This window comes from Cryptomeria japonica, chromosome 6, assembly GCF_030272615.1.
Source record: "Cryptomeria japonica chromosome 6, Sugi_1.0, whole genome shotgun sequence".
NCBI classification, from domain to species: Eukaryota; Viridiplantae; Streptophyta; class Pinopsida; order Cupressales; family Cupressaceae; genus Cryptomeria; species Cryptomeria japonica.
The window spans coordinates 679,067,707-679,324,010 of NC_081410.1; the positions used below are offsets into that span (position 1 = coordinate 679,067,707).

At 38.0% G+C, this 256,304-nt stretch overlaps 1 protein-coding gene across 2 annotated transcripts; it reads right to left on the reverse strand.

Annotated features, from left to right (window-relative positions):
- Window positions 1–118,785: 118,785 nt before the first annotated feature.
- LOC131069244 (B3 domain-containing protein Os01g0723500) lies at window positions 118,786–233,403 on the reverse strand. 2 transcript variants are annotated; one of them, XM_058004608.2, is made up of 5 exons: window positions 183,046–183,197; window positions 178,414–178,870; window positions 178,121–178,246; window positions 177,803–178,026; window positions 118,786–120,021 (listed from the first exon to the last, which is right to left on the reverse strand). In XM_058004608.2, exons 2-5 carry the CDS (start codon window positions 178,829–178,831, stop codon window positions 119,386–119,388), a joined length of 1,404 nt encoding a protein of 467 aa, XP_057860591.2. In that variant the 5' UTR covers window positions 178,832–178,870; window positions 183,046–183,197; the 3' UTR covers window positions 118,786–119,385. The 2 variants fall into 2 exon arrangements, with proteins under 2 accessions (XP_057860591.2, XP_057860590.2); XM_058004607.2 differs by lacking the exon at window positions 183,046–183,197 and adding an exon at window positions 232,918–233,403 and having other exon boundaries at window positions 118,787–120,021.
- Window positions 233,404–256,304: the final 22,901 nt, after the last annotated feature.

The following is a 256,304-nucleotide window of genomic DNA, read 5'->3' on the forward strand; positions in this document are numbered from 1 at the left end:
TATAATGTCCGAGTTCAACTGGGAAAATTGCTTCAAATTCACTTTTCATCCCGAATCTCTTAGCCACATGAGCTAGCTGTCTGCTAACTTCTAAAAGTACATAGCTGTCAAGAGCATATCTGGGTAATCTGAAAGGTTCATCTTCAAAGCCTCCAATTCTGATATAAGTGAATCTAGGGAATTGAATGAAACAACACCCATATGTGGTGACCAACTTTAATGCCTCAGGTGACATCCTATTATTCAAATTTCCTTGTAGTTCAAAAGTTAATCTTCCTGCAAAGACATCATTCCATCTCAAGAAATTTTCTGTGTATCTCTGTATTTGTAAATGTGGATAGCACTCATAGACCTTCATTCCATTAACCCAGGGTTCCTGATGTAATCTTGGCCATTCTCTGATACATGCTAAAATATAGAACAAGTGTGAAGTCATGTGAAAATTAGTTGTTCCAACAAAATTACTCAACCCTTCATGCAATCTCTCAGCAATTACTTGTGCCCAGTCCAAGTATTTTTCACCAGCTAATAATACCTGAATGTAAAAATACATCCAGTCCTCCCAATAGAAGGCATGTGAATTCCCCTTAAGCCTGTTCAAAAGGACCACAATATCCCTAACTTCTGTGATGAAATGCTCTCTTGTTAAGGGTTTGGGCAACCTAGAACCTCCCTTTTGTATTTTAAGGAGCCAATTCCTAGCTATGGCACTCCGATAAACACTTCTCTTCTAAGAGAAAAATGTGTATGAGGTTCCTATGGACCAATCTTCATACGACTCTTCGTGAGGAATTCCAATTGCAGCCATTACAGTTTCTCTGTCAATCCGCACTAGCATGTCTCCATTATTGGCTCTAATACACCTATTACCAGCATCATATCGGTTCATACATGCATATACTAATTCTGGGCAAGGAGCAACAATTGGGAATGTAGCGGCCTCAACAAGACCACTATGAACTATCTTTTCCATCATGGAATTAGCTGTCGGGTTCTTGGCCCTCTCTAAAAAGTTATCTAACTCATCCTGAATGAAGGCTGTATCATCTAACTCTGGAAGGATACTAACCAGGCATGATGTTCGACCCAATTTGGGCAGAATCGGTCTCATTTTTTCTTTAAATTGCATCAATCAGACAGCATTCAATTCCGAAGCAAAGAATTACACTTTCCAATTTTCAGAATTAAATAGGGTAGGGGAAAATAAGCAATTGAACTCACCTGTCTTCAACATCAAACTGTGAAACCCTCAGAAGAACTGAGCTAAATTACCTTCTGCATCTCCACTCTTCACCAACGGCAACAATAATTACCTTACCTGAGATGCCCCATATTTATAGACGGAAAAGACTAAAATGAACCAACACACGCTTCGGCCCAACTTATTCTCCATGTGAAACCACTTGTGATTTGATATAATTCTGCCATGCTTTTTAATTAGAAATCAACTCCACACAGTCGACATGCCTTCTCATGATTGTTTCTATAATTACAATTTGAAAACACGAAAACCAAGGAAAATTATGTTTTGATTCGTGCCTCCTTTTCTTCCATGACACCATCGGGCTGATTTGAAAACACCACTTTGAACCTTGAACTCATTTTAAAAGAAGTTCATTGGTTCAAAGTTCAATAACAACAAGTCACATTTGCCAACAAGCAGAAAGAGACAAAAGGAAAGTTTAATACACGAGAATGAACCATGAACCTTGAACCATTTCAAAACAAAAGTTCAATGGTTCAAGTTCAAAGTGACCACAAGACTAGTACTAAAGAGACTGCCGCAAAACACAAGACAAAAGACCGATTGAACCTTGAACCTTGAACCAAAAAGCTTCAAAGTTCAAGTTCAATGACTATGCTAATGACAACTTAGAACTTTATGGAACGCATTTCTCTTGAACTCGAATTGTGAACTTTATAAAAGGTTTGACACATGAGTACGGAACTCGTTTAATGAGGACTTAAGTCCTTGAAAATAATTTCCCTTTTTAAATAGGCTATAAATGAAAAATAAAAAGGGAGCAACAACTTTAACCCTGGTAAAACATAATTTGCTAACGGTCCTCCTGTTTCAGGTATCAATAGCTTCAGGCGACTCCAAAAATATTTATGTCTCCAAATAAATGTTATCATAACTCTATAATCCAAAATATTTCTATCATTCGCTTAGCAATAGAAATTGAAGGATTTCAGGTGTTCACTTAGGAAACCAAATCCAATAAGAATCAGGCTCAACACAAAAATTAACCAGTATTCAGCAAACAACAATTCTTAGTTTATTTTTTGGATTGATAATAATGATTCTCCAAAAAACATATAACATTTATCAGACAAACAGCGTGCACTTCTCTATCACACATGAAACCTTATAGGCTGGCAAGAAAACCAATTTTAATACCACTGAAATATCCCCTATGGATATTTACTCTAGACAACCAAATGTTCCAAAATATTTTAAACAGCAGTTTACATAAAGAATGATTTCTATTCATTCAACAAAGTATATTGAAAACACATAACATCAAATTGAAATAAAGATCTGAATTTTTATCATCCATATGAAAAGTCATTACAAACTTCAACAGAAAAACAACAAAATTATCTTTCCAATCGTAGCCACAGATCTTACAAAACAATTGGATGCACACGAAATCTCCCAATCACAGTTACAGCATGTACAGTAGGATTGGAAATCTTCATACCAGCAACAAAATTGTTTGATATCTTTAGCAAACATCAACTAGAGTACATCTTTCACCACCATAGCTAGTCTTCTTCAAGAGGGATTTCGTCCTCAAGAAGGTTGATATGGACCAAGTCCAAATCTTCAAACCCTCACAAGGTTACAACCAAGAAATGAATAAACCCAACATACTCAAACAATCCTCTCAATCCTCTTTTATAACTTTATGAATGTCCCTTGGCCTTCCATTTCCTCTTGCTTTTTTTCATAGTATTTTCTTTTCTTTCACTTTTTGAATTAAAGGTGACTTATTTGATTTCTCACTTTATCAAGTCACTTAAGTAATTATATAATATCATCCTTATGACATACTTGTTGAAAGGAATAATATTAAATAATTACACTTATGGCTTATTAAATAGTTTAACATCATTTAATTATTTAATTAGAACTTAAGCCAAAAGGGGGCATTACAGGGGAAGGAATGGTTGCACCATTTTATCTGATGGGTGGACAGATGGCAAGAATAGGATGCTTGTCAAATTTCTAGTTGCTTCAGGGGGACAAGTGGCATTTTCAAAATTGATTGATGCCTCAAATGAAGTGAAGAATGCAAAAACCTTGTGCAACATATTGGATGAGGTGGTGATAGAAGTGGGAGTGCAAAATGTTGTTCAGATTGTGACTGATAAATCAGTTGCATATGTGGCAGTTGACAAACCCGACATTATTTTGGAGCCCTTGTGCTGCTCATTGCCTTAATTTGCTCCTTGAGGACATAGGGAAAGTAAGTTTGGTGAAGAATATGGTTGAAGATGGAAGGGAAATCACAAAGCACATCTACAACCACACATGGGTCCTGGAGCTTATAAGACAACACATTGATGGTAAGGATCTTGTGCTTTCAGGAGTCAAACGTTTTGCCTCTAATTTCCTCAAAATATAGAGCATATTACATGCGCCAACCTGAAGCGGATGTTTGTTAGTGAAAGATGGTCAGAGAGTCCTTATTCTAGAAAGTTTGAAGTAGAGAAGATTGTGAAGACCATTTTTGATGATAGATTCGCCAAAGTCATTGAGAAGATCATCAATGTAAGTTTTCAAACTTCGATTCTATACCTCCCCCTACTATTTTAAGGGCCATGGAGGGGCTCTATATGAGGCCATGGATAAGGCCAAAGAGGCAATTCAACATTTGTATGGGTCGGGCAGGATCAAATATGAACCCATATGGCACATAATTGATCAAAGGTGGAACTGACAACTCCACCAACATATTCATGCTACTACCTACTATTTCAACCCCAAGTTCTTTTACTCCTGTACTTTCAAAGAAGATGCAGAGGTTCAAATTGGTCTCAACATATATATTCAGAGGTTACTTGTTGATAAAAATATTCAAGACCTCATTTGTGACGAGTTACAGAGTTATACGAAGGAAGATGGGTGATTGTTTTCTTCACCTAATTGTGTTCATAAGAGAGACACCCTGCTACTAGGTAAAAAAAATGTGCTCTTAAATTTATTTTACCATTTATTTCTGTAGTCACACAAATCTGTCCAGCTTAATTAAATGAATATTCGTTATTTATTTGATTAAAAATCTACTAGCCATCAGTTAATTAAATTAATATTTAATTAATTCATCTCCAAACATTCTTCTATTAATTAAATAAATTATTCAATTTATTTTAATTAATTCATTAAATCAAATTCCATTCAATTAAATAAATAAAATCAATTTATTTAATTAAATCCCCTTTTCCTCTTTTAAATAAATTAAATAAAACATTTATTTAAATCATTATCCCCACCCCACTTGCATTTTCCTACAAATACAACTTGCACACATTTTGAAATAAATGAATTTTTATTTTAAATAAAATCCTATTTTCCCTCACCCACCAAATCCACTTGCATGCCTAAAACCCCTTCTAGATTCTTCTAACCCCTTCCTAATTAGCCTAATCCATCCCCTAATTATTGTCACATTCCTAAGCAGAATGGGGTCACTTCTCAAAGCCTAAAAGTCTTTGATAACCATTAAAGGCTTCCAACTTTCAACCACTTAATTCCTCAAAGTCTTTGATAACCATTGAAGGCTTCCAACTTTCAACCACTTAATCCCCCAAAGTCTCCAATAACCATTAATGGTTAACCCAAACCCTCCCACATGGTTAAAACATTTGTTTTGACTCAACCTCTACCCAACCCAAGGGTCTCATCAAGCCTTTAATGCTTTGACCATGATTATCTCTTAATCATTTGCACAAATGTTTATCCTTGGATTAACTCTTAATCTAGTGGGTAATCCTAATTTAGACTTGACCCTTAGCCTTTAGATAACCATGAGGTCTTCTCAGGCCTTTAATGCCTCCAACCTCTTCTTTCAACCCAACCCTATGTTGACATTTGTCACCATTTCATTGGTGTCAATTGAGCACATGGATCCCCAACTTTCAAGCTTGACCCTTGATTAAACCCTTCAATCCTGGCCATCCATTGCTCCATTTTTCCTATAAATAGAGCCCATTCCTTCATAATCCAGATCCTGAAAACTTGTATGCATTTAAGCTATAGGCATTTTTAGAGAGAATTTAGCATAATTATCTAATATCCTATTATTTTAGATAAAATCAATCATTTTAGCATCAATAGATTAGTATTAGCTTTTCATTTCATATTTGGAGCTATACTACAATCTCAATCCTCCATAAGCATCCATAGTGCAAAAAGATGCTGAGAGCTACACTATTTTGGAACTTGGAGAGGAGAGGAACAAGGGAGAAGAAGCTAAGGCCATGCTAAGAGGCAGTTGGAGATGCCTCATAATCTTTGTTTTACTTATTAGATATATTAGCATGCTTTTTAGTGTCTCTTTTGGTATGCCTTCATAGATTAGTTTTAGATTGATTAACACTAATGTTTTGTGAGTTTTGTGTTCTTTGATCATAGACTAACCTTGTGCCATTTAGGAGGGCATCAATTTCAATCTTTAAGTTTATAAAAATCTCTACCAAATTATAAATGCCAATTTGTATCCTTGCATATCTATGGTGGGAAGATTATGGTTTCACAATGCCTAATCTTCAAAGGCTTGCAATCCACATATTATCTCAGCCTTGTAGTGCTTCTGGTTGTGAGCGCAATTGGTGTGTCTTTGAGGCTATTCACACAAAAAAGCACAATAGGTTGACTCAAAAGTGCTTGAATGACCTTGTATATGTGTGGTACAACCTTCGATTGCATGAGAAGAGGGTACAAGGGAATAATCCATATGATGAGATTGATCCATATTTAGCGGATTGGATTGTTGAACCTCATGGTGCTACTAGTGATGTTCATGTGGAACCATTTTTCACTGACAATCACTTAGCTGAGATAGAGAGGGACGCAGCTAAATGGGTAGCAGAAGTGCCAAAACGTGAGGAGGCAGGAGATGAGTTTGTTGATCCAAAAGAGGCAGTTGCCTCACGTGTTGAGGATATTGCAGCAGCACCACCATCTACTTCAACACCCACTCAACGACAATAGAGTTTTTTTAGCTTTAGTCGTAGACAAAATCTATGATTTCTATTTTTCATTGATACGAAAGTTTGAACTTAATATGTATTTAGACTTCAAAGGTTGTATTTGTTTTGCGTTCCATACTCTACAATATGTATTTGACTCAAATTTATTTAAAGTAACACTTGTTTTTTGGTATATGATATGTATTTTACTCAAACTATGATTTATATATGATAGAAACTAGTAATATGAACACTATTATGTTCTATAAATTTAGTGCATGTGTGTTTTTTAAAGAATATTTTAAGAAATTATATATTTTCAAATGTTTGATAAATTTGCCAATTTTTTCCCCATTTTTTGCCGAGTCCCAATTTTTAAAAAAAATTGGGCCAAACGATTTATTGTCGATTAAGAGTTTCTCATCTTTGCTCTCAAGAATCAACTCAGATAATTTTCATTAATTGCTCCCCCATAATTGTATTACATCCTCTTCTCCTTATTCTTATTTATAGCTAGGTTATAATAACTATCATCAATAGTAATGACTTCTTGAGGGCAATCGTTACAAAGATAGATAGACAAGACTGAAAGAAAAATGACTTTTACATAGCCATGCCACATTATTCTTTGAATATTCAAGAGGGAACATGTGTCTTCCTCATTTACATTCTTCATATTATCAAGATCATATTCTACTCTTGGTGATATTAAAAGGACCAAAATTTCAAGCATAACAATCAATCACCCTGAAGAATTCTACAATACTGAAACTCAATATGTGAGTCTGCAAAGGCCTGGGACCACATGAAGAACATCCAAGTCCTTCAAGATAACTGTTTGAAAGGAGGACTCTAAAGAGGTGAGGGTAAAGAAATGGGACAGATTGATTCTAACCTATCTCTTTTTTTCTCTGCAACCTCCTTCATGATACGGAAAACTCAGAACTCTTGTTGTTGTATGTTCAGGATGAAAATAAGTTAGAAAGATGACAGCTATTTTCAACGATTAAGACATTGAAAGAATTTAATTTTGGTGGCTAAGGTACTGCAACTTCTCTTGAAAATTGTGTGTCCGCGCTTCTTATGTCTTTTATCATCTACTAGACTTGAATGGACTAATCATCATCAAATCATTTGGTTCAACTACATCACTTTATTATAAAGATAATATAAGGAGCTTGCTCAATGTTAACCTTACTTGATGCAACCTTGTTTGGTTTTTACAGATTGGATAGGGACATCACACAAAGAAAGCATTGAAACTAGAACATTCTTTTGGTAGACTGTAAGTTGAGACAATCTTTGGACATGAGCATGCTTGCCCTGATTTCGGAATACAACATTATACAAGAACAAGATCTAGTTTGAATGCAATAATTTCTTCATCCCTCGCACCGAGGATATCATTACTGGTGACACAAGTAAATTGAAAAGGTAATTCATCCTTACTTTTATAGGGCTCCATTATCTATGTTGGTGGTTAATTCCAACTCCATTACTATTTTTCTGACTACCGTTGACTGTGGATCACTGCAACTTCATAACTTTTAGTTCATTACCACAGACTATGGATCACCAATCTTTGTGATGCTCAGATCCATTGTTTTCTGCCTAAATTAAAGCTGCTGATTTCAGTCTTCTCCATAATTGGATTCCTCATATGGTGAATTTTTACATCATATAGAATATTGTAATTATGATTATTATTGGAACAGTCAATATCAATAGATCTATTTTTATGCTTTGTTTTTATTCTCTATAATTTGGAAAAGTTTTTTTGTTTCTTTCTGGTCGATCTATGTTGCTATAGCTGCAAATTTCACATGGTATCAGAGCTTAGATGCTAGAAAGGAAAAGGAAAATCTTTGTTTGTTGTAGATATAGAAGATCAGAGTTGAAAAATAGAGTTCTCAGCCTATGCTATTCTCACACCATACAACCATTTTGATTGGAAGCCAAAGATTTTGCTTCAGCTCAAAAGTAGAGGCCTCTATCGAATAGTTATGAATACAGAGGTTGAACCCAATCCAGCAATTGAAAAGTCTAAATACTTAAATCGAATGGATGAAGCCTTTGGTCTGCTATGCTTATCCATCTCTCTAGAATTGTTGATTCATGTTGAGGCATGCAAAACTCCAAATGACATTTGGAAGATATTGGAGACACTCTTTGGATAGAAAGATGAGATCCGAGGTCATATTCTTGAAAATGAGTTCAACTCATTAGATCCAAGAAGTTTTGGTAATATTCAAGATTTCTTCGCAAATTTCAAATCCTTATTGCTTCAACTTAAAGGATGTGGTATTGATAAATCCAAGGAAGAGAGCAAATTAATCCTTGCTATTCTATCAAAGCTAGGTCTAGAATATGCAATATTTGTCTCTGCTTTCCACACGGTCAGGCTCACAACAAGAGCAACTTGGAAGATGCCCACACTTGATGCCTTCATTGAGTCCTTGATACATGAGCAAGATAAGCTCATAAAGATGGGTACATTGAAAAACTCCAATGCTCATGCACTTGTTCTACATGGAAGTGGAAAGAACAACTCCAAATCCAATCAGCAATCCAAAGGCAAAGGGAAGAAGGAACCAGATCCAAGAAAGGAAGGCAATTCCAAACCTCCAGATAGATCTACCAGCTCAAAAGAAAAGAAGGACAAAAAGGGCAAATCAAAGTGCAGCTATTGCAACCATGGTTACCATCCAGAATCATCATGCATGAAGAAGACCATTGATCTCATGGCACAAACACTTCAGCAAAATAATCTTGGTAACCTTATCCTAGAAGGTGCCAAGAAGAAGCAAGAAGAAAAAGCACCAGAAACAAGAAACAATGCTCATGCATTGATTGCTATTCATTCTTCTTCAGATGCATGGATCATAGACTCTAGAGCTTCACACCATATGGCAGCCACAAAAGATGTTCTCTCTTCTTTGAAACCATATTTTGGTTCACCTATTCACTTGGGAGATGGATCTTCTATAGCAGCAACTGGAATAGGGAAGGTTGAGATGGGAATTGGAAGTTTTGAGAATGTCTTGCACATTCCAAATCTTTTTGTCAATCTTCTTTCTGTGTATCAAATGACACACACTGGCATCGGTAGGAGAGTTGAATTCACTCTAGATTCTGGGAGCATAATTGATATTGAAGACAACTCCAAAATTTCTATTGGTAAGGCAAATCATCAATCTCATATGTACACTTTCACTGATTTTGTTGCCAAATCATATTCTACTTTACTTCTAACACATGCAAATGATGAAAGTAAATTTTGGCATGAAAGATTTAGTCATTTGAACTTTAGACACATGTAGCAATTGAGAAAACAAGGGATGGTGAAAGGCTTTCCTACCATAGAATTTTCTGATGGAGTTTGTGAAGGTTGTGCTCTTGGAAAGCATCCACAAGAAAAATTTCCAAGGGGGATTGCATGGAGAGCCTCCTCCCCTCTAGAGCTTGTTCATAGTGATCTGATGGGTACATTTCCTAATCCTTTTGTGAGTAAAGCTAGATATGTCCTAACATTCATTGATGATTGCACAAGATACACATGGGTTTATTTTCTCAAATTCAAATTTTGAGGTGTTTGAGAATCTCAAGGTTTTCAAAGACCATGTGGAGAATCAATCAGACAAAATGATCAAGGTCCACCACACAGATAATGAGGGGGAGTATGTCAACAATGATTTTCAACATCTTTGTGATGAAGCAGGAATACAGTTGCAGAACATAGTTCCTTACACTCCGCAACAGAATGGGGTAGCTGAAAGGAAGAACCGATCCTTGAAGGAGATGGATAGTTGTAAGTTGCATGTTAGATCTCTTCCCTCCAAATTGTATGCTGAAGTAATTAATTGTGCTTCATACATACGAAATAGATCTCCTCACAAATCTATCATAGGAAAGACAGCTTTTGAAGCATGGAGTGGCATGCAACCAGAAGTGACCCATTTTTGAATTTTTGGATCATATGCATGGGCTCGCATTCCTGTCAAGAAGAGGAAAGCTTTAGGGCCTCAAAGAAAAGAATGCATCTTTGTTGCATACCTAGATGGTGTAAAGGGCTATATATTGTTAGATCTTTTAATAGAAACACTCTTAATTGAGAGGAGTGTATACTTTGATGAAAGTCCCATGCATGCATCTGAGGAGCCACATTCTCATACTTCTTTGCTTCCTCCTCTTACAATCTCAAAGATAATACATGCAATCATTCAGATCTGATTTCTGATACATCTAAATCTAATCCAGATGAACTTGAGCATGCATTTGCAGATCTATATGAAGTTCTTGATTGGGCTTCTAGTGATGATTCGGTATCTCTTGTGAAAAATTAAAGGACTAGGAGCTTGGTTGATATATATGATGTCCCTCATGCACATTTAGCTATCGATCCCCTCATGCCAATGCATACCTATATGATTCAAGCATCTGATCCTTAGACTTATCCAGAAGCTATAGGGAATCCTCTTTGGGAAGCAACCATGGATGAGGAGTACAATTCTCTCATTGAGAATCACACTTGGGACTTGGTTCCACTTCCACCTGATCACAAACTTGTAAGGTGTAAATGGGTCTATAGAACAGAGAAATCAGCAGATGGCCATGTAAGTAGATACAAAGCAAGGTTGGTAGCCAAAGGCTTTCAGCAAGTTCATGGCATTGACTATGATGAAACTTTTGCTCCAGTGGCAAAAATGGATTCCATTCGATCGGCTCTTGCAATTGCAGCAGCAAGAAGGTGGAAGATTCATCAGGTGGATGTGAAGAATGCATTTCTTCATGGTGATCTTGAGGAAGAGATCTATTTGGAGCAGCCACAAGGGTATGTACAAAATTCCTCATTGGTATGCAAACTCAAGAAGTCACTCTATGGCCTCAAGCAAGCACCTAGAGCTTGGTATGTTAAAATGGATTCTGACAACAATGAACTTATCATCATTCAATTTGTAGATAACACCACAATTTTTATGGATCTAAAAAAATAAAATATGGACAAGATGATGCAAAATCTTGATTTATTTTGTAAATCTTTGAGTGATAGATAATTGAAGATAAGTCTATAATACTTCACTAGAATGACAGTCTCCCTAACTAGCTATAGATATACAACTTTTAATGGGGGTTCCTTAAAAACAATTTAGATACTTGGGGATTCCTTTTTCAGTCAACCCTAATCTTAGAGAATTGTGGATGTGGATAAAAACTAAAATTTAGAAGAAGATAGATAGATGGAATAATCTATTTCTTTCTCTTGCTAGTACAATTCAAGTTTGCCAAAAAATCTTATCTTCATACACCCTATATTATGCCTTTGGCTGGTTATTTAGTAGTTATCAAATTGACAACATTCAAAAGAAAATCAGATGCTTCCATTGGTTTGGTAGGAAAGGTAAGAAAAATAAGCACTCAGTCAAATGGGACCGGTATTGTATGGAAAAGACATGAGGATGAATTGGTCTTAAGGACATAAAGAAGAATGGAATTGCTTTAGCCACTAAATGGATCATCAAATCCTTGGAGGGAGAAGAACCCTAGAAGATTTTGGTAAGGAAAAACATACAACTCATTGTTCCTAAACAAGGAAAAACATGGAGGAACCTATCATTCTATGACCTTCTTACTAGTAGGTATCCTATTAACCCTATAGGGTTTGTACTTTTCAAGAACCTTTGGAAGGCTTGGGAGATGGTTAAAATGAAGGTTAGAGGTTGTCATTATATTGAGGCTAACAGAAACCAAGTCTTTGCATATAGATCTATTTGGTGTAATCTAGAACATAGAGGCAAGCCTCTTGCAATATTAAAAGGCTTCTTAACCAGAATTTGGGATCAAAAAGGCATAAAATTCTTTAGCCACATCTTCCATAATGGTCTTCTGAAATATTGGACTTCACTTGGTGTTGAGTTTACTCTTCCCTCTACACAATGGAGGACATACTCTATCTTAAGAAATGCTTGTAAGGATCTTCCCCTCCCTATTAATTGGAACAATAATCTAGATAATTAAAGTGTCTGAAATGGGAAGGTGGTTAAAAAATTTAAATAAAGTCCTTATTTCTATTCTTCAATACCTTAAGCAATGACACCAAATAATTAGCTCAATAACAAACAATGGCTAAATAATTTAAAGATAATTTGATTTATTATTTTGGAGCCTAAAAATGCATGTTTCAGGTGGTTACTCATACTACAAAAGTTGCCATATAAAATGAAGAATAATGATATTGAAATTTTCTTGCTTTGTACTAACTGAATCAATTCATCATATCTATTTTGATTTCTTATATGCTAAAGAGGTTTGGAATATATTTTGTGTAGGTAGATCAAAAACTAAAACAACAATAAAATCATTTGTGTGATTGAATTTATTTTTGGTTACATTATTAGTTTAAATAAAAGACATAATAAGCAGAGGCTAAAGAAAAGACAATCAACCCAAAGTATTTCATCACTCCTATGGAAGAATTCATCATCAAAGGCATCCAATTAATGAGGAACTCTCAACCACCTCCCCTCCACTGGGAGCAATGGACTAGGAAATGAGCAACAAAAATAGGAACATTTAAGACTTTTATTGACTATGTTTTTTGGTCTCTAATATGAATAGCTTAATGATGTAATAGCTATTGATATTTTTTTTATATTAAGAAGGATATTGTGTTGGTTTAGATTGTCTTATATTGCTTTCTCAATGTAACTAAAAGATAGATATGATTTACTCAATTTCAATGATTCGTTCGTTTTGGAGAAATGTAGGTAGTTAGGAACTGTTATTTGACTTATGCAATGAATTGATAACTATAATTTTGTAAAATTTGTATTACTCTATATTTAATACAAAAAAAATCAATGGTTTGAGTTAATAAAATAATCATTTAGACTAATTAAGACATAATATTTTTCTATTTTATTAAAAAAATTATTTTTAATTTAGTGTAAATACATATTTCTTAAATTTTAAATTGTAAAAAATAATTTTTGACTACCAAAATATTTTTTATCTTATGTAGAATCTAAAAATCCACTATGAGTATACACTATTTAAAACAAGATTTTAAAAAATAATAAAAACTTACATGACTCTTTACCTATATTCGCATAAATATGAATAAATACAAGATTTTGCCTTCAATAGAAGAGTGATTGGGTTCAATGTCCTATCCTCTCTACTTTCTCCCCTCTTGGATGTAAGTTAGGAAATCAAAGGTTAATTCGATTCCTGTCTTGGATGTAATTTATTACACCCAAGCCATACCAAGGAAGACCATCCTATATGATCCATTCCTTACCTTGGATGATGCATCTCATCATCCAAGTCTACCAAAGAGGACTGGCCAGATCCATCTCTTCTTGGATGAACTTAGCCAACCAAGCCATATATATGCATATAGATATTCATTATATACTGCCTACCAGGGATTATAATAATCCCTCCATTAGACTAAGGGAGTTTCCTCCCTATATCCTCCATCATATAATCACATTTATATTAAATTCTATAATTCATTACTACTTTCCATTCCATAACCCACATTTACATATTCTTAACTTAACATGTATTTCATAGCATATATTCAGAAAATGTTGATTATCAAATATTCACATTTATCTATTAACGTATATTCCTAACTATTCATTGATATGTATTCGTTAACATATGTTTATACATATTCATTAACATCTAAAAACCATTCATTAACATACATAATGAAGTATTCATTCATTACTTACTTGTCGTAACCTGCAATTGTAGCTTCTAGACCTCTTCCTCTATGCACACAGCAGTCCTCCTTATCCTTTTCATCACCTTCCCCTTCCAATCTACGTGATGTTGTCTCCCTTTATACCCCGTGAAGGGTTGTATCCCTCCACAGGTCCCCTTCCACATGAAGGGATGCGATGGTAATCACAACCCATCGCACCACTTCGTGTGGGGGTAATCTTGGGGGTGGGGGGGGGTGTGGCCTTGTTAATAGTTTAATACGTATATTTAACATTACATCATGTCGGGGATTTATTACATCTTGATTATGGATGTTTTAAATATATTAAATATTACATTGTCATATACTAAATATTGCCATTTTAAATATATTAAATAATAACTAATACATTTCTTTATTATTATATATTAAATACATTTCCTTTATTTTCTATATATTACTTATATTATCATTTTAATCATTTATTTATAATAACCTTATTTAATTAATTTATATATTAATATTATTAAATAAATTTACATCAGGTGATACCGTAGGGGTTATCATAGTCCCTCTATCTCAATTTTGCTTGTCCTCAAGCATCTTTAGATCTTCCTCTTTTTCCCAAGTAGCATCCTCATATGGGAGATTCTTTTATTTAATCAAGTATTCGGTAATGGTTTGGTTCCTAAGCTCTTTTTTTCATGTATCTAGAATGATCTCAGGGTACAAGGTGAGTTTCCCTTCATCATCTAGGGGTGGTAGTTCAGTGCAAGGAGCCAAGTGTTGCTCGAGAACCTTTTTGAGTCAAGAGACATGGAACACATTATGTATTTTACTATCTTTGGGGAGTTCTATTTCATAAGCTACTTCCCCAATCCTTCGAATTACCTTATAGGGTCCATAGAACTGGGGTTTCAATTTTTCAGCCCCATTCTTCTTGAGGGAAGATTGCTTATATGGTTGTAGCCTTAAAAGCACTAGATCTCCGGCCTCAAAAGTCCTTGCTTCCTGTCTGCATAGATCTTTTGTTGATTTTGGGCTTGTTGTAAATTCTCTTTCAAGGTCTTCATGATATCCTTACTTTGTTGAACAAAATCTTGTGCTCTTGGTACTTTGCTTTCTTAGTTTATTAGTTCTCCAAAGCTTGTGGCCTCGTAGTCGTACAAGGCTTGAAAAGGGCTCATCCCTATTGACATGTGGTGTGTGATGTTGTAACAATGTTCTCCTAGGTGTAACCAGTTGACCTAGGCCGTCTGCTACCCTGTAACATAATTCCTTAGGTATCCCTCTATCCATTTGTTCACTATTTCAGTTTGCCCATCAGTTTGAGGATGGTAACTGGTACTAGGGGTCAAGACTGTTCCTGCCATTATGAAGAGTTCCTACCAAAATTGGCTAATAAACTTTCTATCTTTGTCACTGACAATATTCAACTCGGGAGTCCATGGAGTCTGAAAATTTCCCTAAAGAATAAATCGGCTATTTGATAGGCTTTGTATTTGGTGGAGACTGCAAGGAAATGGGCATACTTCATGAGTCTGTCTACCACCACAAAAATGCTATCCTTTCCTTGTGTCCTTGGTAACCCTCTTATGAAGTCCATCAAAATGCTCTCCCACTTCTATTTGGGAATAGGTAATGGTTGAAGCAATCCAACTGGTTGAAGCAATCCAACTGGGACATCTCTCTTTTGGTCTTTCCATGCATACTTTTCCCTTAAGTGTTTATAAGTTTTATAGTATCCTTGATTTCCTACCAAGGGGTTATCATGGAATTCCTTTAGGAGCTTGTTTTTGAATTTGGTTTGACGGGTTAAGTATACCCTTCCTTGTACAAGATGAGGTCTCTCCTAACTTTAAAGTCTTCATTGGGAAGGTTTCCCTCCAAGATTCCCTTTGCTTGTGGATCTTGGTTATATTCATTAAGGATTTCTTCCTTCCAGTCCTTTGAGATTGCCCCAAAAGCTAGGGGTGTTTCTTTAAGGATCTTGGTTATATTCATTAAGGATCATGGTTATATTCAGTAAGTTTACAGTTCTCAAAAGCTAGGGGGTGTTTCTTTTGCATGAGGACTACCCCAATTCCCTCCCCAGATGCATCACATTGTAGTTCAAAAGGTATAGAGAAGTCGAGAATGGCCAATACTGGACATGAGCTCATGGTTATTTTAGGTTGTTCAAAGGCTTGTTGGGCTTGTTCATTCCATGTGAAGGCTCCTTTCTTAGTTAGGTCGGTGAGGGGTGATGCTATTTTGGAAAAACCTTTTACAAAACATCTATAGTATCTGCATAATCCCACAAACCCTCTTAGTTGTGTTAAGGTTCTAGGGGTGGGCCATTCCTTGATGGCCCTGATTTTTTCCTCATCCAAACTTACTCCCGTCTCACTAGTTTTGTGTCCTAGGTAGATGATTTCTCTCATCCCAAATTCGCACTTGGAGGCTTTAGCATATAAGGATTCAGACTCAAGAATATTTAATACCTCTTCGATGTGCAGGAGATGTTCTTCCCATGTCTTCTTGTAAATGAGTATATCATCAAAGAATATTAGAAGAAATTTCCTCAACTATTGCATGAATTTATGATTCATGCATGACTAAAAGGTGGTCGGGGCATTAGTGAGACCAAATGGCAGAACCAAAAACTCAAAATATCCATAGTGACATATGAATGTTCCTTTGGGGATATCCTCTTCCCTCATTCTAATCTGATGGTATCCTGACCTTAGATCGATTATAGAGAAATATCTTGCTCCATGTAGTTCATCCATTAGTTCATCAATTCTTGGAATAGGGTATCTATTCTTTATAGTCTTTTTATTTAGGGCTCGGTAATCTATGCACATTCTTATCATCCCGTCTTTCTTCTTGACCAATACTACTGATGAAGCAAAAGGGCTGCTCTTTGGTTGGATGCATCCCATTTTTAATAATTCTTTTATGGTTTTTTCAATCTCCTCTTTGAATTTGTGGGGGCGGCGGTAAGGAGTGGTAATGACAGGCTTTGCTCCTTCTTCTAATTCAATGGAATGCTCAAATCCCCTTTTGGGGGGTAAACCCCAGGGAATGTCTTTGAAGACTTTTTTGTGTCTCTTAAGGATGGGTTGTATATCATTCTGAATGATTTGACCTTCGGTTAGAGATTTATCCAAGACCATACATTGAGCGACTCACTCTCCTTGATCATGTGTAAGGATTTTCTCCATTTTATTACATGATACTATCTTTGGAGAGCCATCGGGAATTCCCTTTAATGTTATCTCTCTCCCTTCATGTTGGAAACATATCTCCCAATTTGCATTATCCATGGTGAATCGTCCCAATGAGTTTCTCCATGGCATCCCCAAAATGATGTCATTCTCTAGGTTCACCACAAAGAAGTTCCTTTTAGTTGTATTCCCCCCCCAGGGTCACTTCCAATTGAGGTGTAACTTTAGTGCACCTGTCTATGACTTCATTGCCCATAATCACTTCAAACCCTCCAAACTCTTAAGTTTTTAACCTTCTCTTTGCTGCTAATAGTTTTCTAATGAAGTCATGTGAGGCTCCTATGTCAACTAATATGATTACTTTCTGTCCTTTGATAGTCCCTTTGAGTTTGAAGCATCTATTATCACTTCATTGAGTGATGACTGCCAAGGTACTTGGTTCGTTCTTTTCAAATCTGGCTCTTTTATAGGGTCTTTCCTCATCATGTATTTCTTCTATGTTATTTAATTGCCCTTTTTTACATTCATGGCCTTTCCCCCATGGGGTCTTGCATTTGAAACATAACCCTTTCTCCATGAGTTCTTCTCTCTCCTTACAATGGTGATTCCAACTCCAAGGTTTCTTGCAAAAGCAGCAAGGCCTCTCCCGATGGTCCCTCTGGGGCCACTCATACCTATGTGTTTTGGTTGAGGTATTCTTGGGAGCACTAAATTCGCCCATCCTAGTTTTCTTAATGGCCTCTCCTAAATTTTGTGGTTCTAGGGGTTTTGCAAAAAAAATAATAGTCTTTCAAGCCTTATAAAAACATGTAGGTAAGCCTTCTCTGGGATAAGTTGGGGACCATTACTGATAGGTTTTGGAATTGGTCTATATAGTCTTCAATGGTTCCTGATTTCTTAAGGTGTGTTAACTCTTGGAAGTACCATTTGGAGTCTTTCTAGTCGAACCGGCTGATGAGATTCTAGGTAAACTCATTGTAGGTGGAGACATTTTTGTGTCCTAGGGTAATGAGACCATTATGCCACCAATTATGGGTTGCTCCAGTTAAATGTAGTATGGCAAATTTTATAGCATCTCCTTCAGTCATGGGGTTGTATGAAAGGTATGTGTCTAGTTTTTGTACCCAAGCTTGGGCGATATCCTTCTCTGACCCATCAAAGCATGGTAGGGACATTTTGTTGACTTTAGCTTTGAGGTCTTTACCCATAGGTTTTCTCCTTCTACCTTCACTAGTCTTGGACTCGCAGAAGTCCCTGAAGGAAACCACCCTCTCAACTTATGGCTCTAATCTAGCATAAATTTAGGAGATTTCTTCCACCCAAAGTGTGGCTGGTTCCTCTTCATCCCCCACATGTTCCTCCCTAGGAAGAAATTTGGGAATTGTTTTTCTAGAACTCTGAGGAGATCATTTGTTATCGACGTGATTAGAGTGTGTCTCTCTTCTAGGGTTTGGCATATCTCTATTGTTTATGTTTGTACTTTGGAGGATTAATTGGCTCATTCTTTCGAATTTCTCATTGGTTTGCTCCATGAAAGTCTGAAGTTGTTTGGCTAATTGATCAGCCACTTCTTTCGCGCCTTTCTTTCTCTGATATGTGATCATAAACTAAGAATCCTTCCCACAGGTTGGCAAGATTATGCTCTAATACCACTGTAATGTCCCTACTAGTTAGAGACCACTGTCATGCAAAACAGATTGTTAGAAATACACAAATATACATATATAGCTAATCTAATTTACAATAAAACTTAAATTACTTAATTAATGCTAATCTCAATTCTTATTTAATAAAAAGGATACAAGTACAGTACGACAACATGTCCTTAGGTGGCTATGAAACTTGCCTTCTTGGAACCCATCTTGGTTCCAAGCCATCCAGGAAATTGAAGGTTAATTCGATTCATGTCTTGGATGTAATTTCTTACCCCCAAGTCATCCAGGAAATCGAAGGTTAATTCGATTCCTGTCTTGGATGTAATTTCTTACACCCAAACTATCTAGGAAATCAAAGGTTAATTTGATTCCTGTCTTGGATGTAATTTATTACACCCAAGCCATACCAAGGAAGACCATCCTATATGATCCATTCCTTGCCTTGGATGATGCATCTCATCATCCATGTCTACCTAAGAGGACCGGCCAGATCCATCTCTTCTTGGATGAACTTAGTCAACAAAGCCATATATATGCATATAGATATTCAATATATACTACCTACCAGTGATTATCATAATCCCTCCATTAGACTAAGGGAGTTTCCTCCCTATAGCCTCCAGCATATAATCACATTTATATTACATTTTATAATTCATTACTACTTTCCATTCCATAACCCACATTTATATATTCCTAACTTAACATGTATTCCATAACATATATTCAGAAAATGTCCATTATCAAATATTCATATTTATTTATTAACGTATATTCCTAACTATTTATTGATATGTATTCGTTAACATATGTTTATACATATTCATTAACATCTAAAAACCATTCACTAACATATGTTTATACATGTTCATTAACCTATATAATAAAATGTTCATTATTTATTTTCATTAACATATAAAAAAAAATGTTCATTATTTGTATTCATTAACATATATAATGAAGTACTCATTCATTACTTACTTCTCGTAACCTGCAACTGTAGCTTCCAGACCTCTTCCTCTATCCACGTAGTAGTCCTCCTTATCCTTTCCGCTGCCTTCCCCTCCCAATCTACGTGTTGTTGTCCCCCTTTATACCCCATGGAGGGTTGTATCCCTCCACTGGTCCCCTTCCGCATGAAGGGATGTGATGGTAATCGCAACCCATCACACCACTTTGTGTGGGGGTAATCAGGGGGGGGGGGGGCTTGTTAATAGTTTAATACGTATATTTAACATTACATCGTGTGGGGGCTTTATTACATCTTGAATATGGATGTTTTAAATATATTAAATATTACATTGTCATATACTAAATATTGTCATTTTAAATATATTAAATATTAAATAATTCTTTTCTTTATTATTATATATTATATACATTTCCTTTATTTTCTATATATTACATATATTATCATTTTAATCATTTATTTATAATAACCTTATTTAATTAATCCATTTATTAATATTATTAAATAATTTTACATCAGGTGATACCGTAGGGGTTATCACAATCTATTTGGTGTAATCTAGAACATAGAGGCAAGCCTCTTGCAATATTACAAGGCTTCTCAACGAGAATTTGGGATCAAAAAGGCATAAAATGTTTTAGTCACATCTTCCATAATGGCCTTCTGAAATATTGGACTTTACTTAGTGTTGAGTTTAATCTTCCCTCTACACAATGGAGGACATACTCTATCTTAAGAAATGCTTGTAAGGATCTTCCCTTCCCTATTAATTGGAACAATAATCTAGATAATTACAAGTGTCTAAAATATAATGATGAATCTATTCTTGAGTACCTTAACCAATGGCTTAGAATAATTAGCTCAATAACAAACCATGACTAAATAATTTAAAGATAATTAGATTTATTATTTTGGAGCCTAAAAATGCATGTTTCAGGTGGTTTCTTTGTAAGAAACTGAATCAATTTATCATATCTATTTTGACTTCTTATATGCATGCTAAAGAGGTTTGGAATATATTTTGTGCACGTATCAAAAACTAAAACAACAACAAAATCAATTGTGTGATTGAATTTATTTTTTGTTACATTATTAATTTAAATAAAAGACATAATAGGAAGAGGCTAAAGAGAAGATAACCGGCCCAAAGTATTTTATCACTTCTAGGAAAGACTTCATCATCAAAGGCATCAGATTAATGAGGAACTCTCAACCAATTCCCCTCCACTGGTAGTAATGGACTAGGAAATGAGCAACAAAAGCAGGAACAATTAAGAGTTTGATTCACTATGTTTTTTGGTCTCTAATATGAATAGCTTAATGATGTAATAGCTATTGATATTTTTTTATATTAAGAAGGATATTATGTTGGTTTAGATTGTCTTATATTGATTTCTCAATGTAACTAAAAGATAGATATGATGTACTCAATTTAAATTATTGGTTTGTTTTGAAAAAATGTAGCTAGTTAGAAACTGTTATTTGACTTATACAATGAACTAATCACTATAATTTTGTAAAACTTTAGTTACTCTATATTTAAGACAAAAAAATCAATGGTTTGAATTAAAAAACAATCATTTGAACTAATTAAAACATAATATTTTTTTTTTTTATTAAGACAATTATTTTTATAATAGTGTAAATACATATTTCTTAAATTTTAAATTATTAAAAAATATTTTTTGACTATTCAATTGACCAAAATAATTTGCATCTTTACGTCGAGAGGCATTTCTCTACAGTCTCAGCAGGGAGAGTGAATAGAGGCATTTCTCTACAGTCTCAGCAGGGAGAGTGAATGATAGAATAAAATTAGAATATTCTGTGTAAACATTAAAGAAAACGGACATGATGGAAGACCAAAGATTTTCCGACAGTTATATCAACTATAAGTATTGCATGCTCCTCTCCAATGCACGAACGTCACTATGCAGGCTACGATTGTCATTCCTCTCCAATGCATGAACGTTACTGTAAAGGTTCAAGTTGTGGTTGTCATTTGTTCTGCTTCAATGTAACGCAATGTAACGGTACTGCATGCTACCCTCACTGTTGCATTCATTATGAAGGAAAATGGAAGGGTTTCAGCAAACAAGTTCATGCTATATAATAATCCTCACGAGAAGAGAGAAAAAAGGTTTTTGATCCCAAACAAGAGGAAGAAACAATTCGCATTTGAACAACAATCTAGATTAAGTATGCAAACTATTCTGCAATCATTGCATTTTGTAATGGATTTTCTTCGATGATTTTTTGTTTCTTTCACCATGTCATGGCATCTAATCTGGATCTCTTTTCACATTTTTGTGTTGCAGAGAAGAAAACAACACAACTTCTTCGGCCAGTACCAGAACAACAAGCTTTCAGGTAAGCGAATCCAGCCATGTTTTGTTATGGGAAGCTCAATATTTAGATGTGTCATTCGATTGTTTCCTTGCTCATCTATTTGATGCATATCGTGTAACCTCCGTCTAGAATATTCTTTATCATTGGCAGACATATATTTTCCAAGGATAGTGTTTGACTATTAATACACCTTCATTTAGAACATGTCTTAATGCCCACTATTCTTAGTTTATACAATCTTCCAGTGCGTTGCATAAAGACCACATAAGAGGGGGCCGTTTGGAGGCATTCCATTGGAATTAGTGTAGAAATCATTATGAATGTTATAATCAATGTTTGAATAATCTTTTAATCCAGAAAACGATGCTATATATTATAAAACTGGTATGTAACAATCAAGATATAAAAGTTAATTGAATTCCAATTCTTTATTTTTGTTGCTTCATCTTAGCAATAAATAAGATAAGGATATTCAATGAAACAAAAATAGAAATATTATGGGTAGCTAAAACATATTTCCATGGAGGACAGTCCCAACTTGGTTAAAAAATCTGTAGTATTCAGTGCTGCACACACTACCAATATCATGGCTAACCGAAAAGAAGAGGATCTCCTCTTACTGCAACCACAGAGACCATACGTACAAGGAAGAGTTTGCGTTGCCAATACATTGTGGTGATGAATGTGAATATCCAAACGATAGATATGTTAATCAAGATTCTAACAGGAGTTATCATAAAGTAGAAACTAGAAGACCATTCATAGCACCTGAATCTCGTAGACGTAGAAGAGGTGGATCAAGGCATACAGCAAAGAAGAGGATCTGCTGTCGCGGCAACCACAGAGAGGATACCTATAAAATATTTGAATAATGTATTGATTGTATTGTTTAAGCTGTGAATAGTAACATGCACATGTAATCATGTCAATGGTAATCAAACAATCAATTATGCTTAAGAGAACAATAATGTTACAAGAAAATGGCATTATAAATACCTAAATAGTTGAAGTGATGTGAAATTAATGCTTACAGATTTCGGCCCCACTACTCTTTAACCAAACGAATTTAAAATAAGTAAATAAAGAATGCAAGGATTGATAAGGAATTATTGTGGACAATGGTTATCCTTATTCTATCAATCTTGCAAGTTGTTTTCTCTAGTCTCTCTAAGATTAATGAGGACAAATAATCCATTTCGACTTAAAAGTACTCTGAAATTATGGATTTGGCATTTGTGGTATCCCTTGTTTCTGGTAAATATGATTAAAATCACCATAAGAGAAGTTATATTCCTTTCTTTGAGTTGAATTTTTATGTGAAAAATATGTGTTAATTATTCTGCCATTAGTTACAATATAAATATTTGAACCTAAAGCTTTCACAAATATCTTTGTGTACCTAAGTTTTAATGACACTTGTCTGTTCTCTTTGGTGTAATTTTGATTTTGGTGTTTCATTTGTCCTTGTTCTAAGATTATTATAGTTTCTAAGCTAATATTATTTTTTATGAATATTATTTTTCTTCATTTCAAAATAATGGTCTCGTTTGCACACATAATTTGTACAACTTTATCACATTATCAATATAAATTTCATTTGATTAGCTTTTGTCCTTCCAGTAAATGAAGTAAAACTATATACTTAAGGGCTCTTTTACATACTTCCATTTGAATATTGCTTATGAATTATGAAGAAGAGAGACTTTCCTATTAAACCATTAAAAGAAATTAATATAGTCTTATTAGTATCTAATTATCCAATTTAGTTTTTTCAAAGTTATAGTTAGGATAATAGTGTCTCTCATTTTTTGAGTTCATCTAAATTTATAAATTTTAAGAAATAAATGATAAAAAAATTAATGATAGTGTAAAATAATAATTTATTTTGGAGCAATTTATGCCTTGAATTTATTGTAACTAATCATTGTTCTGAGTATCATCGTTTCCTCCTGCTATGGCTAACGATATGTCTTAATTGCTGACTTGCATCGATTACTTGTCAAACTGCCTTCTAAGACATTTTTTTGTGTTGTGAAGAGAACTTACATTGCAAAAAGGTCATCGAGGTTTGAAGCTATTTTTCTTTTGAATATCGAATTTTCCCGATGATGTTAGTAGTGTTGGTAGCAATCATGGTACTCAAAATGTACTACCAGAGAGTACTGGTTTTTATTTTGCCTTGTTAGATGCTCTTCACCATACTAGAAATCTACAATTTGATGAACTTATCCCACAAGGTCTTCTAGAATATTTCATCTTTCATGTTTTTTGTCAAGCACGTAAAGTACGTGTGCAACTTGAAGAAGGTTATGATGTTGATATTGAAGACGAAGTAGACAAAGTAGAACGCCCTCATAAGCGCCCTTGTCTTACAGCACAAGCCTATCTCACTCACTTGAATGATCTCATGATTCATAAAATAATGCATTTCTCTCAATAAGAGTGTACATGTCATTACACAATTAATAAATTTCATTTTTTGGTGGATTATTTTTTTCTTTGGTGTTTATCATGGTTTCTTTGAAGATTATACTCTTTGATGCACAACTTCTTAAAGGATCCCAAACCTGTATTCTAACCAGAACCATAATACTAACCCTAACCATAATTATGATGTAAATCCTAACCCTAACCATAAATCTAATCCCTGACACTAAAACCTTACCCTAACCATACTTGTAACCGTAACAATACATTCAACCATGATGTAAACACTCGTGCTAACCATAATGTCAAACCTAACCCTAACCCCTACATCAAACCTAACCCTAACCCCTATGTAAAATTAGGAACGATATACAACTTAGTACATTTTTAAAAAAAGTTACAAAACTTAGTAAGTTTGAGAAAAAATTATGATAACAAGTTGTAGTGAATTAGATCTATAGAAGTTATTTCTATGAATAATTTAATTTGGAATAATTTATGCCTTAAATTTTTTTAGTTTGTTTTGCTTACTAGATTTATTAATTTTTGACAGGAAATCTATGCAAATTGATCCACAATCTATATCAATAGCCTACATCAACCATGCATGTATTAAGTATTAGAATATTACTTTTTAAGGGTATTTGTTTCTATTCAAGTAAATATTAAATTATTTACTAATGGGAATTTAATGGTATTAATATTAGTTTTTTACTAACATTAATACATCTATTTCAATAATTCATTAAATAATATTTATTTAGATTTAAATTTGTAGAACTATTTATTGCACATGTATTTCCGTTATTCATTTTGTGCTTTAAGGTTAGTCAATTTGTAAGCTTTGTCAATTATAATATGAATGTTTATTCTAAGTTTGCAAGGGAATGAATATATAAAAGTACAATTTATATTTCTTATTTGGAAGGCACTGCCACCAGATGGATATATATGCACTTCTCCAAATAAATATGTAATAGTATAATGTTTTCTTATTTCTTATCTGGAAGGCAATGCCACCAGATGGATGCAAATGGAAATATTTGTTTTCTAGAAGGCAATGCCGCCAGATGGATGTAAATGATTATTTAGTATCTGGAAGGCAATGTCACCAGGTGGATGCAATTTCAAATTTGTATATAAATATATGAAAGTAAAATAAATAAATAAATTTCATAGTTACATGGATTTCACTCAATATTACAATTGCTAACCTTTCATCTAGTACTGTATGCTCTCATCTTGCCGTTGAATGGATCTTGATGATCAGAAAGTGTTATGTAATAAGGAAGCAAGTCTATTTAGTTTGTTGATATTAAAATTATTTGATACCATCTATGGTGTGACGAAAACAAAAGATAGATATGATTGCAATTTTTAAAATAAATATATGAGTAAAAAAAGAAAATAAATTAACCTAAAATCTACAATTATTCTCTCTTATCTTGCCCTTTGAGGGATCTTGATGATTAGAATGTATTAGGTAATAATAAAATCAATTCTATTTAGTATCTTAACTTCAAATTCCTTTGATGCCAGCTATGGAGGGACCAAGACAAAATTCAGAATCATCGGTACCAGCTATGGTGCGATCGAGATTAAATTTTGAATCAGAGGAGGAAAGAAGAGAATATCAAAGACAATATCAGAGAGAGTATCGTAGATGATAACTAGAATAGATGACAAATGTTCAAATAGAAGAACAAAGAAGAAGACGCAATGAGGCCGAAAGACAAAGATATGCTAGAAGAAGGGTAACGATAACAGTGGAACAACTACAAATTGAAAATAGAGATGATGCAAATTTGCAGAGAAATAGACGTCAAAGAACATCTGATCAAATCTCTCATTCTGAAATAGAAGAGAGACAACAAGTCAATCCCCAACCAAGTGAGAGACAAAATCATCCATTTGAAGGAAATATTGAGTTCAATGTTCAAAATGAAAATTCAATAACAATAGAACATGTACCAGAAACACCACAACATGGGCATCAATTAGAGATGAATGTAAGTGTTCAAGGTAGTTTACAAAATATGTCGAACCCAAATGGTTCGCTTCGATGTGATTTTAGAAGATTCCAAATGCAGTTTAGGCATCAATTGGACAGATTTAGAACCCCAAACATGTGGTATGTTTGTCAAGAATCTTATCTTGGAATCAAAGTATCTCAAAGCTTTGAAGGTCCCATATGCAACAGATGTCGCCAAGAGAGAGGGAATCATAGGTTTTCATCTTCAAATAATATGGATCCTAGCCCACAACCAGAGGACCTTCTAAAATTGACTCAAGTGGAGGAGATGTTAATTGCACGTGTCAACCCAATATTGCAAGTTACACATGCAATAGGTGGTCAATATAAATACAAGGGACACACTATTAGTTTTCCCCAAAATGTGGAGCAAGTTTCAAATGTTTTGCCACATTCGATAGAGAATTTGCCAATTATTATTGTTAGAAGAAGGGATCAACATGGCACAAATTACCACTTTACAGTCAATAGGGATCATGTGTATAAAGCACTCAAATACAAAGTAGAGCATGACAAATTTTACTCAGATGTCAGAATAGATCAAAATGCTCTCAATGAGCTACCAAGAAATTTTGATGAAAATATATTCAACAGATTGAAAATTGTGCAGATGGAATTTGACTCAAATGTAAATGAAATCACATTTGTGGGTCCCATCATGGAGATTGATGAAGGTAATATAGTTGAGCACACAACGTCAATGACTTCAAGACCACCTAATGCCCAAAGAGAAATGGAATTAATTCGTGCATGGGTTAATAATCCTAATGCAAATCCAACAACATTGATTGATTGGCCAAAAATTGGTGCATCTCCAATCAATGAATATGTCACGTTAGGGTTACTTAATATGGCATTTCCAACATTATGTCCTGATGGTAGATGTGACTGGTTAGAACCAAGAATGAGGCAAGTGCACTTGCATGAATTTTTCAAGCATCTATTACGATATAGGGATCATCATTTTGGTAAACATCTAAGATTTAGATATTTTATGATGAACATGATAATGAGACACTATGCATAGAATTCATCTGCAGTGTTTGCAAAAGGAAATTTACAAGACATGCCTATCACCATCAATGAGTTATGCCAGCATATGGAGAACATGTCGCAATCTAATTTAGCTATAGGTTGATGCAGTTTGGAACTACTTTAAGGGGTACCAGATCGTATTGGGCTAAATGTCATGCAGAATTGACAGACATGCTTTACCAAATCGGTACTCCTACAATATTCTTCACTCTAAGTGCAACAGATATGTACTGGCCTGATTTGCATGCATTAATGCGAGGAAAATCCCTGACTACTTCACAGGAAGCTCAAAATTGGAGAAAGAAGAATGTTATTGACTATCCTCATATAGTTGCACATTACATGCATTTAAGACATACAATATTCAGAAAAGAGATTTTAGAAAAAGGAATGAATAGCAAAGATTATTGGTGTAGATATGAGTGCCAACATAGAGGTTCACCACATGTGCACGGATTTTTATGGATCAATAAAGCTCCCAATATGGACAACATTGATTGGTCAAATGAGGAAGAACGAAAAAGTGTTGAGAGATATTTTCATTCTATCATTCATGCATGGAATCCCATAGAAGATCCACACCAAATAAATATACAGCCATGTTCAATAAATATTTAGACATGTATAGATCTATAATATTACATTAAACTAACTATTTGTATAATTAATGATAAAATGGATATGTAAGTTCTTTTATTTCCAATTGTAGGCATTCCAAAATTATCTGCAACATCCATGTCTCAAAAATAAAATAGAACATGCAGACATAGATATTGACCGTGATTATGAAGATATATTAAACTGTGTAGAACGACACACAGTTTGTAAGGAGGGTGTGTGCCTACGAAAAAAAAAAGGAAGTATGGTTTGCAGGTAATTATTTAATCAAGTAATATTTATATATCACAATTATATATTAGGCAAGAAAATAATATGTTTGATTGGTTGTTATTAATTCTAGGTATAATGCTCCTTGGCCGTTAAATTTGAGGGGATCAAAATTGTATGAAGACATACAAACTGGTGAGAAAAAATTTGAACCAGCAAGAAATGATGACAGAGTGAATTCACACAATTGTCACATACTGCAACTATGGAGAGCAAATATAGATTGGCAGCCAGTTCTTTCCAAACATGTAGTAATAAATTACATTGCAAAGTATGTAGCAAAGGCCGAGAAAAGCTCGAAAACATACCACCAGATGTTGATGCGTCTTTCAGAAATGGAAAACCCTGATGATTTAGCTGCATGGGCATATAGAAGGCTCCTCACAAAAACTATTATAGAAAGAGACATTGGAGCACAAGAGACATGTCACATGCTTTTAAAGATTCCATTGATGGAGAGCAGTAGAAGGTTTGTTAATCTAAATGTCTCTCCTAAAGTTTTCAAACCTGTAATAGTGAATAATGAAGAGAACAATGATGAGCAAACAAAATCTTTTATTGATGGATATAAAACAAGACCTATTTGTATGGAAGGTGTCACATTAATTGATGCAGCTAGATCATGGATATATAATCCAAAAAGAAGGAGAGACAACAAATGGGAGCCAAGAGAAAGAGCAGCCATTGTCAGAGTTTTTCCTAGGTTTGCATCAATTCATTCACGTGAGTCTGATAAATGGATTGATTTCTATTTTTCAGAGGTATTATTGTACAAGACATTTCGTGACATAGAAAGGGATATTGGTCAGGATAATAACTCCATAGTAGAAAATTGGGAGTCATTGAACTATAATGCTTGGCATGTGCAGCGAACAACAATTGCAGAAAATGTTGAAAATGCCAATGACTCTGAAATTGAAGAAAATGAAGTTGTTCAAGGAAATACCATAGAGAATGAGTGGGAAATTATATCTAGATTGCATAATGGTCAAATTATGCAAGTTTCTGAAATAGTTATGTTGGGCAGAAGAAATATTGATAGAAATACATATTGGTCTAGTGAATATCAAGGTGAAGAGCACACAAGTCAAGCAATCAAATTCATAAAAAACATGAAGGATCATGGATGTCTCATATTTGATGATATACCACAATGCATCAACTACACAACACTTGGTGATAAACAGCAAAAGGCAATGAGCATAATTATGGCACACTATCATAGTAATCAAAATGGGGTGCCTTTGTTCATGATAATTCAAGGAATAGCAGGAATAGGAAAGTCATATTTGATTGGTGCAATTAGTCAAGCTCTTAAAAATTCAGCAATTTCATGTCATTCTCCTCTTCTATTGCTTGCACCAACAGGAGTTGCTGCCTTCAATATAGGAGCTTCAACAATTCACTCAAAATTGAGAATCCTAGTGAGAGAATTTTGCCCATTAGAAGGAACAAGACTCACAAGTTTCCAAGAAGAAATGATACATATAAAATACATTTTGATTGATGAAATGAGCCTCATTGGTAAAAACATGCTGGAAAATATAGATTCTCAGCTCAGGCAGGGATTCCCACAAAATGTAAACATAAGCTTTGCAGGTATGTCAGTATTACTATTGATAGCAACTATTTTACATAATATTTAATATAACTCATTCGTACAAAATTGATATAATATTAGTACATAATTTGAAAACTTTTTTTACATGTGTTATTAGGTATATCTATGATTTTAGTTGGAGATTTGGGCCAGTTGCCTCCAGTCAGTGATAGACCGACATATGACAGCAATAGACGGGCAAAGTTATCATGGGAGGAATTCAAAATAGTGGTAACTTTAGATAGAATATTTAGACAAGATGGAGAAAATATCCAACAACAAAGATTTTGTCAACTTTTGACAAATCTAAGAGATGCAAACCCAATAATTGATGATTGGGAGCTGCTTATGATGAGAATCCCTATTAATTTAAATGTTGCAACCAATGAGGAGTTTGATAATGTCTTCCATTTGTTCTCTACTAATGACAATGTTCATAATCATAATAAGAGAATGTTGTATTCCTTGAGGCATCCTGTTGCACGTAGTGTTGCAACAAAGGTAGGAAGTGTTAATGCAATAGAAGATTGTTCAGATGATGAACTTGATCTAGAGTTATTGATTAGCAATAATTCAAGGGTGATGTTGACTTTAAATCTATGGACAGAGGTCGGTCTTGTAAATGGAGCTCTAGGCTATATTTGAAAGATTGTCTACAAACCAGGAAGTGCTCCACCTGAACCACCTACATATGTGTTGGTTGAATTTGATAATTATTCTGGAATGCCATTTGATGATCATCATCAAATGCAATTCCAATAACAGCAATACAGAGGGGCGGGACACTTCAATTGCCATTAAGATTGGCATGGGCATTGATAATACACAAATCTCAAGGGTTGACTCTTTCAAAAGCTACAATTGATATAGGACCAAGAGAAAGAATAGGATTGACATTTGTTGTAGTATCTTGTATGAAGTCTCTAGAAGGTCTTAGAATAATGCCACCATTCACATATGACCATTATGAAAAAATGAAAAATGGCAAACAACTTTACAAGCAGAAAGTTGAAGAAAACCAACTCAAATTTTTAGAAGATAATTTGATGTAATATATTTTTCTTCAAATAAGATTCAATTAGAGATAAATAAGTTTTTTCCTAAATGTGTTTTGTGGAAAATGTTCTTTCTTATTTTGTTTTTTTTTAAATGTTGTCTGAAATCCAGAGGAAAAATTAGTTAAAAATGGTACAAGTTATTTCTTACAATGTTAATGATTTACTATTGTATTTGCAAAATTTTGAACTTTATTATGTTTCTATTATGAGTCATTGTTAGTTGCATCACAAGTCAACATTGGTACAATGGACACAATGGACACAACTACAATGGGACCTTCAACAAATCTTTATGTAAAGAGTCCTTAAGAAAATAGGAAGCCAATGGATGAAGAAAACAAATTGGAATTTTTAGAAGAAAATTTGATCTAATATGTTTTTATTAAAATTTGCTTTAATGATTATCAAATAAATCATTAGAGGTTGATACAAAATGTATTGTTTGATTTTTCTTTAATAAAAATTGAGTTCATGTATTATTTGTTTATGTAATACATCGTGTTCAGCTTTTATTCAATGCCTATTAGATATTTTAGGAAACTACTGCATTGTTTGATTGTTATTTATTTCAATAAAAAAATTAATATTAGTTAAAAAATATTTTCTTAAAAATACATATCAGTTGTTCTTTTAATTTCCATTAAGTGTTTTTGGATGTTACATATGCTATTAGAGCTACCAAGTTCAACACTGAACCTTAGTCTCTCACTAAAAAAATTAAGTATAAACTTAACGTAAACTATCCTGCTTCACAGGGTGTGGTTGCGATGAACGCCTCGAAAGAAAGTTCAAAACCCCTTATGGGTTCACTTTTGGAAACTTTGGCTTGACCATGACTATAGTTGTTGTTCATTTCCCTCAGATACAGAGACAATGGCTGAGGTGATTGATCGGCTTCGAAGAGAAAGACATGTTTGGACAACTACGAGCAAAGCAGCACTAAAGGCATCCATTTTGAAGAAACTTGGAAACAACAATAAAATTGACCTTGAGAAACCCCCTGAAAAGGGTCAAACCACTATTGATCCTATCAAACACCATTTAAATTCTCTCCATTATTGAGAGGAATCCATCAAACAAAGTGGTAGCGACTCCTAAATGAGAGTCTACAAAATTTTGTAACTATTATGATTGTAGTTGATTTTGGATTGAGTGATAAAAATTAAAATTTTAGATTGTAAACTCTATTTTTTAATGAATTATGTTCGAATTTTCTTTAATGTCTATGAAATGTTTTAATAAATTATATTCAAATTTTCCTCAATTACTATTACATACTTTACTATGACTATTAAGTGTTCAATGTTTTATTTTATGCATATTTTTTATTACTAAATGTTAATATTTTTTAATATTATCTTGTAACTATTTATGGATATTTTCATTCTCATAATACTAACTTCCATTTTATGTTATTTATATTTAGAAAATAATCAAAACATGGATGTTTCTGACAATGCATCAGAAATAGAAATTATTGTTGCAAGCCCAGATGTATCTGTGAATTCAAATGAATTCATTGAGAGCCATATGCACAAATGTGCGAGAACAATTTTGGATTACTGCAACAACATTGTCAAGAATATGAAAACACGGCCTTAATGATAGATGATGTTGAAGAATTAGAAATATTGCAAATGGAAAATGTTGCAACAAAAGTTAAGGAAGTTTCTACAATAGCATCAAAATTTCCAGATTCTTTAAAAGAAGTATATCACGATCATTATGAGAACAAGGGTCGGAATACCATCCTCATTGTTGAAGAATTTGTTATGTATTTACATCATTATAATGAAGTGTTATTCATTTAGTTACTTCTTGGTTGATCTTTAATACTTTTTAAATATTGAAGTTTTATGTAGTTGTTAGATACTGGCCCAACTGGGCACTATGTGCTATTAGGGAATGTGTAAAAACCAATGGACAATTATTGAGCCTACTAAATTTTGTAACTATTATGATTGTAGTCAATTTTGGATTGAGTAATAAAAATTAAAATTTTGGATTGTAAACTCTGATTCTTAATTAATTATGTTCGAATTCGCTTTAATTCCTATGAAATGTTTTAATTCCTCAATTACTATTACATACTTTACTATGACTATTAAGTGTTTGATGGTTTATTTTATGCATTTTCTCCACCAATATATTTATTTTTCAAATGATTAAAAAATTGTTGTATTGATAAGGCTCATGTATATAATAATAATAATAATAATAATAATAATAATAATAATAATAATAATAATAATAATAATAATTGTCACAATAGATAAGAATTTCATTTTTAATATTAATTATTTAATATTTTGTAAATCTTTACAATTTTTACACATTTTAACTAATGCTAAAATCAAAATTCAAATGACTTGAAAGTTATTGTAATAATGCTAATATAAATAAAATAAATATAATGTTTGATTTTTATCCACTCACATTATAAAAATTTCCATAATCAAAACCTTAATATTAATTATTATCATAATCAAACCCTCAATATTATTCATAATTAATAATTATTATCTTTAACCCTAAACCTAACTATATATCTAACACAAAACCTAACCCTAGCCCTAATTATAATTCTAACCTTGACCCTAACCCTTTTCTATCCCCAAACATAATCCTAACCCAAACCCTAACTCTTATAGCTATCATCACGTACTATATTTGAATTCAATCTTAACCCTAATCCTAATGATAATTCTAACCCTAACCCTAACCCTAATTTTATTTACAATTAATAATTATAATCCTTAAGATTAACCCTATTCCTAAGCCCAACACTAACTGTAACCCTAACGCTTGACACAATTATATCATTGGCCCTAATCATAATTGACGTCTTAACCCTTATCATAATTATAATTCTAACCCTAACCCTAATTTTATTTATAATTAATGATTATAGTCTTTAACCTTAACCCTAATTACCATCATTAAGATTAACCCCAATCCTAACCCTAATCCTAAGGATAAACCTAACTATGATATTAGCCCTAACCCTAACCGTAACGGTAATTTTCACCTATATATTATCATAATTGTTATTCTATCATGAGCATAATCTTATCTATAACCATAATCCTAACCCTACCTCTAACCAAGATTTAAACCCCGATATTATACACTTAATAACTATAAAACAATATTACAGTTTCAAAATTAGAATATAGTAGTATTATACTTTACTAATAAAACTATAAAAATAATATTATAACTAACAATAATTTAAAATAATGATATAATACATTTAAAATATTTCAAATTTATATTATGAATATTATTTTCAATAAATTATAAAAATAATATCATAATAATCAAAACATTATAAATTAATAATAATAGTATATTATAATATTATTCCACAAAAAATAGAAAAAATTAATAATAGTTGCAATAATAATATTACATATTATTGCAACAAACATTAATAATATAAAATTATATAGTTCTATTTTTATTTTTTTATTTTTTTATCATGTACCCCAAACTCTAATAGGTGCCTCTAGAAAGATATCTCTCGGCGTATTATATATATAATTGATTAAAATCAAATATATGTAAGCTAGTTTACACATATTCGAAATCCACTATGATTATACACTCTTTAAAACAACATCTAAAAAAACAATAAAAACTTACATGACTCTGGCATAAATATGATCAAATACAAGATTTTGCCCTCAATGGAAGAGTGCTTGGGTTCAATGTCTTATCCTTTCTACTTTCTCCCCTAGCTATTAAGAATACTTCACCTTGTTTGGAGATCAACTATGTGCTAAAATAACTATAATCCAATAAGCCTCTCTGCCTTCCTTTACCGTTATGTGTTGCGTGAGGTAGTTGGAAAAAACTGAAGCGATGTTTGCAATGAGATTTATAGAGAGGGAGAGGAAGTGGAAGAGAGGGTGGTCGCAGGGAAACGAAAGGAAAGGAAAGGAATGGCTTCCACATCTGACGTAGAAATGAAAGCAGTGACGTCTGGGGAGAAGCCAAAGCGCTTTGTAATCAAGAAATGGAACGCCGTTGCCTACTGGGCTTGGGATATCGCGGCTGACAATTGTGGTATTTGCAAAAACCACATCATGGAACTCTGCATTGAGTGTCAATCCAATCAAACCAGCGAAGAATGTGGAGTTGCATGGGGGGCATGCAACCACGCCTTCCACCTTCACTGCATAAGCAGGTGGATAAAGAAAAATAACGTCTGTCCTTTAGATAATAGAGAGTGGGTGTTTCAGAAGTATGGAAAGTAGACTTAATATGCCTCTCAATAATGTTTGTGGCTGACAATTCTCATACAAAATATATCCATACTTCATTTCATGCATGTTTGTCATAGCATTTACAAAAGCTATTTCAGGTTTACTTAACTTTTTAAATAAAAAAAATCAATCTTCATATGGATTATCAATTTTTTTGTTGTTTAAAATGTTGTGTTTAATTATTTTATGATTGTATATGAATTTGGGTTTTTATAACAATGAATTCTTTTAATTTTATAATTTTATATTTAGACAGTTATAATAAGTATTGATATTTGTTAATCTTAAAATGCATCTTCATTCCCTAGTAATATCCTTTCTTTGCTTTCTCTCACTTCTAGTGAATGGTCTTTTAAGTGCTTAGACTAAATGGAGAGAATGCTTTTCAACAAACTTATGTAAAGCTATTGATCAATATTCAATTCCTTTCTATATGGATAATAGAATACAAGTTGAAATAAATATAGTTTATAATAAACTAACAGTATTAATAAACTAATACTTGCACCAAAAGGAGGTTCAAGATTACAACAGTAGGATCAAATTGATTTTTAATATAACCGCACCCAAAGACATGGACTAGAGATAGTTAATCCAAACAGTTACCTGGATGTGCCTGGACAACAACCAACAACATAAAATGGAAGTTTGTTTGAATCTTGGCGAGGGTTGTTATTAAAAATTTCACCCAGATCAGAAAAATGGGAGACTGAAAGGAGCATCAAATGCCACTATAGTACATATTATGGCCCATTTATTACTTTGAATATCTAGTAGTTAGATACATTTCTATATATCTAACTTCAACATCTTTTAGGTATGTTCTTGAAAAATTTTGAGCTGCAGATTGAAATGCAATTATATAATATATTTTAATCAAATATAACTAAATCAATTTTCGTATGCCACCGATCTCAATACACCAGTATTTTACAAAAATTGAAGCTGAATTCAGAAGAATGAACCAAGATCATTATAGATATTGCAATTTCATTAACATATATGTATGTTTGTAACACATATTTTTACGGTTACATATCTACAGCCATTGGGGTACAACATATGACATTTCGAAAAATCTTGCACACTGTTTATACCTTAAATTGAAAATATTGATATGGACAATGACACTAAATTTGGATACCATTTACATATTTAGAAAGGAAAGAAGACAGTTATGCAGTTAAGATCTTTTTCCGTGTTTGTTGTACAGTTCAAAGAAGAAATGGACAAAGCAAGAAATATGAGTGACAGTCAAATTTATGACTTAAGAAGGTTCAAAACATGATACCAGTTCATATTCTAGTGTGGTAATTATGATCCTATCAGAAAAACATAAAAAGCGATCATAAGAAGAGTACTCATAATCAGAGTGAAACAGAATTCTATACAAATAAATGTCGTTCTATAACATTTTGTGCAGGTGATCTATACGCTTCCTCTTGCAGTACTTACTTCCAAGTGTGCTTCATGCACAATTCATTTGTAAAGCTCTTTCCAGCATTTCCAGATCCAGGGTGCATAATCAAATTCTTATCACCTGTGGCCTCTGTGGCATCTCTATTCTTGGACGAAGGTCCCAATCAATCTGCAAACAATCCAAAGTGGCCTATGCTTAGTGGAATCACACAAGTATCTCTCCTTCAAAGATAATGTGATGAATACAGTTTTGTAGCTTTACAAACTCAAAGACTGATTCCAGATTAGCAGTCATGGAGAAATAATCATGCTACTGGCATTGGTATTAGTATATACTATTAGGGTATTGTTACAATCAAACGATTAATTGTGCTGCTTCTATTTCAACTGCAGTGTTGATCTCATAGAACCCCTTTTTTTTGGAAAAATTGTAGAGTTCAGATATCCCCAAATTCAAATTGTAGAATTATAATTTGCATTTTGAGAGATACCATAGCAAACAATGTTGTTCCTCATCAAGATCATAAAATGAATTTTAAATTCCAAAAACAGTTCATCAAGAACTCACGTGCAGAAAATTGCAATTCCAAGAAGCTGGCAGCCAAAAGCTTCGAGTGCTAAGGAAAACTTAGCTGTAGGAGGGTACATTGAAAACTCGGCTTGGGAGATCTGGATTTTAGTATTTTTGCATGATTCCACAATATCAAAAATTGAAAGGGTTTCATTGAAACAAGAGTTAGGGATACCTTGGCAGAGGTAGTTCTGATTGCTTCTGACTTTTGGCCTTTACGGTTCCAGGTGGCACCCCTTGATAGGATGAAATAGGATGAATTTCGGGCTGGCTGAGGTGCCACTGCTTTGTTCTTCGGGATCCTTTTCTTTTTTTTGAGTGTATTGTCCTTTGGTAAATCTGGCACAATTGAAACCATCTACGTAAGTAGATATATCTTCCTTGTTTTCAAAATCAGACTCATATTCAAAGAAATTTATAGTAGTATCAGCATCCTGTAAGAGCTCTTCCTCTACTTGATATTCATCTTGCTGATCGTTTGCTGAGATTATTTGCATAAACCTTGTCATTCCAGGACAAGAAGATCAATGAAATAGGATGAATTTCGGGCTGGCTGAGGTGCCACTGCTTCGTTCTTCGGGATCCTTTTCTTTTTTTTGAGTGTATTGTCCTTTGGTAAATCTGGCACAATTGAAACCATCTACGTAAGTAAATATATCTTCCTTCTTTTCAAAATCAGACTCATATTCAAATAAATTTATAGTAGTATCAGCATCCTGTAAGAGCTCTTCCTCTACTTGATATTCATCTTGCTGATCGTTTGCTGAGATTATTTGCATAAACCTTGTCATTCCAGGACAAGAAGAGCCATCATGATCGGTCGTCAGATGAAAATTACATGCCATGTGGTTTCCCTTGCTTGCTGAGGGAGGAGCTTCTATGACTAATTTATGTGTAGGCCCGATAAGAGACAATTTCTTAGGGAAAGACCCTTGCTGACCATAGTCATTCCTTGACATGTCTTGTATGATGATTGATAAGAACTTTTAGGCATCTATCTCTTAAAAGCAATGATGTCATCAGCCAATCTTTGAATTGTCGGGTCCGTAGAACTGGTTGCTTGAGGTTTATTGGTTTGTAATTCTTTTTTCTACCTTCCAGATGTTATACCAAAATAGCCAATGATGTTTATGATGATATTCAGGAGATTGTTGGTTGTCTTTTATAGGGGGAGACTTGTTTGGCACTTCTTGGTACTTAGATGTTTTTCACATCTAGTGTTGCCATCAATGCCAAAGGGGCAGATTGCTGGCATTATGGATGAATTGATTATGTGTTGCATTGATGTCAACACTATCTATTATGGTTGGTTACCGACAGACAGGTTTTGGTTACTAGTGGAAGATCTAGTGTTACCGGCCAAAGAGATTATCTGTTGAACACTTCCGATATGTTTGGATCATTGAAGTATGTTTGATTACATGTGTTATATGCTCCAAGAGCATGTTTTGGTCAATTGGTATTGGCTTAGTAATCGGATGCTATCATACACTCTAATAAATTCTTACCGGCATTGGTTTAAGGCTCTACCAGTAGAGCTTTCACTAAGGAATCTTGACAAGATGCATAATTGGTGTTGGTGCAGCTTCTACATGGATTTCAAGATGGTGAAGATGTTCTTTGATCGTGCTTCAACTGCTTGAAGACATTGCTTTGGTGTGGTGGACCTAGCATAGGTCTATTGTTGTTTTGATCTTAAGCCGACATGGCATATCAATGTAATATGAAATTATGTAATGATCTTATTGTAATATCTTTTAGGTGGCCGACCTAATTGGTTTAGGCCTTAGAGTTTGTATAAATAAGAGGTAGAAACTCTTTGTAGTGTTTCATGGTTATGGAAAAGGTCATGGTCAAAGAATGCAATGTGCGAATATTGTAATATCATTTAGGCAAGGGAGTTGATCGATCATTTGTGATTGAATTGGTTTCAAAATAGGATTTAGTCCTCCAGCATTGAGCTTAATCGGGACTGTAATCAGGCATGTTAGATGTTATTTCTAGCAGTTCAAATTATCAGATTGTTGTCCATTTATCTTGAGATGGTTGTAGCCTCTCTGTAGTCAATGAGAGTCTTTTGTAATGAGCAGTACGCTCTAGGCAGTGTGCCTTCCTACATGTGCAAGCCCCTTATTGTAACACATACTTTCTGCAAAAGTATCATCTGACTATGGGTAGGCTTCCCACCGTAGCTTTTCCCTGTCCGGGTTTTCCATGTACAAATCATGGTGTTATGTGGTATGGTTTTTTTGCATTGATTATCTATTTAATTGTTAAGTTGTATTGTTTATCGGTATCTATTCCTACCGACATCTGTATGTGCTTTATCGATACTTGATTTGTTTTAAGGTTGTATTGTGGATTAAAAGTTATAATATGTTAACAACTAATTCACCCCCCCCCCCCCTCTCTCAGTTGTTCACTGGTTATCCTAACAATTGGTATCAGAGTTTTGGTCCTCTTTTGCAGAAGCTTAACCGCTTGTGGTAGATCCTACGGTAACTAACACTTCTAATCCACCAGTAGCTATTTTTAGAAGAGAAATCCATAAGCTTGATGGAACAAATTATAGAATATGGAAAATTCGAATGGAGACTCATCTTAGATGTCTTGGCAAGGATATTTGGGAGATCACTCAAAAAGGATACACACCTTATGATCTGACATCCGACACTCTTGCTCCTACAGACTTGGATAAGAATATTCAAAATGATTGCAAAGCTAGAGAATACCTCTTGTGTGCACTTACTGATCAGCAGATCATGGGATTGACTAATAAATCATCGGCTAAGGTTATGTGGGACAAATTGCAAACTCTGAATGAAAGTGATCCTACTGTCAAAATTGCTAAAATTGATGGTTACCAGGTAAGATATGAAAACTTAAAGATGGAAGATAATGAGAGAATTGTTGTGTTTATGGAAAGAGTAAATGAGATTGTTATGGGAATTCAATGTTGTGGAGGATTTCTAAGTGAAGATGAAATAGTTTTCAAAGTCTTGAGAGCCCTTCCACTGGCTTACAAGATGAAGGCAACTACAATTAATAAGTTAAGAACAATGGAAAACTCTTCAATTAACAAAGACATTCTGATTGAGAAATTATCTTCTTTTGAGCTTGAAGAATTTGGATCTTCTAGAGTTGTAAAGTTTGAACCTATTTTTCATGCATCATCATCATCATCTACTGGCAAAAGTGATTGGAGAACCCTATATGAAAAAGAATTTGAAGGCATGAGGAAAGAAGATGAACAACTTGAACAACTTGAAGCCTTCTTTGCTAAAAGAGTACCTAAAGGACCAACTGGAAGTAAGTATGAAGGAAAATAACCTTTTAAATGTTTTGCATATAATAAGATTGGTCATTTTGCATCTAAATGTCCTAAAAAGAATGCAAGGTTTGAGGAAAGAGTTAAGAAATCTTTTAAGCCTAACCAGAATAGATATAGATTCAAGAAAAGTAAACAATGCTACATAGTAGATGAGGAAGGAGTAACTGATGACTCTAGAGATGAACCGGCAGAAGACTCTGCTAGTAGATCTAGCAATGGAAAAGAATGAGTGTTCTATACTTTGAAGAAAGATGAACCGGAACCGGCTTTCAAGAATGAAGAAAAGGCCCTAGCAACAAAAGTTGAAGATAAGAATGAATGGGTAATTAATAGTGGATTCTCACATCATATGACTGGAGATAAAAGGAAATTTATGTCCCTACAAAACTACAATGGTGGTCAAGTTTGATTTGGAGATGACAAAGCATGTATGATCAAAGGTAGAGGTATTATTTCTCTGGATGGTAAGCATAATACTAATAATGTCTATTATGTAGAAGGTTTAAAGCATAATCTTTTGAGTGTTGGTCAATTGGTTGATTTAAGGGTTTCCAACTTCAGTTCAAAGATAGAAAATGAAAAATCATTAACAAGACTAGTTTGGAGATTTCAACTGGTATTTAGACAAGAAGTAATATATTTCACTTGAACACTGGTAATAAGACATGTTTGATTGTTAATATTGATGAGAGTTGGTTATGGCATAAGAGGTTGTGTCATGTTAATTTTTATTGTATTGTTAAGATCAGTTCAACTAAGGCAGTTAGAGATATACCTAAGATTATGAAGCCTCATAATCCGGTATGTAAGGAATGTCAATTAGGAAAGCAAGTTAGAAGTTATTTTAAGAGCATACATGATAAATCTAATGATGTACTTGATTTGATTCACACTAATTTATGTGGTCCAGCAAGGACTAAAAGCTTTCTAGGTGATAGGTATTTCATGTTGATTATTGATGACTATTCTAAGATGATGTGGGTGACTTTTCTAAGGGAGAAGTCTGAATCTTTTGATAAATTTGAGATCTTTATAGCGAAGGTTGAAACAAAAACTGGATTAAAAATCAAATGTCTAAGAACAGATCATGGTGGTGAGTTCACTTCTCATGAATTTAATAGTTATTGTGAGACAAATGGAATCAGGAGACAACTATTTGCACCTAGGACTCCTCAGCAGAATGGAGTAGTTGAAAGAAAGAACAAAAATATTTTGGATGCAGCAAGATCTATGATGATGGAAGCCAAATTGCCTCATATCAACTGGAGAGAAGTAGTGAGTACAACAGTCTACACATTCAACAGAGTTCACATCAAAGGTGAAACTGGTAAGATCCCTTATGAATTATGGTTTGGACATACACCTACTATTAAATATTTCATAATTTTTGGAATTAAATGTTATATCAAAAGAGATGATCCAATTGGAAATTTTGATCCTAGATGTGATGAAGGGATATTTCTTGGCTATTCAATTCAAAGAAAAGCATATAGATGTTATAACAAAAGATTACAGAAAATTGTGGAAAGTGTTAATGTGAAAGTGGATGAACATTACATAAATCATTTTATATCATATGATAGGGAACCAGCAATGGAAATTATCATAACTGAACCGGCAATGCCTCAACCGGTACAGGAAACTAAAATAGTTACACTGGCACAATCAGAAAATTCAACTGTGACTGATGATCAGAGCAGTGAACTTGAAGTTCAGAAGACACCAAGGTATATAAGATTAAATCATTCTAAAGATCAAATTATTGGAGATGGGAACAAGGGAGTTATGACAAGAAGAAAACTGGGAAATGAAGAGGTATGTCTTATTTCTCAAGTTGAACCGGCAACTGTTATTGAAGCTTCAAAGGATAAACATTGGTTAAAAGCTATGGAAGATGAATTAGATCAGATATAGAAAAATGAGACTTGGTCTTTAGTTCCTCGGCCTAAAAATAAGAATGTTATTGGAACTAAATAGGTTCTTAGGAATAAACTGAATGAGGATGGTCAAGTTGTAAGAAACAAGGCTAGATTGGTTTATAAAGGATATTCTCAAATGGAAGGAATTGATTATGGTGAGACATTTGCACCTGTAGCTAGAATTGAAGTTGTTAGACTATTTCTTGCCTATGCAGCTTTTAAAAACTATAAGGCTTATCAAATGGATGTTAAATATACATTTTTGAATGCTGAGATTGAGGAAGAAGTTTACATTGAGCAACTTGATGGATTTTTACTGACAGATGATAAAGATATGGTTTCCAGATTGAAGAAATCTTTATATGGATTGAAATAGGCTCCTAGAGCTTGGTATGCAAGGTTGGATAAATATCTTTTGATGCTTGGTTTTACTAAAGGCAGTGTTGATAGTAATTTATACTATAAGATCGTTGATAATGATATTCTGATTATTGAAGTATTTGTTGATGATATCATTTTTGGAGGAGAAGATAAATTGTGCATGGAATTTGTGTTAGGGGTAAAAACGTTTGTTAGTTCGAATAATAATTATAAGTGTGTTATGTGTGTTATGGTTTGTTGTTGTCGAGAGGTTCCCGTTGGGTAGTTGGGAGTTGGTGATGGTTGGCAACTTGACCAACTTTTAGGTCTATATATTGTTGGGTTGGAACCTCGGCAAGGGGGGAGATTATGTATGAACAATTCTGGTCATTGGAATAAAGGCATAACTTTCTGGTCTAATTATTATCAATTATTATTTATGTTATGATGTACAATTGTTCTGTTCCATGAATACTTGGAACGTGCAGGAATTACTATGTTATCGGATTATTCACCAACTATACATTTAGGACTAAACATTTTGGCATCGTTGCCTGAACGAACCTGGAGATAACTATGGCAGCAGGCAGAAGCAATTAATGGGTCGGTCGTTCGACCAACAATTAATTGTCGTGGACAGTGACACGTACGAGGAGAATACCATGGAAGAGGAACGAGAGGATTAGTTGACGACATACTTGCTAGAGTTGTGGGACATGTCGGTCACGCAGTACGTGCAGCGAGAGGCTCAGGAGAGAGCCATCTTGGAAAGCACAGTACGTGGTGAACTCACCGTCAGCATCCCCGTCTTTGACCTCCTCAAGAGCATTCTAAGGTTACTTGCCAGAAACTTGATTGCACGACAAAACCAAAGAGAAGAAATAGCAAAGGAACTTTGGCAGCAACAATTTCTCCGACGATACGAGGAATGGAGTCATAGGGAGGAAGAGGAGAGGGAGGCCAGTCAGCATCGTACCTCTGACACTTGATGCCCCTACGGCCGAACAAAGACAGACGTACCACTACTACCGAAGGAGTAAACGAGGGAACTGTACGGCGATCCCTCCACATAAAAGAATAGGCCAACAGGAGACGGCGACTAAGAGAGATTACCGACTCAAGGAGTCTGGAGAAACACAATAGAAGTCAGAGTGTGAGTCGAAGTCATAGTCGCGAGAGGCAAAAACCGTGTACATGGAAGGAGTTGACTGAGGTTGCCAGGAACCTGCCACTTCCAAATGTAGCGGAGGAAGATCTCGCCAACCAAACCCCACACTCGACATCAAGTGAAGAAGACTCTGGAACTGAATCACAAAGCACCCAATTGGAATCTTTTGAACAAGGAGAGGAGGCAGTACGAGACCTGCATGAGGAAATCGCCACTATTTTCGAAGCAAAGTTATCCGGCATTAAAAACTTGTCCTTGTCAAAGAGCATCAAAATAGGAAGATTGGATCCGGATACCCCGGGAAGGAGGGACTATAGAAGTGAAGGTGACCAAAGCCTAGTTGGTAGGGACCCAACCAGACCAGAAGCGTACAGCACCACCTGGACACATAGTACCTTCCCGATATATAGCCATTTCCAGGCACTACATAAAACCGCACAGAAAAGAACTATGGCACACACCCCGAAGAAACAAAACTTCCAAAATTCATGGGTGACGGATTAGAGGATCCCGTACGGCATTGCAAGACATGCGTCACCATCTAGGAAGCAAATGGCCAGGACGACGTGGACTACTGGGTGAAGGTATTTCTAGCCACTTTGCGAGGAATAGCTATTGACTGGTACACAGACCTTGATGCTCAGCATAAAACATCCTGGAGAAATCTGAAGAAGGCCTTCGAGGAAGAATTCAAACTCCTACGGGATGACAATGAGATTGTGGTGGAAATTTACAACACCAAACAAGGAAAAAATGAAAGCATACGCGCATATAACAGACGGCTGAGGGAACTACTGAACAAAATGGAGAACCAGCCGGCAGATGGCCTCAAGAAGTGGTGGTTCATGGAAGGATTGGTACCATCCCTGAGAAGGATGATGAAAGTAGTACCTCCGACATCATACGATGAAGCATACAATCGTGCCATGAATATTGAAAGTGAAAACAAGACATCCCAGGGAAAGCGATGGTGATAGTACGGATGACGACAGTGACAGAGGATCAAAAACAGTCCAAGCACTCCGCAAAGATATGATGCGGATGATGAAGGAGTTAAAAGGTGACAAAGAAAGTGGTAGGGAAGGAAAAGAACTATGGTGTACTGACTACAAGACCGAAGGGTACACTAAAGGAGGTTGTCCCCATAAAGTCTTCTATGACATCTACCAAATAATGGGATATTCCACAAAGGAATGTCCATACAACTTGAAGGCACGGAGAACACAATTTCTCTACACCCAACCCGACCAAACCACACCACCAGCAACACCTCCAAGGCCAACAACAAACCCTGACGCCTCACCTGGAGGATACAAAAACAATCGGCGGGGGAACAATAGATCCAATAATAACACACCAAGGAGTAGAATTCAATATGATGGGAAGGGGCGACCCATGATTCAGTGCAAGAAGTGCAACGAATGGGGTCACTTTGCCCGAGAATGCCAAAACGGAGGTGATGTAGGAATTTTGTTGTGCAGAAGGTGTGGTCCAGGGAATCACGAGGACATAGATTGTCCAAAGCAAAAAGGGGTGAACATGCTCAGTATAGAGGGATCAAAGGAAGACGTACTGGCAATCACAAGGTTGTAAAACAAGAAATCCATGTACCCGGACCCTCGCACAGAAAAAGAGGACTTCAAGAGGCAAGGGCAGATATCCAGCGAGAGATGACTAGAGAATAGAGGGCCTCGCACCTGGCTGCCGATACGCCTGTCCGACCGAAACCAAAAAAAACTATCATCAAGCAGATGTTACAAACCACAATACCCGTACGGGTGTTCAACCTTCTGCAGACCATGCCATAGATAAGGATGGCTTTGACAAATGTAACCATGGACACTACCCCTGGACAGGAACACCAAACAGTGGCGGACCCATGTAGTACGGACCCAATGAAGGAACCTGGTATGGATGCCATGAATCCTATGCTACTCACGGTGGGTGCTGGGCGGAAACTAGCAGTAGTAGAGATGGATATAATGGGGCAGAAGCTTACTAACACCATTGTTGATGGCAGGTCTAGAGTCAATGTACTACCAGAGGGAACTTGGTGAAGCCTTGGCAAGCCTACCCTCTGGCCACCAACCTTCCACCTGGTCGGTGCCGACCAACACGGGATCAAACCCCTCGGCACCCTCATGGCACAAAAGGTGGTAATTGGGACACAGCAGTTCCTCCTGGATTTTGTAGTCATTCCGCTAGAAAGGAAAGCATACGACGCTCTTCTAGGAAGGGGGTAGTTGATCGTGGCCAAAGCTAATCAATTGGAAAAGGAATACGCTCTCAATCGAGAGTGATGGTCATAAGTATATAATTGATCTCAGGAACCAATCCGTCAGTGAAGAACTCACATCATTAGACTCCGATTTAGAAGATTCCAATCGATGGGAGTGGGGCTCTGAAGGAGGCAGAGGTAGGAAAGAACCCGACGAAGAAGGAGTGTTGGAGTTAGACGGGTGTTCGGAGGATGGAGCCAGTTTAATGGTAGGAATTTTTCATTGGCAAGTGGAGGACTATGAGGACTTCCACCTGAAATGTCACATGCTACAAATATGTGAGTTAGGAGAATCAAGCGGGGGGATGGAGGAACAATCCTTCCCCCCAGAGTATCATAGATATCAAGAAGGAATGGTAAGATTGGACGACATGCCAACACACCAGTTTGACAGGGATAAACCCATCAAGTACGAGGAACGAGATGTGGAGAAGATTAATCTAGGCAATGAAGCAGTACCTCAGATGATACTGGTAGGAGATGACTGGAACCCAGTACTGAAGGTAGCAGCCTTCAAGATATTTCTGGAATATAACGATGTCTTCGCCTGGACCTACAAAGACTTGAAAGGAGTACTGCCATAGTTGTATGTGCATCACATAACCCTCATACCAAGAGCCCAATCAGTACGAAGGAGGCCATCTAGGATGAACAAAAACTACACAGCCAGAGTTAATGAGGAGATCAACAAAATGCTAGAAGCAGGGATTATATTCAAAGTGGAGACAAGTGACTGGGTTTCCCCAATAGTCATCTCCCTTAAAAGAGAAGCTAATCAGATAAGGATATGTGTGGACTTCAGGTACCTAAATGCAATAACCATAAAGGATCCATTTCTGATCCCATTCACTGATAGTATCCTGGAAGAAGTCGTCGGGCACGAGATGTACACATTCCTAGATGGATTCTTCGGGTACAACCAAATAAGTATCGTGGAAGAAGATAAGTTAAAGACCATATTTGTGGTGGAGGAAGGCATGTACACCTATAACCGCATGCCCTTCGGGCTATGCAACGCACCCACGACCTTCCAGCGAATAATTTTGCACATTTTTAACAAGATGTTGGTGGGAAATTTCAGAGCATTCCTGGATGACTGGTCTATTTTTAGCGATCAGGACACCCATTTGAAGGCTTTAGGAGAGTGCATGGAGAGATGTCGAAAGGCTAGGCTAGCCCTAAACCCAAAGAAGTGCAGATTTATGGTACCACAAGGGAAACTCCTGGGCCACATCGTCTGTAAGGAAGGATTGAAGACAGACCCAGACAAGATAGGAGTAATTGTCAACATGGAAAGTCCAACGAACGTAATAGGGGTGAAATCATTCCTCGGCCACGTAGGCTACTACCGGAGGTTCATCAAGGGCTTTGTGCAGGTGTCGTGGCCATTAGATAAGTTGACAAGGAAAGGAGATCCGTTTGTATGGGGTACGGAGCAAGAAGAAGCCTTCATGGAATTAAAAGATCGACTAGTGAGTGCACCAATATTGGCATACCCAGACTGGAACAAAGAATTTCACGTGCACGTGGTTGCCTCCAGCTTTGCAATTGGTGCTACCCTCGCTCAGGTGGGGACACAAGGAATAGACCATTCTATCTTCTTCGCAAGTTGACTCCTATCAAAAGCAGAAAGAAACTATAGCACAACGGAATGAGAGGCTCTAGGGATGGTGTATGCAGTTCAGAAGTTCCGACACTACTTGTTGGCCACACCGTTCACATTTTATGTGGACCACCAAGCACTAATGTACCTAGTGAATAAACCAACTATCCAAGGGAGGGTAATTCGGTGGCTACTGCTTTTACAAGAATTCACCTTCACCATTGTCGTACGGCCAGGTAAGTCCCATTTGATAGTAGATCAGCTATCAAGGATCAGATCAGGAGAACTAGCCGAGGGAGTAAACAAAGATTTCCCAGATGCACACTTGTTCCAAATTGCAATACTGCTAACCTGGTATGAAAAGATAGGGCAGTTCCTATCTACTTCCACATTTCCAAGTGAGATGCCTCCAGGGGAACAGAGGAAATTGGCACTAAAGAGCAAAACCTTCCAACTATATAATGGACTCCTATACAAGATGGGCCCCGACCAAATCTTGAGGAGGTGTGTCATGGAGGAGGAAGTTTGCGATGTAGTAAAGGAGGCACATGACAGATTGGCAGGTGGACATATGGGACCAGATGCAACTACCAGGAAAGTGCTTTTGGCAGGGCTATGGTGGCCACCTCTACACACGGATGCTCGAGAGTGGGTGATCGGATGTGACACCTGTCAACGAGCGAGAAAACCTCTCAAGAGGGACTTCATGCCTCTCTTTCCTTCCCAGCCGCAAGAACTATTCGAACGATGGGGTTTGGACTTTGTGGGACCTCTGAAACCAAGTAGCCTACACTAGTGCAAGTACATTGTGGTTGCCACAAAATACCTCACTAAGTGAGGAGAAGCTAGGGCCTTGCCCGATAACACAGCTCTGAGTATGGCACGGTTCTTGTATGAACAAATTATCACCAGGTACGGTATACCACTTCGAATCACTAGTGACAGACGAGTGAACTTCGTCAATCAGGTAATCCATACCATGACCGTGGAATTTAAAATATTCCATAACCTATCCAGTCCGTACTATCCTCGCGTGAATGGACAGGCAGAGGCAACCAAGAAAGTGTTGGTATCAATAATCTACAAGTTATGTGAGGTAGAACAAGAGGACTGGGAGGAAAGACTACCAGCCATGCTATGGGCCTACCGTACAACATACAAAGTCACTATTGGGCATACATAGTTTCAACTCATGTATGGGCAGGAGGCAGTGGTACCAGCCGAGTACACCATGCCAAGACTTCGAGTGGTAGTAGAAAATCGATTAGGGGACACTGAAAGTATGAATGCTAGGCTGGATGGGTTGGTAAAGCTGGATGAATGGAGACTGATGGCACAATGGGTGATGGAGGTGGCACAACGTCAGTGAAAGCATTGGCACAACCAACATCTACGGAAGGCCAACTTCCGACCAGGACAGTTAGTTTTGAAGTATAACGGTCGGAATGAACTTCGACTAGGGAAGTTCAAGGTCCATTGGCTCGGGCCCTATAAAATCAGAGAGGTCGGCAGTAATGGATCAGTGAAACTCACGACTCTAGATAACAATCCGATCAAGGACCCTGTGAACAGTTCCAAGTTAAAAATCTACAGGGAAAGAAATAAACCTACGATTGGGATCAACATGCTAGGATATGCCACGAGAGGACATTGGACAATTGGTCAAAATAAGGAGATCAAAGAAGACCTGGTAGTACAAGGGGAACCCTACCAGAGGGATGATGACTGGGCAAAACCCTTATTGGCCATGGAAGAATGACTTGTACCAAAAAGGGTGGAAGGTGTAGTAGTCCCTAGGATTCAAAAACATCTCACGAATGCATATTTCAGAGACCCAGCTATGTGGGTATGGGTCTCAGGATATTGGAAAAAATGGGCCCCATACGAGGGAGCTCAAGAGGGGTACGTCGCATATGACATTGATGAGGAAGAAGAAGCTCGGAGGAAAACTAAGAACCTGCTTAAAGAGGCAGAGCCAGGAGACCTAGAGGAAGAACTCAAACTGGAAGAATATGGGGCAACCCTAGGACCATGTTTAAAAATGGTACTGAAGACAGAGGATCTATTTGTCATCGCGTCCGGAGCAGGCAAGATGGAGGTCGAACCTAACTCATTATATCGGGTGATTCCCAACACGGCTGGACCACCGGAGATCGACGAAGAAAGAGTAAAATGGTACCACCAATACGAGGACCAGTACATTGACGGTCGCTACAAGGGTGTGGGACCCACCCCTATGGTGGATAAAATATGGGACCTGGAATACGTAGGGACCTGCTGCGCACAAGAATGCTATAGAAGACTACCATATGTGTGTACATGGTTGCACGACTCAGAAATAAAAGTGAGGGTGCCCAACAATACACAAGGAGTGAAAAGAAGGATCAATGAGGAGAGAGACCCGAAACCAAATAAGAAATGGAAGGAGGACAAGGTGAGGAATGATGAACCAAGGAAGGAATGGAGGAAAAAGAAAGGTAAAAGGCTGGGGAAAAGGAAACAAAGGAGACAGGAGAAATTCTTGCACACAATAAACTTAATCAACCGGCCAGGGGCCTGCATCAGAAGGCACAAGCAAGCCAAGCAGTACCGAGGTAAACTAAAGGCAAGGAAGCTAATATTGAAAAAACTATGCCAGACAAAAGAAATAAGACGATTGGTAAAACAAGGGGTCTTAAAAGCTGAAGAGGGGAAATAGAGGGAAAAAGCAAGGAAGGCCAAATCAACAGGCATTAAAAAGTTGGAATGTCGGGCAAGTACAAGTAAATGTAGTAAGGAAAAATTAAGGTTACTGAAAAAGCAAGTATTTTATGTTAAATTAATAAAACACATTTACCTAACCCTAACCCTCAAAAAGAAAAGGACTTATAAAAGTTACCAAGAGACCCCATTAGGCACAACACAGGAAAGAGAGCGGGGTGAACCAGATAGCCAGACAACACTGAGCAGAACTGCTGGTACGGATGCAGAAGGAAGCCTGAGGGGATTGACCAATTTGTACGGTGTACAGATTACATAGTTTGGAAGGCAAGAGTGCTAGGAAGCTGGGTTGTATAGCGTACAGATTTCTCAACAGGTTATACCGTACGGCGTACTGATTCAAGGTACAGGAGAATTGAGCAGGAACCATTGTACGGCATGTACACAGCTGGGAAGGCAAGTTGAGCCATATGATGTACGGATTACAGGCGGCAGACAACAGGTTATACCGTACGGTGTACGAATTCAGGGTACCAGGGAGTTAAGTAAGAGCCTGTACAACGTACGACACCCTAAGCACAACAAAAAATGTGAGATCATCATACTCATACGGCGTACGAAGCACTAGGCATGGACAAAGACCACCGTATGACGTACGGCCTCCATCCACTGTACATGTATGACATATTGCGTATGCGTCCGTACGTGTATGGCGTTCAGCGCACATTGCTTGTATGTATAGAAAATGGAGCAAGAACTAGATTAAAATACCGTATAGAGTATGGCTTGACCATACAGACAAGACACAAAGAAGGGGCATATCTTCACCGTACGGTGTACGGTTAGCGCAACCCAACACGAGCAAAAGTAGGAAAAATCCATACGGCGGCAAACAGGGAAGTATGACAGCAACAACTGGCCTATACGGCAGGCATTTGGCCAGACAATTAAAGCACGAGGGTATAAGAGGCAAAGGGCAGAACACAAGGAAGGGACCGTACAATGAGGAAACTAGAAGTGACACAATGGGTCGTACCAACTGGCGAGACAATCTGTCAGATGGTTATAATAACGACTCGAGAAGGGGTATGGGCAGAAGGGCAGAGAAACACAGTTGCAGTACAACCAGGACTACCACAGAGCCTACCAACAGTAGGAAAACCAGGAGTAGACCGAAGGCAACAAAGGACTCAGAGGAACTCACGGCAGCGAACGTAGCATTTGAGAGTGTGACTGGTAGTGAATGTCGTACTTGGTGGGAGGAAAACCCTCCAGACCATGTGATGAAGGAATCCCTGAAAAAACCACGCTGTGCAGATGCCCATATTTAACATTAAGGAGTTCAATCCAGTCCTACGGACCATGGTATCTGGTTATGACCCTCACGAACGAGCTTTGGTCATCCAGTTCCAAGGGTACACAATGCGGGTTTCATTCAAACCAGAGGATTTCAAGCGTGTATTTGGCATATCGAATAAAGGAGCATTTGCTGCCAAACCAACCAAAAACCTTACCAGAGAAAAGAAAAAATGGTTGATAGACCTGGTGTGTAGAGACAACCTCACAGAAGAACAGTGGAAGAGCGTTTGGGTTGATAGCAGGGGAATGAAGCGTAGTTTTATCACACCAGGAGAGTGGAGGATGTTGATGGACCTAGTTAAAAGCTGCTTGATAGGGGCCAGCTGGGCCTTAGACATCACCATATAGATGATTGGGTTAATGAACGGGATCAAATGCGGGAAAGTGTACAACTGGGGGCAACTCCTAGCAGAACGCATTCACGACTTCCTAAGATTAGAACACAAAGCATTCTACATGTGTTATCATGCCATCAGCTTGTTCCTAGATGACGTACACCTACAGGTACCGCCAGAGGATTGGGGGATGTTTGAACCTCACAGACGGGTCGAACCAAATAAACCCACTATGTACTACTACATTCACCTGGACACCCTTGGCGACACAATGCAACCCACACAGAAGAGGAGGAAGCTAGACACATTTGTGGAAATTGAAGAGGTTAGCAGTGTCGAGGATTCCGAGGAAGTGGAAGAAATGGAAGAATAGGAAAGTGGGGATGAAGGGTTCCATCTGTTGAAACACACCATCATAGAGGAGGAGGAGGAAACAGAGTCATGCCAATAGGAAGAAGATGAAGAAGAGGAGCAATAGGGGGGATTGTGGGCACAATGGAAGAGTACGAGGGTAAAGTTTATGCCCTCAAAATTAGCCTTGGCACACCTGGTACCTCAGGAGGTACTTGCAGTCGCCAGCTCAGTAGGAGATGTATGACTAGTGGGGGTACTATTCCAGAAGATTAGTGAAGGGGAGCCACCGGCACAATGACGAGTATCATTGCCACAAATCAGTTTGGCCATTCTAGCATCAGAAACTGGTACGACGATAGGAGAGATTGGTATATCAGAAACTAGTACGGCAGTAGCAAGAATAGGTACGACAGTAATAGAAACTGGTATGGCAGCAGGAACTAGTACGGCTGTAACAAAAACCCATACGATGGCAGCAGAGACTAGTATGGTATCAACTAACTTAGAGGTAGCCTTGGATACTGTGATAGATGAGGATATAGACACTTCACTGGATGGATGGCTAGGATAGTTCGCGCTCACCCCACACCTTCTCCCCTCCCCTGCACCACATAACATGACCATCAGGCTAGGCATGACTTGAGATAGAGAGGTCACTATCCCAAATGCAAAGAGACCCACTGATCAAAAGTAGCAAGGAAGGGATGAGCAGAGCAATGGCCTGGAGGGGACTCTCATTGGACTCCATATCACACTACCTGATCCGAATGACCCAGCAGGCTCACTCAGATGATTCCTGGTAGAGCTACAGGGACTCTCGGATGTTGCACGCGGCATGGCTCATCTTATTGGACAGATGGAGGTTGATAATTTAGCTGACGCTACACAGCTGTGTCATTTTATGGCCCAAGGGTGTAGAGATGAGTTCATGCAACACCTTGAGCAACAGGGATGGCCAGATAATAGTACACCGAAGATGATTCAGAACTGGACCCACAGGCGCTTGATAGGAGGCTCAGGCACCTTAGGCACCACCTTTCATAGTATGGAGGGAACTTTTTGAGAGGTGTACTTCTAGATGCGGCAACATCAAGTGGAGAAGAGGCCCAATAGATGTACATAGTAACCCTGGAAAAAGAGAGCAGGAAGTAGACAGAGTTGGCCACAGTAGAGAAGAGCTTGAGGAAGGAGATGGAAATGAAGATGACTACATGTGAAGCCCACTACAGTATGCAGGAGAAGGAGGTGCAAGCATTGGCAACCCAGGTGGCGGCACTCACTTCACAACTGGAGCAAAAAGATAAAAAGCTAATGGAAGCAGCTCACATGGTAAAGAAAGCGCGGGAACGGCAGTTAATGGCAGAAAAGAACCTGAAAATTTAGACTGGACAGCAACCTCCTCCTACTGCCACTACAGGGATGCCTCCTCCCTCTTCTCGGTCTTAGCTATGTTTTTCATTTCAGTTTCTCTTGTCTGAGTTGTCTGGAAGATGACTACATTTTGGGGGGGGCTAATGTTAGGGGTAAAAATGTGTGTTAGTTCGAATAATAATTATAAGTGTGTTATGTGTGTTAAGGTTTGTTGTTGCCGAGAGGTTCCCGTCGAGTAGTTGGGAGTTGGTGACGGTTGGCAACTTGGCCAATCGTTGGGTCTATATATTGTTGGGTTGGAACCTCGGCAAGGGGGGAGATTATGTATGAACAATTATGGACATTGGAATAAAGGCATAACTTTCTGTTCTAATTATTATCAATTGTTATTTATGTTATGATGTACAATTGTTCTGTTCCATGAATACGTGGAACGTGCAGGAATTACTGTGTTATCGGATTATTCACCAACTATACATTTAGGACTAAAAAATTTGCTAACAACATGAAGAATGAATTTGAAATGTCCATGATTGGTGAGATGAGATTTTTCTTAGGTTTGTAGATCACTCAAATTGACAAAGGCATTTTTATCTATCAAACTAAGTATCTGAGGGAGTTGTTGAAGAAGTTTGGTATGGATAATTCCAAACCAGTAAGTACCCCTATGGTGACAAGTGAGAAATTATCTATCAAGGATACTTCTACATCAGTAAATCTAACAAGGTATAAGTCTATGATTAGTGGTCTATTATATCTAACTTAGACTAGACCTGATATTATGAATGCAGTAAGTATTGTTTCAAGATATCAAAGTAATCCTAAAGAAAATCATGAATGTGTAGTAAAGAGGATATTCTGGTATTTGGAAGGAACAACAGAATATGGTTTATGGTATTCTTAAAATGATGATTTCACTTTATGTGCATATACTGACTCAGATTGGGCAGGAGATATTGATGAAAGGAAGAGCCATTCTGGTGGAGCTTTCTTTCTTGGAAATAAACTAGTTTCATGGATCAGCAAAAAATAGTCATGCATTTCTTTATCTACTACAGAAGTTGAGTATGTTGTAGCAGCAACTAATTGCACTCAAGTCTTGTGGATGAAGCAAATGTTGAAGGATATCAACGTAAATTGTAGTGAATCAATAGCTATCTACTATGATAACTCTGCAGCTATTGACATGTCTAAGAATCCAATATTTCACTCTAGACTAAGCATATTTTAGTAAAGTATAACTTTCTGAAGGACAAGGTAGAAGCAAAGGAAGTCAAATTGGTTTATGTGAACACTAAAGAACATATTGCAGATATATTCACTTGACCATTGTCTAAGGAATCATTTGAGTATCTGAGATACAGGTTAGGGGTTTCTGCCCCTCCGATAGAGACTTGATTGATGCAGTTTATCATCAGTCTGGCATGCATTACCAAAGACATTGTTCATTCCAGCACTAATGAGTGGTGCTACTACTCAAGGGGAGTATTCAGCTCAGAGTTTCAAAGGTTTACATTATTGATTTGATATTTTTGTCAGATTTCTGGCACTAATGTCAAAGGGGGGGTGATAGTGATGTGAAAAAACATTCAGAGATATCATTCATAGGGGGAGAGCTATTGATATTTAGGAGATTTTTGGTTGTCTTCCACAGGGGGAAACTTGTTTGGCACTTCTTGGTACTTAGATGTTTTTCACATCTAGTGTTGCCATCAATGCCAAAGAGGGAGATTGTTGGCATTATGGTTGAATTGATTATGTGTTGCATTGATTTTTTTTCATTGATGTCAACACTAAATATTATGGTTGGTTACCGACAGACAAGTTTTGGTTACTGGTAGAAGATCTAGTGTTACTGGCAAAAGAGATTATTTGTTGGACACTTCTGACATGTTTGGATCAGTGAAGTATGTTTGATTACATGTGTTATATGCTCCATGAGCATGTTTTGGTCAGTTGGTATTGGCTTAGTGATCGGATGCTATCATATGCTCTGGTAAACCCTTGCCGACATTGGTTTAAGGCTCTACCAACAGAACTTTCACTAAGGAATCTTGACAGGATACATTATTGGTTTGGTGCAACTTCTACATGGATTTCAGTATGTTGAAGATGTTCTTTCATCGTGCTTCAACTGCTTGAAGATATTGCTTTGGTGTGGTGGACCCAGAATACGTATGGTACCTATCTAGGTTATGGACCAGTATCATGCTAATATGTACTCTACACGTTACCAGGATGTTTCGAGATGATTTATGGATTTGATATTGTTGTTTTGATCTTAAGCCAACATGGCATATCAATTTAATATGGAATTATGTAATGATCTTATTGTAATATCTTTTAGGTGGTTGTTGTGACGTATTCACACATTGCCCCATTATAAATGGGGACCCCTACTTTTTGCTTTCTGGGGTTTGTTTTTCTAGGTTTTTAAGGCTTTGTTAGTTAGCCCTATGTATTTTGAGTGTTGCCAGGGGGATCTCTAGGATGGCAGACTCTACTTGAGCCAGGGTGAGTCCACGAGGCCCCAGAATTAGGGTTTCTTTGAGAGTCTTCCTTAAGGCCTAGTTTTACTCTTGTTGCTAATTGTGTCTTGCTTGGTGAGTGATTATCACCCTTGAAGGTCTAAGATAGGTCAAGTTGGTGAGTGATGAAGTCTGGAATGTCATCCTGATCTTCAAATACCCTGAAATTTGGTTGTCCGAAATGTCTTCCTGATCCTAAAATTTGACTAAGCCTAGAAAACTGAAGAATCCTCCAAAAACTAGATTTTGCATTATAACTCCTGGAGATCCGAAACCACTCTCAAACATCTTGACAGTATATATGGAATATAACTTAAAGTATAAGATCTTATACTTAAATGTTATATTCCATAAAATAATCCTGACGGAGAGGACAAAATGTCAAATTTCGCTCCTGACCCTTCCAAAGGGTCCAAAGCGAATTTTGCTCCTGACCCTTCTAAAGGGTCCAGAGCAAAATTCTCCATAAGACATTCTAGATTGACCCAAACTTAGAACTAACTCATTCCCAAGCATTATTGAGGGCAAAACACTTGTTTGGATGGAGAGATGAATGAATTCAAGATCTGAGCCTAAATGTGAATTTTGCTTCTGACACTTCCAAAGGGTCCAGAGCAAAATCCTCCCTAGACACCTTTTTTCTCCTTGTTTGCACTAGAAACCTTGATTCCTTGGGAATAGTAAGGACAAATTGACATATTGTTGCCTTCGAAAGTGATTTGAGGTGTTTGAGAATGTGGATTTTCTCTAAAGCATGAATTTCACCCCTGACCCTTCCAAAGGGTCCAGAGCAAAATTCACCTTTTCCTCTATTGTGCTCTTTCATATGGCCAAGTTTTGGATTTTTGAGGCATAGTTAAGGAGACTTGGATTCATGTTTTCCTTAGAGAAGAGGTTTAAGACTACAAAATGGTGAAAATCAACCTAGAATGGAAATTTCGCTCCTGACCCTTCTAAAGGGTTCAGAGCGAAAATCCTCATAACCCTCATTTCCTTCCTAATTTTGGCTAAAGTGTTGGTCTCTAAGGCATGTTGGAAGGTAGATTTATATGTTCTTGCCTTCGGGGATGATTGAAAGCGTAGATCACTCCTGACACTTCCAAAGGGTCCAGAGTGAAATTCATTATAAACCTCATTTGCTCCCTTGTTTTGGCTTAAAACTTTGTTCCTTGGGTTAAAATGATGAAATTTTGTCTTGCAATGAAGAATTAGATTGAAAGGATGAAGAACCAAGTCAAGAATGAGATTTTCGCTCCTGACCCTTCCAAAGGGTCCAGAGCGAATTTTCTCAAAACCTCTCTTTTCTCTCAACTTTGTGCTAGATCAAGTGTAGGCTAAGGTAAATTCAAGAAGGATGTGTCCCTAAGAATGACTTTGACTTTCTAGTGATTATCAAAATGATGAAAATTAGCCCAAACCAAGGATTTCGCTCCTGGCCATTCCAAAGGGTCTAGAGCGAAATTCTTCAAACTACCTATTTCCTCCTTGTGTCAAGTCAAGGCTTTGATTCCTAAGGCGTGGTTGAGGTTGAAATGATGTTACTTTGCCTTGCAAGATGAAAGTGAAGTGAAGGAGATGAATAATCAAGCCTAAATCATGAATTTTACTCCTGACCCTTCCAAAGGGTCTAGAGCAAAATTCCTAAAAACCACCTATTCCTTTCATATTTGTGCCAAGCCAAGCCTAGACCAAGGTGATAGAAGCCCTTGAGATTTCCTTTGAATGGATTGTTGTCTCTAAAAATGATGATTTTGGGCTAGAGGAAGAAATTCGCTCCTGACCCTTCCAAAGGGTCCAAGGTGAAATCCATTATAGGGCCTGTCCCTGGGAAGGATTTTGAGCAAACTTTATTTTGAAGTCTTCTTGTTGATGATTTAAGGTGGAAAATGCTTTGTTGAAATGAACATGTCATATGTAATTAATCACCTTTCGGTTTATTTTGCAAATGGAGAAAACCAAGCTAGGGCAAGGATGACCTCTTCCAGTCCATCATCATCAAGGATGACCTCTTCCAATCTAGCACCATCAAGGACGTTCCATGAGCAAAAGGGGAAGACTCAAGGTATTCAAAGGAACCTTCACTTTGCCGTACTAAGGAACCACAAGATGACAATGAAAGGCGTTGCTAGCATTTCAAGGAAAGGTACTCCATTCATCAAACACATCAAAGACAGAGGAGAATCAAATAAGATCAGTGCAAGGGTCCATTGAAGAAGCAGATAGTCTCGGAAGAGTTAATCAAAGTTAGCTTCCCAACATCATCAAATTCAACATCAACCAAGTTACAGGTGTCAGACAAGGTGGCATCCCAGTCATCATTCCTCCAATTGGATTGGTCCACCTTAGCATGTCCAGATTCAATGTACCCGAATCATCAAGGATGGCACAAACTTTGAGGCACCTACCCCTGCTTCCTATTGGTCCTCACCCTTGGAATGTAATTTTCTAATTGGATAGAAGAAGTTTGTTGTAACAAACCCTAATTAGGGTTTCTATCTTGTAATCCTAGCCATTGATTCTAAATCAATCAGAGTAATCTATTTGTAAAGGGTTTCTCTATAAAGCCCTAGCTCCTCATTTGTAAACGGTTAATAATTAGTCATAGAGGTTAGAATATAAGATAATAGTGAATAGTCAGAGAGTAGGAAATAGTTAGAGTAGAGTAGAAAGAGAAGGCAAATATTGTTTCCAAGATATTGTTGCAAAAGACTTGTAAACTTCATTGAAGAAATGATGAATTTTATGGGTCAATTCCAAAATTTGCATGGTCTCTATACTTCTCAAATTTAATTTCATGTTATTAGGTGAATGGAAGAAATTTGTATGATCAATGGTGAAATTCATATATCCATACTACTAGTGGTTTGTTGATTGCAGACTTGCCTTGCATAGTCAACTGGAATCATTTAGCTTAAGCTTAACTTCAATTATTGCTTCTTCATTGATATGCATCAACCCGGTGGTGTCTATGCTTATAGCGGTGATCTGAACATCATAAAGTTTTCCTCAGAAGATCGCACTAATCTTGTGGAGATGGTCCTAGGATGTCAAAACAAGACTTAGTTAGAATTCCAGCAAAGGTCGTCCATTGCTCTTACGTTCTTAGTTTTAGGATTAGATCCTCTCCAACCCTTGTCCTTTTTTCCTTTTTTAAATCAAGAACTAGTAAATTATCATGTTCTAGCGATATCCAAAGCAAATTAGATGCTCAGGTAGTCAAATGTAAGTCCCCTTGTGATTCCAGCAAAATCACATCGTACCACAAAGAGCTTATCCACACGTAGAGAGCCTACATATCAAAACCTTGGAGTTACTCTGACTGATCCTTCAGTGAGATATTCAGCAGTTGGGAAACTTTGTTCAAGAGAGGATAAGGTACCCTTAGGTATTTTATTCTATGTTTGGTCATGTACAAAAGGTACGTCAACAGAATTGGCGCTAGAAGGAGGGCTGAGCATTTGAGCATCGGATCTTGACAAGTCACATCACATTTGAAGAAATCATCTTAAGGCTTTTTACCCTCCTCCCGCGCTCAAAAAAATTGGCACTAGAAGGAGGGCTTGATTGCGATGAACACTTGAGTAACTGAAATCTAGATTTTTTCAAGACATATTTTGAGGAGTTATCTAGAAATTCTAACCTCTCTTCTTGCTTAACAAAAGGCAGAAGAAAGGAGGGAAAATGTGAACTCTCGAATCCAAGGAAAATTAGTGGAAAGCCTTCTTAAACGCTTGAGGGAAGTGGTACAGAGAAGGAAGGTGATTGTTGAGTCATCAATTGGACTTGCAAAGAAAGAAAGAAGCAAGCTAGAACGAGTTGAGTGTTCAAGTTGAATCTGAGATATTCTTGATCTCTCTTATTCCAGAAAATTCAAAAAAAAAGTAAAAAAAGAAAATACAAAAAAAAAAAAAGTGAAAAATAGAAAATCCAAAAAAAGTGAAAATAGAAAATCCAAAAAAAAAATCAAAAAGGAAAAGATTTCTCATGGAGCGGCAACAATTTCACGAGGAGCAACAAGTTTATTTTCCTCAACTTTGGTGGAGATTGAATACATAGCTTTATCCACGTAGATTGTCCAAGTTTGCAAGGACAGGGCACTGTCGAGTCCATGAGACAGAGGAACATGATGAAATGCATTGCTTAAAATACTTATCAAGGATAGAATCGGCAACACAAGGAAAGATCTTCTTTTGGGATGTCCCCAGACCAAAGGCAGAAGAAAGCAATTTCAGTGCTCCAGAAACCAAAGATCCTCTTCTAATCTTCTTATGGATGATCGAGAGTCAGCTTATTTTGAATCGTGAAATGCGTTTAGAAAACATATTGCTACCATTGTGGTGTAGAATTCACAATGCACCTCATTCCAAGTTTACTTGCTCAGTATGTGAAATGGCCATCAATCAAGTCAGAAATCAGTTTGGAATGCCAACTTTGTCTGAGGAAGGGCATATTGTGAACAGATCTTGGGGTGCACATCTCACAGTTGAATTCAAGAGGACCTATGAACAAGACATCATTCCAGCATCTGATTGTGAGAAGGACCAGTTGCAGGTTGACAATACAAATGCACCCGAGGAACAATGTATTACAATGGATTGCTCACCATGCCTTGCACCTGAAAAGGAATATCATGAAACAAAAGTTGAAAAATTAGTTGAAGATACTCCAATAGTGATAAAGGAAGATCCAAGAGATGAATAAGCAATCAAAGAAGAAAAGGAATCATTCCTTGAAGAATTCTCATTTATGCTACAAAAGGAGATCCTTGAAAGTGAGTTGAAAGAGGTCTCAAATGGCATTCTTAAAGAATACAATCAAGTTGACATATTGAATGAAGAAGTAAAAATCGTCATAAGTGAGCCCAGGTATGAAGAACAATTCAAAGGGGCACTTAAAGATTTCATCACCATCATGCTATTTGAGGAAGCATTGAAAGAACTCATGGAAAAAGTACAAATGGGATCACTGCCAAATTGTTTTCAAGATAAACAAGTTACTATGAGTGATATGATCCATCATCAGCTCCGACCTCTTGAGACTATGCTTGAAGATGAAATTCCACTAGAGATTATATTTGATCAACTAAAGGAGATCTTTAAAAATCAATCCCTCAAGGAGATTCTCATTTTTTAAGATATGCTAATGAAATCTCATAAAGATGCCTAGTTTATGCAAGATGTCTCAATGAAAATAAAGAATGTCAAACTATTCAAAGGGGCACTGAGCTTGTTTCAAGAAGAAATTCCAAATCAAGATCAGCACACTGTGAATGCTTGTGGAATAGTTCATCATCAATGGCGGCCTCCTGAAGCAGCTGGTGACCTCACTTCTGACAATGCAGTTCCATCTGAGCCTGAAATATGCCAGGTTGTCTCTTTCCTTAACGCTTGCCTTGAAAGTTATTATGATTTTGATTATGGGGATTTTGGGAAAACAACTTGCATCTGGATTGATCATGGTCCTAACGAATTACCCTAGATGATTATTTTAAGTGAAAACTTGCCTGAATATGAGAGATGCATGGTGAGAGCTTGCTTTTCTGTGTTTAAGGATGAATTTGCCCGATTGAGAACCATCACGTTTGCCATGCTCCTATTGCACAACCTGAGAAATCTTGTAAAATCATGTACATATTTTGCTTCTCTAAGTCATGTCAAGTCTAGGAGTCTTGTATATAGCTTTTAGAGTAGGTTCTCCTTTTGTATGTTTTAGCCTAGAGGTGTTTTAAGCCTTGTTCTTAATTTGCCTTGGGTCATTTGACTCATGATTCTTGAGTGGCTCAAGATTAGTTGTTTGCTTTCTTTAGTTAGCTTTTGGTTTGTCTTAGCTTTGTTTGCTTTTGGGTTCGATCTGTCGGTCGTCTGTTTAGTTTAGGTGTCTTGGGTGGGAGCCTCTATTCATGAGAAAGGTGTCTGTTGTTGCTCACACACTAGCAATATATTGGATCTTATGTTAGACTCATTTCTTATATATCTATTCATGAAGCGCTCAAAATCCGAGGTTGTTCCTCTCCAACTTTATCATTTGATCAGGACTTGTACTTGACTTGGAAGGGAATCATTTTTTGTATCTTGATGCCAACATTTGTTGATTACTATATCTTCACACATTAATAGACTTCGAGTCATTATGGTTTTCAGGAAAAGTTGTGATTGGTGAAAAATCTAAAATCTGACTTCAGCGCCACTACAATCCTCAAACCCTAGTAAGCTTCAATGCTTATGAGCTAAAGGAATTGATGGAATGAAAAAGAAATATCAAAAGGAAAAAATGAGAAAATGAAAGAGAAAAATCAAGAAAAAATGAAATGAAATGAAATATCAAAATTGGCTAATAAGAATATGCAAGTAACTCCATCGGGGCTATGGATGCCCGACTGGCAATGGAGCAATGTTCATGAGATTGCAGCAATAACCTTGTCAAGGCTATAGACGTCTGACTGGCAATGAGGCTTTATCCAGGATGCTTATGAAGTGTAGATATACTACGTAGCCAATCATAAGTGAACTTGAAGGTCATAATTGTCTTGTTGAGAGGAATGAATACACTTGCACACACCTGGGTAATCAAAGACTAAGTGTCTTGATCTGGTTAAGGATTCTTTTTCCACTTTGAGTACATTTTCTAATCTCTTGATGAGTTGGGTTGAGTTTTTTGGAGGTTCTAAGTGTCAATTGAGTCATTATCTCTGAAATGTTCAGGAACATTTATTCAAGGTGGTGCTAGATGTTGTGACCTATTCACACATCACCCCATTATAAATGGGGACCCCTACTTTTTGCTTTCTGGGATTTGTTTTTCTAGGTTTTTTAGGGTTTGTCTGTTAGCCCTGTGCATTTTGAGTGTCACTAGGGGGATCACTAGGATGACAGGCTCTGCTTGAGCCAGGGTGAGTCCACGAGGCCCCAGAATTAGGGTTTCTTTGAGAGTCTTCCTTAGGGCTTGGTTTTTCTCTTGTTTCTAATTGTTTCTTTCTTGGTGAGTGAGTATCATCCTTGAAGGTCTAAGATAGGTCAAGTTGGTGACTGATGAAGTCTGGAATGTCATCTTGATCTTCAAATGCCTTGAAATTTGGCTAAGTCTGGAATGTCTTCTTGATCTTGAAATTTGACTATCTGGAACACTGAAGAATCCTCCAAAAACTAGATTTTGCATTATAACTCCTGGAGGTCCGAAGCCACTCTCAAACATCCTGACAGTATATATGGAATATAACTTAAAGTATAAGAATTAAAGCTGGAAGATATAAGGAAATTTCACTTATACTTAAATGTTATATTCCATAAAATAATCTTGACAGAGAGGCCAAAATGTCAAATTTTGCTCCTGACCCTTCCAAAGGGTCTAAAGCAAATTTTGTTCCTGGCCCATCCAAATGGTCCAGAGTGAAATTATCCATAAGACATTCTAGTTTGACCCAAACTTAGAAATAACTCAATCCCAGGCATTATTGAGGGCAAAACACTTGTTTGGATAGAGAAATGTGAGGAATCAAGTCAAGATCTGAGCCTAAATGTGAATTTTGCTCCTGACCCTCCCAAAGGGTCCAGAGCGAAATTCTCCCTAGACACCTTTTTTCTCCTTGTTTGTACTGGAAACCTTGATTCCTTGGGCATGGTAAGGACAAATTGACATATTCTTGCCTTATGAAGTGATTTGAGGTGTTTGAAAGTGTGGATTTTGTCTAAATTATGAATTTCGCTACTAACCCTTCCAAAGGGTCCAAAGCAAAATTCACCTTTTCCTCTATTTTGCTCTTTCATATGGCCAAATTTTGGATTTTTGAGGCATATTTGAGGAGAATTGGATGCATGTTTGCCTTAGAGAGGATTTTTAAGACTAAAAAATGGTGAAAATCAACCTAGAACGGAAATTTCGCTCCTAACCCTTCGAAAGGGTCCAGAGCGAAAAACCTCATAACCCTCATTTTTTTCCTAATTTTGGCTAAAGTGTTGGTCTATAACGCATGTTGGAAGGGAGATTGATGTGTTATTTCCTTGGGGGATGATTGAAAGCATTTAAAAGGGAAGATTTTTCCCAAAGTGTGAATTTCGCTCCTGACCCTTCCAAAGGGTCCAGAGCGAAATTCATTATAAACCTCATTTGCTCCCTTGTTTGGGCTTAAAACTTTGTTCCTTAGGTGAAAACGATGAAATTTTGTCTTGTAATGAACAATGAGATTGAAATTATGAAGAACCAAGTCAAGAATGAGATTGAAAGTATGAAGAACCAAGTCAAGAATGAGATTTTCGCTCCTGACCCTTCCAAAGGGTCGAGAACGAATTTTCTCAAAACCTCTCTTTTCTCTCAACTTTGTGCTAGATCAAGTGTGGGCTAAGGTAAATTCAAGAAGGAGATGTCCCTAAGAATGACTTTGACTTGCTACTGATTATCAAAGTGATGGAAATTATCCCAAACCAAGGATTTTGCTCCTGACCCTTCCAAAGGGTCCAGAGGGAAATTCGTCAAACTACCTATTTCCTCCTTGCGTCAAGTCAGGACTTTGAGTCCTAAGGCATGGTTGAGGTTGAAATGATGTAAATTTTCCTTGAAAGATGAAAGTGAAGTGAAGGAGATGAAGAATCGAGCCTAAATCATGAATTTCGCTCCTGACCCTTCCAAAGGGTCCAAAGCAAAATTCCTAAAAACCACCTATTCCTTTCATATTTGTGCCAAGCCAGGCCTAAACCAAGGTGATATAAGCCCTTGAGATTTCCCTTGAATGGATTTTTGTCTCCAAAAATGATGATTTGGGGCTAGAGGACATGTTAGTTAGATGAGAGGGGGGGTGAATCAAATAACCTCAATAATCAATACTTTAATCAGATTCAACCTTGGTAGCACTTACTTGATATGCAACTATGACTGTAAGTCATTCAAACTCATAAAAAGATAAACTTAAAACATTAAATCACATTTGACACCAGATTTAACGTGGAAACCCTAATAGGGAAAAACCACTGTGGGATTCCGGACCTACGTGAAAATATACTCTTCTAGAGTATGCTCGGTTAAAAGAAAATCATGTTAAAGATTACATACACATTGCTAGATGTGACCCGGTTAAGGGATTTCCCTTAGATCTGTTAGAATCTTCACTTTGTTAAAAGTGACCTTGTCAAAGGATTTCAAACACTCATTCAGAATGTTACCTTCCAAGAGGAATTACAAATAAGACTGTTAAGTCCACTTGGTTAAGAGATTTCCTATCACTTACAAAAATAAATAACAGTAATAAAATATATTTGCAACTTCACATCTAAAATGTTAAAGCAGATTCTATGTGCTCAATGTGCTCAAGATAATCTTGTCATAAGACTTATCTTTCTCCTTACTGGGCTTCTCAATCTGTTCTTCAATCATATCTTCAATCTTCTATACTCGGTAATCACCTCTGTTGCATCACTGTGCTTCCAGTTTGTCTGCATTCTTTGTTCTTCAACTACTCTTTATTTATAAGCAATTCCTTGCCTCTTAATCTCCTTAATCACATTTCCCAAGATTAATCTTAGCCATTGGATCTACAAACTTGACTAGGTTCATTGAATCCTTCGATCAAAAAAATGTTTTATCGTGCCTTGAAACTTGTATCCTTCCTTGGTACTTGTGCTCAGTTAGGACTGTTCAATCTATGTTGTAGATCTAACTCTTGAATTCACATTGTCGTTGATCCTTAACAAACTTCTTGCATGACTTTCCAATCTTCAATAAATCTCCAGCTCATTGGCATCCTTCATTTAATAATGTATTCACTCATTTAATGCATTTTGTTACTGCTCGGTTGATACTCGGTTAATACTAAACTTTACTCGATAGACATTCTCTTCTCGGTGACTTTTTCCTTCTTTAACCAACATCAACAACCTTGGAGTTTACTGACTAGCTCCTTGCTTGGTAAAATAGAATAGTATCAAACCTTTACTCATTCTATTGCATGAAATATTTTCTCTGTCTTGTTCAGTCTTTGAATACATATATATAGGATATCAAAACAATCAAAACATCATAATCTCATCACTTTTTAACTCGGTAATAGTTGCCCATTGAATAACTTATTACTCCCCTTTATTTTCACATTCTTTCTGTGTCATTTACCGACATCTTTATACTCATCAAAACATACTTTTTAAGATATGGAAACATCATACTAAATCAGAAAATCAATTGCTTGACATCAATGACAAAATAATAATATTAAGACAGTAATCATCCTTTATCAATTATATCATTCATCTCCAACAACCTTCTCAATATCATCAACCATCAAACGTATTGTAATGCTAACAATCTCCCAACTTATTGTAATGCCAACAGGAAGAAATTCACTCTTGACCCTTCCAAAGGGTCCAAGGTGAAATCCATTGTAGGGCCTGTCCCTGGGAAGGATTTTGAGCGAACTTTATTTTGAAGTCTTCTTGTTGATGATTTAAGTTTGAAAATGCTTTGTTGAAATGAAAATGTCATATGTACTTAATCACCTTTCGGTTTCCAGTCCATCATCATCAAGGACGACCTCTTCCAGTCTAGCATCATCAAGGACGTTCCATAGGCAAAAGGGGAAGACTCAAGGTATTCAAGGAATTGCCAGCTACCCCCAGAACCTTAACTTTGCCACACTAAGGAACCACAAGATGACAATGAAAGGCGTTGCCAGCATTTCAAGGAAAGGTACTCCATTCATCAAACACATCAAAGACAGAGGAGAATCAAATATGGTCATTGCAAGGGTCAATTGAAGAAGAAAATAGTCTCAGAAGAGTTAATCAAATTTAGCTTCTCAGCATCATCAAATTCAACATCAACCAAGTTACAGGTGTTAGACAAGGTGGCATCCCAGTCATCATTCCTCCAGTTGGATTGGTCCACCTTAGCATGTCTAGATTCAATGTACCTGACTCATCAGGGATGGCACAAACTTTGAGGCACCTACCCCTGCTTCCTATTGGTCCTCACCCTTGGAATGTAATTTTCTAATTGGCTAGAGGAAGTTTGTTGTAACAAACCCTAATTAGGGTTTCTATCTTGTAATCCTAGTCATTGATTCTAAATCAATCAAAGTCGTCTATTTGTAAAGGGTTTCTCTATAAATCCTTGGCTCCTCATTTGTAAAGGGTTAATAGTTAGTTCATAGAGGTTAGAATAGCTAATAGTGAATAGCTAGAGAGTAGGAAATAGTTAGAGTAGAGTAGAAAGAGAAGGCAAAGATTGTTGCCAAGATATTGTTGCAAAAGACTTGTAAACTTCATTGAAGAAATGGTGAATTTTATGGGTCAATTCAACAATTTGCATGGTCTCTATACTTATCAAATTTAATTTCATGTTATTAGGTGAATGGAAGAAATTTGTATGATCAACAGTGAAATTTGTATATCCATACTGCTAGCAGTTTGTTGATTGCAGACTTGCCTTGCGTATTCAATTGGAATCATTTAGCTTAAGCTTAACTTCAATTATCGCTTCTTCATTGATATGCATCAACCCAACTGTGTCTATGCTTGTAGCGGTGATCTGAACATCATAAAGCTTTCCTCAGAAGATCACACTAATCTTGTGGAGATGGTCCTAGGATGTCAAAACAAGACTTAGTTACAATTCTATCAAAGGTTGTTCATTGCTCTTACGTTCTTAGTTTTAGGATTAGATCCTCTCCAACCATTGTCCTTTTTTCCCTTTTTTAAATCAAGAACCAGTAAAATATCACGTTCCAGTGATATCCAAAGCAAATCAGATGCTCAGGTAGTAGAATGTAATTCCCCTTGTGATTCCTGCAAAATCACATCATACCGCATAGAGCTTATCTACACGTAGAGAACCTACATATCAGAACCTTGGAGTTACTCTGACTGATTCTTCAGTGAGATCTTCAACAGTCGGGAAACTTTGTTAAAGAAAGTATAAGGTACCCTTAGGTATTTTATTCTGTGTTTGGTCATGTACAAAAGACACATCAATAGTGGCCAACCTAATTGGTTTAGGCCTTAGGGTTTGTATAAATAAGAGGTAGAAACTCTTTGTAGTGTATCATGGTTATGGAAAAGGTCATGGTCAAGGAATTCAATGTGCTAATATTGTAATATCATTCAGGCAAAGGAGTTGGTCGATCATTTGTGATCGAATTGGTTTCAAAAGAGGATTTAGTCCTTCGGCATTGAGCTTAATCGAGACTGTAATCAGGCATGGTAGATGCTATTTCTAGCAGTTCACTTTATTGGATTGTTGTCCATTTATCTTGAGATGGTTTTAGCCTCTCTGTAGTCAGTGAGACTCTTTTGTAATGAGTAGTACGCTCTAGGAAGTGTGCCTTCCTGCATGTCCAGGCCCCTCATTGTAACACATACTTTCGGTAGAAGTATCATCTAACTGTGGGTAGGTTTCCCACCATGGTTTTTCCGATTCTGGTTTTTCCACGTACAAATCATAGTGTTATGTGGTATGGTTTCTTTGCATTGATTACCTATTTAATTATTAAGTTGTATTGTTTACCGGTATCTATTCCTACTGGCATCTGTATGTGCTTTACCAGTACTTGATTTGTTTTAAGTTTGTATTGTGGATTAAAATTTATAATCTGTTAGCAATTGATTTAACCCCCCCATCAATTGTTCACCAGTTATGCTAACAGAGGGTATGGTCATCACACTCGAATCTGGCTCCTTGCTTGGTGTAGAAGATTGTGCATGTGGCTCCACCATGCTGGTAGATGGTAGTGGCTCCTCTCCCATATCAATGTCATTCAATCCAATCTCCCCTACTTCTGTTTCAGCCAAATCCTCCATAGCTTGCCTCTCAAAATCAACAATCTCATCCTTTGTAAATAAGGAGGCCTCATGATCATCATCTTGCATGGTCCAATCAATGTCATCCAAATCAATGAGTTCATTTGGTTGGTCCTGCACCTTTCTTGTGTGAAGTCGAAGGTTATATTGCACAAATACAAGATCATTGAGGCATTTTTGAGTCAACTCATTACGCTTCATTGTGTGAATGGCATCAAACAAACTCTAGTTGCGCTCACAGCCAGGAGCACTACAAGGTTGAGGCAAAATTCAAAGAGTTAGCCTTTGCAAATTTGGGGTATTTCCACCAAGAACCTGCAAATAAGATATTCTTTTTTTTTGTAAATAAACAATTTCTGTTAATAATTGTAATTTATAACTTTCAAAATAGAAGGCTTCACTTTTTCTTACTTGATGTTGGGATTTCTCTTCCTCGTATACATATTTTGAAAAAAAACAACTACCCCCTTGTTGCCTTATAATTTTGCAACTTTAAAAGGATGAGGTCTCTTGTTGCACTTATAGGTGTCATCCTCTCAATACATGTGAATAGGCCCTCCATAACCTCCCCATTAACATCTGTGAAGCTACTAGAGAAGTAGAACTTGGGGTTCAGAAAGTACCCCGCTGCATGAATGGGTTGGTGGAGTTGATTGTTCCACCTCCGATCAATGATGTCCCAAATAGGGGCAAATCTATTTGCATCCTCCCTGTAATAGTGTTGGATGGCCTCCTTGGCCCTATCCATTGCCTCATAAATATATCTCATCACATTTTTCTCGCCATCACCAAGTGCAAGACCCTCACTAATGGCTCAGTCACCTACAAAGTACAAAGTAGAAAAAAATTTAAATTACAACTTACAATGAAACAAAATACTTCTAAAGTTTAAATCTCAAAATAAAGGATTCAATTTGAAAATTAAATTTAGTTGAAGTTACCTTCACAATCTCTAATGCTCTCGTTGCAAATTCACCATCAAAAATTATTTTTAGAATCTTTTCTCCATCAACTTTCTTTGAGTAAGTTGAGTCTACCCATGGTTGACTCACAAACATCTTCTTCAAGGGAGTCAATAAACTAGTAATGCTTTACAACGTTAGGAAATTTGTTGCAAACCCGGTAGATCCTGATCGCACAAGTTCTTTGCCCTTAGTGTACTCTCTCATCAATTGAAGAACCCATGGGTGATTGTATATATATTTTTTTATATCTCTTGCTTGTTCTACAATTGGTTTCACCCAATCTATTGTGCCTTTGTCCTCCAAAAGAAGGTCAAGGCAATGAGCTGCACAAGGGGTCCAAAAAAGTGTTGGATGCCTATCTTGAAGCAATTTGTCAGCTGCCACATATGTCGTTGCATTGTTAGGACAACTTGGACAATATTTTCTATGCCCACCTCTAAAACAGCATCCTCCAACATCAAGCTCAAATTTTATGCATTTTTTACTATGTTGGAGGCATCAATTGACTTTAGAAAAACCATCACACCATTTGAAGTCACTATAAAATTGATAAGACTATGGTTTCTTCCATCTGTCCAACCATCTGAAAAAATTGAGCATCCATATTTTTGCCATTGTTGTTTTATAGCTTCCACCATTCCTTTTGCATCTACAATAGCTTCTTGGAGCAACCTGCCACTTAAATCTCTTGGACTAGGGGCTTTGAACCCTTTACCTGCAACTGTCAATGTAGTCACAAAACTCTCCCACTATGGACTCCTTGCCACATTGAAGGGAATGTCGTTATAATACCGAAAGTTTGCACAAGCCTTCTCTACTTCCTTGTGTACCTCCCTATTCCACCCAATAGCTTCCAAAGAAGGCTATGATCATGGTTCATTTCTAGGCACAAAAAAATTGAAATTTCTTGTAATGAAAGAGGAAGACTGGCCATGTGCACGTGGACCGCGACTAGAACCAACAATGTGTTGCACACCCACTTCTAAAAGATCCCTAAATAGGTCTTTTGCTGCCCTTTTTAAATTTTAATTTAATAAACTATATTTTGGAACCCTTTTGGTGTTCTTAGAGACTAGACAAAAGATGCAGAAGAGTTTGTTTCTTTTGTGTTGTTTTTTGGTGATGGGGTTTGCAACATATGACAAGAAACAACATAAAAATGAAATGTAATCAAGAGATCGGCTTTTGATTTTTTTATATGACAACAGATTACAATCATCTAGAAGTGAAATAACATTCACATGTACAAGCAGAAACCAAACCAAGGATCCAGTGCTAGGGTTTGAGGTTGGTTTGCTAACCAGAAAATGGATACAAGCTGAGAAGGATGGTGTAGGAGAAGATCAGTGGATCCAATCTACTTATTCTACCATAAGATTAATTACCAATAATAAATTAGACAAGAACCCAATTACCAACCAAAATTATACAATTTTGACCTTCTTTTCCCAATGTTTTGCTCACGCTAATCACAAATCTAGTCAGTTGACTGTGATTTCTTCCACACTACCCTTTAGAATCCCAACAATGAGATCAAGCACAAGAAATAGAGTTAGAACCCTCCATTTAATTTTAAATTGATGTACAACCTTCTAGAATGGTACAACACTGCCTGGAATGGTACATATGCAATTATGAAACCCACACTTGCTGTAATTTCAAGACAAACTGCTCAGAACTGATATATCATACCTAATGGTGATTATTGGGCTAGTTTTGTTGCTTAATTAACCCCCATTGGGTCTAGACAAGGCACATCCTTGTCCCATGTGGGCAAATTAGTGGGTACACTCCACTACCAATGCATATCTGAGGGTTTACATCCTCCAAACACCTCCAATTTTTGCTGGTAATGCAGAGCTGAGAAAATCAAAAAATAAAATAATAGTAAAACATAGTTTCTTCCTTCTTAACTCATTCCTAGACTCTGGATCAAATGTTGGGGTAGAAGTATTGCCTTGCTGAAACTGAGAAGTCTTTTGGAAAGGTTCAGAGTTCCTGGTGAAGTTTTTGTTTTGCTGGAAAGTGGATGGGGGAGGAGTAATGTCAAGGTCTAAGGTAAGTTGAATGGCATCCTATAATGTCCCAAGCCTTAAAGCCTTAACCAGCCCCCTGAGTCTCTCATGTAGACCCTCAATAAACAACATAACCACTCTCCTATCAGGCATCTTGGGAACCATCACTGCTATCCGCTGAAACTCATTAATATAAGTTTCCACATGTCGTGACTGCCTAAGTAGAGCTAAGTCCCTGTAATATAGCTCTATATCCTTGTTGTCAAAGCTAGCAATCAATCTCTCGGTGAACTTAGTATAAGAGTGAATAAGGGTATGGTTTTGCGTAACCAAACCATGGTGCTACTAGTCATACGCAACTCCCTCTAGGTGTAAAACAAAAAACTATATAGCCTCATCCTCAATCATGGGCTTCAGGGATAAATAGATGTCCAATTTGTGGACCCAAGCTTGTGCACTAGTAGAACCAACACCATAAAATGTTGACATAGAGAGCTTACTAGTAGCTCTCTTCAGATCATTATTCCACTGTTGTTTGGGCCACCTATCATTCTGACCTCGGTTAGCATCCCTACGTTGCATACAGTACTGATTTAAGGGAAAGGCATCCTTAACATGCTACAATAAAAGTGCCCACTCATCACTACCTACCGTGACAGTGTCCTGGAAGGTGATTCCATTATGAGGCTTAGCCAACGGTGGTACATCTCTAGGGGTGAATTGTGGGAGCATAGGCATATCCATTGTCCTAGTATGGGTCCTGTCCCTTCATGGTGAGATGGATGCATTATTCAGGGAAGATGGAATTCTACTGTTGCGCCTACTTCTTGTAGATGATACTGTCCTGCTATGACTCTTGTGGCTTCCCCTATTATTTCCCAAATCCATTCTGTCAAGTGTGCCCTGTAACTTGTTGATTGCTTCAACAATTCTTGGTTGTGCTTCAGCCAAGCTCCTCATAATCTCATCAAGATTGAGTGGAATTTGTCTCTCCTGTCTGAGTGGGCTCCTCTGTCCTTCAAGTATGTCACCCATATTCATCTCAAAGGGTGGTTATGTGACAAAATTTAAATCCACTCTAGGTCTCTTGCGTGTGTAATATCTGTAGGTGCCAAATCTGCCCCGCTACATAGAATTACTCTGATGACCCCCAGGCTGGCAGGATCATCAACTCTGATACCACTGAAAGATCCCTAAATAGGTCTTTTGCTGCCCTTTTTAAATTTTAATTTAATAAACTATATTTTGGAGCCTTTTTGATGTTCTTAGAGACTAGACAGAAGATGCAAAAGAGTTTTTTTCTTTTGTGTTGTTTTTTGGTGATGGGGTTTGCAACATATGACAAGAAACAACATAAAAATGAAATGTAATCAAGAGATCAACTTCTGATTTTTTTATATGACAGCAGATTACAATCACCTAGAAGTGAAATAACATTCACATGTACAAGCAGAAAACATACCAAGGATCCAGTGCTAGGGTTCGAGGCTAGTTTGCTAACCAAAAAATGGATACAATCTGAGAAGGATGGTGTAGGAGAAGATAAGTGGATCCAATCTACTTATTCTTCCATAAGATAAATTACCAATAATAAATTGTGCAAGAACCCAATTACCAGCTAGAAATCCAACCTTTGCAACGCAAAATTATACAGTTTTGACCTTCTTTTCCCACTGTTTTGCTCACCCTGATCACAAATCTAGTCAGTTGACTGTGATTTCTTCCACACTACCCTTTCTAATCCCAACAATGAGATCAAGCACAAGAAATGGAGTTAGAACCATCCATTTAATTTTAAATTGATGCACATCCTTCTAGAATGGTAAACACTGCTTGGAATGGTACAGATGCAATTATGAAACCCACAATTGTTGCAATTTCAAGACAAACTGCTCAAAACTGATATATAATACCTAATGGTGATTTTTGGGCTGGTTTTGTTGCTAAATTGACCCACATTGGGTCTACACAAGGCACATCCTTGTCCCGCGTGGGCAAATTAGTGGGTACACCTCCACTACCAATGCAGATCTAAGGGTTTAGGTCCTCCAAACACCTGCAATTTCTATTGCTAATGCAGAGCTGAGAAAATCAGAAAATAAAATAATAACATAATGTCAATTCCCTCCTCCAAAATATCTAATAACCTTTTCCAAAGAGTGGTGTAACCCTAAATGGAATATCCAACAAAAAAGCATCTTCCTTGGCATCTTTTAGGTCCACGTAGCTTAAAGGCTTAAAGTCTTTTAAAGAATGACAAGGATCCCACCATTCCATGTCATTTAAGTGATTTGAGCCACTTTATTAAAAGGTACGCATAACACTTTATTCAAACATAAGCCTTTATTAAAAAAAGAAACTTAGGATTATAAAGTAACTTTATAAAAGTTACTTTTTCCTTATTAACTTTTGACACTTAGAAATTTTTAAGTGTCTTTATTCATCAAATGCAATGTGGGAATTGCATCAAAAATATGGGGACATGACAACTTCATCACATGACAAATTAGAAGAAATGGCCTCTTGTATTACTGCTTGCTACCTTGCCCTCTCAATTTCTTTTCATCTAGTGTTGCAAGGAGGGTTATCATCTCTCGTTTGACCTCTTTAGGAGCTTTTTTAGATGGCCTAGCATCACAGCAAGGAATTTCTGCCAGATGGAATTTGAGGTGATTAATGCCTCCACTAAGCTTTTTTGTGCACTAGGTACAAATAACATACCCCAGTACCGGTCCCATTATGTCATGCTTCCAAGCGGGGTCATGACTACCAGGGGGATTTTTTCCAATAGGCTGACTTGCACTTGCACTTGCACTTGCACTTGGATAGTTGGAAGTGGGAGTGGAGCTGGATGCCATTGTGATTATAAATCAACATACAACATAACAAATAAAAAACATAAGCATTATGCAATGAGTTAAAGCTATAAAATTGTAACTAAATTTATAATTTTCCAGTACAATTATTATGATTATGAAGAATTTGTAAATATAATAAACAATTTTCCTTTATTATTTAATATAAATTTTTAGCTTATAAAAGTAAAAACTTTCGATAATAAAAAACAAAAATATATTTGAATATGAATACGTAATTTTTTAATAATTAATATAAATAAATTTTAATAAATTTATATTATTTAAAAATAAATATTTTTTAATTAATCTATATTATCAAAAAATAAATATATTTTAATTAATATATGAGTATATATTAAATTAATATATACTCATATATTAATTATAAATAGTAACAACTTTTAATTATAAATAAATCATAATAGTAACAACTTTTAACGTTTAATACTAAAAAATTTAAAAAATCTCTAAAACTATTATCATGTGCAAAATAAAAAATAATAATAAATAAAAACTTAATAAAAATAAACATTGATATATAAACCTAATAGAAATGAAAAATAATCTACCACTATATTACCCACAAAAAATTATTTTTTTTTATATCACCGAACAAAACAAATGCAAGATGTAGATGTATAAAAATGACCATATTCCTAAATGAATATTCAATTTTCATTTTATTTTCATTCCTCTATTTTAGTTAAATCTAATTTAATTAAATCACCCACATTCTTCTATTTAAATTAAATAAATTATTCAATTTATTTAGTTAAATTCACTTAAGCCTTTTACATCATTTAATTGAATAAATCATTTTATTTAATTAAATCTCTTCTTCTTACTTTTAATTAAATTTACATTTAATTAATAGTTTACCCCAAATTGAATAAAGCTAATTTATTTAATTTCCCAATTTGCAACCAAATTGAAATAAAGCAATTTATTTTAATTAATCCTGTTATCCCTCATCCACTTGCATTTTCCTACATCTCCCACTTGCATCCTAACTCTATTCCTAATTTCTTCTAGAATCCATCTAATCTTAATCAATTAACCTAAACCAATCCATTATCCCTTTTCCCTAAATTTGAGGAGGTCACTTCTCATATTTGGAGTAAAGTCTTCAAAAGTCATTAAAAGCCTTTATGCCTTCAACAAGCCAACTTGATTGAATACCCCAAAATTTGGAAGGACTCTTACAAATTTGTCCCCAAAGTCTTCAAACCATTAATGGTTAACTAAACATTAGTGGCATGGTTAGAGACTTTTTGACTAACCTGACCCTCATCTAACCCAGGGGTCTCATCAAGCATTCATTGCTTTGACCATGGTTATCCCTTTAACCTTTGCACAAGAGTTTATCCCTTGGGTAAAAGCGTTATCCATTGGATGACCCTAACCTAACCTTAACCCTTACCTTCTAAGGTAACCATGAGGTCTTCTCGAGCATTTAATGCTTCTTTCATCTCCTCTCAAGCAGTCTTATGTTGACAATTGTCACCATTTCATTGGTGAAAATTGTAAACATGGATTGATAACTTTCAATCCTGACCCTTGATTAACTCCTTCAATCTTGACCATCCATTGCCCTATTTTCAATATAAATAGAGCTCTCATTCCTACATTTTAAGGATCCATGCAAGCTTTTAGTATCTCATTTATGCTCAAATTTATCAATACATTTAGCTTCTCTTTGTAATAGGAATTAATCTAATAAGTATTTTAGACTATTTCCTTTATCATTAGCTTAAATCATTAACTAGTATATCATATTAGGATAGCATTGTTACTAACCTTGTCATCCTATAATCTAGTTTACTTCATTTATATAATCATGCATAGATAGGATGCATTTCATGGTAAAATTAATCTAAAGCATCCCTCGTTCTTGCATTCATCATCCCTAAGCCACTTTGCTCAGTGATCTGAGAGAAAAGGCATTGGTTTGAGGAACCTTGTGAGATAGAGAACCATGGAACCTACCTTGGGAAGTTGAGTCATTCTTCATCACTCCATAACTTGCACCAAGAAGCCTTGTGGGTGTGTGAACAAGCTCTTTGAGACCATATTTTCACATTTTAAGTTTCATTGACCCACTTTTCCCGCACACATTTCTGGCACCCATCGTGGGGCACTACCCCATTAATCAAATCAGTTTTTAAAAATAAACACTTTTGCAGGTACGCAGGAAATAGGAATCAGCGTGTAGCAAACATCCCTTAGTGCATCTGGTTAATCTTCCAGCGCATCTGGCTCACTGTTTAGCGCGTGGGACTCATTCCCTAGTGCGTGAAGACCATATCTTAGCGCATCATCTTTCTAACATTTTCCTGTAGGTCTCAGCATAGGAGAATAACAGGGCAGTGCATTCAAAAAATAGTTCAGCGCATCCCGGTTATCTTGTAGCGCATCTCAGTTATCTTGTAGCATGTCGGATCTGTCTGATAGCGCAGCCCGGTTATCTTGTAGCACGTATAGTCTATTCTATAGCGCATCACAAATAGAAGCAAAATTAAAAAAATTGTAACCGAATTTGAAACTAGATGTTGAAGTCCACATAATCCATAGATTTTTCTAACTGTTTTACTTGGTATTTTGCAGTTTTTTTGACAGTTTATTGCATATGGGAGCTTAGTTTTATTTCTAGAATCCTAAAAAGTTTAAATTTTTACTAATTTATTTAAGTTAGTTAGAATTTAAAGTTTTTTTTTAAATTCTTGTTGGATAAAATTGAACTCACTTTGTTTGGGCTTTAAAAAGAACCACAAAACAATCTTTTTTGCTTTTCCTAGGGAGACAAAATCTTCAATTGGGTTTTAAAAAGAACAAAAAGCAATTTTTCAAGTTTTGCAATCAAAAGGGGTTAAAAAGGACTTCACCATCCTTTGGTGCATAAAAGGATCCATTTTTAGTTTTTACAAAGTAAAGAATCACACAAGTCCAAAAGTCATTTACAACTAAAGAGGGAAGATCTTCCCCTTTCAAATCGATTTTTTTTGTTGACCAAGTTCCTTTTCAATAGATCAGAAAATCATTGCCTTGAAAGGATAAAATAAACACCATGTTTTCATGGAGCAACATCTCCATAGAGTTAGCAAATCACTGCTTTGAAAGGCTAAAAAAAACTTGTGTGTTTTGTCTCGAAAGTGGAAGGTATATGCTCTCCCCTTAACTGGGTGATCAAACCACTCTTACGCTTTCAGTCATACAACATTTAAATCCTTTAGCAGGCCTACCTTCCTGAGGAGTTGAAAAACTCTTAAAGCCATTTTTGGCTGGTGTGAAGGGAATGACCTAAGTGGGAAATGGCTTTGAAGCCAATTGTTCCAACCCACTATAATCAAAAGTGGAAAGTGACGGAAGTCCTTTTCAACAGTTGCGTGCAATGATTAGCCTTACACTAGTATCCTTGAGATATGTAAATCCTTTGTTCTAAAGGTTGGGAAGCCTCCTGAGGGAGTTTATCATTGATGGCCCAATGGGAAGCCTGATTACAAACCTTAGCATAGAAAATTTGAGTCGAGTCACTATCCAGACATTTGTAATATCATAGTGCAATGGTGGGGAAGAATCTACCCCCAAGATCGCTCACCATATATCTCCCAAGATAACTACTCAATTGTGAAGCAATTCACTATGGGTTAACTTATGGCAAAAGGAAAAAAAATGGGCGCCCCCTAGGGGGTGACATGGTTGTTTGAGCTAACGGAGTATCGAGACTAGTGGGCTATGATATTGCTTATGACCCTTGAATAAAGAGTCTGACTGAAGTGAATGTTGTATCTAAACCTATCAAAACATTGAGGATTTGAACACACCCTCGCAGAACATACACTTATTGTTTGGATTAAGCAAAATGATTGTCTCTTTAGTGTTGTGTCTTTATTTGTTACTTCAGAAAATCATCTATCATCACTGAAAACTCAAAGCAAAATTCCAAAAATCACAGAAAAGCAACCAAGTCAAACTATTAGGGCAATTTAGCACATAGAAACCATCTTTTAGCGTATTAGACCTTCACCTTAGCGCATTAAGTGTAAACGTTAGTGCTTCATCAGAATCCAAAACTAGCAGTTTCAAGTAGCGCATTTTGAAAACAGTTTAGTGTGTTGGAGCATCAACTTTGGAAATCAAACCTTAGCACGTAGGGTTTAACAGTTAGCGCATTGGCGACCCATATTGGCGCGTAACCTTTTGAACCAAGACAAAATCAAAACAATCTAGTTAGCGCGTAACAGGGGGCAACTTAGCACGTGGAGTCTTTTCTCTAGCGCTTTGAGAACTTTATATAGCGCATCACATCTCTGTCTTAGCGCGTAGTCAAAACCAAAAAAAAAAGGGGGCAAAACAAAGGTCACTTTTGAAAAATTTGAAAACAATTTTAGAAGCTTTCCTTCCTTAGCTTGAACTTCATCAAACAGAAAACCAAAACAGAGTATCAAAAACTATTATCAAAGCAAGTTTTTCGTCAAACAAAGTTGTCCAAAATTTGAAACTAGTTGCAGGATAACACATCTCTCCTATCAAAATCAGGAAACCTTATCACAAGTATCAAACAGGTCCTTCAATCAAATGGATTTCTATCCCAAAACACACTTGTTTTAAAACTCCAAGTTGTCAAATCGAGTTTCCATATTGGGAAAGCTCATATTTCATATCATTTGACACACTTTGTCGTGAGGGGGCATCTAAACCTTCACTTTGATAAAGTAAAACTTGAGTTTCTAAAACAAGCTAAACTAAATCCAAAACAAATCAAAGAAAACCATTGATCACTTGTGCATGACTAATCCTCATATTCTAAGAAGAAATAATATTTATCATAACACTACATTGAAGAAACAACAAACTAGTTCTCTGAAACTTGCCAAATGGAATAAATTTTTATACATCAATCGCCAACTCTTCAAATCTCATTGAACATTCCTTCGTCATATGCACTTGTATCTTCGAGACAAATCAAACGCATTTGACAAAGAACCATTGAGGAGTAGAGCATTATGTCAAAAGTCAGCATTCAGCCAATGCCTGAATCAAGGAGGAAAGATCAATCCAGCCTTCTTTCCCAAAGAGTGCATCAGTTACAACATACCCCGATTTGAACCACCAACCCATGAACAAAACATCAAAGAGGAGTTCGTTCCTTTTGTAACAGAAAGATTTTATTAGATGCCTACTGTTACTCGCTCTCAACAAAACAAACAAAGCAAAATACAACCAGAATCCAGCATGAATCGAATATTATCAAATCCTTTCAAGTGTCTGAATCTAGAAGACACCGAAATTTCTGAGGAACTCCTCCAAGAGTGTCAAGAAAGCGCTTCATTTCAGAAACTTGTGGAAAGGCTCATGGAAAATGACAAAGAAAAATATATGCTCATGCTCACAAGCAAAGGAGTTAAACTTCCTGAAGATTTGGACACTGACATTTTTAGAACAAGATCTCGACATTATGAATATCAAGAACAACAAAGAGAGGAAGAAGCCTATGACCCTGAACAAAACATACATGAGAAAAATCTACCAGAACAAAACTTGCTCGAGTAAGAGACATCCCTGAGCAAAACATCCCCGAACCAAACATACCGTTCCACACACCATTTTAGCTGAGAACTAGTACAAGGGGATAACCCTTCCCTCAGAAAAATGATACACCTTTGATTGCTCTCACTCAACAAATGCAAATGTTAGAAAGAAAAATGCAAGACATGCAACAAGGGACAACAGTACAGTACTCCTCAACTGAAATTTGTCCTTATCCTTTTGACAGATGATTGAACATGGTGCCTTTTCCCCCAAACTCAGATATTCCCAAATTTGACAAATGTGATGGGAAAAGTGATCTACGTGATCATGTGTTAGAATTCTATACAATGAGTCTAGAATTTGCCCATGATGACACCTATTTGATGAGGTTATTCTCAAGAAGCTTGGGAGGGCAAACAATGGAATGGTTATCCAAAATCACACCTCCTGTCAGATCATTCGATGAACTAGTTAACAAATTCATAACTCAATATTCCTATAACATTCAACATGCTATTAGTATGCTAGATGTCTGTAATACCAAGCAGAAAAACAATGAAACATTCATAGTATTCCTTCAATGTTGGCGGCGTATGGTTTCAAGATATCCTCGAGATGTGCCTAAAAAGGAAAAGATGGATATTTTCATCGACAACTTGAATAGTGAGATGAGTTACATACTCAAACTTCAGTGCATACCATCTTTTTCCAAGTTGATCGAGAATGGCATCCAAGTAGAAGAGGCATGTGTCAAGAAAGGAACATTAAAATTCTTCAAAGAAGGAACGAATTCATCCAATTACAACAACAACTTAGACAATTCCAGATTCTGGATCAGAAACAAAAATAATGGAAATGAAGGAGGCAATGAATCTAATGATCCAAAATCCAAGCAACCAGTGCTAGAATTATCAGGTAATCCTCAAGCTACAAAGAATCCCAAAGGTGCTAACCAAGGCACTAACACTTATGCACCACATACCAATCAGGATAAACTCAACACAAACAACACCAACAATACCCAAAACAATAATACCAATCGAGGACCTAATCCAAACTCACGAGGTAATACAAACAACTTTCCAAAATGCATTTACACACCACTGGGGCAATCACTGGAGTCAGCATTCAGAGAACTCGCAAACAAAATTATCTCTTTACTAGCAATCAACAACTTTGAACCACAAATCAAACCACCCTGGTGGAATGACTCTCACTTTTGTGATTTTCCTCGCAACAAAAGTCATCAAACAAATGATTGCATGAGGCTGAAAAACATTGTTCAAGACATGATCGATAGAGGCGATTTGACAGTTGATGGTCTCAAGACAAATGGTGACCATGGAGCCTTTAACAATCCTCTTCCAAACTACAACAAGGATGGAGCCTCAACCTCGAACGAAACACGTGGGGCTTGTATCAATCACATATACAATAATACCATCAATCATATCTCAACTGAGGACAATCAAGTAAATGTCTTCACAATCAAAGACAAGCGTGAACATGAATCTGTCAACGTAACAACCAGAGCTCAAAAATATGTCTTGAAAGGGCATATGTCAATAGCAAACACCATACCCAAAATTCACTATGATCTAGTCAGTCAACTGTGCAAAACTCTTGCTCAAATATCTATACTAGATTTGCTGAAACTTTCGCCAAAACACAAAGACATATTGGAACAAGCGTTACTAGAAACAAATGTACCTCAAGATCTGGATGCTGACAAATTCCAAGCCATGGTAGCTCATATGACAGGGCCTCATAACCTCACTTTTTTTTAGCATGATAATATCTCATTGAACCATCCACACAATACTCAACTCCACATTGAAGTCTTGGTCTACAAGCATCGAGTCAAAAGAGTATTAATAGATGGAGGAGTTGGACTCAATATTTGTACCTTAAAACTTATCTGTGCATTAGGCTTCTCTGAGCAATCTATTGATCCACGCAAAAAGATCACTATAAAAGCATATGATGATGAAGAGAGATCATCCAAAGGAACAGTAATGTTGCCAATTCAAGTAGGACCAATATAAAAAGACACTATGTGCCAAGTCTTGGACATAGACCTCACATACAATATCTTATTGGGTCAACCTTGGATACATGAAATGCAAGCAGTACCTTCTACTTATCACCAGTGTGTTAAGCTCCCCTACAATGGGCAGGAGATTTCTATATCAGCAGATCAAAATCCTTTTCAACATTGTAATGCTATGGGGGCAGCCCAAGACAGCTTGGTTCCACATAATAGAGAAAAACAAAGTAACTTAGCACCAGATCTTCAGCAAGAAAAGTCTACATCACTATCTATGGATTTCAAATAGAAGATGAAAATCAAAGAGCAGGGCATGGGAGAATGCTCTTTGGAGCCATTATGTTTAGCCAACTTACCAGTATCACCTAAATCTCATGGGCTACCTTTAGCATCAAAAAATCAAGCAACACAGCCCATCACCAAGTTTGATGGTAAATTTATTCAACTAGGCACTCTAGCACATGAATCAGAGGAGAAAGACATCCTTAGTTGGTTGTATAAAGATGGGGAAGAAGACATAGGAGCTACTATGGAGGTAGCTATACCAACACACCTGTATGGAAAAGGTTACCTAATCATGCAAAAAATGGGATACCATGGCAAAGGACCTATCGGCAAGCGTCAGGAAGGCGTCACAGAACCATTGGATCCTCCTTCACAATTCAGTAAAGACAAAAAAGGATTGGGCTATGAATATATTCTACCACCAAGGAAAACACCAAGCAAATACCAAAAACCTCAGTGGAAAGCAAAGAAGAAATACAGGGAGGACTCTTGGCAGGAAGCATTATTTGAGTCAGCGGAGACAATACACAAAGAATGTGAAAATCAAGAACAAAATCAATATCAAAGGCAACCTATCAATCAAAAGAAGGAAGCATCTACTGCAGAAGCACATCATATTCAAGAACCAATATCCAACAAAGAAGAATCACCTCTTGATAACATCATTCCTCCCAGAGGAGAGATAGTATATGAACAAATGCAAAAGTGGAAGCCGGATCTGACACAGAATTAGAGAAAACTATCAAACTTGTATCAATCATCAAAGACATGTTCTCACCCTACAATATACCAGTCCACAACACTGCCAGAATCTGGGATACTACCTCTGAGACTGATTCCAATGAATATGAATGGGGCAGCTATTCTAATGTTACTGAAGATATTTGTGCAAATGACAGTCATACACCCATTTCTCAAGAAGAGCGTGGCACATAATCTAGACCACTTGAATTTGGTCCATAAAATATCTATGATGCCAAGGCAAACGAAAAACGACATTACGAGCAAGTCTATACGAAAAAATGATATCATTGAAGACCTTGATGAAATCCTTAACTTCTTTAACACCCAAGCCAATCACAATGATACCTCCATCTTGACACTTACAACAGCTGAACTTGATCCACCTAATGACTCCTTACCACTTGTCTTTCCTGACCTCATAGACTGGGACGAACCTGAAACTCATGATATACCAATTTTCCCAAATGATGAATCCATTATCCATTACTTGTGTAGTGTTAACCCGGAAATAGACTCTACCAATGAACAAAGTAATGACATTTTCCATCAGGGGAGTGCCAAGTCTCTCAGTCACAAAAATGAACAAAATAAAAGATCTACTACTGAAAACCAGTCAATGGCAGCAATAGATCACAAAAAAGTAAAAATAAAGGATGCATCTGAGGGTGAAAACCTTTGTAAGGCACCTAAAGATGGGAGACTTGATAGTCTTCCTGAGCATTATCACGAGCGATCACCCATATTGATTGAGCCTACTCAATCAATCAACATTGGTACTACAGAAGCAACCAAAAATATACACCTGGCAGAATCTTTGACAGAGGAAGAAAGATCAGAGTTTATCAATTTTTTTAAAGAAAAACAAATCAACTTTGCTTGGTCATATGCAGATATACCCGGGATTGATTCACAATTGATCATGCATCACCTATCCATTACTCTAGGAGCTAAGCCAGTCAAGCAAAAACTGTGAAAGATGAATCCACAAGTGGCACTCATGGTTAAAGTTGAGCTATAGAAACTATTAGATGTCGGATTCATTCGACCTATCGACTATGCTGAATGGATTTCCAACATTGTACCAATATCAAAACCAGATGGCAGTATTAGAATATGCACTAATTTTAGAGATGTCAACAAAGCCTGTCCCAAGGATGACTTTCCTTTACCCAATATCGACATAATTGTAGACCTCACAGTAGGCCATGCAATGCTATCACTAATAGATGGTTTTTCAGGCTTTAATCAAATCAAGATAGCCCCTGAGGATCAAGATAGAACAATATTTACCTATCCCTGGGGAACATACTGTTGGAATGTCATGCCTCTGGCTTAAAGAATGCAGGAGCAACTTATCAACAAGCAATGACAACAATCTTTCATGACATGATGTATACCTTCATGGAGAACTATGTGGATGATTTACTAGCCAAATCATTCACTAGAGCAGATCATTTAAGCATCTTAGAAAATATTTTTGATAGATTGGAGAAATTCCAAGTCAGGCTCAACCCTAAGAAGTGTGTCTTCGGGGTTACATCAGGCAAGTTACTAGGCTACATATTTTTAGCTAAGGGTATTGAAGTGGATCCATCAAAGGTACAAGCCATTATGGAGATGCCACCACCAAAGAACATCAGCCAACTCAGATCTCTACAAGGACGGCTCCAATCAATCAGGCGATTCATCGCTCAATTAGTAGATAAAAATTCTCCTGTTCAATCATTTGCTACATAAAAATGTACCATTCAAATGGGAAGCCAAATGTGCAGAATCATTTTATCAAATCAAGCAGTATCTAATAAACCCACCAGTTCTAGTACCACCAATAGTAGGGAAGCCACTCATTCTCTACATTTAAATAACAGATATATCAGTGGGGGCATTTATAGCATAAGAGGATCAATAGGGCAAGGAACGAGCTATATGTTATATCAGCAAGACATTGAACGGATATGAACTCAACTATACATTCATTGAGAAGGCTCGTCTAACAGTAGTATTTGCCTCTCAAAAGTTCTGACACTACATGCTAGCTCACACAATTAAGCTAGTTGCAAAAATTGATCCTCTCAAATATTTACTCAGCAAGGCAGCTCTTACAGGCAGATTGGCTAAATGGGTCATCATTCTCAGTGAATTTGATATCCACTACACAGAGCGACAAGCTATCAAAGGACAAGCAATTGCAAATCAACTGGTAGAAGCACCAGTACCTGGAAAACAACCTATAGAGATCGAATTTAAAGATAGAGACGTTCTTGCTATCTCCACCAAACAATGGACCTTATACTTTGATGGATCCTATACTCAACATGGCTCAGGTGTTGGCATTTTGTTCATCACTCTTGAAGGGCACACCATACCAAGATCATATAGGTTTATGTTTCCATGTACAAATAATGTTGTTGAATATGAGGCATTGGTTATAGGCATCAAAATGGTCATGGAATGGATAATCACAGAATTAAAAGTCTACGGAGATTCACAACTTGTCATCAATCAAATCAACAATGACTATCAGATAAAGGACGACAAGCTGCTACCATACAAGCAAATGGTAGATGATTTCAAACAATATTTTATACACATCACCTTCGAACAAATACCACGGTTGGACAACAGAGCAGTTGATGCAATGGCTACTATCGCTTCACTACTACAAATTCCAGAGCAACAGAATCGTTACGAGTTTATGGTAGAGCAACTATTCTCCCCAGCCTATGACCATTTTGATTCCCATGTTATCTATGCCTTGACCGATTCGGACTCTCCATTATATGGACCGATATATGACTATCTTAAGAGCAATATCCTACCCATTGACATATCCCGAAACCAAAAATGCAACTTTATCCGGCAAGCCACTCGTTATACTCTCACTGCTGATACTTTGTACCGTCGAGGTCTAGATGGTATTCTTCTTCATTGCCTTGATCGTAATGAATTTGATTCTGCTTTACAAGAGCTTCACAGAGGTATCTATGGCATACATTCAAGTGGTCCTACTCTTGATAAAAAGCTTCTAAGAATGGGATATTACTGGCTGAGAATGGAAAAAGACTCTTATCACTTTGCAAAGAAGTATCCTAAATGCCAAATCCATGGCAATCTTATACATGCACCAGCACAGGAACTGTAGCCATTCACAACATCCTGGCCCTTTTTCCAGTGGGGACTGGACTTAGTCGGCAAAATTCATCCTTCATCTTCAAACGGACACAAGTTCATTATAACTATAACATAATACTTTACCAAGTGGATTGAAGCAGTCCCCATGACCACAGTAACTGGAAAATAGATAGCCTCTTTTATCCTTAATTATCTGATCTATAGATATGGCATCCTAAGTTCCATCATCATAGATAATGGACGACCTTTCAAAAACCAAGATGTGCGAGAACTATGTGAAAAAATCAAAATCCAACATCGTTTCTCTACACCTTACTACCCACAGGGCAATGGTCAGGCAGAAGCATCCAACAAAACAATATTGAAAATCCTAAAGAAAACAGTGAATGATGCAGGCAAAGATTGGCATGTACAACTCAATCAAGCACTTTGGGCATATAGAACTAGCATCCGCACACCTATGGGAGCTACACCATATTCATTGGTATATGGATCAAAAGAAATTTTACCATTAGAGGTAGAAATTCTATCTCTAAGAGTCTCTTTGAAAGGCCTAATTCCAGATGAAGAATATCGAGTTAATTGACTGCAGGAGCTCAAACTGCTAGATGAAAGATGGCAACGTGCCTACACTCATCTCAAAGCATATCAGCAATGCATGTGCAGAAGCTACAACCACAAGGTCATTCCCAGAATTTTTTAAATTGGTGACGTAGTACTCAAGGAAAATCCTAGGAATCAGCAAGAACGGGAAAAGAAAGGGAAATTTGAACCTAACTAGTTAGGTCCCTATGTCATCATATCAGCCTATGGATCAGGCGTTTATCAACTAACAACTTCAAAAGGAGATGTGCTCGACGAACCAACTAACAACATCCATCTGAAGAAATACTACACTTGAGTAGTCTAATACACAAAAAAGTCAAAAATATCAAAAATATCAAAAATCAAGAAAAAGCAAATAAAAGGGTACAATAAAAGCAAGTGGTGAGAACCTAGCAATAGGCGCTATTATGAGAGGACAACTCCTTTATCTATCTTTTACCGGTATATCCATAGTTAAACACTATCGGCCATCGCTTGACATTTTTTTATCACAATATCCATCGAGGACATACTTAGCGTAGTCACTATCCAGGTTTATCATCATATCCTTTCACCGCATCTCACCATGGCTTGGTGACCACTATACATATTCAGAGCACACTCGGATAGGGGCAATATCAATCAAAACTTGCAGCACGTTCAAGACGTCAAAACTTGTAGGAAACTCAGAACATCATATCCAACAAACAAAACTCAACAATCACACAAACCACACATTCATCACTTAACAGGATTCACAAAATATAATGGATGATTTTCTGAAGTATCAAATGTTGCATCTTGCATAAAGTTTTGACTATTTTTGCACTTGAACTTTTTAATTATTATTGGATCCATCTACATTTTCTCAACAAAGGCTTCACGCTAGAGAAAGTCGTGGGGACTCCAATATTTTTTTCAGTTATCTATCTGTGAGGCGATCATTTGTACTGTGTAGATACTTGTCTCGAGACATGATTCACAACATATCATTGAAGACATGATTCCACTTTACGCATACAAATGGTTTAATCTTTTGTTTATACGCAATCCGCACTCAGGTCGTCTTGGTTCAATTATATGACACTTGTGCTATCTTGCAAAATAAAAAATCATGTAAATTTTTTTCAGGTCATTATGGTTCAATTATACCATTATGCTTTTATAAATTTTCAACATATCCCAAAACAAATCAATGCTCAATGATGATACCTACAAAGAAAGAAAACAACATGTGGATATACAGGGATGACCAATGCAGAATGAGGATGCTCAAATCAATTAGTTGCATATCATTTTACAATTAGTTGCATATCATATCATACATCTCATTTTCAAGATACATCTCACAACATCATGTATTAAACACATCATATTCATCGCATATCAAATCACATACATCTACGCATTGCAAAATCATCATAGAAAAATCAAAATCATATAGAAAGCATAATCCATAACACATCATATAAGGATCAAAGAAAATGGTGTCATATATATATATATATATATATATATATATATATATATAATGATCAATATACAAAATATGTCATGTCTGTGCCATTACAACAAAATGATCAAAATACAATGGAGACAATGTCTCTCAGGTATGACTATCTCCTGAGGGAGACAGTCTCGCTGCAGATGTCCCAGCACCTGGATCTCCAGGTGCATCCTGTCTAGGAGGCCCTGTCATGCCTCTGCTCTCTGTCCTCAACCCAGTCTCTCAAGATCGACTGGATCTCAACGCTGTGAAACTCTGTACTCAACGCTGTGAAACTCTGTACTCAACGCTCCCTGGGCACCGCATCCTCATAATGCCTCATATAATACTCTGCCTCCTTGGCTCTCAAGGTGTCTCTCATCGTGCCACCCATTGTCGCTCTCTACAAACTTGCTGTGAGCTCCTCTGCTTGACCTCAATGCTCTATCTCTGTATCCCACTCTGTGGTTAGCTGAATAATCTGACGCTGATGCACCAACAATTGTGTCTGCAACTGTTGCACTGACAACTGCAGCGATCTAATCTGCGCATCCTCCAGATGCGTCAAAATTTGCATCTACAAGGGTACCTATGAAGGGGTACCCCTGTCCTTCTACCTGTCCTCGGTGCTGGTGGAGGTAAAACATCTGACCTCCTCCTTTGGGTCGATCATCTAAAATCATCATGCCCTCCCACCACCGCTATCACCTCTCCAACCCTCTCCTCACCCCCAGCTTTGATAGATAAACCTCCTCTCCCTTTATCCACCACAGCCCACCGCACTACTGTCTCCACCTATATCCCTCTATCACCACCATCTCCACCCCTATCTCCTCTCCTCCCCTGATCCAATCTCCCCCTATCCCCTCGCCAACCTCGACCACCTCCTCCACCATCTCCGCCATCGCCTCCTCCTCCATCACCACCTCCCTCATCTACCTCCTCACTAGCCTCTCCCTGTCTCCCTAGCCTCTAAGGCTAATCATCCTCATCATAATCAAAAGCGGGAATCATCTCAGCTAGATCTGATATCCTGGCTACTGTGTGCACTACAAAGAGTCCTGCAAACTCATCAATCATCCCTGCATCCACTATCTCAGGGACATAGTCCCATATCTGGCCGGCTAAGTGAAAGAACTCCTCAACTGCTGTCGGGCTATCAATCGTGGGTCCCCACTTTGGAATATCCTGTCTCCGTCGAGCATATAGGCATGCTCCCTGTGGAATCCCCTGTTGTCGACCATACTGCCGCAACACCCGACTATGCAAAAACCTCTCAATAACAAAGGGCATCTGCCCTATCAGATACCTGGACATATATACATAGGGCATCTCCATCCCGTCATCTGCCCATACCTCGCAACCTGTATATGGTTGCCAGACGACCGTATCAATATCATCCAAAACTCTCCTCCAGTGCTCTAGTTTTCCCAGCTTACACTGGACAACTATCCCTTGATATCCATATGTGTACGCACACCCAACAGGCCTATCTCTATCCGCCAGTGGCCTAGCTGTGGGAATATGCTCCCATGCCCATACCTGTAGCAGTGTGACTCCAATGGATAGAGTGACATATCCCAAATATACCACCTGATGCAAATCCCTATATAAGTGGGCCAGCATAGCCAACCCCCATGCAAAGCAGCGACTCTATGTCACCATGTCCTCCAGAACCAACGCTCATCCTACTGCTAGTCCCTTCGACCTACGGTCGAGACATAAGAACCCACCTATAAAACCTGCCAGTACTGATGGTGAAGGAGCGTAATCCAAATCTAAGAACTCCTGCCAGGGGATCTCGTACCCGCAAATTGTATCATCCTCTAGAATCCAGCGAAGTGCCTTTGTCCCACCCTCCTCAGTCTGCTCATAGGGTAGCAATGCACCTACCATAGGAATCCATAGAATCCGATAACAATCCTCAGGCGTCACTGTTATCTCGTCTGTCGCCAAATGAAAGGTGTCTATATCACTATGCCACCTCTCAGCTAATATTATCAATAAACCTTGGTTAACGATAAACCGAGGCATCTCTAACAACGAGGATAGGCCACACCTCTCAATATCCCTATCAGCCTATGTCAATCATGGTATCAATGACCACGGTTTTGAAAATCGCTCTCGCGACTGAACCACTCCAAGGTGCTCCTGTCAAAAAGCAAAACAATTCCAATATCAGTTTCCTCATCAAAAACATTCATATCAAAACTTGAAACTTTGAAAATCTAATCAAGTTCCACATCATATCAATCCATTTTCATATCAAATCATATCAGCTTGTAACATAACTCAAGTTTCACAATCATATCAGCTTGTAACACAACTCAAGTTTCACAATCATATCAGCTTGTAACACAACTCAAGTTTCACATCCATATCAACTTGTAACACAACTCAAGATTCACATTCATATCAACTTGTAACACAACTCAAGTTCCACAATCAATGCAGCTTGTAAAACAACTCAAGCTCCACATATATATCAACTTGAAACAATGCAAATCAAATCAAGTGCATATCAAAAACATCCATATCAAAAACCACATCATATCAAATCAGCATCAAATCAATATCAACTTGAAACATTTCAAATCAAATCAAGTTATATCAGAACTCCTATTGGACAAAACAATGACAGCAGACACACAGAATGATAATTTGCACCTATCCTAGCAAAACTGGCATTAACCTACCAATTTTCTTCATCCAAAAATCACACTTGACCAAAATTTTTCCCCTATGCGCTAAAAAATCTTGTCTATGCGCTAAACTGCTTACTATGCGCTACCCTATCCTCACAAAGTGCTACCCAATCCACCCTATGTGTTATCCAGCACCTGCGCACTATCCCTTTTCTCCAAGGCACCACCTAACCTACCCCAAGCGCTAAACTACCTTATGCGTTATCCTATCCTGGTATGGCGGTGCAAACCTAACCCTATGTGCTAGGGTATACCTACGCGCTACCTATGCCTACCTATGCGACCCCCTAGGAACCCTATGCACTAGGCCTAACCTATGCACTACCCATTCTATCCTATGCGCTACCTTGTGATCCCGGTGCGCTAACCTAATCCTAAGTGCTACTCTAACCTACCGCTAAGCCGTCATAATCTTTACGGACGCTACCCTATTTTATTGGACCCTACGCGCTACGAAACCTATCGTATGTGCTACGCTTTGACCCCGACGCGCTAAACCGACAAATCCACGTGACGAAATTGAAAACATGATAAAAAATGACAAAATAAAAAATCTAAAAGGGGTCAAAAGGGTTGACTTACCGATGGTCCATACACAACAGGTCTCTGATACCTCCGCACGTGCTCAAATCAATGAGAAGCATAAGGAACCGACATCTTGACTTTTCTCCAAGTGTCAATTTCTCTAAAGTCAACAAGCACAAATGAGACAAAAAGAAATTACTTTTTCCCTTTTATAGGGTAAATCAAAATTAGGGTTATCTGGAGGAACGTGTAAATTTCTCGTGGTGTCTCATACAACCCTACCAAACATCATTATCAGGAGATGAATCAATTTATCGCATTCAACATAGACAAAAAATTAAAATGCCATAAAATTTATCAAATTTATCCAAATCAAATTAAATGTTCAAAAAAATTGGATTCATCTCCCGAGGGGGCATTATCAACATCATTTATCAAATATGGGGCATCGTTTATCAAATTTGAGGCATGACATGAACATCTCGACATAACATCATACTGATCATAACCAAATCATGACGACACATCATTTTCTTTGAATCAACATGTGCACACACGTCACTTCAAAGAGGGGCAAAATGTAAACATATAAAAATGATCATATTCCTAAATGAATATTCAATGTTCATTTTATTCTCATTCCTCTATTTTAGTTAAATCTAATTTAATTAAATCACCCACACTCTTCTATTTAAATTAAATAAATTATTCAATTTATTTAGTTAAATTCACTTAAGCCTTTTACATTATTTAATTGAATAAATCATTTTATTTAATTAAATCTCTTCTTCTTACTTTTAATTAAATTTACATTTAATTAATAGTTTACCCCAAATTGAATAAAACTAATTTATTTAATTTCCCAATTTGCAACCAAATTGAAATAAAGCAATTTATTTTAATTAATCCTATTATCCCTCATCCACTTGCATTTTCCTACATCTCCCACTTGCATCCTAACCCTATTCCTAATTTTTTCTAGAATCCATCTAATCCTAATCAATTAACCTAAACCCATCCATTATCCCTTTTCCCTAAATTTGAGGAGGTCACTTCTCAAATTTGGAGTAAAGTCTTCAAAAGGCATTAAAAGCCTTTATGCCTTCAACAAGCCAACTTGATTGAACACCCCCAAATTTGGAAGGACTCTTACAAATTTGTCCCCAAAGTCTTCAAACCATTAATGGTTAACTAACCCTTAGTGGCATGGTTAGAGACTTTTTGACTAACCTAACCCTCATCTAACCCAGGGGTCTCATCAAGCATTCATTGCTTTGATCATGGTTATCCCTTTAACCTTTGCACAAGAATTTATCCCTTGAGTAAAAGCTTTATCCATTGGATAACCCTAACCTAGCCTTAACCCTTACCTTCTAAGGTAACCATGAGGTCTTCTCGAGCATTTAATGCTTCTTTCATCTCCTCTCAAGTAGTCTTATGTTGACAATTGTCACCATTTCATTGGTGAAAATTGTAAACATGGATTGATAACTTTCAATCCTGACCCTTGATTAACTCCTTCAATCTTGACCATCCATTGCCCTATTTTCAATATAAATAGAGCTCTCATTCCTACATTTTAAGGATCCATGCAAGCTTTTAGTATCTCATTTATGCTCAAATTTATCATTACATTTAGCTTCTCTTTGTAATAGGAATTAATCTAATAAGTATTTTAGACTATTTCCTTTATCATTAGCTTAAATCATTAACTAGTATATCATATTAGGATAGCATTGTTACTAACCTTGTCATCCTATAATCTAGTTTACTTCATTTATATAATCATGCATAGATAGGATGCATTTCATGGTAAAATTAATCTAAAGCATCCATCGTTCTTGCATTCGTCATCCCTAAGCCACTTTGCTCAGTGATCTGAGAGCAAAGGCATTGGTTTGAGGGACCCTGTGAGGTAGAGAACCATGGAACCTACCTTGGAAAGTTGAGTCATTCTTCATGACTCCATAACTTGCACCAATAAGTCCTGTCGGTGTGTGAACAAGCTCTTTAAGACCATATTTTCACATTTTAAGTTTCATTGACCCGTTTTTCTCGTACACACAAGAAAATGCCCAATGGAATTGAAAGGAAATGCAATTTTTTTTTGCATTTACTTGATCTTATCGCGTCCTGAATCACTATCAAGTACACTTGCTGTGTTTTATTTTTGCATCGCACGAGGGTTTTTATTGGGAAAATTGCATCCAAAATTACAAATGTCGCATTTGAAACTAAGCATTTAACCCAAAAAATGTGTTGAAATTCATGCGGAAACTTTACCTTTCCCGCATTGAACGTTTATGGCAATTTCTCTATGTATTTTCGGTGAGTTTAAGCAAAAAATTGGTAAGTTCTAGTAAAATAATCAGCGATTTTTTTCCTAATAAGCAGCTACGAGTTAACTCGCGAACCACTCGTTAGGGCTTCTGTGTGGCGAGTTTTCACAGACTTGGTGATAACTTGCCGAGTCTATAAACTATGGTTCTTGGTGTGGATTACCATGGAAGGAGTGAGAAACAATACTCCAAGAAACTGTAGATGAGCTTTGATGAAAATTCTTTGTTTCTTGATAATTTTTTAACAATTTTCCAGCTATAGTTGTCTAAGTGTTTCTTTGTACGGTCTTGTGGGGGCAGTGGCAGGCCTAGAAATGGTTGGAAAGTTACTTCTATGTCTTAAGAATCAAATGCAATTGGTTTGGAGTGATTTTGTTGTGTTTTCTTCAAGTTATGGCAAAAAATACCATGGGTTGCCCTGTCACAGAGCTAGGGTTTCCAACGAGCTTGAAAAATTCATAAACATTGCACTATTAATAAATTATGAAACTTGTTAGAATCCTTAATTAGACTGCTACCCAAGTTTCCACCATAGGAAAATTCTTTATTCAATCATTTGTGCAAGATATGCAGGTCTGAGTGAGTGTTTAGCAAGAAAGACTGTCATAAAACCTAGTGAGGTGAGGGTTTCCTAAGAAAATTTGACTTTTTTTTTTAGTTGTCACAGGAAATGAGGGTTTGAAGAGGCCTGAGAAGGTATAAGAGTGAGTGAATGTTCAATTAGCCCTTCCTAGGGTACTAAACCTAGAGTAATTTTTTTGTAAGAAATCTTGCAAAGGTGGGTTTGTAAGGCTTGAATCCCATAAGGTTTTCAATTGCTTGTGTATCCTCTACATCACCTTGGCTACTTGAGTGGGCATGACATTATCGGAAGCCCCTGAGTCTATCACACAATTTTTCAATCTATACCCATTTATATACAAAGATATGAGAAATGGCTCTAGCTTTGCAGGAGGACCATTGAGATCAAAAGAAGTCAAATGAGAGCTTGAGTATTTTTTCGTGTCTCAAAGGGGTTAGGGCTTTTATCAAACACTTGGGCCTTTAAAGGAGAGGGAAAGGATTCTACTTTAATAAAACTGAACGCTTCTTGTCATTATATTTAGAAAGAGGGAAAGGAAGTAGAAGAGAGGGTGGTTTTGGCACAGGAAGTGGAAGGAGGTTGTATTTTTGGCAATGGCTTCTACATCTGTGGAGGGCTCCAACTCTAGCTCAAAGCGCTTTGTAATGAAGAAATGGAATGTCATTGTCTTTTGGGCTTGGGATATCATCTCTGAGAGTTGTGCTATATGTAAAAACAATATCATGGACAATTGCATCGAGTGTTAGGCAGCCTCACCAACAAAGGGAGTAGTGTTGCATGGGGAGCATGCAACCACACCTTCCACTTTCACTGCATAAGAAGGTGGTTAAAGAGAATGACCTTTTATCCTTTAGATATGACCGATTAACAATTTCAACAATATGGACACTAGAGTTTATATGGCTCATTTTTCATATGGTTAATAAAATGCAAGTTGAGATAATTAATGAAATATATTTTTACAGTTAATATCTAAAGGATATTTTAATGAAACCTATTATTTTTGTAAAGGATAGAATTGACACGGATTTTCCCAAAAATGGCCATGTTGGAGTCCTTGAGAGGTCATTCCACAAGTATTGAGCAATTTTTAGTTGATTGTGAGATTCTAAACAAGTAAATTTCAAATTTTCAGCAATTTGGTGTATCTAGGTAATCACAAGAAAAGTCATTAGTCTAAGAATTCAAAATGGATAAGTAGCATGTAAAATACAGCTTCATGTTTGGTATGTGGCACCTTGAACAAAGATAATAATAGCTAGATTAAATTTTCAAAAAGCTAGAATTATAATAAACATTTTAAATGTCTTTCTTGGTGGTAAATGATTCACATTGTAGCACTCAATTTGGATATTACCGAGGTAGATTTAAAACAATTTTGGACTAGCATTTGATAGAGAGAAGAATAAATACTTTATTGGAAAGAAGAGAAGTTTATTTCCAATGCCATTGGTTGAATAATATGGCATAGTGTTGTGCTTGTTTCACACACACTCTTGTCCCGAACAGGGGACCTCGTTCATTTTTTTAGTCGGCCCGAGAGAGGTGAAAGGGCTTTGGTGGGTTCAAAGCCAAAATGAAGTGTGTCCCGAGCCTTCTAAAACCTGAGAAAGCCCGACGTCACAGTCATTTGAAATCACGCGAGTATTCACAGCGCAAGAGGAAGCCGTTTGAAAGATAGGGCAAAATCGCACATTCTTAACCAAAAAATGGAAACTCGCTAAGATAAAGAGAGAAGCAAAAAAATGCCAAGTAAAACCAGGCTCGCATTTCTTCAAGAGGCACCAAGTTTTGCAAGCGATGGAGAAAAGAAAGTCGCACATTTTTATCAGAATGACCGAGTTTTATTAAGGGGCATTTAAAACAAAAGGAAGATTTCGCGCTTTCTCATTAAAATCGCGAATTTCTCAAGGGTCGAGTTTGCTAGGTGGAGCAACACAAATTCACGCATTTTCACGAAGATTCCCGAATTTGCCAGGGCAGAGGCACGATATGAAGTTTGGCATATGAAGAATCCTGAGTTTGCCCCCCTTTTGTTGGAGTTGCAAGGTGAAAGGCTCAAACTCACGCATTTTAGCTCAAACTCTGAGTTTGCCCCCCTTTTTTAGTGAAGCAGAAAACTAAAGTCGTGCATTCTAATAAAAATAGTCGAGTTTTACTAAGGCAAAAGGCATGATATAAAATTCGGCATTTTTGTTTAAGAAAATTACAAAACAAAAGGAGCTCGCTCACTTCCCTCAAACCATGCGAACTTCCTAACATGCAATTTTGGCGATTAAACAAAAGCTCACCCCTTTTTCATACTTTGCAAGATTTAAAGTCAAATGAAAGTGGCGCATTTCTTAAAATATGGCCGGATTTTATAATAAAGCAAGGGGGCATTTAAAACAAAATTCAGCCTTTGTTTATGTTTTGAGAAAAGGAACCAAAGATCAGGCATGTTAGTCTTAAAAGCCAAATTCCCTTAGAAAGGCAAAGTCAAAGTTTGCATTTTAGATTAAAAGACCAAGTTTGGTTAAGTCTTGCATTTTTGCCTAAAAGACCCGAGTTTTGGCCTTTGGTGAGTTTTGGCTTTTGGTGATTTAAAGCATTGCTTTCGTTGTCTCTCAAAGTCAAGTTTTCTTCAACACGGGGCATTTAAAAGTTACATTTATTTAACTCATTTAATTCTTCAAAGTGATTAATCCAGGTTGAAATTGATTGTTTGCAGATCGACGTCGTCTGGAAAAGCTAAGGTGACAATCTAAAACACAAATTGGAGACATGATCGCGATCAAAGTCGAGAAGCAAAAATGCAGGAGCACAAGATCAAAACGATGAAGTGTCGGGAAATGTGTCACCACTGAACAACAAGTTAAAGTCCACCAGCAAAATTAAAGATAGAAGAGCACTCAAAGTGCTACAAAATGTGCAAACCCATAAATACACAGTTGGAATTGATTCTAAAAAATCAGTTGTAGAACTGAACTATTTCAATGTAAATAAATACCCATGGGCCCCGTTCGACACATTTAAAGCAAAGAGACACAAATCAATTATGCCTCAGCTACTTGATTGATCAAATTGATGGCATTTAGTGGTTGGGAGGACAACTAAAATTTACAAGGCATAGGTTAAAGATACTAGGTTTCTAGAAGGCAGGTCAAGGTTTGTGGATGTAGTCAATCATGACCTTTGATTCAGATTGTAAAATCTATAAAAGGCAGGGTCTTTCTCTTGTAAAGGGTTAGAACTAATTAGATTTTTAGACTCGTAGATGTTAGAGAGTTAGATTTTAGTAGTTACCTTATTAGGAGTATAATAGAACTGTTGTATCTTAATTGTTGTAATAGCAACTAAAATCAATATATGAACATTGATTTGGTGTTTGTTATTTTGGTTTTATTCTGTTTGCATGGTTTCCTTCCAGCTAGTTAGAAGTAGAGTTCAATGATTTCAAAGGAAAAAAGTGGGGGGTATTTGATGTATTTCAGGTTCATACCATTAGGGACCTACTGATTGTAGGTCACTGTGTATGGTTAGTCTGAATGCAAAACTGTGTCTAGTTCAACTGTGAGTATTTGCCTCAGGTTGCGTATTTGCCTCAGGTTGCGCCAGAATTGGGTGCTTGGATGAATCCCCATGGTCTAAAAATCCATTTATCCTTTAGAGCTTGCACTATTCTTGTCGAGTTGTGAGGGTGTCCCTGGCGAAACAAAAATTGGTTTATCAAAATTTGTCTACCCACTACATTAGTTATTATCATCACTATCCTTAAGTCTCCTAAACCTTTTTTCTTTTATTTTTCCGTAGTCTAAGAATTGTAGCATCATTGGATGCAAACCAGCTTATTGTAAACGCAAACCCCTTGTGATACCAACAAAACATATCAAACTGTCGAGTTATCCTATTGTCATGACCTGACATTTGGAACCTTGAGGTTGTTCCCTTTGATCAACTAAAACAACATTAGGAATTCCTTATACAAGAGAGGATAAGATACTCAACATTTTATTCTATATTGACCGGAGAGAGTCATAGCAATCTAACTTTAGCCACGTCAACACATAGGTTTTGAAATATAAAATGTTTATAGATCAAGAGAGGAAGGGATGCCTAAGCTAGAACTAGATAGCATTTTCCTATTCCCAAACATGGAAATATATTATAAATTTTATAGTAATTTATTTTCTTAATATTTGGGAAAGAAAAATAGATGCCCCATGTTAGAACAAAATGCAAGTTTTATGAAGAATAAAAATGTCAAATTACATATAAATTAGGTGGTATTCAACATAGAATAATATGATAGCCAAATTGCAGATTTAAAAAGAGGAGAATGTAGTTGTCTAATTAAGAGAGGACTTAAAAAAAAACTTTATGAATAGTGTGTCAAATTTTATTAAATATGAATTAATAACATGTATATTCAAAAAACAATTTGGGTGGATACAAGATAACACTCTCAAAGTCAAAAGAGTAGAGTCCAAAAGCTTAAAATAATATAAAATAAAGTTGCTTAAGTCAAGAGAGTAACACCAATCACAAGAGACGAAGGATCTCAATCATCTGACTTGCCCCATACATCAATGAGGTCCGAGGTGACATCAAGAATAAACCACCCCTCATCTTCTTGATCATTGTCCTTGTCTTTAGTATGGGTATGAGAAATTGTCAAATCCAAATGGGGGAACCACTACAAAGCATCAAGAACCAACTAACCAAATCCACCACCTGTCGATTGCCCCGCACCCATTGAAGGCCACATAAAAGTGTCACTCCTGGAGGAGAGATAAAGCATCGTCAATTAGGACGAGACAAGCCATTTTGACAACTAGGCCGACAGAAAACAACCTTGAACCTAGGAGACCCAAAGCAATGGGTTGAGAAAATATAACCTCTACATCAGCCATAAGGAGAATGGTCACAAGAGGTGGAAGGGTATGGAAGCACCTAGAAAATAGTGCACGGGGCATCACCCCAATGATCAAGTAGCTCCTAAAATTTATTCATTGGGGCCATCTTGTTGTCCTACATTGAATCTAAAGCAAATCATTTAAGTAAATGGTGGCTTTAAAATAAAGTGAAATATTTGGATCAGCTAAGGAATTGTAGATTTTATTAACAGTTTTCTTCAAATTCTTAATACTGATAAGAGGGGTATTCAAAGCCAAGAATTGTTTGTTGGAATAAAAACACTTGATTTGTTGGATATAGAGAAGATTTGTATGGTGCAAGTCTTTGTATTAATGTTGAGTTATAAATGTGAAAGACAATGTTATGGAAGAGGGAAGAGTTTTAGAATCAAGAGAGAGGCCATGAAATCAAGGTTAAATCTATAATATGCAATCTCTTTAATGACTTGAAGCATTAATAAAACGAGTTGGTTTGTGTGATGTTTCTATTGAAGGTTGTTTGTAAATTGTGTTTGTTACTTGTTTGGGCTTCTACTCGGGATTTTTTGATGCAGGGGCATCAATTCTCTTTCAATTTTGATTTGTTTAGTTTTGTTAAGAAAATTTTCTTTTGGTTCCATTTAACTTCAAATGATAAATTGATCATAGTGTTAGAGGATAGAACATACCTCCTATCACCATGTGGTAGAAGACAATTGAAAGAGTTTGTTGGTTTCCAACAAGGAAATCGACTATTGACATCAAATAGCAAGGTATTTCAATGGGTTGAAGTATAGTTTGCAAGATGAGTTGAGTCTTCTCTCCCATAGAACCCTTAAAGAGGCTTATCAATTGGCCCTTAAGGCAAAAGAGAAACTATTAAGAAAGAAAAGTCAACGAGAAAGGAAGAGAGGAAGAGGATTTAGAAGAGGAGGGCAATAGGTGGTAAGATGACAACAACATAATCAAGAAGAAGGGGCTAGTAGTTTCAGTGGGACAACCAATAATGAAAGAGGAAGCTATCAAAACAAGGGAGCCAGATCTTCTGGAAGAGATGGTTTTTAAGGAAGAGGTAGAGGTTTTACTAGTAAATGTTTCAAGTGTAATCAATATGTCGGACACAAAAATTGGGAATATCCTAAATCTTCACAAGGAGGTCATACAAACTTTGAAAGGAGCAATCAAATTATTCAAGTAGACGAAGAGAGTGTTGGGTCACCTGCTCATTATAAGGAAGAACTGAAATCAGGAGAATCCCTATTGTTCAAGAGAGTATTATTGAAGCCACCAAAGGAAACTCAACAACCAGTCCAAATAAGAGCTCTATTTAAAACGAAGTGTAAGGCAAAATGTAAGTATTACAAATTAATTATTGATAGTGGTAGTATGGATAATCTTGTGGCAACTGAAATGGTAGACAAACTAGGCCTTAAGAAAACTAAGAACCCTTCCCCTTATTAAGTTTCTTGGCTACAAAAAGGGCATTGGTTATTGGTAGATGAACAAACTCTTGTTGAATTTCATAATGGTAGTTATAAGGACAGTGTACTATGTGATGTTATGCTCATGGACGTGTGATATGTTTTGCTTAGTAGACCTTGACAATTTGACAAGAGGGTGGTACACAATGGAAGAGATAACATCTACACCTTTGAGAAGGACGGTATTATGCATAACTTGTTGCCTATGCAAGAACAAGAAGAGGACAACAGTAGTAGCAGAAGCAACAAGATAATGTTAGTGAGTGGGAAGGAGTATTTGCACACCAAGAAGGATGAAGAAATCAGATATGCTTTAGTACTCAAATCCAAGTTTGTCCTTACATCAACAACGTTGGAGGAATTGCCTAAAGAGATACAAGGAATCCAAGAGGAGTATAAAGACATTATTGCAATAGAGTTGTATGATGAATTGCCTCCTATGAGGAGCATTAGCCATCATGTGTATTTGATACCAGAAGCCAGTCTTCCAAACAAGGCTGCATATAGATTGACTCCAAAGGAGAATGAGGAGACTAGAAAACAAGTTGAAGAACTATTAAAGAAATGTTTGATAAGAGAAATTCTTAGCCCTTGTGTTGTTCCAACCATCTTAGTGCCTAAGAAAGGAGGTGAATGGAGAATCTGCACCGATACTAGAGCCATTAATAAAATAATTATTAGTTATAGATTTCCAATTCCTAGGATTGAAGATTTTATGGATTGTTTGAGTGGCTCAATGTATTTTTCAAAGATAGATCTGAAAAGTGGTTATCATCAAATTAGGCTTAGACCAGGAGATGAGTGGAAAACAGTATTTAAAACTAATGATGGATTTTATGAGTGGCTAGTTATGCCATTTGGACTTTCTGATGCACCTAGTCCATTCATGAGACTTATGAATGAAGTCTTAAAACCATTGCTAGCGAAGTTTTCTATTGCATATCTCGATGATACTTTGGCATTTAGCGGGTCAAAGGAAGAGCATTTAGAGCATTTGAGGATGGCAATGATAAGGTTACATGAAGAAAAGTTGCTAATTAGTTTGAATAAGTGTGTCTTTATGCAGATTGAGTTAATTTATTTGGGCTTTGTAGTGTCCAAGGATGGGTTGAAGATGGACAAAGAGAAGGTTCAAGCCATTATTGATTGGCCAACACCAAGGAGTGCAATGGAGGTAAGAATTTTCCATGGTCTTGCTAGTTTTTACAAAACAAATCATCAAAAATTTCAGTCATGTAGTTGCTCCCATACTTGAAACAATTAAGGGGTCTAAAAGACAGTTTGTATGGACACAAGAGGCTGATAGAAGTTTTAAATTTCTTAAACAAAGGGTGAGTGAGCAGCCTATTCTTACATTACCTGAATTTAATAAGTTATTTCAAGTTGACTATGATGCTAGTGGATTGGCAATAGGGGTTGTTCTTAGTCAAGAAGGTAAACTAGTGGCTTATTTTAGTGAGAAATTGAATGATGCTAAGTAGAAATATTTTACTTGTGATCTTGAGTTTTATGCATTGGTTTAGTTATTGAAAAAGTGGAGGCATTACTTACTCCTTAAGGATTTATTGTCATTTAAAAATAATCATGCTTCGCAATTTGCAAACTGATGTCAAGAAATATGTGGAGAAATGTAGAGTTTGCCAACATGCAAAAGGTAGAAGCCAAAATGTTGGTTTGTATCAACCACTACCAATTCCATCTAGATCATGGGACTCTGTAAGTATGCATTTGGTTTTGTGTTTGCCTTGAACTCAAAGGGACAATGATTCTATGTTTTTTCTTGTCGATAGGTTCTCTAAAATAGTACATTTTATTCCATGTAAGAAAACTAGTGATGCTACCAATATTGCTAAATTATTTTTCAAGTGGTAAGATTGCATGGTATTCCAAGAATTATCATATATAATAGAGACACAAAATTTGTGGGGCATTTTCGGAGGACTCTTTGGAAGAAATGACACATGTTAGTTTCAATTCAGCCTATCACCCCAAACGGAGGTTGTTAATAGAAGTCTTGGTGACATGTGGAGATGTCTTGTTGGGAACACACCTGAGAATTGGGATATGGCATTGGACCAAGCTGAGTTTCCTTATAATGATTCCCCAAATAGAAGTACGAGTTTCAGCCCATTCCATGTTGTGTATGGCATGCATCATGGGGGTGTATTTGAACTTTGAAATATTGGTGATATAGTAAACTGAAAATGAAAAAGATTGGTCCTAGCAAGATTCTTCGTAAGTTTTCAACAAATGCTTACGAAATTAGCCTCCCTTTAGACATGGGTATTTCACCTATTTTTACGGTGGCGGAATTATATGCATACAAAGATGCAACAAATAAGGAAATAGCAGAATTGGAGATGAAAGCCGATGCAGACCAACAAGGGCAACTCCGCTGGAAATTGAATGCATTCTTGACAAAGAGTCGTTGAAGAAGACTTGAGGGAAAGAATATTTCAGGTACTTGGTGAAATGGTACAACCATCCCTTGGAGGATGCTTCATGGCTAACTGCACCTGAGATATCTTATTATGGACAGTCCATCGACGATCTCATGAACAGCAGTTCATGAAATTTTTCGTCCCCGAGGGAGCCTAATGCGGGGGCATCGTTTCTCTTTCAATTTTGATTTGTTTAGTCTTTGTTTACTTTTGTTAAGCATTTTTGCTTTTGGTTCCATTTAACTCCAAATAATGAATTAATCGTAGTGTTAAGAGGATAGAACATACCTCCTATTGCCATGTGACAGAAGACAATTGAAAGAGTTCCTTGGTTTTCCAGCAAGGAAATCGACAGTTGAAATCAGATAGTTGCAAAGGGCCTTGAAAAGAGGGGGAAAACAAGCACGGGTGGTTGAGACGAAAGGATTTGTTTTGTAATTGATAAGGAAAATCAAAGCCGATCCCAAGAAGTAAAGGCGACAACAAAGGGGGTTTGATGGCTATGAAAAAAACCCGAGTATATCATTTGGGAAACGTTTGTAATGAGGATATAGTCAGCTTGTCAATAAGGAAGCGAGGTCCTATATGGATCAAGCAGTTTTGTAATCTCAGTGTGTTCCCATTGATGATTGTTTTGTTTTTCTGTGGTACCCAGACTAGTGACTGTCGCCCAATGTTATGTGAACTTTATAATGAAATCTTATTTCTGAATTTGTTCCTGAACTTTATGGCATTATAAGCTGTCTACTTTAATTTCTAACTATTTGTTGATACTTTGTTGAGGGCTGCCATCATTTTCTACATCAATTGGTATCAAATCAAGTTTCTAATTAAGAAGTGTTGTAAGAAAAAGAAAAAAAGAATGATGCGATATAATATCATAGAAAGAATAGATGATGGAGTATGGAGAAGAAGAGAAGCTTGTAGCTGTAGGTTTTTTTTTTTCTTATGTAGGTTCTTTTCTTATGTTGGAGGATATTTATTTTTTCTACACATTATATAAGTTTAACATGATAGGAGTCTATTGATTACTAAAATTTCATTGTCTAAAATAATTATAAGATTTTCCAAAACTTAAAATCTACATTATATAACTCATAGAGATTTGAAACCATTCTCAAGCATCCTAAATTTATATTCATGAAATATAAGTTGAAGTAAAAAAGAGTAAATGGCCATATGTAAATGTCACTTATATTTAAATGTTTATTATATGTATATAATCTAATAAAAAAGGTAGAGTGTGGAGAGAGAGAAGTGAAGGAAAAGATCTATTATTGCTTCTTGAAAATGTGAGTATATTATAATGTGAGTGCGATATAAATTTTGGGAATTTCAAAGTTGTAATTTTGGATTTTTTTGGGGAATCCAATTCAAAGGGTTGTACTGACATGTTAACGCTCATAGGCATTTTTTTACAATTTCTCAAAATAGATATAATCTCAAGCATGGTGTCCATCAAGGTTGCATGCCTTTCAATGTTGACTTAAAAAATACCACAATACCATTGAACTCTCTCTTAACTTTGTAATGATGTATTTTTTTTACATTTCAAATATGTTAATGTTTTGATCATTAATTTCTTTTTCTAATGTCTCATTTTTTTGTCAAAAACCTATGTATAGTATTTTCTACTTCATTTTTTACCCGTTCATCAAAATTTGAAATAAATTACATTTTAAGAAACTAGATTATATTTTATACATAATAAAAAAAATGGTTTTTTATTAGTTTCCAAAAAATCAAAGGTCTGCATGCTCAATTTTTTATTTTTTAGGATGTATTTGCTTTGAAAATGATTAAAAAAAACAATCATTTATTCATTAAAAATTATTAAAAAATTAAGCATATACAATATGGTGTTAGCTAATTTTCCATTTAAATGATTTTTAAAATACTTAAAAAATTAACGTTTTAGGGAGACCACACCAAACGTTGTTATGTTTTTTTGCTAAAAATAGAACTTTGTGTGGCCCCCCTATTTGGCCTCCTTGATCTCCTCCACTTCAAAAGAAATAGTAGTTGATCTCCTCCACTTTCAAAAAAAAAGTAGTAGTTTAGAAAGAAGATTAAAAAAACTATGACTCTTGTTCTTATTGCATCTTCAAATTTTAAAGTATAACTATCTTCAATTTCTCATCCAAGATCACTCTTTCCTGATTTCAAGAAAAAAGTGGCTACTTAAGACCCCATTTTGGTCTCTCATTTTCATGCACTTACCCATAATATTTACATAAGTAAACTGAACTAATTAGGTGTGAGATTGACCCAAAAGGGAAACTTAATGGATAAAAGACCCATTCACATTAACAACCCCCTTATGTGCAACTTAGGAAGGAAATAGAAATCAAAAAGACTTTATGGGTCTCAACAATAAGGCTCGATGGGTAGCAAATGCAAAGCTCACCAAATGGACATCATGTTGATAAAACTACCCTCAATTGTGAAAAGGCTTCATTACTAACCACCAAATGTTTCATAGACTCTAAGACTCTCCAAGACCCTCTAAATATTGTAGATGATGTTGGTTAAGATGAGAGGGGGGCGGGGGGCTGGGGGGGCGTGAATCATAAAAACTTAATCTTCAATATATTCAACAGATTCAACCTCGGTAGCTTTTACAGATATGCAACTATGACTGTAAATCATTCAAACTCATAAATAGATACACTTAAAACATTATAACACATTTAACACCATATTTAACTTGGAAACCCAAATAGGGAAAAAACACTATGGGATTTCGGACCCACTAAGAAATATACCCTTCTAGAGTATGCTCGGTTAAAAGCTTATCCTGTTAAAGATTACAAACACATTGCTAGATGTGACCCAGTTAAGGGATTTCACTTAGACTTGTTAGAGTCTTGCACTTTGTTAGAAGTGACCTTGTCAAAGGATTTCAAACACTCATTTAGAATGTTACCTTGCTAGAGGGTTTACAAATAAGACTGTTATGTCCACTCGATTAAGAGATTTCCTATCACTTACAAAATAAACAACAGTAATAAAATATATCTGCAACTTCACATTTGAAATGCTAAAGCAGATTCTATTTGCTCAAAACAATCTTGTCATACGACTTATCTTGTCCTTTGTTGGGCTTGTTGGGCTTCTCAATCTGTTCTTCAATCAGATCTTCAAGCTTTTGTTCTCGGTAAACATTACTGTAGCATCATTGTGCATACATTTTCCCGCATACATTGTTCATTAACAATTCTTTATTTATAAACAATATCTAACCGCTTAATCTCCTTGATCACATTTCCCATGATCAATCTTAGCCATCAGATCTTCAAACTTGACCAGGTTCAATGTATCCTTCGATCTGAAAAATGTTTTACCTTACCTTGGAACTTGCATTCCTTCCTTGTAACTTGTGCTAGGTTATTACGGTTCAATCTATGTTGTAGATCTTCCTCTTGTGTTTTCCATGTCGTTGATTCTCAACAAACTTCATGCACGGCATACCAATCACTTATTCATCTCCAACTCATCAGCATCCTTTATTAAATAATGCTTTTATCCATCCAATGCGATCTATTATAACTCGGTTGTTACTCGGTAAATACTGAGCTTCACTCGGTAGACATCCTGCCTTCTTTAACCGATATCGATAACCTTAGGGTTTACCGACTAGGTTCTTTGCTCGGTGACATAGTACAGTATTAAACTTATAATCAACAACATATGTAAGATATCAAAACAATCATAACAACATGATCTCATCCTTATCTAACTCGATAATAGTTGCCCATTGAATAACTTATTATTCCCCTTCATTATCACATCCTTTCTGTGTCACTTACCGAACACTTAATACTCATCAAAACATTCTTCTCAAGATATGGCAACATCATACTAAATCAGAAAATCAATTTCTTGACATCAATGACAAAATAATATTATTAAGATAGTAATCATCCTTCTTTAGTTATATCAATGATCTTCAACAACCTTTTCAATATCCTTATTGAAATGCCAACAATCTCCTTTTCTGTTGTAATGCCAACAATCTCCCCCTTTGGCATTGATGGAAAAACCAACTTGATTTGATTCAATTGATTCGAATTCTGATTGTTGTAGACTTCTCCATTGCTGTGAAGATTTCTTCTGAAGTCTTCTCCCCCTACCATTAGTCTTCTCCATTTAGTCTTCTCCCCCTTTGACAACAATGCCAAAAAGAAAAACTAATTCATGATTTCTTCCTTTGTGAAGTAATTTTCTTGCAGTCTCATTAACGGTCAGGGCATTTTTGTCTTCAAACACTTTTCCTTGTACAACTTTAGGCGACCTCCTAAAGTGTAAAGCAGCATCAACTTCATAGATAGTTATCCTTTAAATTCATAGAATTGATGCTTTTACCGAACTCTGTCAGTGAGTACTAGATAGGGGTAGGACCCCTAACTGACTTCTGAGATACTCAAAAGTGTCCCTTGGCAGTGGCTTTGTGAAAATATCTACTATTTGTTCCTTTGAACTGATATATTCTAGCACAACTTTCTTCTCTTGAACTTCTTCTCTGAGATAATGACACTTTATAGAGATATGCTTTGTCTTAGAGTGCATTACTGGATTCTTTGAAATGTTAATGGCACTAGTGTTATCACATAATATAGTTACTGGCTCAGTAACCTTCTCATTCATACCTTCCAACAGTTGTTTGATCCATGCTATATTGGTACAATTCAATGCTGCAGCGACATATTCAGCTTCAACTGTTGATTGTGAAATGCATCAATGTTTCTTCCTAAGCCAACTTACTAGTCTATCTCCCAAGAAGAAAGCTCCATTGCTTGTTCTTTTCCTATCATTAATGTTTCCTGCCCAATCAGCATCAGTATAGACTTTTAGGTCAAAAATATTCCCTTTTTGATATGTTAAGCCATAATCTTCAGTGCCTTTCAGGTATTTGAAAATTCTTTTGATTGTTGTCATATGTGTTTCTTTGGGATCTGCAGAAAATCTTGCAACTATACCTACTGCATGTGATATATCCGGCCTGTTGTGAACCACATATTGTAGCTTTCCAATCATAGATCGGTAAAGTGTCTCATCAACAGATCCAGATTCATCACTCTTTGATAGTTTACAGTTGGTAGTCATAGGAGTACTTATAGGTTTAGAATCCTCCATTCCAAATTTCTTCAGGATTTCCTTTATATACTTGGATTGAGTGATGAAAATCTCATTTTTCCTTTGCAATATCTGTAAACCTATAAAATACTTTATTTCACCGATTAATGACATCTCAAATTCTTTGCATATTTCATTTCCAAAGTTCTTGCATAAAAAGTCATTACCACAAAAAATAATATCATCAACAAATATGGTTGAAAGCAGTATATCATTGTTCTCATCATTCTTCATATACATGTTGTTTTCACTTGTCCTTATAAATACAATCTTGATCAAATAACAGTGCAGCCTTTCATACCATGCTCTAGGTGCTTGCTTTAGACCATATAATGCTTTGTTCAGCTTACATACCTGATCTTTATTCTTGTCTTCAATAAATCCTTCAAGTTGTTCAATGTAAACTTCTTCTTCTAGTATACCATTCAAAAATGCAGATTTAACATCCATTTGATATACCTTGAAATTTTTGTAAGCAGCATATGCCAACAATGTTATTACTCCCTCAAGTCTTGCCACAGGTGCAAAAGTCTCACCATAATCAATTCCTTCTTCTTGAGCATGACCTTTGCAAACTAGTGTTGCTTTATTCCTAATAACCTCTCCTTTTTCATTTAGCTTGTTTCTGAAAATCCACTTTGTACCGATTACATTCTTCTCTTTTGGTCTTGGGACCAATGTCCATGTTTCATTCTTCTTGATTTGATCAATCTCTTCTGTCATAGCATTTATCCAATCTTTATTACTAAATTCCTCTTTCACTATCCTCGGTTCAAATTCAGATATCAGACGTGTTTTGTCTCAGTTTGTTCCTTGTCATCACTAGATCATCCTTATCTCCTATAATCTGACTTGATGTATGATTTCTTCTGACATACTTGGCTAATATGGGCTCAGTAGGTTCTGTATCATCTTCTCCATCACTCGGTAACTAAGTATTTTCTTCATTTTCTTCATCAACTTTCTTGGTAGGATTTCTCGATTGAACATAAACAAATTCTTCATAATTTTTTGGTTCTTTGGAATTTCTTTCATCATTTCTTTCTGCAAATTCATCAATTTTCACATTTGCACTTTCTACTATTTTGTTAGATGACTTGATTAGACATTTAAATGCTTTCCTTCTAGAAGAATAACCAAGAAATGTTCCTTCTTCACTTTTATGATCAAACTTTCCGTTTCTATCATCTTTGTGAACATAACATCTACTTCCAAATATCTTAAAATAACTTATATTCGGTTTCTTATCATACCAGATTTCATATGGTGTCTTCAAAGTTCCTTTCTTCAGTTGTACTCGGTTCAGGGTGTAAATTGCAGTGCTGATTGCTTCTCTCCAAAATGTTTGAGGTACCCTCTTTTCTATCATCAGGGTTCTGGCACAATCTACAATTGATCTGTTTCTTCTTTCTGCTATCCCATTTTGCTGAGGTGTTCTCGGTGCAGACACTTATCTCTTTATACAATGATCATTGCAAAATAGATTAAATTCATCATAAATGAATTCTCCTCCTCTATCAGATCTTAGACATTTCAACTGTCTTCCTGTTTCTTTTTCAACTCTAGCCTTATACCATTTGAACATTTGAAAGGCTTCTAATTTTTCTTTTAAAAACATAACTGACATCATTCTTGAGTAATCATCCACAAATAATATGAAGTATCTATCTCCATAATAAATTTGAACTTTCATAGGACCACAAAGATCACTGTGTACAAGATCTAAAATTCCTTTAGAGGTGTAGGACTTACTTGTAAAGCTTGACCTTGTCATCTTACCCATCTGGCATCCACGACATATTGCATTCTCTGGTTTTTCTAAGCTCAGTAGACCTCTTACTCGGTGCTTCTTGCTTATTTTGATCAAGTTATCAAAATTTATATGACAAAACCTTTTATGCCATAACTAGGTATCATCTATTTTAGCATACAAACAATTGTTCCTAGTTGAGTCAAGATGAAATGTATTACCTTTAGTTTGTGTCCCGGTAGCAGTTAGCTTTCCATGTTTGTCATGAACTTTGACACATCCCTTCTGAAATTATATTCGGTATCCTGTATTGTTTAGTTGTGCTACACTCAACAAATTGTATTTCAAACCTTCAACCCAGTATACATCATCACATTTTGCATTGTCAAGAAGTGTTATGGATCCTTTACCTTTCACCAGACATGGTGCATCATTACCGAATCTTACATATCCTCCATCATAGTCTTCTAATTTAACAAACTTGTGTTTATCACCTATGATGTGATGTGAGCATCCACTATCTATGATCCAAGAATCATTTTTATTTATGTGAGATATTAGGGTTTTTTCTTCATACCTTTCCTCATCTGATCCATCTTTGATAGCCACATAAACAACTTCCTTTGTATTAGTTCCATCAGATTTATCATCATTGGATTCCTCATCAGCTACTAGGCATGTCTTTCTATCTTTCCTTTTGAAGTCTCGATTTCCTATGTATTGGTTGCCTTTCTGTCTGTCATCTCAGTATTCTCTCTTTTCATTGGATTCTTTGTCAGGACAGTTAGAAGCCATATGTCCTATTCTATCACAGTTAAAACATTTTAAAGGTAGCTTTCCTTTATACTTACCTTTTCCTCTTGGTAGCCTTCTGGCTAATAATGCTTCAAACTCTTCTTGCTTTTTGGTTTCTTCATATAGTTTGTGTACCTCTTCCATGTTTTTGCGAAATCTTTCACTTGCTCCACTGTGATTTCCTTTAGTACACTTATACATTCTATCATTGTAATCATCAAATTCACCAATATGAAAAGAATTGAATGCAGATTCAACTTTATTTACCGAAGACCCACTATTATCAAAATTACTTAACTCAAATGCATGTAGCTTACCGATAGTAGCATCCAAAGAAACAGGCATATTTCGTACAAACCTTAATTCATTGATTGCAGAGACTCGAATGGCATAAACAGGTAGAAGTGTTCTAAGCAACTTACTTGTTACATCCTTTTCTTCAATAGTTCCCCATGCTCCTTTGATTTGATTGACAGTCTCCTTTAACCTTGTACTGTATTGGGTTATGTTCTCACCTTCATTCATTCTCATGGATTCAAGTTGTCCTCTTAGACTATCTACTTTTTCTCTCTGAACATGTTCATCACCACCATACATAGATATGAGCTTAGTCCACATCGCTTTGACATCATTGCAACCTTCTAGGTCATTAAACTCTGAGTCGGTTAATGCAGATGTTATTTCAATCATAGCTTGAATATGTTCTTGCTTTGCCTTTATCTCTTCCATTGTCATCGGGTTGGTGCTGGGTGCTATGTAATTATTCTCCAGATAATATGTTGCATATTCTCTAATTCCTGATAAATGCAGCTTCATCCTTTTCTGCCATGTGGAGAAACTAGACTTGTTCATCTTTGGTGCATCCCTTTTATACATCTCCAAATCTTTGCCTCAAGTACCTTTAAACTTTTCTTTTGGAGTTCAATGCACTAATACCAATTGTTAGTTAAGATGATGGGGGGGGTGAATCATAAAAACTTAATCTTCAATATATTCAACAGATTCAACCTCGGTAGCTTTTACAGATATGCAACTATGACTATAAATCATTCAAACTCATAAACAGATACACTTAAAACATCATAACACATTTAACACCAGATTTAACGTGGAAACCCAAATAGGGAAAAACCACTGTGGGATTTCGGACCCACTAAAAAATATACCCTTCTAGAGTATGCTCGGTTAAAAGCTTATCCTGTTAAAGATTACAAACACATTACTAGATGTGACCCGGTTAAGGGATTTCCCTTAGACTTGTTAGAGTCTTGCACTTTGTCAGAAGTGACCTTGTCAAAGGATTTCAAACACTCATTTAGAATGTTACCTGGCTAGAGGGTTTACAAATAAGACTGTTGAGTCCACTTGGTTAAAAGATTTCTTGTCACTTACAAAATAAACAACAACAATAAAATATATCTGCAACTTCACATCTAAAATGCTAAAGCAAATTCTATTTGCTCAAAACAATCTTGTCATACGACTTATCTTGTCCCTTGTTGGGCTTGTTGGGCTTCTCAATCTGTTTTTCAATCAGATCTTCAAGCTTTTGTGCTTAGTAAACATTATTGTAGCATCATTATGCATACATTTACCCGCATACATTGTTCATTAACAATTCTTTATTTATAAACAATATCTAACCGCTTAATCTCCTTGATCACATTTCCCATGATCAATCTTAGCCATCAGATCTTCAAACTTGACCAGATTCAATGTATCCTTCGATCTGAAAAATGTTTTACCTTACCTTGGAACTTGTGCTAGGTTATTGCGGTTCAATCCGTGTTGTAGATCTTCCTCTTGTGTTTTCCATGTCATTGATCCTCAACAAACTTCATGCATGGCATACTAATCACTTGTTCATCTCCAGCTCATCAGCATCCTTTATTAAATAATGTTTTTATCCATCCAATGTGATCTATTATAACTCGGTTGTTACTCGGTAAATACTGAGCTTCACTCAGTAGACATCCTGCCTTCTTTAACCGATATCGATAACCTTAGAGTTTACTGACTAGGTACCTTAGGGTTTACCGACTAGGTTCTTTGCTCGGTGACATAGTACAGTATTAAACTTATAATCAACAACATATGTAGGATGTCAAAACAATCATAACAACATGATCTCATCCTTGTCTAACTCGGTAATAGTTGCCCATTGAATAACTTATTATTCCCCGTCATTAGCACATCCTTTCTGTGTCACTTACCGACCACTTAATACTCATCAAAACATTCTTCTCAAGATATGGCAACATCATACTGAATCAGAAAATCAATTTCTTGACATCAATGACAAAATAATATTATTAAGATAGTAATCATCCTTCTTTAGTTATATCAATGATCTTCAACAACCTTCTCAATATCCTTATTGAAATGCCAACAATCTCCTTTTCTGTTGTAATGCCAACAGATGATTGGAGAGATCTTAAGTCTTATATGTAAAAGTTAACAAACATGTTGTCATGTGGGTGGAGATTTTTCAATTGTGTGTTCATTTTTTTGAGTTGACAAGTATTTTTATTACAACTTTTTACCATCCTCTTCTTTGCAACTAGCTTAATATTTCCCATCTTAAGAGTGTTGATTGTGTTGTAGCGTTAGTTAGGAGTTGAAATTCCATTCCTAAACCACAAGAAGGAGAATCTTGGATTGAGTGGTAGTGTGCTTCTCCATCAATGTACTGAATTTATTCACTCATTTGGTAGGAGAGTGGCATGGAAGTGTAAACGTAGAGAAAAATCCCTTCAAGCTAAACTAGAACATGCTAGGAAGCAACTAAATTTTGATCCAAAAAATGATAAGATTCAAACTACTATTGATGTTACTGAATCTCAGCTTTGAAAGTTGGACCATTACAAGGGTCAAGGAGCTAAAATCAAAGGTAGACTACAATGGATTAAAGAGGGAAATAGAGGTTCCAAGTTCTTCTTTAATTATCTTAACTATAAACATAGAAAAGAGAGAATTACTGCTATCATGGATGAGGATGGACTACACTCAGACTCTAATGAAATTATAATGTTGTTTAAAAAAATTTATGAGCAATTATTCAAGGAAGAGGGGAATTGGGCTGACATCCAGCAAATTTTAGATGAAGGTGTGAAGGATTGTATCCCTTCCAAGATTGACCTTGGTTACAGTCTTTTCTTGGACCGTACTCTTTCCTTGAATGAAGTGAGCATGCTCTTTTTTCTATGAAATCTAACAAAAGTCTAGGTTTTGACGAGCTTCCTATTGAATTCTATCAAACCATGTGGAATCATATCAAAGATGATATTTATATGATCTACTTAGAAGCTATTCAAAAAGGTACCCTAGGTCTGAATATTAACAAAGGCTTAATCAAACTCATTCCTAAGGAGAAAAATGAAAATACTATTGCTGGTTGGCATCCAATTACTCTTTTAAATACATCCTATAAAATTATTACTAAGGAATTGGCTATTAGAATTAGACCCGTTGTCCAAGGTATTGTTAGAACTGAATAAACTGGGTTCATGAAAGGCAAAGATATTCTTGACAGTTTAATGCTAGCTTGGGAAACCATTGAATGGGCTCAGCAATGTGGCCACAATTCTTTGCTGGTTAAGCTTGACTTTGATAAAGCTTATTATAGATTTCGCTGGGGTTTCATTCTTAAAATGCTTCATTGGCTAGGTTTTGGGCCCAAAAATCCAAAATCACGTCCTAATGTTGTTCAAAGATGCTAATGCTCAACACATTATTTACCAAACAATGTCAGAATCATTCAAATTGCAGCGATCTATAAGACAGGGATGTCCTTTATTTCCATTCCTATATGTGCTTACAGTTGATGCCTTGGGATACCTTGTTCAAAGAGCCAACTAGATGAATCTTATTAAAGGAATCTTTATTCCTCATAATAAGGTTGTTATCAACTCTCATTTTGCTGATGACAGCATGCTATTTTTGCAAAATTTAGAGGATGAATTGAACAATGTTTTGGGCATTCTTAATATGTATTGTTTGGCTTTCAGTTCTCAACTAGCACATAACAAGACTGAGTTTCTTATGGTCCACAATTGTGCTATCCCTCATTGGATTCCCGGGGAATGGAGGCAAGTTAAGCATGGGGAGATCACAAGGTACCTTGGCATTCCTTTTGATTTGGGGAACTCTCAATCTGAAATGTGGATTGGTTCTTGGATAGCTTTAAAAATAAGTAGTTTAATTGGAGTAACAAATTCTTATCATTGGTTGGTAAGAATCAGGTTGTTAATAAAATTCTCATAGCCACACATGTCTATTATTCTTCCTGTTGGATGCCTTCCAAAAAAGGATATGAAGATTTGGTCAAATTAATTAGACGATTCCTTTGGTCTAAGTGGGATGGTATGCTAGATTTATTGCTTCTTCCTGGTCTCATTTCATTCAACCAAGTCTTGGGTATCATAGACCCAAAAACTCAAGGTCTTCGCCTTGCTCCTAAATGGATTGTAAGAGCTGCTAGTGGGAATTAACCTTGGAAAATTCTGGTTCATTATCACATCCTTAATGCTGCGGTCAAAAGGAAGCGGCAAGATGTGAATTGGTTTGACAAAACTCTCATGCCTCCTTATTTCAAAATTAAATCTTCTTTTCCTCATCAGTCAATTTGGAAGGCTTGGCAATAAGTTTGTCAATTCTTGAAGTGGAATGAAACTTCCTGGCATTATGGATTCAGTTTTGCTTCAATGTCTATTTGGTGGATCAAACTAATCACCTATCATAACCAACCATTAGCTCTCAACTTTCCTAAACATGCTTATTATATGTTCAAAGAGGGGATTCGACAATTTAAAGACATTTGGGATTCAAACATTTGATTGGGCTTCTTGACAATCCACTAAAGAAAATTACGGGATGAGCAGCGATTATAAACATTTTCTGATTTTTGTGCTGTCATTAATTCCCATTGAACTTTCTATGAAAATCTGCACTTTTTTAGATTGCAATTTTTTTTAGGATTGGAAATGGCTGGCTCGTAATCACTAGAAATTTCTTCCCTTAAAGGAAGTTTATATGCAGATTTTACCTCTCTAGTCTCCTACTCCTTGTCTAAATTCTAAATGGAAGTGAAAATTTAGCATTAAATTTTGGACAAAAATGAGTGCACAAATTTGGAAATTAAAAACTGATTTTGATACTCAAGTGCTGGCTTGGAAAATCTCACATTGCAAGCTACCTATAGGAGATCGATTGAAGTGTATCTTGATTCAACCAGCTACTTGTCCTTTCTGTCCTTGTGTTGAAAGCATGAAACATATTTTTTGGGGATTGCACCCAAATTAAAAAGCAATGGATTGTTGTTTTTAAAAAAAAATCAGTCATTTTTTGTCATGATTTGAATTGGGAGGCTATTTTTTGTTATGGTATCAAAGATAATGTTGTGGTTGATTTTATTAGACAAGTCATTTTAAAGCGTATTTCGAAAATGAGATGTAATGCTATGTTTTCAAGCAACTATCATCATGCAACTGTTATTCTATGGCCTTACTCTAACATTTTTCTTCAGGTGGCTTCCCTTTTCTTGCAATCCCAGGTTTTGAGCAAAAAGAATGTGGATGTTGTGAACAAGCTTCAGCTAATCAAAGAATAGATTACCTAGTTTCAGAAATTGTATGCTCTTGATCATAATCAAGGTTTATGTCAAGTAATGAAATGAATTGTAACCTTAGCTCAGCCATTCTTTGGCTGTATCGTTCATTGTGTTTTCTTATTTCATTTCAGCTACCTGCTGGTAGCTTCATTTTGTAATTGCATTGTTTCAATATTAAAAAGAAAAAGTTATTTAGCTAGGGGTTGAAATCTACAAAAGATTTGGTGATGTTTTTAATATTAGCAATTTGATTTATTAGGTTGATTTATAGTCTAGACTACAAATCCAAGATTACCAAGGAAGGAGCTGTTCTGTTTTTAAGGTAGTTATGTATGGTTTTAAGCGTATTATTCAACCTAAGTTCAATATAAAAATATTAAGCAATACTAAGTGGAAGAATGGCACTTCTTTGCTTTTGGCAACATTAAGGATATATTAAAAAAAATTTAAAAAAAAGCAATATTAAGTGGAAGAACAGCACTCCTTTGCTCCTGGCCAAAACTAAGGATATACACAAAATGTTGAATGATAATAATGAAGTTATTGGTATGCTTAAATTGTTGTGGGTCTTTCCCTATCTAATAAGGATGCTTTTCAATTTTAGACAATATTTAGTCTAAAACATTGGAACCGAAAAAGTCATGCTTAACATGGCTCTTGATTTTTCCCTTATACATTGTTTGTTATGTTATTTAAAATAAGTTTGGACATTTTCCTTATGTTTGTCCTGTCTATAATTGTGATGAATCTATTGTTAATCCATTCTTTGGATGTAAATTTGCTGGTAATGCCTGGTTTATGTTTTTCCTTATGCCTTGTAATGGTATTTTCAACAAACTATTTGACTTATAAGTTATTTCTTGTTGGGTTTCGGAATTTACTTTGCTGAGAATTCTTGTTATTATTTATTGTAATCCTTTCAGTCTTCATTATTGGTTGATTGTTAGAGGGAGTTGATGCTGTAAATATATTGGCGCCAATCACAGAGCATGGTGGTAAGTCATGAAGATACAATAGCAAGTTGTAGGTGTCTTTGGTGACCCAATGAAAAGGCAGTAAGCTTGTAATTGTATAGAGAGGATTGTGGCAAGAGAAAGTTAGGGCGTTACTCTTTGAGTTTCAACACAGTGGATTTCTCCAAGTTAATCCATGTATTCTGAACTCTGCTTTAATGTCTATTAGTTCTTTCCTTGTTTCAATTATGCATACAACAGTCTAACATAACAAAAGCTCTAAAGCAACTGATTCCTAACACAAATTTAATAGTTTTCTTGAAGTAAATACAATTAATAAATAGAAACAGCATATATTAACATTCCTATTGATGAATTAACTACGGAATATCTATTCTAATTACAGTATACATCCAGAAGCAACAAAGGATTGCTTCAATGCCAAAATAATAATGATCTTCGGGATAAAAAATGAGAGCATGTACCTGATGGAAATGAACATTTACCATTATCATATTTGTTTCAAGGTATGATATTGTAATCCTAATTGTAGAAAAGAATCAACAAGCTAAATCTTACCCTACTACTTCGTCCATAAAAGTTACTGCCTTCTTCAACGGTTAACCATTTAAGAAATTGCCTCCACTTCATTACATCCATCATAAATTAAATTACATTAAGTATCTGTGTACACTGTTTTGTGAACATCCGTACTCCATCATGGTTAAATGCTACATTTTTTGTTTTCATATGAAACCAGCAATGATGATACAAAAAGAAGACTTAGGTATCTAGTGCGGATGGTTCTAGACATATTGCTGTGTATTACAAGTCAAGCAATATCAGAAGGAAAAGTGAGATGCAAGGATTACTATGCAAAATTAAGCTCAATATAAGTTGAAGTTGTAAGCTGACCTGGAATCAGGTTCTTGGAATTGGAACTTGTCCAACTGCCTGATGTTTTAGTCATTTATTATATGCCAATTATGCATGCAATCCTCTTACATATAAAGACCTATGCTTGGTGATGAATATGGGATCAAAAGCTTGCTAGCAAGTTTGGAGCCTAGGAATGGGCTATTCTAGGATTATAACATTAGAAAAAGACAGATTTTGAGTTGGTGTGCCATTGTTACAACATGCAGTAGTATCAGTCCGGATTGAAGTTCGACGTAGGTCACGTCTGAGAAAGTATGGTTTTTGATCAATCATGTCAGTTGATACAGAGTCTCTTTCCCCGTTCAGTATTGTTCTTTGTCCTTCACAATCTTGCTTCAATAGTTTATCACTGCACATTTCCTGTTTTGGCTTTTTAGTCTGATAGGTGGGTGCACATGAAATCAATGGCTGATCAGAGGAAAAATCTCTCTCATCTTTTATTTTTTCTTGAGCCTTTTGAAAGCTAAATTTACAATCTTCTCTCTTTGGAATTTGATACTCCATTCTCTTGGCACTTCCTTTCCTTCTACCTGACATTTGAATATTCTTCTGAATATGTACCTCTATATTCTGCTTGTTCAGCAATTCAAAAACACAGATGTCTTGAAGTTTCAAATTATAATTTTCAGCAAATTCACGCCAACCCCTTAAAGAATGCGGTGTTGTATTCTCTCCTGGGGATGTTACTGACCACTTCATTTTATCAGGACCCAACAGAGTTATGTCAGCCTTGCTCTTTGGTAGATAATTTCGCAAAAAATCTATTGGAACATTCTGAAATACAAGTGCAGAAGAAAAATAATTGTTAGAATCTACAGGAGCATGATTTTCAATAATGGAAACTTGAAAGCATTCATTTTACTAAAGTGAACAATATAGAATCTACACTCTGCTCAAGCACCATTCATTACATATTTTTTGCTACCGCATGATGTAACATGTGATAACACAAAAATGGAGGAAGAGAGAATGTGAAGAATATATTTGTTATTTGGGTATTCTCAAAAGCTTAAGGGAAAAAAAAGGGTCTTATATTTCAGTTTCAATAGTTGTAAGCCATTAAACACTCAGATCTGCATAGAAACAATACAAACTGAATGGTTCCATCCTTCTGTTCAATTAATGTCACACAAGATCAATCCTCCATGCAAAGTGTCGACCATAGCTGCCAGGCTCCTCAAGTTCTCCAATGACAGTAGATGTACGGGTAATCCTTGATGTTCCCAGAACATCATCGTATTCTAGATTTCATATTAAAAAAGAACGGAATATTGGCATCCCATAAACTTTCACATAAGGGGTAACGAGAGTGAGGGGAGGGGGTAAATCCCATCCCCATCTTCCTGTCTTTAAAACATCTCAGAAGTCTAGGACATAAGCGTAAACCCCAGGGACACATCCCCAAGGAACACTGTGTTTGTTTTTTATATCTTTTTCTGTGCTGGGTCCTAGGGGATCGCTAACATCTCTGGAAATGTTTCAGGGACATCATAACATGTCCTAGCCATTCCATGGAGAGGGGGATGTCCCAACTTGTCCGCCCATCCCCAAAAGAAATATATGAAATGTGGTCCAGTATTCTGAATCAAGATGGTAGTTTAAGAGACAACACCTGTTTGCCCTCTTGGGTGAATAACTTAAAACATAAAGCACGTAATGCAGAAATACGCCATAGATATCAGACAAGTATAAGAGATGTTATTCCATTCCTAAGTGTTCTCCCCTCACAAGTTACATTCGGAAGTATATAAAGATACCGAGGGGGTGCGAGCGCCAACCGTCGCACCACAACAACCACCCCTTGGTTGCCAACCAACCAAAACAATTACACATAATTAACTAGTCATATGTTTGTGTACAATAATGCCGCTAACATCATCCCCCCCAAAAGAAAAGAAGTCGTCTCCGGACGACTTAATACAAAATAGAGATGACATTAACAGAACTGCTGATGCCAGTTGAGCTGCGTCCTCACCTGAAAACCCTTTTTTGCTACCATCCTATGCTCAAGTGCGGATTTCACCATTAGTGCTTCCTTTGACATCACAATCCTCCTGTGCCTAAACCAAACTTGTCTGCAAAACATGCTTTTTAGTCTCAGCCTCCACCAACTACTACTCAAATGATACTGTCTCCCTAGCCAATTTGTCCTCGATAGCCACCGGCGTTGCCCTCTCGGCATCTAACTCCTGGGTACGCTGTGCTAAGTCTCACGCTAGTACTGCCTCCAATCTGGTGGTTAGCTCCTCCCGAGCCCTCTTTGCATCCACCAAGGCAACCTCACGTCCAGCCTAGACCTACTCCAAGTTCCTCAAAGCATACCATTCCTGCCTGGAGGTGGCCACAACCCGCTGTCACAAAGGCTACGAGAGTCAGACACCTCAAATCCTCCATCACACTCCCCAAAGGCTGATAACTGAACTAAATAACTCTCAAACTCTATTTGTTCGCAACCTCCAAATCTGTCTCCCATACTTCCCCGCCAATGCTTAGCTGCAGGCTTCTTTCTCACAGTACGGGACAACCCAACACTTACTGTGCCTTCTCTGATGCCCTTCGCCCAACTCAACAAGTGTATTGTAGCTCAAAAATAAACTGGGGTCTGGGGGCAGTGCACCCAGCGGGGTCTGGGGCAGCCCCCCAGCAAGGCCGAGGGGCAGCGCCCCTCGTGGGGTCCTCGTACAATTAACAACAACACTGACACCTCCAATTGTACGGCCACCTTCCCGTGCGGTCAACACCCCTCCACCGTACGGATCACCCCATAAGGAATACGTGGCCACCTTCCTGTGCTTGCGTGGGCGCTGCGTTGGTGGGCGGAGTGCGTTTATGTATCTGTGTGTTTGGGGCTGTTGCGTGTTTTATTTCTCTGTTGGCGGTGATGTCCACCGCACGGTCGTGTCCACCGCCAGTGGTCCACCGTCAATGTTACCACCGCACGGTGGTCCCACCGATTGGTGGTTCCACCGTCGATAGTCCACCACATGATGGTCCCACTGTTCGGTGGTTCCACCGCCGGTGGTCCATCGTATGGTGGCCCCCACCATCGTGCGCCTCTTTTTTTTTTTTGTTGGTCTCATACGATCGTCATACGGACCATACGGTTTTTTTTTTTTTGCTTTCTTTTTTTTTTTTCCAGCCATACGGTCAACTGTCGTATGGCCGTATGGTTTTTTTTTTGTTTTTTTTCCCAATTTAGTTGTCTAGAGAGTCGTCGGCTCGGGTCCCCTGTCTCTGGGATCGCCCTTCATCCTTCTCAGTTTTCCTCGCCCAAGAGTCTCCCACGTTGGTCCCATGCCTCTCAAGTCGCTTGCCCGACCTCTCGAGTCCCCTTCCATCCTATCGGGTTCCCCTCCGGACTCTTGGGTCTAGCCTCTCGGGTCCCTTGTGCGCTTCTTGTGGTAGGGTTTCAATTTGGACCCGTTGGTAGCAAGTCTATTTTCACTAGCCATCCAAAGACCTGGAACCACAAATTCTACAGCAACCATGGTCTCCTTCCCGTACATAAGAAGAAGAAGAATAAAGATTTTGAAGTCTGCGGCCTTCCACACAGGGTTCCAATCGTTGCCAATAATCTTGGGATTATCTACGTCATCAAGGTTTGGGGCGTCTCCCTTCCAATATTCTTTGTATTCCGGCAGGTACACCTCCTCTGTTGCTTGCTCTGGTTCCTCTACTTCGAGCCTGTAGCTCTGGAACATTTCATAATCCTCCATCTGCCAATGGAAGAGCCCGTTCAATGACCCTGTCTCATCCTCGGAGCACTCTCCTAGTTTGAGAATCCCTTCGTTGTTGGGCTCCCTGCAGCATTGTCCTTCGTTCCTTAGGTTGCCTTCTCCTTCACCCTCCGATTCCGAAGATGATGCCAGTTCCTCACTAACTAACTGTGTCCCGAGGTCTATGATAAACTTCCTTCCTCCATTCTCCATAGACAGAGTGTTCTTCTTCCAGTTGTGGGTGGCCTTGGCTGCCACCAGCCACCCTCTCCCTAAGATCGCATCATACCCTTTTTTCTTTAGTGGGATTACCACGAAGTCCAGTATGAAGGGTTGCATCCCGATGGTAACTTGTTGGCCCATCAGTGTCTCGATGGGTTTGATTCCATGTTGATCTGCTCCGAGCAGATTGAATGTAGATGGCCACAGTGTCGGCTTCCCCAGCTTCCGCCAGGTTTCTTCTGGAAGAACATTCACTCCTGATCCACCATCGACGATGGTATCGGTTAGAATGGTGCCAAGATACCCATCTCCACAATGGTCGGGTTCCTTCCAGTGTTAACTACCAACAACATGCGGTCTATTGCAGGCCCCCCAGGAACATCTGTGCGGTGGTTGGTATTGGTGTGTGGTTGGGAGAGATTATTTAGCAATGTCGTGCGTAATTGAGGCATCGTCTGGAGGAGGTCGTGTACCTTCACAGGCACCTCCAGTTTTAATTTTAAAATTTGATTTAGTATAGCATCCTCTGCCTTCGATCGGCTGGAAGTACTCGCCGTACCCTTCGCCTTCGCCCTTTCTTGTATCTCTTTCTCAATTTCTTCCCGTTCTTCCCATGCCCTTCGCTTCTCCATCTCCGGGTCTCGGCACATTGCGTGTCTGGCTTGGGCGCAGTTTACGGCCAACACTTCCTCTTCTTTGGTTTCCTTGACATTGAGCAAGTTGACGCCGGACTTCGGGCAGGTGGCGTCTTCGTGGTCTCCCGGTCCGCACCATTTGCACAAATATTGTGTGGCGCCTCCCTTCGGGCAGTCTCGGGCGAAGTGCCCCCACTAGCTGCAAGCTCTGCATTAAACCATCGGTCGACCTTTGGAGTCATATTGGATCCGACTCCTTGTGTTGTTATTGTTGTTTCGTCCTCCCCACCGGTTATCTCGGTAGCCTCCTGAGGTTGCATTGTTGTTCGCTTGTTGGCCCGTACCCGTTGGTGCGGACGTTGTGGCCTGCTCCGTGAACAGCACCTGGTTCATTTGCATATTCCGGGTTTTCATGTTGTATGGGCACTCCTTGGTGGAGTGTCCCATCACTTGGCAAATCTCGTAGAATGCCTTCTTCGGGCAAGTACCCTTTGTGTGCCCCTCCTCTTTGCACTCAGTGCACCATATGTCTCCTTCGGTCCGACCAGTGCTTCTCATTGTTTTGAATTCCCTCCTCATTCGCTCCATGTCTTTCTGGAGCGCTTGCACCCGTTTGCCAGCCTCGTTGTCGCTGCTGCTTTCCTATGACGAGTCATCCTCCTCGGACGAGCTATCCTTCTTCTTCTTTTTCTTCGATGTCTTGGTCTCACTCTAGAGATCCATCGCTCTATTGTATGCGTCTTCGTACGATGTAGGTGGAACGATTTTCATCTTCTTTCGAAGGGAATGCTTTAGTCCCTCCACGAACCATCGCTTTTTCAACCCATTTGCTGGTTGACTCTCCATTTTTCCCAATAGTTCCTTCAGCCACCGACTATAGTCTCGTTCTTGTTCTGCTTCGTTCCATAGATCTCGGCGACTATTTCGTTGTCATCTCTCAGGAGGCGGAACTCTATCCCAAACTCCTTCAGGTCTGGCCATGTGCCGACTTTGGCCTTATCCATGTCTGAGTACCAGTCTATGGCCACTCCCCTTAAAGTTGCTGGGAACTGTGTTACCCATTCGTCTTGGTCGGTAACACCGTTCACTGACCATATGGTTTCGCACATTCGACAATGGCGAACGGGATCTTCCTCCCCGTCGCCATTGAACTTCGGCAGTTTTTGTTTACTCGCCATCGTTGGGGGTCGTCTTGCTGGAGGTGGCTGTGGATGTGTCTATGCCCTTGCGCCGCTCCCTCCGGTGTCGGTGGTGTGTCCTGCGTGGGTGACTGGAGGTACGGTGTTTTGCCTGCTGAGTGTGGCACCTACCGTACGGTTATCCTCCCCTTCGTTCTCACCTGTGCCCACTCCTGGCTCCCTTTGGTGATCCTCACTTTGTGGTGTAAGTGATAAGTTTCTAAATCGATCCCGGGTCTCTTCGACTAGATCTTTCCTTTCGGCCACAATTTATCTCAACATTGTGTCGGGATTATTATAGGGTTCAATTTCCCCTTCGCCTCTTGCCATCACGCTCTGCGTCCCACGATGATTGTTCCGTTTGCGCGTCGTCGGCCTCTGGGTTAATCTCACTGACAGGTAGGCCCATCGTGTCTGTGCGCCATCTGCGTCTTCCGTTCCTGAGTACATCTAGGCAACGGCGCCAAATGTTTGCCCTCTTGGGTGAATAACTTAAAACATAAAGCACGTAATGCAGAAATACGCCATAGATATCAGACAAGTATAAGAGATGTTATTCCATTCCTAAGTGTTCTCCCCTCACAAGTTACATTCGGAAGTATATAAAGATACCGAGGGGGTGCGAGCGCCAACCGTCGCACCGCAACGACCACCCCTCGATTGCCAACCAGCCAAAACAATTACACATAATTAACTAGTCTTATGTTTGTGTACAATAATGCCGCTAACAACACCCTAGTTGAGAAACTAAAAGTATCATAAGCACCAATTAAACAAAACATAATTGACAAATATTGAATAGCTGAATAACACAGAATTTTATTTCAACTGAGGAACATATACAAAATGAGCAAACTTTATGGGAGAGATTTATGCCTTCAAATCTACTTAAATGCTTCAAGTTTAGCTACTGTACAGATTTCAATACAAAGATATAAATTTGATAAAAATAGTAAAATAGTATTCTTGATGAAAACCTGGCATTGCCCAATATCCTCAAAGGTTGAAATGCACAGTCAAACAAACACAAAATTATTAGAAAATTGAAAGTGCTTGTTGGAATTATTGATTATGGTAACCCCATTTGTCAAGGTCATAATTCTTGTCCGAAACTACCATTATTGTCTAAAACTGTCCCTGAGACAACCCAGGATGTTCTTCGGATCATTTATCCCTCCTTAGAAGCATGGAGCCACATTGCTTCTAAAAGTTCCCTAGATAAGGGAACTTATGCTGAATTTGGTTCCTCATCAACCACTTTCCTAGCACACAGACTACCCTGCCTTCACCACCTGACAGAGTAGGATCTACTGATTTTCATCTTTTTGACAAATTATTAACAGTTTGATCCGTCGGAATGGCAGTGATGGTGTTAAGTTTCAACTGTATGCCTCAGCAACTATTTGATAACATCTTATGTGTCCAACAAAGGTGAAAAATATGTTCCAAAATCAAACAATTTTGCATTGAACACTAACAAGATAGACTGGTAAGTTGAGCTCAAATGCATTATCACCCATTTGCTTGACAATGATGTATGGCCTATACCACAAAGGTCTGAGCTTCTTGTTTGGGTCTTAAAACTTCTATTTCTTAAGATGCAGCCAAACTTTGTCTCCCTCTTGAAACAGACAAGGAACGAAATGTTGGTCATGTTATACCTTATACTTCTCACCAGTTACTGAAAGACCTTGTGAACCTGTTGTTATTTAATGTGCCTGATCTATTCAACAAAAATGGCTGCTTTATCCATTTTATTTTCTCTGTGGGAAGATACCTCTACCAAGTTTACAACACAACAGCCAGTGCTACATGAATGGGTGCCAATAGTTGGAAACCAAGGCAAACTTGTAATGGGTTGTTCCTCATGGAGCAATGGAAAGCTTGATTGTAGCCATGTTGTGCATATGAAAAGCTCTCATCCCGTGTGTAGGAATGCTTTGAATGGTACATCCAGAGAATGTGGAAAATTATTCAATTCACAACCCCTATATGTCAATCACTTTGTGGATGGAATGTTATAGATTTTGTCAGCTTTGTGTCCACAGATCAAAATTGTGACCTAACAAATTGGTCCGTAGAATGATAAATTTGACCCACACATTTGTGAAGAAAAGCTTGACACTTTCTTCCATAGAGAACCCTTTATTGTAAGATATCAAAACTACCATGTTTGAGAACATATCCACCACAGCTGATGCACAATCATAACCATGCCTGGCCATGGAAAGCCCTGACATGGAATCCATGGAAATAGATTACAAAGGCTTGTCAAGAATTTGCGGAGCATAGAAAGAAGATATCTGAGGAATTTATTTAGTTTTTCCCCAACAATCAAATGTTTGACAAAATTGTTGATTGATAAGTTCTATGAAATTTCATTTATATACTTTCTTCACTCTTTGTAGGTGCAAATTTCCACAGATGTTTGATAGAATGCTCATTATATTAAAATATTGAAATTGAGTTTTTGTTGATCATCAATACCATGAGAAATCACCATGGGTAAATCAACATTAATGGCTCAGAATGTTATTAAAATGAACTACTGATATAGCTGGAGTATTTGAAGCATATACAGACTGATACTATTCTAACCTCTGTTTTTCGACTTCAGCCATAAACTCATAATGTTGTTCCATTAAATATCAATATTTCTACCTACAATCTTCCTTGGAAATCATAAAAAAAATTCTATAGACTGCTGCAACCTCTGGATAATATTATTTGACTCCTCATAAAGTTGTGATGCCTCCCTTTTATGTCATTAATCCCCTATGGGTATGGGACAGCTCCTGTTCTTTCCTGACCACTGACTTTATTTTCCTTGCACGTCACCATCCAATACTCAAGGCTTCACAACGCTGCAATCTCTTTTATTTATAGAACCCTTCATAGGATAAGGGTTGGCTGAGACGATTAAGACTACCATAATCACAAATCTCTTTCCACGTTACTTTCCCCAATAACCCACATCTCTATAAAGCTAATGATTCATTATTTTATTATGCTACAGTTCTTTTTGGTGTTAATTCTAGCCAATGAAGTCTGGCTGGAATAGGTCCACAACTCCTCCAAATTTCAGAGACCTAATTTCCCACACTGCTCTTCTTGGTATGATGTGGCAGCCTCTTGAAACAGTAAAAAGGTGCTGCTGGGCAAAAGGAGCTTCTGCAACCTTATTGAGCTCCTTGACCTCCTGCAACCCTATTCTGCATTTTATAATTTATTTTTCCTGCATATAGATCTTTCAATCTCAAAGCTGAAGCTGATAAAATAATGGTACCTGGGCAAACTCTCCAAATCAAATATTTATGTTACTAACACAATTTTTGAAGGTGAATAGTGTCATTCCTCGCTATCAAAATTTAATGAGTTGATTACCTCATTCATAAATGAAAGGTGGCAATATTCCTGAACTCATTCTTTCTTTAGAAATTAGCCAGGAAAAACAGTAAATTGACAAAGTGGCGACTCTGTTGGAGTAGGAACTCAAGAATCCTAATAATGTCTATTTCAAAATTTCTTGAACTAGTGTTTGATACGGGTTATTTCCACGTCTTAAGATAGTATGGTGCTTCCTCATGAAGATCAACTTCCATGCTCCAACTTGATTTGAATTGGATTCAAAGAGAGCAGGAAGACATGGTTGCCCAATTGAACATGGTTGCGTGGAGGGAAAAGACTAGTTACCGTGAGTATAGAACGATAACTTTCGTTCTAGGGCAAGAGGAGAGACGGGCCAAGGTTCACAATCTTCTTCACAAAGAAATTGTTGCAGCTAGAAATCCCACGCGTGAGACAAATTAATTCGATACATAGAAGAGGTCTGCGGCCAAGTAAGCACACAAATAGTTATTGACAAAAGTTGACGTGAGGCAAAATGGTTCTCCCAGGAGAAGGTGTTGCCCTTGTAATTCAGCCAGGTCTAAAATTGGTTGAGGACCCACAAAAAGATATTCTTTTTGGACTGACGACTTTAACTTGGAAATGTAAAAGGAACTTTGCAGAATATATGAGAGTTATTTTAGTGTTGGAAGGAGAAGAAAACGCGGAAATGCAAGATATCCAACTCTACCTGATGATCGTAGCGGAAAGAAACTCTGCCCCCTAATCTTGTTAATAACTTTTTGTTTTGAAGACCTATGGCTAGCACAGGTGATGTAAAGTCAGGCTCTAGTAAGCCATTTTTGTTTTATTTTGAGTGACTTTCAGTTCCTCTCTGGGAACAGCCGTTTTCAAAGATTGTTATTTTTAAAGACGGTTACTATTTGTTATCTATATATATGTCAGATAGAAGATAGAGGGGGGGGGGGGAGGAAATTTATTTAACAGTTTCTAAATACTTGATTGTTTTTCAAACAGATTTACAAAAAAAAACATAAATCTGGATGTAATTTCATGGATCATAAACTTTGAGTTACGATTGATGAATTGTTTTGTTCTTCCTATGTTGAATATTCTGCTACTTGGATTATCTTTCCTTGTTATCTGTTGAATGGATTTTAGAATTTGTACACATATTACTGTGAATGTTTAGCTTTGGATAAATGTAACGGTGATGTTTCACTCATTATAAATATTAGTACTTTGGGATAGAATCTTTGTATTTTATTCAATCATGGTTCTATTAATGACTTTCTGCCTTTAAAACTTTCCAGTTAAAAGCTCCATCTTAATTGCTTTCTGGTTAAAAGCATATCTATGATGTCCCATTCTGGTTGACATCACTTGTCAGAGGAGATCAGCCTATTATTTTGACCCTCGTAGGCTAATGAAGATGGTTAGAAGGTCTTCTGAGGATTGTGTTATCTCCAAAGTTCAGTGATTAGCAATTTTGGCTTTCGTTTGAGGTCTCCAGGACTCGGTATGCATTACTTACTATTTATAGTAAGTCAGAGTTACATAGAGGGGGACCCTTCCTATTTTTAGTAAGGTGTGTGGTCATATGCAGATACCTCAGCTTAGCACCCAGTTCAGACGGCATTCAGAGATATTGAGTAATTATGGAGTTATAAATGTTTATTTAGCTCAAATAAACATAAATTAATTAAAAGGGATAGAATATTAAGTTATAACTTAATATTGAGGGTCATGTCATCATTAAAGAGGGGCCAAATATTTAATTAATTAATCGACACATAACCCAAAGTTTTATTTGAACAATGAAGCCAATGAAACATTATTTCATTTTAGTGTTAAAGGGTGCTTTTTGGAAGAGGTTCAAACTTCTCCATGGAGAATATATAAGCTTCAAATGAGAAGTTCGATTCATTATTGTTTGTATCTATATTTTTCTATGTACTTGTTTTGGAGAAGAGACCAAGGGTTTCATGCTTTCAACAGCCATTGGAGAACGAAGAAATCTTCGGTGTTGTAGCTACCTAAGTTGGTGAGATATCCATTGAAGGGGCATTCCGGAGAACTTCAGACATAAGTTCTATTTGGGCTCGATTGGAGAAGTTTGGCAAACCTTGCCAGAAGATCGTAAGGGGAATAGTATTGCAGATTGTTGAAGGCTGCTTTGGCAACACACAACAGCTATTATACAGCATTCACAAGCCGTCCTTCACATTTATTATTGCAGAATCCTACAAGCTGGGCGCTCCATGTGTAGGCAGCGATTTTTGCAAGAAAGAGTGAATAAATTCCAAATCAATCAATAAGGGAGGCATCTCATCATTGGAAGGCCAGCGCTGCAATTTGGGAGCAAAATAAGAGGTTATTGCAGCAGATCGCCTATATAGATCAGGTTCTTTATTATTGCTATAGTTGCTTTTTCAAATTCAATAAAAGACTCCAAACTCTTGATTCAAGGCTATATCTTTGTAATTCTTGCAAGCTGAATGTATCTCAGTTGACTTTCAATTATATGAGCATTTGTATATGTTGCATTTATTTTATATGTCAAAACCCTCATGAAAAAGCAAAAAAATCAATAAACCAAAACAAGCAAAAAAATTACATTTGCATTCAATATTTGAGAATTACCGGCATAGAGGACAAAGGGGTCTTCACAGTGGTATCAGAGCGGTTTCCTGCCATCCTGTGAGGTTTAATCAGATTGTTAATGCAACCCAGTGACAGGGAAAGGAGGTATATCAAAGAGAATTTAGAAAAAAACTTGGCAACCTCCGAAAGTACCTAAAGGAAGAACAACATCAAGAGTAATTGGGACTCATCAGGAGTCATCTTCTAGGAATATTGAACAGGTAGCAAGTATGGGAGACAGAAGAGACAATAGCTCACCACGAGATGAAGCCAAGGAAGTTAGGGAAACCATGAGACGTTTACAGGATGGACAACAACGTATGGCAGATACATTTCAGCAACTCACCGCAGCTATACAACAGTTGGCTAATCCTAGGAGGCAGAATCATGAGCAGGAAGATAACAAAAGTGTGGTTGGAACTCCCAGATCCCGTAGAACTCCTACACACGGTTGATCAGCCTACTAAGCCTACTTTCCTGAGGAAAGAGCCAGAAGGAGGTGTAGGTGAAGATGATAATGTTATGTTTGTGGATAATGGCATGACAATGCATGATGAGTGGAGCTTATTACCCCCTGATGTAAGAGAACATTTGAACTTTGACCGGTTCCTGAGTCAAAAGAGGGAGCATGTTAGAGCTAGGCAAGATAAAAGGCCACGAAATCAAAACAGGGATCTGGAATATGCTACCAGTAAATTGACCCTACCAATGTTTGATGTAAGCAAGAAGGTCACAGCACGGTCATGGATACATAAGTTGGGCACTTATTTCCATTTGCGACCTATGGCAGAGGGAGATGCAATCAAATTTGCTACATTGCATCTTGATGGAGTGGCTAATGATTGGTGGTATAATGGAATCGTCACCCTACAGCATAACCTCATCACTTCATATCAGGAGTCGGCTGATCGGTTGGTTGAACATTTTAACAACAAGGATCTGGAATCATATTTCAGAGAACTTGCCCAGCTTAAGCAAGTTGGGAGCTTAGAGAGCTATATTAGAGATTTTCAGCGGCTATCAATCATGGTTTCTAATATTTCTAAGCAGAGACTAGTTGTGTTGTTCATTGAGGGCCTTCTAGAACCTTTGAGAGGTTGGGTAAAATCTTTTGACCAACCATCACTACAGGAAACCATGAAGAAGGCTAGGAGCATGGAACATGCAACACCACAAAGCAAGTTCACGCCTAGGGGATCTTCCTCATCCAGGGACAGCAAACAAGGAAAATCAGATTTTAAGGGGGATCAAAAAGGGAAATCAGCAGCTCCATTTGATAGGGAAACTCTTAATGATTTACAAAACAAAAAGTTGTGTTTCTACTGCAAGGGTCCTTACGATGCTAACCATGATTGTCCTTTGAGGCCTAAGGGCAAGGCTAACCATACTATGTGGGTTTTTTACGAGGATTCTGAATCTGAAATTTCCAACCAGCAAACTGATCAAGAGGAATCCGATGCAAAGAGGGTTGAATGAGCCTGAAAAATTGGAAAAAATGGATGCACATGAAGGGGATGTTAAGCTTAAGGAGGCATGTCTCACTAGCTTTCAGCAGGAGGGCACTTTCACGATGCGTGGGGTGTTGGCTAGAAAAAAGGTTATCACTTTGTTGGATACACGGGCCACGCACAATTTCATTGATGCCAGTTGGTGGAGAGGCGTGGGATACAAACCAAAGAATTTGAAGGCAAAAGGTTGAGAGAAGCAGATGGTTACACTCTTAAGTGTGACAGGATGATTTTAGGACTCCCTACATGTATCAATATTATGAACTTAAGGCAGATTTTTATGTTGTGACTATGGTAAATACAAATGTAGTTTTGGGAATGAGATGGCTTCATGACATAGGGATCTTCACTCTCAACCTCCGAGAGATGGAGATGAGATTCACAGTAGATGGGAGAACTCGTGTTGAAGGCCATCAAAGACAATAGTTTCAAGATGATATCATTTAGGAGGATGGAGAGACTTATGCACCACGATAGAGTTGAGTGGGCAGCAGAGTGTATGTTGATGCCATCACAAGAAGGACAACAAAAATCAGCATATCATCCAAATATACAGGAATTGAGAGTTAAGCATGGGAAGGTATTCAGTGACATTCCACCTGGTAGACCCCCAGATAAGGGCATTGATCATATTATAGAGTTGAAGGAGGGTACAAAACCCCTGATAATTACTCCTTACCAGCACCCAAAGCGACTGACAAAATGAAATAGAGAAAACAATTAAGGAGCCGCTTGCTATGGGACACATTAGGCCAAGTGAATCACCATTTGCTTCATCAGTCGTATCAATGAAGAAAAAAGATGGTACCTTACGCATGTGCATTGATTACAGGGTCCTGAATAAGAGGACCAGATACCCTATCCCACGGATTGATGAGTCGATCGATGAACTCCATGGTGCTTGTTATTTTTCGAAGATTGATTTGAGATCAAGCTATCACCAGATCAGAGTTAGAGAGCAGGACATTGAGAAAACAACATTCAGATGCCATTGTGGTCATTTTGAGTTTGTGATTATGCCCTTTGGGCTAAGCAATTCTCTTGCTACATTTCAGGCTACTATGAATAGGGTATTTCAGCCACAACTCAAGAAATTTGTACTTGTTTTTTTGATGATCTCTTGGTGTACAACAAATCTTGGGAAGAGCACCTTGGCCATGTTGTTTGAAAATTTTGTACACCTAGGGGATGTGCAAAATTGTGGTTTCAGCCACACTGTGTGAGTATAATACTCTCCTAATTTAGGGAAGGCTACCCTTTTGCTTTCTACTTCAACAATTCAAAATAAACTCTAACTCTAAATCTATTCCAAATCTAGGTGAAACTCTGTCTTGTTCTCCTTTTTCAGAAAAGACACTTATTCTTTTCTCTTCTTTCAGAAAAGAATCACAGCTAAAAGCACAAATGATTAATGAAGTAAGCTAAATAAAGAAGCAAAGTTTCCATAAAGGCACAAAGTCCTCGGTAGCTTCTCTGGGACGGGAAAACAGAAAGAAAGCTCAAAGGCTTCAACTATCTACTCTCCTATCAACCTTTTTACATGATTTTCCGGTAACCAAGCATAGTATGTAGCAGCTCAAAGTCTAACTACATGATGCACCTCTTATGCACAAACATAGAAAATAAAAGCAGCGCAAAGTCAGCAAGTTACCCCCTTAGCTTGAGCATCCTACAATAGTTTCAAACGTGACAAGCAGCTCAAAGTCTGTAGTATCAAATCTTATAACCAATCTAAAACTCCAAACACAATAAGCAGCTCAAAGTCTGCAAGATTGAGCTTGAATCCCTCTTGTATAACACCTCAAAACTCACAATCAGCCTCCAGAAAAATGTCATCACATAACACCTTAAATCAACACAAAGTTTGAAAGCAATTTGCTTCATTTAATTGACTGCAAATTGATTTACAACTAAGCTCAAAGTCTTAGAGTGTACATACAAACTGGCAGAGTCTTGTTGCATTGCCAAAAGATATCGATTACAATAGACCCCCTCAAGTATTTATAGGAGAGGAGCCTTGAGAAAGAGGTGGGAGGTTCCCAACTAACTTGAGAAATTCTCTCAACCACCATGACTTATTCCAACTACAGTCCCAATTTAACTCAAGTTGTAGTTGCTTTACATGTAACTACATTTTGCAAAAATGCAAGTGAAAGTGACACTTGCAATGACAATGTTTGACATAACATGTAATTTGTCAAAAAAAAATTACAAATGCATAATTGAAACTATTCTATGTGTCCAAGACACGACCCTACTTACATCATCCTTTGTCTGTGATGATCTTCATGCTGCTTCAAGATGCTAGCACTAGAAGTATTCAGGATTGGTGAAAACATCTGGAACCGGAACGGGAATTTGCATCCTTAATGATCTTTGTGTCCTTCACCAACTGTTAGTTAACAGATTTTGCCCGCCCTTAATTTTGCAGTGAATAACTCATGTATGCCTTTATTGAAAGGCAAATGAAACCAACAGTTGGGTGAACCGATTATTGGTTTACCCTCTGCATAAGGGTGCAACTTCCCATATGATATTCAATGAATTTTTAAACGTAAATTAACATTAACTTCACTTTTAACCAAAAAGCGAGAAAGGCATTCCACATTCATTTGTCAACACCATATGAATGTTGCAAAGATAAATACTATATATGCAAAGCTCACGGACTTACAATCAAATCAATTCCATTCACAGAACTACCCTTATTAATGAAATCAAAATATCATGAACTTCGATCGAGTCTCTCACATGCCTCAAAGGACAAGGGGGGTCAGAATATCCAAGCAAAGAGCTAATTAGCGGATTCTATTCATTAGATTCATTCACAAACTTATTCATTCATACAGATAAATGGATAATCAAGAAGGTAACAAATTCTGCACATAAACATGAATCCCAACATAGATTCGCTTTCCAAATTCAAACACAGATTTAAAAACGGCAGAAACTGTATCATTTCATTCACAGATAAAAATGTCTTCATTGAGAATCCATAACATGCCAAAAGAAAAACAAAGTCTACTAATTCATCTAAAAGTTTTTCGAGCCCTTCCAAAGTCTTATGAAAATGCATATATAGCCACAACCTGGCCAACAGTTAATAAAGGAAACATGGAATTTTTTACTTTCCACCCCGCAATTTCAAAGTAGTTTTTAAAACAGAAAAACTAAACCTACTCTTCCTAAGGAGAAAAAGCCAAGAATAAATATTAAGAAGACATCTGGCCGAGCTGAGAGGTACTTTTATCAGGTTCAAGAGACATGGCAGCGGTGACTTTCTTCCAATCTACATGAGTTGCAAAAAACTTCTGGATAAGCACAGTGTGTGGGAGGCCGATATGGGTGATCCTTTGTTTCCACACTTCTTTTTCTCTGCGGGCTTGCTCCACCTGATTAGTGTGGTTGCCCAAGTGTTCGATGCAAAGGAATAACAGGGATTCAATTTTGGCTATGGTTGATAGATCACTTGAAACCAATGCTTTCGCCTCCATATAATTGATCTTACCCTCAAATGAGCTTGTTATTAATTCAAGACTTTCGATGGTCTTTCCATCTTCTTTTAAGCACTTAATCCCTGTACATTTGAGGTCATTCTGCATTGATGTGATCAGTTCAGCAAGGTGATTCATCAATTTAGCCAATTCACCATATGCCTGTTGTATTACGGAATTTCTCCATTCTATATTCTTTTTGCAGACATAAAGAATATTATCATCAAGACTTTGGCACAAGTTTTTCATTCAAGAATTTCATCACTCCATATGTCTGTACCTCCTGCATCTGCACTACTACCGCTGCCCATTTAGATTCCTCCTTTTTCCAACCTATGATTTTTGTCTCCAATTCCCCTTCATAACCAACTGGGCGTTTTCATATACCTTGCTCAGGTTAATGAAGTATTCTGTTCATGTGTTACGAATTCCCTAAAGCCAATCCATGAAAACTTCGGTAATCATTTTGCATTTTTGAATCTGCTCAAGAGCCTTCTGATTTGCCAATGATTTCAAGTCGAAGGAAGATGGTATTTGAGAGAGGGGCTACGGATATGAACCATTGATTGCTTCTATGTACACTGCCATATGTCTCAATGTCTCTTTCAGTCCCTGCTTATCTTTCTCATCCTTCCAGGTCCGAGTGACAATTCTTTTGGTCGATGCCTCCAGATGATAGACATTTGTTGCCCTCGTTCCCACTCCAAGGTTTACTTCTTCGATGGAAAAGTATTTTGATGGACTTCCTGTAGCTATATCTACATTAGGACAAGAAATTTCTGCTGCCCAATTCTTAGTATCTTCATCAAAGTCTATTTTTGCCATGGTCTTTAATCTCTTAGTCTTTGGAGTCCTTCCCAGAATTTTGTTGACCATATCATCTATTGGTACCGAGACAAGAACTATGTTCCTCTTCTTGCTAGTCAAGGTAGCGTCTAGCCAATGAAGATGTTCACTACCAGTTTCTTTTTTAGTCTAATCTTTCGTTGGACTAGAAGTGGGTACCATCATGTAGTTTGACATATCAGTTTACTCTGCTTCTAGGCCTTCTATATTACCTGCTTCCACATCGGTTATTTTGAGCTCCCTCTCTGCCATTGTGTTCTCAAATTCAGGGGACGAGGCTAAGTCTATAATCACCTTAGGTTCCTTCTTGCCTTTCCCTCTGGTTTTGGATCTTGTAATCCTTGGTGATGACCACTCTTCCAATGAGACCTTGGCACTACTAGCTTCTAGCATAACCTGTGAATTACCTGTCATAAACTGCGTCGCTTCCAAGCTTGAGAAGTAGAGAATTACCTTTCCTTCGTTGAATTGTTTGTTTTCTGATTGGCTTTTCAAACAAGTTTTAAAGTACTTAGATATGATTACCATGAAATTTGGTGACACAATCCCAATACTACTTATTCGTGTGAGATAACTTTGAAAAGCCAATTCCTGACGAATGCATTTATTACACATCACTTCATGAAATTACCTATCAAAGTAATTATTTATTTCCATTTTGAAAAATTACGACCTACTCAGAAAAGCACTTCAAGTGCTCAGAATATTCCTTCGCAGAACAATGATGATTGTCTTCTTAGATCACATGTTGCTTGATCTTTGAGCCTAGCGGTTGAAAACATCGAACCATGGAACCACTGAACCGTTGAACCGTAAAGGTTCACTAGTTCAAGGTTCAATTGGACAACACAAAGGACTAAGACATTCGGACCCCAAACAAACTTGACAGACTAATGATCTCATTGAACCAATGTACCATTGAACTTAACAGATTGGTTCAACGAAGAAAAGGTTCGACTTTCAATTACATGACTTACAAAATGGGGTCGAAGGACAAAGACGATTTTGACTACAACCACGGGAAACTTCCAAAACAATAAAAAGTCTTCAAGGGAATAAAACTTACATAGGGGAAACAAATGCGGAATACGGGAGTGTTGACGTGTTTGAAATCGCATTGCTGCAAACTCCATATGGCCAACGCAGAATAGAATAGCCAACTGATTATCCTACTCTCTCTTGAGATAAGGAAGTCTCTAATGCTGTTTTCTAAGTTTGATCAAAGGGGACTACCTCAAGGTTTCTTTTGTCAGGTCTTGACTGCAGGATTACTCAGTGGTTGATGTGTTTTGCTGGAAACACAAGGGGACTTACGATTTGCAACAAGCTAGTCTGCTGTGATTCTCGAATTACGCAATAGAGAGCAAAAGGAAAGGGTTAGCAGATCTAAAACTAACAACACGGGTATGCGGGTAGACGGATTCAACATAGCCAATTCCTGCTTGGCCAGAATAGCTCACAACCTTGCAGGAACGGTGCAATCTTCAAAGGGACTTGGAAGATTTTCAGACTGGAGACGCACAGCTAAGCACCCAATTCTGGTGCAGCTCGGACATCTGCAATTGAACTAAGCACAATCGAAGGCTTAGGTTAACCACACAAAAGGATACACAATCAGTATATCCTCAGTGGTATGAGCCCAAATCTATCAAATACCTACACACCCAAAACAGAAAGATCTATCTAAAATATTGAAAGAAACCATGCAAATAGGATGAAGACAAGACAATAAACACCAAATCAATGTTTATATATTGATCTCATCTGCCTATTACAACAATTTCTGCCGCATCTCTATGCTACTGCTAAGATCTAACCTATTCTAACCTCTAAGATCTAACTACAAAATTCTAACCAATTGTCTGACAAAAATCTCCAACTATCTAACCCTTTACAAAAGAAAGGCCTCTGCCTTTTATAGATTTTACAATAATGAATCGAAGGCTAGGATGGACTGCATCCAAGGGCCCTGATCTGCCTTTCAGAAGCTAGCAGCTTTAACCCATGCCCAATTAATTCTTAGTTATCCAACCAGCAACTATCTCAACTACCTGCCACTATTTGGCTTTAATTCAGGTCTATCCAATATTCTTGGTGGTTGGGAATAGTTATCCACAAAAATATCTTACACGGGACCCATAGGCAATTTACAATAAAGCAGTTTCAGTTTTAAAACTGAATTTCTGGACTTAAATCCAGCTGTGTGTCTTTTCTCGAGAAGGCATAGACCGAGTGTTCTTTTGCCTTTTGCCTTCAATTTCGCCGGTGGACTTCATCTTTGTTCAACGGCACGGTTCCCAATGCTCGGTTGTTCTCGCGCTCTTGCATCTTTTCTTTTCCAATCTTCAGCGCCTGGCTTTGGATTGCGATCCTTCCTTGATTTGCGTTTGAGGCCTTCTCCTGGTTTTTTAATGACGTCCTGCGATCAATCGACCAATTTCACTTCATTAAATTAATTTGAAAAATTAATTATTTTAACAAATATTAAATTTAATGGCGTCTGGTTTGAGAAGCTCTTTGTGAGATGTATCTTGAAAATGCTTCTCCTTTCTGTTCGAATGTGAAATCTGATCCTTGGTCAATTTACTTCTGCATGATTTTACCTTTGGAGTCTTGGGCATTTTGAATGGGTTTATGGCGTTTTGAAAACTTCTTATAGCGCGACTCCGGAGGTTTGAAGAGCTTCTGCAAATTTTAAAACTCTAACTCTCGTGCCTTTTCTGGTGAATTTCGGAGAATGGAGGGCACTTTTGCAGACTTCAAACTTTACGTCTCCATCTTCCAAATTACGAACTCTGCGTTTTCGCGTTTTGTCTAATAAACTTTTTGCGTTGTGTTCTTCAGATGAATGGGGATCTATCAATTTCGCATTCCTTATATTTGGGCATATGCGTCGCGATTCTGGGCACTATGGCAAATTTCGGACCTTGGAGGGGTTTTGGCGATTTGCCCAAAATTTTGGACCATATGGCGTTTTTGGAATTTGCCCAGAATTTCGGACCATTCAGCATTTTTATAAATTTCGGAGCTATTTCACCCTTTGCAAATTGCAGAGTGTTTTGAATGAATTTAAACGCTTTATCATTTTCGGACCTTCTGGCCTGTTTTGCAAATTTCAAAGCATTTAGTGTTTTTTGCAAGTCAAAAAAGTTTTCGGACCTAAATGCCCTTCGTAAAACTTCGGATCTATAAACGCGTTTGGAAATTTCGCGATTTTAACTTTCTGGAGCTTTCAGAATTTTGAAGCATATTTTGCGAACTTAAACAAACTTTGGAGCTCCCAGCGTTTTTTTTGTAACCTGTAGAAATTTCGGACCTAAATGCCCTTTGTAAAACTTCGGATCTATAAACGCGTTTGGAAATTTCGAAGGTTTGAAGGCATTTTTGAAAATCGAAAAAAAACTTCGGACCATATGGCTATTTTTGCAAATTCGACAAATTTCGGATCCTTAGGCGTTTTTGGAATTTCAGAGTTTTCAAGCGTTTTGGGCAAACTGGGAATATTTTCAAACCTAAACCACCTTTTGGCAAGTTTTTTACTTATTCAACTTTTTGCCCCATGGTCCGAAATTGGGGATTTTAAGTGATTTTCGGACCTCTGGGGTCTTTTTGCAAATTTATAACAAACTTCCAAATTTCGGAGCCAGGGTCCGAAATTGGGCGTTTAAGTGAAATTCGGACCTAAAACCACTTTTGCAACATTTCACTTTTTCGGACCTCCTGCCAATTTTGTCAACTTTTTCACTTTTTGGCCTAGGGTCCAAAATTGGACAACTTAAGTGAAATTCGGACCTCTGGGGCATTTTCGCAACTTTTGAACTTTTTCACATTTTAGCCCCAGGGTCCGAAATTGGGCATTTCAAGCGCTTTTAAACGTTTTCTTCAAGAAGCGCGAGCTTGGGCACTTGGGCAAGTTTGTCAAGATCTCGCTGAAGGATCATTTTATGGAATATAACATTTAAGTATAAGAAAGTATATACTTTCAGGATGTTTGAGAGTGGTTTTGGCCCTCCAGGAGTTATATTGCAAATTCTAGTTTTTAGAGGATTCCTCAGTTTTTCAGAGTTAGTCAAATTTCAGGATCAGGATCAGGACATTCCAGACTTAGCCAAATTTCAGGGTCAGGACATTCCAGACTTAGCCAAATTTCAGGGTCACGACATTCCAGACTTCATCACTCACCAACTTGACTCTTCATATCCCCTTCCTCTTCTGCAAAGACAGAAAGGCACAAACCAGGGGGTCCCTGTCCAAGACGGGGATGGGTGTGCGATTCGCACAACAGGGAGTAACACCAACAAACTTCAATCTTATCTCCTTGCTTGGGGTATATTGGCTTTTCAGGAGGGAAGTTCTTTGCAAGGCTGAAGTAAGAAGCCTATCTCTATCTTGAAAGCATTATGTGCTCTCAATCATTCAAATCACTTATTCATCTCCTTCTATGGCTCCGTAGTTGTTGTTCTTTCTTTGTATCATCCTCCAATCTTGGAATCTGCTTGCAAAATAAGGCCCATGCCTTAATTTGTTGACTTGGTAGATCATTTGTGCAAACAAGATTGATAAGGGAAGTGATAAGTTGAGGCAAAAGTGGGCTCACAAGTGAATTTCGGGTTTTGAGGACTACATTACATGTGTGAAAAAATAAGAGCACTGACTTGCAATTATGGAGAATGAACATGCAACTTCATATGTGTAAGGGGAAAACACAAGTTTGCACTCGTAATTGCATCCTAGAGACTCATTTTCAAGTGTTTTTTAGTGCATTTTGGATCAATTTCGGGTTCTAGGAGGCTGACTGCAAGTGCAATGCGGGGGAAAGCTTTTACATTTCCACTTGTAATCGGGTCTTGAAGATCCGATTACAAGTAACCAACATGCAATATAACTTCTTGGAAAACAATTGAGCATGGAAGGATATGGCTGCAAATAGGACAAGTTCACCAAGTTAAGGTGTATTGACAATTTTTATACCTGCAGTCGGGTCTTGAAGACCCGATTGCAAGTGTGCAAGGGGGGGTAAGATAATATGCTTTATACTTGTAGTCGGGTCTTGGAGACCCAACTGCGAGTATGTTTGCATATAAAAACTTGCACTTGCAACAATAAGACCCGATTCTTAAGACAATACATGACTTGTAATCGAGTCTTAAAGACCTGACTACAAGTATTTTGCATTCAAAGACTTGCATTTGAAGAGGGATGACCCAATTGCACTTAGGCGATAGATGGGGAAGAAATAACAAAGAATACTTGTAATCGGATGTCCAAAGCCCAACTACAAGTATAATACTTTACATTATAAACAAGTCTATACGCCTTGGATCTATGCAAACCGATAAATGGGAAGAACATGACTCAAAACGGACAAGGCCGATGATGGATGCTAAGTGAGAGCACATGCTTGGATACAAAGGGGAACACAAAGTTGCCATTGGATGGTTGAGAAAAGACTCAAAGCGAGGTTTGATACTTGGACGCTAGTGAAAGGCTATATGAACTCGACATTCATATGAAATGCATTTACCATAGCATGATAGAAACTTCCATTGCTTGTAGTCAGGTCTTGGAGACTTGATTACATACAACCAACACTTGCAATGATGAACATAAAACCCCCACTTGACTTGTAACTTGACATTTTAGATAATGAACCCACTTGTAATCAGGTCTTAGAGACCGGACTACAAGTAAGTGCATTTACTTGTCATGAGTTTACTAGCAGTGACATCCAAAAGTTCCCCAACTTGCAATGACTGCTTTGAAACCCGAAATTGCACATAAAGTGACCAAAATGAAGGCAAAAACTAACCAAAACATTCACAGAGATGGAAGATAAGCTCGTGATTGCTTTAGCATCAAGAAATGTAGACTTTCCACCTTGGGAAGTGTTCCCTAGAGCCTTAAAATCTCAAATTTCAAGCAAAAATCTTCTACTTGCAGTGACTGCTTTGAAACCCGAAATTGAAGAAAAAGCTAGGAAAATGAAGGCCAAAACTCACCAAAACTTGGACAACAATGGCGAACACAGCCCCCGATGATTTGATACTAACAAATGTGAGTTTTTCACCTCGTAAAACATAGAGGCAAAAATGACACATTGTGAGCGAAAATTTGTAGGGGTTGTCACATTTTTTTAAATCTAAAAATTAGAACAACAAGCCATTTGGATACAGTGTTAGGAATTCTTGACAAGAAATCTTTGTATGCAAAAGAATCCAAATGTGATTTGGGCATGACAGAGCTGCTATACTTAGGCCACATTATTGTTGGTTGAAAATTTTGTACACTCGAGGAAATATACAAAATTATGCTTTCAACCACAGTGTGTGAGTAAAACTCTCCTAATTAAGGGAAGGCTCCCCCTATCTAACTATAACTTTGAAAATAAAATAGGATGGGACAACAGTCTTTCTTCTTTTTTCAAGAAAAACAATATTTTTTTCTCTTCACAGAAAAGTGATAGCGATTTCATATAAAACAGCAGTAACAACTTTCAAAATGAAATGAGACAAAGGAAATGAAGTTTCCTGAAAGCACAAAGACTTCCGTCACTTCCTTCGGGACGGGACAGCAATATCAAGCTCAAAGTCTTGATTATGTGAAGTCCAATCTACCCTTTTCTATACTAATTCTATTAAGAACAGATTATAACAACACAAAGACTGAAATATTTTATTCTTTCTACGCAAGACAGCAAGAACAAGTGTGAGCTCAAAGAATCACAGCTCTTTCTCATAAAATCTACTTACTTCTAAACTCTATTAAGAACAAAGTAAACTCCTACAAATTTTTACCTAAAATGTGTCATTTTTGTCTCCAAGGCATGTTTTACGAGGTACAAAAGTCACATTTGTTAGTGTCAAATCATTGGGGGGTGTCTTTACCATCATTGTCCAAGTGTTGGTGAGTTTTGGTCTTCCTTTTTGTAGATTTTTGTGCAATTTCAGGTTTCAGAGCAGTCACTGTAGGTTGAAGATTTTAATCTCTAGGCATGCTCCTTGAGACAAAAATTTTGCTTCTGATTAAACTGGACTAATCTTCGGTTCATCCTCGATCTGCGTTTCAAATTTCATCGCTTTTCGAGTTCATTTGCTATGTTTTTTCTTCAATTTTGGGTTTTTTCTTCCTAACTGCAGGTGGGAAATTTTCCTTTCATTGCAAGTTTTAATTTTCTCATGTTTTTGTGTTCTAGGGAAATTTTAAAACAATTACAAGTGCACTTTATTTAAACTTGTCACTTGTAACTTACTCTTTGTTTCCCCCTTGCTTTTTATGTCTTTTGTAATGACCCATTCCTGTTGGGCTCTTAAAATTTCAGTTTGTTGGGTTTGACATTTCATCAAACAGTTTGTGTGCATGGACTGATTTTGTTTCCTGAGTTCCAAATTGTGGTTTGAGTGCTTATGTTTGATGCCAAATGTTGATGTGAGCATACAAATGAAAGAGTAATAATGGATAGACATGAACAGCAACTTATTTCAATGAAAGTCCATTTGTTTACTTCTAGTCAAGTCGGAGTATATTCATTTCCAGGTCTGATATAAACATTTTCAGACAGAAATAGCATAAGGGAATTACATTGCATGCACACAGCCGCAACTACATACTCTATCCTCCGTTATAATTTTCATATAACAATTACAAGGCACGTAATGAGAACTCTTGACCCCTTAAGGAAGCCAATACACAAACAATATATTAACTTGTTACATCTTCTCACATGGTAATTATGTCAAACACTTGGCGCATCATCCAAAAAGTCAGTTTTTTGATATATATATCATATAACTTGAATATCAAGAGAGGGCAAAACATATCAGAGATTATAACAGTAATAGCTTCTACTCATAACCAAATTTACTTCTTCTTTAAAGCTCGTCGAATACATGAAAGCCCCATGATAAGTGGCCTATACACAGATATAAGTGGCACATATTAATAATGATTGGAATAATAATATTTGCACCTGGTAAGCTTGTCTATCTCCCCTTGGCTGATCGATATTAATCTTCTCTCTTGTAGAGACCCCTGCTCATGAAACCCTTGAGATGTCTAAATAATGTAGAGCCTCACTCCATGCTTTAAAATAATTAATTTTATTTATTTATTTCACCAAAATTTGGAGACATTACATCTTTTAAGTCATTGTGGGAACTTTTTGGACAAATTACATGTGAATTTAAAATTATAAATTTAAAAAAGAACTTGTAATTTCTTTTAAAAGTTCTTATTTAAGTGATTTTAAGTTGTGGCAAGGATTCTCTTTCTCTATTACAAGTTTTAATGTTCTTTTTACTTGTAATAGGGTTTTTATTTCCCTATTACATGTTTAATGTCGTTTAAGTCATTTTTAAAACTTATAAAGGGGATTTTATTTCCCTATTACAAGTTGTTATGTGTTGCTTTTAGTTGTAATAGGGATTTTATTTCCCTATTACAAGTCTTTTTGTTCCTTTATGTTTTGTTTTTCAAACTTGTAATGGGGATTTTATTTCCCTATTACAAGTTGTTTTGCTCTTTATTTCTGTGTTTTTGTGTTCTTCTTCCTTTAAAACCCGAATTTGCCCAAATGAAGGAAAAAATGATGTAATTTAAAACTTGTTAAGGGGTTTTAGAAACCCGAATGCATCTTTTGGAGGGCACATTTTGCTTGTATTTGTAAATGAAGAACCCGAAATGCATTTTTGCTCCCAAAAAACCCGTTTTTCATGGTTTGAATCTGGTTTTCATGGAGGAATGCATTGAATGAAGGAGGTGGAACGATTTGTTCCTAATTTGCTGGTTTATGGGCCACGTTTCCTTGCTATTTAGGAGGCGTTTTTACTGATTTGGAGCCACGTTTTTGCCCCATTATGGACGTTTTTCAAACACGTGTTGCTGCATTTTGATCCTCCATTGCAAGGCGTTTTTCCTTCATCCCCAATGTGGATTTGCAACATGATTGAAGGCGTTTTTCTTCCTCCTTCCATGCCGTTTTTTGTGCAAAGAGTTTGAATCCAAGTTTGTCTTATATGCAACAAGGATTCCAATGTTTTTCCTCCATCTTCTATTTCAAGAGCTGATTGGTTCGTTCAAAGATTATTCATCTCTTTCAAGGGCATCTTGATCAAGCAAGTGAAAGTTCTTTCCATTTTGCTAAGTTCTTTGAATGCAATTTTTTGGAGATTGCATTGTTTTTCCCCTTTATATTTTTTACCGGTTCACTTGTATTCAGGTTTTAAAATTCCGATTACAAGTAACTTTGGTAATGTTGACCTTCCCTTTTGGTAAAAAGAGTTTGACTTTTTTACAAAATTTACAAATGTTGAAGAATTGCCATGAGACTCATTCATTTGATTTCGGGTTTTACAAATCTGATTGCAAACAAGGGTTTTTCCCATTTTCCAAGTTTGCCATTACCGGTTTGTATCATTCTTTCCATTTTCCCCTCATGTCAAGACCCAGTTGCAATTGTGTCTTCACTTGCACTCAGCCTTCCAGAACCCGAAATTGGTCTAAAATGCACTCAAAAAACACTTAAAATTGAGTCTCTAGCATGCAATTACAAGTGCAAACTTGTGTTTTCCCATTACACATATGAAGTTGCACGTTTGTTCTCTATAATTGCAAGTTAATGCTCTTATTTTTTCCACACATGTAATGCAGCTTCCAAAACCCGATATTCACTTGTGAGCCCATTTTTGCATCAATTTATCCCTTCCCTTGTCAGTCTTGTTCGCACACACGACCTACCAAATCAATAAATTAAAGCATGGGCCTTATTTTGCAAGTAGATTCCAAGATTGGAGGATGATTCAAAGAGAGAACAGTAACATGACGGAGCCACACAAAAGGATGGATAAGCTTCGGCCTTGCAAAGAAATTCCCTCCTGAAAAGCCAATACTACCCCAAACAAAAGATCAGATTGAAGTTTATCGGCCAAGGACACAAAGATCATTAAGGATGCAAATTCCCGTTCCGGTTCGAGATGTCTTCACAAATCCTAAATACTTCAAGTTCTAGCATCCTAAAGCAGCATGAAGATCATCACAGACAGAGGATGATGCAGTTGGAGTCGTGTCTTTGGATACTTAGATTAATTATGCATTTCTAATTTTGTTTTGACAAATTACACGTAATGTCAAATTTGTAATTGCAAGTGTCACTTTACTTGCATTTTTGTAAAAATGTAATTACATGTAAGGCAACTACAAGTTGAGTTAGATTAGGACTGTAGTTGGAATAAGTCGTGGTGGTTGAGAGAATTTCTCAAGTTAATTGAGATTCTCCCACCTTTTTCTCAAGCCTCCTATCCTATAAATACTTGAGGGGATTTATTGTAATTTTTATCTTTTGGCAATGCAACAAAACTCTGCCAGTTTGTATGTACACTTTAAGACTTTGAGCTTAGTTGTAAATCAGATTGCAGTCAATTAAAAGAGGCAAATTGCTTTCAAACTTTGTGTTGATTCAAGGTGTTATGTGACGACATTTTCTAGTAATTGATTGTGAGTTTTGAGGTGTTATACAAGAGGGATTCAAGCTCAATCTTGTAGACTTTTAGCTGCTTATTGTGTTTGGAATTTTAGATTGGTTTTAAGATTTGATACTGCAGACTTTGAGCTACTTGTCACGTCTAAAACTATTGAAGGACGCTCAAGCAAAGGGGTAACTTGCAGACTTTGTGCTTCTTTTATTTTCTCTGTTTGTGCATAAGAGGTGCATCATGTGGTTAGACTTTGAGTTGCTACATAGTGTGCTTAGTTACCAGAAAATCATCTACAAAGGTTGGTAGGATAGTAGAAGTGTTGAAGACTTTGAGCTTTCATTTATGTTTTCCCGTCCCGAGGAAGTGACGGAGGTCTTTGTGCCTTCATGGAAACTTTGCTTCCCTTTATGTTCCAAAAATCCTACAAAAAAGTCTTATTTCTATATTTGTTGTTATTTATTTCCAATCGCTATTACTTTTCTATGAAGAGAAAAGAGTATAGTTTTTCTTGAAAGAAGAAAAAAAACTACTATCCCATCCATATTAGATTAGTTTAGTTTGCAGATAGGGGTAGCCTTCCCTAAATTAGGAGAGTATCATACTCACACTATGGTTGAAACCACAATTTTGCACATCCCCCAAGTGTACAAAATTTTCAAACAACAATGATATCTTGCTCAGCTTCATCACTCGTTTCAAGGGTGGCTTGCACATCTTTGATAAGATCCTTGATAACCAATGGCTTATTTGCCATGAGTTCTTCAAATTCTATGTATCTTTCCCTATTTGGAATTACCATATTGTTGCATAGAATTTCTAGTTTGATCCGATCCATCTCATGCCAGATCTTCAAGTCTTTCTCAATTGAAACTAGACTCTGGTTGAAAGTTTCCAAGGTCTGATTTAGTTTCAATTTCCCTGCTCTTACATTGATCAAGTGCAATGCTTTCTTCAACACTTGAGTACTTTGATTAGTTAGCTAATCTACCCAAGAATCAACTGCCTTGGCCTTTTGAGCAACTTTCTCCAATTATTTTATAGATTCTTTAGAGGTGTTGGAGGTCAAAGGATCAACCTACTTTGAAAAATTTGTGATCTTTTGGATCACTGTGATAAGTTGTGAATTTTTTTGTTTGAGCTCATCCTTCTTTGCTAGCAGCTCATCATAGCTTTAGACCAGCGAAACTACAGAATCTTGGCCATCATGCATGAGACTAGAATGTGTTTTTTTCCCAAGTTCTACCCTTGTGAGCTTGTAGTTTGATAGTTGCATTTCTTCTAGTGGTTTCTTAACTAGAGGATCTGCCACTTTTGCATATTTCATTTTGTAACTGTCTATCACCACTCGCGAAACTGTCTTTGCTTTCTTACTGGCCCATGGCTTTGGTCTCTTGAGTCACTGGAAATCAAATATATCTAGAGAGATCTCTTGCTTCTTCCTGTTGGGTGTGATTGAACTCAACCAAGGGGGTAGTTCTAATGAGTTCGCATCTGAGATAACAATTGTGGTTTGTGAAGAAACGGGCTCAACCTGTACCACAGTTGTCACTCTAGGAGAGCCTCGGTTTGAAATGCAACAAGCATCTACTCGGATGACAAATCAAGACTTGCTTCTGTCATGAACTTATCAAAACTCATGGCAGAAGTATCAATCTCCGAAAGAGAAACATTGGACAAGATGGCATATGAGGGATTCACATCGAAGACATTCTCCAAGCCACTATGAGAGGTCTCAACAAGTACTTCTATGCTGGTACAGACAAATGTACTTAAGGTTCCATATGAACGGTGGAGAAAGAATCTACATTCGTATCAATTGGAGACGTGGGTTCATCCAATGATAATTTGGGAAGGGTTGTATGAGGAGACTCCGAACCTACAGAAGGAGGTGATCCTACTGTATTCTCCTCGTGAGTATCATTGTCAGCATCAATAACCTGTATTTGCACTTCTGACTTTTCCTTCTCTTTTAGTGACACTTTTGGTGGAGGAATAACTAAAGCCCTACTGACCCTCAGCTTGATTCTAGTGCCGAAAGACGAAGTACCTTCTTTAGACTTGATCCTCCCCAGAAAATGTGAGATTGCCCCTTCCTCATGATCACAATATACTTGTACGTCTAAATTTCAAACACGTTAGAGTGTCTCAAACCCATTATCCTACTGAGAAGAGTGATCATGTCACCAACTTCTTCAATGAAATCACAGTGATACAACTTGGGCCATCTAGAAAAGCAAGTCCTAGGAGTATTAAGCCACTTGGCATTGATATGTCTGATACAATCAGATCTTCTCTGGTTATAATGATCCAAGGCACTTTTCATTGTCATGTCTACATCAAAGAAACGGGAATCGCCATGAATCGCCTAAACTCGACGAGTCCGAGTCCGAGCCATGCTCCCCGAGTCTCTGAGACTCGGACTCGGACTCATCTGAGTGTGGTGAGCAAACTGGCCAAACTCGGCTAGTCCCGAGCCCCAAACTCGGCTACTGCCTGGGTTAAGTAAAATGACAAAAAAAAAAATTAAAAAAAGGGAGCGCGCAAGGGGCGCTGCCCCCAAATCCCCATCAAAAAATATGGGGGGAAACTACGTCGATAGAAGTAGGGAAAATTTAACCTCCGAGCCTAACACTAATTGGATCAACTAGGTAGATATAGAGGCTAAGACTGTAGCCATGGCAAAGGAGGAGCGGAGAGCACGAGCACAGACAGGAGATTCAGAGGCAGATAGTGACACGGATGTTCCTAATGTTGGTGAGCATGGCATGGTGTCATAGGGAGTGGCTATGGCTGTCGAATCATCCAGGACCTACCTTAGACGCCTTTGCAGGGGGCCGGGGCCAAAGGGTGCTGTCGTGCAAGCTCCTCTGAGCCATAGGCTTGTAGTTGTATTTACCTTTGGTATTTGTATGAAACATTTGATGATGATCATATGATGACATGGATTTTTTATTCCATGAGTTTTGTAATATTGTATACATTTGACAATATTTATATATCTATGTTTGTTACTTCCTTCAGCTACAATTTGCGTTTATGCTTATATGATTGATGTATACTTGTGTATGTAATCAAATGAGCCGAGTTTGATGTTGTTATTGTGTCTTTAAGGTGTATTCAATAAAGGGTGCCTGAAACAAGTTTTAAATCTTTAAAAATCTCTAAATTTCTTGAGTTTTTCACTTTCCCGAGTCCAGCCGAGACTGACTCCGAGTCCCGAGTCCGAGTCCGATTCGGCCTTGCCGAGTCCAAGTCAAGTCTGAGTCCCGTTTCTTTAGTCTGCATACACAGGAGTTGCGGGGACTTTGAAAATCTTATCAATGGTCTCTGCATCCAACCTGATAATGACGTTCCCATCGTCATCTCTAATTGTTCTAGTCTCTTTATCAAAATGAGATGCACATGCAAGCACGAACTCAGGGTCCAGGGCAGCCACTGGGAAAGATGAGACCAAATGAATATGGTTGTTCAAGAGCAATTACATCCCATGTGTTGGTGAACCTTTTGTTCTTTCCAAGAATTCAGACATGTCCACATGCCCGATCTCTATGTCTCTGATCTCATCAATGAGAGAGACCACCTAAGTGGGAGCAATCTCATTATGGTATTTGTCATACTTATATTTCATTTTCTTTTTTGGAGGAGATGTCGGCTCTTCTGTCATCGAACAGGAATCTGCAACACTGTGATGAAAACTTAAAAAGGTAAGAACATCTTCAACAGCAATAGGGGATTCCATAGTCCTCAAACCTTGAAAACCAATGCTCGCACCACAACTTGGGAAGGAGTTTAACATGAAACAACTTGGACTGACTCAAAGATGCTTTATGGATATGCTTTGGACAGCGATGGGAAGGAAAATCGGATCTCATGGGGGTGACTGCAAGTGAAAGAACCTTTACATCTCACACTTGTAATTGGGTCTCTAAGACCCGACTACAAGTGGAACGGTAAAGTTTAAAGGTAAGTGTTGATGGATACTTGTAATCGGGTCTTGAGCACATGATTACAAGTAGCTAATATGTGACATGGCCACTTGGAAAGCATATTGAGCATGAGGGGATATGACTGCAAATGGAGTGAACATGAGACGCGCAACTTGGGGTATGATAATCCTTAACTTGTAGTCCGGTCTTGAAGACCCGACTACAAGTAAAGAATGCTTGCATATGGTAAGGTAAATTACTGGTTGCTTTTCACATCGGATCATGAGGATCCAATTGCAAGTTGCATTTGAGACTTCAAAGGATAAAAACCACAACCAATTCATGATTCATAATATGAAATACATCAACTTCCACTCAGATCTTATTGGTTGAAAATTTTGTACACTTGGGTAAATATACAAAATTGTGGTTTCAACCACAGTGTGTGAGTAAAACTCTCCTAATTAAGGGAAGGCTCCTCTATCTAACTATAACTTTAGAAATAAAATAGGATGAGACAATAGTCTTTCTTCTTCTTTCAAGAAAGACAATATCATTTTCTCTTCACAGAAAAGTGATAGCGATTTGATATAAAATAGAAGTAACAGCTTTCAAAATGAAATGAGAGAAAGGAAATGAAGTTTTCTAAAAGCACAAAGACTTCTGTCACTTGCTTCGGAACGGGACAACAATATCAAGCTCAAAGTCTCGATTATGTGAGGTCCTATCTACCCTTTTCTATACTAACTTAATTAAGAACAAATTATAACAGCACAAAGATTGAAATATCTTATTCTTCCTACGCAAGATGGTAAGAACAAGTGTGAGCTCAAAGACTCACAGCTATTTCTCACAAAATCTACTTCTAAACTCTATTAAGAACAAGGCTAAGCACAAAGTCTTACAGCTCTTTCCCAATAGAACTTCTACTTTAACTAAGTTAATCTTCAATATTTGCAGCTCAAAGACTAGAAATCAGATTTGATTAAGTTTTCAAAGAAACACTTGCAAGAAAGGAAATATGGAACACAAACTCAAGAATGTAGCACAAAGACTCAAAGCTTGAGCAATTTTCTTCTATTCCTTTCAATTCTTCAATTTACACATAAAAGCTCAAAGACTTCTTTGCTGCAAACTTGCCAGAGTTTTTGCTTGCTTTCTAAAAGATAAAATTACAATATGACCCCCTCAAGTATTTATAGGAGAGTCACGAGAAAAAGGTGGGAAGATCCCAACTAACTTGAGAAATTCTCTCAACCACCAAGACTTATTCAATAACTAACTATGACTTATTCCAACTACAGTCCTAACTAAAAACAACCTGTAGTTGTCTTACATGTAATTAAAAAAATGCAAGTAATGACTAACTTGCAATTTACAAAAAGGTTTTTACATGTAACTTGTCAAAAGAAAAACTACAACTAAGAGATTACAATTCTGGAAAAACGCAACTAAGTGTTGAAAAACACTTTAAGCTGCAATATGTGAAGACATGAATCCTTCGAACTTCTGGATGATCGCTTGTAGCTCATCAGGATTAGGTTTGTGAGTGTTCTTGGCAACAACCATGGTCTTCACGATGGTATCATGACATCAAAGAAGCATAGAGTTGTTATTCTCCAAGATGGACTGGATTTCATGCAAAAAGATTTGGTGTTTCATCAAAATCTGAATTGAATCAGCTGAGAATTGTTCGCTCCTCCATTCATTATGAATCCTCATCTGTAAATCTGCAAGAACTTCTTCTGGTATCAGCTCTCCATCCTGACTCATTATGTTGCAAGAGGACTTCTCACAATGAGTAACAATACCTTGGAAAACTTCACCTCGTAATCTCATTGCATCATCAAACTCTTCAATGAGGGATTTAAGTACAAGGGCCTTATTTTCCAGAAGCTCTTCGAATTCCAAGTACATGACCTTGGAAGGAATAATAGCATGCTCCTGAAGTTTAACTCAACTGTTGTTGGGGCATGGTGCACCAGATTGTCAAACTACCTTCAAGACTTTCCAGATTCTTTTTGAAAGCATCGGAGGTATGATCCAATTTCTCTTCAATGGTCTCCAACTTAGACATCTGAAAAATGTCTTTCATCACTTGTGCACATAGATCATGAAGTTGATCAACCCAGAAATCCAATGCTTGTACCTTCTGAGCAGCCCTTTCAATTCCACGAATTGATTCTTGAGAACCAGAAGAACTTGTGGGATTACTCCCTTCAATAGTAGGTTTTGTAATTTTACGAACAGCTGCAACAAGTTGTCAATTGTCCTCTTCTAGCTTGTCTTTCTTGGCTAGAAGCTCATCATAACACTGTACTAGTGAAGCTACAGAATACTGGGCGTCATGTTTAACCACCACATGTGTTTGCTTCCCCAATTCCACCCTTGTAACCTTGTAATCAGCAGCTGACATCTCTTCAAGTGGCTTATCTGCTAGAGGTTCAACAATTTCAGCTACCTTCATCTTGTTGCTGTCAACAGTTACTCGCGAGATAGTCTTGGCCTTTTAGCAACCTTGGGCCTTGACTGTTTTAGCTGCTGATAATCAAAGGCATCAGGTGAGATTTCTTGCTTCTTCCTCTTTTGGGTAAAAGAACTAAGCCACGGAGGTAAAGCCATCACCTCTCCTTCAGTAACAGTTGCGAGCAAAGAAGAAACAGTTTCTGTTTGAACAACCATGGTCACCCTTGGGGAAGTATCCGTCTGAATAGCAACCATGGTTTGCTCAATAACCAAAGGACATGAGGTCTGCTTCATGAACTCCTCAAAGATGGAAGTAGAGGTATCAATCTCCGATAGGTGAATGTATGCAAGAGTATACTCGAAGATTTCCAACAAACTCTCTTGTTGATGATCAATAGAGGGCTCAACTACTAAAATAGGGATGGCATTTTGAGGAGACTCCTCCACCACTATGTCAGGAGGAGATAGAGGCAACTCCATAGAGACTGAAGAGGGAATTTCATGAGGTGATTCCAAAGCTAGAGATCTAGGAGCATCGTCTGATTGTTGTCCTTCTTCTGGATCATCAGGATCAATCACATGAATGTGAAGCTGAGACTTCCCTTTCCCACAAACCGTTGCCTCCATAGGAGGAAGTACTGTTGCCCGACTAACCTGCAATTTGATTCTTGTGCCTGAAGATGATGCACCTTCCTTGTTGTCAACCTGAATCTCAGACTTACATCCAAGAGGCCCCGTAGAGTCATCTTCCTTTCCAACTTTGATTTTAATAAGCCTAACACCATTACTTTTCAGCCAAGCATGGGTGTTAGCCAAGATAGGCCGAAATCTCTCAAGAATGAATGTGCACTCCTTGTGTGACCATTGGATTAAAGAAAGTGGAACTTCCTCAACCCTTTGTGAAATGTATTCAGGATCAAATACATGCCCATCATCAATCATCCCTTGTGGAATATCCACCAAGTTCAAATCAATAACCTGCTCAACAGCAAGCCTGCAATAATCCATCCTGAAAACCTCTACTTCTATTCGGAGATCTACCCATATATCCTCAATACGATGCACATGCACAAAGGACTTCTTGATATTTTCCTTCATACCCTGGTAGTCAAAATCTGCCCTGGACTTAAACCTTTTGAGTTTAATTTCTTCAATTTCAATTTCCATGGCCTTGGCTTTGACGGATGTGACGAGAATAACGGCCGATTTTCAATGGGTTTATTGTAGAAATCCCCATTCCAACCTTATGTCTGACAGACTGATGAGCGTGCACAGCCATAATCTGTCTTCCCAACTCCATAAGAATGATCTTATCAATTGGGTATCTTGGAAGCATGTATGGCTGCCCACTATAGCATCCGACTCTCATATAGGTAAAGGTCGGGAATTGAAGAAACAAGCACCCATACTCATTCACTCTTTCCCATGCCTCATCTGATAGCCTTTTGTTTTTTAGAGTTTTGTCAAACTTGCACATAAAGTAGCCGAATAATGCATCTTGAACTCTTCTGAAATGCAATCTACTGGGTCTCAAAGGCAACTAATCATAATATTCCCATACCGGTATAAGCGAGCGATCACCCCTAGTAGAAAGACCAGGAAAATGTCTTCATGTAGAAAGTCATGGTGGAAGGGACTGCTGCAAGTTGCTCGCACAAGGTATCACTGATGACTTCTCCCCATAATATGTGATGGAACTTCCTTATGAAAATGATAAACTGATACATCCAGGGCTCAAAAACATTAGAATGTTCAAGACCCATCATTCTGTTGAGGAGAGTTATGATGTCTCCAATCTCCCAATTGAAGTCACAATGGTACAACTTGGCCCACCTTGAGAGAGCAGCTCGTGGTTCATGGATCCACCTATTAATATGACATTTACAATCCTTTTCCCTTTTCACATAGTACTCAGCTGCACTATCTTTGGAAATCTCCATATAAACAGGTGTTGGTGGTATTCTAAAGACTTTCTCAATGGTATCAGCATCAAGGCGGATTATTGCCTCACCATCATCATTTTTTATGCTTCTCGTGTCCCTGTCAAAGTGATAAGCGCAAGCAAAATCAAATTCAGGTTCTAAGGCAGCCACTGGGAAGGAAGATGCATGATGAACATGGTTGTCCAACAGCTGCTGCATATTACTATCCTACGGATCCTCCACCCTCTTGACAAATTCTGACATGTCTACATGCCCTATCTCCGTATCTTTTATGCGATCCAAAGGAGAAGAGACTTGCGAAGGTGAAACTTCATTCTGGTACTTGTCATATTTATACTTCATCTTCTTTGGAATTGGAGATGACGGCAAATCTGACATTGAAGGCCAACCTGGTATACTGCGATGAAGACTTAAAAGTGTTAAGGCAACATCATAATCAGCTGCAACTAACATTTTTCCTTCTTTAAATGGGAAGAACTTCAATCCTTGCTCTTCACGATTTTGTGAGAGAAAAATGGGAAATAAATGGGAATGCTAGGAATCTTGACTTTGACCAATTTTGGATCTTGGGGAAATTTTTGCAAGTATACAAGTTAGGAAGAGCATACATGCAATCGGATTTTTAAAACCCGAATGCAAGTATACTTGCAAAATGGTAAATGGAGAAATGAGTGAAAAATGAGAAATAGACTTGCGGGAATGACGCGAATGGAAAGTACGGATATAGGTGACATGAATGGATAAAAATGGGAAGATTTTGGGAATGTCATTTTCATGAAAATGGGAAGAACTTCGGACATGCAATCCGGTTCTAAAAACCCGATTTTGGAAGGATGGGTATTTTTCATCTTTACAACTTGGAATTTCAACCAAAAATAGTTAAATTCTTTTAACCGTAAGGGAAAAACAATTATTTTCATCCAACTTGTAATCAGGATTTAAAATCCCGAATACAAGTAAAGAGAGAAAATGGGGAAAAACAATGCAATTGACAAATTGCTTTTCAAAGGGGAAAATCTCTCTCACAAAACCGATTTTTGGAGCAAAAACAACATAAATACAAATTTAAAACTAGAAAGGAAAAATAAGAAAACAAGAAAACAAGACAATGAAACAAGAAAAGAAAAGAAATCATACCTTGTTTCAATCTAAAAATGCCTCTTCAAAAGATGATCAATCTTTGAAAGAAGAAAGAAGAACTCTTAAATAGAGATTAAACTGCATTCAAAAACCCTTGCCACATTTTTACTAAAATGCCATAAGCAGCAAAACGTGGCATCAAATGCAAGTTTGAAGAGCCAAAATGCCAAAGAGGAATCACGCCTAAGAGTCCCAAAGTAAAACGCCTAAGGGGGAGATGAAAACATGGCAGGCAAAATACAATGCAAGGAACAACTAGCCAAAGTTGGTACAATCTTCTAAGGAGAGCAAAATGATGTTCAAATTACTACCAACAACACAGATACCATTGTTGCCGGGAATAATCATTATGTGATGTTGTCATATTATGTTTATGTTGTCGGTAATAATGAGTTACGGCGGTCAGTTAGTTAGTCATCTCGAAGGGCAGTTGGACGCGACGGTTGGTTGCACCCCTTCGGGTATTATATATTGCATACCGTTCCTTCATAGTGGATCATGATAGTCGTGTCAGATGTAATGTTATAAGCACTTGATGCACATGGATTGTTGAATTAATACAGAGACTGGTTATTTAATATATTTCCATTATGTTTTGTGCATTTACTTTTTGCTTGTAATCGTTTACCGTATGTGGCAAACATTTGGCGCCATTGTCTAGACGTACTCGGGAACAGAAGATGCAAATGGCGCACGAACACGATGGGTCTACCCGTTGGTGAGATAAACCCAGAGGCCGACGACGCGCGAACAGAACTTTACACAAGAGAAGACACCGCAACAAGAGAATTTTCAATTCTACTCCAGGTAGCCATCCAGACCTACGTCCGATGAGAGGCAACGGAGGCAGAAATCCCACCAAGTGTCATGTGGACAGCGTTGGAGGTGAGCCCGGCAGTAAACCGGTTGATGAACCATCTTCCCCGGTTGCTTGCATAGGCATTGCTGGCACAACAAGCTCGCCTGAAGGAGATTGCCCAAGAAGAGCGACGCCAACAGATCCTTCAACAGTACGAAGATAGCAGCCGACGGAAAGCAAAATGGGATGGCGCCAAACCAGGAAGGAATTGAACCTTGAATCTTCTATATTCAAATAAAAGTGTCATTGACACGAGTTGTATCTGAGGAAATGAATTAATAAAGACGTGTTTTGATTTATGTATTGTGAATTATGGAAATGTACGGCAATTAATGCCAAACCTATTGAATAAAGATAGAAATAAAAAAGCAGAAACGAACGAGTGGGAGGCCGCGCAAAGGGCCTTGATTCTAGAGCAGCAAGTAGAACGTAGACGGAGGCTGAGGCAACTTGCCCAAGGACGACCTGCCGAAGGGTGGCCCGAGGGGAACCAAGGAGGTGTCACGGAGGGTGCAGAAACCGACGGAAATTTCTACGCATCGCCATAACACCGTAGGGTGCGGAGCCATGAAGAGTTTCTGGAGGAAACAAGGTTACGGCGGAATCTAGTCGAGGAGACGTGGGATCAGTTTAGAAACTTATCTTTTACACCACGGAGTGAGGATCACCAAAGGGAGCCAGGAGTGAGTGCGGGTGAGAACGAAGGGGAAGACAACCGTACGGCTGTAGGTGCTACATACGACAGGCAAAATACCGTACCCCCAGTCACCCACACAGGACACACCACCGGCGCCGGAGGGAGCGACGCAGGGGCTCAGACACAACCACAGCCACCTCAAGGGAGACGACCCCCATCAATGGTGAGTAAACAGAAACTACCGAAGTTCAACGGCGACGGGAAGGAAGATCCCGTTCGCCATTGTCGAACGTACGAAACCATATGGTCAGCATTGCGAACAAACAGAATTTGAGGGAAGGCATTGCAAGAACGCGAAGTCATACGACACCAGAGAGTTATTCAGTTCGGTTATCAGCCTTTGGGAAGTGTGATGGAGGATTTGAGGCGTCTCCTAGCCATTGTGCCAGAGGGTTGTGGCCACTTTCAAGCATGAATGTTACGCTTTGAGGGACTCGGAGTATGTCTCGGCTAGACGTGAGGTTGCCTTGGTGGATGCACAGAGGGCTCGGGAGGAGTTGACCACCAGGTTGGAGGCAGTACTAGCGTGAGACGTAGCTCAGCGTACCCAGGAGTTGGATGCCGAGAGGGCAGCGTGGGTAGCTATCGAGGACAAATTGGCTAGGGAAGACAGTATCATTTGAGTAGCAGTTGGTGGAGGTTGAGACTGAAAAGCGTGTTTTGCAGACAAGTTTGGTTTAGGCACAAAAGGACTTTGATGTCAAAAGAAGCAATAATGGTGAAATCCGCACTTGAGAATCGGATGGTAGCAGAAAAGGGTTTTCAGGCGAGGACGCAGTAAGTGTATAAGTTCCAGGCTCGACTGGTGTCAATAGTTCCTGCCATTCATCTCTATTTTGTATTAAGTCGTCCGGAGTCGACTTCTTTTCTTGGGGGGGATGATGTTGCCGAGAATAATCATTATGTGATGTTGTCATATTATGTTTATGTTGTCGTCGGTAATAATGAGTTACAGCGGTCAGTTAGTAAGTCGTCCCGAAGGGCAGTTGGACGCGACAGTTGGTCGCACCCCTTCGGGTATTATATATTGCATACCATTCCTTCGTAGTGGATCATGATAGTCATGTCAGATGTAATGTTATAAGCACTTGATGTACATGGACTGTTGAATTAATACAGAGACTGATTATTTAATATATTTCCATTATGTTTTGTGCATTTACTTTCTGTGTGTAATCGTTTACCGTATGTGGCAAACAACCATCAATGTAATGCATATCAATGAGTGAGTAGCAATCGAAGTTAAAACCATGTAGAGAGTTCAGTTGACCACGCAAGGTACTTTACAATCAGCAAAATACTAGTATGATCATAAGAATTTCATCATTAATCATCCACAATAGCTTCCATCCATCTAATCAACATCATCTAACATGAGGATAAAACAAGAAAATGCAATATATAGAAGAAACAACACATTCCACCGTAAATTCAATGAAAAGGATGTTTATTTACAAGCTTGGCAACAATTTTTGCCTTCTCCTATTCTACTTCTAACTGCTAGCTACTTGCTACTTGCTATTGAACTATTACTGAACTATTAAACTTTACAAATGAGATAGTGGAGCCTTTTATAGTGCTCTCATTATAGTTGAATGGTCAAGATTAAATCCACATCAATGGTCGAGATTACAAGATGAAAACCCTAATCAAGGTTTGTTACACCCATTACATAGCATTTAATGCTTGACCAATGATAAAATTACAAAAGTTATGACATGTCCTTCCTTGAATGATTGACCAATGAATGATGGGGTTAGGTACATCAAACTTTGTGCCCACATGTGGTAGTTATCTGCCTCATTGGATGAGTTGGATGCATTGAATCTAGACGCCTTGAATTGGAATGATGTGTGATTGGATAAGTGATGACTTCAATGCCACCTCAGCTAGCTCCTCTTGTAACTCATCATAAAGTGTGGTGATTGAGGCATATCTCTTGATACTCAACAATTCCAAGCGCCTGCAGTGATTGAGGTGGTGGTGGAGATATTTCCCAATTGCATCATCTTGGATCACCTTCACCCATCCTTGATCCTAAATCTCCCCATTTGAAGCCTCCATCTTGGATCACTTTCTTGCTATACTAGCAACGATTCTTGGATTTCCGGAGAAAATTCAAGATAGCCATAACATTTCCTTCCTCATCAATATGATGTCTTTAAATATCTTATCTCTTGATCTTGCATACTCATTGTTGTCTTTTCATTCTTCATTCAACGGCACCCTTGAAGGTTTGATTATTCATCCTTGAAACATGATTCCTTCACTTGTGTTTGCTCTTTCTACTTCTTTATAGTGTGTTCCTTATCTTGATATTGTATTTTTTGAATGCTGATCCACCTTTGCCTTACGAAGACCTTTGTTTTGATCTTTGCCCCTTATGTGGACTAGCTCCTTATGGTGTTGACTCCCATCCAACCTTGAACCTGAAAAGCAAACATAAATTAATTAAAATTTCAATCTTTGAGAACAATGCCCTTTGAGCTCTGATTTTTTATCTCATCCTTCCCCGGTCTGATCTAATTCCTTGCTCTCAGTCTGAGATTTCACCTCTTCTTGAGCTCCTTGTATCAAATCTGAAAGACTGGTCACAATATCTGGTATCAAACATCAAGAGAAACACCTAAATAGTCAAGTGCTTAATTTAGAAATGGCATTGACATGAGGACTGATTTCTGATTTCAAGTTCTCTTAAGTTCTCATTTTTTTTTATTTTTAAGGTTTGATTCTTATCTGCTTGCCCTTGGCCATGGATTCAAAGGATCATTGGAAATATCCAAGGTGGTTGTGTTATTTATCCTCTACTAGAAGTAATACATGTATGGTCTGTTAGCGGTAATATTGTATGGAATAAAATAGTTAATTAGATAGTACTTTACTTTCATTAGTAATGTAACCAAGGGATGGTAGTTACAGTGCGACGTTTGGCACTCGCACCCCCTCGATACCTTTATATACCTCGGAATGTAACTTGTAACACACGAACGATTATGAATGGAATAGCATGTCTTATGTTTTATCTGATATCTATGGCATTATTATTCTGCATTGAGTGTTTTATCTGTATGTTCTAAGCTATTCACCCAGAGGGTAAACATTTGGCGTCGTTGCCTAGACATACTCGGGAAAGGAAGGAGCGGATGGCGTACGGACACGATGGGCCTACCCGTTGGTGAGATTAACCCAGAGGCCGACGACATGCAAACAGAGCTCTATGACGGACAAGACACGGCAACGAGGGAATTCTCAATCCTTCTTCAAGTGGCAATCGAGACCTATGTCCTAAGGGAGGCCACGAAGGCTGATGTCCCAACAAGTGCAATGTGGACTGAAGTTAGCCCCGCAACGAATCGGTTGATGAACCACCTCCCCCGGTTGCTCGCATAGGCATCACTGGCACAACGAACTCGCCTAGAGGAGATTGTCCGTGAAGAGCGACGCCAACAAGTCCTTCAACAATACGAAGAAAACAATCGTCACTGGGAAGCGGAGCGTGATGGCACGAGACCAAGGGGAAATTGAACATTGAACCTCCAGGAGGAATAAAGAACAATCTATACTATAATAATGGTGTCGTACTATTGACACAAATTGTATCAAACGGGATGAATTAATAAAGAAGTGTTCTATTTTCATGTGTTATTGCTATTTATGGGGATGTACGGGAATTAATGCCCAACCTATTAAACAAAGATAGAAATAAGAAAGCACAAACGGAGGAGTAGGAGACCACACAGAGGGCCTTGATTCTGGAACAACAAGTAGAACGTAGACAGAGGCTGAGGGAAATTGCCGAAGGACGACCTGTCGAAGGGTTGCCCGAAGGGAACCAAGGAGGTGTCACGGAGGGTGCAGAAGCCGAGGAAAATTTCTACGCGTCACCAGAACACCGTAGGGTGAGAAGCCACGAAGAGTTTTTGGAGGAAACAAGGTTAAGAAGGAATCTGGTCGAAGAGACCCGGGATCAATTCAGGAACTTATCCCTTACGCCGCGAAGTGAGAACCACCAAAGGGAGCCAGCAGCGAACGCGGGTGAGAACGAAGGTAAGGGCAACCGTACGGCCGTAGGTGCGGAGGAGCCGCAGGCACACAGCAGACAAAACACCGTACCCCCAGTCACTCAAGCAGGAAACACCATCGGCGCAGAAGGGAGTGGTGCGGGTGCACAACAGACACAGCCACCTCCGAGGACACAACCCCCATCAGTGGCCAATACACAGAAGCTACCAAAATTCACGGGTGATGGGAAGGAGGATCCCGTCAAGCACTACAGAACCTGCGAAACCATATGGGCGACCAATGGTGTCATGGACCAGGATGAATGGACGACGCAATTCCCAGCAACATTACGGGGAGTCACCATCGACTGGTACTCGGATATTGACAAAACCACAATGGCCACATGGGACACACTGCGGAAAGCCTTCGAGAAGGAGTTTCACCTACTACGGGATGATAATGAAATAGTGGCAGAGATATACAACACTAAACAAGGACAAAAGGATTCAATTCGTACCTACGGAAGGCACCTGAAGGAGCTAATTGGGAAAATGGAGAGTCAGCCGACTGGTGGACTCAAGAAGAGGTGGTTCGTAGAAGGCCTAAAACCCAGTTTGAAGAAAAGGAAAATAGTCCCTCCTTTGTCATACGATGACGCATACAATAGGGCTATGGACTTCAAAAGTGAATACAAAACATCCAAGAAAAAAGGGAAGTCCTCTGAGGAAAATGATTCTTCCTCTGATGAAAGTGGTAACGAGGGGTCGAAAAAGAAAGTGACAGCCTTGCAGAGGGACATGGAGTGTATGATGAGGGAATTTAAAGCGATGAAAGGTTCTACGATGTAATATCCCTTGGCTAATCTGACCCTGTTTTGCTTATATGAACACCAAGGAATATTGTCAAACATTTGGCATACAATGTTTGAAGCCGCTGTAGTGAATTCTTTATTTGTCTTCTTTGGGTTTGTAGGCTGCAAATGAAGTTATGGAAAGCTTCTAACAATGCAAAGTTGTTATAGAAATGATATACTAGCTGTTTTAGACCTTTCCACACATATGTAATGACTGAAATTAACTAGTACAGCTAGTTGACATTAAGACAAACACTTGTCATGCATCCCAAAGTACACCTACAGCCATTAGGCATTTAAGCAAACAATTGGCATGAAAGCTAAATGGCTGATCAATGTTGAATGTTACCATGAATGTGGAATATGCAAATTATATCTCCATTAAACATATGCAACCTCCAAATATTTCATGATATAATCATAATAGAAAATGATGCAATGAAGTAATGCTTTTCTAATACAATGACCATAGATAGAAAACCTGGTATTTCAATGGCTGCCTTGATATATTGGTTTGATTCTCCTCATATGCAAATCCCTTGTCAAATATATATAGCTGTTCAACCTTTCTAAATCCCCTTCTATAGAACTCAAACTACTGTAGCGCACTGTTCCCGGCACTGTTCATGCGCACTGTTCATGCACACTGTTCACGGCACTGTAGCAGTGGATGAAAAAACTTGCAATCTGCTCTTAAAACCTTGAATAACTTGTTGATAATCTCTCCCAACAAGAATGATATAACTCCATGTGCCAAAGAAGGATGATTCACAACCAACTATAAATGTTCTTCAACAATAAACTTCAAACCCTTGTAGAAAACTTCACCAATTTGCACAAATGAAAGAACTGAAGTATTCTTTCCCACAACTGCAATAATTCAGATGTTATTTCACACCTTCAAAATTGCTATCAATAGGAAGTTTTCGTTTTCTATGATCAAAGAAGAAAATTGCGAAAGCCCTGGGCTCCACAATAAAAATCAATCAAAATACTATTCATCAGCCGGATGCCGAGAATGAACTCTTGCCTTTCCTTTTATTCTTTCCTTAAGAGAGCTCAAACACCTTCCTGGCCAATGTGGGATAAAAGATTTATTCCCACATTAAATTATTCACTTAACGCACTTTATTATATTAAAGTGACTTTATTATTATAAAGTTACTTTAGAACTTTATAATAATATTAAAATATTAAATAAATCACTTAAGTCACTTAAACTTTAATATCTCTTGATGTACTTGTCTGATTGCTAAGCCATCTGAGCCAGGAGTCGACTCTCCCTGTTTTCCATGTGATTGTATGCCTGTCTAAAAATAGAAACCCTGAACAGTGACTTACTATAAATAGTAAGTATGTGGAACTGAGTCTAGAAATAGCTGCAAAGGCCCAATCAAGGTCAACACTACCAATAAGCTCTACTCAGGTGTCTTTCTATTAATAGGAACCCTGACTCTCCCAAAATAGTAACTTACTATAAATAGTAAGTGTGCCAATCTGAGTCAAAAAACCTGTGCAAAGGCCAAAACCTGAATTCAGCTGAAGAGTAATGTCTCTAATCACCAAGTAACTGCCACACGAGGCCCTCTATCAATAATTGTTAGCCTACGAGGGTCAAATGATAGGCTAATTCTTACAAACTCTGATGCTCGCAAAATGGGGACATTACATACGAGCCAGACCAAAGGAGACGTGTGGTGCACGGAGTGCAAGGAGGAAGGGCATACAAAAGATACGTGCCCGAAGAAGGCCTTTTGCGAAATTTGCCAGGTAATGGGACACTCCATCAAAGAGTGCCCATACAATATGAAGACCCGAAGTACGCAAGTGTTGTTCACTGAGCAGACCACAACATCCGCACCAGCGGGTACGACCAGCAAACCAGCACAATGGCATCATCTGGAGGTTACCGGGACAACAAACGCGGCGGTGGAAGGAATAACAACAATAACAATAACAGAAGCCGTATCCAGTATGACGCCAAGGGTCGGCCAATGATCCAGTGTAGGGCCTACAATCAGTGGGGGCACTTCGCCCGCGATTGCATGAAGGAAGCCACCCCTCAGCACCTCTGCCGATGGTGTGGCCCAAGCGACCATGAGGACGCAAATTGCCCGAAGCCAGGTGTAAACCTTCTGAACATAGAACCTACGAAGGCAGAAGTGTTGGCAATCACAAGGGCACAGGCCAAAAAAGTTGTATACCCAGATCCCCACACGGAGACCGAGAGAGTGCGGGAAGCAAGAGACAAGATCACAAAGGAAATGGCCGCACAAGGACAAAACAGCAACGAGGCCGCAAGCCCGTCACGGACGAGGGGAGAAGAGAGAATCTTACGGCAAATATTGCAAATGGAGGTACCCGTGAGGATTCAAGACCTCCTTGAGACCATGCCGCAGTTGAAAACGGCTATCTTAAACTCCGTACCCACACAAGTGAAAATGAGGGAGGTTGTAAGCCCCACGGTCGACCCCGTGTTGAGGGAGGTCATAAGTCCCACGGTCGACCCCATGTTGAGGGAGGTCATAAGTCCCACGGTCGACCCCATGTTGTTAGTAGTCAACAGTAGATGCCAACCGACCATGGTAGAAATGGGCATCCTCGGGACTACCCTGACGGACACTATTGTGGATGGAGGGTCAGGGGTAAATGTGCTCCCAAAAGCGACATGGAAAAAACTGGGAAAGCCTACGTTGTGGCCCCCCATGTTCAATCTGCTAGGGGTAGATCAACACAGGATTAAACCCCTCGGTACTCTCATGGGCCAGCAGGTGATGATTGGCACACAGCCATTCGTGCTAGATTTTGTAGTGATTCCACTGAAGCAAAAGGGGTACGACGCCATTCTTGGGTGTGGGTGGCTCATTGTAGCAAAAGTGAAGCATAACTGGAAGCGGAACACTCTTTCCTTAGAAAACATGGGGAGGAAGTACGTGATCGATCTCCGTACACAGATGGTGAGCGAGGAGATAGCATCCTCCTCTGACTCGGAATCTGATGGAGACCAGTTGGGTGAGGATGGAGACAGACGTGGCATAGAGCCCAATGACGAAGGGGTGTCAAAACTGGAAGCATGCTCGGGGGATGACGGGGACTCTTTGAATGGCCTCTTCCACTGGAAAATGGGAGATTATGAATTATTTACACCCTCGTGCAATGTATTGAGCATCGAGGAAGAACAAGATATATTTCCCCCAGAGTATGGAGAGTACAAGGAAGGGGAGGCCTCAGTGAATGAGACGCTGACACACCAGTTCTCGAAGGGGGAGCCTATTAAATATCAGGAAGCCAATTTGAAGGAGACAAATCTTGGGGGGACAAGTGACCCCAAGATCATCCTTGTCAGAGATGACTGGAATCCAGTGCTGAAGGCCACAGCCTTCAAAATTTTCCTTGAATACAAGGATGTTTTTGCATGGACATACAAGGACTTGAAGGGCGTGCCCCCATAGCTATGTGTACACCGCATAACATTGGTACCGAGAGCCCAACCGGTAAGGAAGCGGCCTTACATATGAACAAAAATTATGCTGCACGGGTAAATGACAAAATAGAGCAGATGTTGGAAGCAGGCATAATCTTCAAAGTACAGACAAGCGAATGGGTGTCTCCCATTGTGATTTCCCTCAAGAAAGAGGCCAATCAGATCCGAATCTGTGTAAACTTCCAGTGTCTGAACGCTATCACTATTAAAGACCCGTTTCCCATACCCTTCACCGACAGCATCCTCAAAGAAGTGGCTGGGCACGAAATCTATTCTTTCATGGATGGGTTCTCTGGGTACAGCCAGATATCCATCGCCGAGGAGGATAAGTTGAAAACGACCTTTGTGGTGGAGGACAGTGTGTATGCATACAACCAAATGCCCTTCGGTCTATGTAATGCACCCGCGACTTTTCAGCCCATCATCTTGCACATCTTCGACAAGATGTCCGTGGGGAACTTCAAAGCGTTTCTCAACGATTGGTCTATTTACAGTGGACAAGACATCCACCTAAAAGCCCTCAGGGAGTGCCTGGAGAGATGTCGAAAGGCACGGTTGGCCCTTAATCCGAAGAAATGTAGATTCATGGTACCACAAGGAAGATTGCTTGGACACATTGTGTGTAAAGAAGGATTGAAAATGGACCCTGACAAGTTTTGGGTCATAGTAGAAATGGAACCTCCTGCGGACGTCACTGGGGTAAAGTCCTTCCTGGGTCACATAGGGAAGCGGAGCCACACATCAAGACAAAGCCACAGAGCAAGGCAATGAAGAGCTAAAGACAAGATTGATGGGAGCACCCATATTGGCATACCCGAATTGGGATAAGGAATTCCACGTTCACGTGGATGCCTCAAATTATGCCATTGGGGCTACATTAGCCCAGGTAGGAGGACACGGGTTGGACCATCCCGTTTATTTTGCGAGCAGGTTGCTCTCGAAGGCTGAAAAGAACTACAGTATGACTGAATGCGAAGCCCTCGGCATGGTCTATGCCGTACAGAAATTCCATCATTACCTACTCGCTACACCATTCACATTTTACGTAGACCATCAGGCACTCATGTACTTGGTAAACAAGCCTATTATCCAAGGGAGGATAAGTTGTTGGCTATTGCAACTATAGGAGTTCACATTTACAATTGTGGTAAGACTGGGGCGAAGCCATGTCATAGCCGATCAGCTATCCCAGATCAAGTCGGGGGAACCTCTGGAGGGAGTAAATGAGGATTTCTCGGATGCGCACTTGTTCCAAATAGCCGTACTCCCTTCGTGGTACAAGAAGATTGGAGAATACCTGTCGACGTCTCGATTCCCAGAGGATATGCCCCCAGGGGAACGGAGGAAGCTAGTACTAAGAAGCAGGGCCTTTTCACTAATCAATGCCTTACTCTACGAAATGGGGCCAGACCAAGTACTAAGGTGTTGTGTCATGGAGGAAGAAGTCCCCAGTGTATTGAGGGAGGCACACGAAGGACCCGCAGGCGGGCATATGGGCCCAGACACTACGGCCCGCAAGGTGCTTCTGGTAGGACTGTGGTGGCCAACCGTACATCACGATGCCAAGGAGTGGGTCGTGGGGTGCGACACTTGCCAACGGGCAAGCAAACCCTTGAAGCAGCACTTCATGCCCCTCAACCCTTCGCACACACAGGAACTCTTTGAACAATGGGGACTCGACTTTGTAGGGCCTCTTAAGGCTAGCTGCACACAACAGTGTCGTTACATTGTGGTCGCGACGGAATACTTGACTAAGTGGGTGGAGGCGAGGGCTCTTCCGGATAACTCCGCAATAAGCACGGCTAAATTTATCTATGAACAAATCATTACGCGATATGGCATACCTATTCAGTTGACCAATGACTGAGGGGGCCACTTTGTGAACCATGTCATACGGCTATTGACCACAAAGTTTGAGATTTTTCACTCATTGTCGAGCCCGTACTACCCACGTGCGAATGGGCAAGCCGAGGCCACGAATAAAATATTGGTGTCGGTAATCTACAAGTCTTGAGGAGTAGAAAAGGAAGACTGGGAAGAAAAGTTACCGTCCGTATTATGGGCCTACAGAACGACTTACAAGGTGACCACCGATCAAACTCCATTTCAACTGATGTACGGTCAGGAATCTGTGGTGTCTATCGAATTTATAGTACTGAGTCTTCGAATAGCAATTGAAAATAGACTCGGAGACATGGAAAGCCTACGGGAGAGGCTTTACAACTTGAACAAAACTGGACGAGCATCAAATGGTGGCGCAATGGGCCACGGAGGCCGCGCAAGCGAGAAGAAAAGTATGGCACGACAAACATTTAAGACGATGGTCGTGCTATTGACCCCTTACTGGAAGTGCCATATGCTTGGTCGGGTTTTTGGCTCTCTACTGGAAACAATGATGATAAGGCCGTGGTTTTGGTAGCCCACTAGAAGTGAAGATGAGGCAAAGCCAGGTTTTTGGAGCCACACTGGAAATGTTATATAATAGTCATGGATTTGGACCTCAAGTGGAAGTGGTCATCAGCTGGTTGTGGATTTGGACCCCAAGTGGAAATGGTCATCAGTTGGTTGTGGATTTGGACCCTAAGTGGAAGTGGTCACTAGTTGGTCGTGCTTTTAGGCAGTCACTGGAAATGATAGCAAGCAGGTCGGACTTTTGGAGGGTAAGTAGAAATCATGTGAAACTAGCCGGACTTTTAGGGGCTCACTAGAAGTTGGTTCAAGCAGGTTGTGGATTTCACCAACAAGTGGAAGTCCGGGGATTTCAGCATGAGGTGGAAGTGAGGATGACTTCTCCAAGTTATAAATCCTTCTACCCTTCATCAAATTTTCATTTGCTTGATCTTCATAAAGATGTGAATAAGCAATGTTTCCTCTCCTTCTCCTTCATCAACCTTGCTGCCTTCAAGCACCTAGCTAATCATTTAACTTCACCTTCAATATGATGCTAACCATCCTTCAATTTGCTCTCAAACAAGCTTAGCACACACGGGAGAATTTTCCTCTAGGTTGTGGATTTTGAGGGTATGAAGGAAGCTTCCTTGATTCTCACCTAAGGAATCCCACATGCTTGCTTAACTACCTACCACACTTAAGATTCATTATGTCATGACCTAGAGATTGCACTGTGAAGCATCACCTTGACTCCAACTATCACTTAGCTTGCACCTATCACCTAAGAAGACCCAAATCTAGTCTAGAGGAAGACTTGATTACTACCAAACTACCTGTTGTGCATATCACACACCCCACCCCGTCTCTGCGATAGGGGGCCCTCATCATGTTTAATATGCCCAATAGGAGAGAGGAAGCCCCGAGTTTGGTGGATAGAGAGGGCATGTAATAATCTCAGCTAAATGAAAATCGTGAATTTCATACAAAATGGCTGAAAATGGCAAAGCCAAGTTTGGCATCAATTAAAATCGCGCAGAAAACACCTTCAATAAATCTCGCATTTGTATCAAAGGGCCCGAAAATGAAAGGCCGGCAAACCCTTGCAGAGTGACCATGCACAAAATCATTAAGGCGTCAAAACGCGAAATGCAAAACTGCTTCAAGCCTCACAAATTGGCCTCTAGGGCCAAAAACGCAAAGGCCCCCAAAAATCGCACAATTTCTCTTTAATGGCCGAGCTTCCGAATAGGTTCAGAATTGCGCAAAATGTCTCAAATCGCCGAATTTCAGTAAGGTCACGACAAGTTCTAAGTCACACATTTCAAGCTTGTTGGCCAAAAATCACAAATGGATGACATTCGCACGAAGAGGACAAGGGGCCCGATCTTCTTAGGGCGTCCAAGTTCAAGGAAGCAAAAAAAGAAATTCGCGCATTTTTGCTAATATGCCCGAAATTTTCAAAGGAGTAAACTCGCGAAAATCGGCTCATTTGCCAAATGTAAAATATTAAAATTGCAAAATGGCTCTATGAACCGAAAAATCAAAACCCTCATTTCACCCGAAAATGGCCTTCTAACCCGAAAACACAAAAATAAGAAGTAAAGGCGTTTTAACTTTAATTTGCAAAAAGGGCCTTTTAGGCCGAAACCGCATGAAAGTTTTAAAATGAAAGTTCGCATTTATGCTTAAAGACCAAAAACACCAAAAGCAAATGAAAATCGCAAGGAAGTTTGCAAATTTGGCCAGTAAGCCGAAAAACTTAGGAGAATAGCAAATCGCGCCAAAGTCATCTTTTACCTGAAGTCACGAAATAGGAGGCAAAACTAAAGTCGCCCGAAATCCCCTTAGAGCCTGAGATTGGCAATAGCAATTTATGCTGAAAAGAAAGAAGAGAGACATTCGCGTGAAGAGGGAGAAAGGATCCGAGTTTGCAAAAGCGCTCAAGGGGCCCGATCTCACAAATGATCCAATCAACCCGAAAATCACTAAGTTAACAAAAGTGTCAACTAAGCCGAAAATGACAGACTTGCAGAACGTGGTTCTAGGCCGAAATCGGCTGGTGAGCTAGAAAATAGGAAACAATAAAAAAAAAAAGCTCACAAAAGAGGCCTTCTATCCAAGAATCACTAAAACAACAAAATCGCACATTTTGTGCAAACGGCTCGAAGTTTTTGTAAATTTTAAGATCATTTCACATTCTGGTCAAATAGGCTGAAATTCACAAGGGGGGCATTGCGATTTGAAATGAATCATTCACCTACCAGATAAAATCGCGCAGAGAGGTTAAATTTGCCAAAATTGAAGGGTGGCATTAAAATGGAGTTGTCGGCCAGAGGAGAAAGCAAAAACATTTAAAAGATACATCTCACAAAGAGCTTCTTGAGCCAGACGTTAAAAAATTTAATGTTTGTTAAATTAATTTAATTAATTTTCAAATTGATTTATTAAAGTGAGATTGATTGTTCACAGGCCGAAGGCATCATCCCAAAGAATCAAGAGAAGGCCCGAGACATCAAGGAGACAAGCGCTAAAAGCTGAAGAAGAAGATGCAGGAGCGCGAGATATAAACTGAGCATGGGGAAATGTGTCACTATGCCACCAAACCACAAAGCTGAAGTCCACCACCAGGACCAAAGACCGAAGAACACTCCGAATGCAACAATCATGCATTCTCGAGAAATACATAGCTGGATTTAATTCCAGAAGTTCAATTTTTGAAAACTGAAACTGTTTTATTGTAAAACTGCCTGCAGGCCCCACTCAAGATATTTTAAAACAGAGGGGACACAGGTCAGTTATGCCCAACTACCGGATAGACTCAAATCAAATCCAGATAGTTGCAGGTAGTTGGGATAGTGGTTGGATAGATGACTGAGAGTTTAATGGGCATGGGTTAAAGCTGCCAGCTTCTCGAAGGCAGATTGCAGCCCTTGGATGCAATTCATCCTAGCCTCTAATTCATATTGTAAAATCTATAAAAGGCAGAGGCCTTTCTTTTTTTAAGGGTTATAATTTTGTGGTTAGAAGTCTTGTAGTTAAATTTTAGATTTTAGGAATAGGTTAGATTTTAGGAATAGCATAGAGATGCTATAGAAATTGTTGTAATAGGCAGCTGAAATCAATATATAGACATTGATTTGGTGTTTATCATCTTGTTTTGTTTGTTTGCATGGTTTCTTTCAGCTAGTTAATTTTAGAATGCAGGGATTTTTTGAGTGCAGGGTTTTTAATGGTGAAGTGTAGAGGGGTATTTGATGCATTTTTTATTCATACCATTGGGGATTTGTTGATTGTAGGTCACCGTGCATGGTTAGCCTGAACCCAAAATGTGCTTAGTTCAACTGCAGGTGTTCGTCTTTAGGCTGCACCAAAATTGGATGCCTAAAACGAGTATCTCCGGTCTAAAAACCCTTCATCCCTTGGAGCTTGCACCGTTCTTGTCTAGTTGTGAGGATGTCTCTGGTAAAACAAAAATTCGTTTATTGAAATTTGTCTACCCGCTGCATCAACTGTTATCATCCTTGTCCTTAGGCTTCCTAAACCCTTCCCTTTTGATTTTATTTCGCAGTCCGAAAATCGCAGCAGATTAGCTTGTTGCAAAACGTAAGACCCCTTGTGTTTCCAGCAAATCACATCGACCGTTGAGCTATCCTGCAGTCAAGAACTAACATTTGGAACCTTGAGGTCATTCCCATTGATCAACTAAAACAGCATTAGGGCTTCCTTATACAAGAGAGGAGAGGATACTCGGCGAGATCATTCTATTCTGCATTGATTGGAGAGAGTCGTAGTTCCGCAATTTTGGCCACATCAATACTACCCAACTTGATCATTTCCTGACAATCAAAAGCACTTCACCTCCACACAAGAAAAAGGTTAAAGACTAAAGAAACTACTGCCAAGACAAACGACTAAACTAAGACAACTAACCTACAAGCAAAAAGTGGGGGTCCCTATTTGCAGTGGGGCAATGTGTGAAAACATCACAATAGAAGGTAGTAGGATATAGTAAGATCAATTGTAATCCTTGGTTGACCATCTCTAGTCTTCTTCTATGTACTCTAGTCTTCTTCTCTGTAATAATTTCATGTGCGAATAAAGATATAGTTTACTCTTATGTCTAGTATGCATTGTTATTTGTATTATTATTTCTTGTATCTAATTTATCAGATATAGCAGTAAACACTCAACTTCTCAACTAACTTTGATACCAATTGTTGATGCAAAGTACAAATAAATAACTACAAATAAGATTTATGAGATGAATGATAAAACAAATAATAAGCACACACAACACTGGATTTACTTGGTCCACCAATTTGGCTACATACATGGGAAAAAACAAGGGAGATATCTTTTATTATTTATGTTCTCTGATTACATGTACAGCAGCTCATATACATCAGCAATACAATGCTTAGTACATTATCCACAATGTTTATTTGTATTTTGAAAGTCTCCTCAAAGAAGGCCAAAAAGAATACTGATGGAGGGAGGCAAACAAGGAAGTCCAAGAATCTGTACCCATTGGACTTCACTATCTAACAGAAAGAACTGTTGGTTTTTGTAACTAGGTAGAAAATAAAAGTTGAATTTGTTAGTTTTAATTAAGGTGAAGAGCGGATTCCAATTGCCTAAGGCAACATTGGAATCCGCCCTTAAGGGGCTGGGCCCTTTTACCTTGAAAGGGTAACGTGTACCTTTAGGGCCGGGCCCTTCTCACACGCCACTCTCCTATAGGGCTGACCCTATATCTCATGCCTCATAATATGCCTCTCACCTAAGTGAAACGTGTTAAGGAAAAGGTAATTAATAAATTATATATTTATTGCAAGCTGACCTTGAGAGAAAGGTATATATATGTGTACTTCAAGATGAAATAATCCAATTCATTATTACATACATCATCAGCAAATGCGATCTGCCTTTCTACACTTGGCAAATCTGCTCTTTGACGAACTCCAAGGACAGTTGGTTATAATGCTGCTTCGGCCTGTTGAAGTCATCTTCTGCTGATTAGGTTCTTGGTCATCTAACAGCTAGGGCATCATTCTTCATCACCTTGGCAAATTGCTGTTTGGACAGTAATCAGAGATAAGTGTTGTAACCAGAACATTATGCTCAATACATAATCAGATCTGAGGATCTTTCTTGCTGGGTTTTTCCTCCTAGGAGGTTTTCCCAAGGTACTTGTGTGTTGTGAGTTCATTCTGTTCATTTTCTCTCCTTGTGCTTAATTCTGGAAAATCCTAACACTAACAGCAATCAACATTAATCTGAAAATTAAGATAGATTTCTATTTTTCTGAGTATTATATTAATCTGAAAGGCTAAAATCAACAAGAACAACTCCCCAGATGACTCTTTAGTTATGCTATCTTATCTATATATCGAACAAATCTAGTTATGACCAAAACTGTAACTACGCCCTGTACCATGTGAGGAATTTAGCCCCAATCAAACAAGTCCAATGAATTCAACCATGGCAAAACTATCACTGATACCTAGCCTTGCAAATTGGAAAGATCATAACTTCTCCATATGGTCTTGAAATGTATTAGTATTAAACTTTAGATATCTCCCTTATGCTATTTTCTTTCCTTTGAAACAGAATTGCATTTTTATGTTGTCAACAGTCCAACAATATTTGTATATATAACAGATAGTTTCCAGGCTAAGGCAACAAATCCCAAAATCATAGCCTTTTTGTGAACTAACAAAAGAGGCTGAATCTACTAGTTATATGTATGTGAATATACTTCACTGCTATAGCAGCAAGTTTCTTGATTAGCCAAACCATAACATGAAAATTTTACAAAGAGACTCAATTACAAAGTGTCTAGCCAAGTGGAAAAGAATGATCATTGCAATAGCAATATTGGTCCTTATGCACAATACACTGGCAGGCTTTTTCCTATGGATTATTTGGAGAGGAGAATAACAGTAGAATATGTGAAAAATCGGGTACACTTCCCAAGAGCCTTATCAATACTATATGGAATCAAATCTGAATAACAGCACTTAATTACACCCAAAATTCAACCACCAAGTTCAAATTGAAAAACATGATCGACCTACAAAGGAACCCAAATCAGAACATTCTCATTTGCTATTTCTTCCAAATATTGACCATAGAAACTGCAAGCAAATGGGCTTGGCCTAAAGCTGGCTGGTACAAACTAAATTTTGTGGTAGGGAAATGAAACCCAGGACTGGCAAGAAATGGAGGAATCATCTTCCCAAATAAAGGCCAGCATCAGAGTTCTTGTAAGTAGTATATTGGCCATCATACCAGCAATATGACAGAATATCTTTGTATTCAAATTGCCCTCTCAAAGGGTAACACTTACTATCGTATGGAAGGAGATTCAACACTAATCTTGGGCGTGATCAAAAACCATGATCATCAACCAACACATCAAAACTCCATTCCAAATCCCTATAAAAGAAAGCAATGTGAGAATAGATTGTAGTGCCATTCCATAGATTAAATAAATTTAATTAACTTCTTTTATTTACAACATCCCTATTCTCATCATACATCTTTTTTCTAACCCTCTCCACCTTTCATTATTCTTTCCAACACCTAGCACTAAAGAAACTTTGAAGATGCACATAGTCCTCCCTTATACATTTTCCCTCCCCCATTTTTCCTCAAAGCAGATCACTATAAGCAATTTCTCCTGGACTGCACTCAGCCAATGCTAGCATATATTACTCCTCTTCTCTACAAGACTGATCATCCCTCAACTCTATGCCCTTTTAGACATTTACTTTTCCACACATAATATGGATTAGCCACAACTATTTAATCCTCATCACATCTTCTTAGAGAGATATAACAACAAAATCTCTTGCTTAAAAATAAGCAGATAACAATGCAAAATCACCACACTCAGCATGGAAGCAAACAGCCTAAAGTTAGTGATTGGAAGACAACTGATCCTAAGCCTAATGACCTCATTCAGAAACTACAAGACCTGCTCTTAGATCCATAGAGAATCTCTCTTGTTGGAGCCAATTAGAACTTTAAACAATCATAACCTTATAACATTAAAATTTTACATCCTCGTGAACCTAAAACTGAGACCCATAAACAATCAAAATCATATATCATCAATGAGATACTGCCAGATAATAGCATTGTAAGTTTTATTCAAATCTGAAATAATTTTGGCAATTTGATCATATAATATGTCTTGAAAACGTCCAGAAATACTCCCTCCCAGATTGCTATCAAATTCATAAATTTATATTGTTTAATCATCACAAGATGTCTCAAAAACTGATCAAATTTTGCAAAAATGAATCAGAACTTTTATCAAATATTGGAGCTATTAATTTTTCATGAAATGTGCAGCCAATAGTCCGGAAAATATCAAAATGCATACAGCCAAAGATCCCTGGAAAAATTCCTCAAAACTATGCAGCAATTATCAGCCGAAATGAAAATATGCATCAATCTTGGCAATTTCTGCATCAATCAAAATATATCTTTCCAACACTATAGTAGCTGTTCTGGAGTACGGATTTGCATTATTAAATTATGCAACAACATCAATCATAACAACAATAACAGAAGCAACAATAACTTCAAACAAATTAGAATTAAACACATAAAAACTTGAATTGACCTCTCTGAATTTTATAATTTTTGCACTAGATTGTAGAAAAACTTTAGCTGATTTGGATGGATACAATGAATAAAAAAATGCTGATATACAGTAAACAAAATAACAACACACAGCAACAAACCTGAAACAAAGTTTGATCTATTTCAACACAAACCTACAAAACACACAAAATAGAAACTGGTTAAAAACTGCAACTATGTGAAGCCCAAACACAAGCTCTGAATGAGATTTCCCTTTTGAATCAAAGGGTTTTCGTCCTCTCACTCTTATAGCCAATGGATTTTAATCCACTGATCTCCTCACCCAAGGTTCTCATCCTCAGATGCTTGAATGAACCAAGAGGTTCAAACAATTTCATGAAATAGATAAACAGGCAAAAGATGTGAACTGAAGAAGTTGCCCAGTTTATATAAAAGTTGGGGCACAAATTCCAATGTCCCAATAAGCTCACAAATATCGAAAAATAGTAAACAATATTAAATATTTTCTCTCCAAATTATTTCATTTTTTACATTTTCATAACTGTGAGCTCAAAGTAGACTATAAACTCCACAATTACACCCTATCATGTAATAACTTCTAAACTGTTATAAAATCTACTACATTTAGCCTAGAGAATTCTTATGGAATCCTATGCCCTAAATTGGAGATGTAAAATATTAATATTTCAATATTTAATTAACCATAGCATTTGGAAGATTTAAACTCTCTCACAATTATATATAAAATAAGTTATTTCCTATTAAAATGCCTTAACCCACAGGATATATTGGAATGGGCAATTTGTCCACAAAATTAATTTAATTAAAAATGGGACATGAAAATCAAACTTGTATACAGTTTGTTATTTATATAGAGTTTTTAATCTGAAGCCATTACTTATGATTTAAAGGATGTTCCCATTTTTCTATTTAATTTTGTTGACCTCTGGCTAAAATTTGAACCTGACAAGATGTTCCACTGAAAAATGAGTAGGTACCTGTTGAAAACATTGACCAATGCATTCCAATTTCCTAGTGCTGTTTCATTTACGAGTTGCACACCAATATCAAAAAATACTGTGTTCAGATAAATTAATAAAAACAAGAAAAAGAAATCTTACAAGGCGAAATGATGGGCAAAGATGACTCTTTTTCATATCAACCCAGAAATATGGCCCCCTTATTTTATCTGTAAGTTCCTTGAGATGGAGAGCCATTTGATTTCTTTGCCGCCCAGAAGCCATTTGATAATCATAATTTTCAGTTTCGCTGCTTTCAAGCTTCACTTCCTTTTTGTAAGATGACAATGTATGCTTCAGACTATCAGTCTCTTTGATGGAACCACCTGCATTTATACAGTTCAGTCCAAACAATCACAAATCTGTACCTGAAGCAGTCCCATAAAATTGTGATGAAATAACTCAAAAAGAATCCCACACCTGTTTCAAGCATATCTGTACATTCTGTAGGATTAGCAGTTGATACTGGCATTGATGAACTGGGATAGTAAGCTTGGGGAATCTGATCGATCCTTTGCTCTTCAGAGCTTAAACTTGTCAGCTTCTCTGCAATAGGACCAACAAATTATGCATCATCTCTTCTACTTTCTAGGCCCTAACTTAATAACAGTTTTACTACTAAACTTTTCATGTAACAGAGCTCTGCATCTTGTATAGCAACTCTCACTTTAAGTTAAAAGTTTATCATGTGACAAAGAAAAAGTCTCACTTACTTGTTTTCCTTGTAACAGATCTGTGCATCTTGTCATCTGGTACTGTAATGCATGGCATGGCTGAATTCCTTGTATCTATCCTATCTTCTCCAGTCTTGTCTTTGATGCCAGTTGGCAGATTGTTTTCAAGAAAAAAAAGGCTTTGGGTATTTTGCATTTTGTCTTTTTCTTCCATTAGGGATTCAATACTTGTCACAGTGAAAGCACTTTGCTTCTCACAACCACTTCGTCCAAATATTTGGATAATAAAATGGGATTTCCCAGCATGCTTAAAAACTAAGAAATCTCCAAACTCTATGCTATGATCAGATACAAAGCTTTTCCAGCCATGTTCAATAGTCATTCCTGTGCCCGTGCAACATAATTCTGCAGGCCAAAGTTGTCCACTAGGGCCTTCAAGAATAACATCTGGACCCATCCGATCTTTGATTTGTTTAACAAAATTTGGCGGTATTTTCTGCAACCACAACACAGAGTGAAGATGACTGTTGATCCTCAAGCTTGGAAATCATACTCACTAGATTGATTCCTGACAAACACAACAACATGTTCTCTTGACTCTCATGGTCCAATGCAATAGCTCATTCAATGATCATTTATCATATTGAAGTCAGGGAATGAACATGCCATGATGAAATATTCACTCCCTAAAACCTTCCAAACAACATGAGAGATTACAGAATAATGCTTTCAATACAGGATAAACTTATGGGCTGAAAGGAGATCAAGAGTCAAGATACAAGGACATTCTGTGCTAGAATGCTCAATAATTTAAGTTCATCAAGGATGAACTAAAACAAAATAGATAATGGCATCTTGTAAGTTCACAAATGTGAGAACAGCTTGGCATATTGGTTATAAAGAACAAAAAATCATGTGAAATGAATTCCAGCTTAGCAGCAGTAAAGTCAATTTAAATTTCCATTGTTTAAAATTTGTTATCAATCTGCAGGTCCAAAGATTAGCAATATTGATAATGATGAGAATACATATCATTCAGAATAACCTATAAAATAAATAACAGAAGTAGCACATCCACAAACAACATCTGAATGGATATAAAGACTTCTATTAGTCTTGGTGCTGGAAGCATATTTATACATGTGATCATCAAATAGAATTTACAGCCTCACAAGTAGTTTCCTAGATGGCCCCATCAGCACTAAATATTCCCCTACAAACATTATCAGATCCTTCATAACCGCTTTTGCTTTGATATAAAGTGATGTTACCAGTTCATTAGGCCCAAGCCTTGGTACACATATATAACATTGCAAGCCTCTTCTCATCATTTCCTGCTCTCATCTTCATCAGCTGCATGCTTCCTTGAGGGATCTAACTTTTTAAAATTTGGATTTTACTGTTTTAGGTTGACCCACTTTAAATTATGTTTGTTTAGTGCCTCATATTGTGACTTTTTATTTTCTAATATAGAGTACATTTATCCTCACACTTCTCTCTTATAAGTTTATAACCGAATGTACTCTTTGAGTCCCAATGCCCTATCTCTGGGCATTTTAGGACAACCATAAAATTTCTTTATTTCTTTCTTATGCAATTGACCATAAAGAATGTTTTCAATGGGAAGTCTCGTATAGATGCAGTTCCTTTTACGCGAGGCCACAACAGATAAAAAACAACTGCTAAGAAATACCCTAACATACAGTTTTTATATTAAAATGTTCCTTACATAGTCATTAATGAATTTGCCCCAAATTAAGATGTCGTGCCCCACCTACGATTGATATAGATTGCAGTATTTTATATATATACCCTGACATCCAAATTAAAAACAAGAAAAAATGATAATATTTATTTAAGAGGGCCAACCTAGGTTAAACCAATCTTTAGGGCTGATTTGAGGAATAAATAGATAAGTAAATAATAATACAAGCAAATGAAAGCCAACTAGACTAAGGACTGACCACGTGATGGAAATTATTTAAACTCATTAAATTAAATAAGGACCAACCTAACTAAGGGACATGACTCTCCACCGTGGAAGATATCTAAGGGAGAGAAGTAGGAATCGAAAATCAGAAATGGGAGCATCAGTAAATTAATATAGGAAGCAAAGAATAATATAATAAGGCAGCCAGCTGGCCTGGTTAGCAATTAAAAGGGCAGTGATTGAAATATCCCAATAAAGTAGCAATTAGGAATAAGCAAGGTAGCGATTACAATTATGGCCAACTAACTTGTGGACAAGAGGCAGCAATGGTGAGTAATAAGTATTTGTTTATTAAGCAGCATGAACGGTTGTAACTCTTCAAAGGGTATTAATGGTGGAAGGGTGTGACTCCACACATAGAAAGGAAGATATAAGGAGAAGAACTCCATTTGGGAGGAAGGGCATGGAAAGAGATCAGCAAATTCCAGAATGGCAATCAGGCAGATAGAGATCAGAACAGAAATCCTAATTTGTTACAGGTTGTAGCATTACTATTCAGTTGCGATATGCATAGATATGTATGTAATATGTATGCTTGATGTGTGGGCTCTAATATATGTATAAGGATGTATTTGATGAATAATCCCTAATAAATTGATATAGGCAACTATGTGAAAATGTTTAGACTCCCAATCTATCTGTCAAAATATTGCAAACCACCATGATAAGGTTAGTGAGGGAATACAAGATGAATAATCCTTAATAAATTGATATAGGCAACTATGTGAAAATGTTCAGACTCCCAATCTATGTAATGTCCCCTTATCTAATTACTTGGAAAATAGGGACAATCATATATCAATTATCAAATTCAATTGATCTCTTTCCTTAATGATCTTGAGTCTTGACCATATGCTGAAGTTACCTTGTAAATGATAGAAATTATGAAATATAACCGATATATGCACAATAAGATTAATTGCTGTCTCAGATTTGAAGATTATTAAACATGCAAATGAATCTGTAATAACTAGATACTGCTGTGTCTGATTCAATACTTCAAATATATGCAAATATGTACAGGATTCTGCTGCTCCTTACGAATTTACAGATGCTAAGTGGTCCTTGCTCTTCCTGATATGCTGATGTTAATTGTGCAATGGTCCTCCGTATAAAGATAGCTATAAAGCTATAAGGCTGCTGTGTCTGATCCACCGATATAAATATGCAGATTATAGATATTAGTATCACTTTACAGTGATATGTTGCTGTTCTAGATATAAAGTTATGTGCTTGCAACAAAGAGGGTGTTGTCTCTAATATGAAACGATATATGTGTGTTCCTGATAATGTGCCTGTGGCATTAGCTCTTTAAGAGTGGTCCAGACTGGATTATAGACAAAATATAAAATTCCACGATGATTGGAGTGAATGATTTGATTGGCTTATATATCTTTCATCACCGAATGGTTGCACCCCTTAAGTAAAAGACATGTCTCTCAAGAGATTGTATTACTTCATTTGTCTAATTGAAATCAGGAAGAGGATTATTTCCAAGTGACAAGAACAATGACTAGAAAATAGAGTCCAATTACAATTGTTCATCTAACCGGTTGGAAAGGAGTTTTGTTTGAACTCTTTTATGACAAAACTGATTATGTTGGTGTGCACAAACATATGGCAATTCATATCAAATTTCTTTTCAAATTGGAACTCAAATTATAATAAATGGTGGCAATTTGACTAAGTGTGTTGCCTTCCAACTCACCACTTTTCACGTCAATCAACTTTTGTCATGAATAGCTCACTCAATTTTATGAATTTCTTCAAGTGCCTTTCAAGTTTTGTTCCCCTCTTTTCAGCTTTCCAGATCATTTTGGAAATCAAAATTTCATTGAGAAATGAGTGAGATATCTTCATTTTCCTCTTTAATTCCAGAAGTGGTTGTGTGCTAGCAACTATCAACTGATTCGCTTTCCTTTTAAGTACATCAACAAGTCAATACTTCCACAAATACTTTAACATTTAATTATCACTACTCATCATAAGATATTACCATAATTTATCATCAACTAACTAAAAATACAAAAAATTATTAATAATCATTTATTATAGTCAATGCTTCATGGAATTAAGGTGAAGTTTAGAAATATAGGGAATGGCATTATAAACATGGAGTAAAGTGTCATAAATCAAGAAATAAACAGGACAATTTCTAAGCTCATCACTTCCCCCCAACTACATTCCTACTTGTCCTCAAACAGGAGATGGATATTGGTTAGACATGAAGGCTACCAACCTGAAATCCTATGACTATCTTAGTTGGGCCTTGACTTGTAACTATTATAAAATGTGTTTGTATATCTATGAAATGGTGAAGAATAACCTTTATGACTATGACAATGTAAAGATCCATTATAATTCTGCCCTTAAAATTTCAGTTTGTTGGGTTTGACATTTCGTCAAACACTTTGCATGAATTGTCTGGTTGTCAGGTTTCTTGTTTGTTGTTTGAGTTTGTGGGTTTATGTTTGATGCCAAACCATATAATAATGCATGGAAATGATAATCAACACTTGCATATAATCTAGGCAATAGACACTTAAGGAAATTGCATCATGAGAAGCATAAATCAGAGCTTACTGTTCAATAAATTATGACTGATACACTTAGTTTCAGACTGAAACTTCATACAAAAGAATGCCCATCATGCATCAGTATTAAGCATAATCATTCCTTACCTGGAACTTGCTTCATAAACATAACATGGAAGGGTTGGATCCAAACATGGTGAGAGGATATCCAAGATGCAGTAGACTTCAATCTTCTATATCGGATTCTGGAGAGATGTTGAGTCGGGCCCAGCCGGATGATACAGCAGCCATAATATAATGGTGATAAGCTTAAACATTACTCACGCCACCATACCACATGATCAACCATGCCAACATTAACAATCGCTTCACAATAAGATATATATGAATTCACAGCAAGGCAGAACACTCCTTAGTCGAACTTTTACATAATAATCTTCAGAAGTATGGACAGTCTATAGAACTATTTCACCACTATCCATAGCCTTGGCCCCAATAATTAAACCCACGTCTTATATCTACAAAACATCAAAGTCTCTATGCACCAATCTAGCAGCTACCTGGCCACTGGAAATGAAAGATTGATTCAGCAAATTGGTGATGGAGATTGCCACCGGTGTACTTTGGTTTTGCGTCTAGAACAGACTCTAGGGTTTCGTCCAGAGCTCAGTGAATATAATATGTGACAGAATACATTAGACCAAAAACAATAATCATGAATAATGTCCTCTAACCCCCCTTGATTCTTCTTATAATGTCACTGACATGTATCAGACCTTTTATAATAAAAAGAACATTTTGAATGCTATTGTATTTCAAAACTTAAATTTGTTAATGCATGGTAGCTTATGCAAGATAAGATATTTCTAACCTTCCTTGTTCTGTTATTTACATGCTTCATGTCTAAACTTATATTGCATATGATTATCCGATTTTACAAACATTGCTTAGCATATTAAATGCTATAAGTTATCGAGTTATTAGCCGATACATACTTGCTATCGGGTGCATAACTATTGGCACCGATCCACATCTGTTATCGGGCTTAATCATCGGGCATATTTGTTATCGGGCTTAATACATACACCGCTTCATTTGGAATTAACAGTGGTTAACAACTGCACCGGTTGGATTACATACATCGTGCATTTTTTAACCATCGGTGTTTACATGAACTGCTTCATTATCTTGATCAATCATTATATTATATTACAATATGCTATCGAGGTTTTGAACCGATAAACAGCCTTGTGTTAATGGTATAATTACAAAGGCACCGATCAATGGGTGCATTGATCGGTCATGCCTAAAAGGCATGACCGGTCAATACACCAATTGACCGGTTGCCTAAATGATATATATCCCAATTGAATTCATTTGGAGGAGATAGAAAACATAAAATGATCTCTCTCTTTCAAACCTGCAGATAAAATCAGAATTATCAGACATCAACATAATTCCTCATATACATTTATAGCATACATAGTTCATAACTTGTTCTTTAATTGAAATTGAAATAACTTTACATGGTATCAGAGCCAAGGTAATCGAACCTAAGGCTATTCAATTTTGATAAAATTCAAGGACTAAGTTACAAACTACATCACATTTCCATAATGGCCAACGCTATCAGATTCGAAGATAGACTCGGAGGTAGCGAAGATTTTTCAGCTTGGAAGTTTAGAATCAAAATGATTTTAAGAGAAAACAAAGTTGATTCATATGTCCAAACTGAAAGTGCTCAACCAGAAGATGAAACCGAGAAATCCACATGGATCGAGGGAAATGATAAGGCTATTAAAATAATAGTGGATGGGGTAAGAAATAATATAATGCCCATCATTAAAAAGCAGGAGACGGCTTATAAAATGTTCAAGGCACTTGAAAAGACATTTGAGATATCAAATGCAAGTCGTACTCTAGCATTAAAACGAGAAATAAATCATATCACCATGAACAAAGGGGAGACAATCAACGCCTACTTCATGCGGATATCAGTTATAAAAGATGAACTTGCAACTTTGGACTACGAGATCCGAGGCAAAGAACTAACACTCATTGCTTTAGATGGGTTGCCTAGTAGATGGAGCACATTCGTCCAAGGCATCAGTGCAAGGTCCAAATATCCTAAGTTTGAAAGACTAAGAGATGACTGTCTACAAGAAGAATCCCGATTGAACAAAGTAGGAATAAAACAGAAGAATATAGATGAAGACTTGCAAATCCTAAATACAAACATCAATAAAAGGTACAAAAAGAAGCAATTCAAGAAAAGAAAAGCCAAACAAGGCAAGAACACTTCTAAGAAAGACCTATCACATGTTCAATGTTATAGGTGTGACAAATTCGGACACTATGTTGCAAACTGTCCGGAGAAAGGGAAGCAAGCCACATTTGCAAAAGTGAAGAAATCTAGAAAAGAAAATGACTCCGAGAACTATGTCCTTTACTCAGCACTCACAAGCCATACTTCAAACAAATCTAACTCATGGGTGATCGACAGTGGTTCATCCAGACACATCACCGGCTTTAGAGAAATACTAGACTCCATGATAGAGAAAGATGATGAGGAAGTAACCATCGGAGACGATTCTTCACATCCAGTCAGAGGAATTGGAACCTGCACCATCAAACTGAAGTCAGGCATGTCACTACAACTTGAAGAAGTACTATATGTTCCAGGCATCAAAAGAAATCTAATCTCCATATCAGCACTAGAAGATCAAGGATACAGAGTGACCTTCATGGAAAACAAGGTGTTGGCTTGGCCAAAGAGATCCTCCATCAAAGACACTATGGACCCATGACCTCTCCTATGGAAACCAACTTCCATAAACTTAAAGAAGCAGCAGCAAAATCAAGACCTACTGACCCCACTCAATACAGGCAGATGATTGGGTCCCTGATGTATCTAGTAAATACAAGGCCAGATATCTGCTATGCTGTTAATGCCTTAAGTCAGTTCATGTGTGAACCTAAGGAGATACACCTGGTTGTAGTAAAGCATATAATGAGATATCTACAAGGTACCCTAAAGCTTGGTCTTAAATATGAAAAGGTTGACATAGATCTACATGGATTTACAAATTCAGATTGGACTGGTAGTGTGACTGACAGAAAGAGCACTTCAGGGTGTTGCTTCAGTTTAGGGTCAGCCATGATATCCTGGATCAGCAGAAAACAATCTTCAGTAGCTCAGAGTTCCACAGAGGCTGAATATATTGCAGCTTCAATGGCTGCCCGAGAAGCAGTATGGCTAAGGAAATTGCTCGTGGGATTATTTGGAGAACCTATGAAACCTACAGTTATTCAGTGTGATAATCAAAGCTGTATAAAACTTTCTGTAAATCCAGTATTTCATGACAGGTCCAAACATATTGAGATTCCATATCACTATGTACGAGATATGGTTGACAGGAAAGTGATAAAGTTAGAATATGTGTGTACAGGAGATCAGACTGCAGATATTCTGACCAAACCACTTTCCAGAGTGAAGGTTGATCACTTCAGAAAGGGTTTAGGTATGATAGAAAGGTAATCTGCTTTGTAATCTATACTTACATATATTTAAGATGTTTAATGTGTAAACTTCTCTGTCATGTCTGGACTATCTCTTGGCTTCTTGCCACCTGTGTTCATATCTAAGAGGTGACGATCTCTCAGATACTGAACACTTGTATGTAGACATCATAAGGTGACGATCTTATGATAGTCAAACCAGTAATCATGTTGGATCACTAGTAAGTCATGGATGTGCCATGACCATGTTGTGATACAACATTTGCACAAATGTTATTGCATTATCACAATTTGGATATAATGAGAAATTAAGCACTTCTCATATGGTTATCCTTGTATTGCGTGTTAGGCAATACTGATATCACGTGTAGGGGATATCTCAACCATTGATCATGATTGGATCTCTGGTAAGTCATGGATTTGCCATGACTATGTTGTGATAAACATTTACAAATGTTATTGCACTTATCACAACTTGGATATGATGAGAAACTAACCTTTCTCATAGACTTATCCTTAAGTATTGCGTGTTAGGCAATACTAATATCACGTGTTAGATGATATCTTGATGAATCTTACAAATCACATGTTTTGGTGATTTCTCACATGATCAGGTGATGATTCTCTTACTTTTATCACATGTTAAATAATACTTTATGTCACATACTCAGGTGATGTTTTTCTATTTTGTATCATATGTCTTGATGATACTTCTCATGTATAAATGATTTTTGTTGATTGACATTATCTTAGTTATGAAAAGGAAATGTGATGCAGGTTGCCTTATCTATCTTCCAAAGCTAAGAGGGAGTGTTAATGCATGGTAGCTTATGCAAGATAAGATATTTCTAACCTTCCTTGTTCTGTTATTTACATGCTTCATGTCTAAACTTATATTGCATATGATTATCAGATTTTACAAACATTGCTTAGCATATTAAATGCTATAAGTTATCGGGTTATTAGCCGATACATACTTGCTATCGGGTGCATAACTATTGGCACCGATCCACATCTGTTATCAGGTTTAATCATCGGGCATATTTGTTATCGGGCTTAATACATACACCGCTTCATTTGGAATTAACAGTGGTTAACAACTGCACCGGTTGGATTACATACATCGTGCATTTTTGAATCATCGGTGTTTACATGAACTGATTCATTATCTTGATCAATCATTATATTATATTACAATATGCTATCGAGGTTTTGAACTGATAAACAGCCTTGTGTTAATGGTATAATTACAAAGGCACCGATGAATGGGTGCATAGATCGGTCATGCCTAAAAGGCATGACCGGTCAATACACCAATTGACCGGTTGCCTAAATGATATATATACCAATTGAATTCATTTGGAGGAGATAGAAAACATAAAATGATCTCTCTCTTTCAGACCTGCAGATAAAATCAGAATTATTAGACATCAACATGATTCCTCATATACATTTATAGCATACATAGTTCATAACTTGTTCTTTAATTGAAATTGAAATAACTTTACAAAATTAAGGAGGCCGCCTCATAAAAACATTATAACCATTGGCTCCATATTTAATTCTTTATTACGAGCGATTATGCATTTGATATGATTCGCCTTATAAATTAATTGGCCAATGAGAAAAATCGCTTCCCCCCCCCCCACCACCTTGTCTTTAAGTTGGCCTAGGTAAAAATCGAACCATTACTTAAAGTGGCCCCATTAAAATAATTAAATATGAAAGATTAAATACTTGGCTTTTCTCCCTTTCATATTTAATTATATTTTTATTCCCTTATTAATTAAATTTACCTCTAGCCTCTGGGAATAGAAAAGACTAGCAAATTTCCATCTTTTATTTGTCCGTCAAACGGAAGGTGACATTACAAACAACGCCTTCCTCCAGTGGGGACTGTCATTGTACTTTAAATGACTCGGTGACTGTCTTCATGTATTTTATCTATTCTTTGAATGCTCCAATGGTACTTGGTATTAAGGGTTTTCTTTCTTGTAAAGCTTCATAAGATTTGTTCTTAGTCCTCCCTTTCTTTTAAATGTTCTATCATCACACAATTAATAGCACCTTCATAAACTGTATTCTCTTTTTGCCACTCGTGACAATTCTTTCCTTTGGCTTTTGTCTGTCCATTTATCACACTAGCACCCTATCAACTATCATGGACAAACCTCTACCTTTCTATAAAACTTCAACAAGACTGTCCATCATCTCTTCTATTGTATATAGTCAATTTGCATAAACTTTCATCATTGTCACTACTATACTTCATTTGGAAACATGCTTGCCATTGTCTTCTTGCCAATTTCCTTCCTCTCACTATCATACTTTCTTCTCTTTGATCTCTTCATAGGACAGACCATTTTCATTGTTCTTTGCATTGGGACTATAACAATTTGAAGACCATTGTTGGTTGCTGCCCTAAAGTATTTATGTGACCTCTGTGTTGACGTGTCTGAAATCGCATCGCTGCTGTTCCATCCGGCCAACGCAGAATAGAATACTAAGAATCCTATCCTCTCTTGAAATAAGGAAATCTCTAATGCTGTTTTTTATTTGATCAAAGGGGATTACCTCAATGTTTTGGTTGTCAGGTCTTGACTGCAGGATAACTTAGTGGTTTGATGTGTTTTGTTGGAAACACAAAGGGGACTTAAGGTTAGATGAACAACTTTCGAATGGGTTCCCTAAAGTTTAACAGTCTTGTACTGGTAGATTTCAGTTGGATCGATACTAACTCAGCTGGACTGTGGTTTCTTCTTGGTAAAAAAAAGGGAAAAAGAAGGATAGGGAAAAGAGATATAGAAAATCTGATTAATTAACTAAGATAACATGTTCAAGAAAAACAAACAGAAACCTCCAAAATAACCAGATTTAACATTATTAGCTATTTAAGTACAATGCTGTAAAAAATCCAGTGCAATCTCCAAGGAGAACTAGATTTTCATGCTACTAAACATAAATTCAGAATTTTAACATTCATTCACTTAATGTTTAATAACCAAACTGAGCATATAAGTTGGTTCAGATTAACCATGCAAGGGGAATGACAATCAGTCAGTCCTTAATGGTATGAACAGCAAGGATTCTATCAGATGTTTATCCTAAAAAAAATGCTATCTGAAAATAAAAGACATAATAGAATAATTTAAATGGTGAAGAAGGAGACCATCCACTCACAAAGAAATGAAACAGCTTTAATTTTTCATTAATCCTGTGTAAATTTCGCCAGAGCTTCAACAACAATCTTAAACTTCTTACAAAAATAAGGGAAAACCAGTCCCTTTAAACAGATTTCCAGAAATAGATGAATGGCCAAGATCTAAACAAAACAAGTGGCCCAGATTCATTTGTACAAAATGGTACCCATACCCATAAATAGAAGGTAAATATCAACAACCACCCAAAGAGGAACAATAACTACCTAAAAAAGGTAATTAATAACTATCCATAACAGCTCAAAAAGTGCACATGCACGGAGCTCAAAATTTACAGCTGACTTGGTAGTCAGATATGAACTTTATGGCCAAAAGTGCCTTTTTTTTAAATTTTAAAAGAAATATGTATTTTATGAAGGCACTTTTTCCTTTTCTACTGCAGATTCCTTTTCTAGAAATTCATCCTCGTCACGCAAATATTCTTTCCAGAGGTCCTGACCTACTGTACGTTCTTCACGAACATACGCCTGAAACCTAATGCACAGCTAGAACAGTACCATGAACTGAGGCATAGGAGGATGGCGTATCTTATATTGCATGCCTTCCAAATGACGATCTATGTGCTTTAAACCATCTTGCCAGCTGGACCGATTAGCCTCAAAACACAAAATGTCTGAATATAACCCACTGGCAAACTCCATGTCCTCCGTGGAGTAGGCGATCTTATCCATTCTCAATCTATCCTCCCAATCGGGCTGCACTACGTCATCGGACAAACTATTTTTCCAACCCAAAACCTTTGATCGGAGGATCTTGCCACCGACGTCCCTCATGTTTCTCAAGATTTCCTCGCATTCCGCCTGCTCTTTGTTAATGGTATCTTTTGTTTCGCTCTTCATTGTGATGGTCCAGTACCATTCTTTAAAAGTGCTGATGTTATAGGGATCCAGGATGGCGGACAATGTAGGAATTTGAGCATGGGTCCAGAAAAGATCCCCTACGAGGGGAAGGGTTGTAGCAACTACCTCATGAACCCTAAGGCATTCCCTCTTTACCTCGAATAATTTGACCAAAATGGTCTCTCGGTGGTGGGCCATTTCATTTACCTCTTAATGATTAGCTCTCCCCTTTCTTTAATGCTTCGCATCCATTCCTTGATAGCCTTGGCGGTATCTCGTACTCCTTCAAATTCTGTGGTTGATCTTTGCGCCAATGTTGATGGGGGAACATGGGATTCGGGGGCATTATGCAATGGTCTCAGTAGGTGATCAATGTACCCCTCGGCCTACTCAACACGAACTCGATATATGTTTTTCTCAGCAGTTATCTCTTCAAGTTGCCTAAGCATGTTTTGCTCGGAGTCTTTGAACTCCTCCCTTTCCTGTTCCTTGGTGGCTCGTCTGATTGGGATGGTTGTGATGCTATAATCAGCCAATGTAACTTGATCTGTTGGCTTATCGACAGGTGGGGTGGCGATATGGATGGTACGGTTCCTTTGTTCATCCTTGGTTATTCGGGAATAGGCTTTAGGCTTTTTCTTCCCATTGGACTTTGCTTCCCCTATGCGAGAGAAAATGTCCTCCAAATCGATGGGTGGCTTGGTGGCTGCCTTTCGCTGAGCTCGAGCAACTAACCAATCTTTAGGTATGGTCTGCCTGGATGCTATGGTTAAATTCCCACTCCTCTTTAATGCTTTCAGCTGGTTCATTGCATATCTGCAACTGATCTGTTATAGGAGTGGAGGAAGTGTCTAGTCCTTTGCTTGCAGCTGAATTCTCTCCTACTTCGTTGAACAACTGTCTGGTATCTCAATGTGATGGTTGTTCTTCAGTTCTATCAGGCCCACGGGTCTCATCTGTCCTTTGCTCTCCTTCAACAGTGGTGTCATCCCTGGCAGTACTATGCAGTTGCAATTCATGGCGGCTCCCCTGGGTGGGTTCATGCACATCAACCCCTTGAGTGGACGGAATTTCTCCTTCCTCAACTTGATTCTCAGGTTCGCCAAACTCAATGACCCTCACCTCTGTATTTAGCCTGTCTTGTGCAGGAGGATCATCAGCTCCGAATGCATCAACATCGCTCTAGGAAGGCGGAGCAGGTATATAATCTAGTTCAATTACATCATCCTCGGAACTGGGGTCTTTTGATGATGAAGTGAACTCTGGCCTCCTAATAGGGATCTTCTCCCTTCTTGTCCTTTTTGGTGTTCGAGTCCCTCTGCTGGCTTTGGCTTTCTTTCTTTTTTCAATCTTTTCAACCTCTTCCTTAGGTGCACTTGAGGTTCCCTCATCTTCAGAGGACTGAGAATCAAGGCTACCCATCATATGGTAGGTGAACAGGACTCCCTCATGAATTAGCCACTCAATCCGTTGGTGTAACCACTAATTAGTGTACCTTCCCGAGGCTGCCATAACTGCCTCAAAATCAGTGACTGGATCCTGTGACCAATCGATGTCTGGCAAGAGATGCCTTACTGCCTCAAACTCCCGAACTTGTAAGCAATTTCCAAAATCCATTAACTGATCCCGGACCCAACGGTATTCATAAAGTCGCATTTGCTGCACACTTAACCTTGAATATTCGCGTCGTCAGACCTCATAGTCATCAGAACAATTCTTCCAATAATCTTCAATTGATTCTTTTGCTCTGTAGCGCCTGCCATAGGCTCTCTTCACCAAATTGTCATGATCAAAACATTTCCTTGGGAAATGTTCTTGTAGGCCATAAGAGGCTAACTCAGCAAGGGATTCTTCGGCATGAGCTGGATTCTTTAAATGGACGTTGAGGTTACCTAAAATCATAGGGAAGGCGAACCCGGACTGCTTCTTGTCTCTGAGTAAACTGTTCGCCGGACAAGCCTACCTTGCAACTTCCAGAAGAACTATTTTGTCGGTTGGATATCGTGGAAGTCGGAAAGGAGCGCCTTTAAAGCCAACTATTCGGATAGAGGAGAATCTTGGGAACTGAATGAACTAGGCGCCATACCTCTGTACCAAAATGGTAGCTTGCTCTGAGAGCCTTATGTGTAATCCCCCTTGCATCAGCCTAACCAGGCGCATTGTGAAGGCGTCATTGACAGGCTCATACTGACCAACTGCATAAGCAAGGTTGTTCTTTTCCCTCTGAGCTATATCCTAATAATGTAATTGTGGATAGCAATCATACACCTTCACCTGATTGGGCTTGTTCCCAATTTCACCTTTCATGATCAAACCTGGCAGTGGCTGGTGTCAAGCGAACATATAGACTAGATAAGATGTCATGGCGAAGTACTTTTTCTCTTCAAGTTCGAGCAACTAGGTATGGATATTGTCACTTATGATTTGGGGCCAGTTGAACTTGGATTTCCCGGCGAAGACTTGCTTTGTAAAATAGAACATCCACTCTTCAAAAAAGTTCGATTGGGGAAGTCCCATAACCCTGTTGAGCAATGAGACCATATCTCCATGCTCATTATGAAAGTCGCTTCTGGGGGATCTTTTCCCCAATTCTGATGCTTGGAGGTCTTCTCTCCTTGTACCACTCCTCATTTATTAATGTCCTGCATTTGGCAGGGTTCATATCATATGCCACTTGCGCTTCATCTATAGTTGTTGCTATGGGGTTGTTCGGGAAGGGGATGTCGAATGCGTCACCAATAGCCTCATGAGTGAAGTCAGCTAGGACCATATTCTCAAGGGCCACCAATCTGGTGTTTGGTTGGTAATGTCGGGCAGCCTCTACTACCAGCTCATAATTCTGCACTGATGGGGGAAATCCTGCTGCCTGGGCGATACCACTTTCCGTCATTCGCCTCGGCTTGCCATAGGCGTTAGGGGAGAATACTCTGCCTCTAAAGTCTTGAATATCAATGTGGCCTAGGTCAGTATCACCTACATTTTCCCATATGCTCTAGACCTTTGATTCCCTCAGTCCTCCTCTCTGATACTGATATTTCATCTTTTCGCCTATGCGAGGGATGTCTGACTTAGAAGCTCGGGACGTTTTGGTTGCACCAGGTGTCTTTGAGGACTCTACCGCAGATTTAGGCATCTATCTTGCATAGTCGGACGCAGATTACGAGACGAGATGAAGGAAACAAAACGGGTTAGATAAAAGGGATATGCTAGCGCACGAGGTGAGTCCTAGCGAGTCCATCTAAAAGACTCGCAAGTCTTTTGCATGGACTCGTGAGTCTTTCAGATGGACTCGCGCGACCCAGAAAAAAAGTCATGCAGGCTTTAAAATTGAGTTTTTTTTTAATTTTTTTGCCTTCATTTGGCATAACTAAGGGAGTGAAAAATAAAAGAAAAATAACACCCGACGCCTTTATAAAATAATAAAAGTATTTTTGGCCTCGCGGGGCGCTACCCCTCGACCCCGCCCTGTATTGCGACAGGGAGTGCGCAAGGGGCACTGCCCCTTGACCCCAACTTGGGGGTGCTGCCCCCAAACCCCCGTTGAAAAATATAGGGGGAAACTGCGCCGATGGAAGTAGGGAAAATTTAACCTCCGAGTCTGATTAGGCTCCATATAACAGCATAATTAGCATTGAAGAAATCTTGGTATTATACATTTTAGAGTTGAAAGTTTGAAACTATGAGTATGTGACATGTGTAATGTTTCAATTATGGCTCTTATACTCTCTAAATGCATCAATTTCTTTATGTTTTTTTGTAAAACTACTGTTTTTCTTTTTGCCGAGTCTTTCACGAGTCTTTCACGAGTCCAAGTCCGAGTCCAAATTTTTGGTTTGCCAAGTCCGAGGCGAGTCCGAGATTTTCAACTATGGTATGAACCGAGATTTTCTATCAAATATATGCATAAATAACTGTCTGAAATTAAATACAGTTGTATAAATATGAAATAAATGGAGAAGAGGACCATGCACTCACAGTAAAACAAACACATCTTTAACATCCATCAAATCCTATATGTATTTTGCCAGAGTTTTTGCAACAATCTTTGGTTTTTCTCCTTTTACAAAGAGGAACTAATTCCTTTATATAGAATTCCAAAAATGAATGAATGGCCAAGATTAAACTTAAACAAGTGGGCCAGATTCATCCTCTATCAAAACTGCCCATACCCATAAATGGGAGGCAAAATATCAGCAACAACAAAAGAAGAAACAATAACTACCAAAAAGGTAATTAATAACTACCCCAAAAAGCTGCTCCAAAAAGTGCACATGCGCGGAGCTCAAAATTTACAACTGTTTTGGCAGTTAGAAATGAACTTTATGCCTAAAAAGTGTTTTTTAAGATTTTTAAAAGAAACTTGCACTTTATGAAAGCACTTTCTCCTTTTCTGCTGTAGACCCTTTTTCCAAAAATTCATCCTCGTTGTGCAAATACTCCTTCCAGATAACCTGACCTGTTGTACACTCTGCCTGGACATATTCTTTAAATCTGATGCATAGCTGGAACAACACCATACTTTGGGGCATGGGAGGATGGCGTATTTTATATTGCATACCCTCCAAGTGGCGATCTACATGCTTTAACCCATCCTTCCAGTAGGACTGATGAGTCTCAAAACTTAATATGTCTGAATGCAACCCACTAGCAAACTCTAGGTCCTCCATGGAGTATGCGACCTTATCAATTCTCAATTTATCCTCCCAATCTGGTTGTACTTGATCATTGGACAAACTATTTTTCCAACCCAGAACCATTGATCTAAGGATCTTTCCACCAAGATCCCTCATGTTTTTCAAAATTTCCTCGCATTCAAAGTGCTCTTTATTAATGGTGTCTTTTGTGTCATTCTTCATGTTGGCAGTCCAGTACCATTCTTTAAAAACGCTGATGTCGTAAGGATCCAGGATAGCGGACAAAGTGGGAATCTGCGTGTGGGTCCAGAAAAAAGCCCTCATGAGGGGAAGAATTGTACCAACCACCTCATGGACCCTGAAACACTCCTTCTTTACCTCGAACAATTTGACAAGAATGGTCTCTCGGTGGTGGGCCATTTCCTTTACATCTTCAATGATCCGCTCTCCCTTTTCCTTAATGTCTCAAATCCATTCCTTGACAGCTTTGGCGGTATCACGTACTCCTTCAAACTCTGTTGTAGTCCTTTGTGCCAATGCAAATGGGGGAATATGGGATTCAGGGGCATGTTGCAATGGTTTTAGCAAGTGATCAATATATCCCTCAACTTGCTCAGCACAAACTCGGTACATGTTTCTCTTAGCAATCATTTCGTCGAGTTATCTAAGCATATTCTGCACGGAATCCTTGAACTCTTCCCTTTCTTGCTCTTTGGTGGCTTGCCCTATCGGGATGGTTGCAATGCTATAATCGGCCAATGCAATTTGATCTACTCGCTTATCGACAGGTGGGGTAGCAATATGGATGGTGCAATTCCTTTGCTCATCTTTAGTGATCCGAGAGTAGGTCTTGGGATTTTTCTTACCTTTGGACTTAATCTCTCCAAATGCGAGATAAGATATCTTCCAAGTTGATAGGTGACTTGACAACTGCTTTCCGCTGTGCACGAGCAATTAGCCAGTCTTGAGGGATGGTCTATTCGGATGCTATGGCCAAATTCCCACTTTGCTCCTTAGAGGTTTCAGCTTGCTCATAGCCTATCTGCAATTGATCTGTCATAGAAGGAACAAATGCAGTATCCAGTGCCTTACTCATAGCCGAGTTCTCCCCTACCTCACTAAACAACTGTCGGGTATCCCCTTGTGATGGTTGTTCTTCAGTTTCGTCGCACTCCTGGGTCTCATCCCCCTTTCGTTCTCCCTCAACAATGGTGTCATCCTTGTCGGCGCTATTCAATTGTAATTCATGCCGACTTCTCTGGGTCAGCTCACGCCTACCAGCCTCTTGAATAGGCAGAATTTCTCCCTCAACTTGATTTCCAGGTTCATCAGAACCAATGATCCTGACTTCTACATCTGGCTCACCTTGTGCTAGAGGATTATTAGCCTCGAATGCATCCATATCACTCTAGGAGGGCAGAGCAGGTATATAGTCAAGCTCGACTACGTCATCCTCGGAATTGGGGTCTTTGGATGACGAACTTACTTCTGGCCTTCTAATAGGGATCTTTTCCCTTCTAGTTCTTTTTGATGTCTGAGTCCCTCTATTAGCTCTGGCTTTCTTCCTCTTCTTTTCGGGTTTCTCAATCTCTTCTTTCGGTGCACTTGAGGTTCCCTCATCCTCCGAAAACTAGGTATCGAGACTACCCATCATATGGTATGTAAATTGAATTCCTTCATGGGTTAGTTTCTCAATCTGTTGGGATAACCAGTGATCGGTATACCTTCTTGGAGCTGCCATATCTACATCAAAATCAATAATCGGGTCCTGAGACCAATCAATGCCCAGCAAGAGATATTTTACTGCCTCAAACTCTTGGGCTTGCAAGCAATTGTCATAATCTGTCACCTGATCTAGGACCTAACGGTACTCATAAAGTCACATTTTCTGCACACTTAGCCTCGAATACACACGTCGTCGGACCTCATAGTCATCGGAACAGTTGCTCCAATAATCCTCAATTGATGCCTTCGCTCTGTAGCGCCTGCCATAGGCTCTTTTTGCCAAATTGTCATGATTGAAACACTTCCTTGGGAAATGTTCCTGTAGGCCATAAGATGCTAATTCAGCAAGAGATTCATCCGCTTGCACCGAATTCTTGAAATGCACATCGAGGGCACCCAAAATCATAGGTAAGGTGAATCCGGGCTGTTTCTTTTCTCTGAGTAAGTTGCCCGCTGGATGTGCCTGCCTTGCGACTTCCATAAGGACTATTTTGTGTGTTGGATAGCGTGGAAGTCAGAATGGTGCTCCCTCAAAGCTGGCTATCCTGATATAGGTGAACCTAGGAAATTGAATGAACCATGTGTCATACTTTTGTACCAAAATGGTAGCCTGCTCTGAGAGCCTTATGTGTAAGCATCAACCTAACTAGGCGCATTGTAAAGGCGTCATTGAAACGCTCATATTGACCAATTGCATAAGCAGTGTTTTTTTTTCTCTTTGAGCTATGTCATAGTAATGCAGTTGAGGGTAGCATTCATATACCTTGACCTGATTTGGGCCGTTCCCGATTTCACCCTTCTTGATTAATCCTGTCAGTGGCTGGTGTAGGGCAAACATGTAAATCAGGTAGGAGGTCATGGTAAAGTACTTCTTTTCCTCAAGTTCGACCAGTTGTTTATGGATATTATCACTGATGATCTGAGCCCAATCGAACTTGGATTTCCCGACAAAGACCTACTCCGTAAAGTAGAACATCCACTCTTCAAAAAAGTTAGACTAGGGAAGTCCCATAACCCGACTGAGTAAGGTGACCATATCGCCATGCTCGTTATGAAAGTCACTTCTGGGGGTCCTTTTATTGATCCTAATACTCAGAGGCCTTTTCTCCTTATACCATTCTTCGTTTATCAATGTCCTGCATTTAGCAGGGTTCATGTCGTAAGCAACTTGTGCCTCATCTATAGTTGTAGCAATGGGATTATTAGGAAATGGGATGTCAAATGCTTCCCCAATGGCCTCAGATGTGAAATCAACTAGCACCATATTTTCTAGAACCACTAATCTGGTCTCTGGCTGATAATGTCGGCCAGCCTCAACTACCAGCTCATAATTTTGCACGGATGGGGGGAAGCCTGCTGCCTGAGCGATACCACTTTCCATCATTCGCCTAGGCTTGCCATAGGCGTTAGGAGAATATACCCTGTTTCTGAGATCCTAAATGTCTATGTGGCCCAGATCAGTATCACCTATGTTCTCCCATATGCTTTGGACTTTTGAATCCCTCACTCCTCTTTGGTACTGGTATTTCATCTTCTCGCCTTTGCAGGGAATGTCAGATTTAGAGACCCAAGATGTTCTGATTGCACCAGGTGTTTTTGAGGATTCTACTGCCGATTTAGGCATTTATCCTGCACAACTAGACGCAAATTACGAGACGAGATGAAGGAAGTGAACAGGTTAGTCAAAATAGAGGATGATGTTAGCACATAAGGATCAATGGGAAAACCGAAATTTGAAGAAAGTACAATGCTTTAGTAAAAGAGCCTGCTTATCTAGAAGCGAAATTCTATGAAATAGGAAATTAAGCTGGATTGTTTAAATCTGTTATTGGAGCAAGCTTCAAAAGGTGCCACTTCCGACTAACTATGATGGTGCAAACAAATGCTCAATCTTGCAGCTGAGGGTTTGGATCTTTTAACAATTGCCAGAAAAGTTTTACCTAAGTTCAGTTTTTTGAGACGTTCAGAATTTCCCTAAGTCTGAATTTCACATTTCAAGGTTAATTCGCCAAGATTTGCTTGATACCTTTCAAAAAGAAAATTGTGATCTACAAATTTTCACCATCTGATTAATTCTCCATTATCTGTTTAAGCACAGTGACCAGTTTTGCATTCATTAAAGATTTAAAGCAGAAAAAACGAATCATACCTAGTGACTTGCCCAATTAATGAACGAACTTCGGCTAAAAACGACCCTCAACAAATTGCAATTCTTGAAATTTCGGAGAATTAGGCGATTTTGCAAAATGTTGCGCCTTTCTACTTCTCTTTCCCGCGCGATATTGGACTGCCAAGCTTTGCGAACTACTAAGGTAAAATGCCGCGTTATCTTCCCCTAACTTGCGTTTTCGGAATGCAAGGGTTTCCGTAAAAACGAGAGTTTAACACTACCTCTTCCGTGATTGGTATTTTCGAGCTGGACGGCATTCTGGAAATACTCCAAAGTTAAACTTTTATATCACTATGGCGATTCTCGGGACAAAGGGCCACTTTGCAAAACGCCTTTTCTACTTCGCAATTTTACTCCTCTGGTATTTTCAAGCCAAACAAAATGGAATGCAGACTTCCGCAGTCTTTGTGCTCTGTGATTTTAGGGGTTTCAAGACTAAACGCCTCACCTATAACCCGCGTGATATCCCTTGTTCGCCCGATTTCGGGGTGAAACAAGCTTTTGAAAAGTTTCCAATGTTGCGATTTGACTCCCCTTTGGTATTTTTGGGGTAGAGGGATAAAATGCAAACTCCAAAAGTTAACACCCTTTTATCATCTTTCGCGATTTTACTATTTACCAGATTTCAGGATAGAATGATCTTTTGCCAACTTAGTAAAACGCTTTACTACTTAACTTTTTGATTTTCGGCCGGGGGGGATTTTTGCAAGATGTTTTAGTTATCTTTAAACGCCTTTCTATTTTTTCCGGGGTAGAGGACCCTTTTGAAATAAAAAGTTTTAAAGTTGCGCAATTTTCACTTAACTTGCGTTTTTCGGGCTGGGCGTTACTTTTGCCAACTTCGCCATTTTCGGCCAGGGAAGGACTTTTGAAAAGTTTTTAGACATTTTAACTCTTTATGACTTTGCGATTTTACTATTCCTCTTTCCTATCCAATTTTCGGGTTGGGAAGTCAAAATGTAAACTTTCGACTTTTTGGTTGAATGGGCATTTTAAAGTGAAACTCCCTTCACGTATCCAACTTCGGGCTAGAAAGACTTTTAAAAGCTCTTAAGTTACGCCTTCCCCTTGACTTGCAACTTCGGACTAAAAGGGGAGAATGAAAAAGCTTCTTCAAGGTTCACGATTTTGCCTTGTTTGCAAATTTTGGGCTAAAAGGCCCTTTTGAAAAGTTTTTTAACTTAAACGCTTTACCTCCTTCATTTTCGGCCTAAAGAGGCCTTTTGCAAGCCTTTTAAACTTTAACGTTCTTTCCTTGTTAGGCGATTTTCGAGGTGGAAAGGGATTTTGAAAAGTCTTAAGTGAAACGCCCCTTGCAATTTCGGGCTGGAAAGAGGTTTTGAAAAGTTTCAAGTTTTCACCCTTTGCTTCATCTTTCCTATTGGTGACAGAGCTCATTTCTCCACTGCCACTGGTTGGATCCCAAAAATGGCGGATAAAAATTAAATTCGAAACTCAGAAGGACGAAGGCCAGAAAAGAAAAGAGGGGGACCCTGTCGGTGACAGGGCGTGTGTGCAACACACAACAAATGGTGACTCTGCTGGAGAAATGCTTCCAGTCATTTCAGGGACGTTAGTCCGGACCGAACCCAGAATCTCCGATTAACTGCCACAAATTAGACAAGAAAATAGAGAAAGGTCTTTCAAAACCAGATAATGTTGCGGCTCAAATCGAATCACGCAAAAATCGGATTAGCCAGTGTGTGCAAGTGAAGTTCATTCCAGCTTAGAAAGAGTTGGGGCATCAATGCTTCACTATGTCAAGTCATCCAGCAAGCTGATACTTCAAAAGCAACCTAGATAGAGCCCCGCTGCCTGCAAGCGTTCATAGCCCCAGCGGAGTTATCGCCTGTTAGCTCACAAAGATTGCTTTGTTTCCGGTAGAAGAAAATTTATTTTTGTTCAATACCGGCAGAGATGCCTGCATTCCTTTTGCCAATTTTATGCTTGATATTAAGCTGCTTTCCAAGCGCCTTTACTCTCGATTTTCTCTTCTTTTCTTCTTTCTTCTTTTTTTTGGCATAGTAGGCAATGAAGCCTACGCAGGATTGAGGGTAACAGTGGTCGTTGAAGCAGAGCTTCGGATCTTATCATTGACATAATGTCCCTTTAACGATCAACTAATTACATACGATTTTAAAATGTATTGTGCAATAATCACAATGTCGGGGATGGGTTTTGACAAGAAACAGGATTTTGCAATGAAAGGCTATCTAAAATAATCCAACCTCTTTATGGGGTGCCCCGACAAATTAAGTGTCCTACCAAGCTAAGATCTTAGAAGCGAAAGGTTGCCAAACTATGACGTTGTACACCAATGTCGCACAAAGAACACAAACTTCCTTTCAAAATTGGCAGGGGTCCCAAACCAAAATAGGAAACAAACTAAACTAAAATGGGAAAGCGGAAAGACTAATCTAATATATACATAGGAAAGGTTTCAAAAGAAACCTAAGGCTAGAAATACTTTGGAGTAATCTTTCGCCACTTTGGAGTAATCTTCCGGGTAAGGTGTTTGTAGATTGTAATCCACACATTTTATCTCCATTTCCAAGTTACCCAAGTATTCTTCTTTGAAAATCAACCTGCATAATGTGACTGTGACTGCTTTTCCTTCTCCAGTAATATTGTTGCAAACCCTATTGGGATGCTACTGTTAACTTGTTTCCTATGTTCTGAAAGGATAATCTCATCACCTAGAATCCTTTTGGTCGCATGTATGACCAAATCATCTTCCGTTCTCAGGATAACCAACCATCTCTTGTTAGAAATTTCTCCTATGAAGGACATTTCACACTTCTTAGGGCAGAGACAAATATCAGAATCCATTTTTAGGTAGAGCTAAGTGGTGTATGCCTATGCAAAGATATACTAGTTATGACAACCGGTAGAGTCGATACTACAAATTGTGACCCCGGTTGTGCCAGGCTAGTCACTTGAAGTTTACCTATCTGCCTTTCAGTATGTTATATGATTGCTTGCTCATAACTCTGACATATTCCCTTCCCCCAAAATGTCCTGCTGTATGACTACGGGAGTGATGATTATCTTTTTCATGATTATTGATTCGCCTTACTCCCTTGCCTTGTCAGTGCATGATTACTCAAGCAATCGAGCAATATCTTCATGATGATTTCTGGCTGATGTTGCATGTGTGTATCTGTCAAATCTGCGAAGGTGCCATCTCAATCTTGTCATGTCGTATCAGTTTTGAGATTGTCGATCGCTCTGTCATTTATTCTCTATTTGTTTTATATCCTAGTGCCTCCAGTTTGCTAGGGATTCAGGCTGTATTTTGCATCTTTCGCCTCTGAGTATATATATAGGTATTCATGTATATCTCTATGTGAGTGTGAATATGTATATGTCTGTGTATGAGTTGTATGCCATTTTGACATAATCTTGTCTGTATTAAACCCTAAGTGCCTGCCACCATACCTTGTTTATATTTGTTTGTGTCTATAGAAGGGAGTAGTCTCTGCTCTAAGGATACTATTGATAGGTATATATGTGATTGCATGTGCTTATAACTATATATATATGTCTGTATATGTCTGTATATATAGTTATATATGCATGTGTGCATCCATATATGTCTTTGCTCATATATATGCACGTGTACACATAATTATATAAATACACCTGTATACGTACATATATATCTCTATCTGCGCATGTACCTATATATACCTTCCATTCTACATGTAAATGTGTTGTGAATATATTGTTTCTAGGATTTTGTCTCAATTTTTGTATGCGTATGAGTATCCAGATCTGACTGCCTGTGTGTTGATGATGTACTTCTATTTGTTCCATCTGCCCCTGAATTGACTAACTTATTGGCCAATGTGTTTGCTTCCTTGTAGATGTGACTAATCATGTAGTCTGAGAAGCTTCCCATTAGCAAGAGGGCTCTATCCAATAAGCTTCTGAACTCCCAATTTGGCATTGTCATGGTCCTTATTGCATTAAAAATAATAGTCGAGTCCCCTTCTATTTCTAATTTGGATATTTTTTATTTTTTGCATAAGTTTAAACCTTCTATTAGGCTCAATAGTTCTGCCTTATTGTTAGTGCAATGTCCTAGATATCAGGAGCTCGATCCAACACATATCCCTTCATGTGAGTGAATTATACATCCTGCCCCTGCCTCCCCTGGATTGCCTCTGGGTGCTCCATCAAAATTGAGTTTGCACCATCCAATCTCCGGGGGCACCCATTTGGATGCTTTTCCATCATTGGTCTTATCTTTGTTCCCTTTCCTAAAGAAAGGGGGGATTTTGATCCCCATCCACTGCTTTCTGATATAGTTATCCCACTCTGTAAATGTCTTATCATGTTGTGGAATGGTCATATTCCTATTATTGGAGGTTTCTGTGATGGAGGCTTCTATTTTTGCTATCAAGTTTTCTACCTTCATTTCTGTTTCCTGAAAGATTCTCCTATTCCTCTCCTTCCAAACCTCCCAGATTACTATTGTTGGACTGCATATCCATAGATTGTGGAAGATGCTATTCCTTTTGATTAATGGCCAATTTCTGAGCCAATCCTTTAGGTAAGGGATGATGGCACCTGACCAGCCTAATTGTGCCATCAGCCAATACCAACATCTCTGTGTGTAGCTACAGGTTGTGAAAATGTGGTCATTTGTTTCCTCATCTTTCTTGCATAAGACACAAATTGAGCCCTTCAAAACCTCTAAGTTTAAATTGTTCCGTAGTTAGGACTTTCCCCTGAAATGCCACCCAAGCAAAGAAGCCATCTTTTGGGAGGCCAAATTTGTCCCAATAGATTGTGTTAGGGGTGTAGTCTTTGATAATGTTTGCCTCATCATATATGGTTCTAAAGCCATCTTTGCAATTGTATTGTCCATTCTTTGACTTTGACCATATAAGCTCATCAGGTCTAGGTCTGAGTGTTATTATTCTGCCCTCTAGAATTTGCAACAATTCTTGGTCTTTATTGTCCACTAAGAATGGGGTCATGTTTTTCCATGTCCATCCCATTGTCGATTCGGGTGCCAATGTCATATAATCCTTTACATGGTTCCCCCATAAAGATTTCATTTGGTTTTTAATGTCAGTTGTGTTCATTAGACTATTTATTGGGGGGTAGCCACCCCAGGAATCCTCCCAGAACAAGGTTGTTCTGCCATCATGAATATCCCAGGATAGGTGGTTCACTATGAGTGATCGGCTTTCTCTTATAAAGTTCCAGATTCTAGATCCCTTGGGTGGATTTGTTTCCCTAAATACTACCTCTCTCTGATTTTGTGACATGTATTTGCTCCTAAGGATTCTGGCCCATTTTGCTTCTGAGGATGTATATATTCTCCATGCCAATTTTGCCCCTAAAGCCATATTTTGCCATAGTAATTTTCTTATTCCCGTGCCTCCATCACTCTTTTCTCGATATGTCTTTTCCCATGATATTAGTTTCATTTTGTTTTTATCTTCTGCACCATTCCAATAGAAGTCTCTCATTATTTGAGTTAGTTTTTTATAGGTCCCTTTTAGAAGTGGTATACAAGATAGAAGATAGATAGGCATTGTTGCTAATACTGTTTTTATGAGGGTTAGTCTTCCTACCCCTATCAACCATAAGGCTTTCCAGGATGACAGCTTCTTCCTCACTTTTTCAATCAGGGGATCCCAAAGTTTATTCGTCCTGATACCTTTGTCTAGAGGCATCCCTAAATATGTTAATGGTAGATGCCCTATTTTGTATCCTAGATACGAAGCTATCCTGTATTCCTCCTGTGCTTCCATTTTAGAGAAGAATATTTCTGATTTCTCTTTGTTTACCATCTCTCCTGAAGCCAGCCCATAAGACTGTAATTTGTTCTTAATTTCCTTAGCTTCCTTTAGCTGTCCTTTTCCCAAAATTATTGTGTCGTCAGCAAACTGTTGATGGGTGCATGGTTCTACTCCACTCGTGATTTGAATTCCCGTCAATTTGTTGGACCTTTGTGATGCATCCAAGCTCCTACCTAGGGCTTCAGACATAATTATAAATAAGAATGGGGATAAAGGATCCCCTTGTATGAGTCCTCTGGAGGCTTCAAAGAAGCCTTCCGGTTTCCCGTTTAGTAAGATAGAGAACCTAGGGTTTGATATGCAGAAGTAAACCCAATTTATCCATTGTTTGTTAAAGCCAAAGGCCTTCATGCAGTTGCAGAGGAAGTACCAATCCACTTTGTCATAAGCCTTTTAAATGTCTAATTTTAGCAGCATATTAGGCTGCCCTTGGTTCTGGTAGGAGTGGATGGCTTCCTGGACAATAATAATCCCATCTAAAATTGATCTATTGGGTACAAAGCCTGTTTGTTCTTCTGATATTATGGTAAGCAGTAAATTTTTTAATCTATTAGCCATGACTTTAGCTAGTAGCTTATAGATCATGTTGTATAGAGAAATGGGTCTGAACTCATCCCATTTTAATGGGTTCTCCTTTGAAATTAAGGCCAAAAAGGTGTTATTAATTTCTTTTAGGAATCTCCCTGCATTGCAGGCGGATTCCAAGGCATTAGTTACCTCGTCCCCTAAGATGTGCCCGCATTTCTAAAAGAAACTAGCAGGGAAGCCATCCGGTCCAGGGGCTTTGTCTCCGTGAAATTGTGCCAGAGCTGTTTTAACTTCTTCGTGATTGATTTTAGAGTTTAACATTTTATTGTCATCCTCTATTATCAATTTGCGTATGTTATTTGTTAAGATTCTATTGTTAGGGAGGTCTGAGTGTTCCCAGTTGTTAAGGATGTTTTCAAAATACATAATTGCATCTTTTGCAATCAGATCTTGATCCATTATGATCTGATCACTGTCATTGGTGATTTGGGTAATTTTGTTTGCTGCTCTTTTAATTTTGACACTGTTGTGAAAAAATTTGGTGTTTCGATCCTCATCTTCTAACCATGTCTCTCGAGATTTCTGTTTCCAATATATCTCTTCTCTGACCAGAATGTCTTCATATTCACATAAAAGCATTTTCTCAGCTTCATATGTCTCAGAGGTCATCCCGTTTTGCATCACATCAGTGTTTATTGTCTCCAGTTCATTCTCAATTCTTGACTTTTCCTCAAAGATGTTTTTAAATTTCTCTTTGTTCTAATCTAATAGCTTGTGCTTGATCTCTTTCAGCTTAGAGACCAGACAGTACATTTTTGATCCTACAAAGATACTATCCTTCCACCATTTTTGTATGTTGGGGAGGAAGTCTTCATGTATAAACCACATTCTTTTGAACTTGAAGGGATACCCCGTTTGCTTTGTTTCCCTCACAAGTTCTAAGTGTACCGGGTAGTGATCAGAGCCTAACCAAGGTAATATTGTAGTTTTTAGTTCTATATGGAAGTCGGTTAGATCTCCTTTAAAGAAGAATCTATCGAGTGTTTCTGCGATGTTAAAAAAATCTTTTCTCCTGTTATTCCATGTGTGGAAACCAGTCTCTGTTCTGATTTCAACTAAGTTATTGTTATTTATCTAGTTTACGAAGTCTCTTTGTGATTGTTTAATGGTTGTTAAACCACCGCTTTTATCAGATGAGTATAAGATAGTGTTGAAGTCACCACCTATGATGATGTGTTTTTCATCCTGCATATTTAAGTAGTGTTCTATTTCCTGCCACACTAATTTCTTCTTGTCTGTTGGAATTGGGCCATAAACATTAATAATTATAAACTTGAGATTTAGACTAAGGGCTCTAACTCTGCCAACCATCCAATTTTGCATTTTGGTTTGGCATGTGAATGCAACTGTACTTTTTCTCCACATTATACCTAGTCCCCCTGATGCCCCTGTAGACTCCACAGCTTCCATCTGCCGTTGGGTGAATTTTCTGCTAAAATTATTTATATCAGTCTTGCTTAGTTTTGTTCTTGCATCATTACTATATCCATAGCAAATTTCAGTATGCTTCTCTTAATCAATCTCTGTTTATTAGGGGCTCCCAAACCCCTAACATTCCATGTAAGTATGTTTATACCTCTTCGAGGGGATGGGGAGATTTTCCTTGCCCCAACAGTGTTGTTATTTTAGCTTGCCCCTCTGCATCCCCATCCATCTTCCTTTTTTCTAAAAAAGACTTCCTACCTCTTTTGTTGCTCATAGTTTTCCACAATCAGGAGTTGGTTTCTCACCTCCTGTCTAGAGGATACCTCTGTTTTGTGGATTGATTGAGCTGTTGTCTACTATTATGTTATTTTCCGTTACCTGCATATTGATCAATTCCTTGATAATAAAATCTCTTTCCTCATTTGCATTCAACCCTTCCACAACAAGGAAATCCTCCATAATGGTATAGGTTGTGGTTATATCTTCTTGGACCACCTCAGTTGGGTTGGTGATTAGTAGGGGTGTTTTTGGGGGGGATTGAACCTGTTCTATAATGGGGATGTTAGCATTTTCTGCCCAATTTATTGGGGTATCGATAAGTATTTCATCGACAAATTCTTCAGCTATTTTCCCCATTAGGTTTTCTATAACATTGTTCAGTTCTGCTTGGATTTGCTCCTCATTATTATAAGCTTGAGTTTCTAAGGTTCTATCAAGACTGTTACCCAAGACCGGGATAGGAGGCGGAGTTGGGGTAGTATCAATCCCTTGCTGATCAGTGTTTATAATGAAGCCACCCCTGTCATCATTAAATTGTATGTCTATTTTCTCATTTGAAGCTACAATTTTATCCAATACTGTCACTTGCGGCTTCTATAAATTAGGGTTTGACCTCTTGCAGAAAGCAAAACCTTTTGCTACTGGTCCATTATACCATATCGGTTTTAGAGTATATATGCCATCTATTGTTTCTAAGATTATATTTTTTAGGTCTACCTTGACTTTGTTTAATTATATTAGCATTTTTATGCCTGAGCTATCCAACCAATTTTTTTCGACAGCTATGAATTTGCCCAAACTATCCCCAATTTCTATAAGGATTTTAGCATGCATTAATTCTACAGGAACATTGTGGATTTCTATCCATTTTGATTCCATTTCAGATTCAAATCCATTAGCATCAAATTTCGGTTGCCAATCAATGAAGTTAAAATTTGTGCCTTTGTAAAAAACATAATCTTCATGTAGAAGTTTAGCCTTCAAAGATTTATCATGGCATTCAATGTATATAAAGTTATTTGCTAGGGTTGTTATACTTACCTGGCCGTGCAATTTTGTTTTCCACCATTCCACAATTTCGTCAAATGACTGGTTGTTCCCTCCCCATTTTGCAAAGAGTCTATGCCCTCTGCAATACTTGCTTAATTCCTTTGCTTCTCTAGGGTTCGTGACTTTGATGGGCTCTGGGTCAAGATTTGTTGCTGCTAGGGCATCCTCATTTCTTATGCCCTTATATGGCTAGTTTCCCAGCTTCAAGACCGGAACTGGTTTGGCAAAATTAGGGTCATGAAATGGTAGTGCCCTTCCTCCATCCTTAGCGGATCTAACATAACCCTCCGTTATGTTGGTAAGTGGACATGTATTCTGTTGTGGCTTTCGGATGGGCTGTCCAGGGCCTGAATTATTTGCTCAAAAACCCAGCGGTATCTTGTTTGCCTTAGTGGCGCAGTTGGGGATTTGAGAGGTGATGAGAATCACCCACATTTTTGGTTGTTCCATTGCCCTGGCTTCCCTCTTCTTAGCCTTAGCTGCTCTCTTTCCCACTACCACATGCCACAGGTGGTTACGTGCAGAGACTTCCCTGCCATATGGATGTTTGCCAGCCATTTCCAAGTTCCTGCCTTGGTATGGGCAATGTTCGTCGGGATATCGATATGCAGAGTCTACAACCACCCTAGCAGCCCATCGCCTTTCTGCCCTAATGGTTTGCTTGCCCTTCACAATCTCCCAAGGTTACTCCTGCAAAGGGGGAACCCTACCGGATGTTGAGGCAACCCCAGCGCATCTTCTCCCCCCATCGACTGCTCGGTCATTCGCATGATTGCAAGATTGCAGAGCCATTCTTTCGCATATAATTAAATCTTAATTCTTTTATTTGTGGAGCATCCTAAAATTGCACATTAATTTGGGGAGTCCATTCAAATGAACTAAATATTAATAGGATGACTTTATTTTAATTCATTTAATTAAAAGTGACTTCAATAAAATAAGTATTATTGAAAAATCACTTAAATTATAGTTCCCCAACTTATTGGAGAAGCTACATTATGAGGCGATAATTAAATATGAGGGGTCAAAAAAAAAGCTTTATTATTTATTTATTCATATTTGATTATTGAGGGGAGTGTCAAAGTCTTCGGTGATTTATTTATATGAAGGCTTTAGTTGAAATATTTATAAATTTTGGAGACGGCTAAGTGTTTGAACACATGAAACATTATAAGCCTAAGTTATACGTATGGTGCCTTGGGTCAATTTATTAATGAAGGTGGAAATATTAATATCGGGCAACACTTTTATAAAGGCTGAGTTAAAATTTATATGACTTAAGCGGCTTATGGAAGGCAATATAAATTATTATCGTGCCTTTGTGAAATCATATCAATGCCAGACTTTTTATTTAAAGTAGAGCAATCATATTAGCCTAGAAAAATTACTACTACAAGGTGTAATTCAAGGAAGGGCAAAAGGCAAATTATAAAGTGAAATTATGTTTCGAGGGTAATAGAATATTAAAATATGTTAATTTTTAGTATTAATGCTCATTCAGTGTACATTCTATTTTAGAAAGATTGTCTTCGATCTTCTCAACAGTTTCTTTTAGAAACTTGCTATTCTTGTAAATAACTTGTATTATTTATGAGCGTTTTGCTCATTCTGTTCAATCAATCAATTCTTTGAAATCCATTGCGTGTTTTCGCACTGTATTATGGTATCAGAGCAGGATTAAATTTTTTGGAGCAATCTTATAATTCTAAATTTGTTTAGTGAAGATTGCTTTCAAAAAATTTCGGAGTATTTTCCTGTGGGTGTCTAAAAACGCGTTTTTTTCACGTTTTTTTCACACCCTCGTTTCCTATGTTCGTGGCCGCACTGGTTCGTTTCCTGTGTTCGTGGCCGCACTGTATTTGGCGTCCGTGGCTTTCTGTTCTGGGGGTTTAGGCGCGCGTTTTTTCCAAAAATCGCGTTTTTTGACTTCGGCTCCCGCGACCTCCGCCTGCAACGCCACTTCGCGTGATCTGTTCGCGTCTGCAGGCTTCGGCCTTTGTCACCTCCGCGGCGCCTTTTTTCTGCACTATCGCGTGGAAACGAGCCTCTGCAACTCGTTCTTTTCTGCCTGCCAACCATGGTGCCGACCTCTGCAAACTTCGATTGAAGTTTTTCCTTCCGTTTTTTATCGAAGTTCAGTTTTTCTTGCAGATTCGTGGTGGTTTTTTCAAACCCTAATCTGGGGGGTTGTTCTTCTTTTCTGGGTGCCTCGATTTTCGTGCCTCGATTTTCGAGCCCGCGAATCCAGATTCTGACAGGAGAATCCTTCTGGGTTTTTTGCACGGCTTTTCTGGGTTGTCCTTGGATTTTTCTGGGTCAGCCAAGAATTTTTCTTGGGAACCGTGCAAATGGCTTCTCTCACCAATCTGATGCTAGAAGGCAGTCAACGCTTTAATGGTCACAACTACAACATCTGGAAGCAGCGTATGTTGACCATTTTTGAATATAGGCGTCTTGACCAGCTTGTTTTGGGCAAAGAACTCAGTCCTGGTACACCTGGTGCAGATCAAGATAAGTTTGATGAACGCAATCGGGAGGCAGTCATGCTTCTCAAACTCTCAGTAACTGATGATCAGTTACCGCAGATTCCTTCCGGCAAGACAGCTTCTGACATCTGGAAGCATCTGAAGGAATTGCATGAGACATCCGACAAGAGCCGAGCATTCTTTCTGAAGAATCAGTTGTTCTCCATTATGATGGACGAACGTATGTCCTTACAGGAGCACCTCACGAGGATTAAGGACATTCGAGATCAACTCGAAGCTATTGGTCGGACTATGGAGGAAGAAGACATGGTTGTAATCACTTTGAAAAGTCTTCCGAAATCGTATGAACACTTCATTGAAACCCTCAATATTACTTCCACTAATGTTGATCTGAAGTTTTCAGAACTGTGCACCAAACTTCTACAGCAGGATCGTTGGAAACAGCAATTTGGTAGTAGTACTACATCAGCCTCCTCGGAAAATGCCTTCACAGCTCAATCCTTTCAGAAGGATAAAGGCAAATTTCAGTCCTCTCAGTCTTCTCAGCAGAAAGGCTCTTCTCAGACACAGGATGGAGCTAAGAAGAAAAATGTGCAGTGCAATTACTGTCACAAGTACGGCCATATGAAGAAAGATTGCCGTCAAAGGCTCGCTTCTGAACAAAAGAAGCAGGGAGGGTCACACCAGAAGGCGCATGTTGCGGAACATTCCGAGCAGAAGGAGTCCGCCTTTTATGCTTTTATGGCTAAGAGGTCTTCAGATCATGCCAGGTCTTCTGCTTGGTACATCGATTCTGGTGCATCACGTCACTTTTCTCATCGGCGTGACTGGTTTACAGACTTCTCACCTTTCAGTGATTCTGTTGTATTTGGCGGAGGTGAGGAGTATACTGTTGTTGGCAGAGGCACTGTTCAGATACAGTCTGGTGGCAGGACTCTTCTTTTTCTGAATGTGTATTATGTTCCTGGAATGGAACTTAATCTGCTCTCTGTCAGCCAGATTATGAGGAATTCTCCTCAACTAGATGTGGTGTTCAGTGCTCACAAGTGCTCCATCATTGATCGGGAGACTCGTCTTACTGTTGCTGTTGGTCTAGAGGATCATGGCCTATATAGGCTCCTTGACACTGGTGATTCTCCTGAAGTGGCTCTGGCAGCTCGTGTTTCTCCTCTTAGCACTTTGTGGCATCGGAGATACGGACATCTCAACATTCAGTATCTCTCTCAGCTGTCTCGGGAGGGACTTGTTTCAGGGTTACCTGATATTCAGACTCAGCATCTTGGAGTATGCGGCGCCTGTCAAGCTGGCAAACAGCATCGAACTTCATTCCCACATGGAAAGTCTTGGCGCGCATCTAAGGTACTTCAATTACTTCATGCTGATATTTGTGGTCCTATGAATACATCTTCTGTTACTGGTTGCAAATATTTTTTGCTTATTGTAGATGATTTTAGTAGAAAGATGTGGGTGTACTTTCTTAAACATAAATCAGATGTATTTAGTATCTTTCAGAAGTTTAAGTCCTTGTTGAAAAAGAGTCTGGACAAAGTATCATTACTCTTAGGACAGATAACGGGGGGGAATTTTGTTCTTCTGCATTCTCCAACTTCTGTGATACCCATGGCATCAAACGCCAGTTGACTACACCCTACACTCCTCAGCAAAACAGTGTTGTTGAGCGTCGCAATCGTACGGTTGTTGAGATGGCTCGTTCTATGTTACAACACAGGAGTGTTCCGAATAAGTATTGGGCTGAAGCAGTATTTACTGCTGTCTACCTTCTTAACCGTTCTCCTACTCAGGCTGTTAAGGGGAAGACTCCAGAAGAGGTTTGGTCTGGTCGGAAGCCTCAGATCAGCCACCTGAAGGTTTTTGGCTCTGTTGCCTATGTTTGGATTCCAGATGCTAAGCGCACCAAGTTGGATTCCAAAAGTCAGAAACTCATGATGACAGGATACAGTGATCACCATAAGGCCTACAGACTGATAGATATAGACACTGAACGTCTTATCTTGAGTCGTGATGTTGTATTTGATGAAGACAGAGGATTCTTTCAGTCCCCTTCTTCTGAGCAGAATTCTGAGGATCAGCCTCACCGTGTTCTTATCCCATTAGGTTCGCCTGATGGGAGGGATGATGCAGAATCTATTTTCGATGATGCACTACCTGAGTTCCCTCCGGAGAATAATCCTCCTCTTGCTGCTCCTGTTCCTGATCATGAGCCTCTTCCAGCTCCTCCAGATGTTAGCACTTCTACTCTCCGGCCTAAATGGTGGGCCAAGACCATTGGTGATCTCAGGGATACTGAGCTCATTGAGGGTAGAACCTCCCGTAATAAGAGCAAACAGCAGCATACAGTCAATTTTGCTCTCATGGCTAACATACACAGTGTTTTTGAACCTCAGACATATTCAGAGGCTAAAGGTATACCTGAGTGGGAACAGACTATGGAAGCTGAGTTCCAGAGTCTTCAGAAGAATCACACTTGGGCTCTTTCTGATCTTCCTTCAGGGAAGAAGCCCATTAGCTGCAAATGGGTGTACAAAGTAAAATACAAAGCTGATGGAACCTTAGACAAGTATAAGGCTCGTCTTGTTGCTCGTGGGTTCTCACAGAAAGAAGGCATTGACTACGAGGAGACTTTTGCTCCTACAGCCAAAATGAGTACCATACGGCTCGTTCTTGCCTTAGCAGCCCAGTTCAGTTGGAAAGTCCATCAGATGGACGTCAAGAGTGCCTTTTTGAATGGTGACTTACAGGAAGAAGTCTACATGACGCAACCCCCAGGATTCAAGGTTGCTGGTCAAGAACAGAAGGTCTGTAGACTAGTCAAAGCACTCTATGGTCTGAAACAAGCTCCTCGGGCTTGGTACATGAAAATTGATAAGTACCTGACAGATCATGGCTTTCAGCGGAGTCCATCTGATGCAAACCTGTATATCAAGCATACTAGTAATGATATTCTGTTTGTGGTTGTCTATGTGGATGACTTAATCATTACTGACAGTTCAGCACATTTGATCACTGGGATCAAACAGGATTTGTGCCGCACTTTTGATATGACAGATTTGGGACTTCTACATTACTGCTTAGGAGTTGAAGTTTGGCAGACTGAGACCAGTATCTTTCTCTCTCAGTCCAAGTATGCCAGAAGTCTTGTGGACAGGTTCAGAATGCAGGATTGCAAACCTGCCTCTACTCCTATGGAACCCGGGCTCAAACTTTCAGCTCAGTCATCCTCACCAGTTGTGGATGAATCTCTGTTCAGGCAACTAGTGGGCAGTCTCATCTATCTTACTGCTACTAGACCTGACATCAGTTTTGCAGTGAGCTACATTTCACGCTTCATGACAGCTCCCAAGGCTGATCATTGGTTAGCAGCGAAGCGTGTGCTGCGTTATGTGAGTGGCACTTTTGATTATGGACTTCTGTACACTCGGAGTTCTGATCCTATACTCAGTGGTTACACAGATTCTGACTGGGCAGGTTCGGTTGATGACCGTAAGTCTACAGCAGGGTATGTGTTTAGTTTGGGATCTGGTGCTGTCACATGGACTAGTAAGAAGCAGCAGGCAGTGGCTCTCTCCTCGACGGAAGCAGAGTATCGGGGAGCAGTTAAGGCATCTTGTGAGGCGGTTTGGCTTCGGCGAATGCTTGCGGATATGCATGTCTCCCAGGCAGGTCCTACTCCCTTGTTCTGTGATAATCAGGGAGTGCTCAAACTCGCCAAGAATCCAGTCTTCCATGAAAGAACCAAGCATGTGGAAACGCATTGTCACTATATTCGACAGCTGGTTGAAGATGGATCCATCCAGTTGCTGTATGTTCTTACCTCGGAGCAGCCAGCAGACATATTCACCAAGCCCCTTGGTCCTGATAAATTTGTAAAATTCAGGGGGACTATAGGTGTAGTCAATAGATTGAGCATTAAGGGAGGGTAATAGAATATTAAAATATGTTAATTTTTAGTATTAATGCTCATTCAGTGTACATTCTATTTTAGAAAGATCGTCTTCGATCTTCTCAGCAGTTTCTTTTAGAAACTTGCTATTCTTGTAAATAACTTGTATTATTTATGAGCGTTTTGCTCATTCTGTTCAATCAATCAATTCTTTGAAATCCATTGCGTGTTTTCGCACTCGCACTGTATTAGAGGGGAGGCATTCACATTAATGTTTTTTATCAAAACTTTCTTCTAAGCCATGTGCATTCTTTCTCCAGCCCTAGGACGAAACCCTAGTGGCCTTCGGGCAATCTGCAAGCCAAACTACGTAGGCTTGTAGTGGCACCATCCCACAAACCTCAAGTGCTTCATTCTGCAGAATCAAAGACGAAGACAAGCTTTGCTATAGCTAGAAGAAGTCGTTTTCTTTTGATTTTGGGTTGATCGACACACAATTTATGAGTTTTCTTCAAACACTTTATGGGTTTTGATCCCCTCTTTTCAGCTTTCCAAATCATTTTAAAAATCAAAACTTCATTGAGAGACGAGTGAGATATTCTCTTTTTACTGAAACTTTTTTTTTTCACTTTTTCTCTTCAATTCCAGAAGTGACTACATGCTAGCAACTATCGATTGATTTTGATTTCTTTTAGCTGGATGAACAAGTCAATCCTTCCACAAATAACAAGTCAATTCTTCCACAAATACTTTAACATTTCATTATCACCATTCATCACAATATGTTATCATTATTACCATCAGCTAACTAAACATGCAAATGGAGTAGCAAGCTAAGTGAGCTTAACCTTGGGGGAAAATCCATGGTTAAGCGTGCTTGAGTTGGAGTAGTATTGAGATGGGTGACCTTCCGGGAAGGTCCAATGCTTCACCTTTGTGAGCATCACCTAGATGCAATGAGTGTTAAGTGTACCATTCATTCTAATGAGACATGAGTTCTTGTGAACCACTGCAATGAGTGCTAAGTGTACCATTCATTCTAATGAGACATGAGTTCTTGTGAACCACTACTCATGAAACGTGGGTCAATGAGTTTGACTCGAAAACTACACAATTGAATCTTGATAACAATATCATGATTAAACATACAAATGTTTATCAATCATCATTATCATAGTCAATGCTTCACTGAATTAAGGTAAAGTTTAGAAATGTATTGGTATGGCAATATAAACACGGAGTAAAGTGTCATAAATCATGAAATAAAAAGGACAATTTATAGACTCATCAATGAACATGAAGAAAAAATATTTATAAAAATAAATCAAATATTTGCCAACAGAAAACAATTTCCTCTTTACAAAATAAATATATTCATGCCTTGAACTCCCAAACTTGTTCACTATTAAATGATCTCAAAGGGGCAATTGAGAATCTTTTTGAGTTCACACCCAATGGATAACATCGCACACATCAAACGGCCACACTGACATCTCAAATTGACACTCATCAGCACAACTGTCATATAAACCAAATCACTGACTAACAGCTACAGTAGGCCATTGGAACCTTTTCCAAATCTTAGAGACATGCAACTTGAATCTAAGGGTTCAGCTAAGACCACATAATTTTTTTCTCACAAAAGATTGGCATACACACCTTCCCTCAAAAGTATCCTAGGCTAACGTTGGCATATGCCTCCTCATAATAGATTTTTTTACTCTTCCATATTGTCTAAACCTGTTTTACTTTTCATGTATTCAGTACATATTTCATTTGTGTTCTTTGTTCCCTAAGGTGTAGATCCATTTAAAAATTCACATTTCAATTTCACAAGAATTCAGACTTCAAATTCTTTTGTCAGATTCCAGAGTATCCTGGTTACAAATGTAGAGTTTCCAGCCATAGTAGCAGCCTTTCAGGGAAAAGATGTAACAGAATTGACTAAAGAGATATGTTCCACAGAAATGCATCGCTTGTGGTCCAGATGACATATGCTAGAGATACCCCAAGGACATAAGTACTTGGAGTGGACATCCCCTCTTTTCAGAATTGGATAGACTAAGTCATTTTGTGCATAAAAATAGAAAAAAACAACTTTTAATGGAAAAAGATGCTTAAAATGGGAGGATTGTCATTGCATGAAAGATCCCTAAATAGGTCTTTTGCTGCCCTGTTTAAATTTTAATTTAATAAACTATATTTTGGAGCCTTTTTGGTGTTCTTAGAGACTAGACAGAAGATGCAGAAGAGTTTGTTTCTTTTGTGTTGTTTTTTGGTGATGGGGTTTGCAACATATGACAAGAAACAACATAAAAATGAAATGTAATCAAGAGATCAGCTTCTGATTTTTTATATGACAGCAGATTACAATCATCTAGAAGTGAAATAACATTCACATGTACAAGCAGAAAGCATACCAAGGATCCTGTTGACGTGTTTTTTATGACTGCGCCTAACACAGAATAAAATCACCAACAGTCACCTTATCCTCTCTTAATCAAGATTAGTCCGTATGCTAGGATTGCTTAAAGTTCAAACGGCTAATTCCAAGGTTCCTTCAATGCGTGGACGTGACTCAGTTGGCTGATGTGATTGCTAGTAATCCAAGGGGCCTTACGTTTGCATCATTCTTTCACTTCTTTGTTGTGGCTGGAACTCAATCATCGGATATGACAATTCTGCGATGCTGCTGCTTTGAACGGACTAAAATGAACTGGAAGTAAAAGGGAAAGGGTTCAGAAGGATCTAAATATACTCCTAAGGACAGTGATAACGATGAATAGTGCTTTGGTGGACAAATTCCAAATAAACCAAGCTCTACTTCGCCAAGATCAACTACAACTCCGCAAGAACCGGTGCAATCTTCTGGGGATGCTAGAGGATTTTCAAATCGAGAAAGTACATTTGAATACCAAAAAACGGCGCAATCCAAACGACCATCAACAATCGAACTTAGGACAAATTTAGGGGGTTCAGGCTAACTTTACACTGCAACTTACAATCAACAAGATGCAAAAAGTATGAACTATGAAAATTCATCAAACACCACTACATTCTCCATTGAAATCAAAGCACTACACTACTTCTACTCTAAGTGAGGAAGGTGAAACCATGCAAGCTTTAAAAAAATAACTTAAGTGGACACCATCAGAGAACAATGTTTCACTGTTATTATCTCAAAACATATCGCAACAATTTCATACAAAGCTCCCTCCTTCACAAATGAGGGGGGTAATCCCTTTATATAGGCCTCAGGCCATGATTACATGCAAACCCTAATTAGGGTTTTCCCTAAAAGATTCTCCACTCAACATGCAACAAGGTGGGAATCTCAAATCAATAACCCATCATGCCCATATACAATTAATTCAAAAGTACCCAAAATAGCATCCATTGCGCATTAAATGCACACCTTCAAATTCGCCCAATCATGTGTTGAACATTCATCCATGCAAAAATCACCCCATTATGTCATAAATGATCCATCATTTCCACATGCGGCGGCTGCATGCAAAAGGAATCTGCCATAAATTCAACATGCAATGACCGAGACGCCATTTGGTCAAATATTCTGGTAATGAATGCGCCACTCTACTGCCACGTGTTCAATAGATCCTCACCATGCAAGTGGACCTCGCCATCATATATCCGCTCCTGTAAATCTGGAATTGTTTGAGAGGGAAAATTCGATCGAGGAAGAATTTTCTTGAAGTCTCTTCAACTTTCCTTGCTCAGAGAAGGTTTTTCATCAATTCTGCACATTTCCTATTTTTTAGGAAAATTTCCAAATTAGGGTTCCACGGTCTAGGAGAGAGAAAATTCTCCTACGAATCCAAATCTGTAAAAAGTTTTGAAATTTGGATGTGATTTGATGCCCGGGAATGGATTTTTAAAAACTTTTCCTCGGGCAAATTTCTTGTTTAGTTCATCCCTGATTCCTTCCTTGCCTTAGAAATTTTATCTTCAATTCATCCTTGGATGTGATTTCTTGTTGTGGAGGAATTCTCCTTTGGAAAGAAATTTGTTCCTTACCCTGAGGAAGGAAACTCTTCATACCTTAGCCAATTTTCATGATTTCCAAGAACTATGTCCTGAAGGAAGAAATTTCAAACACTTAGTCAATTTTTTACCTTTCCTGGAATTTCTTCTTCTTGAGTGCAATTCTTCCCCGATGAAGGAATTCATCTCTTTGTGTACTGTCCATGAGAAGATCATTTTAGCACACTCCTGTGTTCCTAGGCAGCATTTTACACTTGGTGGGGAATTCTTTCAATCCCATGGATTCCTTGCATCCCTCTATCTGGCGCTCCTTCTCTCACTTGGGCACTAAAATGCCTTGGTGAAGGACTCTTGCAATTTGCCTGTTTCTCCATGCACTCTTCATTCTAGCGCCCTCCACAAGGCTAGGGCGGAAATTCCTCCTAAGGAAGGAATTCATTGTTTTGTGAATTGTCCATGTCTTTTTTTCAACATCCCTATTTTTTAGGGATCCTCCTAAAATTTAGGAGCCAGGTTCATTGGATGGAGAATTCTGCCACGATTCTAAATCTATAACAATTTCCTCATTCCGGCGAGATCCGGTGTCTAAAAATAGCAAATTCAAAAATTTGCCTGAGGGCAATTTTATTTTCTATTCCTCCTTGACCCCTTGGATTCCATGCCTTAGGCAAAAATTTCAACTTATTAACTTGGGTGTCGAATTCACTGTGCCTTGGAATTTTTTCATTTTCCATGCCTTCCATGGAATGTCCAGTTTGGTGCCTAAGTCCACATTTGGGCGGATTTTTCATCTGGCCAAGGATTCATGGAATTTTCCTTCTATCCATGGGAATCCCATTTTGGCACCCTTCCTCATGTCCTGGTGCAAATCACACTTAGCCAAGGATTCATGGATTTTTCCATGTGTCCTTGCCTGGCCCATTTTGGTGCCCAACTGCATACTTGGGCGGAATTTTCACTCTGCCATGGATTCATAGAATTTTCCACTTATCCTTGCCTCTTCCATTTTGGCGCCCAATTGCATCCTTGGGCGGAATTTTCACTCTGCCATGGATTCATGGAATTTTCCACTTATCCTTGCCTCTTCCATTTTGGCGCCCAACTGCATCCTTGGGCGGAATTTTCACTCTGCCATGGATTCATGGAATTTTCCACTTATCCTTGCCTCCTCCATTCTAGCACCCAACCACTTCCTTGGGCGGAATTCTTCATGCATGGAGGATTTTGATGCTTTTCACAAGTTCCAGCCTCTTCGTCAAGATATATATATATATATGAAATATAACATTTAAGTATAAGTGGCATCTTCAATATGTCTTTTTCCTTAAAGACATATTGAAGATGCCACTTATACTTTAAGTTATATTTCATATATATTGTCAGGATGTTTGAGAGTGGTTTCAGGTCCATAGGAATCATAATGCAAATTCTGGATTTTGGAAGATTTTTTAAGTTTTCAGACAATCAAATTTCAGGCCATTTTCGGATCAGGATGACATTGGTGGATTGATGTGAATTTTTGGACTTGGATGATTTTGCATGCTTTCCTCTTCTGTAATAGGAGTTCAAACTCAACCATTTTTTGATCCAACTTGTCTGCCTTCTAACTCTTCCGGATTTAGAAATGGTCTTCAGGAACGTTCAATCTTCAACGTCTTCAGAGATATTCAACTTTCCGTGTTTTCCTATGAAGAACCTGCCAAAAATAAATTTTTCCAAATAGTAAGTGTTTCAAAATGTCAAGGTTTGGGCAAAATAGGTCAGAAAAGAACTTACTAAAAATAGAAATTACTAAAAATAGTAAGTTTGATTTTTGGCAAAATTAGACCACAATCCAGGACTTGGTAAAATCCCTAAAAAATAGAAAGTTGCTCCGTTTTGGCTCAAATTTTACTGGGAGGTTCCTTGAAGGGTCCTAATTCCAGTCGTATGTTCAATTTTTCGAAAGCCCTAACAAAAACCCCTAAAATCTAGGACAAAAGGCAAAAACCCTAAAAAAGGACAAAACAGGTCCTAGACTTCATCAAACTCGCTCAAACAGAAAGCAGATTAAACCCAAATGACCCTCGAACACCTGCAAATCAGGGAGACTGACGAGACTGTTGTGAAAAGACCCCAAAAACGCAAGCCAAAAGACCGGGAGGGCCTAAAAAGAAGGGGTCCCCATTTGCAATGGGGCAATGTGTGAAAACGTCACAACAAATCCAGTGCTAGGGTTTGAGGCCGGTTTGCTATCCATAAAATGGATACAAGCTAAGAATGTAATGTCCCTACTAGTTAGAGATCACTATCCTGCAAAACAAATTGTTAGAATACGACAAATATATATATATATATTTAACTAATCTAACTTGCCATCTAACTTTAAAATACTTAATTAACATAATCACAATTCTCATCTAGTAAAAAGGATACGAATGGCATACGGCAATATGTCATTAGGCGGTCGTGAGGCTCGCCTTCTTGGAATCCATCTTGGTTCCAAGCCCTCCAGGAAATCAAAGGTGAATCCGATTCCTATCTTGAATGTAATTTCTTACATCCAAGCCCTCCAGGAAATCGAAGGTTAATTCGATTCCTGTCTTGAATGTAATTTCTTACATCCAAGCCCTCCACGAAATCGAAAGTTAATTCGATTCCTGTCTTGGGTGCAATTTCTTACACCCAAGCCATCCAAGGAAGACCCTATGTCCATTCCTTGCCTTGGGTGATGCATCCCATCATCCAAGTCCTCAGAGGGGACCGGCCAAATCCGTCTCTTCTTGGTTGAACTTAGTCAACCAAGCCATACATATGCATATAGATATTCAGTATATATACTGCCCTAGGGATTATCATAATCCCTCCCTTAGACTAAGAGAGTTTCCTCCCTATAGCCTCCAGCATGTGTTTACATTTATAATACATTTTGACAATTTAGTACTATTTTCATTTCATAATCCACCTTTTTATGTTAACATGTATTCCTAATGTATTCTTTAACATATATATATATCAAATGTGCTTTACCATCATTAACATATGCATTACATTTTCATTAATCACATCTGTATTACATAATCATTCTTAGTGTGTAGATTAGTGTATTAATTACTTGTATTCATTAATATATACAATAAATAGCATCAACATATTCCTTACCTATGTTCAATGATATATATCTTAGTGAGCATTAACATATTAACTAATTATATTCCTTAGTAAATGGTAATACTTTACCCCTTACCTGTTTGTCCGCAGCAAAAGTCCCACTCTCTGATTATTTCTACCGCTCTACCTCTTGTCCTCCCTTCCCTCTCACTACTATGGCTGCCTCCCACTTAATACCCCGTGAAGGGTTGTACCCCTCCACGGGTCCCCTTCCACATGAAGGGGTGCGGTGGTAATCGCAGCCTTACTGTCGCACCTCTTCGTGCGGGGTAATCGAGGGGGCTTGTTATAGTCCATTAGGAGTATATTTTCGTATTACTTTGCCTTTTTAGAATGTATTTAAATAATGAATAATTTCCTCTTTATTATATATATTTACATGTATAATAAATAACACTTCCTTTATTATATATTTAAAATAATAAATAACACTTCCTTTATTATATATATATATTTAAATATATTACATATTAAATAACACTTTCCTTTATTATATATTAAATATATTTCCTCTATTTAATATATTACTTATATTATCATATTAATCATGTATTTACAATAATCTTATTTAATTGATCCATATCCTTAACATTATTAAATAACTTTACATCAGGTGATAACGTAGGGGTTATCATAGAGAAGGATGGTGTAGGAGCAGATCAGTGGATCCAATCTACTTATTCTGCCATAAGATGAATTACCAATAACAAATTGGGCAAGAAACCAAGTACCAGCTGGAAATCCAACCTTTGCCAGGCAAAATTATACAATTTTGACCTTCTTTTCCCACTGTTTTGCTCACCCTGATCACAAATCTAGTCAGTTGATTGTGATTTCTTCCACACTACCCCTTCTAATCCCAACAATGAGATCAAGCACAATAAATGGAGTTAGAACCCTCCATTTAATTTTAAATTGATGCACAGCCTTCTAGAATGGTACGGCACTGCCTGGAATGGTATGGCTACAATTATGAAACCCACACTTGCTACAATTTCAAAACAAACTGCTCAGAACTGATATATCATACCTACTGGTGATTGCTGGGCTAGTTTTGTTGCTAAATTGATCCCCATTGGGTCTAGACAAGGCACATACTTGTCCCATGTGGGCAAATTAGTGGGTACACCTCCACTACCAATGCAGATCTAAGGGTTTACGTCCTCCAAACACCTGCAATTCCTGCTGCTAATGCAGAGCTAAGAAAATCAGAAAATAAAATAATAACACAATGCCAATTCCCTCCTCCAAAAAGTCTAATAACCTTTTCCAAGGAGTGGTAACTAAAAAAGCATCTTCCTTGGCATCTTTTGGGTCTACATAGCTGAAAGGCTTAAAGGCTTTTAAAGTAAGACAAGGGTCCCACCATGCCATGTCATTTAAGTGATTTGAGCAAAGGGGTGGCGTTGACATTAAAGGGGCCACTTTATTAAAACATAAGCCTTTATTAAAAAAAAAAAACTTAGGCTTATAAAGTAACTTTATAAAAGTTACTTTTTCCCTTATTAACTTTTGACACTTAGAAATTTTTAAGTGTCTTTATTCAACAAATGCAATGTGGGAATTGCATCAAAAAGATAGGGACATGACATTGCAAGTTCAACATATTGCATTTACTCTTTAAAAGATTTACTACTTTTAGTTTCCTTATGTTAATTAAAATTTAAATATCTGCCCCCCACCATCCCTGATGCAGTCAAGATTGGGGGATCTTATCAAACTGCTCAATCTTGCAACCTTAACATGTCATCCAATCCATTATGTTGAAACAAAATCTGAAACATATATTTATTTCAACCTGCATATATACATTCATATAATAAAATATCTCAAGAACAATAACATCTATGAAGGATTTCAACAATAAACATAATTCGGAAATTTTACAATGTTACTAGGCACTTCATGCCTACAAGTCTTCAAATCTTTATGCCTTCACACTTTCTTGGCTTCACTCCTCATTAGAAGTTTGATATTTTCCCATCCTACAGCTCTCATAGCTGCATGTAACACCTCCAACACACCTGCAAAACTCTTCTTTCTCTTCTTCTATCTTGCTCCTCCTGGCAAGCTAATTCCCTATACTCTTCCTTAAGCAATTCCCCGGAGCAACTTACAAGTTCTCTCTCCAACCTTGCTGTTGTTGATTGCTACTTCTAAATACCATCGAAGGATGCATTTTATAGAGATTATAACCCTTGTGAGGCATCACAAAGATGCACCCAAATCTGCTCTTTCATTTCCCTCTGATTGTTTTTTGAAATTCCTTTGTATTTGCTTGAAATTCCTCATTAAATGCTCCCAAACATGAAACACAAGCTTGCTTCACCACATCCAATGACTTGTTGTAGATGCATTTGAAAAATGAATAAAAATAAGAACCAAGTTGTGCTCTTTGGAAAATTAAAGTCTTTAGTTACTTTCTCAAAAATTAGTAGCTTTTCCCTCCATTTTAGGCATCCAGAATGAAAGAATAAAACAAGAATGGAATGCCAATGGCCAATTGCCTTATGAACATTTCCCTAGGCATACGAATTGTTTAAATTAATTTATCTTCAATTTATAATATGCCAATGAATCCCTTCAATCTTCGAAACCTTGAAATTGTGCAATATAATACACATAAAACACTCTGCCTCTGATTTTTTAAATGAAAGCCAACTATGGATTAAAATAGTATTTTATCCTTCAACACTCAAAATATGCTCTTAAGATCCATCCTACACCAAAAATGAAAATCTTGAACATTAAAAAAAAAAAAATTGTGATGCAGGATTGCTTGTGAGCCCGGATGCTCCAGCATCAATCCCTCTGCCATCCTGTTGTGACGTATTCACACATCACCCCATTGCAAATGGGGACCCCTACTTTTTTCGCTTTGTGGGGTTTTGCTTTCTAGGTTTTAGTGTTTTGTCTGTTAGCCTTTGCTTTTAGAGTGTCGCCAAGGGGATCACTAGGATGGCAGGCTCTGCTTGAGCTAGGGTGAGTCAGTGGATGCTTTGGATTAGGGTTTCTTTGAAAGTCTTCCTTAGGGCCTGGTTTTGCTCTTGTTGCTAATTGTGTCTTGCTTGGTGAGCGAGTATCATTCTTGAAGGTCCGAGCTAGGTAAACTTGGTGAGTGATTAAGTCTGGAATGTCATCCTGATCTTCAAATTTCCTGAAATTTGGCTTAGTCTGGAATGTCCTGATCCTGAAATTTGGCTAAGTCTAGAATGTCCTGATCCTGAAATTTGGCTAAGTCTGGAATGTCCTAATCCTGAAATTTGACTAAGTCTAGAAAACTGAAGAAACCTCCAAAAACTAGATTTTGTAATATAACTCCTGGAGGTCCGAAACCACTCTCAAACATCCTGACAATATATATGGAATATAACTTAAAGTATTACTTATACTTAAATGTTATATTCCATAAAATGATCTTGACGAAGAGACCAAAATGTCAAATTTCGCTCCTGACCCTTCCAAAGGGTCCAGAGCGAAATTCTCCATAAGACATTCTACTTTGACCAAAACCTAGAACTAACACATTCCTAGGCTTGAATGAAGGTAAAAACGCTTGTTTGAATGAGGAAATGTGAAAATGAAGTCAGGATTTGAGCCCAAGGATGATTTTCGCTCCTGACCCTTCCAAAGGGTCCAAAGCGAAATTCATTTTTCTCCACTTTGCTCTTTGAATTGACCAAGTTTGTTGACTTCTAGGGCATGATAGGAAGGTTTTGATGCACATTTGTCTTTGAGAGGAGATTTGAGGTGACAAAATGATGGAAATTAGCCTAAAGTAGGAATTTCGCTCCTGACCCTTCCAAAGGGTCCAGAGTGAAATTCTTGAAAACACCTCATTTTCTCCCTTGTTTAGACCAGTGTTCTAGTTTTGAGGTGATGGGATGTGAAAATGTGAAGGATCTTGGCCAAGATTAGGAATTTCACTCCTGACCCTTCCAAAGGGTCCAAAGCGAAAATCCCCTTAAACCTCAATTTCTCACTTATCAAGGCCAAGTTTTGAGTCCTAAGGCATGTATGGAAGTATTTTGACTTGTTCTAAGCCTTAGAGAGCGACTTGAGGTGGAGGAGATGAAGGATTTTAGCCAAGAAGATGAATTTCGCTCCTGACCCTTCCAAAGGGTCCAGAGCGAAATTCTTGAAAACACTAATTTTTCCTTAAGCCAAAGTCAGGACCAAGGTGGAAATGAAAGGAAAGTAGTCTATGTTTGCCTCTCAAGGAAGATTAGAGTTTGAAAAATAAAGAATCAAGGTCAAAACATGATTTTCGCTCCTGACCCTTCCAAAGGGTCTAGAGCGAAAATCCTTATAACTCTTGTTTTCTTCCTTATTTTGGCTAGGCGTTGGCTTGATGGAGGATGAATGGGTATGTTTTTGCCTAGAGAGGGAGTGGGATGCTTTAGAAAATTGAGTTTTTGCCTAGGAGATGAATTTCGCTCCTGGCCCTTCCAAAGGGTCCAGAGCGAAATTCATTATTTACTTCATTTGCTCCCTTGTTTTAGCTTGAAACCTTGCTCCTTAGATGAAGAATGATCTATGTTTGCTCCCAAATGAGATTGAAAGTTTGAAAATTGAACAAACAAGCCCAAATCATGATTTTCGCTCCTGACCCTTCCAAAGGGTCCAGAGCGAAAATCTTCTTAGACCTCATTCCCTTCCTTGTTTGACCAAATTTTGATTTGCAAGGTATCTTGAAAGGAAGAGTGGACATGTTTGGCCTTTGGAAATGTTTGAAAGCATTGAAAAATGAAGGATTTTAGCCAAGAGGGTGAATTTCGCTCCTAACCCTTCCAAAGGTCCAGAGCGAAATTCTTGGAAACTCATATTTTCTTCTTGGAGATGGTCAAATTCTTGAGTTTTATGGCATGGTTAGAAGGACTTTGATGTGTTCTTGCCTTTGAATATTGGATTGAGGTAATGGAGTAGTCAAAGCAAGCTCAAAATAGGAAATTCCCTCCTGACCCTTCCAAAGGGTCCAGAGCGAAATTCCTAAAATCCCTTATTTTCCTAGCAAAGTCAAGTCAAACTTGGGTTTTTGTAGCTTGGATGAGTGAGGAGAAGTGTTTTTTGCCTTTTAAAATGGATTCAAGTTGAAATGATGGAGGAATGAGCCTAAAACAAGATTTTCGCTCCTGACCCTTCCAAAGGGTCCAGAGCGAAAATCCTAAAACCCATCATTTTCTCCAAAATTTGTGCCAAGCCATGCCTAGACTAAGGTGAGGGATGCCCTTGAGATTGCCCTTGAATTGATTGTTGTCTCAAAAAATGATGATTTTGGGCTAGAGGAAGAAATTCGGTCCTGACCCTTCCAAAGGGTCCAGGGCGAAATTGTGCAAAACCTATCTTTTCCCTCAATTTTATGCCAAATCTAGTGTGGATCAAGATCAAAGGAGGCCTTAGGAATGACTTCAAATTGCCAATAATTATCAAGTTTGAAGGAATAGAGCCAAATGATGAAAATCGCTCCTGACCCTTCCAAAGGGTCCAAGGCGAAATTCACAAAATGTCCTTTTTCCTTCAAGTTTGAGCTAAGCCAAGATGATGATCAAGGCAAATTGGACCTAAAGATGGCCATAGGCATGTGCTTCAATAGGTTTTGAGTCCAAGAGGTAAGGATTTTGAGCTAAAGAGTGGATTTCGCTCCTGACCCTTCCAAAGGGTCCAGAGCGAAATTCCCAGAATCACCTAGTTTGCCCATGAGGAAGGTCAAGTTGTGGATTCCTAGCCTTTGGTGAGGAGAAGACTAGTGTATGCTTGCCTTAGAAGGCATTTTGGAGTAGAGACATAAATGAATTTTGTCCTAAAATACAAATTTCACTCCTGACCCTTCCAAAGGGTCTAGAGCGAAATTCTTAAAACCTCTATTTTGCCCCAAATTTACATCAAACTTGGTATTGGTTGAGAATATAGGGATCCTTAGGCATGCATCTAAGCAAGTACGGTCAGAAAGTGAGGTCTAAATGAGCCAGGAATGCAAAATTCGCTCCTGACCCTTCTAGAGGGTCCAGAGCGAAATTCTTATAGGGCCTGTCCCTGGAAAGAATCTTGGACAAACTTCATTTTGATGTCTTCTTGTTGATGATTTAAGGTATAAAATGCTATGTTAGAGTAGATATATTATGTGTCCTTAATCATCTTATGGTTTGTCTTGCAGATGAAAGAAGACCAGGCCAGATCAAGGATGACCTCCACAAGACCAGGCCAGGGCAAGGACGACCACTTCCAGTCCAGCATCATCGAGGACAACCACTTCCAGCTCAACATCATCAAGGACAACCTCTTCCAATCCAGCATTTGAAAGAAAGGTACACCATCCATCCTGTACATCAAAGACAAAGGAGGTTAAAGCAAGGGTCCGTTGGAGAAGCAGATAGTTTCAAGAAGAGTTAATTAAAATTATCTTCTCAGCGTCATCAAATTGAGCATCTACCAGGTTACAAGTGTCAGACAAGGTGGCATCCCAGTCATCACTCCTCCAATCGGATTGGTCCACCTCAGCATGTCCAGATTCAATGTACCTGACTCATCAAAGATGACACAAACTTCGGTGTACCTACCCCGATTATCCATTGGTCGAATATTCCAAAGAAGACGTGTCCAAATAATGCAATTATTTCATTGGCCAAAATTGAGTTTGTTTTAACAAACCCTAATTAGGGTTTTCATTGTAAATCTCAACCATTGATCTCAAGTTGATCTGAGCCTTTGAATTGTATTGAGGGCGTTATATAAGCCCTGGCTCCTCATTTATAAAGGAGAATAGTTAGTCAATAGTAGTTAGAAGGTGAATAGTTAGAAATAGTGAATAGTCAGTTGATAGAATAGCAATTAAAGTAGAATAGAAAGAGAAGGCAAAGATTGTTGCCAAGATGTTGTTGTAAAAGACTTGTAAAACTTCATTGAAGAAATGGTGAAATCTATGGGTCGATTCAACAATTTGCATGGTCTCTATACTTCTCAGATTTGATTTCATGTTGTTAGATGAGTGGAAGAAATGTGTTTGATTGATGGTGAAATTTGTATATCCATACTACTAGCAGTTTGTTGATTGCAGACTTGCCTTGTGTAGTCAACTGGAATCATTCAGCTTAAGCCTAACTTCAATTGTCGCTTCTTCACTGATATGCATCAACCTGATGGTGTCTATGCCTGTAGCGATGATCTGAACATCATAAAGCTTTACTCCGAAGATCGCACTAACCTTGTGGAGATGGTCCTGGGATGTCAAAACAAGACTGACTTAGAATTTCATCAAAGGTCATTCATTGCTCCTACATTCTTAATGTCAGAATTAGATCCTTCCCTCGCCCTCATCCTTTTTTCCTTTTTTTTCAAAAAATCTAGGCTAGTGAAATCCTGTGTTCCAGCAATATTCAAAGCAAATCAGACGTTTAGTCATCAAGTGTAAGTCCCCTTGTGATTCCAGCGAAATCACATCATACCACAAAGAGCTTATCCACGAGTAGAGAACCTACATACAAGAACCTTGGAGTTGCCTCGACTGATCCTTCGGCAAGATCTTCAGCAGTCGGGAAACTTTGCTCAAGAGAGGATAAGGTACCTTTAGGTATTTTATTCTATGTTCGCATGTGCATGAAAAACACATCAACACATCCCAAAGATTAGCAAAAATTTTTAACATCCCTAAAGCCGCATCTACATGTCCCACCATCCTAGAAACTTAGAGTAACACCATCCACAGGCTAGACAAATCAGCTTAAGCCACTGCCCTAAGCAAGTGAAAACTAAATTTGCAGAAATATTGAAGATTTTGATGAGTATTGACTAAACTAGACAGTAAGTTTTCAGGCCATGAGATTCAAAAGACAAACTTCCCAAAAAAACTGTGTCTGAGAATCAAATGACAATTCGTTGATGCAAAATCAAACACACAGTTTCGTTAGAAGCTTGTCATTTGATTATTGATTAGTTCACGTGTTTCACAATATTGGTTGTACATTGTGAACCTTAGAATCCTTCATGTCCCACTACTTAAAACTGTAAATGTTATTCGATTTTCAATTTCCAAAATGCAAGTTATATTCAAGATTAGTTATCTTCTTTGATGTATATGTTATTTCTTAAATAATGGATCTGATTATTATCTGGTATGATGTAGATAGAGGAGGAGCATTTATCGATTTCAATGTCCTTATCACAAATGCCGATTGATATATATATGTATGCAAGGAGGATCAAGCAATACCTTGACCGATCATGTCTATTAGACATGACCGATCAAGATATTACTTGATCGCACCTTTCAATTATCATTGTATTTACCGATCGGTGTATTTAACAAGTCACCCGATACTAATCGGCGTGTATACCATAAGCAAATCACCCAATACTAATCAGTGTGCATACCATAAGTAAGTCACCCGATACTAATCGGTGTGTATACTATAAGCAAGTCAACCGATAACATTCGGTGTTCACAATCGGTGTATATAGTTATAAACTAAACCCGATAACAATCGGTGTTCATACGATTCAATGTGAACCAATACCAATCGGTATTCTGTGCTATGATATTTATAACCGATAATTATCGGCAGTTTAAGTATTGATTAAGAAACCAATATTGATCGGAATTTGCAAGTAGGATTGAATGTATATAAATCGAAGAATAATCATCAAATGAAGGAACGATAGCTTGAAGTCTTCATCATGGTTTATCGATAGGATAGATGATTGAATGAGAGACTTTATTTATCTCTCATTCAATCATTTATCTTACCGAGGCTGTCATGCATTAACAAAAACAAATCTATGTTTCAAAAGTGCTAACTATATCTGGTTAAAACAGAGCAGCACCTGCAAAACAACTGTTGCTGTAGATCAGAAATTGCACGTACATGCTGTACAAATTCAAGTAAGATCTTAAAAGCAGTCCTTCAAGATAAAATTCAGCACTCTCGATGTTATCTAGCAGCACCTGCAAAACGATTGTTGTTGTAGATCCAAAATTGCGCCTACACGCTGTACAAATTCAAGTAAGGTCTTAAAAGCAGTTCTTCAGAATAAAATTCAGCACTCTCGATGTTATCCAAGCAGCATTCTATAAGAGAAAAATCTGTTATGGAAAATTAATAGTCTAATTATGCACAACGGCTTTGTGTTTTACAATGGCCAAACAATTTAGAAGTGTCAAAAAAATTGTTCCTAAGTAATATAAATTCTGTAACAGCAGCTAGTGGCCTTTGATTTCATTAGCATGCTGTATTTTTTTATCAGGTATAGTAAAGTTGTACTCATAGAGATAAGATGTACAGAATACAGAAAAAGATCCTGAGGCTTGCTGAGAATATGTTCAGTGTGTATCATCACGTCAATTCTACACATTGGCACAGAAACAAACGGACACAGGTGAAAGCATCTGGCATGCTAACAATATGTACACCAACTGAAGAAATTGACAGTAAAAATTACTGACTTCAATATGTGTTAAAGAGGACTATCCATGCTAACATTTTTAACACTCATGAAAGTATATAGACATAGATCAATGTCATAGGCCATTTGATATTCAAAGCAAAACCAAGTATATGGCCATAAAAGCATCCATATAGCTGAGCCTGAAACTATAAAAGTTTAAAACTGAAAAACTATATAGCTTCAGAGAAGGCACCCATACCCATTGAATGGGATAGATATCTGCCATATACAAACTGGAGAACTCTATCCAGTTGTTCCAAGCTCCTGCGGCAGGAATGTGTAGCTGTGCCTGATTGACAAGTATCCATATAACTAATATCGCTCTTGTAGGCACTGATGGATCACATCTGCAGGGCAGTTATCCAATTTGTAGAGGCAAATATGTCTGATATGTTATTAAATTAAGAAAATTTTGGTTGGGCTACATTTCTAATATCTTTTATCGACAAACTATATGTATAACATTTTTGGCATTTCTAAGAGTGTTAATGAACTTGATTAACATATTCTTGAAATAAACTCCTCTTAATTTCTTAGGTTATTACAGTCCAAAGTTTTTTTCAAAACTTGTTAAAAATTATATTTGCCTCCTTAAGATTTTAAAAAACTTCTAAAAGACTTCCCTGGATCTCTGGTATAGAAATGTTGCAGCACAAAAAAGGAACGCCTATAAGTACCTAACATTTGCTAAAACTATATCTGAATAAGAAAATGGTAAGGGAATAGAGACAGGGATGGGAACGAAGAGGTGGGGTAAGCGTTTGGTCGTGAGGACGGAACTCCAAATCACATGGCAAGTTCCCCTTGAGACCATTTAGCATCTCTCTTTCTCACATGGCTCTGAAGATGGCTTATGAAAAGGTAAAGATAAAGTTACTTTGTAAGGTCATGACTTAGCCAGAACAGCAACTTGACATCTGCGATGTGCCTCGTGAGAATAAGATTTTTTCGTATATATGGCTCAAACTTTTAACCCATTTGGTTTGAACTCCATGACGAAGATTAGCAGTAAACCGATCCTTGCCGAGAAGCTAAAACTTCCAGTCCAGAACACTATACATTAATTTCTCTGTTTATTTTTCATTCACACTCCGTGGCGTTTTCCTGGTTCAAGTGCAAGGAAAGAGAAAAAACAATATCATCTTTATCATTGTTCTTTCTTTACAAGGCCATAAGTATTGGTGCCTTATGCATGAACCATGTTAGGATCTTTATGTAACCAAATTTGCAGTTTTACTAATCTGAGTATGTAATGCATCATTTAAGATGTGAGTAAAACCCATGTTAGGATTTGTATGTAACCCGCTTCATAGTTTTACTTATTTGGGTATCTAATGCTTGGATTGAGGTGCAAGTATGAGCCATGTTAGGATTTTATATACCCAAATTTACAGTTTTAATAATTTGAGTATGTAATGCATTGTTTCAGCTGCGAGTAAAACCCATGTTACGATTTTTATGTACACGACTTTATGGTTTTACTTATCCGGGTACCTAATGCATGGATTGAGCTACAAATATAAGCCATGTGAGGATCTTGATGTAACCAAATTTATGGTTTTGCTAATTCGTGTACCTAATGCATTGTTTGAGCTGCGAGTAAAATCCATGTTAACTTCTCTATGTAGCCCCAAACTTCATAAGTTTGCTAATTTAGGTATGTAATGCATGGACTGAGTTGTTCTTGCTTTTAGGGCCTTTATGCACCCAACTTTATAGTTTTAGAAATTCGGGTAGGCGGTGCATGGATTGAGAAGTAAGCAAAGCACGTATACATACCAGTTTTTTAGTAAAGTCGTCCAGCATGACCTTGAAGAAGCATGAGCCACTGAAATTGGACATACCATGAGTTCTGTAACATGTTTGGGTACATTGCAGGCATGCTGTATATCTTCGTGTACCTTCTCTTCCGTCTGTTCCTCCCATTTTTATGGTCTATGCATTCAGAGTGAATGATGTCTATAAACAAAATTATTCGTGTTCCGCCTGATCGGCGTATTGCCAGCGCATGTGAGACGACAGTGTGATATTTCGACAAATCTTCAGGGCAATCGATAAAAATCATTACGTCTCCAGACTTTGGGGATGTAATGCCATCTTTTCGGTAAAATTGACTACATTGTTTTCATGAACGCATTCCGTCCTTGTGTAGGCGCGATCATGTAACTCAGATTTTTGTTTCTTCCTCGCTTCGAAAAATATATCCAAATTATTGGAATTGTACTCCCATGATTCGTTCGCCATTAGGATGAGAAGTATATGAAAAAATCAAAGAATACGGAACAAGAACTGAAAAACAGGCAAAATGAATTTTAGTTTAATTAGGTAGTGTATGCGGAAGTATGCGGATATTGAAAATTCGTTACAATATAAATTTTATAGAATGGTTTAAAAAACACTCCAAAATTTGTATAGATATATAAATATATCTATTTAAAGGATTTAGATATAGTGAGTTTCTATATTAGATTTGTAGTATAGGTTAGATAAGTGTGAAAAGAGTTTTTGATAGATATATTTGATATATATTTGATAAGTGTAATATTAAATTATATTTCTATATATAAAGTTTATTTCTTTAATTTTTTAGAATGGTTATTTGAATGTTTATAAGGGTTGTGGATATTATTTTATTATTAGTATCTTTGATATATTTGTGGTATTGTTTCTAAAGATATTTAATTAGAAAGGTTAAAAAATAGGTCAAAGTTTGAGAGTTGTGAAGCATCTTTTTCATGAATGTTACAACAATGTAATTTATGGAACATTTATGAGAGAAAGTTGGCTAAATGGCATTTATGATAGAATCTATAATGCCTCAATGTGTAAAAGGAGTTACATTCTATTCTTCAATATGCTCTTCATGAATGAGGTGTTTGATTTTTGCATTGGGTTTTAAGTGTCTAGTATGGACACATGGTTTTGACTCGTCATTTTTTAAACCATTTATGGTTACTTATTTTTGAATTCAATATATATTGGAAGCATAAGATAGAGGTTATGTATGATTGTTTGCAAGTACTCTCACACTATCAAAATGTTGTTGTGTTGAAGAAAGAAGTTGATGTGTTGATAATTGTGTGTATTTAAAGTTAATGCAAATGTCTACTCTCTTTAGGGGTGGAGTTCTTTTATGAAAGGGTTTATCCATGTACATATAGTGCTATGTGTATTTGTTGATTTAATTGATTGTTGTATGTGTTTATCCATATTACATTTCAAATTTGGTGATTAATTGCATGTTTATCTATTTTGAATAATCATATTTAACACTTTATGGTTATGTTTTGTTGTAAGTATTCACTAGTTTCTAAATATTTTGTATCAAAACCTCAATTTTTGTTATAGAGGAATACCTTTCTAGAAGCTTTGTGATTTTTTCGTTGCATTGAGTATTTTTCTTATCTCTATGTGGTTGAAGCCATGGCTAGCATATGGGTGAACTCACAATGTTGGTTCCCACTTTTTGGTACATCCTTATTTTTGTTGAAATCATACATTTTTTAGAAAATATAATGATTTAAGCTTTAAGAGGTCTCATTGAAGTAATTACTTGAAGAGAGTTAGATCAAAGACTCTTAGATCAAAATTTCTTGGATAGAACCTCTCTACTTCTAAATCATACTTGCAACAGAGTCTCCTTTGCATCTATCAAATGCTGATAAAAAAATAATTTTACATTAGCTTTTGGGGGGGTCAAATGAATTCATTTAAAAGTTTTGTTTATTTAAGTATTTAGTCCTTGTTATAAGTTTTCCAAATAGTATAATTTAAAAAAAAAAATTGGAAAAGGAGGGGTAAAAATTTATTAAATCAAACCGAGCAGTACAAAGAATAGGGCCACAAGCCCAAAAAAGAAAACATAAACAGAGAGCTCAACAGAAAGCCCCCAAACGGGCAACAACTAATCTACTAAATCCTCCTTGACCAAACCCTCAAGAATATGAACATACTCCAAGGGTAAATGAACCCAGTGTAGGCATTTGATGTTCCGATGATGCTCCGGTGAAGATTGGTAGTCTCTGATGATTGCAGATGCTTAAGAGTTGTCATTGATGCCAATTTAGCCTATTGATTTGATCTGGTATGAAGTTCTAGTTAACCGGTAATCTAGAGTATATCAATTTGCCCAGTGAAGTTGTATAGGTTTGTGAAAGGAAATACAAGAGCAAGAAAAGAAAAACAAAATCCAAGTAAGGCTATTGATGAAGTAAATGTTACCAAGAGAAATGCAGAAACCTTGGAGAAATCACCCAAATGTGAAGAAGGAGGCACAAGAACCTTTGAAAGGGGAAAAGCAAAGAAAAACCCTTGTGATATTATGAATGAGGCAATGTCTAAGAGAGAGAGAGAGAGAGAGAGAGAGAGAGAGAGAGAGAGAGACTGAGAGAGCAAGAAGCTCTTTTACAATAACATCATTAAAAAGAAATGAGAGAGGAGACATCTCTTAAATAGAGATGAGGATAGGAGTTACAAAGTAACTCCCAAATCTATGAATGCCACCATTCATAAAATGTGTGTGCCATGTGTCCACATCCTCTTATGGAGGAAATCTAATATTCCTTAATATAGGAAAATAAAAGAACTGACTTGTCCTCACACATGTACTAGAGGACAAATTACATGTAAGAATTCCAAAGGAATATCCTAAACTAAATACTGATAAACCTAAGCCAAGTAAAGATTAAATATTCTAACAGTTTGAAAACACTTTTCATTTTCGGTGAAGCAGATTCTGGTTTTTGTGATTAGGGTTGATTGGTTAAGTATCAAAAGCTTATTATCATGCAAATCTACCCTCTGATATTGATTTTGTCACTTGTTTGAAGATATGGTATCTTGTTGAGCAACAAAGCAGAGTATTCTTCATGTTTGATGATGGAGTGTGTGTACAGACTATTTAAGTTAATTCTGGTGGTTGGAATTGTGTTTGGGAGTTATGTGAGACCTATAGGAAGTCTGTGATAATGTGTTTTGGGTCCAGTACAAAAAATTTGATAAGATTGAAGCCGACTTGTAGCTACATGTTTCATGTTGCGTGTTATACAATTTTTTGGAAGTCGGCCTGTGCGAGATTAATCTTGCTAATCGGATATATATATAAGACCGAATTGGATGATGAATTATGAATAGAGGGTGATGTGATAGACCATTTTTTCAGCGATCAAGCATAGTTTCATGTGCGCATTTTGATATTGGTTGATCCGGTGAGCAATTGCATAGCAGAACAGGGCAAATAAGCAAAACAGTGCAGTGGATCATTTTGTGCCTAACCGGAACTGATATTTGGCATAGTCAAATGCTATTTTCTAGTTCTTCACTTATTGTAGTCAGTTTTTAATCTTTTCTGAGGCAGTGAGCCTTCCTCCAAGGGTTGTAGCCCTGTTTTGTAACTTGAGTAATGCACTCTAGGCAGTGTGTCTGAATGCAAGTGCATTCCCCTCATGTGATATTGTTTTGCTACTAGCCATAGTGGAATAATATTGTGGGTTCAAGTCCCACCATGGTTTTTCCCATTTGGGTTTTCCATGTAAGTCTTGGTGTTATGATTTTGTGGTTGATTATCTTGTGTTTATGCATTTTACTTTCTTGCATATGCTTTTGGTGGTTTCAGAATAGATCAGAAAATTTATTTGTTAGTAGATCACTGATTCACCTCCTCTTAGTGATCCTTGACTCCAACACCCAGTCTTCCACTCTCCACCCTTCCAAGTGATTTGAGGCCCACTTCACCAGAAAAACAACAACTCTATTCCACTCACAAGGAACATAATAGAAAGAAACTACCTCCAAGGAAGCACTCAAAGAAAGGATTTGTCTACCCACCACAGCCAAATGTCACTCCACATCCTCCATCCTCTACCAATTCAATATATCAACCACAAATTGGGAATCAGACTTACATATAATCTTACTCCACCCAAGAATACAACCTCTCTCAAGGGCCAAAAGAGTAGAAAAAGCCTCCATATAGTTATTAGTCTGTAAACCCTTATAGACAGAAAGAGAAAAACAACATTACTGGTACCGTCTCTACCAACTCCTCCAACCCCAGCATACCTGAATTCCTCTAGACAACCCATCAGTATTGATCTTGAGAAGGGGGCATCCACTACCATCCCAACAAGCCTTCCTTTTAGAATTTTTGCTCTTGGCCTGTAGTTTCTTACATAAAGCATCATGAAAACCTACCCCAAAAATATTCAAACTTTGAATCACTTGCATGTCACCAAAAAGGTCACACTTCGCCACTAGGGTCTCCTGAATCATATTTAAAATTTTCAACCACACTTGTTGCACCATTTTCATCCTATCTTAGAAAATCTTGCAGTTTTTTTCTAACCACATCTGCCAGATAATAAATCCTGGACCAATGTCCCAAGCCACATCCAGAAAGGGAGTCTTAGTAGGAAGACTACTCCAAAACTCCACCAGAGTGTTAGCATGAACACAAGCATGATTCCAAACCCCCCACCACCAATGCCAAATATCATAGGTGAAGGAGCAATGGAAGAAAAGGTGTGAGCTATTCTCCTCACTCTTATTACATAAAACACAAATAGAGGCCCACGAAAGCCCCTCTTCTGAAGATTCTCCCAGGTAAGACACTTATTTTGTACCACAAGCCACAAGAAAAAATTACACCTGGGCCAAGCCATCTTGTTCCAAACTTGCTTCCACCAGGGAACATCCACCTTGGCAAAAGTCATTCGTTCCAGCTCTTGATAACCAGAACCCACGAAAAACTTGCCCTTCGGATTAGGGACCCAAGCAAGGATGTGAGCACCTCTAAGAGAATTACACAATCTCCCAACTAATAATCTAGCAAGAGCTTCCCTCTCTTCCATAGAACCCCCAAGAGGTCATTCCTGAGGTTCCTTCCATCTAGCTACCTCACCACGACCCACACTTGAAATTGCTTTAAATTCCTCAACTTTACTCCAGCCTGCTGCCATAAAGATGTCACCAAGAGGTTGGAGATGATGGAACTAAGATAAAATAGGGGGATATCCATCCCAAGAATCCTTCTAGAACAAACCTTCAAAGCCTCTGTTTCAAATCCAAAAGAAACCCTTCTTGACTAGATGAGCTCCTCTCTTCAAGGTAGCCCAAATCATTGACCCATTTCCTGTCAAGCTGCACCGGGGAACATCCTTACCTTCCACATCATCGAGATACTTAATCCTAAGGATATTAGCCCATCCTTGATCTTGATTTATACACCATCTCCAAAATAGCTTAGCAACAAGAGCACAACCATTAGAGCTTGTTTTCCGCAAACCAAGGCCACCCTCTTATTTTGATTTGCAAACACTATCCCATTTAACCAAACTCCAATTGGAGGAGAGAAAATTACCAGTCCATAAGAATTGTCTAGAGAGAGCATCAAATATCTTAATAAAGCTTGTGGGGGTTGTTTGCACAAAAAAAATGTAAATGGGAAGCGCCTGGACTACCGACTTTAAAAAGGTAACTCTACCAGTTGTTGAGAGCCACCTATTAGTCGAGTGACACATCTTGCTCTGAAACTCATCCAAAATTTCCTGCTAGATAGATCTAGGAAATCTACGAACCGAAAGAGGAATTCTGAGGTAAACAAAAGGAAGGGTGCCAATAAAACCTCAAAATCTACACAATTATTGCCTGAATGAGAGCAAGAGTATTGAAGAAAAAGATATGAGATTTTTCTTCATTAATCATTTGTCCAAAGGCATTCACATAAATATCCAGGGCTCTTCTAAAATTGGTCACTTCATTGATTCTAGCAACCCTAATTAATACAGTGTCATTCACAAATTGAAGATGGGAGGAGGGAGGAATGTCATGGCCCCACCTCCAGCCCTGAATCATACCCTGCATGACTTGAGACTTAAGAAATCTTCCCAAACCTTCAGCCATCAAAATAAATAAATAGGGGGAGAGAGGATCTCCTTGCCTAAGGCCTCTAGTTGCACCAAATAAATCAATTGGCTCACCATTAATAAGAACAACAAAGGATGAAGAGGTGATGCAGCTCATAACTCAACTAATCCATTCACTTCAAAATCCAAAAGCCAAGAGAACCTTTTGCAGAAAACTCCATTTGACCCTATCGTAGGCTTTGGCCATATCAAGCTTCATAAACATAGCATGGAATGCACTGCTTCGGCGGCTATGATAACTCCATCCAAAATCTGTCTTCCAAAAACAAATCCCTCTTGCTCCTTGGAAATTAATCTACTAAGTCAAGGCTTTAACCTTTCAACAATCAATTTAGTAATAATTTTGTAGATCACATTACACAGAGCAATGGGCCTAAATGAGTTAAGGGAATAGGTCCCTTCCTTCTTAGGAATGGGGGCAAGAAATTTGGCATTCCGGACCTTAAGTATTTGCTTGTTACTAAAATATTCCAGCACAACTTCATAGAGATCTAGCTTGACAATATCCCAAAAAGTTTGAAAGAACTCTATAGGGAAACCATCAGGCCCGAGAGATTTTCTTTTCTTTATACCAAAGACCACTGCCTCAATCTCAATAAGAGAGATAGGTTTAATGAGAGCCTCATTCATTTTTAGAGTGAGTATGGAAGGAATGCAATAAAGCTCCAATCCCTCCTCAACATGAGCAGGCAAAAAATCTTCTTTGAACAAATTCCTAAAGAATCTAATGTCTTCCTAAGAAATCTCCCTATGAGAGGAAACCCGAGTCCCTTCCGACATAATAAGAGAATTGAAAGTACTACCATGTCTTATGTCCTTTACTGAGTTGTGAAAAAAACTTGTGTTTCTATCCCCTTCCTGTAGCCAATCAATTTGAGACTTCTGCTTCTAATAAACCTCCTCCCAAAGCTCCCATTTTTCTATCTCTTTTAAGAAATAGCCTCTTCTTTGTATAAAGCATCAGACATACCCTGCTCTTTAATTTGGCGGGTAATGGTATCCACCCTCCGTTGAGCATTCGTCTTCGTAGAGAAAAGATTACCAAGGCTCATCTTGTTCCACTTTTTTAGCCTATACTTAACATGTTTCAACTGCCTGGCAAAGGAAAACATAACAGTACCATAAGCAAGCTTCCCTTCCCTCCACCATTCAAACATATGATCCTGAAGAGAATCATCCCTCAACCACATAAGATAAAACTTAAACAAGGGATTCTTAGTCCTCCTATACTTAGTGGCCGAGAGAAGGATAGGCCAGTGATCTGAGCCTCTCAAATCTAAAATCTTTGAATTGGTAGTCCAACTATCTTCCATACAGTAGCAAGAAACCAAGAACCTACCTAATTTTTCTGATATAGCCTCAGCCCCACATCTCCTATTATTCCAAGTAAATAAACGATTGGAAGGTTGGAAATCCACAACCCTCAATAGCTCAATGTTACTCCTCAAGAGCCCTGCAGAGGGGTCAAGCCTGGGAATACCTCCCCGCTTCTCTTCCAAACATAATACAACATTAAAATCTCTTGCCAAAATCTAGGAAAACAAAGGTGCAAGAGAGCGAACAAATCCTATATGTGACCAAAGCAAGGATTTTCCCACAAAATCAGTTGGAGCATAAACATTAGTGAAAAGGAGAATCTCACCAGTCTCACAACAAGTGGCCGCAAAGGAGATAGAGGACTTGCTAGAGATATACCAAAGTGGGACAAGCTTGTGCGGATAACATAACAAAGCCAAGCCTCCAGAACTACCCTGAGCCCCAATACATTGGCAAAGACATCTTGACCAAACTTTAGTAGTCATGTTGAACATACCATCAACGGATAACTTAGTTTTCTGAATAAAAACCACATCAGGAGAATAAAACTGAATCAACTCCTGAATAGCCTTTTGTCTAGGGATGTTATTAAACCCACTTACATTCCATGAGAGCACAATCATTTTTGAGACTAAGAGAAGTGAGAATCAATGGTCTTTACAACACTAGATTCTACTAAAGTCTCACTAGCTAGTTTTACCTTTTCTCGGTCTTTCTTCCTTCCCACCTTAAGGGACTTCTCCAAAGCACCTCTCTTGAGATTTTTTTTTTGAATTCCTAAGAGAAGGGAAGTTCCTATACCTTTGCTCCCATCCAATAGATCCTTTCCAGCACAAGTCTCCAAGTAGATAGAATTTGAGGTAACCTGCACTTCCATACCTCCACTACCTTCCATCTCAACCATAGGCCTCGGGGAAGTATTTGTGTCCATCTACACCCCAACTGCCTCCTCCAGTGATTCAAACTAAGTAGCATTGATCTCTTTCCCACCTATTACCCCTACCTCCAAAAGATCATGGCTAGCAAGCATATTAGCAATAGCTCCATCAAACTATTCCAAATCTTCAAGGGCATCAAACCTAATCTTCTTGCTCGTCCATAAGGGTCCTCTTTAGACCCTGACCTTTATTTTGAGTTTTAATCGAGGTGAAACCTTCCTTATCCTCCCTCATAGGAATTTTTCCTTTATCTTGTTTAGGGGGTGCATTGGTTGTCCCAGACTTAAAGTCCCCTACTGATTTAGATTTGGGATACATCTTCTGCAAATGCCCATATTCATGACAAATTTGGCAACAAAATGGTAACGTTTCATAATCAAGTTGTTGAATTCATGAATAGGATCCCAATTAAAATTCCATGAAATCAAGCAAGGACTTGTTCAAATCAATTTCAGCACAGACACAAGCATAGGTAATTACCTTATTTTCCATAGTTTGATGTGAGGGGCCTATTGGATTCCCCAACTGAGCTGCAACCAGATTGAAGATGTCCTCTCTCTAGAACTCCAAAGGAAACCAAGGAATTCTTACTGAAATAGGAACCCTTGAAGGAAGCTCTTCTATGGGGTTAAAAACTACATGCCAAAGTTTGATAAAGAGACCAACCTGATTATAGAAGTAAGGCCCCCCTTCAAAATGCCTTATTTTTGTCATTCAAGCATGAGAATACTACCAAAAAATATCCATTAGTTGCTAACATCATGTCCATTTCCCCCTCTGGATTCCATGTCCTTTGAGTCAAAAATTCCAAGAAAGGCAAGGACACCTGAATCCCCATAGATTTACAGATCAAAGCATTCCTAGATAGATATTCAATGTCTTCTTCAACAGAAGCTAGAGAAATCAAAACCGATTTGTTGTCTCTTTTTGCTAGGCATCCATTAACCTTCGTTGGTCTGAAACCTCCAACTTGAGAAGAATGTTCACCCATGTCTGAACCAGCTAAGCCAAACATCGAATTCTCCTGCATGCAGGAGGAAGAAATGCTTGTCAAAGTATTATGAAATGGTGTGCTCAAAGCACCCACAAGTCCTTTTTGGGCAACCATGCAAGGACCCCACACGAAGAAACAAAAACCACTAAACCCCCAAAATCGAGGGCACAAACCAATCAACAATAGGGACCACAAAAAACACAAACTCTTACCACATAATTTCTTCCAAAGACGACAGCACCGAAGAATAACACCCCAGAAGGGCACCACACAAAACCACAGTCCTCCCCCAAATGCCAAAAAACCCCTAAGAAAATAATGAGCAAAGAACCATGAACCAAGGCACGAAATAGATATCCCACCCTATCTAAACGCTTCCCCCTACCAGCACTCGATCTCCCCCATGTTGGATGCTTGCATAACTTGAGAAAGAGCTCGACTAGGGCACAGATGCCCTCGCCCAAGCGATCAGACACCTCCCACACGATGCCATCCATCCTTAAACCTTGTTAGTTAGTTCAAAAATTAAATATAATTTTTAATATATTTAATTTCATTAATAATTTTTTATTTTACTCCTTATGAATGTAGGTTTTTCACCGAACATGAACTTCTTTGTTCAATGCATTGGGAAAAATAGTAAACTAATTCAAAAAAATTCAAAAAAATATCTACACACTAGGTATTGATGTCTTATTTCTAACAAAAAAAATTAAATTGAATTTTGATATATATGAAAAAGTTATATGTTCAAACGTACACCTATATCTAAATTATAATTAGTCAGACTTCAAAACTTAATAAAATAAAAAAATATTCAACATATCACTATCAAACCATATCCATGCCCTAGGTATTGATGTTACAAACCAAAATTCAAACGAACTAAGTTTTTATCATTTATAGAAAAAAAAAGTTATGCATTTTGGGATGCACATCACTCTTAAAAAATGTTGTTTGCTATAAAAAACTGACTTTTGAGGGAGATGGAAAAATCAATAAAATTTTATTCATAAAAATTTGAAAACAAAAATTTTTAGAATCTACAAACAAGATGTTACAAATCACTAGTTTACATCATCTTCAAATTCTTAACGGTTTAAAAGATATAAGTGTCAGAAAGTGAAGGTTTTTTTCAAAATGTTCATCTAAGTGTCAAAGTTGATCAAAAAGTGGGAACCAGTATTGTGAGTTAACCCATATCTTAATCAAAATTTTAAAAGTTTAATAATTTGGGTATTTCAAAGTCGCTAGGTTGCCCAGAGATCTCCTCGTCTTGACCAATCTCACTTATTACTCCTCTTGTATTCATCATTTGTGCATGTCGCACCATTTCTGGATAGGAATTACCATCAGGATCATCAGTTAGGTAGAAAACACACATGTTACCTTTAGGTGGTGGAGCTTCAATTGCCAATCTTTGTTGAGTTGGAGGCAAGTGTAAGGCCTTGTTTTGATTAGTAATTCTTCTTGAAATATCTTGATAAGGATGTGGATAGGAAGTACTAGCCTTTGGCAATTGTCTTTTGAGAGCTATGACATCATTCATTAATCTTTGTACTACAAGGTCTGAGGAAGTAGAGGGTTGGGTACCAGCTACTTGAACTTCCCTCTTCTATTTTTCAGCAGTAATTAACTCATCTTCTAACTCAATAGACAACGTTTTGACATTGGCTAGAGTTTCTACTCTTTGTCTCTGAATTAAGAAGCTTATTTCTGAAGGCATGGAATTTATGAAGAAACATTTCAGATTGTCATCTGAAGGCTTCTAATTTGCGGGAGTTTAATGGATAATTTTATCAAACCTAGCCACAAAATCTCTCATAGACTCGGGAATTTCTTTCTTTAATTGGGCCAACTGAGCTAAAAGGGAATGTTCATCTTCAGCCACCCTAAACCTAGCCTCAAACCTAGTTTTTAAATCTTTTCAGTTTGTGATTACACCATTAGGCAAGTGATAGAACCAATCCGCTACTGTCTTGGTTAATGTCTACATAAATAGTCTCACTGCCACATCTTCATGTTGGATGGCTATCACACCACATGCAACATTAAATGCATTTAAATTATCATCAGTTGAGACCTTCCCATCACCACTAAACTTGGGCAAATGATCCCTTGCTCCTTTAGGTAAAGCATTCAAATTAAGACCAAGATTTAGCGGTCCTACTGCAAGTCCCCAAGGATTGTTAATGACCATTGGAATAATGATATTAAGAGGTGGGGGGTTAATTACATTGGGTAAAGCAACACCATCCAATATTAAGGCTTGACAAATAGGAGATACATGACATGGAGTAGAAGGGGAAGGAGGTCTACCTTTGGCTCGTCTCTTAGGTGTAAAAGAAGCTTGAAAGTTCAGATTTTGTAATTCCTGGAAGACCAGTTCAAATATCCCCTCACGCCTCTGAGACCTAGTGTATCTTCTTTGCTCCAGTTTGTTCACGAGTTTCAATATATGTAAGGCAGATCAAAATAAAGATAACTCACAGGACAACCCTATATCTTATGTGCTCAGGTGACTATTCTTGATGTTCGACTCCCCAACAGAGTTGTCAAAAATCTGTTGGTTAACAGATTTGCCCTTTCTTGATTTTATGGTGAATGACTCATGAATGCCCTTTTTTGAAAAGGCAAATGAAACCAACAGTTGGGTGAATCGATTATTGGTTTACCCTCTACATAAGGGTACAACTTCTCGTAGGATATCTAATTATTTTTTTAAACATACACAAACATTCACTTCACTTTTAACCAGAAAGCGAGGAAAGGCATTTTACATTCATTAGTCAACACCACATGAATGCTACAAAGATAAATTATTTATATGCAAAGCCCAAAGACTTGCAATCAGATAAATTTTACTTCACAAAACTATCCTTATTAAAGAAATCAAAATATCATGGACTCTGATTGAGTCTCTCTCGTGCCTCAAAGGACAAGGGGGATCAGAATATCCAAACAAAATTTAATAGTAGAGTTATTCGTCAGATTCATTCACAAACTTATGAAAAAGTGGATAATCAAATTTTGGGAAGATCCTTGGTTTCTTGATAAGCCTTTTCTGGAAATCCCTGATTGGGCCCCTTTTATTGCCCCTTGTAAAAGAGTTTTTGGTTCCTTGGTTGAGGGGTACTAGATAGGTGACAAATAGAAAAATATTGAAGGTATACACCCTGGCCTCATCAATCTCAAGAAACACTTATTTTCTACTTGGCTGAATAATGAAGAGGATATTCTTATTTGGAAACTTGATCCCAAAGGCAACCTTACTATTTCTTCCATGTATGGATTGTTGACTCCACCCCCCTCAAAGAACCCCTTCTAGTCTAAAGATTGGATCAAGGGTCTTATTTCGAAGATCAATATCTTCTACTGGACTATCCTCCAAAATAAAATTTTGACTCTAGACAACCTGAAGATTAGAGGTTTTAATCTTCCCAATAGGTGTGTTTTGTGTCATGAGGAGGAAGAGTTTGTGGACCACTTTTCTATTCACTGGTTCTTTCACTATCTTTATTTGGGAAATCCTTCTTAAGAATTTGTGTATGGTATGGGTGTTCCCTAACTCTATTCAAGACTTGTTCCATTCTTGGAGCTACCATTGGTCTAATCCCTCTTTGAGAACTTTGTGGCAGCTCTCTCTTCCTCACATCCTGTGGGGGATTTGGAAAGAAAGGAACAACCACATCTTCAAGGATACTTCTCTCCCCCAGGCTGTTGTTTTTTCAAAAAATTCAAAGGGCTATAGTGGAGAACCTCGGGATCATTGGAGAACCTTGCACTACTGTCAATTACCTGGAAGGTCACATTCTCAACTCCTGGAACCTAAAGAGTGTTGTTAGGATTGATGCTAAACAAACTAAGAGACTTGAAGCTAAGTGGTACTCTCCCCCTCTTGCATGGTTCAAAATCAACTTTGATAGTGCTGCTAAAGGCAATCCTGGACTAGCGGAATATGGTGCAATTCTCAGAGATGAAAATGGCATTTGTAAGGAAATTGTTGTTGTTCCTATAGGTTGCCAAACTAACCATATGGCGAAAGCTATGGCTGATCTCCAAGGCATCCTTCTGGCTAAAAGGTGGAATTGTCCTTATCTATGGATCGAGGGGGACTCTAATAATATCATTAACTACCTTAAAGGAATTAGCAAGCCCTCATGGACTATTAACAATATTATTAAGGCTGCTAGGGATCTTATTAAAACCTTTGATAATTGTTTTATCTCTCACATTTTATCATGAAGCAAATGGCCCCGCTGATTGGGCAGCTAACATGGTGGTCACTCATGACAACATGATTACCTGGAAGGGTGAAGAGGATCTTCTTAATGATGCCAGATCGATCATTTTCATGGATTGATATAACTGCACCTGAAAGATTTTAAATGGATTATATAATGATTAATAACATGACTTGGAGGGCTAATATTAATTCTTATTGTATCAGTACCAAAAATGATAGGACGAATGCCACCTTCTCCCACATTTTTTGGTTTTTTAGGCCGTATCTAGATATTTCTTTCCATTAGCTATCTGCAACTCACGAGTTTCTAGTCTGAGCTGTGAAATCATGGGAGGTAACATGTGTTGCTACAAGCCCATTAATATTAAAGAATGGAAACAAAAGGATGAAATCTGGAGTATCTTGAAGAAGGGCGGGCTAACGAAGTACATGGAAAGACTCTATGGGAGGGATGGTAAAATCACTAAGTTTTTCACCAAAAATTGGAGGAAGGGCACCTTGAAAATGGGAGATCAAGTTATCACCATTGATGAAGACCACATTGCTCAAGTGACGGGTCTCCGGATGGAAGGAAGTAATTTCTATAGGGACATAAAGCTTAGCAAGGAGGCCATCGAGCGATACCCTAAAACTACTAAGGAGAAGAAGCTCCTCGTTAAGCTTGGCAAGACCTACTACCCTCCCAGGGCCTTTGCTAATCCTTGGAGGGAGGTTTTGTTTGCAATCATGCGCTACATCACTCTGGATGGCAGATTTACCAAAGTCTACGACTACCATTTCGTGCTGCTCAACCACTTTAGGTATGAAGACAAAGTTAACATGCCCTATTTCTTGATTTTCTTGATGAATGCCACTATCAAAGCCCATAGAGAGAACCCTAAGGGAGACATTGCTATGCACTAAGGTCTAATTGTTTTAATCTATGAACATATTAAAGCTAATCAAATCGCCCACCCCCAGCTTTCTGTCTCTGAATCTGAGGAGGAAGGGTCAGACTCTGAATTTTGTGTGGGTGAGGATTCTATCAATGATTCGAAAAGTGAGACTGAGAAGAGCATGGAGGACTCTGAGGTTGAATTGGGTAATATAATAAAATAGGAGAGCAGTAAGCCGTCCTTTTCCAAGGGCAAGAAAAAAAAGCAAAGAGAAGGTCTTCTAAATTCACTCTTCCTCCTCCTCGGAGGTCTCCGAGGACTTTGAAAAGGATGATTCTCCATCCCCTCAGATGAAGAAACCTAAATGTTCTTCTCAGAAAAGGCAGGGCAATTATTAGTCGGAGATGGAGGGCAAAGAGAAGAGAAAGGATTCAGATGCGGACCAAACAGTTGAGGAGGAGATTACAGGGGATGGTTTCAACGAGAGTGTTGGGGGTGATGTCGAACAAAATATTGGTGGTGAAGACCCCAAAACTGATCAAACCAAGGTTGGTGAAAAAAGCCCCCCTTCTAACCCTTCTATTGAGGGTTTGAAGGGGTTTGTGGACACCCTCGACTATCTCATTAACATTCACAAGAAATTTGTGGAGGAAAACAAGAACCTGAGTCATAGGATTCAAATTCTGGAGACTATTAGCATCGGTGAAGGTAAAATCCATGGCTGAGCATGTTGATGATTTGGAAAAGACTATTGCCAGAGCTGAAGAGATTAGGGACGCCTTCAATCCAAGGTTTGAGCAAGTGGAGAAGGCCCTTGAGGAAATAAAAAACAATGACACTGTTAGGGACCAGAGAATGGTGGATGCTGAAAATAGACTCAACAAAATCGATACCTATCTCAGAAGCATTGTTGAACACAGTTATAACATTCTGAAGGCCTCAACTGACAACATCAAAATCCTAATCAGTAAGCTAGAGAATGAGAAGGGATCCCTAGAGTAAGAACCTGACATGGAGGGTGTGGAAGGTGTGCAAGGACCAAGAACGATGACCAAAGGCAAGAAGAGGGAGAAAAGGCCAAAAAAGGAAATCGAAGAGCTCAAAGTTGCTTCCATGAATTATGACTTGTTGGTCACCAAGGTTGCTGAACTTCTTAAGTCTTCGTAGGTGTTGCTAGTTGTCTAGGTCTTTCTTTTTCTATTTTTTCTGCTTTGTTGTTCCTAGTTTATTGATGCCCATTCGAGTTGTTGGCTTTCTTACCAGTCTTTTGTATGTTGTCTTTATGTTGGTCTAGTTGATCTTTGATGATCTTTCTTTTGATATTTATGTAAAGGTTTCAAGTCCTTAAATAAAACCCATTTTTCTAATTAATCAGAACATATTGTGCACATGCATATATATCCCAATAGAGACTTGCTTTTCACATTCAAACATGCACATTTCAAAGTTGTTGAAAATGTATCATTTCATTCATAGATAAAATGTCTTCACTGAAAAATCCACAACATCCAAAAGAAACAAAGTTTGTTAATTTTTTAAAAAAATTGAACCCTTGAAATGACTTCCTTAGATACATAAATAGCCTCTAGGCTTATAGTTTTGAAAGGTAACCAGAATTAAATTTTAACTCTATCCATAAGTTAAAGAAATTGTCTCGCCTATAACTAACATAACTAAAAAAAGATAACCAGCCAAGAGTCGTGAACAAAGTGACATAATCAAGATTCTGATGCAACCAAAGAATCTGCTTTCTTATCCTGCTTTGCCAAGGTGCCACGTATATTTTGCCACTCCAGATGTGTCGTCGAGAAGTTGAGGACAAGTTGATAGTGAGGAAGCCCAATATGTATAATGTGTTGCTTCCAAACTTCTTTGTCCTTGTTTACCTGCAAGACTTTACTCTTATGTGATTCCAGATGATCAAAGCAAACTGTCAACATGGACTCAATCCTCGCTATCTGAGAGAAATCATCAGTAGTCAAGGATTTCGTCTCTTTAACGAGCTGCACTCTTTCCTTGAAGGCCTTGATCATCTTCACTGCATCTTCGACAGTCTGTCCATCATCCTTCAATAGTTGTATATCAATGCACTCCAGATCTTTTTGCATTATGTTAACGGGTTCTTTTAACTCCTTAAGCATTTTGGTAGGTTCCGCATGGCCTTGTTTGATGATTGAGTTCCTCCATTCAATATTTGTCTTCGCCACACACAACACGTTATCATCCAAACCATCCACAAGCTTCTCAGCAAGAAATTTCATAACTCCAAACCTCTGCACATCATTCATTTGTGTCAATGCTGCTACCCATTTATTCTTTTCTTTTTCCCATGCTAAGGCTTCTAATTCAAGCTCCTTACTTACAATTATGACATCCCCAAACACTTTTATTAGATTATCAATATAATATGTGCCTTGGTAAGCTATAGACAAGAAATTTATCAAAAATGTCAGCTATCATGCGGTTCCTTTGAACTTGATATAGTAGCTTCAGGTTCACTGAGGATATTGGATCAAAGGATAGTGACATTTGTGACAAAGGCTGGGGATTCGGGCTATGTATGGCATTGATATATTCAACCATTTGTCTGACAATCTACTTTAGCCCTTGTTTGTCCTTTTCATTGTTCCAAGTTCTGGATATCATTCTCTTGGCATAGGACTCCAAATGCTCAGCATCCACAAACCTTGTAGCAACCCCTAAATCAACCTTTTCAACCATATAATATTTTTCAGTGGCATTTTTTGCATCTTTATCTGAAATGGGCCTAGCCACTTTTGCTATCCAATGTCATGTATTATCATCAACATCTATCATGGCCTCTATTTTAAGATTTTTAGACTTAGATGTTTTCCCAAGGCATTCACTAACCATGTCCTCAATGGGAATGGTGATGGTAACCACACTACGCTTTTTGCTAATAGAGGTCTCTAGCCATTAGGAAACATTGTAGGAAACTTTGGGTAAAGTATTATGATAACTGGGAGGAACAACAATGGTCATGGTGCCTACCGGGTCCTAGTCTTCTTCAGGTTCTTTTTCCTTATCCATATCTTGAACTAGGGAATCACTCGGCACTCATTCATCCATGGTTACCTGAGTCTCTTCACCTGAGTCTAGGTCAACAACAATCTGGTTCCCCGTAGGTTTCCTGCTTTCCTTTTTCCTTTTTGATCACATGACTTGAAGCGATGAGAGATTCAATGGAGATTTATTTAGCCTTTTACTTCCCACTTTTGTTGCCTTTCATCTTGTGGCACTTGCAACATCAACAATCACATTAAAGGATGACGTGGGAAATTGAGTAGCAACATGAAGTTGACCAGTTGTTTCCACTTTAGGAGTGAATCTACGATCCCTCAACCACTTCTCGGTTCTCCTTATGACATTAAAGGACTTAGTCTGAATACCTTCTTCCTCTCGTCTATCCCAATTGATTTCAGGAATTAGTTTCTCTTGAACTCTCTCCTTGAACTTGGGATCCAAAACATCTTCACTCTCCTCTTCCCGTACTCCTGGATTATTTATTGACAACCCCATTGTAGCTATTTGTTGCAAGGTGAACCTTGACCACATTCTTCTTCTGACCTCCAATTCATTAGAACAATTTTCCCAATAGTCCTCTAATTGAGGTTCATGTCGGAAATCTGCATCAACATTCAAATGCTCAATTGCATATCCTCTATTATTAAACTTACATCTGGCAACGTAGGGCATTAAGTTCAATTTATTGAATTCTAGTTCCAGGTTTAGAGCATCATGAGTAGACTTACAACTATAATGGCCAAGTTCAACTGGAAAAATTACCCCAGATTTACCCTTTTCCCTTAATTTTTTATCTATGTGGGCAAGTTGTGTACAAACTTCAATAAGCACATGGTTGTCTAGGGCATACCTGAGCAATTTAAATGGTTCACCTTCAAAGCCCCCCACTCTAATGTAGGTAAATCTGGAGAATTGGATGTAGTAGCTTCCATATATATTGACTAATTCCCTAGTTTCAGGTGACATCTTTTTATTCACATTTCCCTGCAATTCAAAGACAAGTCTACCTGCAAAGACATCATTCCATCTCATGAAATTCTCAGCATACTTTTATTGTTGCAAGTGTGGGTAATACTCATAAAATTTCATGCCATCGACCAAGGGTTCATGATGCAACCCTTGCCATTCTTTGGTACAAGCAAGAATATAAAAGAGATAAGAAGACATATATAAATTGGTCATTTCGACAAAATTATGTAGACCCTCATGAAGCCTGTCGATGATAACTTATGCCCAGTCTAAATATTTTTCACCAGCCAACAACACTTGAATGTAAAAATACATCCAATCCTCCCAGTACAAGGCATATGCATTTCCTTTAAGTCTATTCAACACAATTACAATATCTCGCATCTCTGTTGTGAAATGCTCTCTTATGAGGGGTCTGGGTAATCTGGAACCTCCTTTGTGCAACTTAAGGAGCCAATTCCTAGCAATGACACTCTTGTAGGTGCCCTTTTTCTTAGAGAAAAATACATATGAAATACCAATAGACCAGTCCTCATACGACTCCTTATGAGGATTGCCCATGGCGGCCATCACCATTTCCTTGTCAATTTTCACCAACACCTCACAATTACTAGTTTTAATACACCTGTTGTCTGCATCATATCTATTCATGCATTCCATAACGAATTCCAAGCAAGGGGCAACAGTAGGGAAAGCAATAGCTTCAATCAACCCACTCTTAACAATCTTTCCCATCATTGAATTATCATCAGGGTTTCTCACTCTTTCCAGAAAAGCTCTTAAGTCAGCCTGAGCCAAAGAAGTATCTCCCAGATCCGGAAGTGTACTCACTAAACATGACATGTGGCCAATTTTCAGCAAGGTTGGCCTCATGACTGTCGCTCTTACATTCTTCAACAACTTCAAAACAAGGACAAAATTCTACCCAAAACAAAGATTTCACTATAGTGACCTTTCGAGCAAGTAACACAGCAGGAAAGGGATAATCGAAACTCACATGTTATTGTCGGGTAAGTGCACAAAGATGGTGGGCAAAAAGGGGGGTATAAGTGGACACTTTTTGTTTTCTGAAGTCAAGTGAACCTGAACTTGGAGGCAAAATTTGAAAGTCATCCACTCAAGATATGAAGATAATAAAAGAACAAATATTGTAGTACTTTGAATCTAGTTTCCAAAGTACAAAACTTTTTCAAAATTGGGTAAGATTAAGGGGGTCAAATCCTTATCGCACGAAAAACTGACACTGATTTTTTCTGACATAGTGTCTGACATGCGCATCCAAAAAGTCATAGTTAGATTTAGTATTTTGACAAATCCTTTGGCAGAAAGATAGTTAAGAGTGAGCACTAGAAGATGTGTAGTTTTTTGTAATTTTTTGTTGAGTATTTTTTTTTATGATTTTTCCAATTGAGCACATCCTGAAAATTAGGTACCTGTTCGTGCATGAAGCATAAGTTGCACTAAACAAATCAAAAATACAAATTTTTTTTTTAATTGTAAATAATCAAGCGCACTACAATAATATATAAAGTTTTTAAAATTTGCATAAGTATATCAAAAGTTATTCAAAAAATGGTGCACCTATGTTTGTGAGAACTATGGAGACACTAGTAAAAGAAATTCAATAATAATATGTTATTGTTGTTCAAATTGAAAACAAATTATATGGTTAGAAAGCTCAGAAGATGGGTGAAAATATGGTGGCAATTTTAGAAATACCCACTTTATGAAGTGTAAACCTGATGATGACAAAGTCGATAAAACAAGTTGATAAAATAAAACATGTCAAAAATGAGAGAAATGGAGGGAAATGAAACTTCCAATCCGTAGCTTTGTCATCTAGGCCTATTTCCAAGCCTAAACAATCAAAAGCGCGTACGGGGTACTTATGGTTTAAAAAGCACGTACGAGGTACTTATAGTGTAAGCAGCGCGTACGCGCTACCTTTACTACAAACAACACGTACATGCTATTGTATAATATGATATTCTATGTATAATATGTGTATATACATATAATATATGTAATATATAATATGTGTATAATATGACATTGTATATATAATATGTTTATATACATAAAATATATGTATACATATAATATATTAAACATATATATACAAATGTAAGTGTATCATCTCTCCCTCTCAAACACATACAATCTCTCTCTCTCTCTCTCTCTCTCTCTCTCTCTCTCTCTCTCTCTCTCTCTCTCTCTCCATACCCCATCCCTCTTTCTCTTCTTCTCTCCCTCCATACCCCACTGCGACTATGTCTGCACTTCTATAGAAGTAAGTGAATTTATTTCTTGTCTGCAACTTCCTCTTTGATTTTTATCATGTATCCTCTCCTAAAAAAATTGGTTGATGGATTATTGTGTGTATATTGAATAGGAGGAATAGGGTTTGAAATTGAACCACGGGTGTATTACCGTGACAAACAAGGAAACCTGTAGCAATATTCTTCTCGAATGTATTTTTAATGAGCAAAGTAGATGTGGAAAATGGTGTCAACAAAGCAACATGATGAGTCAGAGTACCCGCAATATGTTTTTCAGAAGAAAACAACAGGTAGGAAGAGAAAGAGGGAGAGTAACACAGATGATGTCCTTTAGAATGATAGTGGTGGGTATGCGAGACTTCCCATGTTGTTACACAATGCCTGTCACCTAAAGAAATTAAAGTTTGTTGTATGCATGGCAGCGGTAGTATATGATGATCATCACTTGTCAAACAACTTGGAATGATACATACCCATGAAAGAAATGAAGTGTATAATTCTTATAGCTACAATCGAGATCAGTCTTATAACCTTGCAAATTTAATAGGATCATATGTTTTAGAGCTTAGGCAATACTCTTAGGGTTAGGTCAAGCTCTTACACTTGCTTTTTAGTGAAGCCTCGTTGTTTGTTCGCTTGGAGTCTCGTTGTGTGATGTTCTATTCATAACTTTAAATTTAATATATCATTTTATAAGCCCACCATATGACCCCTTAGGTGTCATTAGAGGTTGTATTGTTTCCTAAGAGGTCATATGGTATCCTGTGACCCCTTAAGACCCCTCCTCTTTCCCTTCCCCCTACTCTCCCCCCTCTCCCTCTCTCCCTCTCCCCTCTCCTCTCCTCTCCCTCCCTCTCCCCTCTCCCCTCTCCCTACCTTCCCCCTACTCTCTCTCTCTCTCTCTCTCTCTCCTCTCTCTCTCTCTCCTCTCTCTCTCTCTCTCTCTCTCTCTCCCACCCCCCTCTTCTCTCACTCTCTCCCTCCCCTCCTCTCTCTCTCTCTCTCTCTCTCTCTCTCTCTCTCTCTCTCTCCTCTCTCTCTCTCTCTCTCTCTCTCTCTCTCTCTCTCTCTCTCTCTCTCCCTCTCCCTCCCTCCCTCCTTCCCTCCTTCCCTCTCTCCCTCTCTCCTCTCTCCCTTCCCCCCCTCTTCTCTCCCTCTCCCTCCTTCCCTCTCTCCCTCTCCCTCTCCCTCTCCTCTCTCTCCCTTCCCCCCTCTTCTCTCCCTCTCCCTTCCTCCATACCCCTTCTTCTCCCCCACCCCTCTCTCTCTCTCTCTCTCCCTCTCTCTCTCTCCTCTCTCTCTCTCATCTCTCTCTCTCTCTCTCTCTCTCTCTCTCTCTCTCTCTCTCTCTCTCTCTCCTCTCCCTCTCTCTCTCTCCTTCCTCCATACCCCTTCTTCTCTCCCACCCCCCTCTTCTCTCTCTCTTTGTCTCTCTCCCTCCCTCTACCTCTCTCAAGAGCGCGCACGAGGTACTGAAAACTATTAGTTTCCTGCCCTGCCATAACTTTTTTAAGGCTTAGTAGCACGTATGCGATACTTATAACTCATAAGCGCGTATGGGGTACTATTCCCATTATTCATTACATTGCGATAACATTTTTAGGCTTAGTAGTGCGTACGCACTACTTATCAGCCCAGAATGTGAAAAAAGAATACTGTTGCGCTTGTCAACATTTTATGGTCTAACAACGTGTACACGGTTATTAATGTAGCACATACGCGGTTTTATAGACATAGTTTTAGTTTCCCAAGAGCCTCAACGGCCTCAAAAGAAGTTTTTGAGGTCGTTGAAGGCCCCACTAGAACTGTGTCTGCACTTCTATCACTGTTGTATACATAAAAGCAAGTGAATTTTTTGTTTTTGCATGATTTCAAATGATTGAATTGTTGTTTTTATTAGTTTTTTGTTTTTGCATGGTTTCAAATGATTGAATTGTGATTGTTTAATAGTTTTGATTCCAAAAAATAGTGATAAGATGCATATTTATGGTTATTTATTTATTTTTGAACTTTTCTTTACATATATATGTAATATGATTCTATTTAGGTCAACTGATATCAACCATGGGAAAGAACAAGCGAGGAATGATGGAACAATGAGAGGCTCAAAAGGAAAGGCAAAGGCAAAGGCAACGTATGAAGAAATTGCATGACATAAGAACAATGGGAGAAGAAGGTATGTCATCCTCAACATCTCAATTCGATTTACCAAACAAATATAATGCACCCAATGCAATTGAAGAAGAAACATTTGATAATTTACCATTTGAACCTAATGCAATTGAAGAAGAAACATTGATAATTTACCATTTGAACCTAATGCAATTGAAGAAGATATTGCATTGAATAATCAATTAAATGATGAACATGTTACACCTTCTTCTACCTAATGAATTGAATGTACATAATGCACTGATGTTAACACCTCCTAGAATCGTTCATAGGAAACTAAAGTATCTAATTGACATTGATGAGAATATATTGAAGTCAATGCCCAATAAAATGAATGAACGAACTTATAGGAGAATGGTTAAAAGAATATGGCAAAACTATTTTAAAAAATTAAATCAAACTGAAAGAT

Coding starts and splice junctions, on each gene's coding strand:
- LOC131069244 (XM_058004607.2), bottom strand. CDS start 233,064: ATGGGAGGAACAGACGGAAGAGAAGGTACACGAAGATATACAGCATGC. Junction 178,871..232,917: donor ACGACTTTACTAAAAAACTG/GTATGTATACGT, acceptor TTGTGGTTGCAG/AAAATACCGCCAAATTTTGT. Junction 178,027..178,120: donor TACAGATATGCTTGAAACAG/GTGTGGGATTCT, acceptor GTATAAATGCAG/GTGGTTCCATCAAAGAGACT.